The sequence below is a fragment of the Parasteatoda tepidariorum genome, chromosome 7, assembly GCF_982258835.1.
Source record: "Parasteatoda tepidariorum strain Cologne lab strain chromosome 7, Ptep-v5.0, whole genome shotgun sequence".
Taxonomy (NCBI): Eukaryota; Metazoa; Arthropoda; class Arachnida; order Araneae; family Theridiidae; genus Parasteatoda; species Parasteatoda tepidariorum.
In genome coordinates this window covers 89,627,139-89,866,776 of record NC_141761.1, presented here as the reverse complement: position 1 = coordinate 89,866,776, position 239,638 = coordinate 89,627,139, and the positions used below count along the sequence as shown (strand labels likewise).

The following is a 239,638-nucleotide window of genomic DNA, read 5'->3' as shown; positions in this document are numbered from 1 at the left end:
AGTCGATAGTTCAACAGCGATTGTTGTATAAAACCAAAAAAAAAAAAGGAAAAAAAATTAGTTTGTAATCATTATATATCATTGATAACATTTACCGGTATAATAAACTGACAGGAGTGTGTGGACTGCCTGGTATCCTTTACACAGGCACTTTTTTTTTTCAAATAAAGGAACTTAAGTCGGTATACCCAACACTGATTTATTATTATTATTTTAACTTTAAGAGCCGGTATTCTCTATTCCGGTTATTTATAACTAGTAAAACGGGTTAAGGATATATTTTTTTAAAAAAATTAAGTATAAATGTCAACTCAGGGATATTTTATAAAATAAAAGAAAGATATCGAAAAAAAAGTAATGCATTGTTTCTTTCACCGCTATCATCCTGTTTCATGCCTTGCCTCAATAATATTGTGATATACAGCATCTAGGTAAGGTATATTATAATTCTCATATTTCATATTTAGTTTAAAAACTACAGGCATTGTATACAATACCGGCGTTTCCTATATTACCGGTAACGCTTATATGCTAACAGTGAACAATAATAACATCTTTATTTTACTTTTTCTTTTTTAGGCTGCCACAGCCAGTCAATGCGTGTTTAGTAAAGTGAAAAAGGTAAACCAGTGTTTTCAAATTTTGTTTTAAATAACTCATTTTTAAAATGTATTATTTACTTTAATGTTTAGATTTGCAAGTATGCATTCTAATTTTAAGTTTTTATAAATTGTAATAGTAAGATTAATAATTTAAATTATAATAACAAGGTTTATAAACTACTGGGGTACACTGGGGTGCAAATTTTTTATTGCATTTATACAAATACTTGATCTTGCCTAATTCGGAATAAGGATTGCAAATCCGAAATTAATTTTGCTCCTAAAACTACGGATTTTTTAAATCACATTTTTAGTCCATTTTTTGTGGAAATGCACAAGTTTAAAACGTTATATATAACAATATATAACAAGGTGTTCCGCAAATGTTGCGACAAACTTCAAGGGTAGTTAGGTCACATCATCAGAATAAAAATTGAAAAGGAACCCATGCCCGGAAATGCCGTAATACGCGGCTTGGAGTACTTTCCTATTTTGGCCTGTTCAGAAGCACACAAATAAAAAGTTTATAATGGAGAACGCACTTGGCGGCTTATGACGACATTTCCGGGGATTGGTTCTAATGCACTTTTATTCCTGATGATGTGCCCTAACTCTCCTAGAAGTTTGTCGTAACGTTTACGGGAATCCCTGTTATATACAACTTTATCTAATCTTTAATCTTGCACATATATAACATCTTTAAATTTGGACAAAATATCGAGTAAAAATTTAATTTTAAAGATAAAGCTAGCTTGCAGAGAAATACAGATTGCAAATTTGAAATCAGCAATGCAAAAGTATCTAAGATCTGTTAGAAAAAAAAGTTTCCCCCTTGCAATTCCTTATTAATTTTTTAATAGTTTTATTTATTTAAAGATTATTTTTTATTGATTTTTACTTTAGAATCAATTTACAGTAAAATTAAATTCTTTGAAATTTTTTGTTCATGTCAATTTAAATGCTTGTGAATAAAAATTGAAAATACATTAACAAACTGCTGTGAATAAACATAGCCATTGACTTATAGAGCAGTAAAATTTAAAAAATACATAATGTGGCAATATTACTATTAATTCAATTTTTTCCACCCTCAATAAAAAATTTATACTTTGATAAGTATCAAAGAACATTAATTAAAAATATTATTAATTTTAAAAACATAAATATTTGCAAAAGTGCTAAAATATGATTGTAACAAAAGGGGCTGATCCTTAAAAATACGAAATTATAATTTTATCTCTAACCAGCGATACAGCATCGCCGTACCTGGCACAGTTTGTCTAGCGAAATATTTTGTTATCAAAAATAAATAAAACTATTAAAATAAATAAATAAAGCTGATAAAACTATCTCGACTTTAATATTTGTTTTAAATTAAAGTTATGAGCAAACAAATAAGAAAACACAATTTTAAAATTCTTAACATCATTTTTCTTTTCTCTGTACCCTATCCAACCTTTCCTCTATATACCGACAGGGGAACATATACACAGAAGAGGCATTACATTATGACCACCCTCCATCTATGACAATTGACTCGGCCAGTCTTTCATGGTTTCTCGCCCAGGAACAATGTTTTCATGGGGCACATTAGGACCCATAATCCTCATAGAACAATCCCTGACGTCTGTAAGCCACTTGAACATAGTTGCAAACCAGGTTCACCCATTTATGGCAACAGTTTTTCCTGCGGGGGATGGTGTTTACCAACAGGATAATGCACCATGTCATAAGAGTCGAATCGTCGAGGAACATTCCAGTGACTTTCAAGTCATGTCCTGCCCCCAAATTCACCTGACCTTAACCCAATAGAGCACTTGTGGTCCGACTTGTAAAACCAAATTCGTGCTGCCACGCTACCCCCTCGCAATGTGAGGGAATTGCAGGACCAGTTGGTGAGCGCTTGGTACCAGATACCTCAGACTACCTATCAGCACCTTGTGGAATCAGTGCCACGGAGGGTGCTAGCAGTTTTTAGGGCTAAAGTGATCCTACATGTTATTAGCAGGGTGGTCATAATGTAAATATATATATATATATATATATATATATATATATATATATATACATAATTTTTCTATTTATTTATTATTATCATTATTATTGTTTTTTCTAAAATTTCCTACCAATTTTGAATCAGAAATACTAATAAAGCAAGAATTTTTAAAGCAAACATTAAATTTCTAGCTAAAATGTTTTACTTCCATTTGTATTCGGTTTTGATAATTAGTCATATACCGAGATACAAAAAGATTAATTAATTTAGATCTGTTAGGATACTTTCAATGTTTAACTATAAATGAATTCTGATATTAATTGCTGTTTGTATTTTTTCTTTTCAGATTTGTGACAGTGAGGTAAAAAAACTGTAACTTGTCACATATATTTGTCTGTATTTTAATTTACTTTTCAATAAAGTAAATAAACTTTGAAGGATGTATTATTCATTCTACCTAATAGAGTAACATTTAAAATGTTGTAACACAAGGGAAAATCGAAAATTAAACTAAACAAACGTCATCACAAGGACAATTCCGGTTAACAAACAAAACTCAAAAGTATATCTTGTTTAATACCTTCACCACTTGGACTGAACCCCTGACCTTAGGATCTGAAGTATGTCTGCCTAACAAACTTTACAATCGATTTGACTGAGCCGAAATGAGGATTCTTTGTCATTATTACAGATTTGTAGTATTTCGCAATCCCTTTAACATCTGTTCGACATCCAACAGACGCTTTAAATTTTTTTTATAATTATTTGCATCGTAAGAATCATTTAAAACTATTTTCAGGTGAAAAGAGAGGAAGTCATAATTTCGAAAAGTGCCTGGTTATACTTACAGAACTTTATTTAAAAATTTGCAGTAAATGTGATGTGTTGGCATTAAGAATCTTTTAATATCTTTAGTTTAATTTATAAATATGAATAGTTAGTCATTGTTTTGGTGAGTGAAATTTCTTCTTCTTCCTTATCCCCCAAATCTTTTTCGATGCCAGTTCCATAAAGGTGAGTGAATTTGAACTTATCAAAGTTTCTTCTATCCCCTCCTTAGCCAGAGTGTCGGTGTTATCAGTGCCCAAAACCCCAACGTGAGAAGGCATCCACTGGAGGTGAACTTCCCGTAATCGTTAGAGGATTTTAAATTTGTGCAGGATTGAAGCTCCTGTTTTGTCTCTCACCTTCCTCCAAAGCGAACAGTACTGTATAGAACGGAGACTGTCAGATAGTATCCAGATATTATTGTGATCCTGTAGTGTTAGAAGAGAAGTGGAATTTCTAACTTATATTATTTATATGATAGTTTGAAACAGTTGCGAAAATATACCAAATTTCAAAAAAAAAAATTTAATTCATGCATGTGTAGTATGGTGATATTGAGATACTCTCATACGTTCCGGAGTTAGGTGAAAAACCTATTACTACAGTACCTAGATGAGGACCTATATAGGTATAATTGGTTCTTACTACCACAGCAACTTATAATGGCAATACCATTACTATTTCATACCATATTTGTTCAAGCATTACAGGCGTCAATAATGGATAGACGATTCTTACGGCTTTCGAAATAAGTACTGATAATAGTAAGATTAACTAAATATACTAATATTGGTACTAGGTTACCTGTTATAGGTACTGAGGAAAAATGCTTCAGAGGAAATTGTTAATCATGGTAGTTTTGGACCATCTATTATGGTTGAAATAGAATTATAGGATAAACTTCTAAAAGCATTTTTTGCTTAATATCATAACATAAATACACCAGGAAAGGCAATAAAAAATAAACAAAATAAATAAGTAAATAAATAAATTAAATAAATAAATTTAAAAAAAATATTGATAAATTGTACAGATGTTTTATCTTAACTAATTGTGCTGATACAAGTGTCTGAGTTTTCTGCATGATTTAGTAGCGTAGATCAACTTTTTTTGCAACCTATATGATGAACAGGTCGCATTCATTTCATCGACAATCACTTCATCGACAGACCATTTCATCGACACCACTTCATCGGCAGACTATTTTATCGACTAGGTCATTTCGTCGACAGGGTCATTTCGTCGACAAGTCATTTCGTCTACAGGGTCATTTCATCGACAAGTCATTTCGTCAACAGGGTTATTTCGTCGGCAGGGTATTTTGTCGACAAGACATTTCGTCGACGGGGTCATTTCGTCGACAGGGTCATTTCTTCGACAGGGTCATTTCGCGACAGGTTAATTTCATCGACAAGGTCATTTCGTCGACAAGGTCATTTCGCTGACAGGGTCACTTCGTCGACAGATTCATTTCATCGACAGGGTCATTTCGTAGACAGGGTCATTTCGTCTACAGGGGTCATTTTGTCGACAATATGTAGAAAAGGTTATTTCGTAGGCAAAGTCATGGGTAATTTGGAAACTAATTTTATGATTTTTTCAATAGACGTTATGCCCCTTGCACTTCTTTGTAATCTTGTATATTTGTGATGGAATTTTTTAAACCTAGCCTGATGCAAAATCTTAATAGTATGTTGAAGTTGCCCAAAAAGAAGCATTTTATTTGAAAATTGCCTATTCACATCACGTTGCAAAAACGAAGCATTAATTGTATTTTACACATTTAAGTTGTATATTACACAATTTTTTTCTAGTTATATTTAGCACATTTATTTCTAAGATTAATTTTTAATGTACATTATTACAGTTTGCAAAAGCCATTGCAATAACCATTGAGAATCATTCTTGATGTAGGGAGTGAATGACGGGGGAAATTAGCAAGGAAAAAAAGACAATATATAATGAATCTGGGAGATAATAAAACCACGTGGTCGATAGGTAATTTTAATAACAAGGTCTTTTGTTAACAGGCCATTTCAGCTGCAAAAATCGTCTGTCGATAAAAAGAAAATTATACTTATATAATGTTCCCCCACAATGAGTAATACGCATTAATACAGTTTAAAATCTTGTTAAAAAAAAGAAAAGGAACAAATTTTTACAATGATAGCAATGGTGTGGCGATTACGAAGAATTTTATCCGAAAAACACAAATCCTTTAGATAGTTAGCTTGTAAAATTACTTTTTGTTTTATCAAAAATTTATATCCTGTGTTTAAACATTAATTTTTCTAGCTCAGTTGATTTTTTTTTCATATGCTAGCAATCGTTAATTTTGTTACTATTGACATATTAACAAAATTTTCTCACATTAAATTTCAATATTTATATATTTTCTCCTTAAGGAAATATCAATTTGGAAAAAACAAACTAAGTTGTATGAGTGGCTATTACGAAGGTTGGTGAGCAAGGGGCGGAACTTCCTAGTATTATAAAAATCTTGGGGAAAAAATGCATGTGGGGGAAAAATAAAATAAAAATCCAACTTGAAAAACATATTGGAAAATATTGTTGGTAAGAAATTTTGATCTAATCTTCTTCCTGGTGTCTTTGTCAGCTATGCTGCTGAAGAGGGAAGTTTCTGACAATTCTTGAGAAATTTAAGTGAAATATTATTTGAAACAAAAATCTTGTTCTTGCATTTCTAGTTTATTTTATTTCTTATTTAATTAATTATTTATAACGTTTTAATGTTTAATAGTTTAATATGTATTTTATCCTATGCGTTCCCCAAACATTTATAAGTTCTTTTACTTTATAAAATAAACTTCGAAAAAGGAAAACTCAAAATGACTCCACATCCTCGGTATGCGATGCAATCGAAATGATAGTGTAAAAAATGGTTCCAAATCAGAGGAGGGGAGGAAACCTGTCTAGTTGGTTTTCATGATTTAAAACATTTGGAAGAAAAAAAAACGCAACTTATTACGATATAACAAATAAATTGACTTTTGAGTTTATAATTGAGGAGAGTTATCCATATGCATCTGATTTTATTCTCAGTAATGTTTAATTAAAATAAGTTTAGCAAATTTTTTTTTTACTCAAATATTAAAATGTTTTTCTTTTCGATTTGCCAGAAAATAAAATTTTTTTTAAATTAATGAAATTTGCAATGAAAGTATAGATTTTAAAGGCGAGCTCTAAGGAAAGTCTTTTAAAAAGTGTAATTGGAAATAGAAATGTTTTTAAACATCATGTTTGATAAGTACACTGAAAAAGAAATGTTAATTTTTGTCACCAAAATGAAAAAAGTGGAATTTTGAATGTTGATAGAAGTCTATTGTGAAATTTTGCCCTTGTGGTTTTTGCTATGCTTGAAAATTTGTATAATTTTTTTTTCTCATTTTTAGTCAACTGAACAGACTTGATATTTTAAATATATATACATTTTTTATTTTCATTTTTTTCTACATTTTAGTTTTGAGTCTCCTGGCTTGTTCAGGTAGAAATAATCAAAATTTTGATTGCGATAAGTTCTGCTAATAGTGGTCAGAAAGCGTTTGAAAACTGTGTTCTTATCCTGTACAGAAAATTAGTTAAAAATTTGAGCAATTAAACTAGTCAAAAATTGGTCAAACTTTAATTGCAAGACTTTTCTTTTCTTTTTTGGAGAGAAAGAGTTATTTATTCTTGCACTTGAATTCCAGGTTTGATTTTTTGTTCATTTTCTTTTAAACAGAATGTGTCTAATTTAAATCCTGCAAATAAAAAGGAATTAATTTATCATTTATTTACTACTATTATTATTCTCATTAAATTATACTATTATTATTTAAATATAATAATAATAGCATAATTTAATATTATTAGATTTGAATTAAATAATTAATACTATTATTAAATTCATTATCCATAGAAAAAATATATTTTGTGAAGAGCAAGCACTAACACGCTTGCAACGTTACGCCCGTGTTTCTAAATATTTGTGGTCCGGTGAGTAGCAGTTTAAATATTGTAGGAGTCCACAACCGCTTCGGTAAATACCTAAACATCATGTTTGCGTACCTATTTTTTTTTTTAACGGCAGGCACTGAACATTTGTTCTTCGCCTAGGAAGATGCCGGAGTTGTTTCAACGTTTACCCAGTGGGCACCTGTGAATCTAAGTCACGGAGGCGAGCAACATTAATCACGCCACACTGCCACATACCCGTTTATAGGGTGGGCCACATTCACACATCACACAATAGAGAACACACACAGAGAGAAACATCCATGCCCTGAGCGGGATTCAAACCCGCAACCATTGGTTTCACAGTCAGGCATGCTGACCGCTCGGTCACCTGGCCGGCTTTGCGTTCCTATAGTTCTTCGAAAACTGTAATAGTGGTAACGAAACTAAGACTAAGTTCGATTGTTCGAATAAGCATATTCCTGTCCTTACGTTAAAGATGCTGAATAAAAAGTTTAAAATTGCAATTAAAGCGAACATTAAAAAATTACTTTTCCACCATAAAAAAAAAACAGAAATTTTTTTTTTACTTGTGCAGATATAATTATTAGGTCTATGTTTATTTTTATTTCTGTGAGAATTTGACTGAAGTCTATGTTTTTGTTAAAATGTATGCAAAAATTTTGAAAATTTTTACAGCAATAAATTTAGCTTTTTCCGCCTTGAAATAGTGTCTAAATTTTCATTGTAATATATATTTATTACTATCAATTCAAAGAATATCTTATTTTATTAATTTGATTTGATATTAAAAATAATTTTATTGCTAACGTCACACTATATTAACTGTTGACCACGGTCCGGATATCATGCTTGGTAATGTTCGGAAGACAATCCTTACCTATCCTGAAAATAAGTGTCGAGCTATTACGATTTAGATATAGAAAAGTAGATTTTGATACATCAACCGTTCTCGATTAAACGCTTTTCAACTACCTATCATTTAATTTAAAAAACGAACTTCTTTCATTGCAATTGGCACAATACAGCAAATAAAGAATTTTACTTTAGCATAGACATTAGCAACAATACAATAGCATTTTTCTAATTAATAATAAAAATATTTAGATTGAATTTCTAAAATAGTTTCAGAATTACGCAAGACACTGTCAACAAAATGACCCTGTCGGCGAAATGACTCTGTCGACGAAATGACCCAGTCGACGAAATGACCCAGTCAACGAAATGACCCAGTCGACGAAATGACCCTGTCGATTAAGTGACCCTGTTGACTAAATGACCCTGTCGACTAAGTGATTCTGTCGACGAAATGACCCTGTCGACCAAATATCTTGTCGACCAAATGGCCTATCGACGAAACGACCCTGTCGAAGAAACGGTCTGTCGATAAAGTGACCTAGTCGATGAAATCGTCTGTCGATGAAGTGGTGTTGATAAAATGGCCTGTAGATGAAGTGATTGTCAATGAAACGAACCAGACCCATGAAGGGGTGGTATTCAGCTAGTTGATTAATAAAGCAAAACAAAAACAAAGAGAACGAAAAATACGACAATATAGCACAAATGAAATTTCAAAAATGGAAATCCTACTGTTTCGGTTCTATAAAAAGGAACCTTCCTCGGTGTCTAAACCCCAAATGACTGTAGAGATGTAAAGAAACAAACTAGTGCAAAGTGGTTTAACCAATATGGAGCATAGGTGGTGGCAAAACTGAAGCACTATTCACTAGTTTGTCTATTTACTTTTGAACTATAATTTGGTATTTAGACAGTGCGGAAGATTTTTGTTTATAAAACCTAAACTATATTATGGACATTTCTGTACTTTCACTTATTGTGCTCCATTTATTATTCAATACATAGTCTACATAGTTCAAAGTTTACCCTATCCTGTTTAACTACAGGGTGTCTCAGTTAAGCGTTTCAGAACTTCTAAGAGGGGTAGGGGGCATCCTGACGACTCGAAATCATATAGCAATGTGGGGTCGGAAATGCTTTCCTGAAGCGGTGACGTACTCAGAAGCACCATAAAGAAAGGAGACCGTAAGTGAAAAATCGCTATAATAATACATTGAAAAAATTATATGGCCTCCTCGGTCACCCGACCTATCATGTTTTGACTTCTGGAGTCATATGAAAACACTGGTTTATGACACCCCTGTTGATAATGCTGGTTGCAAGAATCGCAGTAGCTGCCTGCGAGATATACCTGGAGTATTGCGGAATGTTCGAATGTCCATGCGCCGGAGATGTGAGGTGTGCATTGTAGCCGGGGGCAGAAACTTCGAACACTTACTTTGGCTCATGTACCATATAATTTTTTCAATGTATTATTATAGCGATTTTTCACTTACGGTCTCTTTTCTTTATGGTGCGTCTGTGTACGTCACCGCTTCAGGAAAGCATTTCCGACCCCACATTGCTATATGATTTCGAGTTGTCAGGATGCCCCCTACCCCTCTTAGAAGTTCTGAAACGCTTAACTGAGACACCCTGTATAGCTAATATTTGCTGACAACAGGTTATATTTAAATAGGTAATATTTGCTGTTGTTCTTATAGTATGTATCTTGAAGACTTTATTAATATATTATTTGATATCTATTAAATTAGACTGCACCAACAACTATTAGAATTAATACCAGTATTACAATTAATCAAAATTAATTTAGCATCATAGGCATCAAATATAACTTGGCGATTTTTTACGGTTTCCCTAAACGAACAAGTTTCATTTTCTATTTAATTTCTCATGGTCCGAAACGTAATGGCCCAATCAACTTTCCACGCCATCTAGCTAAACTGAATTTAGGACATTAAGACATTTTCGCAGGTATGCGGTATTTATTATTCCGTCTTTGAACAGCCGACCCAATTTTGGGTTTACGACCACAAATGTTCAAATCCTTAACCTTGTAATTTTGAAACAATCCAGAAGACAAGGTAACTCCTGGATCAGTACCCCCAGAGGTATTGATTTGTTATGGGATCATGGAGGACTTTGCGACTCGACCGATTTAACGTGCTTCAGTCACCATTTACTACACGAGGAATCTTCGGCCAGAGGCGATCGAACCCACGAACTCTTGGACATGGGCCCAGTGCCCTACCAACCAGACTATCCCGGCCAATATACAAACTGACACCTTCATAATTCCTTTGCTAAAAATTATTGTACGCTCTCCGTTAAGAGTTGATTATTGACACAAGCATTAATCATTTTATTTTAACGTTGCCAATGATATTATCACTTGGATCAAAATTGAATAATTGTTATGAAATATATTCTCGCCTCATATTTCAGAAAACAATATTGCATAGAGGGGCCATTAGAAGAAATAGAGGACATAAATTTAATATAAAAATAAATAAGAACACTAAGACTATGGAAATGGAAAAGGAAGAATAGACCCCAAAATGACAGAAAACTAAATTTAAGAGAATGGAGATAAAGCGAAGAGAGATTTGTGGAGTTCTGTTTAGGCAATAATTTATTCAGAATTAGAAACAAAATTCCTAAATATAACTTCAAAATTCGTATACAAATGATAATACAACTGAGAAACATTATGTTTTCGAAATTGGGCAGTTACACTTCAAGAAGAAGATCAATGATATCTATACATGTGTCCTCTCGGATGCTTTGCGCATGCTCACGGAAAATTCAGTTTACACTTGAGCTCCGTGATCATGCGCAATAACATCGATGCCCACCCTACGTCACTTGCAGGAATCCCATTACTATCAATAGATAGAAACAACTTAGTAATTCTGAATACAAAACTGATTGATGCCGGTGGTAATACTTTCATTAAAGTCCTCTGGCACAAAACGGAATAATTTATTGGAAGGCTTTTCAGCCAGCTACCCCATCTGTTGATGAAATTTGTAACTAATTGGAGGAAATAAAAATTTCTTTCCAAAGCATAAGCAAACCGTAAATTTTCGCTTTCCGTTTTCAGCTCCGTCCTTTCCGCTTTTCATTCACTTTCTGTTTTTTATTGTTTGATTTTTCCCATCATCGCGGTCATTTTTGTGACACACGAAGTGAGAAAAGAAAAAGAGGGGGAAAAAAAAACGAAAAGCTTTAAAGGTTTTGAATTTTTTAAAGTTAATTATACGAATCACTCCTCTCTTCAACGAACTTTAATTGGAAATCGCAAAGCTAAAATGCTAAACTTAAAAGAATATAGATATATTCTATCGTATGTCACGATTTTAATTTCATTTTTTTACTTTTCTAACCCTGTGCTGTCGTATGTAGGACTGGGCTATAAATCGATATATCGCGACATATCGATTTAACGCCTATATCGGCAAACCGATACAGCAACTTTCATTCCAAGCGATACATCAGAAATGTGATTTAAGCCGTCGAGTGAAGAAGACGATATAGCGATATAGCGATACACGCAAGGACTTTCTCTTACGTTCCGATGCCAACTCGCGCTGTGGAAGACGATATTGTTTCGTTATGTTGAGACGGCCTTGACTGATGAGCGGTAGAATCAGAATCACTTTTGAGACCTTATATCGTTATATCACATGTTCGTTTTCGCACCTTCGCGATTTGAAATCGTTTCTTGTAGATTATTTTCAATGGGATTAACTTCGTGATCGCCGTCGTAACCTTGTTCTGAACGCAATCTATTATTGAAAAGAATTTATAAAGAAAAGTTTCTTCATTAATTAGGTAAGTTTTTTATTTATTTTCTGACAAAACTTTTTTTATATTTTTAAATGTGAAAATTATCGGAAATCTAATTTAAGGCACCCATAAGGAATTAAATTACAAAGTAAATAAATTTGTTAGGTTATTTTTTTACTTTTTTTAAATTTATTAAAAACTTTTCGGATAAAACTTCTAATTATTTAATGGGCTTCTATTACTGATTTTAAATTTATAAATCTTGCGTTGTTTTTATTTTTAGAAATAAAGTTAAAACAAAACTTATTTTTTGGACATAAGTCAATAAACTTTATTTGTTCAAAAGAATTTGAAAAGTTTGCGAATTTTATTAATTTCTTTTTTTTTTTTTATCAATTACTACTTCGTTTTATTAGAGAGTAAAATCATTATTTTTTTTTAATTTTCGTTTTATATTATTAGTTAATTAGCTAAATATATTACCGAATATCACAATTCTTTTGTTTTTATTTTTAAGAATTTAATTAAGAAACTTTACCTTACTTTGTTTTTCGTTTATAATTCGGTCATTATTTAATTTAATTTAATTATTTATATGAAATAATAATAAAAATAGTGCTTAAGAAGCATTTTTTTTCTAAAATTTATTTAGCTCTTTGTTTTAAGCATACAAATAATTTTTTAACGAACTTATTTTTTAAATTTTGTTCCTATGCTGTTAGGTAAATATATTGATAAATTTCACTTTTATTTATTTTTTTATTTTTAAACTAAGAAATCTTTTGTTATTTGCGTGATCATCTTTAGAAAATATAACAAAACTTGTGTTTACTTCTTCATTAAGAATTTGAACATTACGATCGAACTAAATAATTCTGTAATTATTTACGCATAATAGTACAAGCAAATATTGATTTGTTAAAAGAAGTTTCTTTTTTTAAAAAAAAAAAAAAAAATATTTTTAACACTTTGTTTTAAGTGTATAATGAATTTCTTAATAAACTTTTTTTTTAATTTTTTAAATTTTCTTTCAATAATTTCAGCTAGATATCTTTATAAAATTCCCTTTTTACTTTTAAACTGAGAAATCTTTCAGAGAACGAAAATTTTAAGAAATTATTACAAATCTTATGTTTACTTTTTAGTTTAAAATTCGAACATTTTTAATTTTAAACTTCGGCTTTTAGTCAATCTAACTTTTATTTTAATTAAAATATATTTTGAAATTTTGAAATCAGCTTTTGTTTAATAAAAATTTTTTTTTTCATTAAGGGTGTTTTAGGGGTGAACTTAAATTAAGACTGCTTATACCTTATAAACGATAAAGAAGTGCAAATATTTCATTCTGTATCTACACACATTTTTTCAATAAATATTTTAAGTAAGATTTGTACATCTTAGTCAATTTATTTAATATCTTTCTTTAGCAAAACATATATATTTTCAAATTTATAAATTGATTTAAATCAATATGCGTATGAAGTCTTGATAGAAATCTGACTTTCTGTGCCTTAAAGTAAATGAAATTCAAAAATACTATATCGCGATACATCGCTATATCGCGATGCAAAACTGACGATATATCACGATATATAATTTCTAATATCGCCCAGTCCTAGTCGTATGTCTACTGTAAGCCACCAACGCTTTTTTACCGCTACAGTCGTATATCTGCTCTCAGCCACTGCAGCAAAGATGTTAGCCACAGCTAAATGGCAAATTACATATATTGCGGCACTGGGAAAATGTAAAGAGTAAAGATTGTTCTCTATGTTCAAACAGAAAAATTAAAGGCGGAAGACGCCAAATTAATTAATTTTGCTACAAATGTTCTCGAAAACCAGGGTTACATATTGGAGATTGCTTCGAAAGATACCATACGATGAAGAACAAGAGAATATAATTTTTTACATAAAATTAAAACATATTATTGGGTTACATATATCTAAAGTTCAAAAAAGAATTAATAAATTTTATTTTTCTATCATAATGTTGCATATCATGTATTACTGTTCGTTCAACGAAAATTAATTTCGACCAGCATGACACCCATGTATGAACTTAATACGACCGCAAAGGGTTAAATTTAATCAGGTGATGCAAACCATTTATTGTAAGTATCACGAACTTTTTTAAAAAACTTAACATAAGCTGTAATATTTTCAACCCTGCATAATTATTTCTACTGTGTTCGAAATAAGGACTTACTTTTAGTTCTTTACTCCAATTCTTGATAAGAGAATTTTACCACATTTCCATTATCAGAAATGTACCAAAAAGCAGGATTTGTACTCTGTCGCAAACCATCCTATGTTGGTTTAAAAACGATAAAAATAACTGTCACAATATTTTCAATACTCAAGATATAGTGAACCTTTAGTAATTCTAGCTTAAGTGTAAAATTACACAACATCGAACTGACTAACGTTCGTATTAACAACATTTGTACAGATTAAAAAATATCAATAAATATATGAATAACAGTGTATGAATATATATGTATATGAATATATATGTATTTACCAAAAAAAAAATTAAGAAATAAAGTTTTTTTTAATTAATTAAAAAAATAGAGAATTAAACTTTGTTCACTTTAGGAATCAATAACTTGAATAATATTATATTAAAAAGATATTCACAAACACATTCTGAGTATAAAACTCTTGGGGCATTGTAATGATAAGCCACATTTTCAAACGTTTAGGAAATCCATATAAGTATTAAGATAGTTTTATGCAATGTACTTATATAAAATTGAAATCTCAGAAGCTTTTTTTTTTTAATTTTATATTATAACCGCTGTTAAACAGGCCACCCAATTTTGAGTTTACGACTACTAATGTTCAACTCCACAGCCTTGTAATTTTGAACCCAATCCAGGAGACAAAGAAACTCCATGAGTACCCCCAGAAGAATGATTTGTTATGGGAACATGGAGGATTTTGAGACTCGACAGATTTAACGTGCATCAGTCACCATTTACTACACAGAGAGTCTTCGGTCGGTGGAGATCGAACCCACGACCTCTTTGACATGGGCCCAGTGCCCTAGCAACCAATCTATCTCGGCCCTAATCTCAGAGACTTATAAACTGCCTACCTGGAAACAATGCTAAAGATAAGATTTGATATAAAAATGTCACCGTAGAAAAAAGTTAAGACATATTTTTAGTAGTATATTGCCTCCACCATGCGTATACTTACTTTGCACACAACGCTGTTTAGAACCACTTAAAAAATTCTGTGATACCGTTTGCTTATATCGCCTTAATTTAGCATCATATATTAAACAACTTTAAAATTAAAATAGCAATTGAAAAAATAAGAATAAGCTGTATATATATATATATATATATATATATATATATATATATATATATATATATATATATATATATATATATATATATATATATATATATATATATATATATATATATATATATATATATATATATATATATATATATATATATATATATACTTATTTACCTAAAAGGGTTTTTTTTCTACTCCGTTATGGTCTCGTTGGTTAATTACAAAACAAAATTTGAGGTTTTATCTTTTCATCTTAAGTATTCTCAGGAAATTTTGTTTCAGAAAATTAAATAGTTTAAAAACAATTTGATTGAAATAAAAGTTTCATTTCACTAGCTAAAGAGCTAATTTTTACAATGAGCATTATTTAGGTTTAGTTCCTTGATCAGTTTCTCAATCTATACTTTTAATTTTGTAGGCGATGTCTAAAATGTTCAGTTACATGAAAACTTAGGGTTTGTATCTCACTCATAAATAATGGTTTTAAGCATAAATATTAAAATTTATGATACAAGAATAATGAATGAATGATTCGAAAATGATAATTTTTAAATTATTTGTAGCGAAATATATAAATTTTAGTTCAACTTTCATTGAAAAGATGGCACCACCAAAGAAAAAATTAAAAGATATTAAAAGTTTATTTAAATTAAATCTGAAATCAAAGTACGCACAGAACAATAAGTATAAAATATAATATTATTCTTTTTTAATAAATTCAATATAAAATTCGAATCCCACAAATAAACTGTTCTGTGACATTACAATTTATGTGTCTGAAATTAGTTTAATTTGTTGTGGGGTGCTGCCATCTGTTATTATTTTATCTAAATATATTGATATTTAAAACAAAATACAAAAAAGTTACCACAACTTTAAAAATTAAAGGGTATAATTTTTTTAAATTTCAGACCTTATGTGAAAAAAAAATCAAAGTTTGAAAATTTTTATTTATTAATATAAAAGTAAAAATAAAGGAAGTAAAATTTTTCAGTAGTCAAAATTATTTTTAAAAAAATAGAATTTGTTGATAATAATTAGTATAATTCAAAAGGAGATTGGCAATCTGGACCAATCGTAAGCAGAGAGAGACGGAAAATTATTTACAAATGAAAAGTATATAATTAAATTACATTTAATAAAGAAAGGAAAGAAATTATGCGTAAAAGAATTTAACCTGAAGTAATTTAACGCGTAGTAAAATGACCAATTAAACAATGAAAAAATATAGGCTATAACAAAAAAAAATTACAAAAATTACTCTTACTGTTTTACCAAACTTTTGACTGCGTTTCAGTTTTTTATGTAATTGGCTTAGTCCGCTCGTTTTTCAAACATATCTTCTCCAAATTCAATGCAAAATTCTCATTAAACAATAAGATAAGCTAATAAATGGATTAAAATTACATTCTATGCAAATAACTAAAACAAAATCGTTTTTAAATTAATTAGCATCTTAATTACGATGAATTTAATTTGATGAATGATTCAATGAATTAAAACAGTTTTAAAAGAAGCTGGTCGTTCAAACTTTTCCTAGAAAGTTATAACTTCCTATAACAAGAACCTAGAAACCTTATACCCAAGAAACGTTTAACGTATTTTATGTTCAAAACATGTTGTACCGCATACAATCCTAAACAAAAATAAATACCATAGCCATAAAAAATTTTTAAAAGAACAAAAATTATCTGTTAAATTTATTGCACTATGTTAAAATTTTAATTACATGAAAACCTCCCCCGTTTAGCCGGAGGGCATAATCTGTCTACAGCAGAGGAAATTTTATGTCAGCACTGTAGTCGGTGCCAGTCAGGAGCAGAATTCGTATTGACCAAACCAGCCATTACTGGGCTTTGAAACTGGGGCACTTCATTGAGAGCAAACGCTCTATCCCCTGAGCCAACGCGACTCTATATTATTCATTGGGTCAATTTCGCCTTCATGGGGACTTCCAGCCCATTGACGCAGAAAGAACAACGGTGTTCCTTTTACATATATATACATATATTTTTTGATGATCTTGTTACAAGTAAAAATAAATTTTGGTATTTTTATAAAAAAAGAAAAAACAGTCTAATAGTTATTAAAAAATATCCGTTACATTATAAAAATTGTATTTGAACTTAAATATAAAATCCATAAAACGTAGTTTGAAAGAAAAATTCATTCATATTCAAAAATTCATCAATGCATTTCGTAGATTAAGGAAATTTCAGTGATAAATAACTGTTTCTCATAGATCTAAACTGCAAATTAGAAGAAAAGATTTTTTGGAAGGGAGCCGTGTTTGGAAGATTTTGCTTTTAATGCAGAAAGAAACACCGGTGTTTCAGTTGTATTTCATAACCATAAATTATTAAAATGCTAAATATAATATTTTTTTTACTTATTTCGACCTAAACTAAATTCAAAATAATTATAAGAGAATAAAAAATATGTTTAATAAAAATTCTGCGTATAAGGACTATACTAGACCAAGTAAAAAATTTCCCACGTTTTACTTTTATTACTATAAATTTTTTCGTAATATTCATTAAATTATCTAAACCCAGTTGCCGCAACGCCTAATGAAAAATAAATTACTGGTGGAAGAATTACGATAATTTTTTTTTTTTTACCGACTTTTGGATGAAAGGAGAAATTTTATCTACAGCGACGTGTTAACAATTTAAATCCAGTTAGTGCTTTTTATATTTGAAATAATAATAATAATATTAAAAAAAAGAAATCTGAAAAGGGGCAGCTCAAGTACTACATAGACATGTTTTCGGCTATTTTGAACATAATAAGAAAAATTACAAACCCCTTGTTATGCCTAAGTAAAAAATTTCTAATACCCTCTCCTTGTATTTTGCTTTCACTTTGACTTTTACTAAGAAAATATAATTTGAGAATTAAATTTAAATAAATGATGTAACTTTGCATGAAACTAAAATTTAATTTCAATATATTTTATAAAATCTGAATTTTTTTTGCGTTTTCTTTCGGAAGTCAAAAGTTCTGACCTCAAGAGCTTAAAAAAATATCCAACCTTTTTTAAAATTAAATTATCACAATTTAAATTACAAATGTTAATCTTTCCAAGTTAATATCAGGACCTGCCCTAAGCATTCACTACCTCGCTATGTCAAAATGAATTTTTCTAAACAAATCAATATTTTTTATTTGATTTCAGTAATTTTCGGTAGATACGCCGCGTAACCAATTCGAATTGGGTCCAAATAATATAAGCCTGGAACAAAATACCGTAGAATAGTTTTCTATGGGAAAAAATTGATCATAAAAAATTTTTAAGACTTATAAGGGGATTTTATTGTCTTATGCAAGCATTTTATTTTATAACCGTATAACAACTGACTCAATTCTTAGTCTACAACTATCAATGCTCAAATCTGCAGCCTTGTAATTTTTGAGCCAGACCTAGAAGATAAGGGAACTCTTCTATAAAACATTGGTACAAGCTAGTCTTCGTGAAGGACTTTACGATGGAACAAATCAGCATTTGCGTTACATGAAAAAGAACAGTACAAAACTTCCCACAGTTAGCCCGACGACAAGGGGATTCTAAACCATGATCCATCTGCCATTGAGGATATTTATCTCTTGAATGCGGTCGATGCGAGCCGGAGGCAGAGTTCGAGTCAACCAGCCACCGCTCTGGGATTCGAACCTCTGGGTCACCTCAATTTAAAGCGAACGCTCTATCCTCTGAGCCACCGCGGCCCCATATGCAAGGGTTGCGCATACCTCTCTGAGCTCTGGTAAGTAACAATAAGCAAAGCATGAAACCATTACCAATTAGGTGTTTTCGTAATATTTGAGCAGATTTAGCTAGTTTTTGTAGAAAATGCAAGAGTTTTGTCTTTATAAAGAGATAGTCTTGTAAAATAAGACCTTTTCGTCAGAAAACTTAAAATTTAATTCTCCCCTTCAAATCACTTCCATTTCTCTCTCAAAAAAAGTGGGGGAAGCGTACAGCGGAGAGTTGGGCGTTTTCAGGTATCATTTATAATGACATAAGAAAGCTTTCATCCAAAAATAATAATCAAAGCCTATCCCGGTCCCACCCCCGTCAGGGGGCATCCAGACAAGTAATAATAATATTTTTGGTATCAACTTTCTACAAGCGCCCTTTTTATTGCTATAATTACTCGACTAAGATGTAATCGCAAAAAATTACACTCGCGATGAATTGTCGCTACGACAAATTGTGATTGGGACGAATTGTGCTCGAGACGAATTTTGTCCCCGATAAATTGTCGGTGTGACGAATTGTACCCGTAACGAACTGTCCTTCGACGGGTAGTGAGCAGATAAAATTTCCCCACAACAAATTGTGATCACGACGAATTATGTTTTCAAACAATTTTGCCCATCACGAATTGTGCCGGCGACAAGTTCTCTTCGTTGTCGAATGAATTGTCGGTGCGATAAATTGTGCTCACGTGACGAATTGACACAGAACCCTTATTTTTAAAGTATACCAAAAAACCAGTGTCCCGCAGTGGACTGATCGTTAAGACACGGTTCCCAGCAGATCACCGAAGTCAAGTATCACTGGCTGCGGTCAGTGTGCGGGTGGGTGACCACTTGGATCAGTCTGCGTAGGGACCGAGGGTGTGCGGTATTGGTCCTCGTTAAACTGTTCTACCGTAAAGTGCTCGACTTCACGGGCAGGTCGTCGGGCTACCGAAGCGGGGGTGCCATACCCTCTGCGGAGGATCAAAATTGTGATGGCATGTCTTCGGATCATCCTCAGGGATGTTTCCCAGACCGTCGCCAATAGCCCATTGTGCAGCTCTAGTGCGACGTAAATGAACTACAACAACAACAACAGAAAACCAGTGGATTAATTTTGAAGAAAGAAAAAAAACAAGGAAGAAAATCTTTTAGAAGATGAATATTTGGTGTAGTATGTTTCAAAATATTTACTAATTTTCTTGGTGAGCGTCAGTCAGTTGACGGGGAAATTGACTTATGGTTATATTTTTACTTAATGAAATTATTTTACCTAATCAACATAAAAGATAATGACAATAATGATGTTTAGGGAAGCCACGGTGGCTAGGGGGATAGATTGTTCGCTTTCCAATGAAGTGAACCGAGTTCGAATCCAAACGATGGCTGAAAGATAGAAATTTTGCACTCGACTCGCACCCTCCGCAGTGCTGACGTAAAATATTCTCAGTTTTAGACGGATCATAGGTTAGAGTCCCCTTGCCGTCAAGCTCACCGTGTGAGGTTTTCGCGGTTTTCCACTCCATGTAACGCAAATGCGGGTTAGTTCCATCAAGAATTCCTCCACGAAGGCAAATTTCTCACAACGCTTGATGGAGGAGTTTCTCTATCTTCTAGATTTAGTTTAAAATTATAATACTATGGAATCGGATAGTCTTAAACTCATAATTGGGTCGGCTGTTCAACGACGGTTATAAAATAAAATGATGTTCAGAGATAGAGCCCATGTTAATTTGGTGTCGTGATAAAATACTTAAAAGAAGAGTGTTTTAGCTAAAACAGTAAAACTTAACGAATGATAGGTCATACGGCTGAATGCCGAATTAAATACTAACATAAGTCTTAAAATGGTAATAAGAAATTAAATCATCATGTTATACTATACTAAAAATCAAAACTTCATCTTTGTAAGATGATAATTAGAAGATAAGTTACATCACAAAACGGTGACCAGGCACATAATAAATGCTTTCAAATATTGAAAATTTTATATATAACGAGTAAAATGATCGCAAATTGATGATCGCAAAAGATGTTTAGTAGATATTAATATCAAGTTCGATGGGAAATTGAGAGTAATTTTTATCGATCTTTTGGTCTCATTTTACAAATCATTTCGTTGTTACCCACATATCGTGATAAATTCTGCTCAGTGAGTTTTTATTTTAAAGGCCTCATGTATATCTGAATTATGCCAACATATTAATAAAATTGAAAAAAAGAAAAAAAAAGATACGAGAGCGCATTTAAAAATTAAAAATCACTTCGATCGGTTTTGGCTAGCAGTTGTATTCGGATAAATGAGGTTCAGATAAGCGAGGTTCCACCGTAACTTATAATTTTTTTTCCTTCTTAACTGTCTTCGGATCTTACGTAAGCCAACGCTACTTAACCAGCGGTTTCCAAATGGTGTTCCGCGGAGCCCTTAGGTTCGGTGAAGAGGTCAAAAGGGCTCCTCAATTTTCCATTAGTTATTTAATATCTGTCTGATAACTATACTCTACTTTTATTTTCGTCTTTTTTCAATTTTATTTAAACTAAAATCGCATTTCTGGTAACACATTTTCAGTTTCACTTACTATAAATGCAAATTATGATCTAGACCAGATGCCACTTTCGGCCTATACATTTAACTGTCCCAATTTTAAGACTAGTATTGCTGAAACTATACAACGAAAAAATTTCTTTTTCATTCATTTATTAAATATTTTCAAAATAATTAATGAAATTTTAATTTATTAAATATTTTCGAAATAAATAATTGTCTAAGTTGAATAATATTTTTGACAATTTCTAAATTTTGATAATTAACAAATGTTCGGGGTTCCGCTAAAAGAAGGTCTATCATTTAGGGTTCCATAACCATAAAAAATTAGGAACCGCTGTTCCATACATTCCTTTGCTTACGCAATACTTAAACAGCTGCTAGCATAAAATTGCTAACATCATAAATGGGAAAAACCCTTATTTCTATGACCTGTATTAGACCTGAAATCAATTTCGTAAACATAAGTTTATGTTCTGTATTTCTTTTCTCTTTCACTGTTTTGATCATTTTTGTTGTCTAACGTTTTATTTTTAACTTTAACCTAAATATTATTATTACAATAATTTTCAAAAGTTGAACATTGATTAGAGGAAAAACAAGTGTGGAATTTAAGTCATTCTCCCTCGTATGTCTGATATGAGGGTGCATAAACTTCTTAAGTTCACACGCATTTATTATTATATACATTTGAAGGTGACACTAATTCTCAATCAACACTTGCTGATTGGAATCAACAAGTGCAAACATCAGAATCCGGTTTGTCCAACAATGTTTAATCAGATCAAAACAACGTTAAGATCTTTCCACTAACAGATAAACGCACTGATTATGATTTGTTCAGAAAAAAGTTATGGTAGAATGTTATTACGTCATAGTCAGATGATAATTTAATCGATATAAATAGACAGTTATGTTTGGTATTTTCCTATTAGGTCAAAACAAGCAAATACTCTTTAAGCGAAATAATTTTCAGATATTATTTTAACCAAACTGCATTTTAAACTTATTATATATGACATATAACCTTATAAACGTATTAATACAATCATATATAACAACCTTTTAAACTTATTATCTATGACTTATGGACTTATATACGACTTATAAACTTATTATTAGTATTTCACATTACTGTAGCGTCAAGTTTAATTAATTAGAAAAAAATAATTATCCAACTGAATATGGTATAGTCACTGTAAAAAGCCTAAAAGCACTCCGTCTTGTTATCACTGCAAAAAAAAAAATTTTTTTATAAAAACATAGTTCAATATTGAACCACAATATTGGTATCTCGAACCATGGTGGGGGGCAAATTTACTACAAACTAAAATAGTTTTAAACTTAATAATGTTCATGTTAAACCCTAATATCGTGCATTGAAATAGCTGCGAATTAGAACTAATTGCTTAAATTGCATTAAAATTGTTACACCAGGAAGGAATGCAAATAACAGAATGATATTTATTGGGCACATACAATATAGCTGGAAGAACAAGTGATTAAATTTTTAGAATATTTGTATATATAGATCCTGAGGAATCAGTACTCAGAGCAGCCTCCCCTGTCAACAATAATAGCAGTTATTCACCTGGGCATCTAGTCGAACAGAGATTGAATATCATGGACGGATACAGCTTTCCATGCAGATTCATAATAATCTCTCTAATATTGACCTATAACATTATGCCACAATTCATCGACTCTACCGTAGTGACTGACGAGTGGTGGCGTGCCAGTCGTTCGGCAACCATTGACCAGACGTTTTTAATTGGTGAGAGATTAGGAGAACGTGCTGGTCAGGGCAACAAGCGGACATGTTCTGTGTCAAAGAAGGTTAGAAGAGTGAGGGCAACATGCGATCGTGCATTGTCCTGCTGAAACGTAGCGATATGGAGGCTTCGAAGATAAGGCAGAGCGACTTTCCTTAACACATCAGAAATGTAACAGCTGCTGTTCAAAGTGCCGGCAATGCGAGCATGAGGGGATCGAGACGTGTATCCAATGGCAACCCATACCATTACTCCGGGTGATGGGCTAGTATGACGATGTCAAGTGCAAGTTGCCAATAGGCGTTCTCCACGATGTCGCCAAACACGGATGCTGCCATCATGATGCCGTATACAAGACCTGAATTCGTTTGAAAAAACGACGTCATGCCATTCCTGCGTCCAGGTTCGCCGTTGATCACACCATTGGAGGCGCTCCCGTCTGTGATGCAGCGTCAAGGGTAGCCGAAGCCATGGTCGTCGTGCTGACAGTCCATGCTGCTGCAAACGTCGCCGAACTGTTCGTGCAGACACTTGTTGTCTGGCAAATGATCCAATTTGTTGACTCAGGGTTCGTGACGTAGCTGTACGATCCCTTAAGGCAATGCGGAAAACATGTCTGTCTTCTCGACTGTTAGGGATGGGGGGCCGTTGAAACCCTGCACGGCATTCCATATGACCGTCATAAACCCCTCGATTCCATATTCTGCTAACAGTCATAGGTTCTTGGCCAACACGAGTAGCAATACTTTGGTATGATAAACCGCAATCCCGGTAGGCCACAATTCGACCTCGATCAAACCCAGACATGTGCTGGTAGGCGTTTCTCCTTCTTACAAGAGGCATAACAGAAACGTTTTTACCCAAGAACACAGCTCAAATTCAATTTCTGTATGAGAAACGTACTGCCAAATCTCTTCTTTTACTCACATTGCAGGTGTCGCTACCTCCTCCTGCTTTGCATGAAAGCGCTGATAAGCTAATCATTTGCATACCACAACATGTTTTATCCGTTCTTCAAACTTCACGTTCGTGTTGTGTCGCCTTCCTGGTGTAGCAATTTTAATGGCCAATGATGTAGTCTGACATTCAACAGACTTTCTAATAATGATGGGAACAAATTTTCCAGTTAAAGCTTTCTCCAAGGATAATTTATGCGTTAAAGTTAACAGTACCAGGGGCGCAGACAAATCTTCTAGGTATAGTTCAAAATTACGAGACTTTGAAAATGAGCATTAGTAGCCGTCAGGGGTTTTAAAAACTAACAGCCCGGTAACCGAGACGCATACGAGACCGTAGCTTTTACCCAATGTTTAGTAAAATTTTTCAATAGAGTAAAAACTTTTTACGTTTTATTTTCTATTCCATGAGAGCTTAGTTCCTAAAAATTGGTTCTGGGTCAAAGAATTTTTTTGTAGTTTTGTAGAGCTTTGGAAATCTTAAATCCAATATGGATCCGATATTTGTATGACAGTCACAAAAAGTTTCTTATTATTTCCTTTATTTGTTACTTGGGGTTTACCTTTATTACTCAACACCAACCCCCCAGAACAGATTTTGGAGTACCTGTCAGATCGTTTCGAGATTCATGATCGTTTCTTCCGCTAACTAGATATTAAGACTCAGCAGTCTAATATTGTTGTTTAAGCGATAATCTAGTACATAGTCCAAAACTGTTGTATCTGATACAATACTCGGTTTGCAAACTCATACGTCCTAAGTTAATCAACAAACGAATGCGTACGAAACATGAAACAATACAATACATACAATATTTCTTTCCTCGATTCAGTTAAGACCCACCGAATACATGCGATTTACGTGCTCAAAAAATCTGGAGAATCGAAAATCCCGTGATCGATCGCTAAGTAGTACCAAGGGTACAGGAATCTGGAAAAAATTTCCCTCCCCTTTAGATATTTGTCAAAACTGTAGAAGTAGCCTCACGAATGTTGCAATCTAACCGAGAGGTTCTGAGAGGTTGGAAATTCACCCTTGCGGTGTTTTTGTATCAAACGAAAGGCGCGCCTACCTGACTTAAGTCACCAGAGCCAATGGCTGGTGTTCTTGGTTAGCCCAAGTGTCATAAAAAAAAACAGCATCAATATTTAGCTCATACAACATAAGTATCAGTAGAATTCAAAATAAGCTGTAGTTATAGCATTATTGTTTCCTCCTCTTAAAGTGTCCCCAATAAAGAAAAAAATTATTTCTCTTTCCGCCACAAAGAATCGCGTAGTCAAATCATGCATTAGTCATACTCCTTTCATACGTTTCTTTTCATTCATAATAAAAGGAAACCATTAATCCTCTTATAAATATGGCTTTCCAAACATTTGAATACAAAAGCTCTTCCTTATTAATTGTTTTTGATCACTTTTTTTTCTTTTACAACTGGGCTTTACCCAGCTTATTCCAGTTCAATATCAGTAAATAAATGTTACCTCACCTCTGTCTAGTGAAATGATGTATATTTATTCAAAATTAAAGAAGGAGGAAAATAATATACAAAAAATTATTTTAAAGAGAGAGAGAGAGATTTCATAGATAATAGGGATGAAAGCTTTATAGAGAGTAAAGAGCGGATTTCAAAAAAAAAAAAAAAAAAAAAAAAAAAGAAAGAAGGAAAGAAACGGATAAATTATTTTGTTATCATAAGTAGAAAAAAACTAAACATATAGTTGATAGACTGACCTTTTTTTAAAGATATGCCTGAGATTAGGATATAAAGCGTTCGGTCAGTTGAAAAAAGTTTTTAGTTCTTTAGTAACTTTGTCTCAGTAGGATAATAAATTTTTTAGATTTTTGAAAACTTTTTGTGAGGATGTTTACTAAGCTGCTTGTTTTTGTTGCGTGTATTGGAGGTGAGAATATATTTGAAATTTTATCTCATTACAATGTCATGTTATTGTGTTATTATTATTTTATAGAACCATTCAAGAATTATTATATTAATTTTCTTTGTTTAAAAAAGCTATTGACTTTATTGCATTATCATTTCTTTTAAATTACTGCCATTAGATTTTTATATGAAAAAAAATACACGTAAATTTATAATATATTAATGTAGTTTGAAAAAATAATAAATAGAATAACAATAAATCAATAGTTATAATGTTGGTTTATAATGTAGGCTTAAAAAAAATAACACTAAAAATGCTTGGCAGACTGATTTATTAAAACTTACGTTTTAAATACTGTGTAAATAAGTTTAGTTTTACAAAATAAAAATAACACAAAATATTCAAATATTTAAAAAAATTTAATCAATTAATGCTTGAATTTCAAATATTTCAAATGCATTTCATCGTATTAATATTTCTTTTAAAATATAATGAATTTAGGAATTTATTGTATTATAAATTGCATGAAATTACTATAAATTAATTATTACATCAAAAACAACAACTAAATTTTTGAACTATTTGCACTGTTTTTAAAGATAAATTTCCTTATTTATGACAACATTTCATATTATATTAAAATATTTTTAAAAAAAAAACTGTTGTTAATTTTTCTTTAAGACAAAAAAGAGGAAAGAAAATTGAATTGGAAAACAAAAAGTATAAAATTTGTTTTTAGAATTTTTAACTTTATTTTAGTTTTCTTCTTAAAAAGACATTTTAAAGATTAATTATTTCCAAGTGATAAATGTTGCCCGTCTCTAAAATAATTTAATGCTTCGAATTTACTTGTGTCGTTATAGGTTTTGCTTCTGAAAACTAGGTCGCACTATTTAAAAGCTTCAAAACTCTCGCTTTAACCTCTTAAATGGTCGCATACTTTCTGAAAAAACAGTCATAAAAGTCCCAATTTTTTATTCGAGAAAATTATATAAAACTAGGTTAATGTATACATGTCTTCATCCCTAATTGTTGGGTTAATCGCAAACCTACTTGTTTGATGACTCTCATGACATCTAGCTAAAAATAAACAACTAAACACATTACAAATAGTTGAGTACTGCCATCTGGTGTATAGAATGAAAAATGAACATGGTGCAAGCATAAGTTTTTTTTTTTAAAATTTAATAGATTGCTTACTTTTGTGTTAATAGATTAGACGATGTGAATAGATGTTTACTTTTGAACAATCCAACAAGAAAATATCACGGGCATGAGAAATAGAGGGCTTAAATTCTCCTAGTCATTTTGACGAGAACGAGAAAGAAGCGGTTAAAGCTATGCTGAATTAAATAAAACGCCATTTTTTAAAAGTTTATTCAAAAAGAATTAATTTAATTTAATTTGTTCAATTTTGAATTATCATAAGCCAAAAATTATTCTTGAAATTACATTCTTTTAACTTTTTTAGAAAACATGTCAAGCCATGGTGGTTGTTTTACGTATTTTTAAAAGTTAAAATCAAATTTTAAGGCTAATGCCTAATTTTTTGTATAATTTAACTTACTTTTAACTATACTAAATTTTAAATTTTCTTTGTCTTTTATGGATTGCGCAAAACTAAATTGGTATATCTCATTTACTTTTATCAGTTGTATTATCGAATTTCAAAACTATTATTTTACACAATTCTTACTAACAAATTTATCAAAGTCTGAACTACCATAAATCAAAAAGATTTCTAGAAAGATTACTTTACAATAGAAGATTAACTTACCGTTTTACGCAACAGTTTTTTCCAAGTTTAAAATTGCCCTAAATATAATAATTAGTGCATTTTTGGTACTTGTCCTAAACTACTTAGAATGATTTTTTTATTCTACTTTAAAAGTAATGATGTAGTTAAATATTTTAAATATTGGGGCTGCAAGCTGAAATTGATTTTTGAATATGACGGGTTGGAAGCAAAAATCAATTTTCATAATAAAAATTATTATTATTTTTTTTACATTAAGATTATGTCATAGCATTTCGGTAAAGGCTAAAAACATATTTACTTATAACGAAGCCATTATCTTTCATCATTTTAGTGTAGCATTTTAATTTTTTTATCAACTTCATTTTTATTTGAGCTTAAAGAAAAGTAAATTTAACTTTCAACTTTGAGTTGTTTTTATTTTTGTTCGAAATTGATTTTACAATCTCTATTAAAAATGAATTCATAAAAATATGCACATTTAAGTTTAAAAACAAACATAAAAGCAAGAAAAAAAAAACGACTGAAATCAAATGAATCACTCCTGCAAAAGGACTGAAGTAGTCTGTTTAATAGTCAGAGGAGACTGGAAGAAGTTGAAACTGATTTTTGATATTCTGAATCCAGCCTGCATCATTCGTAAGATTTTAACAGCGTTTTTGTGTCATTTTGTAATTAGCAATGAGTGAACTATTTTTATTTCATTTTTTACAAGGGTTCTAAGAATTTGCATAAAGGGTGATAACTTTCAGAATGACATTTATGTCATTCTTCATTTTTCTACAAAGATTATAAAGATGCATGCTTTTAGTTTGTTTGGTTGTATAGTGTGATATATTTGAATATTCTTGGGTGAAACTGCAATTAAAATTCACCTTAAGATAAAAGCTGTATGGATCAGTTTGTGGCTTAGATTGAAATGCTTAAAATGGAAGTTGCGAACTTCAAATTTGGGAACTTATGAAAAATGCCATCAAATTTTTTCGAAAAAACTAAATCATTATATTATTTAGCAAATCATTGATTGATTGATTTAACGGTGAATCATTTTTCAATCATTATAACCATTAATCCGTTAGCTCTAACAATATTCTGGGTAAATACTTCGCTAGAAAATGAGCAACTAATTTATCGATTTTATAATTATCACTTCGTTTCTAAACCCTAGTCATTATTTTGTCATTTAGTTTAGTTTATATAGAGTGTAAATCTCATTATTAAATTTTTTTTTCCTACTGCATGAGATTTTTAACAGATCTTACATAATTCGTATAGCTGATTTCAAATCTGCTATCTGCTTCTCTATCCAAGTTGCAATTTTTTTAATGACATTTGTAGTCCATTTTTTGTCGAAATCTACAAGTTTAAAAACATTATAGCTGGGGGTCACATAAATATTACAGCAAACTTCTAGGGGAGTTAGAGCACATCATCTGGATTAAAATGGTATAGAAATCCACGACCGGAATCATATATCCGGCCACCGCTACGGGCGCTTTTCTATTATGAAATGTTTCTTCTGAAGAGATCATAATAGGGAAGTTCCCCATCCGAGTATGAAGATGTTTCAAGGCATGGTTTTATATATGTTCACTTACGTGACTCCCTGTTGTATTGAACTAGTACATTTGGACAAAAAGTTTATTAAAACTGTCATTTTGAAAAAATAAAATTTGTAGCTTTAGGAGCAAAACTAATTACAGCTTTGCAATCCCTATCTCTGAATTAGGCAAGATCAAGCATTTGTATAAATTTGTTCCCCAGTGTAATCATTTAGTTTATAAACCTTATAAACATAATTTAAGTTATTAATCTTACTATTAAAATTTATGTTTATTAATCCTTTTATTATTACTCAGTTAGTTCTCTGAAAATTACCATTTAATTTATCCATCTTATTATTATTATTTCCATTATTAACATTTAGTTTATCAATATATCTTTTCATAAATTTATCACTCTTATTATTATAAATTACTTCTGTAACAATTCATGAGAGTTATAATCATCATTCCAAACTATTTGTTCATCTACTGACTTGTCTCATTTTGAAAATGCAATAGTTTGTAGCGCAGTCCCTAATAATTAATATTTAATATATGCGGATGAGATCAATTCACGAAGCTAAATTAATAATTGAAAAAAATTATTGAATTTATATTTGAATGATTAATAATTGAATGATTAATAATTTAATAAAAAATTAAATTAATAATTGAATTAAAAAATGAATAATTGCTTAGTTATGACGAAACAAATTAGGCCATAACTAAGGGGAGCGGGTGAAGAATTGAATGATAGTAATTCATTTTTCTGAGGAAAGATTGAGAAAAATTATTTCTTCAAAAATTTTATGTCTCCACAAAAACGCTCTGAATGTGAAATGTTTGGAAAAAATAAAATCCCTGACCATATCTATCATTTGCTTGACCTTATTCTATCATTTTAAAAATTTAGAAGTCTACTCTTGGAATATTTTATTTTCTGACAATTTAAAGGAAAAGTTACATTTTGTTCTTAAATTTTTGAATTTTGTTGTATAAATGAAACTGAATTACAATTTTGACCTTCAAAATGACTTTAAACTGTGAACGCATAGATCACGTAGCAGGAAAATGTGTTTTTCGTCACGATTAAAGTAGAGATCATATCTATATAAAACAAAATCAAATACTTTAGTCAGACAAAGAATTGAATGCGTTTTTTATTCGAGTCATAAAAAGTACTGTAAAAACATCAAATAGGAAATCATCCACGTTTTCATTGTGAATAAAACATCTGTCGTTTCTTTGTTTTTTGTGGTTTTTTTTTAATTTGTCAGAAATATATTCCTGAATTTTCTGGTATGTTGAAATCCTTGCTCAACAATTCAAAATCCATCTGTTTAATTGACAGATTTCTGTGAAATAAGATTATGCACAGGTGTATATTTGAGATTTTTTAAATGAACAGCTCGTATACGTAATAAAAAAGTCTTCTGACATGTCATAAACAGGGGTAAAAAAAACAATTAAAGCTCTGTTCGTTAATTTCCAAATAATAATTTAGAATTTTCTTTAATTGCGCCACCTGATATTATAATATTTATAGGACATATTCCCCAAATTTTAATTGAAATTCTATAAGCATCTAGCAAGTACGTTCTGTATCATAATATAACGTTATTTTTGCATTGTATTCTCAGTCTCAAATTCTTGCATATTCTGCACAAAATTTGCTTTTTAGTCAGCAAATAGCATTCTTTAAGACTACCTGCTTTTGATAGGTTTGTGATTTCGAATAAATATCGGAACACTTAAACATCTTTAAAGGTTTAAAACGTCAACTTTGATAACTTAAATTAAATCTAATATTAAATCTATAATATTTCCATAAAAGGACGCTATACTGCGAGAAAAACTTTTCATATAGCAAATTTTGCTTCCCCTCCATAAGTAACTTAAAGTTTAAAGTCTAGAAAAAGGGAGTTTAGGATAACTTATTTTAGGTTTGCCTGAAGTTGAAAGATAAAGTTTCAAATACTGAAAAAAAAATTTAAATATCAGAATGCAAACCAATTATTGGAAGAGAGCTTCTCCATTTCGTAAATCTAAGTTATTCTCTCATAATTTGTTTTATTTTTCATATTTTAAAATTTTCTTTTCACTATTTAAAGCTTCGTAGCTTACTCTAAGTGTGCCTGTACTCACTTTTTCTATTATTTAAATTTTAAATTACTTATGACTTTGAAAGAGAATTTGTAAGGAAAAGTTTATCGCGTGGTAAAACGTCCTTTTTAGCTACGCTAGTTTGTTTTATATAAATAAATGAAATATAAGAGAGTTTTTAATCATAGCTTATAAGACATAGGAGCAATCACAAACTATTACTGAAACTATTACTAAGCTCTTTATGTACCATGAATTAAATAGTGCATTTAAGATACAATATTTGAAAAGAAAAATACAGTTAAGTACTTGAAAGCTTGCTCAATAGTTTTCTCAAAAAAACTTTTTTTGGCCGACTGTACATTTTGATAAAAAAAAATATATGAATTACAAATAAAACATCAAAATCAGCGAAACATTTGAACTCAAACTGTAGGATTCTAATTTTTAGAATGTCTCAAAGAAGGTTTTCGTCAGGAAGTAATCAGTTAACTCTAATCACTGTGAAACATTATTATTATGATGAAAAATCTCGTTTATGATAGATATTTTTTTTTAAATTTAATTTTGACGTAATTGCACCAAAACAAAAATAGTCAATGATTTGTCAAGTTCTACACTTTAAGTCAAAAGTTCTGCCATTTTATATTTGTTTAATTCCTATTTTTCTTTACTTCGTTTGGAGGTTTTTAAAAACTAAAGAAATTGTTTTGTAGAAGGCTATTAGCTTTTAGCACAAAGAAAAATCTGTAATTGAAAAAAGAATCTAGAGTAGATTAATATTTTTATTACTTAATTTGCTTAGGATCAAAAAATGTTCCATGTAATATACAGAGTATTTCTTAACCACTGTCCTTACAATTTTATAACTCACAATCATATATCTTATAATTTATGACAGCATTATAAAAATCAAAAGGTATTCTGGGGAAGAGGGAGAAAAAAAACACCCGAAACAGGTTTGAATGCCAAAGACGAGTTGAAGGATTATTATTAAAAACTCTTTCAAGTTTTATCAGGCAATCAAACTAGTTTTTATGTATTTCATCGCACCTCTACAATACGAGTGATTCGGCTGATTTCTAGATTTGTGATTCATCCTCTCTTTGAATTCATTATTTGCTTCATTTTTGACAAGGATTCCGAAAATATATATGCATTATTTAAAACCCATTAAATATATTAAAAAAATTGTGATTATAATTTTTATATCTTCCTAGATCTAAGATTTAATTTTAATTCGATTAAATCACTAAACTTTAAACATTAAGATGAGCATTAAATTTCAATCAATAACTGGTTTATTTTGTTTATTGTCCAACGATTCATTTATTCATTCAATTTAATATACTTTGCAGTTATACTGGCAGCTGATAACAACGCTGTTCTGAATTGTATGAAAGGAAAGTATGACGCTGATGTAAGTATTTTTCAAAATGACAGCAATATTACTGCGAATACCCACTATGTTGATAATAGTCCATATCAATTTCTTCAAAACTGTTGCCTAATTTAAACTAAATTCACTAAGAAAATATCTTCAAATTATTTTTCTTTGTTTGAAATGTTTATTATACCATACTGAATTTCGAATACATTTTCGAATTTTTTTTTTAATTCACGAGTTGTTTAATTTCCATAAACCCTCGATGCCAGGTCTTCACGACGTCTTACAAATCGTAACTAGTTCTCAATATTTCATTAAAATTTAATCGTTTTTTTTCAGTTTCGGATTAATTTTGAAGAAAAATTAACCAGGCACCAAGAAATTTTGAATTTCTTATAGACCCCTAGTAATAAGTGTACAAAAACTCTTTCCAATCTTCATTGAAGCATTTAAAAATAGTTTTTATTTTGAAAACTAAATTATAAAATAAATTCATATAATTTTCTTTTAAAAGGTGAAATATGTTTTTTGTAACTCATTGTCAGGTTAGACTTAATTTCTTTTTTCTCCTTTCGAAATTGAATTTCAAGTGATAATACTTGAATTTGGATATTTTACTTCAATTTTTCTCAGAAAACTTGCAAAATACATTCGTATTTTGTATTTTAGTTTTCTCAAAAATTAATAAGTAAAAAACATGCAATTTTAATTTTACAAATTTTTAAAAGATATTTAAGTAATAAGTAATTACAATAAATAATAACATAATAAGTAGCACTAATAATAACAAAATTAATATTAATAAATAATAATATAACTGAAAAAAATAATAAAATGCATAGTTTCTTAAAACAAGTTAAGAAAAAAATAAATTTTGAAACCGGATGTTCTCAGATATATAAAAATTGGAAATATTAATTTCTAATTATTTCAATTTTTTTTTTTTTGTTGTTATTATTTGCTAACGTTCAGTTTGAGTTAAAACCCGTAATATCTCATCTTTTGGAAGAAAATTATTTGTATTATTTTTTAAGTTATTAAAAAATCTGAACATTAACCATTTACTATACTGAACAGCCTTAAAATTCTAACTTTCATTTATTTTTATCATTATAAATTCAGAATTTTGCGAAATTGCTAAGAATTTTACGAACAGTTTCACGAAGTTATTTTTCTAATTTTTTTTTAATTTTATCATACTATTAGAGAAAGCGAAATACAGAAAGCCACTTTAAATTTCAATTAGTGTCAATATTTTGATCCTTTGTGTTAAAAATTTACTTAATTTTCTTTAGCTGGGCAATTCTTTTACCAGTTGCTACGAATCATCTAGAGCCATGAGGCCAGAAAGAGTGAAGACAGTAAGTTAAACAAATTAAAAATGTATGTGTTGTACTCAGAATTATTTCAGTATAATTTATTATGATTAATTCTTTTTCTTTGTCTTTTTTAATAGTGCTTCACTAAAGTAATGAAAGATAATGGAGTCGTTGTGAGTAAAATATGCTTTTTTCTTTTATATTTTTTGTATCAAAATAGTCTAAGTATGTTATAAATCCTTATTTTATTATGATAATTTATATTTATTAACATACAACTGTTTTTAGCCAGATTGTTCACAAAAGAATCTCATACATAATTACTTTTTAAGCAAACTAAAAAAAAATTTCGTGCAACTTAGTTTATAGAATGTACCAGAAAAATCAACCAGACAATCATCAAAAAGTATAAAAAGGCGAAAAGGCAATTGCTTAAAGCAGGGTATTTAATCATCCTTTGTAGAATCTTGGGCATGCATTTGAAATAACTTTTTTTGATCATATATTCACATACTAAGATGTTTCCTAATACGAAAAGTCCCGCAGTGGACTGATCGTTAAGACACGGTTCCCAGCAGATCACCAAAGTCAAGCATCACTGGCTGCGGTCAGTGTGCGGGTGGGTGACCACTTGGATCAGTCTGCGTAGGGAAAGAGGGTGTGCGGTATTCGTCCTTGTTAAACTGTGCTACCGTAAAGTGCTCGACTTCGCGCGCAGGTCGTCGGGCTACCAAAGCGGGGGTGCCATCCCCTCCGCAGAGGATCAAATTTGTGATGGCATATCTTCGGATCATCCTCCGGGATGTTTCCCAGACCGTCGCCAATAGCCCATTGTCAAGCTCTAGTGCGACGTAAATTAACAACAACATCCTAATACGAAAAGCATGATTTAGCATGATTAGTTTAAGAACAACCATTGCCGATGTTTTGCGAAATGTAGTGCAAACGGCAAGAAGAAATAAAATATCAAATAGCTTTTGATTTAATAATCAGATTTTAACGTTGTACGAGGCAATAGAAATCTTAATCCTGTATAAATAATAAATCTCCGGAAAAGCCTAGTTGAATTTCTTTGAGTAAACTTACCCTTTCAGTAATTGATTCTTGACCTTAAAAGTACAAAAAGTCTCACGAAACTTTTATACTTTGAGGATACAGGTTGTAAGTAAAATACAGGTTCTCAGTACAGAGAACTAATTCAATCCCTTTATACTATATTTCTTTGCTCTTTTTACTCGATGTAAGTTTTGGTTTAGTTAGCACTATATTTCTGGTAAGTTAGCACTATATTTCAGGTAAGTTAGCACTATATTTCTGGTAAGTTAGCACTACATTTTTGATGTCAATTCACGCATTTCCGGTAATGCTGATTAATGAAAACTATCGTTAGTCTCGTATGAGTAATTCAAAATTGAAGAGAATCATTTTTATACAGGAGATTTAAATATATAAAGTTTTCGTGACACAATTATTTGATTTCATTATTAAAATATTTATTTTACCGTCAAAGTAATTATTTTGATGCTCAGTAAATTTACTTATAGTGACATAATTTACTTTTTGTGTTAAGTACGAGATGGCAAGAAATAACTCAAATTTAAAAATCAAATATCTTTATTGCAAACAAATTTTGCAAGATGTTATGCTTTCGTTGGACTCAAAAAATTTTTTTTTTTAGTATTTAAAAATGAATATTCCTACAAAATTGTTTTCAGCTCATGGATCTAATGATACACAAAGGAGATAAATAGACTATATTCTTATGCAAAAGTCACGATGCTCACCAGATATGAATTGAATGGACTTTTTTTTCCATTTTGGAAATACGGGTTTATGCCAAGTCCTATAAAACTTTGTCATTTCAAAATAACCTAAGTAAATAATGGGGAAAATATCAGCAGATGAATTGCAGCTCAATGCTGAAAAATTTTTGGTACATTAACAACTCTGCAACAACGGCAAATATTTGCTATAATGAAAGTTTGCAAATACGTTTCAGGTATTTTCATGCTTGTTTGCGTAATTCTGGTTCAGGTATTTTCGAAAGCAATTAAATTAGATCACTATATTTTTCCCTATTATTTCTTATCCCCCTATATTATTTTGATTGACAAAATGATTTCAATTCAAGATCAAGTGCAAATAATTGCAATTTCTATGCGATTAAGTATAAGCTGAACATGAATAAGTTCAATTCCAGATTACTGCCAGCAACGGTCAAATGACAGTAGACCGCACGAAGTTTGGAGAATATGGAAACGCTAACAGTCAGAAACCGATTGGAAAAGCTATGAAGGAGTGCTTCAGTAGTGCCCGAGCTGGTGACGACATGTACAAAGAAGTAGGATTATTTTAAATTATTTATCTCACTAAATATATATATATATATATATATATATATATATATATATATATATATATATATATATATGTTCAAAATGAAGAATAAAACAAAGAAAAATAATAGACAAATGAAAAAAAAGAGGGGGAAATAATAAGTAAAAAAATAACAAGCAACAGTTAAAAAAAAAATTTAAAAAAAAGGTGAAATTTTATTTAAAAAAACCGGAAGAAAAAAAAGATAACCTGGAATTGAATCATTTTAGAGTAAGAAAATTACAGAAAGAAAATTACTACATGCTTTTATACAAAACAATTTTGCCGTATGGGCTAAACGATACCTTCCAACATACACAGATTAACTACAAGAACTCATCAACTTTTTCACTTTTTCATATTAAAGATAAGCGTACAAATCGAGGTAAACGGGGTTCAAGAAGTAATCGAAACTCTCTTAATAGTGACAAATTAAATATAAAATTTCTTTCTAATATGGAAGAAGACTTTAATAAACAATATAGCATTAAACCAATTAAAGATTTTGTCTTCTCCCTTAAGAATTATGAAGTATATAAGTTCTACGATCTAATTCTTAACTTTTCTTTCATTAATTTACATTTCAAAATTCTTTGTTTTGATCTTATAAAAGCCAAAATGAGCAAAATTTTGCCTAATAAAAAGAAAAGTTTAGATAATTTATATTTCGTTATCAACTTTGAAAATCTAATTTTCGATAAGATCAAATTTCACAACATTTTTGAAAATTTTAAAGCTTTATTTCCATTAAAAGATTTTAACATAATTAAAAGTTTTAAATATAACAAATCTCTTGGTAGAACCATATTTAACTATAATGATATAAGCATAAATTTAGGGAGTATTAATATATCCGATTATGAATGTCACTGTGAGGAGGATAAATATTTTGATTTTGTTGATAAACATCATAAACATATTATTACTGGTAATTTAAATATTATAGAAAACTTGGAACTTAGGAATTTAATGATAAAAGGCACAAAATTTAGACCCATTTACCATATATCAATCAATAGGATTCTAAAATACTTTCTTAATGATCTTAATAGTTTTTGTTTAAAGTTATCAAATAGATTCTTTTTACCTTTAGGTATGCTAACAGAATGGAAATGGCGAGTTTATTATTACTTTAAAAACTTTATTTTCAATAATAAGGATTATTTAAATAAGAATAACAATTCAACAAATTTTTCTAATATTGTTCAATCAATTAAGCAACTTCAAAAAAAATTTGTAATTACTCCCATAGACAAAGCTAACAATAATTATGCTATATTCTGTAAAAAATTCTATGCTGAACTTTTAAATACGGAATTAAAAAATAGTAAAAATTTCGAACTCAGTAATTTCAATAATAATATTGTCATTAAAAAAATTTTAGCTTTATACAAGAGATTAAAAATTAAAATTAGCAATATACAATTTCCTTACCTAATTATCAGTCCTAAATTTCATAAAATTCCAGTAAAATTTAGAACTATCACATGTGGGTCTAATACTTATTTAACTAAACCTGGCACCATTTTCTCTAACTACTTAAATAAGATTATTAACTATATTACTAAAGAAGGTTTCTCTTGGATTATCACTAATAATTAACCGATTTTAGATTTCATTAAACATAAAAAAAAATTAATTCTATTGCGACTTTTGATTTCCAGGATCTTTTCAATAGCATTCCCCTTTCTAAACTAAAAGATGTCCTTTTGAATTATTACTATGATTTTAAAAATATCCTTTGTTGCGATTTTGATTATTGGGAAATTCTGATTAATTTTTGTCTTTTTAGTAATTATCTTTACAATGGAAAGGATATTTTTCTTCAAATTAATGGAATACCACAAGGATCTAATTATTCATCTCTCTAAGCTAACTTATTTTTGCATTATTATGAAAAAAATTATACTCTTAGTATTAAATTTGTTTTTAGATATATTGATGACTTAATTATCTTTAATTTCCAAGATTTTACTATTTTATTGAGTAATATATACCCTGAGGAATTGATCTTACTTCGTAATCATGATGATAATATTAATTTCAATTTTTTGGATTTAGGTATTATGAAGGTTGAAAATATCTGCTTTGTTGATTTATACGATAAAAGAAATTATTTTTATTTTAATATTAATAAACTAGTTACTTGGAATTCTAATGTTTCTAGGAGCATCTATTTAAATACCACTTTTAATGAAATGAACAGAATTAAAAGAATATGTAGTAATATTTATTTATCCAAAAAACAAATCGATAAACTCCTTCAAAATTTGATAAAAAAAACAATGGATACCCAGCTAAAGTAATAAAATTTTATATAAAATCATTGAATTAATCGTATATTTTTGTGGATATTTTTACTAAACATTTTTTTTGTTAATTTTTATAATTTTCCCATGTGCAAATCCATAGCCAAAATTATTTACTAAATAATTTCTTTGTTAATTTGTATAATTTTTCCATGTGCAAATCCATTTCGGGCAAATCCGTGTTAAAATTATCTATTAAAATTTTTTTCTTTGATAATTTAAAAAATTTTTCTATGTGCTAATCCATATCGTGCAAATCCGTGGCTAAAATTATTTGCAAAAACAGGCAATTTATGTTTCTCTTTTCTATTTTATATGTTTTCTTAAATAAATATCTATCTTCTGAAACTATTTATGATCAATTTCTAAAATTATCCAGTATAATATTACCTTGCGCACATCCATTTCGGGCCCATGCTTGGTAACTAACAAATCAAAGCTCAGAATAACAAATCACTTCAGCAGTGCAGTAAGAACGACACTTTAAAACCCTCTTGTTACACTCAATTTGCGCTTTTGTTTTCATATTTTGTAATCTGGCAATCTTTCTACGAAAACATTTTTAAATCATTCTTGAAAAATTTTCTGCCCATGTAAGTTGATCTGATTTTGCTACTCACTTTATGTCCCCTTTTTAATGTTTTTTTCTTTTTCTTTTATTTTATTTTCTGCTTTTACATGTTACTTATTTTTACTTTTTGTGATCTATTTTATTTGTTGTTATTTTTTTAAAAAAAATTTTGAGTGCTCCTCACACTATTGTATTAATATTTTTTCCTTCGGCTTTATTGATACAATATCAGAAAGCACTCTGTTTTGCGGATATAATCGTGTGGGCTAAAGAAAAGATTATATCTTTTTTTTCCGGTTGTTTTTAGATAAAATTTCACCTTTTTCTTTTCTTTTTTTTTTTTTTTTTTTTTTTTTTAAAAACTGTTGCTTGTTATTTTTTTACTTATTATTTCCCCCTCTTTCTCTTCATTTGTCTATTACTTTTCTTTGTTTTATTCTTCATTTTGAACATATCTAATGAGTTCTGTTTACTTGCAGCTAAAGCGCATTAAATGAAACTTATTGTTTTTCTTAACTTTCTTCGTGTTTTCTTGTATTTATTTATTTATTATATATATATATATATATATATATATATATATATATATATATATATATATATATATATATATATATATATATATATATATATATATATATATATATATATATATATATATATATATATATATATATATATATATATATATATATATATATATATATATATATATATATATATATATATATATATATATATATATATATATATATATATATATTACATAGTCGCTTTGGTAAATATCCGAAATAATTACAAGGTCTAGTTAAGTGCCTCTGCCTGGTATACATTTGCCTACATCGTATGGCCTACATCGATGTTTTTTAAATAAAGGGCCACTGCCCAGTAACCATTTAACCGGTACTCCGATTGCTGATGTTTCTCCTAATCTTCTCTTAGCAGATATTAAAATACCGAATAAATGTAATTATGTCAACGAATAAATTAATATTAATATAAAATTATTAAACAATTAAATTGGGATTATTAAACAAATATTTCGGACATTCACGATAATAATTCGCTCATTTTCGGGAATTAAGGAGTTCCTTTGTCTCCTGGGTTGGGTTTAGAATTACAAGACTGTGGAGTTGAACACTAGTAGTCGTGAACTCAAAATCAAGTCGACAGTTCAATACCGGTTACAATATAAAACCAAAAAAAAAATTTTTTTTAATCATTATATATCAATGAAAACATTTACCGGTATAAGAAACCGACAGGAGTATATGGACTGACTGGTATTCTTTATGCAAGCATTTTTTATTAAATAAAGGAACTTAGTTCGGTATACCCAACACTAATTTGCTATTATTATTATTATTTTAAATTTAAGAACCGGTGCCCGGTGTTCTCGGTTATTTATAACTAATTAAACAGGCTAAGGTTTATTTCTTTTTTAAAAAAATTAAGTATAAATGTTATTTATCATCGGTTGTTAACTCAGGGATATTTTTTAAAGAAACGAAAGAAATTGAAAAAAAAGTAATGCATTGTATATTTTACCGTGATTATCCTGTTTCATGCTTTGCCTAAATAATATTTGTCATTGTTTACAGCCTCTAGGTAAGGTTTATAATACATAATACTTATATTTCACATTTAGTTTAAAAACTCCAGGCATTGTATACAATGCTGCGTTTCCTATATTGCCGGTAACGTTTATATGCTAAAAGGGAATAATAATAATAACATCTTTATTTTACTTTTTCTTTTTTAGGCACCCAGAGCCAGTCAATGCGTGTTTAGAAAAGTGAAAAAGGTAAGCCAGTGTTTTCAAATTTTGTTTTAAATAACTCATTTTTAAAAGTTTAGTATTTTTTTTAATTTTTAGATATGCGAGTATGCATTCTTTATTTAAGTTTTTATAAATTGTAATAGTAAGATTAATAATTTAAATTACAATAACAAGATTTATAAACTAAATGATTACACTGAGGTCGAAATATTTTGTTGCACTTATACAAATACTTGATCTTGCCTTATTCGGAATAAGGATTGCTAATCCGTAACTAATTTTGTTCTTAAAACTACGTATTTTTTTAATCACATTTTTAGTCTATTTTTTGTGGAAATGTACAAGTTTAAAACGTTATATATAACAGGATGTTCCGTAAATGCTAAAGTATGACTGTTAACAAAGGAGGCTGATCCTTAAAAACACGAAATTATAATTTTATCTCTAACCAGCGATACGGTATCGCGCTACCTGCCAAGGTAGGCATATATATATATATATATATATATATATATATATATATATATATATATATATATATATATATATATATATATATATATATATATATATATATATATATATATATATATATGGGCAAATCTCTAGAACCTTTAAATATAATAGGCACACTATTTTTACACCTCCAGAATTGTTTGAAAATCTATGAAATATCAGAAAATAATCATCGAAAATTTTGATGCCCTTATTATAAACAAAAAATTAAAATGCGTGAATTTTCCATATTTACCCTTTATTTTTCATCACAAATTATTAGTATCATAAATAAATTTAAAAATTTTAATATTAGGTTAAATTGTTATAAAATGTATAAAAAGGCTTACTTTAATTATTTTCAGTCAAAAAATATCCTCAATTAGTAAAACATAGGGAAAAAACTAATTTCTGATATGTTAAATTCAATTAATTAATCCTGAGGTTACGGTCTGACAGGGTTGCGGTCTGGACAACCTAGAGAATAGATCGAAAACTTTACTCAGATGCAACACAACACAGAAAATAAATTAGGCAATGACAAACGTGTGCTCAAAATTTTGATTGATTTTAACATTTTCTTTTTAGATCTGCGTCTGGTTACGGTCTTGACATCGTTACTGTTATCTCACAGAAAGACAGTTTGTGATAAATCCGATTAATTTATAATTACTACAAATAAAAAATTTTTATCTATAATAATGATACATGTTTGTTCTACTTTAAATAAGCTTTTGGAATATCACTAACATAAAACTCGCAGAATTGTATTGTATACCTTTTTTTTCAATTTTCGATGTTTACGGTTTAACGTGCCGAAATTTGGCGACAAACTTTAAGTGTTTGCAAACGTCAATATTCACGAAAAATATCATTCAGGAAAATATGATAGTACAGCTGAGCTACTAAAGGATGTTTTTAGTGATTTTCAATTTTTTTTTAAACAGAATACATATTGAAAAAAAAAAAAAGTATGTTAAACACTCTAAGTGACACTGATGAAAAGTTGTAGGATTGAAGTAAGAAATGAAAGCCAAAAGCAAGTTACTCCTAATCAAAACTATACGTATCTTAAAGTTAGTAATGCATAGTTATTCCTGTAATTTTATTCGAATTAATTTTCCCTTATTATGTTATATATTTATAAGAAAAGTTTGAAAACACAAAAGTTAAAGGTTCTAGAGATTTGCCCATATATATATATATATATATATATATATATATATATATATATATATATATATATATATATATATATATATATATATATATATATATATATATATATATATATATATATATATATATATATATATATATATATATATATATATATATATATATATATATATATATATATATATATATATATATATATATATATATATGTTTAAACACAAGTTTTATATTTATTTATTATTATCATTATTGTTTTCAAAATTTCCTATAAATTCAGTATACTAACTTATCGTATCGTTATAAAGCAAGAAATTTTAAGGCAAACATAGAATTTCTAACTAAAATGCTTTGCTTCAATTTTTATTCGGTTTTGATAATTAGTCATAAACCGAGGTATAAAAAAATTAACTAATTTAAATCTATTGGGATACTTTCTATGTTTAACTATAAATGAATTCTGATATTAATTGATGTTTATATTTTTCTTTTCAGAGTTGTAACGGCAACAATTAAACAACTGTAACTTGTCACATATTTTTATTTGTATTTTAATTTACTTTTTCAATAAAATAAATAAACTTTGTAGGATTTATTATTTATTCTACCTTATAGAGTAACATTTAAAGTGTTGTAACACAGGGGGAGGGGGGGAATTGAAAATTAAACCAAACGGACATCACAAGAACGGTCAATAAACAAAACTGAAAAGTATTTCTTGTTTAATACCTTCACCACTTGGACTGAACCCCTGACCTTAGGATCTGAAGCATGTATGTCTGATCAACGTTCTATTCAACTATTTGACTGAACAAAAATCAGGATTCTTTGTCATTATTACAGATTTGTGGTATTTGGAATTCCCTCAAGCATCTGCTGGACATCCAGCAGACACTTTAAATTTTCTTTATAATTATTTTCACCGTATAAGAATCATTTAAAGCTATTTTTAGGAGAAAAGAGAGGGAGTCATAATTTCGAAAAGTGCCTGGAAATACTTACAGAACATTATTTAGAAATCCAAACTTCGTCAAAAACACCAGAAATCTGCAGTAAATGTCATGTGTAGACATTAAGAATCTTTTAATATCTTTAATGTAATTTATAAATATGTATAGTTAATCATTTTTGGTGAGTGGAATTTCTAACTTATATTATCTTATCTAATAGTATGAAACCGTTTGAAAAATATAACAAATTACAAAAAAATAATGGTCATTTATGTATGTGTTATATGGTAATATTGAGGTACTCATAAGTTCCGGAGTTAGGTAAAAAACCTACTACTACAGTACCTAGATTAAGACCTATATTGGTACAATAGGTTCTTATTACCACAGCAATCTATAACGGCAATACCAGTATTTTTTAATACCGCATTTATTTAAGCATTACAGGCGCCAATAATAGTTAGGCGATTTTTACGGACTTAAAAATAAGTACTGATAATAGTAAGATGAACTAAATGTACTAATATATTAGGTCGCCTATTATAAGTATAGGTGGAGAAATGTATCAGAGGAAAATGTTAATCATGGTAGTTTTTTTACTATCTACTATGGTTGATATCGAATAATAGGACGAACTTCTGAAAGCATATTTTGCTTAATATAATAACATGAATACACAAATAAAGGCAATAAAAAAAAATAATATAAATAAATAAAGTATAAAATATAGATAAATTGGACCGATGTCTCATCTTGACTAATTTTGTTAGTTTCTGAGTTTTCTGCATGATTTAGTAGTGTTGATCAACTTTTGATTACATATTTATTTTTCAACCTGTATAAAGAACGGGTATTCAGCTAGTTGATTAATGAAGCAAAACGAAAACAAAGGGAAAGGAGAAAATACGACAATGTAGCACAAACGAAAGTGCAAAAAAGGACATACTACAGATTTGATGCTACGAAACGGAACGTTCCTCGGTGTCTTAACCCCAAATGACTGTAGAGATGTAAAGAAACAGACTAGTGCTAAGTGATTTAACCAATATGGAACATAGGCGGAGGCAAAACTGAAACAATTTGCACTAGTCTGTCGATTTACTTCTATACTATAATTTGGTATTTAAACAATGAGGAAGGTTTTTGTTTATAAAACCGAAACTATATTATGGACATTTCCACATAGACTATAGACACTTTCACTTATTGTGCTCTATACTTAATTTAATACATAGTCTACATAGTTCAAAGTTTACCCTATCCTTTTTAACTATAGGTAATATTTGTTGACAAAAGGTAATATTTAAAAAGGTAATATTTGTTGTTGTTCTTATAGTAAGTACCTTCAAGCCTTTATTAATATATTATTTGATATCCATTAAATTAGGCAGCACCAACAACCATGAGGATTAATACCTTCTTCTTCGTCTTCTTCTTCAGCACGACAGCCCCTTACAGGTCTTGGCTGCCTCAACCAGGCGTAGCCTCCAACGCCTCCTATCCATGGCGACTTTTTTCCAGTTGTTAATCTTTATTACTTTGAGATCTTTAGTAGTGTCATCCAGCCATCTAGTTGGAGGTCTTCCTCTGGCCTGAGATCCAGAAGGATTTTTAAAGGTGGCGATTCGTACTGCATTGTTTTCTGAACCTCTCCAGATATGGCCAAGTCATCTTAATCTATTGCTTCGGATGACCTGCACTATTTGTGGCTGTCCATAGAGTCTATATAATTCAGAGTTGTATCTTATTCGCCAATAGTCTCTTTCCTGAACTGGGCCGAAAATATTTCTAAGTATTTTTCTTTCAGAAACACCAAGAGTACGCTGAGTGTCTGCGTTTAGTGTCCATATATCACTTGCATAGAGCAATACAGGTAGAATAAGAGTCTTATAAATTTTAATTTTGGTTTTTCGACTGATTAGGCTTGATCTTAATTGCTTTCTTAGTCCAAAATAAACACTTGTTTGCAGTTTTAATTCGGTTGTCTACTTCTGTTTTTATGCTGTTTTGGTCATTGATCATTTTTCTAAGGTATTTGAATTCATTAACCTTTTCAAAGGTGTAACCATTGAGGTTTAATACCACTAATACTATTAACCAAAATTAAATTAGTCATGAAATATAACTTGGCGATTTTTTACGGTTTTCCTAAACAAACAAGTTTTATTTTCCATTTAATTCCTTACTGTCCGAAACATAATGGCACAATCAACTTTCCACGTCATCTAGCTAAACTGAATTCAGAACTCATTTCATTGACATTGACTCATTTTCGCAGATATGTGGAACTTTATATTCAAACAGTGTACATCTAGAAAACGATTTTTTTTAAAGAAAACTATATTTTTGAGCACAATTTTATTTTATTTTATAACACTGCCACAGATAACCGTTCATAAAGTGGGCCACATTCCCACATCACAGGACAACACACAGAGGAAAACGTCCATGTCCTTACCGGGATTTGAACCCGCAACAATTGGCTTCACAATCAGGCATGCTAACCACCCGGCCACCTGGTCTGCATTATTGAATTGTAATAAAATATTTTCATAAATAATTATTTGTGAAACTGAGTTTGCTATCATGAATTCGTTATGGCAGGATGAAACTGAAACGAACCAAAATTAGTTTCATTGTTGAACAAATTTTATGCTGCCTTTATGCAAATGCTTGGTAGTGTCGAATTCGGGTGTGGGGATATCAAACCTATAATTAGTTCTATTCCTAAATCTACAGATTATTTTTGACTGACATTTTAGTCTACTTTTTGTCGAAATGTACAAGTTTAAACACGTTATGTATGGCAGGGGTTCACGTAAATGTTTAGGCAAACTTCTCGAGGAAGTAGAGCACATCATCAAGATTAAAATTGCATAGAAAAATATGTCCTGAAATGTCATCAGACGCGGCTAGGGGCGTTTCCTTTTTATGAGCTGCTTTTTTGCGGTATTTTATCATAATGGGGAAGCGCCCCTAGTTGCGTATGACGACATTTCCTGGCATGGGTATCTATGCAGTTTTAATCCTGATGCTGTGCCCCAACTCCACAAGTAGACTAAAAATGTTATTTAATAAAACTGGAACTCGGAGAGAGAAACCAATTTAAAATCAGCGGCACTAAAGCATCCAAGTGTTAAAAAAAATCTCATGCAGCAGAAGAAAAAAAATTGTTCCCCAGTGTTTCTCTTTTTTGATTGACATACGCTATTTTATTTTCTTATTTATTTTTTGAATACAACAGACATCAATGTTTATTTATAATGAACTCAATAAGACCTAAATAAAATAATTTCTAAAAGACTTTTTTTAAATATTTTCTAATAAATATAAGTTTGATAATAAAATAAGTTAATTAAATAATTGTTTGAATTCATTCCACAAATACTCAATATGCATTTCTCAAACCTTTTTCTACATTTTTATTTTTATAAACAAGTTTGCATAAGTTTTAGATAAGATGTGTATTTTTCTTTCAAAAAAAAGTATGCGAATGAAAAACTACTAATTATTTAAATATCTTGAACAAAAATTATCATATAAAATTTTTTTAAATATTTTGAATAATTCAAATTGCACGACATTAATTGTGTAACACAGTTAAAAATATAAATTTTCCACAACTAAACACAACTTTTTGCTAAAAGTTTTTAATCAGTTGAAACTATCAAGAAATTGCTCGATAAAACTATTATTTCAATACAAATCATTAAATGTAGTGGGAAAAACTCCCTCTATTTAATGCGGTTATGAAAATTCCCTCTCTAAATCACAGAAACGAGGAAGAACATTTATGACAATAACAGAGTAAAAATAAGAGGGCTTTTAAAATTGTTGCTAAAAGCATACTTAAATTACTATTACTTTCGACAGTGAAATCTCTTCCAGGATGTGATTGTTAATGTTTCCGCCTATGAATAATGATGAAAAAGCCATAAAACTGTTGCTTTATGTCCCGTGGTCCGTGTTGCAATCATCTGCTTTGATGCCTTTATTTGTTCATAAATATTTTCCCTGCGTGAAAGTGTGTTAAGATTGCTTGCAACCAAGGACGATGTATATTGTTATTATTAATAATAAAAAACACACATTGTAAAACATATGATGCACGCTGTGTTGAAGATAGTGATGCTTCGGAGCAACTAATTAATAAGTGAGGAAACCTTGGGGAAATGACTCGTAATTTTGTCAATAAGCTAACGAAATTCTCATTTTCGTAATTTTTGATGAAGGAGATATTGCAGTCATTCTTTTTAATGCAGTCAATTTTTTAAAATATAAACTTTTGTCTGTGTTGAAGAAAGTGATTTTTCGGTACAAATAATTAATAAGTGAGGAAACATTGGGAAAATAACTAACTCGTAAGTTTGACAATAAAATTACGAAATTCACGTTTTAGTAATATTTGATGAAGAAGATATTTTTTAATACAGTCAACTTTCTAAAATATAAATTTTGGACTATTATCAGAATTTCTTTTTTAAATTGTTACTTTATATTCTGTGTTGCAATCATCTGCTTTGATGCGTTCATAAATATATACCCAGCGTGAAAGATAGCTTGCAACCAATTAAGGTGCTTACTGTTATTATTCATGATAAAAACACACATTGCAAAGCATACGATGTATTGAGGAAAGAGATCTTTCGGAACAAATAATTAATAAGTGAAGAAACCTTGGGAAAATAACTCGTAATTTTGTCAAAAAAATTACGAAATTATCATTTTAGTAATTTTTGATGAAGGAGATATTGTTGTCTTTTTTTAATGCAGTAAATCTAATAATAAAATATAAATTTTTCTTTATTTATTATCATAATTTCTTTTTTTACTTTTGATACTAAAAATGACGAGAAAAGTTTGTTAGAACAATCTTCTATTCAAAGAATATTAACATTTTTTAAAATATCCCTAACTGAGTTCGCTTTGATCCTACGTATTTGCCTTTCAGTCATTATTTTTTTCTTCATAAAATTGTATATTTTCCACAGAAACAAAGAAAGTTTTGTTAACAAATGACATAGTTGTTATAATTTTTTCTTGGAACATATTCTTACCATGTTAATCGATACAAAGTGTATTATTACCTAAATTTGATTTATGGAATAATAGACTGTATTTGAAAAGTAAGTTAAACTTAAAAATACAGAATATGTGAGTAAAAATTAGAATAGGACACTTTTCAGCTTAAATTGTTTTATTTTTTATTTTTTAAAGACTTTAAAAACAAGTATTAAGATTATTATCTGGCATTATATCTCCCTCTGTCTCAAAAAGAGAGAGAGAGAGAAATGAATTTTTTTTCAACATCTAAGCAATCTTCATGTGTAATTGTATAAAGTGACAAAAAATTCGAAAAAATATTTAAAATAACAAAAACTTTCGAACAAACTGAAATTTCGAGAATAATTATTCGCTTTTTTGCAACAATGGATAAATAGTCAGTATTTAAAATGCAATATGTGAATAAAGTATTTAAAATATCAATAACTTTCGAACAAATTAGAATTTTGAAGAACACTCACGTTACTCATTTAAGTACTTGATTAAAAATGGCTCTTTCAGTTAGATAAATTTTAACCCTGACGTTACATTTTTACAGACATCTGTGTGGCATTTTTTTTCTTTTTTATCAAAGTCTAATCATCTAATGTTGATTCTTTTACTTCATTTTACGTTTTTCTACACCCTATCTAACTGATTTGTTTTACTTCATTTGGATACATAATAAGTTAAATAATATACTTAATAAGTGGGATACGTTACTTAAAATTAAATTATAAATCTAAAAATAAACCAACTTTTTGAAGCAAAAGAAGCTTATTATTATATTAATTCAAAATTTCAGCCTATATAGGTAGTTTCGTAACTACGTCTCTTAATAACAATTTATACAAAAAAACATCTCAAAACTGTAAACACATTAGGAATCGCTCTATCAAAATCAGTTGAACCACTAGTGAAAAAATCAGGACGAAAACATCAAAGCAAGTTTAATTGACAGATAAAATTTTTAAGTGTTTCTAACTAAAAGAGCAGAATGGAGGAAGTTTTTAGGGAAGGCTCTGGCCCACAAAGGGCTGTCATGCCGATAGAAGAAGAACTATCAACTTTAAATTTCTCGTTTTCTTTCTGACAACCAAACATATTTTATCGTTTTCAATCATGTTTTGAATATAAGTTCGTGTAATTTTTAGTATTGGAACTGATTTGTTAGATTTTGATAACATTTTCTTTTTTCACCCTTGAATAATTAATTTGCGACCTCCCTTGTTTTACAATAAGCTCTTCAAGTGGAAAAAATTAAAATAAGATCTGAAAGTTTTCAATTACGCATCAAATAATTCCGCAAAATGAAGTGCGTTATTTTACAATTATCACAGGCTCCAGCTGGAATTATTACTCTAATACTAAATTTAGATAAAACAGTAGCTTATTACATTTTATACAAACAATCTAATAAGTTCTCATAAGCTGAATTTTAATATTTTCTTCTTCGCATTTAGTTTTTCATTGATCATATTGTGGGCGATGAACTTAATTGAGAACTGATCATGCCATTCATAAAATCGATTTTCAATTCAATTTTCATCTCTTTCTATACACTTAAGAACAAAAATTAAATCCTTTTGTCAGCTTGTCATTGTTTTATTATAATTACAAGCTTTCTAGTTGGAAAAACTTAAAATAATGTTCTCATCACAAATAGCCAGATGTGGAGTTCTAGTGCGACGAAAATAAATACTACTACTAAAATATATCTACAAATGTTCATTTGCGCATCCAATAATTTCCGCAAAAGTGCGTGATTTTCAAATTAAATCGCAGGTTCTAAAAATAATTATTATTTTAATGCTAAATTTAAATAAGAATAATGATTGTTAGGCATTATCCAAACATACTAATAATTTATTATTCTGCAAATTGTAATATTTTTCTTCTTGTCTTGTTCAATCCTATTTCGGATGATGAACTTAATTTAAAAATTACTATATTATTCATAAAAGGGGATTGAAATCCGAGTTACATATCCTTCAGTACATCTAACACGAAACATTTTATTCAAAAATAATCTTTGTTATTTTATCCTTTAGAAACATTACTCCATTATATGTCAACAGTTGAATACATTTCGAACAATTTTATAGAATTTAAAGCCCGTTGATTTCGGCACGGAAATATTGTTACTGAATGCAGAGTGGCCATTATTCTCACAGACAAAAATGGAACAAAGGATATAGATTTGAATTTTTTGTTGATTCAATTTAAGAAAAAAAATCGTTCCATGAACATTATAAAAGACTCGACATCTTCTTCTTGTTTAATTGAAGCGTTAAACGAATTCAACCTAAATAACTCAGTTTTGAAAGTGTCTGTTTCTAAAGCACAAGATGCAATACTTCACTTTTATGATTGTTTTAATTTGTTCTGCAACTTTAGCAACAGCAGGTATGTTCGATGGCTTAAAGGATATGGCTGGAGGTATGATGTCAACTTTTATGGGTCCAAATAATCCTTTTAAAGATCAAATGGAAGCGATGATGAAAATGGCGGAAGGTGCGGGAGGCAACTTTATGGAGGATATGCAAAAGAAGATGGTAGAAATGACCCAAATGGCGTCTCAAATGACTGGATCTGGGGCACAGCAAGCGCAAGAAATGGCTAAGAATGTAATGGAAGAATTTGAAAAAATGAAGAGTGAAGGTGCACCACCAGCAGATATACAGAAATTCATGCAAAAAATGATGCAGCAGATGGGTGGCATGAGTGGCTGAGCAACCGGTAATCAAACATTAAAAATCGACAATCTGAATATTATCGTTGAAATTGTATTATAAGTATGAACAATTTTATATTAATTTTAAAAATGTCGTTCGTGAAGGAAAATTTATTCAGCTACGAATCTCTGTACGCATTTATGAAATGTTGAAAAAATTAAACAGTCTCATGGCTTACATTAGAATTTTATGTTATTCATTAAAATTATTTTAAAAAAAATTTTAACCGTTCGTTTCAATAAGGGTTTTTTATTTAAACATTTTGATTTTCTGCAAATCTATTTTCCTATTTATGTATTTAAATTAGATAAGAAACCTAAACGTTGCTTACTTATTTTACAACATACGTCATTTTTTTTCACTTGCTTACAAACCACATTCGGGTATTAATGATTTAATTAAATGATTTTCACAGTTGCTAATATTTTTTTGAATGTTTCTCATTCTGTCAAGAGCAGCAAATTTTAAAAATTCATTTTCGTATTTAAATATTTAAGCTAATATAAAAAATTCCAATATTTATTTTAATGTTAAACTAACACTAAATTTTATTGCATGCTTATAAATTTGTTTCAGTATTTGTTAATAATTCAGTAATATCTGATTTGTAAATATCTGAAATCCTGACATCTAATATATATATATATATATATATATATATATATATATATATATATATATATATATATATATATATGTATATATATATATATATATATATATATATATATATATATATTTATATATATATATATATATATATATATATATATATATATATATATATATATATATATATATATATTTATATATATATATATATATATATATATATATATTTATATATATATTTATATATATATATATATATATATATATATATATATATATATATATATATATATATATATATATATATATATATATATATATATATATATATATATATATATATATATATATATATATATATATATATATATATATATATATATATATATATATATATATTTATATATATATATATATATATATATATATATATATATATATATATATATATATATATATATATATATATATATATATATATATATATATATATATATATATATATATATATATATATATATATATATATATATATATATATATATATATATATTAGATGTCAGGATTTCAGATATTTAACTGTTGTGTGCAAATTTTATTAGGTGTTTCTGAAGTTATTTTGAAAAAAAGAAAAGATTTCAGCTATACACTTTGAACAGAAGTTTATTCTACATATTAAAAGGGAGCAAAATCTTTGTAACCTGACCATCTGTCCATCTTGTTTGCTTATCGCTGATATAAGTTAAATTATCCTAGGAGTATAGTTGAAAATTTTCTTCTAAACATTTTATAAGTTAACCCCCCAAACAAACAAAAAAATTTTCAGGTAATTTTCTATGCTATGAATTGTAATTCTACTAAATTGGAGAAATTGTATTGAAGGCTAACCTAATTTGCGAATTGACCATCCAGGAAAATTATCACGATCTTTATAAGAAAAAATGGTTTATGAACTTTAATAAAACTAATTTTCATATTGGAACTAAATAAATGTTTAATGTTCTAATTATATATAATAAAAGAATGAGAAGAAAAAAAACAGAAACTCATCACCTTCTATGAGATTATTCTTACTACTATTCAAGCAATTTTTCATTCGTAGTCAACTTTGACAGATTACTTGATTCGTCGAAGTGAAAAATTCATCGTATATTTTCTTAAATGCGTTAATGAACGGTGTTTTTAAATAATTAAAAAATGCTAAAATTGCTTCATGAAATGTTAAAAAAAACAAGCTTTTAAAATCTTTTCATTAAAATTTAATTGTCACTCATATTGGAGTAAGGTATAAGATATTCTATAAGACAATGGAAAATTAATACTGACGCACTTTTACACTAATTTCTTAGTAAGCGTTCTTTTTTTTATCAGCAAATGCTTTGGAATATATTACATGGCAAAACTGTTGACGCAATTTAAAACACCATGCTCGAAGCTTTTAGAAATGTCCTTTTACAAGCAAAATTCGTATCAACCAAAATGAAGAGAGGAAGCCAATAACTAATTTCTTACTTTTTTACCAGCAATTTTGAAATCATGCTAAGCGATTGCAATATTTACGCAGGAATGAATTTCAAAATTATAGTGATATTATAAAAACGAGCTATGCTACAATTTCCATTTTTGGCCGATGTAAATTTTAGAGGGTAAAAGTAATATCTTTTCTGAAAGCTTCAAGCATGATATTTAAAATTGTGCTAACAGTGTTTTTCCATGTAAAATCTTTCAAAATATTTACTGATAGGGAAAAGATCGTTTACTTAGAGTTAGTATAGAAGTGTTTCCATATTTTTGTACAACCCCTTTACTGCCTTGCAATAAAAAAATTAATGCAAGCGACAGAAAATTCAAAATTGAGATTTGAATATATTGGCAATTTTGAATGATAAGCTACTTATAGCTAAAGGTTTTTTTTTTTTTTTTTTTTTTTCAGAATTCGATTTTATTTTATCAGTTGTTTTAAATTCTATTTTAGAGTTCTATTAAAATTATTGAAAGTTTAAGAAAAAATATTCTATTAAAAAATTGTTCTATAGAAAAATTATTTGAAATTATTAAAGTTACTTAAATTCTACTTTAGTGTTAGAGATAGGAAGAAAATAGTTCCCAAGCGACTTTTCTCGAAATCTACCATAAGGCATTTTTTTTTAATTGCATTGCAATGTCTGTTAATGACAATGATCTGACAATCTGACAACATGATCTGACAATGTCAGTATTATGTTTCATGATACTGACATTGTCAGATAGTGAAACAACAAGACTCAAACGAAGAGTTTTAGTAACTTTGTCAAGATAAAACCGAAAATGTACGCAATAAGGATCTCAGTTATGCATTTAAACGGGGGGAAACAAAAGCGGTGTCGGCATCTGTTGAAATACTTCGAAAGAAGGCGAAATGAAAAACACAAAAACAAGTTAGGTTAGTTAAGGGGTAAAATTTGAGGTGTTTTCATTTGCTGCTTTTTTACTACAGTTCATTTCCTCCGACAATTCAACAGGTTTTGGTATTTTCAGTCCAACTTTCCTCTGTAGTACTTTGACAGATTTTGATAGTATTCTTGCTTTTCGCTTATTCGAATAATAGTTTGCAATTCTTAATGTTTATACTTTTTTGACTTCATTTATACCGAGGATTCTAAGAACATATATTAAGAGGTTTAATACAGCAGAATAGATATTAAGGATGGTTATTTCAGCAAAGCATGTACTAAGAGTACTTATAACTGCAGAAGATATATTATAAGATATAGGGGAGAGTCGGGTAGCCCCGCCCAGCGGGTACCCCGGCCCACTGTCAATTTCATATGTATAGAATATTTTTTCAAGTCAATGGGCCATCAGACATTAATTGTTATATTAAAAAAAGATTATTTTCAAAGTTTCAAGTATTTATGCAGCTGGTAACATGGTAAACAATAGTTTTGAAAATATGTTGAATACAGTAGTCATGAAATTAAGAAAAATTGGTTGAATGTTTCGGTTAAACTTCATTTTAATACTAAAAAAATAATTTTTCTATACATACAGCCTTAAAGTATGTAGTCTTAAGTTTAATTTGCACAAAGAAAGAAGTTTGTATGTAAAAAATTGTTCGAGTAATTACAAATTTACAAAAAAATTGGATTTCGGGTAGCCCCGCTCACATGAATGTCGGGTATCTCCGCCCAATTTTATTTCGTCGATAAATGTACGGTTGCAAAGATTATTATTTTATTGCTTCAAATTTGAATGTTATATGCATTTTTAACAACAAATATATGTTTTAATATTATATGAAACATAAATTTATATATTTAAAAATGAAAAATTAAATATTTTTAAAATGTAATTGATATATCCAAATTAAATATTTTTAAAATGTAATTGATATATCCAAATTAAATTTAATATCAAGAAATCATAAATATTATGATAAGCTATTTGCTTACTTATTTATTTTCACTTATTTGTGAACGAATCAGTCTACAGAAGCATTTGAATGCAATCAAAATACAAAGTGAATTTGTAATTTTATAAGAAGTATTTTATATTAAGTTTATAAGAAGAGATGAACCAAATAAGTTACATTGAAAAACAACTATTGTTATTAATTATTGTTACTTAAATTAAATTATTTTCGTTAAATATTTAATATAAATATATATTAATATTATAATATATTAATATACATTAATAATGATAAAAAGTATGACATTTGTTGTTATTAAATGATAGAATTCACTAAAAGTATATAAATATGTAATAAATAAAATAATTTTGTGATAAAAATGATAAATGAAGTTTATCTATTGTCAATTCATTGGTCATTCTCATTTGCACCTGAAAAAATAGCCAAAAAACACAATTTTTGTAACTGGACACATTTTAAAAAGAGCTGAAAAACATGTTTTTTTAAATTTCTATTTTTTAAAGTTTAACTATTCTTTTTTTGGTTTATTCTTTTTGCATTATTTAATTAGATGATAAAACAATAGAAACATACAAAAATGTTGATTATTATTTAGTATTATACAGAAATATAAGCAATACTCCTTAAGTGAGCGGGGCTACCCGACTCGCCCCTATAGGTTATTAGAGTAGAATATGTTTTATGGATGGTTATTTCAGCGAAATATGTGTTAAGGGTGTTTATTACAGAAGAACATATATTTAGAGAGATTATTACAGTAGATTATATATTAAGAGTGGTTAAAACAGTAGAATATATATTTAAGGTGGTTAATAACACCTTGTATAGGAAGATATAAATTTTTCCAAATTCTTTTTGAATAATTAGTTTTTTAACATGGTACACAGATTTTTGTATTTTGATTTTCATGTAAGATTACTTGTTGCATTATTTAAAATGTTCTAAAAAAGTTACGGATGTTTCCAAGAATAATAAAAAAAAATTAGCTTCAATAAAATTTTGAATAACTATACTAAATTACATAAACTAATTAAATAAAATAATTGAAATAAATAACATAAAGAAAAACTGATTTTACTGTTTAAAAAAATACAATTAATTTTCTTTTGATTACTTCTAAAATTACATTTCTATCGTATTTTTAGCACTAGTTTTTCGCCAAAATTAAACTTCTTGAAATGCTGTAAGTTTGAACGCATTTTCTTTTCAATTTGAAAATTACAGAATTCAAAAGCTATCCGGTTTTTCTGCAATGTGTATTAGTTTATGCTTACTAGTAATTTTAAATAATACAATGATAAATATGCCCGTCGGGGGAGTCAAATTATTACGTAAACAGGAAAAAAACAACTGAAAATAAATACTGAAGAATCCTTATTTATGATCGAAACATCGAAATCTGGTTGACTGAAGGAGGAGAATAAGAGGTTTTAATCCCACCTTTCAAGAAAAACAATCAATGGAAATTTATAAAAAAAAATTTTCTTCTTAAAGTTAACTCGTGATCCTTAATGTTTCTATTTTATAACTTCATTTTTGGCAAAATCTCTAAAAGTATACATTTTGGGAGTCAATTACAGAGCTTTGCATTAGAAGAATAGTATTAAATTTAGTATGCATAATTTCCAAAGAACTTGCTTTAATTTTTTCGTGAAAGTTAATATCAACTTCCACGAAAAGGGAAGGGTTAAAAATAGATAAATAACTTTCACTTCTAAAACCTCTTATAATGCTAGTATCAGAATATGCTTATAAATTAAAGTGCATTTATATTTTCTTCAAATTGAAAATAGCTATAATTAAAGAATTAGGATTCTGTGAAATGAATATTTTCCATTAGGTATAAAAACATCAGTTTCTTACAGTTTTTACATGTAAACATTTCTTCTAAATATCTCATTCGAAATTTTTGGGAAGCTTTAGTAAAATTGTTATACATACACTCGTATTTTATATTTTTCAGAGTACTGACAGATATAAAAGAATAAAGGCATTAAATAATTAAAATATCTCCAAGAAGCTTATAAGCTAAATATTTTTTGACTGATCGATTCTATACTTATAACATATACTCTGTCCTTAAATTAGCAGGATCCCTTAATTTTGTTTTGATGAAATGAAAACAAAATTGAAGGAAAGAATAGAAAGCTTAAATATTTTTTTTAAATTAAAGAAAAAAGAAAGAGAAAAAGCATGTTTTTTTTACAATAATAATTATGGTATCCAGCAAGCCTATCCTAAACTTAAAACCCCTACCATTTGCATACCATCAGATCCTAAATATTCGATGCTTGTAAAAATTTCCAACAATGTTTGTCATGAGCCTGGAGGGGGGGGGGGGAGGTCATAGAAATTAAAACTCAACAATTTTGCTACGAAAGGCATGTTTGTGGAAATGTGATCAGTATTGCGCATAATGCCACCTGTACGACCCTGACAAGCATATACCCATTGATCTGAATGCCGATTGGGCTTCAAGCCGTCATTCAGAAACAAACCGAAGTACTTCTCAAGGACACTTGCTTGAAAATTTGTTTAAAGTTTTCCGTGTGAAAAGATACACGGTAGAAAAGGACATTTTAAAATTGAGCAAAAATGTGTCAAAATGCAAACGAAAAAAATATAGTCGAATATGAGAACCCCATGTACTCATTGTTGAGTACAGTGACATGTTCAAAGCAGAATATGCACATTTTTGAGCAGAACACATAGTCTCAAAGTGGCATGGAGTGGAAATGGTCTCAAAAATGAGTACATTCGGTTTTCAGCGTGTGTCACTATACTCAATAATTAGTGCATGGGGTTATTAATTTCGACTATATTTGTTTCGCAGCTATTTTGACAAATTTTTGCTCAATTTTCGAAACTCTTTTTTACAGAGTAGAGATGTCTCTAAAATTAACCCAGCACAAAAATTAATATACTAAGAAAATATGGTATATTTTTTTACCATAAGAAGAGCACAATCAGGTCGTTTTTCTAGTATGATCAGCTTAGATGGGATGGATGAATTATACAAAGTAAATAAAAGATAATAAACTATAAGTAAAAAAAAAATGGTGTTTAATTCATGTGTGATTAAAATCAAAAAAATCTTCGGTAAAAAAAGAAGGTATAAATTTTTTAAAAAAAAATGGTTAAGATAAATAAATACTAACAGTGTAAATGAAATAAGGAATAAAGCGGCTAAATAAAATGAAAAAATGATATGTGTAACAAATACAAAGTAAAAATAAAAATTCCTTTTCTTCCTATGTTGTTTTTTTACACATTAAATCAAACTCGCCATAAAAATGATTTGATATGATTTTTTTTTAAAACAAAAGCTTAAATTTAGGTAAGTTAAATAATATACATAATAAGTTAGATACATTGCTTAAAATTAAATTAAATATAAAAATAAGCCAACTACTTGAAGCAAAAAAAGTTAATTATGATATAATCCAACATTTTAACCTTAGGTAGTTTCATAACTACATCTGTTAATAACTATTTATAAAAAATTATCATATCAAAAACGTTTACACATGAGGAATCACTCTATCAAAATCAGTTGAATCACTAGTGAGAAAATCAGGAGAAAAACATCAAAGCAACTTCAATTGACAAATAAAATTTTTAAGTCTTTCTAACTAAAAGAGCTGAATGAGAGATGGTTTAGGGAAGGCTCTGGCCCACAAAGGGCTATCATTCCCATTGAAGAAGAACTATCAACTTAAAATTTCTCATTTTTCTTCTGACAACCAAACAGATTTTATCGTTTTCAGTCATGTTTCTTTCAGTAATGATTTGCTAGATTTTGATGACATTTTCTTTTTCCACCCTTGAATAATTAATTTGTGACCTCCTTTTTCACATGCACACTTTTCTCACTTTATTTTTGACTGGGATCAAAAACACGAGTAAAGGGTGATAATTACGGCACACCCTGTATTTACAAAAAAATCCCTGGTAAACTAGGTTTTTATATTATTGCAGCGCAGCTGTCAATACGAATTTCTAAAGTGTAATACTTTTTTGACTAAAGGATTGAATTACTTCTCAAAATGAAGTTCATGATACTAAAATAAACATTGGTTCCGACTGAAACAGCAATAAATACTAAATTTAAATTAAAATGTTGTTCGTTATGTATTATCACAAATTAATGAACTTTATTCCTATCAGATATATGTCCTTTGATATGTTCCTCTTCGTTTTGTCTTATAAACTAAAGTTCGGGCGATGAACTTTTAAAAATAATCATATCATTGGTAAAATAAAAATGAAATCCGATTTTCCTCTTTTTCCCTACACCAAATTCAAAACATTGTATTCAATAATTGGCTAGCTATTGTTTTATAAAAAACTCTTCGATTGCAGAAAGGTAAAATAATGATCAATTAATTTTCAAATGCGGGATAAATAATTCGTAAAAATGAAATGCGTGATTTTGAAATTATCTTTGCTTCAACTATAATTAACTTTGCTTCAACTATATTTTAACATGAAATTTGAACAAAATAATTGTTTTTAATATATTGAAACAATAATCTAATAATTTTTATCATGCATGTTGTAATACTTTATTCTTTATTTAGTTTCTTAGATTACGTTTCGGGTGCGGAATTTATTTAAAAAAAGATCACTTCATTCATATAATCGAATTGGATTCTATTTTCCTCACTTTCTGAATTGCACCTAACATGATACGTTATATTTAATTATAGGTTTACTATTGTTTTACTAAAATTTTTAATATTTATGATATATATTTCTTGCAATATAAATATATAATTTAAATATATATTTTTTACTAAATTTTAATATTTTTTCTTCCCTATTTAATTTTTCTTTCATCATATTTTGGATAACGAATTTAATTGGGAATTGATCAAATCATTCACAAAACTGATTTTGAATCAAATTTTTATTTCAATCTGTGCACTTAAAGAGAAACATCATACACAATTGCAAGCTTACCATTGTTATGCAGTAAGTGGAGAAAATTAAAATAAAGATCTAAGAGTTTTCAAATACGCATCAAAAAATTCCGCAAAATAAAGTGCGTGATTTTACAATTGTCACAGCTTCCAACTAGAATTATTGTTCGAATGCTAAGTTTAAATAAAAAGGTAGCTTATTACATTTTATCCAAGCAACCCAATAAGCTCTCATAAGCTACATTTTAGCACTTTCTTCATCGTATTTAGTTTTTCGTTGATCATATATTGTGCACGATGAACTTAATTGAGAACTAATCATGTCCATCATAAAATCGATTTTTAATTCAATTTTCATCTCTTTCTGCACACTTAAGAACAAACATCAAATTGTAAGCTTGTCATTGTTTTACAATAAGCATTCCTATTGGTGAAACTTAAAATAATGATTCTGTCGCTAATAGCCAGATGTGAAGCTTGCGACGCAAATAAAATACTACGACTGAAAAAACATCTATAAATTACGCATCAAATAATTTCTTCAAAACTAATTGATTTTCAAATTAAATCATATTTTCTAAAAAGAATTGTTATTCTAATATTAAATTTAAATGAGAATAATAATTTTTAAGCATTATCCAAACAATCTGATAATTTATTATTATGCAAATTGTAATATTTTTCTTCCTGTTTCGTTTAATCATATTTCGGACGATGAACTTAATTTAAAACTTATTATATTGTTCATAAAATCGGATAGAAATCCGAGTTTCATATTTTCATGTACATCTAACACGAAACATTTTATTCAAAAATATTCTTTGTCATTTCATCCTTTAGGAACATTACTCCATTTCGTGTCAACAGTTGAATACATTTCGAACAATTTTATAGAATTTAAAGCCCGTTGATTTTGGCACGGAAATATTACTGAATGCAGCGTAGCTATTATTCTCACGGGCAAAAATCGAAAAAAGGATATAAATTTGATTAATTTTTTGTTGATTCAGTTTTTAAAAAGAATCATTCCATGAACATTATAAAAGACTCGACAGCTTCTTCTTGTTCAATTAAAGCGTTAAACGAATTCAGCCAAAGTAACTCAGTTTTGAAAGTGTCTGTTTCTAAAGCGAGATGCAATACTTCACTTATATGGTTGTTTTAATTTGTTTTGCAAATTTAGCAGCAGCTGGTATGTTTGATGGATTAAAAGATATGGCTCAAGGTATGATGTCAACTGTTATGGGTCCAAGTAATCCTATAAAAGATCATATGGAAACGATGATGAAAATGGCGCAAGGTGCTGGTGGCAACTTTATGGGTGAAATGCAAAAGCAGATGGTAGAAATGACCCAAAAGGCGTCTCAAATGACTGGAGCTGGGGGGAAGCAAGCGCAAGAAATGGCTAAGAATGTAATGGAAGAATTTGAAAAAATGAAGAGTGAAGGTGCACCAGTAGCAGATATACAGAAATACATGCAAACAATTATGCAGCAGATGCAGAATAATCCTTTAAAAGATCATATGGAAACGATGATGAAAATGGCGCAAGGTGCAGGTGGCAACTTTATGGGGGAAATGCAAAAGCAGGTAGTGGAAATGACCCAAAAGGCGTCTCAAATGACTGGAGCTGGGGGAAAGCAAGCGCAAGAAATGGCTAAGAATGTAAAGGAAGAATTTGAAAAAATGAAGAGTGAAGGTGCACCAGCAGCAGATATACAGAAATTCATGCAAAAAATGATGCAGCAGATGAGTAGCATGAGTGGCTGAGCAACCGGTAATTAAACATTAAAAATCGAGAAACTGATTATTATCGTTGAAATTGTATTATAAGTATGAACACTTTTATATTAATTTTAAAAATGTAGTTCGTAAACGAAAATTTATTCAGCTACGAATCTTTGTTCTCATTTATGAAATGTTGAAAAAACTGTCTCATGGCTTACATTAGAATTTTTTGATATTCATTAAAATTATCTTTAAGAAAAATGTTAACCATTCGTTTCAATAAGGGGTTTTTATATTTAAACATTTCGATTTTTTACAAATTCATTTTCTTATTTATGTATTTAAATGAATTAAAAAACTTAAAAGTTGCTTACTCATTTTACAATATACGCCAATTTTTTCATTTGTTTATTAATCACATTAGGGTATTATTGATTTAATTAAACGATTTTCACAGTTATACTGATATTTTTTTGAACAAATGTTTCTCACTTTATTAAAAACAGTTCGTTATTCGTTTTCGTATTTAAATATTTAAGCTAATGTAAAAAAATCCGATATTTATTTTAATGTTAAACAAACACTAAATTTTATTACATGCTTATAAATTTGTTTCAAAATATATTTCAGTTGCATAAAATGAATCATAACCACTATGCTTCTTATTTGAATATTTATTTTAGGACAATTCAGTAATTTGTTAATAATTTAGTATATGAAATGTTCAGAAAATTCTCTTCTGAACATTTATAAGTTAACCCCCCCCCCAAGCAAAACAAAATTTTTGCATGTAATTTTCTATGCTATGTATTATATTTCTACTAAATTCATCCAGGAAAATTATCAAGATCTTTATTTTTAAAAAATGGTTGATAAAGTTTAATAAAATAAATTTTTATATCGAAACTAATTAAATATTAAGTGCTCTAATTATATATAATAAAAAATTAAAAAAAAAGAAACAGAAACTCATACCTTTTTATGAAATGATTCCTACGACTATTCAAGCAATTTTTCATTCGTAGTCAACTTTAACAGATTACTTGATTTGTCTAAGGGAATAAAATTCATTGCATATTATCTTAAATGCTTTAATAAACGATTTAAATAATTGAAAAATACTAAAATTGGTTCATAAAATATTCAAAAAACAAGCTCTTAAAATCTTTTCATTAAAACTTAATTTTGGAAAATTTGCACTCATAGGAATATTTTATAAGGTAATGCAAAATTAATATTGAAGCACCCTATACTAATTTCTAAGTAAGCACTCTTTTTTTTATATTACATTATATTACATGGCAAAACTGCTGACACAATTTAAAACACCATGTTTGAAGCATTTAGAAATGTCCTTTTACAAGCAAAATTCGTATCGAACAAAATGAAGAGGGGAAGTCAATAACTAATTTCTTACTTTTTTTTCAGCAATTTTGAAATCATGCTAAGCGATTGCAATATTTAAGCAGAAATGAATTTTAAAATTATAGTGATATTATAAAAACGAACTATGCTACAATTTCCTATTTGGCCGATGTAAAATTTAGAGGGTAAAAATAACATCTTTTCTGAAAGCTTCAAGCATGATGTTTAAAATTGTGCTAACAGTGTTTTGCCATATAAAATCTTTCAAATTATTTACTGATAGGGAAAAGTGTGTTTACTTAGAGTTAGTATAGAAAGTGCTTCCGTATTTTTGTACAACCCCTTTACTGCCTTGCAATAGAAAAATTAACGTTAGCGACCGAAAATTCGAAATTGAGATTTGGATATATTTGGCAATTTTGTATGATAAGCTACTTGTAGCTAAAGATTTTTTTTCTTCAAAATTATATTTTATTTTATCAGTTGTTTCAAATTCTATTTTAGAGTTCTATTGAAATTATTGAAAATTTTAAAAAAAAAATATTCTATTAAATAAATTGTTCTATTAAGAAATTATTTGAAATTGTTAAAGTTGTTGAAATTGTATTTTAGCACTAGTCATTGAAACAAAATGGCTGCCAAGTGACTTTTCTCGAAATATACCATGAAGCACATACGTTTTTTTTTTTTTTTTTTCAATTGCACGGCAGTGTCTAAATGTTTCATGATACTGACGTGGTCAGATAGTGAAACAACAAGACTCAAACAAAGATTTTTAGTAACTTTGTCAAGAGAAAACCGAAAAAGTACACATTAAGGATCTCAATTATACATTTAAGTGGGGAGGAGGGGAAACATAAGCGGTGTCGACATCTGTTGAAATACTTCGAAAGAAGGCGAAATGAAAAACACAAAAACAAGTTAGGTTAGTTAAGGGGTAAAATTTGAGAGGTTTTCATTTGCTGCTTTTTTACAACAGTCTATTTCCTCCGACAATTCAACAGGTTTTGGATATTTTTAATTCAACTTTCCTCTGTAGTACTTTGTCAGATTTCGATAGTATTCTTGTTTTTCTCTTATTTGAATAATAGTTAGCAATTCTTAATGTATATACTTTTTTGACTGCATTTATAACAAGGATTCTAAGAATATGTATTAAGGATGGTTATTTCAGCAAAATATGTATTGAGGATGGTTATTTCAGCGAAATATGTATTGAGGATGGTGTACCGTTACCCTTCAAACTTTGGCAAGGCTGTGAATTTTTAATTGAATTTTGGTAACGGTTACCCAGGTTCAAAAATAGACACTTGACTAATGAAGTACATGAAACTTTTAACAATAAAAAGTAAATTTTATTATAACTATAAATTATCAACAAACACAATCCCGATCATTTCCAGATGCCTTCATGTGCACTACAAATTTCAATTTATACACTTTTAAATTTCCAAATGGTTATACTCAAGATAAAACTTCTCGATAAAAAGCACTTTTAAATTTCATATGCCTAACATTCAATAATTCACACTAAAAGAGACATTTACGAAATAAAAATACTAGCTCATTCTAAATTTACAAAAAACATTTAAACTTTAAGTCCTTGTATTCCTACAACAGATAATTAAAATTAAATATCCAAGGCTCATCTTAAAATAGGTATCTTAACACCGGATAGAAATAATTTAAAATACGGATTAAAATGCTCTTCTAAAAAGTTACTAAAAAGGTAAGAAATTAGAGTTTATAAATACAAAGGAACTTGCAGATCACCTTCTGGAACGCCCACCAGGCCTGCAGCTAGACTTGTGAACTAGGAGAACTTCGACCTTCCGACCACCATTCAGTTCTTTAGAAACACTCGATTTTCTGCCGAGGAACGCTCACTTCTTGTCAACCGTCTTGAATCTAGCGACACTCCGTCTATCATTTCCCGTCAACTACTCTGAGGCTTCAGATCAACTTTCTTCCAGGCAACAGCTCATCCGATCAATGTGGCGTACTTAGTCGCGATATGCAGGGACTCTTTCCAAATATCAACCTTTCAGCATTTCCGCCTAGATCAACTCATTCCGAGACTCCAGCTAAATCTAAACACATTCTCGATGATACCGGCTCAGAACATACTTCTAACAGCCATGATAGATCCTGTCAGCGGTGATGTTTCAACGCAACATTCCATCGGGCACGATCCGCACTCCCGTCGTACTACTTTTTCAGGCACTCCCGTCTTACTATTATTTCAGCCACTCTTCACGCCTCTTATACTTTTCTCAGCAAGGCGGAATAATTCATACTGACCTGTTTACTCGCTCAAAAGTCATCCCGCATCCAGTGGACGTCAGAACAAAAAAAAGATCCACAAGAAAAACCAGCTACAAACCCACTAATACGCCATAAAAGTGATAATCTAAAGCTCCTTAAATATTAATACAATTTATATCCACAATCTACCCCAAAAATACAATTTTAAAAGAATAAATAAAAATTTCTCATGAAATATCATAATTTTGATTGCATTTAAATTTTATCATAGTGGTGCCATCTATTGAAAAATAACCCTTCTTTAAAAAGTATTGATACAAAAAAAAAAACTCCAATAAATTCCTATTTATTACAATGGTTATTTCAGTAAAATATGTATTAAGGATGGTTATTTCAGCAAAATATGCATTGAGGATGGTTATTTCAGCAAAATATGTATTGAGGATGGTTATTTCGGAGAAATATGAATTGAGGGTGTTTATTACAGCAGAACACATATTAAGAGAGATTATTACAGCAGAACATATATTAAGCGAGATTATTACAGCCAAATATATATTAAGAGTGGTTAAAACAGTAGAATATATATTTAAGGCCGTTATTAACACCTTGTATAAGTAGAAATAATTTTTTCCAAAATTTTTTCTGAATAATATTTTTTTTAATATGCTATACTGATTTTCTATTTTGATTCCTATATAAAATTGCATGCTGCATTATTCAAAATATTCTTTAAAATTCGAATGTTACCCAGAATAGTAAACGAAGAACTTCAATGAAATCTTGAACAATAATAATTAAATTTAAAAGATGCTTGAATTTCTGGTTTGTACTGAGTAAAACCCGAATAATCTAAAATAAATTACATAAATAAAAACAGATTTTATTGTTTACAAAAATTGAATTGCATTTTGATTACTTTTAAAATTATATTCCTATCGTATTTTTAGCAAGTTTTTCTCCAAAATTTAGCTTCTAAAAATGCCGAAGGTTTAATTGCCTTTTTTCTAAATTTGAAAATTATGTAATTCTAAAACTATACGACTTATTCTGCAATATGTGTATTAGATTAATGCTTATCAGTAATTTTAAATAATACAATTAAAAACTATGCACATCGGATGCGTCAACTTATTACGTAGACAAGGAAAAAACAAGGAATTAAATACAGAAGAATCCATCGAAACATTGAAATCTGATTGACTGAAGGAGGAAAATAAAAGGCTTTAATTCCACTTTTTTTTAAAAAAAACAATCCATCAAAATTTAATATAATTTGTTTTGCTTAAAGTTAACGGTGATCCTTAATGCATCTATTTTTTAACTTCATTTTTCGCAAAATCTCTAAAAAATATGCATTTTGGGTGGCAATTACAGAGCACTTTGCAATTGGAGAATCACATTAAATTTAGAATACATAATTTTCATAGACAGGGCTTGACTTTTTTCGTGAAAGTTGATATCAACTTTCACATCTATAAAAGGGAAGGGAAAAATAGATAAATAACTTTTACTGTTTAAACCTTTCTCAATGCCATTAACAGAATATGCAGATAAATTAAAGTGCAGTTACTTTTTATACAAACTGAAAATTATCCTATACTGTTATTAAGCAATTTTGATTTACTTGATATGAGTATTTTCAATTAGGTATGAAAACACAAGTTTCTTACAGTTTTTACATGTAAACATTTCTTCTAAATATCTCATTCAAAATTTATGGAAAGCTTTGGTAAAATTGTTATACAAACACTCTTATTTTATATTTTTCAGAGTAGGTACTAACAAATGTAAAATAATAAAGGCATTAAAAAGTCAAAATATCTCCAAAAGGCTTATAAGCGAAACCTTTAGTGACTGATAGATCTTATACTTATAACAAACTCTCAATACTTATAATATACTCTGTAATAAAATTAACAGAATCCTTTAATTTTGTTTACAAGAAATACGAAAAATTGGTAGAAACAAATGAAAACTGAAATATTCTTATAAAAAAATTAGCGAAAAATGAAAGAGAAAATCTACGTTTTTTTACAATAATAATAATGGTATCCAGTGTCCCTATCCTAAACTTAAAACCTCTTCCATTTGCATGCTATTATATCCTAAATATTTGATGTTTGTGAAATTCTTAGAGGGGGGGGGGGTCACAGAGATTAAAGTTCAACAATTTCGCGACCAACGGCATGACAGTGGAAATGTGATCAGTATTGAGTATAATGCCACCTATACTTCAGAGACAAGCATGCTGAGTGGGCTTCAAGTTATCACTCAAAATCGAACCCAAGTCCTTCTCTAGGACATATCAGTGGAATGTTTGTAAATTTGCTTGAAGTTTTCGGAATGAAAAGATACACTGTAGGAAAGTAGGGTTTCTCAAAATTGAGCAAAAATGTGTCAAGATCAAAAATTTCTCAGTCGATAGTCGAAATATAAGAACCTTATGTACTTCACTATTGAGATAGTGACATGCACAAAACAGAATCTGCACATTTTGATCAAAATACATAGTCTCAAATACGACACATCATGGCAAATCATTTTGAGTAATTTGTTCAAACGAGAGTGGGCATGGTTTCAAAAATAAGTACATTTAGATTTGAGCATATGTTACTATGCTCAACAATTAGAGCTTGGGGTTTTCAATTTCGACTTTATTTGTTTCGGAACTATTTTGTTCAATTTTTTTTCAATATTGATAAACTCTTTTTTGCAGTATAAAGATACCTCCAAAAGAAACCGAGTACGAAAATTAATATCCTAAAAAGCATGGGCTATTTTTTTACCATAAGAAGAGCACGATCAGGTCGTTTTAATGGTATGGGCAGCTTAGATGGGATAGATGACTTATGGAAAATGAATGGAACGATAATAAACTTAAAGAAATTTTTTGCTTAATTCATGTGTAATGAAAATTTTAAAAAAAGCTACGTTTGAAAATGGTATAAATTTAAAAAAATGGTTTAGATAAAATTAATACTAACTGTGTAAATGAAATAAAGAATAAAACGGCTAAATAAAGTGAAAAAAAGATATGTGTAACAAATATATAACAAAAAAATTACTTTTTTTTCCTTTTTTTTCTATGCTTTTTTTCAATACATTAAATGAAATTCGCCAGAAAATCTAAGGAAGATGAAATGGGCGTGTGATTGTGTAAAAATTAAAATTTTCATTTACAACAATACTTTTACACAATAAATAACTGCATTGAAACACTGAGGTTAACGTTTGATAATTCATATCTGCGTTGCTCGACTTTTAATGGGGAACATATGTCGATAGTCAATTTTGGCAATTTTTAACTGGCTGTGACTGTCAAATGTTGTAATTCAAACAAAATATCTTCCCACTTTGAGAAGTTGAATTTAGTTTTATTATGACTTCTGTAAACTAGAGTACAAGTTTTTCATTAAAAGGAGAATTTAAATCCTATTATTTCAAGCACAATGAGAGAAATGTAAAAACATTTGTTTTTAATAGTGGTAATAATTAAATACTTTAGAAGAGCTACTTAAAGTAACAAAAGCGTAAAAGTGTACTGTAACTATTGAATATTTCATTTAGATTGATTCGTATATTTTATTTAAGTAAGAGAGATTATAATATGGGAAGTGTTAACCATAGTCAAACTATTATAACTACTGAGAAAAAAAGCAAAAAAAACTTGAAAAAACTACAACAGAATCAAAATAGTTTTTAAAAAATGTTTAAGATTTTATTTTAATCATAAAAATCAAAATTAGTATAGCTTTGGCACAAGTACTTTTATAATTTGCTTTATCAAATAGGAAGGACATTTCATCAGTAAAAACTATTTTGTTTCCAAGTAATAAGCCACCAGACAAAAAAAAAATGTTTTCATTGTCTGGTGCCACAATAAACTCCATTTTTTATTACAATCTCCCGAAAAATCAGTCAATATTTCTTTCAGATCAATCGCTAAACGTTATTCTTTATTTTAGTAAAACGTGGGAAACGGTAATAAATTGTTTACAATCGACTGTTTTTCTTCAAAACAAAAACTGAACTGATATTCAGAGTAAAAAATAATGTGGCTCGCTATTCTGATATAAAAATGCCTGCTTCATGACTTTGAAGTGAGTATCCACCTAGACTTTGAAGTGAGTATCCACCTATTTCATAAACAGTTTGAGTTAATTTAGAGCCATCATGGTAGAATTGTTGTTACTGATACACTTCTATCTACAAATAAGCGCAACGTTAGTTTTTGCTGATTTTAATGATACTGATAAGCAAGAACTAGAGATAGAGGCCCGAACTTATGACAACGACTTTAATATTGGTGCTGAGTCAGATGGTTTGTCTAATGATTATGAGTTTGATTTAAGACCTAAGCATTTCGCGTACAATCGACACAAAGGTTCAAAAAAGAACAGCTATTTGCCTTTTGCGCTTACTTATAATCCCGGTATTAAGAGTGGATTCCAAATGTTAGACAGTCAACCGGATTTTTCTGGTATAAATTCGCAGAAGATTGTGTATTTTGTACCTCAGCAGAGTAAACGTGTCGGAATCAAAACTGAAAAAGTTAATTTTCTGTCCAAATTGGTATCTGATCCGTTGGCAACAGCTACACTGATACCTCTGTCCATCCTATTAGCCTCAACAGTGCCCGTTTTCGTGAACTACAAAATGACAGGGCTGTCTCCTTTTCCTGCTGCAACACCTTCTTCGACAAAAAGAAAAAAACCAAGGAGTCAAGTAAGCGTGTCCAGCAATATTCTAGACTTTCTGGAAGATGTGGCTGCTTTCTCAAAGACTATGGACAGCAATGACTGTTTTCAAAAAGCTGTATGCCGAGTCTTGTCTGGAGAAATTGATATGCCGGTGCCTGAGTACGTGAAGAGAACTGCAAATGCGGCGGCTAGACTCATTAAAAGTGACTGGTTATCTAACGAAAGTTTTAAAGCTTTTCTAGATGGTGTTAAGAAAAGTAATTGCAAAAATGTTTGTCGCTTTTCAAAAGTGGCACCAAGAGATCGTAAATAAATCTCTGACTGATATCGTCAAAATTAGAATGAATAAATGTAAATATGCATTGTGTGTTTTTTAATGTCATTTTATAAATAAAAAATATTGTTAAATGGTTTTTAAAAACAATCAAATTACTGGTCAAAATACATTTATAAGGGTTTTTTTCATGCAGTGCTGTGTAAATCTGTTTCAGGAACATTTTCTAAAAATAAATTCAAAATGCAGAAAAGCTTGTGATTTTTTTTCCAGCAATACGTATATTGATTTAATGAGAGCTTTTACAGAAATTCTGATTAGAACGCTTTAAAAAATATTTATTTAGAATGCTGAAGAGATTACCTGAGAAATGTTAAGAAAATAAACATCTTAATTATTTTAACAAAAGTGTTTGAGAATAAATATTTAGACAAAATCTTTCTTTAAATAACATACGGATATAGTTTAGTTTACATAACATATGGATATAAATAACATATGGATCCAAACAGTATTATGGTAAAAGTCAAATATCATAAAAAATACTCACTGCTGCAAAATCCAAAAAAAAAAAATAATAATAATAATTTCCAAAAGAGTCATTAAATGAATTAAAAATTGACCCTCAACCACATCTCCCGGAAGTGGGGGCACTGTTTCAGCCTTGGATAGAAATTTGTATTTTCTGTTACAGATTTTATTGTGTCAGATCCGCAATTAGACATGCGGATTATTACATTTTTATCCAAATCTGTGGCGCTGCACTTACAAAATGAAGATGGTGTAAAAGATGTGTAAAATAAATATAGGCTGAGAAATAAAAATATACTTGCTTTATAATTTTAAAGATCTAATGACACCAAACTTAAATCCCCTTTACATCAACCTAGGGCTATTGGGGTTATCCCTAAGGCTCAGTTTGGTTGGGATGGTAGAGTAGGGTGTCATTAAAAAATATTTTGAAAATATGAAGCTATTCAATTTTTTGATTTATTTTTTGATCTGATACGTATTTCTCTTTATTTAGCAGAGATTTCCCACTTTCTATATTTTATAATAGCAGCGCCACCTGCGGATCTAAATACGGCATCCTGTACTTCAAATTGGCTTAATTTTTTTATGGAGAAGCCATGTCTGCAATAAAATATAGAGGTTTCTATTCAAAATTTTAAATTTTCTCTCACCCCACGCCTAAGGGAGAAAGATGGGAAGAGAAGTTTGATTTCATTGAATACGTGTCATATTTCTTAAAATATTTCCCCGTTTCTATTCAAGCTTATTAAAGAAATAATTGCCAGTCCATTAATTAAGTCATAATTTATTTATTAATTTTTTACATAGCAGACACTTCATGATTTTTGCACTACAGGATAAATTCAATCTGGTGTCGTGTAAAAAATAAATAATGTCGGAAGAAATATGTTTAAAAAATTTCTTCATTGAAAAAATTTAAACATTTCGGTTGTATTAAATTAAAAAATATTTGTCCCAGTTGTTGAAATTCATTTTTGTTGGACGAACATAATCTGCAGGGTAATAATGAAAAATATTATTTTATTTTAATTAGAAAAAGCACAATTAGACTCAGTTTGTAAGCATTATTTTGTCTTAGACGCTTATACAATAAAGCACCGCTTTTATGTCTTTCGGGGAGCCAGTGTAAATCTACGTATAAATGGAAAGATTCACACCTAAAAATTAATCAAATAAAAGGAAATTAATCATAAAAAAATAACTTTTTATAACGTAATGGCCTTGTTAACTTGGCTCTAAGTACTATTAATATAGAAAAACAATTGAGACAATATTTTTTAACAATAAGTTTAGAGATTCTGAAATGACCTCCTCAATTCTTTACTCCTATCTCTTTCATAACTCTCAGGCTAGTTGTAAGACTTCAGTTAGAGTTTCTTAAATCGAAGCCAAATATTTATGAGCTCGAAAAAAATTTCAGATTCAACTACTACGAGACAATTCAGCTTTAAAAAGAGTCCGACTCTTATGGAATGGCACTATTCAACCTCATGAGTTCCGAATTCTAATGAGTAAAATAAAAAAAAAATTTTTATTTAAGGTAAGTTTGATGATAATATGAAGGAAAAAAAACTTGAAAGTTTAAAAACATCTCTAGAGTTATGTAATAGCATCGCTGTTTCTTTCCACCTCTGTTATTTCCTCCCATAGAAGAAGTGTGACGCCATAATGCATATGGGTTCTAATAAATGTTATTATTAGTGATTTTAAGTATTGTTTTTAAAGGTTAAAATATCTAAATAAAGCAAATATTTTTTTTTGAAGAGACAATTTTTTCTTTCTTTGCAGTGTAAAACTGTTAGCTGCGAATTGAAGCTATCCCAAAAAAATTTTAATTTTTTCGAAACTTTAAGTATTAAAAAGGAATTTTAAATTTCAATTATAAAATTTATCATAGCTAATATGTCAAATTTTTTACACGTAACTTAAGTCGGCTTTTTCAGATGATTATATAAAGTAACTCCGACAAACGCTTAAGGGTCGTGGGATCCATGTTTAATTGAATAAAGAAAATTCCCGAGGTGGCACGAATCTAAAAATTTAAAAAAGCGATATAGTTATTTTTTGTAAAAAATAAGAGTTTATTAAAGTGGATTCCAGTGATTACGGGATAGTGTATAGCTATTTTTCGGTACATTGTTGTTTGCTTACTGATTAAAGCAAACAACAAATTGAATTGATTGCAATTCAATTGAATTGAATTCAATTGAACTGAGCAAACAACAAATTGAATGATTGAATTGATCAATCTCCAATCTGAGACCACGGAGTTCGTAACACATTCCAAAGTGCTTTGTCAACTATTTGGTCAAAGCTCTCAATTTGTCAGATCTCATGATTTTGTCTTCTCTTTTTCAAGCTTCTTTCATGCGTCCAAGATGAAGGAAATGCAAAAACTATGGATAACTCTGGCCTCAACCCAAGAATGGTGGAACCAACTCTGAGTTTTGGTTTAATGAACTTAATCTCGTTATCTTGTTGAATGAATGGGATTCGGAGCTATTATGAAGTATGAATAAATCTGGTTTCAGAGTTACCTCTTTTACGGTTGAGTAATTCTCTGGAGAATTCAACCAAATTATTTTTAATAATCATAGCGGTCATTTTCTATAATTTACATTAGGTTCTTGGGTAGCTCTGTAATAAGAAGTCCACACTTTAGAATGCTATGAATTGGCCTATCAAGCTTACTACCCATCACGAGGATATATACGTAGTCCATATATATAAATATATATAAGTGTAAAATGTAGAGAGGTGGGAAGGAAAAATAATAATAAAAATAATAAGAAACCGGAATATATATATATATATACATATATATATATATATGTATATATATATATATATATATATATATATATATATATATATATATATATATATATATATATATATATATATATATATACATATATATATATATATATATATATATATATATATATATATATATATATATATATATATATATATATATATATATATATATATATATATATATATATATATATATATATATATATATATATATATATATATATATATATATATATGTATATATATATATATATATATATGTATATATATTTATATATATATATATATATATATATATATATATATATATATATATATATATATATATATATATATAATATATATATATATATATATATATATATATATATATATATATATATATATATATATATATATATATATATATATATATATATATATATATATATATATATATATATATATATATATATATATATATATATATATATATATAGTTTTTATAATTTTTCCAGGCTTTAATCTCGAGAACATCTTTGTCGGCGATTGTCTTGTCTCTGACAATCTTAAAATAAGTTAAAATAGAAAGGAAGAGTTTGAATTGTCTTTGTTAATTTTAAAAAATTTTGAAATAAGTAGGAAATTTAATTACTATTAAAATTATTAATTTGCAAAAGAAAGGAAGCTAAATATTAACTTTCAAATGGAAATAAAAGCTATTCATTAAAGTAAGCTATGCAATTGATAGTTATAAAAGCAAATTCACAAAGGATAACTAACAACTAACAAAAAAATAAGCTAACAATTAATAATTAGCAAAAAAACTAGCTAAAAAAGAAATTTAAAAAAATAACAATGTAAAAAGACTAACAGAGTTAAAAACTATAGAAAACAAGCTAACAATTAATAACTAGCAAAAAAAATAACTGTTACTAACTAATAAAAAATTGGTCAAAAGAGATAATTTATCGTTATTAATTAACGTGCTTTTGTAGTACATATTATTTTATTTCTCATTCAAAATTATTGTCACAAACTATTTAACACAGTTTATTCATAGGTAAGTAAACAACTTTTAAACAAATTTTTTTCATTGTGTGCCGTCAAATTTCGAAATCGTTAAAAGTGTGCAGCAACAAAAAAAGGTTGATAATCACTGGTCTAAACGCTATAAAAAAAATTTGACATTCAAACTTATAGGAAGGCTCTTGTTTAAAAAACTGAAATTACAGAATGTCAATTTTTATTCTTTCATTTGTGCTTTATTCGCAATATTTTTTGCTTAATTCTATAAACACAAAGTATACCTTATCTTTATAAGTTATTTCTAGTCAATTAATGAAACATATCGCTCTCCCGGGTAAATTATGAAGCATCATTAAAATTAAAACTAATAGGCATAATAAAAAGAAACTAATAAACTAAAAAGCACAAACTAATAATTTAGTAAGAATAATAAAAACAAAAACGTTGATCCATTTGTTTGTTCCGTTAAAATCTTAATATTTTTGGTTTAATTTCTACCTCTAGCATAATTTGTTTTAGAATTTCGTTGCCCACAACAAAAAAAATGCCATCGATTTTGTCACAATATTTACAGAAAACTGTTTTAAATTATATAGATTGCATGTCAGAGTTCATTAAATATATTTTTCCAGCTGAAAGAAGTAGGAAATCGAAAGATCCAAAAAGTCTATTTTAACTAAATATTGTTGGAAATGTTTCGAATAATTGACTTTTGAAACCACAATACAAACTGTAACAAAAGAAAGATCAAATCTTTTGAAATCTAATAATCGCACATGAAAAGAAAGGGAAAATGTACCTTAATTGCCAATGTTGAGTTTCCGTGAAAGTGGTAAAATAATTCTTATTTTTATTACGTGTCATTCACGAAACGTTGTGAATGCTTTAATCTTCTTGACATTTTAAAATATCACTGTTTGCTCTCTAGTAGTGATGTTCAAAACATACTTGAAAAAAAGATCATTCTTTGTCTTTGGTGTTTTCTCAGAGAAATTATTTGAAGTAGTTTTGTTTCGATCGCATTCTTTTTGGACCAAGCTATGAAACTATTTGGAGTTTTTATTATTATCACTTTTTCACTGGGTACGATGGGGTTTGATTTTTCGTCTATTCTATCTGATGTGGCGCAAAATATCCAAAAAGCCATAAGCACTAGTTCAAATAACAAAACTGGCATAATGGGTACAATTGGTGGTTTGTTCCAGAATGTCGGAGAAAGTATGATGAGTGAAAAAGTTGCCGAACAATTTGTTGATCATAAGAACCTTGGACCTAGACTTGACACCATTCTGAAGTTTGCTCTACAGAATATGCTTGGAGGAATTCAAGAAGTAGGAAATTTACCGGAAGAAAGGGAGGAATATTTGAAATTGATGGAAGAATTTAAGAAAAGAGTAGAATTAATCGGTGAAAATGCAAAATAGAATTTTTTTTTCCTTGAAGATGGAACATTAATCTAAATTTGTTGACTATCTTCTACTAAAGAATTGAAGCAATTAAATATAATTACAAAACCCAACTGGGTATGTCCCAAATATATTTTTGTTTAGCACAGAGATTTTAGAACTTTTGAAATTCAATAGTAAAAAATATATATATTTTTGAAATTTATATTGATTTACTTTTTATTTAGTAAATTATTCAACTCCTGACTAAAAAATCCAAAATTCTGATTGCAATTTATTTATAATGTTTTCTTACGATAAATTTTTAAATCTAAGATTTAAAAATGATGTTTTTTATAACGAAATGTTTGCCTATACTATTGGCAAAAATATTAATGATAGCATATTAAACTCTTTTTCTTTGATTCATAAAGGCATTTACTTATAATTGTTATTGAAATGAAATTTAAAAAATTTAGAAAAAAGCTTTTAAGAAATTTCGAATAATATTTTAAACTTTAAACTAATTTTTTAAAACAAAGATTTCAAAATTTTCAAAATTTAATAATAAATTTATTTTTCAAATTTACATTGATTTACTTTTGATTTGGAAAGACAATCAACCCCCGACTGAAAATTCTAAAATTGCAATTTCTTTATTATATGCTTATTGTTTTCTTAAGTTAAATTGTTTAATCTAATATTTAAAAATGAAGTTTTTTGTAGCAAAATGTTTGTTCATACCATTGGTGAAAATATTAATAATAACACATTAAACTCTTTTGATTGATTCATAAATGCATTTATTTATTGTTGCTATTGAAACGAAATTTTAAAAAAAATGTAGGGGCTTTTAAAAAAATTTCCAACAATATTTTAAAATAGTTTTAAAATTTTATTTTGAAAAAGATCGAAAGATAAAAAAACTTGGAGAACTTTTTTTCACGAAATATGGCATTAATTTTTTATGAATTCAACAATTCTGAAAGCAATTGTGGGTATTTGCAATTATGGTCATTGATTGTTTTGATAGATTTATTGTGATAAAAAATTAGTGTGATTGAAGGTGATTTTCATTTTTAGTGATTGTCAGTGATTATGAGTAGGAGTGAGTGTGACTACTAGTGACTATTAGTTGTAATTGCCAATAATTTTGACTGCGTGTCATAGTGAATTGAAATTGTTTTCGAGTTGTAAAAATTTCCTAAAGGAAACTTCAGTAATCAAGAAATAAAAAATAACAACATGCACATATAGAAACAGAAGTGTTAATGTTACGGTGATAAAAATGTCACTACTATCTTGTTGTGAATCGAATAAATGTTTCAAAGGCTACGCAAACTTTTCCCCTCGTCGCTAACAATATCAGTAAATCTTGCTTTTTTTCAATGGTAGTTCATTTCAATTTAGTGTTATACTGCAGTAGGAAAAAAGCTAGATTTGACGGAACCATGGTCATGGTAGAGAAGAGGAGAGTGGAAAAATAATGTAAGTTTGAAACGCTTATTTTATTTACAAAAAATATAATAGTGACCGGTGATTATAAATTATAATTTAATATCCATTTCGCATAAAATCTACTCACACTTCACATCCACACAAACTTAACTAACTCTAACTGCCTAATGTGCCCTAAGCAGACCCTTAAGTGCATTACAACGAATAACTCTAATGCTACTTTTTAAGTAAGGTTGAAAATTTAAATACTGAGTCTAATAAAAGAAGTATAAAAAACTTATGCTAATAGTAATTTAAGACATAATAATGTTAAATGAGAAGTTGTCAGTTTTTGAAGCTAATTTTAAAACAAAATATCTTCGAGTTTAAGCTAATCAAAAATTTATTTATTCAATAAATGATAAATTAATATAAAAATAGTAATTACAAGTGTGTAAATTTCTTGCATTTTTAACTGAATAAATGCAAATGAGAAATAACAAGAGTTTCGAAAAATTACGATATTTATCGAAGAGCAAGCTTAATTTTTTCAAAATTAAAAATACGATTTAAGAAAGTTTTTTGCCGTTTTCATAATTCTCTAATTCTTTAATATTGTGTAATTAAAAACTGTGTTAACCCCCCCCCCCTTTTTAAATATAGATGAGCTCGTATACAACACAGAAATCTCCGGGAACGACGTAGAACATGTATGCTGACTGTTGTCCAACTCTTCATTAACCTATTATAAATATTTACCAATAATGTATAGTTAATATTAGACGATAATGTACAATGCGCCAAAAAACGGACCTCTCTGAATAACTTTCGATCTAAGGATCAGATCCTCACATTCTAGGACTGAATCTTAAAGATTCGAGGGAGTGAGCTCAAATATGCTAATTAATTCGTGCAGACGGTATTTTAAGTTACAAAATCAGACACAAAAACATTCTTTTTCCTCAGAAAAAACATAACATTTTTTAACATATTCGGATTTCTAACTCTCAAAATTTAGGGAGTAGCCGCAATCATGGGAAATATGGTCCCCAAAGTTTGATCAGGACAGCGATCCAAAGTTAGCACCCCTTAATGCTGATTTCACTTTTTGCGTATTTTGCCATATCTCAAGAACTTTTTAAGAGAATTTTTTAAAAATGGTGCACAATTAAAAAATTTGCTTATGCAACGTTAATTCCATGCAAAATATAACTTTTAATAAATATTTATAATTTTTTTGTTTTTTTACTTAATAATAGTCGTAAATAATTGTACTGTAAGGTATAAAATTTTAGCGTAATTTTAAAATATGCAGTTTTACACGACAAAATACAAAATTTGAGCGGTTAATTAGTGAATGAGTTAATAAAATTGGTTAATTAGTGAATGAGAAATCGAATTTCAAACAAACAACTTCCTTCAAATTCGATTTCTCCGTAGCTATTCTGCCAATTTTCTCGCATTTTGTATATTGCCACGTAAGTTTACTACTTTAAAGGCTTACATTACAATTCAAAATTCTTTCGGCTATAATTAAATAAAATAATAAAAATATTTAATAAAATTTATTCTTCGCATGGAATATTTGGATAAACGAATTTTACAATTGTGTGCAAAAAATTTTCCATTCGCCTCAAAGGCTCTTGATATATGGGGAAAATCAAATTAATATTAAAGGGTCAAAACTTTGGATCGCTAACCAGACAAAACTATTTGGATCATCTTTCCCATATTGAGGCTACCTTCTATATTTTGGAATTTAGAAATCCGAATTCATCATTAAAAGTTAAGATTATTCAGAAAAAATGCGTTTTTTGTCTGATTTTGTAACTTAAAATATCATCTGTACTAATTAATTAATACAGTTGAGTCACCCCCTCGAACCATTAAGATTGAGTCCTCAAACGTGAAGATCCATTCATTAGATTTAAATTTATTCAGAGAGATCTGTTTCTTCTGGACGAGCAAAACTAACATTTTTTATTGTATAATTATTGAAATCAAATTGTGATTAGCTTAAGGTCAATAACTACAGTTAATTTAAGCATTTTTACAGCGGAAAAAGTTATCAATATTAACTTAAATCTCAACGACAATATGCAATGTCATAATAAACTGTTCATCGATTATTAAATTATTAATAATAACAACTCATTGTTATTAATAATTTTACCAATTTCTGGGGGTAGAAGATTTTGATATGTAACTATGGTAAGGTGCAGTGCGCAAAAGAAAAAATATCACCCTGAATCACTTTCGTTCTAATAATCGGATTTTCGCGTACTAAGTATCAATCTTAATGGTTTCTGAGTGTGACTTCAAATATACTAATTAATTAGCACTAACTGTCAATTAAGTTAGGAAATGAGACTCAAAGATGCCTTTCGTGACCTTAATCATTATGACTGACGAAGGAAAGTTCGAGAAAGTAGTGCTATAACAGAGATGAGTTATGGAAGTATGCAAAGCATAATTTATGACGATTTTGAATATCTAAAATTCTTAGCAAGGTGGGCACCTAGAATTTAAAAACAAATCGAAAGAATGCAAGAAAAGACATTTGCCAAAAGTTGTAATACAACAGTAGCGCAGTAATACAACAATACTTGCAGGCATTACACTGGTAAATTGTTGAGCATCCTCCATACAGCCTGTAATTGGTTTTCTTGGAATGCCATTTGCCTGGACCCCTTGAAGAAGTATTTAAAGGAGAGAGGTTTTCATCCGATAAAAAAGTAGAAATTTTTCTGCACAATTGGTTCACTACACAGGTTACTTCTTTCTATGACACCGATGGATTATAAGACTTCCAAAACGTTGGAAAAAGTGTGTAGAAGTTCACGGAAATTAAGTCAAAAAATAACATTTTAATATTTTTTGAAAGATAAATTTTAATATTTAGTTACTCTCATTATCGTTACTTTCATTCTCAATTAAGTTATTCCCTTTCAATTCAATTAATCTCATTCCAGTAATTCTCATTCTCAATATTTAGTTATACTCATCGCAAGTGTCTCATTGATATTTGATTCACCCAAGTAATTGTAACAACTTTTCGTCATTGAAATAATAATAAATTTAAATACAAGATATTAACAAAAACAATTTAAAAAACTATAAAAAATTAAACTGCGAGCCAAAAGCTTTTAACTGGGAGTAAGAAAGTGAAGATTGAGAGAAACCACCAAGTGTGGTAACCGTCTCCGTTATCTTTTTCATTCGCACCCTCTATTTTGGACAATTTTGAAGCTCTTATCTTAAATCTCTAACTCTACAAGAGCAGATTATTCTACCATTTATGGGTGGACATGACAGATATTCAATTCTTATTATCTTTCTGCTTCAATGATGATAATCAATGTTGGCCATGTAGAAGTTTAATTATTTATGCAAGAATAAAAAGAAGCTTCAATGCATGCTTATAATATGTGTATAGTTACCAAACATTTATCTGCCTGGTTTTGTCTTGTTTTTCAAGGTAAAAAAGCTTAAATTGAAAGAGTCTATATAAACATGCCATATTATTTTGAAAAGGATTTTTATCATAATTGAATTTCATAACTAAGAGGAAAAGCTCAAATGAATATAACTATTTAAAAAGAGTCTTTTAGAGAGGCTGAACTAACATGTATTTTATATTGTACACACGAATATTTTTTTCTATCACGCTAAAATCACTAATTCTTTTCCTCTTGGTAAAAATAATCAGGTATGTGTTTCCTTTCAAATGTGAAACATTTTATTTATTACCCAATTCTACAATCAATTAAAACTCACGCACATTTTATAATTTGAGAACGATAAGGAAATATTCGAAAACCGTATTATTTTTATTCCAAAATCACTTTTCCTCTTTTTACCTGTAAAGCTAACCAGATCTCAAGCTGTTCCAACTTAACTTGCTACAATGAAACTTTGGCTTACTTTGGGGGTTTTGTTATGTGTAGGAAGCTTAACAAGCAGCCAAAATATCCTCAGCACACTTTTTAATATGGCTTTACAAACTGCTAAAACAATCATCTGTCCCTTTTGCGGTCCCTTCTTCGATATCATTACTAATATATTGAAAATGAATAACTGGAAGGGGTCTTTGGATAGAATGATTTCACAAAAGGCAGCTGAACTGTCACAAAATGGCAATAGAGAATACGAAGGATGCATGGGAAGACTGGAGGCTTTGAAAGATAAACCCGATGCCACCAAATCAGACTACATGGAAATCTTTGAAGAAATGAAGAAAACAGCTGAAGGAGCCTAAGGAATCGCAATCTTCAGCTCCAAAACAGTTCAAAAGTATCCTGAATTTTGTCTTTATGATTTTAAAATGTAATTATGAGAAGATAAAAGTGCATGCCAAGTTTATTTGTTTAATTTAATTCATTGTCTTCATATAAATTCATTGTCTTTATCATCGGATCAACTTGATTTCAGAGTTAGTCATTTGTTTATCCCTGACTTTTTAGGATTGATCTAACGTGTTGATTAACCTGGAAACCTCTGGTGAGTTTCATAACTCAATATTAATTATTGACGTAATGCTGTTCTTCGTAGTAGGTTCTTTTAAAATAACGTTTTCAACATCTCGTGAAATAGAAATGTCTAAACTGACGTCACTACACTTGTCTGTCTGTTGAAAATTTATCAATGATCACTAGTAGCAACCTACTAGCAAAACCAATTAGAATACGTTTCATTTCAAAGTAAAATGTTATAAGTTGCCGGGTTGCCACTGCCAACTAAAATATTACTTCGATTGATGGAATGATAGCAGTTAAGTGATATAGTTCAGCCTCTAACTTGGACAATTAGATAGTTGCGAGTGACGTCAACGTTTGTATCGATGTTTTTACGCATGATCATGGAGACAAAATTGAACCGGTTTTACCACAGTAGTAGAACCAATTAGAATGCGTTTCAAAGTATAATGGTAAAAGCAACTGGTTTTCATTGACAATCAAAATATTATGGCAATAGATTAAATGATAGTTGTGGAGTGATATATTTCAGCCTCTGGCTTGGACAATAGGACATCTCTATAATGATTTTCAGTGAATAAATAAGGAGCAAAGCCACCTGTTCCCAAATCACCCCTGATTTCTTGACAATAATTTTTGGTTCTTAAAATAATTTTTGCTTCTTAAATATCCACTTAAAATTATTGCTTTAAAATGAATTCTGTTTGCTTGCGCTTCCTACGTCCCATATTCGAACACATCTCTTAAGATTTATAGGTGTACATAAGTCATTTTTAATAGTAATCAGTTTATTAAAATATCATTCGAAATTAAATTCTTACTGTCTTGATAAAATTGATTGGTTATCATTACAACATTTGCGATTTTGCTTTTTTAAATTTCAGTTAATTTTTCGTTATTATTAAAGGTTTTTATATGCTTTTAGTAAAATAGATTATTTAGCAATAACTAATTAAACGAAAAGTTATTTTCTTAGGATGTTTTAAAATTTTTATTCATTATGTTAAGTGTCAATGTTGACTGAACACAGTTTCACAAAAACTTATAATAAACTTAATATATAAGAGCTTATAACCTAGTGTTTAGTAATTCTGAAGCAGTTAACAAGTTCATACTTAAGTTTTAATCATTTAATTTGAAATAGTTAACACAGAATTATAAGCAAATGAAAGAAATAACTTAAAATTTTAATTCGGAACAAAAAAATATATTTTCAGGGAAACTATAACAATATAACTCCTATTGAGTTTATGCTAATGATAATCAAAGAAAAATTCGATTATTGTCTGTGTTACACTTTCACTGATGGTAAATTTTGTCATTATATGCCTTTTGCTATATGTCATTATGATGTGCTATTGTAGTTCGATATAACGACTCCTAAGGTCCAAGCGAAAATAACGAGAGCGTTATGACGAGAAGTCATTATATCATGACAACATAAAATTTGTGCAAATACTTACATAGATTTACGCTGCACTTTAAATAAAATTATAAAACTCATTTTTGTAGTATTTGTAAAGTAAAAGTATTATTTGATATAATACATAAAAGGTTAGAAAGACATTTAAATTTTTTCAAATGGCATCTTTTAATATTGGACAAGCATTTAGTCAGCCATTCAGTGTTTTTTCTAGATTATGAAATATTACTGAATTAGAACATATTGTTCTTCTGCCTTTAGAAATACATCATGATTTTTAAATTTTGTTAACAATGTGCTTTTGGAAATATTCTTCTATCCACTTCCTTTAAAGAATTTATTTCTGCTCTAAACATATAGCATTACTCTGGTTGGTTAGGAGTGGGCATTTTCGCTAAATAACATGCGTCTAGAGAGCGAGCGAAATTGAAATAAACAAAATAAACCATCTCTTATGACACTTCACAAAAAAGGGAATACAATTTTCAAACAAGATAAATGTGATTATTAATATTGAACCCTTTGAAAAGAAATTTCGAGAGGTTATGAAGGTTACTCCCATTTCGAAATGACGGTGCACTATACTATTCAAATTCTCAATAATTATTACAAGCAATCCATATTTCACAATAATTCTTTTGACCATAGATTATGCCGATGATCTCATAGGTTTAAGATAGGTAACCCTGTCACTCTTTCTTCATTTATAGAGAAATAATTGAGAAGAGAAATAATAGAGAAATAATTCATTAAGAGAAATAGTTTGAATAGTTTTCTTGAATTTTTTGTGATCCATTTACCCCTTGTCAAGGGTAAAATGTTTGTTTTGAAAGTGCAAAAATACACCTCTTTCAGGAGTGATTTTCTGGGAATTAAAAAAAAAATTAAATAATATTTCGGTTGTTGTATTGAAATGAACGGGATTGTTCGGGCGTTCTAATAGGCATTAAAATAGCATTGCGCCTATGGAACAACTAACGAAAATTCATGTAGGGGCCCTTATAATGAAAGGGTCACACTAATAGGGGGAAGTCATGCTAGAAGACGTAGACTGTATAATGCTTATGTTGAAACTAGAAGTTTTTATCATTATCATTAAAACTAGCTTTATTGATTAATTACATTAAAAATAAAATATTGATAGTTACAAAGGAGATTACGAAAGTTGTTTTTTTAATTCATGCGCAGTTACTTTTCTTTTAAAAAATGCTTAACATCTATTTAGTTATCTCTATTATATTAGTTACCTCTATTACATCTATTTATGTCGTTATGCAAATATTTCCTTACATTTAAAAAAAAAACTTTGTTATGTTTTAGAGATGGCGCTCGAGTATAGAAATGTTAGAGTTGCAAAACGGGTCAAAAAGCCAGGCATCCAAACATGATGATTATTCTTCTGTAAACGTTACTGAACTCAAGTAATTCGGAATAGACGTAACAATAATTTATGATAATAAATGTAATCATAATTACATTTAATTCTCATTGCCATCAACCGTAATTTATGAGTAAAATTAAAGGTCTTACGGAAAATAGTACTAAAAGACTATTTTTTTCTAAATTGAAAGTTTTTCCCGAAATTGTTTCTTATTATTATTTAGAGATTATTATTTTAGACCTTTAAGTTTTCTCAAAATAACAGCTCATTACTCTGAAATATCTAATTGTCTTGGAGAAAATCATAGAGGTTTTTCGGAAAAATCTCTCCTGGACAATTTGAAAGTGTAGCTTATCTCTATATTTGCCTCAAATATCTCCATTAGCAATACCAGTGAATATAAATAATCAGTATTAAAAATGAAACATCCTCAATGGTCATAAGTATGTAATCACGATATCTTAATTTCGCTCATGACAAATGCAATCAAACAATATCGATATTCGCCACGTGGTCTATTGTATTTAAATTCTTTAAGTTGTAATTTCTTCATTTTAATTAAGAGCAATGAATTAGGATTGGATTGTGCTATTATATGTGTTCCATTTATTTTTTCATTGGGAATTTATATTTTCCATGAGGCATAAAACTTTCTATAGTGGTGTTTTTCACCAAAATTCTCTACCTGGACAATTTGAAAGCGTGGCTATCTCTATATTTTCCCAAACAAATACATTAGCAATCGTAGTAAAAATTAATCTTGACTAAAAATACTCCAAATCTACAATTACAAAGCGAACATTAATAATCTTAATAAACAATTATAAGTAATCATGTTTATAAAAAATTAAAACCTAGAATTACAATTTTAATCGTGATTACAAGTAATCAGTAATAAAGTAAACAACATCAACAATTGATATTTAAATCTTAATTTCGCTCATCGCGACATCATAATTTCGCTGATTACCAAAGAAATCGAACAATATCAATATTTGTCACGTCGTCTACTATGTTTAAAGCCTTAAAGTTGTCGGGGTTTTTTTCTTTTTTTAATAAAGAACATTGAATCAAGATTGAATTACGTTTATGTATATGTTTTTATTTATTTTTACATTGTGTGTTTGTGTAGAAATATGAAATTCTCCAAGCATTTCCAAATCTTTTAGCTCGATTTTCAGTTCAATAATTCGAAATAGTGTTCCTGTCAAATATTTATTTATTATTGTTTATTTATTATTGTTTATTCAATACAGTTGTGTGATAAATAATACTGTAAGCAAAGAAAAGAAAAAAGCTGCATTTATAATTTATCAAAAAGAACTTAAGTAGTGATTATATAAGTAATAACAATTACCTGTATTTATTCTTCGATGAGTTAAAAAAATCAATGTTTCATATCAAGCATTTCAGCAAGCGTTATAAATAAATAAAAAATAGAAGCTGAAATATTTATATATAATTGTGATTCACTTCAAATGCTAAGTTAAAATGTACTTTGCAGTCATTAGTAACCGGCATTGGACATTCTTAAAGAAGAAACATTGCCATGCATTTTGCAAAATTAAAATAAAACAAGTAAGCAAACGATTAAGAAGAATTTCAAAAATTAAATTAAGAATAATAAAGAAAACGATAAACTCGTCGTCTAACTGGTAATTGAGTTAATTACCGATGTAGGGCGCTGAACTCATTTGGTTGAAAAGTTGGATCATTTTCCCGAGCATTGATGAAAAACTTGCAGCTTTCTTAAATTTTTTAATATCAGAATAAAAAATCTTTGAAACTCCTGTGTGACTTTAACTAAGAAGTTTTTTTAAAAATTGTATCACTTCATAAAATTGACAGTTCCAGTGCGACGTAAATTACCTACCTACCAGAAAACTGACTCGAAATTTTTTAATACATTCCTTATAAGAGTCTAACATAACTAAAGAATATTTATCAACATTTTAAAGTAAAAAGTCTTTTAGTTTTTGTCCGAAAATCTCTTCAATTTAAAGTACTTTTGCTTGATTAAAATACAGTGCTAAGAATTTAGAAGGAAATGTGATTGTTTAAATCTTTTGTTTTAAATGTAAGAAGAATTCATGTCAAAATTTCTTAGCAATGAATGTCAAAAGCCCAAAGGTCTGTTGATTGTTTTAAATAATACTGTTGTTTTTTTTTATTTTAATAATCTGTTAATAAACTAAGTTAATAATTGAAATGCAATTTTTATTTATTTTTGCAAATTTTATTTGATACAAAATGATAATTATTGTCTTTCTTTTAAGAAATGTACTAGTGCTGAGATCTAACAACAGTAAAAAAAACTAAAGTTTGAAATTCTTGTCAAAATTTAATTTTTGACAGGGACTCTAAAAATATACTTAACGAATTCGTAACTGGAGAAATTTAATACCAACTACATAATAGCATAAAAATGACTAAAAAATGAAGGGGGGAAAACGCAAATATCCATAAAAGAATAAAAGTTAAGTACCATCCTCATAGTAAGTGGTAAAAAGTTGCATCGCTTCTATCTTTGGATTTTGGAGGGAAGGGAGAAAGAAGGGGGAAATGGGATAGTAACTTACATGCTGCTATCTAGACTTATAAGGTATCGTTTTCTATGTAAGTTTTTACGTTATAAGTTTGGTTACACTGATTTGAAAAATCTAGAACACGAGATAATCGGACTATTAGTGTACAAAGAGTTTCATTCGATTTTTAAAAAAAGAGAGAAAAAAAAATTTTATTACTGAATGTAAGTTTGTATGTAAGTTTCTCCACAATTATGTGTATCTTTTCCCTCCTACCGTCTTACTACTTTTTACCACTTATGTGGTGACAGTTTAACACAGGTTTGGATTTTCGGTTTAGATTCCCGGGATTAGTCAATTTTTTATCTATCTTTACTGTACTAAAAGTATTAAATCAATCTAATGAATTAAGATAAACATATTAAAATAACGATACAGAAAAAGAGACATCGAGAAATATTAGCGTATGATCAGATGACAACCATCGAAAAGCGATTTTATAAATATCGCTTCTTTTAAGCAGGGTTAGCTGGAATCAATGCACTTAGTTTATATTGTTAGAACACTTGTCAAAAATGAAACAAAAAAAGTTTTCTCATCTGGGATTGCAAAATAAAATTTAAGAAAAAAATTGTCCCATCATCGGAATAATTATTTATGAAGAAGATGAGATTGAATTCATCAAAACTTGTTTGATTTCTGGAAGCAAGTAAGAGGATGTAAAAGAATTTTAAAAAAAAAAACACCTCCATGTTTCATCCAGCAATCAAAAAAGTTTTGATGCTTTTAATCATGTCTTCCAAAATAGTGGTCAGTAATATTTTGATATCACTTTTGTTTATTTTCTTGCTTAAACATAATTTTTCAATTGCAATGTAAATACTTTAACTTCATTTTTTACAAGGATTGCAAAAGTATACAAGGAGTTTATATCGGGGAGTTTATTCAGATTATTTCAGATTTTGTTGTAAAAATGGCCTAGGTATAATAAAATGGATACCCGATAAGATTTTGCTGCCAATTGAGGAAACTCATAAAAATGTTGAGAGACATGAAAAATACGCAAATCAAAAATCTGTAAAGCATCATCGACTTAGTGTGAATTAATATAGCTCTTGGATACAAATATGAAACGAACACTTTAAACGCGCATTTGTTTGTTCACGATTACACAAAGTGGGACATGACGAAAAGGTCTCAAAAAAAATTACTCTATTTTCCTTGCTTGAACTTTCTGTTAATCTTTGTTCGGCACGCAGTAAAAAAGCGAATACCCTAAATAACTTTTGATCTAGCGATTGATATTTTGATATCTTGAAGGTTAAGAATTGTTGTGTCATTTCCTGGACACATGATTTCTCATTTCAGTAATCAGAATTTCTTTTTTTTCCCTCTTTTTTTTGGAGACTACACAAAAATGAAGACTAAGGTTTATACCAACAAGTTCAAGATCACTCTCTCTTTAAAGGATTAAATTATGTGCTCTGCGCTGTATCAATGAATCTTTATTCACATTTTCGCCAAACAGTTACTAATAATTTTAGGTACTTAAACGAAACTCGACTCATATTTCTGCCAAATAGTTGTTCATAATTTTAGGAAATCCAACGAAACTCCACTCACATTTTTGCCAAGCAGTTATTATTAATTTTAGGTACTCCAATGAGAGACAGATCATATTTCTGTCTAACAGTTATTAATAATTTTAGATACTCCAACGAAACTCCACTCACATTTTTGCCAAGCAGTTATTATTAATTTTAGGTACCCCAATGAAAGGCAACTCATATTTCTGTCTAACAGTTATTAACAATTTTAGATACTCCAACGAAACTCCACTCACATTTTTGTAAAAAAGTTATCAATAATTTTAGGTACTTCGACGAAATTCTGCTCACATTTTTATCACAGAGTTATTAATAATTTTTACTCCAGTGAAACGCAAGTCATATTTCCGTCTAACAGTTATTAATACTTTTAAATACTCCAAGGAAACTTCACTCACATTTTTGTGAAGAAGTTATTAATAACTTTAGGTACTTCGACGAAATTCTGCTCACATTTTTACCAAACAGTTATTAATAATTTTAGGTACTTCTACGAAACTCTGCTCACACTTTTGCCAAACAGTTATTAATAATATTAGGTTTGTTTGTGACACACTAAAGCTTCTCAATTATTTCTTGATATGTTGCTTCATACATAAACCTGTGCAGTACATTTCATAAATCGATAACGAGATTACAAATATTAATTTAAAATCTGAGTTTAAATAATTATTCTATAATAACTTTTGTGATATTCGTATTTCAGGGACTGGGATTTAATTAACTAGACAAAAATCATTCAAGATTTTTTTCCCCTTTTTCTTACTACAATAATGAAATATTTCGTACTGCAATCTTTTTATTATAATCAAAATTCTTAGAAAAAAAACTTCATTACAATAACGAATAAAACTTTTCAGATCCTGTAAATAAGCTGAACTAACATAAATTTTCAATTAAAATCAGCACGGATTTTTCCCAAGCACGCTAGAGGAGCAAAACTTTTCCTTATATGTCAAAACTATAACAATATTTTTCTAATTTTAGACATTTTATGTTATAAAAAACAATCCTGCTGTCATATAAAAACCACGTGAAACTTTTTTTTCACTCTTCAACTATAAGGAAATATTTGAAATCCATATTTCATAGCTTTCAAAAAGCACATTTTTTAAACAACCAAGCTTGTTATAGATCACGTTTCACAAACGCTTAACTATAGCCTGCTTGCAATGAGACTTTGGTTGAGTTTAGGAATTATATTGTGTATTGGAAATGTAACTACTGGGCAAAATATCATCAGCACAATTATTGATATGGCTGTGATGACTATCAAGTCATATTTGGGAACTTTTGGTCGTCTATTTTTTGACCAGATTGCAAAAGCTTTCAAGTTGGATAATTGGAGAGAAACGCTGGATAGGGTGCTAACAGAAAGGGCAACAGAACTTTCAAAAAGGGGTATTAAAGAATTTGAGGGTGCCATGAGAAAGTTTGCATTATTGAAGGAAAATCCGGATGCCACTAAAACTGACTACATGGAAATCATTGAAGAAATGAAGAAACAAACTGAAGAAATGACCAAACAAACTGAAGATAAAGAATCTCAATCTTCGTCGTAATACAAGGTTAAATTTATTTATGTATGTTGTAAATAATTAAAATAATTGAAACTTTATATTTAAAAATAAATAGCTATTAATATATTTATAATTATTGTGACTACAAATGAGCAAATTTAAAACTCAAAATTAAATGTTAAAGTATTTTTTTGTATTGAATATTTACTATTAAATTATGTTTTTCAAAAATAAATGTAATACATTTATTAAGTGAGTATTTAGAAATTATGTGTTTGAAAAGCAATCTGGAATTAATTTTCAAAATCAACAAATAAAAATAATATGTTTCATTTTATTAAATTGTAATTCTGACTGAATGAAGAAGAAGTGAACATTACACCGATGTCAAATTTGATATTTTTACTTCGATAGTAGTATTCTTTTTTTTTCTTTTTTTTTATTCGAGAATTGGATAATCTCTTAAAATAATATTTAAATTAAAATTTTAATTTAACAAGATTATTTTTAAATTATAGTTATTATAATATAGATAAATAATAATACATAAATAATTAATGTATATATGTAGCCAATCTAATGTTAATTAAGAAGCATTTTCTCTCTGGAAGTCAACAGTTTAATTATGTTTTTAAAATAATGGATAAATATAAAATTGAAAATATATGAAAATTATTCAGGAATAAATTTTTAAAGTAATAAATGGAAAATAAGCAATAAGTTTTCATTTTTAAAACTATATTTACGATTAGATAAAAAAAAACTATATAAAATTTCAATCGCTGTTTTTTTTTTCATTGAAAATTTATTATTTAGCATTTTTTAAATAATTTAAAAAGTAAACTAATAATAGCAGAAACTATGTAATTAGTAAAAGGTTTCTGAAATTAATATTAAAATGCTTTTGAACTTAAACAAATAAAAAAAAAATTTGAAAATTCATTTATTGAGTTTTTTTCATTGAAAATTTATTATTTAATAATATTTTTCGAAACAATGTATAATTTTTATTTTGCGTGAGCTTTGAAAATATGATTCTTTAAGAAAAGTAACCCGGAATAAATTTTACAATAAGTAAATATCATTACTTAAAGAGTAAAAAATCATATAGTTCTCATATAATAAAACATTAACCAGTTCAAAATTGAATGTATACTATCGAGTGTTTTTTTTTTCATGCATTAATTTTTTTTAATGAAAATAATTACACTGTTTCCCTTTTTGTAAATTTTTACAACAATGAGTAATTCAAAGATGTTTCGTTGTCAAGTGTTTTTTTTTCATATATTAGCTTTTTTTAATTAATATTCCGTTCTTTTAAGTTCTTACAACAATAAGCAAATCCGAAATTTAATTTTATTTTTGGGTGTTATTTTTATCTTTGAAGTAATTACACTGCTTTCACTCTTTTGATCAATCAGCAAATTTAGTGTTAAATTGTTTTCAGTTCTTACAACAATAAAAGATCTAATATTTTATGTTTATTGTCGAATGTTTTCAGAAAATATTTTTTTAATTAAAATAATTAATTTTTTTTAAATTTTTACAACAATAAGCAGATCTAATATTTAATGTTTATTGAATGTATTTTCAATGAAATAATTACACTGCTTTCAGTTTCTATATCACTAAGTATAAAAACATAATAATTTAAATTCTTTGATTGCTAAACTATCTATTTCGGTAATAAAAAGAAATAACATTTCATTTTATCTAAACGTATTTCCTTTCATTGCAATCATTTTCAAGAAAGGCTTTCTTATAAATAAATAAAAATACGACTATTTGCAACTAATTTTTAATTTAACCTTGGAGTTAGGAGAATTACGCCATGAACTTATCATGCTTATGGCTAAAATGAGATATCCCGCTATAAATGCAGAAAATTAACCCTAGTAATTTATGATAATAACAGATGCACCTCAATTTTGAAACGATAAACTAAAAACTTCGATGTTTTCTTTTCTTATCAAAGAAAGTAAACAGAAAATTTGAAAATTAATTTGAATTGAAAATTAAACTGTATTTTTTTCTATTCAACTTGATTGATTTTTTAGAAAAACAATTGTTTTTTAATCATTTTTTTTAAATTTTAAAAATAATAAAGAACTAATTAATTTTGTATAAATAAAGTACTGCAATTTTTATTAAAAGTACTAGATGAACAGGGTATTCTCCAATAAACACTCCTAATGTATGTTTTTAAAACCTTCTCAAAAAGTATACCTAATATTTAAGAAAAGAAAAGAAGAAAATAATATATCTAATGAATAAATCATATATCCAATGAATCAAGATCGGAAAAGGAGATACTGAAAAATTTGTTTAATTGTTGAGGAAATGGAGAGGCGATTATTTAAAAAAATTCATTAGGCATGTTTCAAATTTGTTGTCATTAAAATGTCATCAAATTTGTTTTAATGATTTGTATCCTAATTCACTTCAATTCTTCAATCAACTCTTACTTTGTAAGTCCTTATATGCATAGATTTTTAACTTCACATTTTGACAAGGATTTTGAAACCTCATATATTAAGAGAAATGGAAAGTAATGAAAGCATACAAATATGTTGCTTTTTATCAGAATATTTATGATTCTGTATTAAATTTAAATTGATAAAATCAGATTTAAATGATTAAATTCTGATTTAAATGATTACATTCAGATTTAAATGATTATATTTAGATTTAAATGATTAAATTCAGATTTAAATGATTAAATTGAATGATTCTATGAAATTAATGTTAAAAAATCTTTGGAATTTTCTCTTTACAACTGTCCATTCCCTTTATAAATTTAAATTTATGTGAATCTCATATTTAAAAAAATCAGGTTTTTGTAAGTGATAACTAAAAAATTGGTACTTAGTCGTCTCTAATAGTTATAGTTATGGAAAGAGGGTCGATGTGTAAAGCGGTCAACAAAATTATGTGGTTTGCAGTGTCACATAGAAGTTAAACTTTTTTTTCCAATACCCACCTGTGTTAACATTTTTCCTCAATTCAGGCATTGACAAGGCAGATTTGTTGGCCTCTCTTTTAGGGGCACCATATTAGGTGGGCCAACGTTGCTCCCACAGTAAGAGCAGATAGTACAGAGAAGGAAAGAACATCCATGCCTTGGCCGGGATTCGAAACCAGAACTTCTCCAATGCAAGGGCAGTTCCCTAACCCCTACACAGGCCGGTCGGCATAGAAGTTAAACTCTGATAAAGTAATTACACACGCCTTTCAACGACGTTTCAGCAAATAAAATCATAACTACTGATCAAAGTTACCCTAAATAGAAACAATTACAACCAATAACAATGCAGATTACGATTTGTTACTTAAGTTTAAGCACTGCAAAAACTTAGAAGTTGTGCGGGGAAGTACCTGGCCTATAATACCATCCCCGCAAATTATAGATTGAATGCTGAAGACCAGTGCTATTTAAAATTAGTTGAATTAGTTAAATTAATTATTAGAGCCGCGATGACTCAGGGGATAGAGCGTTTACTTTCCAATCAGGAGAACCGGGTTCGAATCCCAGCCATGAATGGTCTATACGAATTCGTCATCCCGCTTGCGCCGACCACAGTGCGAACATAAAATATCATCAGCAGTAGACAGATCATGCCCTCCGGCTAAAAGGGGGAGGTTCTTGTAGTCTTCCTCTCCATGTAACCAAATGCGGGTTAGTACCATCAAAAAATTCTCCACAAAGGCGAATTTCTCCCAATACTTGATCCAGGAGTCCCCTTGTCTCCTGGATTGGGTTCAAAATTACAAGGCTACGTAGTTGAACATTATTAGTCGTAAACCCAAAAATTGGCTCGGCTGTTCAACGACGGTTATAAAAAAAAATTTAAAAAATGAAATAAAATAAATTAATCGGAATGATGAAGAAAGAAAAGAGAGAAAGGACAGCACAAATAGGGGTCCATCAAAAAATTCTCCACGAAGGCAAATTTCTCCCAATACTTGATCCAGGAGTCCCCTTGTCTTCTGGATTGGGTTCAAAATTACAAGGCTACGTAGTTGAACATTATTAGTCGTAAACCCAAAAATTGGCTCGGCTGTTCAACGACGGTTATAAAAAAAAATTTAAAAAATGAAATAAAATAAATTAATCGGAATGATGAAGAAAGAAAAGAGAGAAAGGACAGCACAAATAGGGGTCCATCAAAAAATTCTCCACGAAGGCAAATTTCTCCCAATACTTGATCCAGGAGTCCCCTTGTCTTCTGGATTGGGTTCAAAATTACAAGGCTACGTAGTTGAACATTATTAGTCGTAAACCCAAAAATTGGCTCGGCTGTTCAACGACGGTTATAAAAAAAAATTTAAAAAATGAAATGAAATAAATTAATCGGAATGATGAAGAAAGAAAAGAGAGAAAGGACAGCACAAATAGGGGTCCATCAAAAAATTCTCCACGAAGGCAAATTTCTCCCAATACTTGATCCAGGAGTCCCCTTGTCTTCTGGATTGGGTTCAAAATTACAAGGCTACGTAGTTGAACATTATTAGTCGTAAACCCAAAAATTGGCTCGGCTGTTCAACGACGGTTATAAAAAAAAATTTTTTAAATAAAATAAAATAAATTAATTGGAATGATGAAAAAGGAAAAGAGAGAAAGGACAGCACAAATAGGGGTCAGCACAAGCATATAATAACAAAAACAAACAATTGGTACATTAGTGGCGTTTGGGAACTAAGAATATATATATATATATATATATATATATATATATATATATATATATATATATATATATATATATATATATATATATATATATATATATATATATATATATATATATATATATATATAGATAGATATAGATATAGATATAGATAGATAGATAGATAGATAGATAGATAGATAAATTTAATAAGTTTAATTAAATAATTGGTTAGTAAGTTGTTAGTAGGTAGTTAGATGATGAAGGAGTGGGCTGCAGTAAATCCACGAGATGGAGGCCAACCGAAGCAGGTTTAAAAGTAGTAATGACCTTATAAGATAAAGATGGGGAGCCGGTCCGGGGGGTGCGCAACCCAGAGAATGTCCTGTAGGTCGTTATAATAATGGAGGATGGCTTTGGGCCGCCTCCTACAATCAGGATCATCAGGATTATAATTAGATATGGAGCAGATTAGGAGATTGGAAGGACTATTGCTATTAATAAAATAATTTAGGGATCAAATTATGTCGATGTTAAGAAGGCTAGGCGTACAGATGTCATTACGGACATTTTTATTTCCGAAATACCAGGGAGAGTTAGTTATATTACGTAGAGTATTGTTAGTGAAAGTTTAAGCTCACAAGGAAATTTTTTATAATAAGGCATCTTTTTTTTACTGAAATAAAGGATAAAAATATATTTACAGTAAGTGAAAGCAGAATGCTAAAACATTAATGAACAAAAAATAAAATTCGAGTTTTACTTCACTCATAGGTTTTGGATGAAGGGATGCAATACTTATAAACTAAGTTTCCTCCTTGTGTACAAAATATACAATTGTACAAAAATATCACTATAATTGCTGCAGCTAAGTTCCTTCAGTATTTTGGTTATTTTTTATTTTGTCATCGTAATCCTGCAGTCATTGCTGTCGAATCTATTGTTGTCTATGCATCTGCAGCTTCAGTTGCTTCAGTCGTTTCAGCTTCAGTTGCTTCAGTTTCAGTTTCTGCAGATTCAGTTGCCGATGCTGTTGAGTCAGTCTCAGTTGCTGATGATTCAGCTGCAGTTGCTGATGATTCAGCTGCAGTTGCTGATGATTCCTCGAAAGTTGCTGATGATTCCTCTATAGTTGCTAATGATTCCTCTGTAGCTGGTGATGATTCATTTACAGTTGATGATGATTCAGTTGAAGTAGTGGTAGGTTCAGCTGTTGGTTCTGATCCCCCAGCTGCTGTGGATGTGGCAGATACAGCTGTTGTTGATTCATCAGCTGCTGTTGTTACAGTATTATCTGTTAATATATAAGGCACCAAAGTGTGCTTCGTATCTGGAAAAAAAAATTTATTTACTTTTATCAAGATTAATTAAAAGTCTTGTATAAAATAAATTTAATGAGAACAAAGTTCGCATACTTTAAGCCAAAGCAGAATCTCTAAAACTCCCCATGTTTCCTTTCACTAATGTATATTAGTCAATGTGTGATCACGCTTGATATTCGATGAAGTTTTATTATTGAAATTGCATTTAAATTTACACCTAATTTTAAATATCCTTAGAATTCTTTTGTGTTTTATAAATTCTGAAAAGTCGAAAGTCATAAATTGATTTGGCACTATGAATCGATCATGGCATAAATAAAGTGCAAAGTTTACCACGCTTCGAGTGTTATATTCAGATTTTAATGTTTTCGTCTTAAGGCAAATGGAATTAGATATTAACTGGTAAATAGTATACATCTTTTTGTAAACGGTACAAGTACAGTAACAATGCAGGATGGCGTACATTTTTAAGCTTAGACATAAAAACAAATCAGAAGCAATTAAGATAGTACTATCCAGAGTGTTAACCGATATGTTCCAAATTGTGGTTACGTAACGCATGACTAATTATTATGAACTAATTAACATTTAACCAGTTATTTAACTCTACTTAAATTATTACTTAAGACAAATTGACAAAATGAATATATAGGGAATAAATTAATATAAATAGATGACTATGCAGTCAACTTGCATCGAGAAATACTCGCATTTTAGGTAACACGTAAGAGAAATAAACATATGGATTACTAGCTGAATACCCGTTCTTTGAGCTGTATAAATAAAAAACAATCCCTAAATCCCTTCTGAATAACACCACGAAATCATGCACGTAACTGAAAAGCATTTACCGACACAATTAATAAATCTAAAAAAAACTCAATTTTTTTAATTTGCTGCCCTTCCCAGTTACTTTACGAATTAAGCAAAACGTGTTTTCTGTAGTTCATCCCATCAGAATAGAAATTAACTGTATTCAGCCTCACTTGGCATGATGCGGCCAACTCATAATAGTCAGAATTTACCTCTATCAAGTAATTTTCTCCGGTACATAGCATTTTCGAATGTTATATTTGATGATGTGATGTTTGGAATGTTATCGCTGATGTTATCTCCAAAATATTTGATAAAATAGTTTAATATGTAGTTTAATTTAAATTTATAGTCTATAGCTATATGAATAAAGTCTATAGTTATTTGAATATATACTCTATAGTTTAATTTAAAACAGTGGCTAACGCTTAACTAACCAAGAAATTAATTTTGGTTTTTCGCTCTTCCTCTTTGAATAGTACGTTGTAGAATGCTCTAATGTCGACATTGAACTTTCTCGTTCGAACTATCACTATGCCGAATTTCATCGGTCGGATGGCCATTCTCGGACGTTTATTAACCTTTTTGAGTTGAAATAAAACAAAATAAGTCATTACCTCACAAGAGAGATTAAAGCACAACAGGAGAAAACTGAAAAATAATAACAGGAAATAACATCGTAAAGATCAAAAAAGAAAAATCGCTAAAAAGAAATTATAGTGAAGGCACTGGCAGCTTCGTCAGAGGAGGCATTATCATGCAGTCAGTGCCGGAGCAGTTTCTGCGGTTTGCGGTTAATTACTACAAGCAACCATACCCCCAATTTCCCCCAGAAAAAACATAAGAAAGCAACAGCAGGTCATACGAAGACTATATACCGTAATTTTGAAAATCGAAGCGGAAGTGCATAAACTACCGCATGGGAAACAGAATTTTTCGGATGAATTTAAGAAAGTTGCAGGTTCGAATACCAAATCAGTATGTGAGTTCGAGTGTTAAATTAGAATGTGTATAAAGAGGGAGAACAAAAATATATTTAATGAATGAATAAATTTTCATTTATAGATAGATTTTTGTAATATCTATCAATCTATATCTATCTATATTTGTTACTTTTCCACTTTACTTTCTTTCTTGTAGTTTTTTTTTTCGACATTTAGAATGTTATTTCCTGCTATTATTTTTTGGTTGTCTCCTGTTGTGGTAATCTTTTTCAGTTATCTTATGAGGTAATAACTTTAATAAAAAATATTTCTTAAGCTTTTCTTCCGGTTGTAGCATTAGCAGTTGGGCGCTGTAGCAACTTAGAATTATGTATTTTATACTTTTTTCGCTTAAATTTTCATTATTGTTGTATTTGAATCTTTAATTGTGTTCTGTTTATAGAGTTCTCCCTATGAATAAAAAAGGGCACTTTGAGTTTTTAAAGGGCATTCACTTAATACCGTAAAAATTTATCAAAAAGTGCAATATCATGCAATAACTAAATTTGATCCTCAACAATTTTTAAGTTCCCGTCTCATACTATTTAATGTGTATATTTCAAAAAGTAATTTTCACTCATTATTTAAATATAGGAGAAAAATTTGTAGTTCATAAATAATAATTAAAGGCATACTAAGAAATTATCTCTGAACATAAACATCTAAACATTCGAGAACTTTCGGTGTTTTTTTTTCATATCGACATTTTGAACCATATATAAAGTATATAAACGCTAACGAACTTTTGGGATCGAACCATACTGAGGAAACAAGTAAAAGTTTAAATTTTTAAAAAAAATTTGTTACATGTTAGAAATTTTTTGATTGAACTGAAATTAAAAAAATTTCTTTTGCAGTGTAATTTCGTTAAAATAAAGCACACTTACCACGATTTCCCACCGCAATAAAATGGTGTACCTGTATATTCTTCTTCGGCTGTTCGTATATTGAGAAATGCTGCATAATCATTGGCGTTGGTTTGTACGTGCCCATAAGATACTTGTACTGGTTCATCATCATTATCACAGGTAAAATGGGAAAAGTCATTTTTCTTTATTTTATTATTCTACTTTTTATTATTCTCTTTACTTAACTAGATTAAACAAATGGGACCTCAAAAGATTAAAATCAATGCGGTTAATAGAGTTTAGCTGCAATTGAAATCACTTTATAAAACTTAAATCATCTTGCATATTTGCACAAATATATATTACATGACTTAATAAGGATTTCTTAAATAAGGATTTCTTATCAAGTTGCGCAAAAGTAGATGATTTATTGTGAAAAAACATATATGAATAAATAAATTATATTAACTCATTAATCTCATCTTGACAGAAATGTATGTGAAAATATTTAGAAAGTCCAAATTTCTTACGATTATATTCAAAAATTCTTAGAAAACTCTCTTTCGCAAGTGAGGTGCATAATTAATTGAGTATTGTTTGTGTAGTAAGTATGATTAATTGATATTATTTCGAATGCGAATTCCTTACTTATTGAGCAACTAATACAGTTGATTTTTTTTTTGTTTTATTTCCTTCATCTTTAAGGCTAAATAAATAAATAAAAATTTAATTTTTTAATTTTTAAAATTTTAATTCTTTTAATATTATAATCTTTTAAATTTTAAGAGCAAGAATTTTTCGGTAACAGTTTTGGAGAGTTTTAAGGAATACTTACTGAAAACTTTTTTTTTAATGGCGAGCACTTTGGGATTGTCCCATTGGCCACAGGAATGCCAGAACTGCTACTCTTTACTCGTTACCCAGTGGGCACCTGTGGAGCAGCATCGCCCACGTCACACAACCACAAACCTGTTTATAGGGCTGGTCACATTCACACAAAGGAGAAAGGACATAGAACACAGAGAGAGAGAGAAAGAAACATCTTTGCCCTGAGCAGGATTCGAACCAGCGGCCAATGGCTCCGCAGTCAGACACGCTAACCACTCGGCCACCTGGTCGGCCTGAAAACTTACTTAACTTACTTAAAACTTACATTTAGTAACTAGAAATATAAATAGCCTATTTAATAGCATATGCATTAACTCTGTTAAATAGTATATTTAACAGAGTAGAGTAATGTTTAAGAAAAATCGTTTAAACAATTAACTTAAGTAAAACACTTCCACAACAGTCAGTGGTCGACAAAGAGAAATGGAAATTCAGGGTTCAAATATTTTGCCGGTAAACTGCATGAGGGTAGTTAGCAAGGGGGTCCGTATTGTCCTAAAGAATACACATTGGATTAGAAGACTACCTTCGATAGATGTTATGTAAATTGGTCCCCTATGACTTGGTGCGATCGCTGGAAAAAAATGGCGGGTGGCAACGTACCCAACCATTCATGGTGAATTATCTAACAATCGGTTCACAGATGACGTACCTCCTGACTGCCATTTATGTGCATGAGCTGGATATTAGTACATATGGTTCCTGAGTATGTTTCTCTTCCTGTAAGTGGCTCAGATGCGTTAATTAATTATTGCAGTCTATATTTTAGGTTTACGAAACTGAACACAAAATATGCTTCTCCTGAACAAATTTGCGTGTTTTCTTCACGTATTACAATTTTTAACTCTAAAAATAGGAAGGGGTAGCCGCAACCTGGGAAAAGGGTAGCAAGAGTTCAAACATGAGGATGGTTGAATGTCCGGAACTATTGATAATAATAATTCCATGCATTGTATTTCTTCTTATTTCTTGAACTCTTTAGGCACATCAAAAAAACTTCCCCATAGTTGTGAAACTCGTTTATTCAAGATATTTCAGTGGAAAAAAATATTTTTCATAATAATTTTTTATATTTTATTATTTAATTTAGCCATGGTCGAAAGCACATTGAATTCTATGGTACAGAAATTTTAACTCCAAAGAATTTTATAAATTTTTAAATGACAAAATGTAAAATTTGAAATAAGTTGGACAATTAGATCTTGAGAAATAAAAAATTAAGAATAAAAGACTTCCATGAGACAGTCATGCATTGTAACATATTTAGAGGCCAAAATTACAAATTAAGGAAGTTATCATTAAAAAAATAAAAAACCCAAAAAGTGTCCCGAAATAATTTAACTTTATGGTAACTTCTGATTATTAAGAAATTGTGGAAAAGAATTTTATTGAAATTAAGAATTTCAGCAAAATTAACTTTTTCATGACTATGGCTTTATTTAATTTATTTAAGCTCTGTCACTGAAAGTAGCTAAACATTACTCAGATCTTGAAAAATATATTCTTAGACCGTGAAAGAAAATTCCATGAATAATTTTATTCATTCTATTCATTTCTTTCAGTAGATGATCGTATCCTATGGGTGATCTATTTTTTGGTGATCGTTGAAACGCTCCGTCACGAAAGGTATCATTCATTTATTTACAGTAATAATAGAAATTTGATGGTGTTTCTCTATTCACGGTTTGGTGATTTCGCCGCGTAGCCACCTGTGGACAAAAATAGGAATTGAAGAACAATTTCAGAGAAGAATTTCTTTTATTCCTCGAGAAAAAAACATTTTTAATAATATTTTCTTATATATATTTCGATATTGTTGCCAATAGAAATCAATTACCTACCTACATGATTTTTTAATAAAAAGTTTATGAAGGAAAAATATGAACTTAAAAAATAACTTTCTAAGCATATCCTGAAAATAGCATACACAAAAAAAATCAAATTTGTTTTAATACCATTTAAAAATAATTTGTTATATCTGTGCAAAGGAGATCTACTCATTAATGTAAAGAAATAGGCTGGCAGCTTCTAAGTTACTGAGAAAACTTTCCATCAACGAAAATGTAGAGTGAAGCTGGCGATGATGCCAATAGCCTTAACTATTATCGGACCATATTTTCCAGATTACGACAGTTCCCGTTATTTTTTAATATTGGGAATTGGGTTAAGAATCCAAATCTGTTAAAAAAAAAAAAAATTTAAAAATACATATTAATTCAGAAAAAAGCGTTTTTATGTCTGATTTCGAAACTTAAAATTTCATCTGCACTAGTTAAATAGCATATTTAACCCTTTCAAGATCAATTTTTTTTTTTCTTTTCCAACATAAAAAAAAATTACGGGTTTACTCGATCAAAAAAGGTAAAAAATAGCAATATTCTGCTAAAATAAAATTAAAAATTAACCAATTTGAGGGACTGGGACACATGTGTCCCTCCGTATTCTTTAGACGGGGCATATGTTCAAGTGATGTTTTCATATGCGGGACATAAATGTCCCAGTGGAGAAGAAAGGGTTACGGTCAGACCCTCGAAACATTAAATCTTATTTCGTGAAATTTAAATGCGTATTATTCTAACGAAAGGAAAATCATATTTGTATAAAAGAAATTATTGCATTTTTATTCTTCATTTATCAAAAATGTCCCTTTTTACAAGCCTTACATGTAAAGGAACCTCTTTTGATTTTTTTTTTTATTTTGGAGCTGAAAATTAACTGTCTTTTGTCTGTTAAAGCAAAAAACTGATTGAAATAGCTTATGTCTGTTTCAAATTAATTTAAATTTGTTTGCAGTTTAATTTACAGTACACTTAAATTTGTTTACAGTTTACGCAAATTTGTTTACAGTTAAATTTTTTTACGTTTACTGTTATTAGATAGTTACGATGATGAACACCTCCTTGATTGTAGCAGTTTCTTCGTTGGGATAAGTAGTTGCATCTTGGGAAAAAGTAGTTGCTTCGATGGAAGCAGTAGTTGCTTCATTTGAAGGTGACAGCTTTTGTTTTCCTGCACCAAAGATTCCTTAAAATTTCAATTAGTTAACAAAAATTCACAATGCAAGTTGACACACTTTGGAGACAGTTTAAATATTAAATATTACCATCTATAAGCCCATCAACAAAGAATTTACTTATTAAAATTTTGAAGTTTCGTTCAGCATACTATGAAATACTAGACTGTAAAAAAAAATTTGCGTATCTCAATACCAAAAATTAAGCATGTACGTTGCACTAAAATGGTATAGTAAAACGTCGTCCATAACTCTTGGATCAAGGTTTTCCACCACAACGGAGTTCCCAAAATAGTGGTAGTGTGATTAGTGTGTGTTGTTGATCTCGAGAGTTAAGCCGGAAGAAGCTTCGGCTCCTGGTAGGGCTATCCAAGCCGGGCAGGTCAAAAGGGAGACATCAGATCAAGAGGAATAACCTGGTTCTCCACGTTGGGGTTGAGTATATCTTTGACTGCCCTACTTGTAAAAATGTTCTTGTTCAGATATCTCAAACAGTTTCATCCGATCGGTAGTAACGAATAGGTTAGTGAACGAATTAGGGAACAAGTTATTGACTCATTGCCAATAAATGAAAGAAACTGCAAATTGTTACTTCAGAATATTAGCATTATATGTGTGTTTGCGCCAACAAAACTGAAAATAAAAAAGATGAAAATGAGAATGAAAATATTATTTCTGTAATACCCTAGAAAATAAATACCTAAAATATCCATCGAATTATATCAAGATTTGGTGAAGTAAATGCAAAACGTGGTTTATGAACATGAACAGGCTCTTATATGAACAGGCATAGCCTACTTGATGAGTTTAATGATAATGGAACCAGGCTGGCAGACTTCGCTTCTGCAGCGAATTTGCTAAGTGGGAGTAATATTCAGTCAGAGTCAGGGAGTATTATTGCGCCTAGTTTCAACATAAAAATATACACAAGATAACATGGAGGTCACCGGATAGCTTAACTCAGAATCAGACAGACCACATTTTAATCGAGGCGAGACGTTGGGAAACGTACTACGTACTTGAGGCAGTTGCTAAAGCATTGGGTTTAAATATTAATCAGGATAAGACCAAATTTATGACAGTCAGTAATCTATATGTGACAAATTATACATTTGAAGGTTTGATTTGTCTGCCAGTCCAAATATCTAGGAACAATTGTTACAGTTAATAACGATATCAAAACAAAAATTAATAACAGCTTCGATAGTTAATAGGTGTTATTTCGGATTTAGAAAAATACTGAAATTAAAGCTAATTTCCATTAAACTAAAACTAATTTATTTCTAGTTAAACCTGTATTACTTTATGGCAAAGAATGCTGGTCTTTAAAAAAACTGAGGAAAATAAACAACTAATATGGTGCTGTCTCTCCTATTGTGCTATCTGCCTCTTCTACTTGACGAAGGTTTATAAGCCTATTTTGAGCACACAAGCCTGAAAATGTATGTAATTGTAATAATCAATAACCAATAAGTAATTAATATTTGACAGAAAAATTCTCAGCTGGTTAAAGAAAACAGTGTTTGGTGAATTCATTTCAATTATGAATTACACAGAAAAATTTAAGCAACCAAACATAATTTCAGTTATATAAATCCTATAACAATAAGATGGCGGGGCCACATCTATAGAGGGGATGAAGGTGACCCAGTTATGAAGCTTACTTTAGGAAAGTTTACAAGCAACCGAAAAGGAGGAAGATCAAACAACAGATGGATTGATTCTATGGAAAGAGATCTCAAAACCATGGGTATCAATAAATGGAGAAACCTAATGTCTGATCAAGACAGAGAAAATTAGTTGGGACGGCTCTGGCCTTTACTAGGCTGTCACACTGATGGAAGAAGTGAATTATTCTAAAAAAAAGGACAGCCATATTTGTATAAAAAATTATTTCATTTTATTATTCATTTTATCAAAAATGTCCCTTTTTACAACTCTTAGATGTAAAAGATTTTCTGTTGATTTTTTTTAACTTTGTAGCTGATAATTAACTGGCGCTTGGAATCCATTAAAGTGTAAAACTGATTAAAATAGCTTAATTCTGCTTACAATTTACAGCTAATTTAGTTTTGTTTACAGTTTAGTTGACGGTACTCTTAAATTCGCTTACAGTGTACACAAATTTGTTTACAGTTTAATTTCTTTGCAATTGCAGTTATTAGATAGTTACGATGATGAACATATCGCCGACTGTTGCAGTTTCTTCGTTGGGAGAAGTACTTTCTACGTTTGAAGAAGTAGTTGCATCGTTGGAAGTAGTTTCTTCGTTGGAAGTAGTCTCTTCGTTCGAAGTAGTTTCTTTGTTCGAAGTAGTTTCTTCGTTCGAAGTAGTTGCTTCGTTCGAAGTAGTTTCTTCGTTCGAAGTAGTTTCTTCGTTCGAAGTAGTTGCTTCGTTGAAAGAAGTAGTTGCTTTGTTGGAAGAAGTAGTTGCTCTCTGAGAAGGGGTAGTTGCTGCGATGAAAGTAGTAGTTGCCTTAGTGAAGGGAGTAGTAGCTCTGTTAGAAGTAGTAGTTGTCTCGTTGAAAGAGGTAGTTGCTTCGATGTAAGCAGTAGTAGCTTTATTAGAAGAAGTAGTTGCTTCGCTGGAAGAAGTAGTTGCTTCATTTGAAGTTGGCAGCTTTTGTTTTTCTGCACCAAAGATACATCAAATAGTGAAAAAAAATTAACAACACAAGTTAACTAACTTTAGAAACAATTTAAAATGAAACATCAAATATTATCATCCATAAGCCTATCAACAAATAACTTAGCCATTGAAATTTTGAATATGCTATAAAATGCTACACTGTTAAAAATTTTAATGTATCTCAATACCAAAAATGTTGCTCGTATTTTTCATTTAAGTGGTGTAATTAAATACCGTACATAACCATTAGATCTAGTTCTTTCACCACACCCTAAAATAAAACCCCTTTTCTAAAATGTGGATCTCGACCTCACTTGGGGTCCCGAGACCTGCAGCAGTTAGCAAAAATCTTATATTTTTAATATTTCTTTAATTTATTATAATACTTTTACAATAACCAAATATTTTTTCTCAGAGTATTTAAAGAAATATATAATTAAACTGTAGATAATAATTAATAATAAAAAAATAATATTAATAAAAATACACGATAAAAAAGATAATTGCCAAGAGTTAATGTAATTAAAAATAAACACGCACACCCTTTCCATTGCTACTTAATCTTTGCAGATGCGCTGATAGAAGTAAATGAATTTTCTTAGTAGTGACCTTCTAAGTGGACCGTCTAAGTCCACTAAGTGCCTTCTAAGTGGATTTGACTAAGTAATCAAATTTACCCAATTTAAATATTACCCAATTTAAATTAGTTACTTATTTAAAGTTTTCACATTAATCTTTGTCCTAAAATTAAAGTTAATGACCTAAATCTGCAATAGTACCATAGTAATAGTTCCATTATAAGTGTGGAAACTGACAGTTTCACCCACGCATGTGTCTGATTTGTGCAACACCTCTCGCAACACAAACAGCCTCACAAATTTATCGCAAATATTATGGAATCCCAAGACCAAAATGTTTAAGAAACTCTGCTCTACACCAAGAATCAAGGAAGCTATTTTACACTACTTGGTGTAGAGTGGCATCCACCTTATTTATTTTTCAGTAACACTAAAATTTTGAATTGTAATAATATATGCTACTCATAAGAGTCAGTAAAGTTATTTTTACGGTACAATATTAAGAAGAAATGATTAATTTAGGATGCATGTAAGCAATATTTCTTAATATAAAAATTGCTAATCAAACATTCACAACACAGAGAGAACATTATTATGAATTCCAAGTTAGGCTTAAAAAAGGCAACGAGGATCGAAGTTAAATATTATAAAATTACAACAAATTTGTGTAACTCTTCTTGTGGGAAAATTATCTTTCTTAAACAACTTAAAAACACATGCCTACCTTCCATGACAGTTTACGTCAGCTTCTACAGAATGTTCTGCATCTCACAAGTCGAAAACAAACTTTTACCTTCTTAAACTGTACGTTCGTAAACTGAGGTTGTTGTCTGACGATTTCCAAAAGTACTTCAAAATTGGAAGAAAAAAAAGGCACTGGGGGACTCATGATAATAATATTAATTTTAATTCTTTAGATTTGGGTATTAAAAAAGATGAAAATATCTGCTTTGTTTATTTATACGATAAAGAAAGGATTTCAATTTTAATAAAAATAAACATATTACTTGGAATTCTAATGCTTGTAAAAACAATTATTTAAATACAACTTTTAATCAAATGAATAGAATTAAAAGAATATGAAGTAATATTTATTTATCCAAAAAACAAATACACAAACTTTTCTCAAAATTTGATTTAAGAAAAACAATGGATACCCAACTAATGTAATCCGTCGTTCTATATAAAATAATTGAGTTAATTGCATGTTATTATTATAAAATCAAAATTTTCGCTGTTAATCTATATTTTTACCATGGGAAAATCCAATTCGGCGAATCCGTGGTTTAAAATCTGTGCAAAACATGCAAATCATGTTTCTCTCGATTTTTAAAAAAATAGATGTTAATTTTCTTAAAACATTAAAATTGTATAACTAAATACCAACCTTTTTAATTATGAACTTTAAATTATCCAGTATAATATTATTAGCTTCCTCACATTCATTTTCGAGCAAATCCAAGTTAACTAAAAAATCGAGCACGCTTCAGTACTATATTAAGAACACGACATGAAAGATCCCTCTATTTACGATTTTAATTCTACTTGCGCTTCTCTTTTCATATTTTGTAATTTGGCAATCTTATTACGAAAATATTTCAAATCATTCTTTATAGACTGCCGTATGTGTAAGTTCATTTGAATTCGCTACTCGCTTTATAAATTTCATTTCGTATTTTGTTCTTTATTTTCTGTTTTTTGCTTGATTTCGTAAATACTTTTTACTTAATGTGTTCTATTATCATTTCAATTTTTTTTAGTGCTCCACACACTATTGATGCAATATTAGAAAGCCCGCCTTTTTGTGAATATAATCGTGTGAGCTCATGACGGATTATATCTTTTCATTATTATGTTTCCTGACATTTTAATTTTTTTTAAAATTTTAAATGCATTTTAAAAATATTTTATTATTATTCATCTCTTTTCATTAATCTGCATTATTTTTCATGTTTTCTCTATATTTTTAATTCCCTATATTTTCAATGTTTTCTCTATCTTTATTATATTCCATAAATAAATTTACATTTAATAATTATTTATCAATTGACAATCAGTAAGTTTGCATTTTTTCCTTTGAATTAGGCAATATCTTTTTCATCATGCACTTTTTTCCTGTTATGTTCCCCACTGAAATTAGATTTGATATATGGCATGTTTTTACCATTTTTAAGACATAGTTTTACAATTTTTAAGACATGTTTTTTATAAATAATAATAATTAATGTGCTTTTCAATAATTACAATTTGTCTACCTACGAATTATGAAAAAAATCTTTTTCATGAAAATAATGATAAAAACGTTTTTATACATTTATACAGTTTCTTTTTCATCCCTATTGGTGAAAGATTTATCAAATTGGTGATTTTGTGTCAATAGCCGTTTATCTTAGCTTTGTAACTTCACATCCAACTTGGAAGACAAGAGTACTTTCGAATCAAATTTCTAGTTGGTTCTCCGTTGTGAAAGAATTTTTTGGAAATTACCCACTATTGGGTCACGTAGAAAAGAAAACCTTACACGATTACAATGAAAACCTTACACTGTTACAATAAAAACCTTACACGGTTAATCTGAAGATAATAGAAATATAACTTGTAATCCATCTAAAAATAATGATTATGTCTACTCAGTCAAAAGGATTACAGAAATAAACTATCTATATAATACTGCATTATCAAACCTGCGCCGTTCCCTCATAGTCCTCTTATGAATTAAAATAATGAATAATAAAATAATAAACATCAAAATAATTAAAAATAAAATGATAAACAATAAAATAATAAATAATTGTTATTTTTGGGCATAAATACAGAGCCTAATGCTTTACTCTGTATGCAAAACTAATCTTTAAGCATTAGCAGGGCTACGACGAACTGTTTCCCACATTTTCCAATGATTTTACCAAACAAGACTTTTTATCGCTAAATTTGGCGAATTTATCATAATCAATATTTCAAATATCACACCAACATATGCAATGCAAATATCATTATTCGTTCATCGTCTGCTACGAGGCATTTATAGAAGAAAAAACTAAATATTTGAATTCGTTAAGCATAATTATCGACTGTTTATGAATGTGGTATCGAATTACAAAATTTTGATATTTCAAACAAGCTAACTGTGAGGAAATTTTCCGTAATTTTCAAATAACGAAATATTTTTACTTCATCTTTAATGGATAAAAAAGTTGCTATGTGATCAGCGGAAATAAAATAATCTGGAATATAAAGAAGGGTTACAATAAAATCGTCCGGAATACAACAATAAGTAAGCAAATCTGGCTTTTTTTCTACTTTTCTTGAGCGATTTTGAAAAATTTTTGATAACACATAAGGCTCTTAATGATTAAAATTTTCATAATTATTACCATTCTTATGAATAGAATTTGTATTTATTTGTTATCTTCTGTTTAAACAAAAAAAGTCTCCTGTTTAATAAAGCGAACTAATCTATAAGTGACGGATTTTTACCCATCAAAATATAAACAATGCTTGAAGATTAGGTTTGCGCGAGTATAGTAATACATAAAGCTGGTTTTTGTTTTCTCTAGTGCGCTTTTGTAAAGTTTTTTATAAAACAGATTTGCGGTTCTTACTAATTTAATTCAACAAAATTGCTACCATTCCTATCAACAGAATCAGTATTTGTTTGCTGTCTCTTTTTTTACGAGACTATAAGCAATATTAAAGCAAGTTAATCTACAGCGGTGGAATAATATCTATCATAGTATAAATAATGTTCAAAGATTAGTTCTGCACGAGTAAAGTAATATTTTAAAACACACTTACCTGCAATGAAATAATGCGCTTTTGGAGAAATTTTCTGTCTAAAAACCGGTCGTTTTAATTTATTTTCGTTATGATAGCAAGAATTAATAATTAAATACATTAAAGGAAGAGCAACTTTCATGTTGCGAACATTACTAGCTGAAACAATACTGCGTTAAAGAATTGCATAGATTTTTTTTCAAAGTTTTGTGTGATATATAATTTGTTAATATATAAATGCTTTTTAAACAAAAGCATTTTAAAGAAAGAGAGATTATAATTCAAGTGTTAAGTTAAAGACATGGAGGTCGTATTTTACGACAAAACAATACGTAAATAAGAAGTAAACACAGTATTTTCACAATCAAGTCATCTTTCAACAAATGAATTTAAAAAGAAATGTACAATATTCTTATTTGATGTTGTTCTAGAAGAAAAACAATCAAAGATTTCTGTAGCTTTGTATTATTTAAAAAATACCGACTCATTTCGTGAAAAGCTACTCAAATTTTTAAAGAATTGTTTTATGACACCTTTGAAAAATCCACAGGAAATTCGCTGACAATGCGAAATTAACATTAATATCTAGAATTTAAACAATTGTTTATTCATAGAACGCAAATTTGAAATTATAAATTTGAGTATGGTGTAAAATTTCTCACAAAATAGAAAATGACTGTAGGGTCAATTTATAATAATTTAATTTATAATAATTCAATTTATACATTTTTGGTAATGAATACGATAAAAAAATGACTGTATTATTGAAAACATGTGAGCCGTTACGGATCATCGTGTAGTCATTTTAAAGGGTTGGGGTTCGAGCCGCAGTGGTGGCTTGAAGCCCTCATAGATTCAGATAGATTGGTAACAGCTCGTCTAAAATATAAATGGCATTTTGCGATGCTGACAATGTTGCCATGATCATGTTGTTGGTCATAAAATTGTGGCGCTTTAACCTCAGTGACCCACTGGCCAACAATTGGCTGTAGCTGGAATTCTTTACTTTATTAAAAACACGTCCTAAATTAGTCTTTCATCATTTCCCTTACTTTTTAAAACTTAAAATACTTAGTTTTTGGCCCTTTAATCTTTTATTAGCAACATTTCTACACTATTTCTTACCAAAAATGCTTACGACTATTATATTTTGTATTTTTGTAAAATAGTTACATTTGTATTTCAAACTATATTATGCTAATGTAAGCAAATAATTAATTAAAAATTAATTAAGTAATAAAATAATTAAAAATTAGTTAAAAAATTTATTAAAAATGTATTTAAATGAACATTAATTAATTAAAATAATTGATAGAATGGGGTTACAGATAGAACGGTTTGGTTGAAACTACCACAATTTTTCTAAATGTGGTAGTTTTACATCGAACTGTTCCTTAATATTTCTTTTCCAGATAGGTACTTCACGATTCACTTCCATTTCTACTAAATAATAATGCAATACGCCGAAACCTCTTCTTTCTTAGTAACTAAAAATACTCTCCTGATCAATTTTAAACTGTGCCTTATCGTTATAGGATTCCAAGACCGTAATTTAATTGTTAAATAATACTACAATTTATTTCAATTAAATTTATAAAATTAAATATTTCAATTTTCTTTCCTTTTTCTAAGTTTTAGGTTATCGTAAAAAATCACTCAAAAAATCGAATTTGACCCGCTTGATTTATATTCTTGTAATAATGTAAAACCGCCATCCCATGCGTCACGCTCTATACACATCAAAGCACTTTTAAGAAAGATTTCAAAGATAGAGATCAAAAAGTTGGAATATGTTTGATGGAGAAAAAAAATATTTAAAATGGTTATACTTCTATTTCAAATAAGACTGTTTTGTTTTATAAACAACTATACCTTTCAATACAATATTGAAATTCGAACAAATATTGACTATCCATACAAACTGACTTGAAATGAAGGTCACTGTTATTTTGTTTTAAGATAAAGATTGTATAACAATAAAAAACGTGTTTCTCTTTCCTTTTTCTTTTTTACTTTCAATTTTTTTCTCGGACTATTGTCCAGAAAACTTCCTCAAATGTCATTCCTATTTTAAACTGAAATTCTAATTTCATATTCATCAAAATTGCATTGAATTGGAATTTATTTTTTTTGGTAATGTACAAGTAAATCAATCCTTGCTTCTCCTATTGTACCATCTTGAGTAAACCAACTTTGAATCAAACCTGAATTTGACATTTATTTTTTTAATGCGCTGTTTTGTCACAATTTTGTTTCCTTCAAGAATTGTTTTAGATGTAGATTTTATCTTATTTTTATGTATTTAACCTCATATATATAAAGACATTGTTTGAGAATAAAATCTGTTTTTATAGAAATTCAACAATTTTTTCGATATTATATATTCATATTAATTGAAATTAAAATCCGCATATCACGATATGTGTTAGCAGGTGTATTATTGTTAGATTGGTTTATTATTTTATTCGATTGATTTATTGTTTATCATTATGAATTATTTTTATTTTACTAGTTATAATTATTTTTTCTTAATTTATCGATTTAAATTTTTTGTGTAATCAGCTTATAGTAAAACTAAAATTTTAGAATGCGTTCTATTTTTAGGAAGCTTCAGCAATTTTTTTTTATATTAAAAATTTATATTAGACAAAGTTAAAAGCCCTAAAATTTAGACTGGTGTTATTAAGTACATTGCTGATATACAGATTATCTGGTGGTTTTTGTTATCATATGAATTATTATTTTTATTTATTTGTTAGATTAGTCTATTTTATTAATTTATATTTTTTTATGTAATCAGCTTTATGGGAAACTAAAATTTCAGAATGAGCTCTGTTTTCAGGAAATTTCATCAATTTATTTTTATTTTACTAGTTATAATTATTTTTACCTATTTTATCGATTTAAATTTTTTGTTTAATCAGCTTATAGTAAAACTAAAATTTTAGAGTACGTTCCATTTTTAGGAAGTTTCAGCAATTTTTTTGATATTAAAAATTTATATTAGACAAAGTTAAAAGCCTTAAAATTTAGACTGATGTTATTAAGTACATTACTGATATACAGATTGTCTGGTGGTTTTTATTTATCATATGGTTTTTATTTATCATTATTTTTATTTATTTTATAGATTAGTCTATTTTATCAATTTCTATTTTTTTATGTAATCAGCTTTATGAGAAACTAAAATTTCAGAATGAGCTCTGTTTTCAGGAAATTTCATCAATTTTTAGGAAATTAAAAGTTTATATTAGGTGAATTTAAAGCACGGAAATACAGGTGTGTGTTTTTTAGTTATATCATTGATAAACTGATTTACGGGTGGTTTTTATTCTTTATGTGATTTTATTTTTTATTTATTTTATCGATTATTTTGTCTTACCAATTTATATTTTTTTTTAAATATAATCAGCCCTATATGAAACTAAAACTTTAGAATGAATTCCGTTTTCATGAAATTTCAGAAGTCACGTAAAAATTAATATTATGTGAAGTTAAAACCCGTTCAGCAATATTAAAGTCATTCAAATTATTATTGTGTGATACTTAAGGCAATTTTTATTTATTATTTTCAGCTTAATTTCCTTCTTCATGAATTTCAGATTTAAAAGTTTTTTAATTTAGTTAAAATTTTAAATAAGTGAAATTCTATAAATTTGTATGTAAAATAAAAAGATAATGGTCTAAATCTGTTTCTCATTGTTATCGGAGCCTTCTTATCGGCCAGCCAATCACATGCCTCAGTTAAAAAGAAGATCTAGATTTATTTTGTGACCATAAGGTGGAAGTTAAAAAAAACTGTCATTTAAATGTTCGTTATTATAGTATTATCTTCTTCTAAAATTACATTTTTGCTTTTGCTTATTACTTAAAATTAAAGACTAATCTATATTCTTTGTATTACAAAACAATCCTATAAGATTACCATATTATGCATCATTTTATTACATAATTTAATAACAGTCAATAACTTCATAGCCATTTTACAATTACTAAACAGTAGACAAAGTGTAATTGTTTTTATAATAAATATGTAAAGTAGTGCATTCAATTAAAATAATGAATAGGGAGCGAGGTAGCCCAGTGGCTAGATGGTAAGTGGTTTGCTCCGGTTAGGAGGGCTCGAGGTTCGATCCTCGAACAGACTCTTGGAAAGACGTACTTTCACCCTTAAGGTGCTCTCTTGCTATACGAAAGGCGCACCTTCCTGACTTAATTCGCGAAAAGGTCACTGGCTGGCTAGCTTGGCTTGTCTAAGACAACAAGAACAACAATTAAGTGAGTTATTAATTGTAACTCTAACCATATCCATACGAAAATAAAAATGCAATGCGAAATTATTTTTAAATATCTCACACCCGTGGAATATATTATCCCATCATCTTGTTTGTATGTAAAGTATGTTATCCTCAATATTTTACTTTTTATCTTTCTTTAAGATAGTTATTTTAATGTCATTATAATCTTCATTTAAATCTCCTAAATAACGCTGTAATTCTGATTTTGTGTGCGGAAAACTAAGCAATATATTCTTGAGAATTTTTGTGGAAGTGGACTCAGGAATGAATGAAGCTGTCATCTATCCGCTGAATTCTGAGCTAAGACATACTTTCACCCTTGCGATGCTCTCATGTCTAAAAAAAGAAGCACTTTCCTAACTTAATTCGCAAAGGCTGGTGTGCTTAGCTTGCCCAAGTGTCATTAGAAACAACAACAACCAACATAATGAATACACAATTGTAAAACATCATTTGAATTTACCACTTCAAAATCATGATCCCATACATGTGATTACGCGTTTCTTCCTTCATGGCTCACACTATCATATAAAAAACGAGTCTTTCTGACTCAAGAAAGTCGCACTTTATTAAATCACGAATCAAGCTACGATAAAAAAAATATTGACTCTATTAAAATTATGGTATAAAGTTTTACAGTAAAAATGGATTTTGAGATAAAAAGGATGTTACTGATGATTCACTCAAGTTGCTCTTACTTTTCGCAGCTGATTGATATGTATTTTACAGAGCAAAATCACTCGGACATGATCTCAATACGGCTTGGCTTGACTTGATATATGCTGTTGCGAAGTCCCTGCCCACGTAAGAAGACATCTGACTTCTCCATCTCTCTAATTTGCCCTTTCTCAATACGGTACTTTCGTATTAGTACGTATACTCTCTGAGAAAAGGGAAGCACTTCTTTTTCATCCTGAAGAGGTTAACTTTAATAAGCATGCAAACTTTTTATTTTATTTTATATAACTGACCCAATTTTTTGGGTTTGCGACTGCTAATTTTCAACTCAGCAGCCTTGTCATTTTGAACCCAATCCAGAAGACAAGAGGCAAACATTTTAAAACTTTTCGAGCCCTTGTATCACACAATATATTACTAATTTATTCATCGTTGCACATCTAAACTTTATATGGTCTATTTAGCGCCCAATGTGAGTTAATAGTTTCATACAATATAGAAAATATAAATAAATTAGGAAATAAAAGTCTACCTAGTCAAATAAACAGCTATTGCATTACATTTTGAAGAATTCCCTTCGGTCCGAAAGCTGTGACTTTGTAAAGGAATTTTAACCAATGATTTCCTGCCACCTTTGATTGTTTAAATCAGCAGCAATGCAGTTTAATTTTAATATACTAAATTAATAATTGTTACAAACGCTACGGATTTTAAATTATTATCCAGTAAATTAGCCAAATATCAAAATTATTCGCCAATTTTAGAAATCCACGCCAAATGTAAATCTTAAAAAAAAAAAATTATGATTATCCCCCAAGTTTTCCCACAGAACTAGGTTTAATCTGTATTTTACGGCAATTTGTTACAGGCTTATATTATTTGGACCCAATTCTAATTGACTATACGGCGCATCTACCAAAACTTACTGTAATCGAATAAAAAATACTGGCTTGTTTAGAAAAATTCATTTTGACGTAATTTTTAGGATCGAGTTAAATATATATTTCTGTTTCCAATGGAAAAAATCATTCGCCAATACTTCAGCCAAAGTACAATTTTATTCGCCAAATTTTATCGCATCTGGAGAGACGGTGAACACTTAGCGCGGACCCCGTATCATATAATATATGAATTACATAATTTTATATATATTGCAGCATAAACTTTTTTATATAATTATAAAAAAAGTTTTATATGCATGTTAAGTTAAAAAGTCTAAATCAAACTGGCACATGTTATAGAACTTCTATAGTTGACTCATAATATTGAATAAAAAAATAATAATTTAATAATGAAAAATCATTAGTTTTCATGCACCATATTCAAATTCAGATTTGGGAAATAAATTATCAATGGTATTCGGGTAATAAATTGGTCATTCTTCATATTAAAAAATTAATATTACTCCGCAGTGAGACTAAAACTGCAGAAAAAATACAATTCAGTAAATTGAAAAAGGAAAAAAAAACTAATATGGTTTTAGATGTTAAAAAATGCTTCTTGAGATATATTACAGATGCTTAACGAAAATATTATGTTCAATGTGCTAATTAAGCAATATTTATATTATTTTAGCAAATTAAACTTAAAGATACAAAATTAAATTCGAAGAAAATAAAATTGGCTTAATCAAATAGACGTAGTTAAATTTCACACATATTTCAGAACTGACTCATGCTCCAAAATCAGGTTTGGGCAGAAAACTGTTCCTTATTAAAATTAATATTAATCCGCAGTCAGATTTGTACTGCAGAGAAAATACATCAGTAAAAATAATTTTAAATCGAAAAAGAAAATAACTAATATGGTTTTAGAAGAGGTAACGTTCCTCAATATATATTACATATGCTTAACATATATATTAGGTTTAATGTGTTGAAATAACATGTTTAAATTACGTAAATATATATTATTTTAGTGAATTAAAGCTGATATATAGAAATACAAATGCACTAAGATAAATCAAACTAACGCAATCAGATTTGACACATATTTTACAACTGACTTAAATTTCAAAATCAAATTTGGGTAGTAAATTATTCTTCATTAAAATTATTGCGCACTCGAACTTAGACAGCGGAGAAAATGCAAAATTGATGAAAAGAGAGAATTTGGTTTTAGATGTTGAAATGTTTCACAAGAAATTAAAGACTTTTGGAAAAGAATAAATATCCGTCGTATAGTTTTTGGAATAGTATTTAAAGATCAATTAAATAAATCATTTATGATTTGACAGAGACGTTCATTTTGTTTAGATGAATAGAATATTCTCGTAAATTATGACAATCAACTTGTCTTACAAAAGCAGAATTCTAGCAAAAAAAAACCACCTGTATAACAACACAATAGAAAATGTGTCTCATCTATTGAGTGTTAAAAGTGAGTTGATTTGTTCGTCATTTTAACTCACGTGTAATGATTCAAAATATAGCTTTTTTTCTCTTTCTGAAAACTCGCTAATAGAGATATTGCGACAAAGGAAAGAAAGCGAGCGGATGACTGAGCAAAATAATAAACAAGGCAGCAAAATTTCAGGGCCAAGGTATTACGTCATAATTACGTATATATTACATATTCTACCGACCGGCTTAATTCAAAAGAAACCTCACCTGAAACTTAGAAAACCGAAGAGCGCGATTTTCGATTGTCGAATTTCAACTCTAAGCGAACTTAATTAGAAAATTTTGTTAAAAAAAGTACATCATCTGTGCATTGAGGACTTTGACTTTACGAAAGTGAACCGATTCAGCTAGAACTGTTTACTCTGTGATTTAAAATGCATCAACGAGTTAGTTTCGTTTTGATTATAGCTGTTGCTTCTATTTTTTCAGCGACAGCCCAAGATGATCCATTCTTTACATCCGACAACAAAGTCGACTGCGTAAACAAAATGGTCGATTGGTGTGACAATATGCAATATCCAAAAGAAGGCACTGGAATGTCGATGATATCTATCTCTCTCACTGACAGTTCCGGAAACTTCTACCGAGTCTTCTGCAGCTCTGATTCGGACGGTACAAACTGTACCAGAAACGGATCTCCGTGGTTTTCTTGTAATCCAGACCGTCAACTGACTTACCAAGGTGTGCAGCTTCAGAAAGACTCTACCGACGGCGTTGACGATGGCATCTGCAATACGACCAAGATGGCGTTCAATGATATGTTCATACAGAACCTTTCTTTCAATCCCGTAAATGCAACAAACGAGATCACGAAGGGTATGGAAAACTTCTTTGATGTGTTGGCTGATCTGCAGGAGCAATTTGATCTGTTGCGGAGTCATATATTCAGTGACTGTTTCCCTTTCTGTCCAAGGAATCCTTTTGCTCGAGTTCCATATGATGGCAAAGATTCTGCGACTGAAACGCCTGGTGCAAGTGTTACTCAAACGAACCAACTCGAGAGAGAGTAATTGGATTGTTTTTAAAAACTTCATCCGTAAATATTGCTTCGATTGATCTTTTTTTCTTCTTTTAGTTGCATCTCACGTAGCTTCCATGCATTAGAAACTGTAAAAACGCATCTAGTCAAAAGGTCAGTTGCATTCTGTGTAAAATTACATATTTCATTAGATATCCGGATGTGTGTAAAAAGTTGTGTACGACATAAAGAAATAAAAAAGATAGATATATATTTCTTTTCATTAAATACAATAACTTGAGAAATGTCGTTTAATAGAAGAAATTTTGAAAATATGCTAAATAATAAAAAGAGCTGTTTTGAATTAAAAAATTTGAAAATTTAAACTCGAAAATGAAATAAAGTTCATTAACGTATATATACAGACATAAAATTATCTAATTTTTTGGTTATTTAAATTATAAAGTGATAGAGTAATTGAAGTTATAAAGTATCCAGTATTATTTTTCATTTATTAAATGTATATTTATTATTCTTATACTTTATAATTACCTAAACTTTATCTCTACTAATTTATAGACATAAGAAAATAAATTCGTTAAGTTGAGCTGATTAGTGAAATTAGAAAATAATTTTCTAATAGTATTTATGTACTATTTTGAATTTTAACCCTTCCACGGAGACTTTTTATCAAAACAAACAACAAATAAGCACTTACAACATATGCTTAAAATCATATTCAATAATTTTTTGTTTAATAGAATGCAAAAAATTTGCTCTGTTACATTTTCATTTCTCAGGAATGTGCATCAATCAATCATTTTTTTTATAAAATAAATCCTAATCCATTTTTTTCTTTTTAAGTCAACTTTATTGAATTAAACTTACTCTCTCGAGTTCGAATTTTAAATATTAAAACAAATAATACCAACATAAGGAAACAAATATTTTTACGTTGAAATTTAGACTATATTTATAAGTTTAAATACAGACATTAAAAAATTTTTAAATTTTCGCCGGAATCGTTGATTTTCACTTTAAAGCAATCAATAAAAAATATAAGTAAATAACTATTTTATAAATTCTAATCACAGGAAAGTATATTTTGCATTTAATAATTGACAATTACATTTTTTATTTAATAACTGATATTTATAATTTGTAATTATATTTATAATTTTGCATTTGAAATAATAATTTGAAATAACAATTATTAGACATACAAAAGAAATTTCTGGTTTGTTTTATAAATTTTCCTGTTTCAGAAATCAGTATGTTCAGTTCCATTTATAGAACAGTAGTACAGTTTTTTTTTCTTTTGTGGTCAGACCGTATCTAAACATTTTTATAAAAAGTATATAAATTAGTTTTTGTTTTAAAATATAAATTATAAAGACATAAATTTGTCAAAACTGGAAGGAAAAGTAAATTAAATTACAAGATTAAAATCGTTATTAAAATCTTATAAAAATGCACGAGTTTTTAAAAATTTTAATAACCGATACTTTTAGTTTTGAAGCCATGAAAAATTCCTGAAACTATTTTTGACTCGAGTAAAACTTAATTGTTGTAATAAATACCCAATTTATTATTACGGGTACCTAATATAGATAGTATAATAATAGATTTTTATGGTTCTCAAAAATTTATTTGAATTCCCTTTTCTTTTGGTCAACAACTGCAGCTAGTTTGAGAGTTTTTTTCCTTTTTAATATATAAAGGGAATAGCACTGCATTTTAAATATAACAGGTAAAAATAACGCTTAAAATTTTTTATTGAAATTTTGCTCAAAATCTACAATAAAAATTTCAAAACATCAACTTGATTCGGCAATCAGATCCATCATCATTCAGTTTTTTAAAAAAAATACTTCAAAACATATTTAAAGATCTTAAAAACAAATGATGCATCATTTCAAATTCCGCACAAAACTTTTTTTTAAATAAGTTGCAAATTTCTGTACTTCAGTTACAAATTCTGTACTTATGTTTATAAGTTTTTCAGCAGTTTTGTAGAAAATATATCAAAAGAAATGAAAAGTTGGTAGAGGGTTCTGTAAATATTTTTACAGAGCATACACTTATTACAGAACTGAAATAGATTTGCAAATATACAGGTAATATTTGAAAATACAGGTATACATTTTTACAATTTCAAAATTCCCAAAATTACGCGCAAGAATGATTTGCCTCTACCATGACTTATATATCAAGTAAAATAAATATCAAGTTTGTTTTAAGTAAGTACGAGGTGTCTAAAGTGTATGGAAAAAGTATATATAAATACATGATGTCTCAAGAAATAAACGTACCTAAAAATACATGAGCATAATATTTACTAAAAAAAAACATTCAAGAATACGAAATTTGATCCCTACCTCTCAATCTCAAAAATTGGAAGTAGAGCGAAGAACCCATAGAAACTCCTATTCCCGGGAGTGAAATTTGGGCTCGGGTTTTGTATGGCTATGTTTGATTCTACTCTATTGAAGAGCAACATGCACTATAAAAAAAAATGTAAAATTTACGGTTTTAAAGCTGCAGTTGATAGGCTGTACAAAACCGTAATAATTGCGAAGTAATTCCGTACCCTCAACGATTTTTTACAATACAAGAAACAAGTTTTTTCTGTAAAATTTGGAAAGAAAATCTGCATTCTCAAAGGATTTTTACCACATGGGAACAAGTTTTCACGGTGAAAGCTATGAAACAACTCTGTACTCACACCACATAAATATTTTAGGTTAGCATTGTGTTCGGTGCAAGCCGGGAACAGAATTCGTGCGACCAGTCATCGCTTGGATTCGAACTTCGATCACCTGATTGGGAGGCTATCGCTCTATCCCTTAAGACACCGTAGCTTTAGTGGTTTATTATTTTATTTCATGTAATAACCGGCGCTTAACAGCCGACAGATTCCGAATTAACAACTATCGATATTCAACTCCTTAACCTTGTAATTTTTAACCCAACGCAGAAGAGAAGGGAACTGTTGCATCAAGCATTGGGACAAAGTGACGTCTTCATCTACTTTGAATTAATCCACTTTTGCAGAAGATGGAGAGGAAAACCGAAAAACCTCCCCCTCTGACAAGAGAATTCTCACCCATGATCAGTCCATCACATGGGATATTTTACACCAGCACTGTAGTCAGTGCGAGCCGGGAGCTGAATTCGTATAGACCAGCCACTGTTAGATTCGAACCCGAGTCATTGGGAGGTTATTACAGATTCAAATGTTATTCCGAAGTCTTAAAAAGCGTGAAATTTTGTTTGAAATACTCTTGAATAAATTACCTTTTCTTATGGTTAATTTATTTTCCCGAAAGAAATTTAAAGCATTGCTTCTAAAAAACACTATACATGTTCAAAAAACTGATGAGGAAAAATGTAAAATTGTATATAACTCATTCAATGTAGTTTTTGAAGAGGTAAAGTGACAGAGTTATTCATAGTTGGAGTTACTCAATGCTTGCAATGCATCCATAATTCACAATCAACGAATGCTCGGCTTAATTACTGGTGTATAAATCAACCTCCTGATTTTCATCAAATTTTAAGGTTTTGAAAAAGTTTGGTATCCGAACGCAGTTATTGTACATAAACCGTCCAAGTCACTATTTCACACCAGATCACAACAGATAACAGTATTAACTTATTAGTATGCCAGAATCAGAAATCAAAATTGCTCTAATTCAAGTGTCAATAAACGCGTAAAGATGTTTTCACGTGTGTAAAAATGTAAAAGTATCTGTAAATGAGGGGAAATATTAGGTAACTTAAGAGTCAAAATGTGCCAGCGGGCAGGAGCTTTATTTAAATGTATAAAAAATTCTAAATGTACGTTAATAAGCATAACAAAATTTAATTGCATTGGTAAATATTCAAAACTATTATTAAAACTGTTTCTACTCGCATAGTTAGCATCTGGGCTATAACAAAATAACCTAAATATCTACTAGTTATGTCCGAGAGAACAGTTTTGTGAAATGCACTGAATTTTAATACATAATAAGCCATGCAGGTTGTATTGAGAGTAATATTATTAACCACATTAAAGAAAACCGCATTAAATTTGCTAGACTCATCCTCTTTAACACCCAGAATCCTTAAATTGACTTGAACCCCAACCAATGGCAGGCCCGAGCAAAGACGTATTGATTACATTAATGAAGAGAAAAGTCGGAACACACTTACTAGAAAGAGAGAAGACTTTAAAAGGTTTTGAAGACCATGGCCCCAAAGAGCTGCCAAGTCGATAAAAAAGAAACGAAGTAATAAATATTAGTATGAGTATTTGACAGTTTTAAAATTTAACTAAAGTTTCTTAATAAAGCTAAACTTAAATAAGCTCAACTAAATTTTAGAACTTTAAATTAAGCATTTAAATTTATAATCTAACACTTCCCCTGTAAAAGTTTATTGTAAAAAAAACTATTTTAATAACTGCATTAATAGAAGCAATTTTAAATTTTTTGAAATCCATATGATAAAGAATAAAAGGAAAGTAATACAAAATTTGACACATTATATTTGAGCGTATTTTCTGTTTCTTTTCAATACCTGTCCGATTTCCGTTTGCGAAATAACAAAAAAATAAAGGAGGAATAACTTATGTTATGTAAATACAGGAAACTATGGAGGTGACCTTCGCTATTGAAAAAAATAGCGTTCGGAAACAAAAATCAGCAAAATCATTCTCTGATGCAATAATCTATGAGCTTATAGAATTTTCTAGACATTACTACTCTTTTGTAAAATATGATGAATCCCCTTAAGTCACGAGTAGTAGCACGAGGAAGAACACTTTTTGTTCTAAGATGTTCCACAAAACTATAAATTTAATAAAAATAGTTTTAAATATTAATACTAGTTCCTTTAAATTGCAACTCTTAAATAAAATATTATTGGATGATCCAAGTGACTTGACCTTGCCTTTTTACTTATATTACTAATATTTATTGTTTGCAATATCTTTATTAATAAAAGTAAATTAAAGTTAATAAACTTAAGATTTTTCAAATAAAAGGAAAAACATTTATTGCGGTCTAAAAAACTTGTTTTTGATTTCATAATATAAGCGTATTTACGTCCATGCGTATTTACGAAAATAGACACAGATCGAAATGCGCATTTGAGAAAACGGGCAGAATGAAATGCATATTTAAGAAAATGGACAGATCTAAATGAGTATTCAAGACAATGGATCAAAACGCGTGTTTAATAAAATGGACACAGTTAAAAATGGGAGTCTAATGAAATTTATACAGATCTAAATGCGCATTTAAAAAAATTGCACACAGATCCACAAGAATGAACCAAAATGTGTCAAGATGGACACAGATTGAAATGCGTATTTACTACATTGCTTATAATAAAACTCGTTTTCATTTTTCTTCATTTTATGTCAAAATATGAAAGTATCCTAACTGAAATGTAATTAAATTTATTAAAATAATGCTCAGTAATTGTTTGCACTCTAAAAATGTCAAAGTGTCACGGTAACATCTATCCTTTACAACAGTGACAAAAATTTGAGTTAGACTTGATACACTAACAGTTAGACGTGATACTTGATACTCTTTAAGAACATAAATTATATTGAATTACATTTGTAAATTCACAAAACAGTTTTAGTTTGAACTAAATATACAAGTACACTCAATGCTATAACATCGAAATACAATCTACAACAACTTTTCAGTCTTTCTTCAATAAAGAATTACAGAGCTTTCATTCTATTTGCAATTTTCTAGATAAAAAACTTGCTAACTGCTATTTTCGAAAAGAAACTAGTGAATTACATAATATGAAGCTTTTTCATGGATTCATTGTTAATTTATTTCCCTATTTTTTATTAAAAAATTTGGCCTAAGCTTTGTGTAATCTGGTTTGTTTAAATCCTTATTTTAACTTAATAGAAGTTAACAGATTTTGAATCAAAGCCACTCAAACACTTCAATATGGAACATTAACAGTTTTGTTCAAGTGCAACATTAATTTTGCACAAAATTATATAAAAATAATTACAAACAACAACTTTCGTTTATATAGTTTAGTTTCATCTTGAAATATAGTACTGATTTAAACATTCAAAGAAATTTTAAAAATAAGTTAAAAACTAAATTTCAATTTTAAAAAAAATTATTTTTTCAACATCCATAACAATGCAATTTTATACAAATTAATAGATCAGATATAAATAAACTTAAATTTTATACAAATTTTAAGAAACTTTCAGTGAATGTGCGAGTAAGTTTTGGAACACAACGCATTTTTTTTTACACACTTTACATTACATTATTCGAAAGCAAATTTGGAAGTTCTGCAGAATCTGCTCATGGCATGTAGTTACATGTTTATGTCATGCCATGATTTTATTTCGTCTGTTTTACAAAATCATCGCGCAGTGTATTAATAAAGAAGCTATTAAATTTATATTCTACAATCTAAGAATGCTGCAATGACTGAGATTTAACTTTAAACTTTCGACACAGTACGAGGACATTGTTCCACAGCAGAAACTTGCAGGCATGAACCGAGGAGTTCCGAAACTGCTGAATGAGTGTGAAACATGAAGAGAAAGCAGAACGGTCGTCTACCATCTCCACTTCATGCTTCACATTCCTCCAGTCAATTCGTCAAACTTCCGATCGACACCTGCACACTTTCCTGTTGCAGATCGATGTCCACGTACTGCATAAAAGCATCCGTTGAATGCCAGTTCATAGCAGCATTTTTGTGAAATTTTGAAAATGTTCAAATTTAATTTTTTTTAAGTTAACAAACTACAGGAAATTTTTGAATCTAATAAACTTTAAATTTTTTTTTATTGGGCTTAATATATATTTAAAAACTTATTTTAATGCTGTCTGTTCATGAATTTTGGCACTTTAATATCTATAGGTATGTTAATAACACATAACATTTTTGTTACGGTTACAACTCATTGTATAAAATATAGACTAATGCTAATATAAATTTGAGAACAAATTAAAGTATGAAGAAAACTTCTCAGTTCACCTTAAGTTCGATAAAAATCCGCAAAATTATGATTCATTCCATTTGAATCATTAGTCTTCCTATTTAATGCAACATTAATTGTGTAAGAAGCATTTTAAATTTACTTTAAAAATGATTTAAGTTTATTTAAACTAGAATTGCGATTTTTTTTTTAATTTAAAAAATTTAGAATGTTTAAATTTTACATGATGTTCACAGTGTAATGGATTTTTGCCAAGAGTAGCTTTTTAATACATAAATTATTTAAAATGCATAAAAAATGAATGGTTTACCTCTATAATGGTGAGACTGTATATTTTTTATCTGAAAACATTATGCACGTTTGCCCATGCGTCCGGTCCGCTTCGATTTCATCAAAACATGGGTGAGGAAAAATAGTTCGGTTGCTTTGCAGTGTGCTGCGCGTTCTTCAGGAAGTACACAACCCAACGAATTACCCATTCTCCAAGAAAACAGTCTTTCAGAGTAGTATCTTTTCCTTTCAGAAACAAACTGGATCTCTCAATTAAGAACTTTCTTTTAACTTCAGTCTAGAAACTAAAGATGCAAATGAATTGATAGGGAGAGAACAAAATAGAAATATTTGGCTTTAGTTACTCTGTAAATTAAAATACTATACTTTTATCACCAGATTTATTATCCACAGCTTATTGATAGCAGTCCTTACCCATTCTCAATCTAGAGCATTATTTAAACGCCTAATTGTTTCCAGTAAATAGATCATATTAAGAACCTAATAATATAGTACAATTTAAGATTTAAGATAGTTTTGGTGATTTCGAAATATTTTTCACTTCATGTTTAAAAAATTTATCACAACGTTATTTAATTTCTCCTTAGAGTGTCCACTTGTACTTCAGATCATATAGGGTCAATATTACTTGGCATTTTTATTGGGGAGAAAACCGAGCATGCTCATATGTGTAAAATTAGATAACTTATAACCTTCATTTTATTTTTTAAAAAATATATTTGACTTTACCCTGATTGTTTCAGTATTTTAAGAATTTCCCGAGCAATTAAAAGGGTTGTAACCGAATTGTCACCTTTCGCGATGGAGGGTAAAATGGAATTCTTAAATTTAAGTTGGATTTTCTAGTAGAAGTATGGATATAGGCTTAAAATTTGAATAGTTTTAAAAATATTTGGAAAAAAATATAATGTAGAAATTAAATGGGTTTCTGTATTTCGTGAAAATTAGAGCCCTTACTTCTGAGGTTGTCCTCGTTAAGTAAACTTACGATTTTAATGAAGCTCTTCATTACAAAAAATTTAAGATTAAAAATATGAATTTAACAGATATTGATATTTAATGAAAAGGTATAATCATACAAATTAAATGGGACGAAAGTTAATTGATACACTATCAACTCATAATAGTTAATAATTCGATGATTTTATTTACTTTTATACGAAGAGATGGTAGTTTATGCTTCATTGTGCAGGTTATTTTAGCACTATTTAATTAATCCCTTTATAGATTTTAAAAAAAAAAACAGATTTGTGATAACTGAACTATTCGATAAAAGTTCATTTTAAATTATTATTACGAATTTAGAAAAATTTCAGAAATAGCTATGTAAACGAATATTTTTCTGGATAAGTTAAGTATACTTTGAAAACTAAATATAATGAAATATATTAACAGGAATTTCTTAAAAGTAACATTGTCAATATTTTTTCGATACAAAATGGAATAATTCTAATTTAATTGCAAACATCACTTTGAAAAATGTAAAATAAGGGTTTAATTTCTGATAATTTTGATTAAATTTTGTGAATGAAAAAATGACTTATTTTTAGGATGAGTACATGGAAAAAAGTGTTTATATTTTTAAGCGAGATTGTTAGTATTATCTCTCCTAAATATGCTGAGTTTAATTTTAAAGGTTTTCAATTTTCTGAGTTCTCATTCAAAAGTAGTGAAATGGTTCTTATTTAGTCAAATATTGTAAATTACAGTTTTATGAGATTACTTTTTAAAAAGAGAAAATAATAGTGCTATTTTAAAGTAAAATGTAGTTGAATTTTGGGGAAGGAAACTTGTTAATTATTCTTAAGGGAAGAAAGGAAATTTATGACAATGTATTTCAAAAATGGTAGATTGTAAAAGAGAGCGACGAGCTCTTTGCGTTAGCTTATAGCTCTGCATTTCCATTAATGTAGTTTAGGAATGAGGCTTGATAGATAGCTGGAGGTTGTAGTAATAAGTCAGAAGCGGTTTGTGGCTTGGAAGTACAAATGGTATTTTTCATAAAATCAATGAAAAATCCCGGGGATCGTACCCAGAACCTACGGCACGGGAGCGCGAAGCGCTACCACTCAGTCACCGGGCGGTTTATTTTATGGACTGAGTCTAACAGATTTAAATTATCTCCGGTTGATATTTCTACTGTAGATATTTCTACTGTAAAATTTTTTATTCAGCTATGCATTGCTTACACATGAATTTGTTTAAGCCTTTTATTTTCAAATAGGTATTTTTTTTTAATTTTTAATTTATTTTAGGAAGAAACCTTCAAATTTTAAGATAAAATTTTCTTTGTTGAAAAAAGCCAACACTTTGCTAAGTAGCATAACTTATTCAATCTCAAAAGCATGGCATAAATAAGTTTAGAGGAATTTGAGTAACATCTTGAATTAAGTCTTAAATTTAAAAAGCAACGAAACTTCAATGAACAGTAAACTAGATGTTAATCTGTTAAACAATTCTAAAATATTTTGATTTAGATCTGAAAAACAATATTTAAAGTTTAGTTTCTTTAAATTTTGAAGTAAAATTTTATGGTTGCAGAAATACTAAAGAAAATGTACTCTTTTAGAAGGAAATGCATTAATTCATAGACAAATCCTAAATGATGAAACATAAAATTGAATTTCAGATCATAAAGAATTTTATTGGGAAACGTGCGGGTGACATCTTGGAACTTGAAAATTTCAGAAAGTAAAATACATCGGAAACCATGGTTTGTCAAACAGCTTTAATTACAGGTTTATTAGTCCGGTGATAGTCTCGTGATTGGTTGAGTATATAAGATTCATCGGAAAATATATATATATCACATGTTAGGATAGTTCCTTGATAGAAATGTCAAAGGTATGCATAAGTACGCGTCGCAAATAATACTTTCATACCTAAACCTTTTGAACTATTTGGTCCATTGACGTGTGTAGTCTCATTCAATCCAGCATTAGAAATTGTGCAGAAACAATGCATCACTTGTTTAGGTAGCTTTATCAGATAAGTAAATAGTTATAAGCGTTTTATGTACAAATTTGTGCTATAACTTCGGAATTATTAGTATGGTAGTTTTGATATGGATTTAATTCTTTTCAGCCAGAAAAAATGCAAAGGAAAATATGTCTCACATGCCTGTCCCGAAATAATTTTATTCTCAAACCTAAATTTTTGATATAATTACTGGACTAATTTAAAAGATGTTAAATATGACGCAATCTACTTTTATACCATCCCTCCCCTCTTCACTGGCACAGAAGGCCAGAGTCTCTTCAGGCACCCTGTTCTGAGCCATCCTCTACCTCCTACCATCTATTTAGTTTTGCTTTGCATAGATCTTGGTGCATGTTGCTTTGACTCGGACTTCCTCTTTAACGTTTTCCATCAGCGTCCTAGTAGGTGCGATGTTAGCACAGCTATTCCGTTTTAAACGAAGAGTATGTGGAACCCATCTCCATCTTCTCTTTAAAATTGAATGGGTGATAATTTTGCCTTTGTTAGTATATCTTTATTCAAAATAATTTTAGGTCAGAGAATTTTTAAATAATTACATGTATGCGCAGGGTATTAAAGTTTAAATTAATCAAATGAAAAAATCACAACGTTATCGCGCGCATGGAACCCGGAAAATGCTGTTTCATATTTGGGAAAGATATTAAATCCACACGTCAACGCATTCTGCGCTATATGTTAAGCTTAATTTCTACAAAAGCTTTTGAATAGAATAGAAATAAAAATAAACCTACTCTTTGAAAGTTTGAGCATAGATTTAAATGAAATGCAGTTTAAAATTTCCTGAAGTTTATTCTGTTAGTATGCACGGCTCGTGGTTTCTCGCGCTTATATAAAGTGCAACTTAAACATTTGAATAAGTAAAATTGTATAATCCCTACCCCAAGTACATAGTAGTTTTTATAGTAATATTAATGAAATATTAATGAATTTTGCAAAACAACGTGAAAAATTTGTAACCTTAATATTAATGAATTGTGCGAAATAACGTGAAAAATTTGTATCGTAAGCTATACTTTCCTTGACACTTAATGTTATCTTTCTACACCTGTAAAGTCATTAAAAGTAAACATAAAACTGAATCACGTTCGTAATAAAACTAAGCGTGCTTAGTTTTATTTACGAACGTGACATTTGAATGGAATTCATTTCAAGGCAAATGTCAAGAGCAATTGCACCATTAGCTCACGCATGTAAAATATTTCCCAGAAGCACAATGTGATGTATAAAATGAATAAATTATTCTATGATCGTTAAATTGAAATTAGTCATAATCATGTTGAAAGTTACTGTCCATTTTGTCGTTACAAAATTGAAGTGAATTTTAAAAATACAGCCTTTTAAAGCCTGATCCCTGGTATTTTTTATTGCTTAAATCTTGAATAAAAAGATATTGGACATTTGGTTATAAATCTGAAGCTTGTTATCCATTTTACCGTTTTTGGAAAGCTTAATTAAAAGGAGTTAAGCTTTGAGTTGGTGTCACCTCCGTTTTGTCTTGCTGAGAAATTCAGCTAAAGTGGACTAAAAGCTATCAATGTGAATAATCTACATCGGCTGCTGAAATTACTGCAAGTCTAACAATTGTTTTTTTGTTTTACCTTTGCTAAATCTTAAACAAGAAGGAATTGGGCACTGAGTTGACTTAATCATTTTTGTCTTGGTCAAACATTTAGTAATAGGGAGGTGAACAAAAGATTATAAATCTTAAAACTTACTGTTCATTCTAATATAGGTGAAAAATCAAGAAAAAGTGAACTGAAAGTTGCCCATCTGAATCTGTATTCTTTATTGAAATTTTTATACTAAAAACGAATCTATAATATTGAAAATACGATGGTCTGTATTTTGTTTATTGCAATAACGATTTTGTTATCAGTTGAGGCTCAAGCTGATTCTAATAAATCAATAACCTGCATAAATGATTTAATAAAATGGTGTGAAAATAAAGATTATAGAAACATTGGACAAGAAAGTATTCTTTCAAGCACTTCTATCAATGGTTCATATCAGGCTATTAGTTGCATATCGAACTCGCGTGGTACACAATGTTCTAAAAACAACTCTCCGTGGATCGAATGTTCTCCTGATCATAAAGTGACTTATAAAGGGATAACTCTGAGTGAAAATTCTAGAAGGGGTGCTGATGACGAAATTTGTGATGCTTCTAGAACTGTGAACAGCAATGGATCTGGAATTTCAACTAATTCGAGAGCAGTAAATGAGGAGATTTTCCAAAAATGTTTTCCTTTCTGTGATTAAAAACCCGTTTGCATAAAATGTAGAAGAATTTGATTAGCGGTAGAAAAAATTTTAAAATTGTAATATGTAGTATAATCGATAACAATAGTGATGAAAAAAATTATAAGATAGAATGTGAGCTTGACTTATCACTTAAGATATAATTCTTCCACTTATTTAGATAGAATTTAGTTACTTTAGTAATATCACTTTATTTCTTGCAATAAAAGTGCGATTAAAAAATTGACAAAAAAATACTATTTAATTTTGTGTTTGCTAGATGCATGTATAATGAATATAATGCATAAATACATTGTGCATATTCAATGCTAATTAACATGATTAGTAATTTGTATATGTATATATTGTCTTACACTATATTAATATTCAAAATTTCTCATAATTATCCTATAGAATTTGTATTCATAAAAAAATTAAGTTAAGAAAATATACACGTTAGGGACAGAAAAATCGATTTTTAGATGAGGAAAAAAGCTTCAAACGAAATTTAAGATATCACAATAAGATGGACTAAAAAAGCTAAAACCAGTTTGGTTATTTAATGAAAGCTGAAGGTGTTAGTTATAATCTTTAGTCATTTCCTCTCTGCTTCCACCAGGAATAAAACAGGTTTTAATGCTTTAACAATACATTCATTAGTTATCAATAACGTTTTCTATTTCTTGTGTCCTCTCCTCTACTGCGATTCTACTTGTTATGAAATATATATATGTTGCTTATTTAATCTAAAAACTTAGTGTTGAACCCAAAATTTGTCTTAGATACTGATGTTATATCAGTTTCTTTATTTGTTCATTCGAAATTAGGGATAAAATGTGTATTGAATTATCATTTAAGGCATAATTCTTCCACTTGTCATTTAGGATATAACTTAATTGCATAAAACTTTACTCGCATTTGCGGTAATATTAATTTTTTTTCATTGCAGAACTCAACTGTGTTTATTGCTTCTTTTGTGCTTAACAGAAATAAAACTATTTGCTCAAATTTGAAAAGATATTTATTCAAGTAAAGGCAAGTGAATAAAGAACCAATTTTATGAAATAGTATTACCACTTTTTTAAGTTTTAAAAAACAGTACTAAGTTTTTGGTTCATCAAACCATTTCATTAAAATGCACTGTCTGAACTGATTTAATGATATTTTCTTAACTCAACTAATTCAATGCTTTAAAAAAAATAAGAAATATTTTTTTTTTAAATTTAGTGAGTAGTTATTTTGATTAAGACTTCTAGTAAGTTACTTTAAATCATAATTAAAAATTATAAGGTTTTTCAATTGGTAGTTATAGACTCTTGCATGCTAAATTGTTTTGTTTAATAGTCAAAACATTTAAATCAAAAAATTTATTAAACTGTTTTGCTTTAATGGCTGCAATAAAATATTTTCAGAGTCATATGAAGAAAAAAAATATATGCAAATGCAAGTTTCACCAAAATTATGCATTACATTTTAAGTTCATACCCTTTTTGCTATCCCCCATCGAAATAGCTTAGACAAAATAAACACCAAGAAACAAATCAGTAGTTTTCAAACTAGGGATAACAACCTTACCGAGAAATGACAATGAGACCAACACTTGGAGTTGGATACCTTCAACTATATTATTATTTTTATTATTTTTTTTTAGTTTTAAATTGTTTTTTTTTAATAAAAGTCTGCATAATTTTTGCACATATTATAAGATAAATTTTTGAAGCAGTAGGAGGCTTTTATAGGCGACAATTGAAGATCAAGGGGAAAACTGTTTATATTCATGAAAGCTGATTCTGAGAAAAACGAGTTCAAAGGTTTGAAAATTTTCATGAGCAAGCATACGATTAAAATCGTAAAAATAAAAATAGTCACGAATGTCACAGGTATATTATTTATTTACGTCTCCTAAAAATTTCGAAATGAATTTGCAAATTTTGGTTAGAAAAAATTATGTTGATTTTGAGAACCATTTTTCCTCAAAATTCTTCACCAATACTCACTATACATCACGTCCTCTTCTTCACTAAACTTTTTTTTATTCTTCTTGCCCAGACATCAACAGGAAGTTATTTCCCTGCGAGACCCATCTTCACATTGTAATAACTCTCTGTGAGAATAGATTTTTCATGTTATTGATTTGTGAAAACTTACTAATGCTCAAAATGTACAAGATGGCAGCCCAATCGTCTTTTTTGTGAAAAATGAACATAAACCGCTCTTTTCCCTTAGTCTGTAATTATATCTGCGATGTTATAATGTAGAATTTCAGCTTTTTGTGCGAGACTTGTTAGAATTTTAGCTATTTCTTCACAACTATTTAATTTTAAGATATGTTATGAAGATATTCATCTTGGATTCAGAAATCCATACAAGCAAGATGCGTGTTACTATAATGGTTTTTTAGCACTTGTGAAATAGTATATTTTCATCAAATACTCTACAAAACTGTTACTATAAAAAGCTAAGAGGGAATGAAAAGCATTTTTAGAAACACTTTCAAATTTTGTTCAGCAAATTAAATGCATTTGATGTTTTTAACCACGCTACCGCAATAACGGCTCGTTAAATTTGAATAACATTTTAATTTTTTCCTCCCTTAAATATTAATTTCTTACCCATATTAATTATTGTCTTTCTTTTTTATAATACTAAAAAATCTATATTCAAGTTAATAAAACTTATCTTTCTCTCTCTCGAGAATTGCATTAAAAATATCTAATATCTGAACTAAAAATATCTAATTATTATGGTTTTTAGAATATGAAAGTAAGTTATGCAGTTCTGTCATTCCTAGATTCGAAAATTTAAGAATTTATTCATAAAAAATTATATATGATTTAATAACAATATTCGTCATTATAATGAGTTCTTTACAAATGTAAAATTGGTATTTAATTGTAAAATATCTAATTATTACTCTTTTTAGACTTTGAAATAAATTCAAGAATTAATTCATAAAGGTCAAATAACTAACCACATCATTCTCTTTCACTTCACAGCTTCAAACTAGTTCAGAATTATAATAGAAGTTTTAATTTAGTACAAACTGTTATGTAACTAGAAAAACATTAAAACAAATATTTAACGAAAGTAAAGTGTGATAACTTATAATAGAACAATTTTTACCTGATGCCAACTCTTCAAAGTGAAAATAAACAAAAAATTTGTTTAAAAATGATATTTAATATGCAGTTCAACAAAATGAAATTTTAAAAAATTTCTAACAAAAGTAACGTATGGTTTAAAAGTCTTCCCCCCCCTGTGCTTTAATTAGATTATATTTTAAAATATTAATAATAATAACTTCATCCGCAATTATTTTTAACGAAGATTATCGTTTGCTTGCGATATTTATGGCGTGGTGTGAAAGGCATCAAAACTAACGTTTGACCTTTTCCTCTCATTAGTAATAATGATTAACAATTTTCAAAAAATGAAGATACAAATTAGATTCGTAAATTACGAATTATTATGAATTATAATCATTTAAATCAATTTTCAAATAAATATGTTTTCAAATAAATATGTTCAAATAAATATAAATATGTGTTTTTTTTTCTAAAAATGTATGTTCCTTTAGTTATTCTTTTTCAAAATATCTTTTTAGCTTTAATTTAAACATAAAAGAACACGTCTTGAATGAATTCTATTTATCCTAGAGATCTTTACTTGAGCTCTACGACTGGAAACGTTTAAGTTTCTAAGTAAAATTGGTTTCCGGTTAGAGCTTGGGGTTAGAGAAAATAGTGAATATTAGAGCTTAAATATTTTTTTTACTAGTGTAAAAGGTCATTTCAGAAATCTGTTTTAGTAAAGAACTTAAATTTCTCTTATTCGAATTTATTGTCTCTCAGTATATTACTATGCAAGTGATCCTGTTTCGCAAAGATTACAAATGTCATTGGATTTGTATATGACTCACTTCTTTTGTTAATATCCAAATCTCATTATAGTTGAATTTATGTAATGAATAAATGTTTACTAACTTTACTGTTTTTCATTACAAAATAGACCTTGGGATTATAGACTTATCGATCGGGTCATTTTCCCAAGTTGCAAAAAAGCTTCCTTTTTTTTTTTTTTTTTTTTTTTTTTTTTAAATTAAGGTTAGTTTGGTGCGTTTTCATTAAGATGTAGATAAAAAGTTTAAAAAAACGTCCTTTATGGGTTTTTTACTTATATATTTTAATGCTTACAAGCGATTATGAACACCAATTCTTTTTATAGCTTTTAAAAAATATAACTAAAATAGTATATTATAAAAATTATGTAAAAACTTTCATAAGTAGTATAGAATCGCAGCAAACTGCTGTGTCTCATAAGCTGAACTACTAATATGATGAAGTTGTATAGTAGTTGAAATTCGATTTCTCAGCAAGTATTCGACTGATTTCGTTCAAATTTTGTATTCCGCATTTTAAAATTACATCTTTTAAAATGTTGTAAAAGTCTGTATACCTTGCAATTCAACAATGTTTTTACTATTATTCAATGAAACAGTAAGAAATAATAAGAGTAATTTTAAAAAAATTTCATGGAATTATTTTGTCTAAAAAATTGTTATAATTGGAAAATTTTTTTGATTTTCTTTACAGTTCTTAAGATATGTAGAAATACACAAAGAGTAAATTCAACAGAGGTTCAGATTTTAGACTCTCCTAACCAAACTATCGAGGCCATAATTCCCAGATTGCAGATCTACATCAATCCATCGCGCACAATTCGTCGTAACGACTATTCGACGAGAGCACAACTCGTCGCAAGGACAATTAGTCACGAGCACAATTCATCGCGAGCACTATTCTCCGTGCTCACAATAAGTCGCATGACTATTTTTCGTAGGCATAATCCATCGCAGCGACAATCTGCCGTAGGCATATCTCATCGCAACGACATTTCGGCGTGGGCACAACGCGTTGCAAGATAATTCGTCCATAGGACGATTTGCCGCTGGAACAACTCGTAGCAACTACAATTTATCGAGGGCATAATTCGTCGTGAACACAATTTCTTAACAGTTTCGATGAAATACATCTTGATTATAGCAATAAAAAGCTGGCGGCTGTTTAACGACGGTTATAAAATAAAATAAAATGTTGACTGAAGAAACATATGAACAAAACAAATAGCAATTAGAACAAATATTCTCAATATTTTTTACCTCGTGCATATTTTTCTTATCATTGTTAGAAAATCAATTCCCATCCCTAGTCTAAAATCAGAAAATTTAAGTACTATATTATTAGAACGTGTTAAAATGTTCTTTAAATGTGAACATTAATTAAATGTTATTGAACTGTGAATAAAAGTAATTGTTTACTTTCATAAACTGAAACTAAATACTTAAGATCCTAAATAAGAAGAAATAGCAATTCACTTAACAGAAAAATTCATTTAGCATAGCACTGGATATGCACTGGAACTCATTTAGCACTGTAGAAAAAGCACCAATTAAAATAGTCTAATACAAACAATAACGAAAAGAGGACTTCTTAAATTGAGGATAAGTTTTATTTTGATATTTCAAAATACTTGTTTTTAAATTTTATTAAGTAAAGTTTAGTTTCCCAGAAAATCTTTTAATAATAATTTTAAATGTGTATCAGATTAAAAAATATGCAGAATATTGTAAAAAATTATGTATGTTTCTTTTTGTTAAAATAAAATTTACTAAGATATTGGTAATTATCTAATGTTTACTAACAATTTTGGAAATTAACCTTTAAATTAACCCTAAATAGCCCCATTTTTTAAAAAATCTACCGAAACCTGGATGAAAAACTTAAATTCAGATTACATTTTGAGACAAAATAGGATTACTTTCTACAAAAAAGATTAAGATTTATATCAGCAAATTCCCATTATGTTAATAGTACATTTGAGAAGCTGATTTACGTGTACAGTGTTTAGGAAAAAAAATTGAAAAAAATGGGGAGAAAACTAAACACCTTGAATAATTTTTGATTTTATTATCGGATTTTTATGTACTTGAACTTCCAATGATTCGAGGGGGTGACTATGCTAATTAATGCTAATTATGCTATTTTATTATGCAAATATGCGAATTAATTAGTGCATACAATATTTTAGGTTACGAAATCATACGCAAAAACGTATTTTCTCTGAATAAACATATCGGTTTTACGACGGATTATGATTCCTTACCCAAAATAACAGCAATCTGGTATAGTTCAAACAGAAGATAGTTGAGCTGTCAAAAGTTTCGACCCCTTAATGATCATTTTACTTTTTGCGTATTTCACCATATTTCGAGAATGTTTTAAGCGAGTTGGAAATTTTTTTGCGCGAAATAATATCGAATTTTAAATCGAAAAAACTTAAAAAGGAACCTGAAAAATCGAATTTTAAAGATCTGACTTTTGAGAATACTGGAGATCCCTTTAAGAATATAGACGTGAAACGTAAAGCTATTATATAATCAATACCTTCCCCTCATCAATGTTTGTTGAACGATTTAGTAAGTCATAAATTTCTAGAGAAGATATCTTTCCTGGAAAATACGTACTCCTTTTATTCAATGTCAAACAAGTTGTTTTTCATTTGCACAGTTTTTTTTTCCATTTTGAGCAATGCTTTTACATCGAGAATTTTAACCATAAAGGAAGTTAACCTACGAATATATAATTAAAAAAGCAAAAACATATAAATATATTTTTCAAACAAACAATATTTCAATTTATTTTATAACCGACGTTGAACAACCGACCAAACTCTGAGTCTGGGAGTAGCTCCCGAATCTTTCATGATAAAACTTAAGCCTAATCGTTTGCTAACTTCTCTAAGATTCTTGTTTTTTAAATTCCAATTTAAATTCTAATTGCCACATAAAAACTCAATTCGTTGAAAACTTGACAAACACACCTTGTTTAATGATACATGGTAAACATGTATTTTATATGAAAATTTTCCTTCTGTGATTCTCCTTTCCTTATACGAAAATGTTGTTTTCTTAACAGTTAAAAAATATTATTACGGTTCATATTTTTTTAACATGACTCTTATTAAAAATGTTTAAATAGGCATCATAGAACAAATAATAGACATCAATAAGAACAAGAATAAAGAGAATATTTTAAGTAACTTTATAGTTATCACTTTTCGAGCTATAAAAGTTAGTATAAAATGATTATCTATAAATTTACCAATAAAACTGGCACTTAAAATCACATTAAGGAAGAAAGAGTAGCAGTTTTTGAAATTGAATTATATAAATACCTACTATAAGACACCTTTTAACTATTTTTTTAATGCTTGGATTGTTTATCTCATATCACTGTGTTCAAATCTCTAGATTATAAAATAACTATCCTTGAATATGTTCCCAACTAATACAAAATTGATTACCTATTTCGCATTTGCAATTATTACTTTATTTCTGACAGAGGCAAGAAGAACAAACAATATCCTTGAATGCGTTAATCAAGTTATTGGATGGTGTCAAAACATCGATTATCGTAACCAAAAAGGTTCTAGCGTTGTGACAACCTCTTACAACCCTGAAAATGGTCCAACCCTGCAGATAAGATGTGTGTCAAATAGGCATGGCTCTACATGTACCAAAAATGGTTCTCCGTGGATATCATGCACGTCTAATCATGTCGTTAAGTATAAGAACACAAATCTAAGTTTGAATAGTCTTATTGGATCAGACAATGAAATCTGCTCAACCTCTGAAAAAATTCGAAATAATAACTACTTAGGAAATGTAGCAACCAACGTTGTTGATGAGTCATCTATTGTTCATGACGAATCCACAAAATTTAAAAATATTATGGATATTATTAGAAAAGGCATGGATAATATTCAAAAGAATATTTTTTAATCATGCTTCTCGCTGTGTTTGGATTAGTTTTATAAAATCTTGCATACACTAAAATATGTACCGTCCTTTAAAAATTAAAGAAAATCAGAAACTTATGAATATTGTTCGAAAGGAATGTGAAATATTTAGAAGGGAGAAAAAAAATATTAAGAACAAAAGAGCAAAAAAGATTTTAAAAATAAAATTTTCATTCTGCTCTAAATAGTTTATCAACCCGATAGTCTTCTTCATTACGTGAAGATATAAAATAAAAAATAAATAAATAAATGTCAGAAACTTGTGGATATGATTAAAACAAATGTGTAATATTAATCAAAAATAGGATTTTCAAGACAAGTCAGAAACTGTCAAAATGTAAGAAACTTATGGATATTATTAGAAAGGAATGTGAATATTAATCAAAAATAGGATTTTCAGAACAAGTCGGAAACTGTCAAAATATCAGAAACTTACGGATATTATTAGAAATGAATGTGTAACATTAATAAAAATAGCATCTTCAGAACAAGTAAAAAACTGTCAAGATCTCAGAAACTTACGGATATTATTAGAAAAGAATGTGCAGCATTAATCAAAATAGGATTTTCAAAACAAGTTTTTCAATAGTACTTACTGAATAGTACTTACAACTTGATTGTCTATTACGTTGGACCGAGGAAGAAACTCTTTATTACCAATTCTCTTTCATCGACCAAACTTATTTAAAATTTAAAGTTTCGAAAAAAGTGTGTCCTGTGTCAATCTGTTTGAATTTTTGTACTTTTAAAACATTTTTTCAGCATTTTGAAGCTTCGAAATTTAATTTGGGTTTACTTGAACACGCTTTTCTTTAATCTTTAAACCATCAATGGAGGTAAAAGATAATTTGCCGTGAAGAATTTCTTTCGCGATATAGCATCCTCTTAAAATCTACGACCCATAAAGAATTGCTAGAAAAAATATATGTCAGAAGTTAATGGATATTGTTAGAAAGGAATTTGTACAAATTTCTTGCTTTAGATGTTCAAATAAAGGATCTTCAGAACAAGTTTACCACTCTGTTCTGAATAATTCCTACAAAATGACTGTCTATTTTAATAAGTTCTGCGGTCCTTAAAGAATTCAAAAAAGTAATGTCAGAAACTCATGGGTATTGTTAGAAAGAAATGAGTAATACTCAAGTAAGGATTTTCAGAATAAATTTTCCATTCTGCTCTGAATAGTTCATACTAGATAATTGTCTATTTTAATAAGTTATACGGTCCATAAAGAATTCAAAAAAAGAAAATGTCAGAGAAGCCATCAGGCCACTCCCCGCAATTCTAAATATAATAAAACCATCAGCTGTTTAGAATTCTGGTTCAGAATGAGTATTATATCTTATATATTTTTATATCTTATCCGGTACAACAAAGAAATTAAATATAGCGCCGCACGTTTCAATTTAATGGAATCTAATAAAAAATAAGGTGACATCTTTAATAATGGGTGATAAAACGCTGTTTGTTTAGGTTTATGGTTATTACTTTTCGAACACTATCTATTAAGTGATTATATGTTTATCTATGAGCTTGTTCTTGGAATGAGAACCTTAGAAAAGATTTTTATGACGATAAACAGCTGTTTATAAATCAATACAAATTAGATTAGAATACCATTTTAAATAATTACTAAGGTGACATTTGATACACGGTTGTCTTAACGGCACCTTCATAACACACCATTCACCTGTCTGAATGCTCTGGGATTCGGCAAGTCTAGACATCCAGCAATAATTCATTAGATTGAACCTAAAACTTCAACTTTTTGGATTTGTTTTGGATTGTTTGGGCATTCAATATCCTAAAAATGCTTCAGTCCTGCAAGAAAGTTATTGCTGTCTTCATACTACTCTTAGAAATAACCATCTTAGTCGTTAAAGCCAATGGATTTAGCAGTAAAGGTGAATGTGTGAGTCAGATCATAAGATGGTGTCAAGATAAAGATTACAGCAACCAAAGACTTACAAATTCCATGACAACAGCTTACAACCCCATAATCGGTAAAGAGCAAGAGATAAGATGCGCAACCAACCAGTATGGTTCTAATTGCTACAAGAATGGAACACCATGGCTTTATTGCGCATCGAACAAAGTCGTTAAATACAAAGATGTTGAGCTCCATCCTAATTCTCTGAGTGGTGCAGACAATGAAATTTGCTTCACGGCTAAAGAAACACAGAAAAATGATTTCCTTGGTTTTGTGACTGACATAAATATGCCATCTATATCGAAAGAAATGAAAGGCATAATGAAACTGGCGAGGCGAAGCATGGATGAAGCAGAAAAGAAAATTTTCAAACCATGCTTCCCATTCTGCTAAATTACGAACAGCATTACGTAGAATTGCACTAGGTATTTATGTAACATTTCAGTGAAAACCAAAACTAAAAAAAACTGAAAAACTTTAAATAGTAAATAAGAAAAATGTATTTTTAAATAATTTATCTACAATACCAGAACCTTTTCAAAAAGATTTTAGAAATATTTTTCTAAAAACCAATGAACTTTTGATTTTATTAGATATGATGTTGATTATGATGTGAATGAATAAGTTAATCTTATTTTATTTTTAAGAACAAATCATGTATCTGATTCTGTTTTTAAACGAAGAATAATGTTCCTAGAATATCAGTGTCTGTGTTTTTTACTGAAAACCTTTAGTATAAGACATTTTACTGAAAACCAAGGGGAGAAAATGAAAAACTATGAATGAACAGTTAATTTAAAATACTAGATCATTCTTAAAAAAAGTGTTGAAAATATTTTTCAAAATATTCTTTTTTCATAAAATACTAATAAAACCAAAAGAAGAAATATCTTTCTATCGGTATTTTTAGTTACAATGTTGGTTTTAAATTAAGTGTTTCCCATTTTATTTTGAAATTGATAATAATATTTCCTAGAAATATAGTGTTTATTTTTAGGACATTTTAATGAAAATCAAGACTAACAAATTTTAAATTGTTAATTAAAAACTAACAAATTTTAAATTCCAAACAACAAAAATTTATTCTTAATAGTTAATATACAATATGAGATTATTGTTAAAAAATTTTTAAAAATCAAAAAATTTATGGACTTTTTGATTAATTCATTGAAATGCTGATTATGACATAGACTTAAGAAATTGATTATGTGAGTTTATATTTTATAGTTTTTTAAAAAATATTTATATGATGAATGTATAAAAATAGTGCAAGAAAGAAGTTTTTTAAATCATGCTTTCTTTGTATAAGAATATTGTTTTGTCAAATTAGTTCGTGTGCATTCAAATAATATTTGAATGAAAATGAACACTAAAAAAAGTTCAATTTTCAAGCAACAAAGTGTATTTTTTAGTTTTTGCTTTAAAATTGTAACTAATTATTAAAGAAATAAAAATTCGTAAAATATTTGAAAAACGGAATTTTGATTTATTCTTCGAGTAATTAAAATCATGTTAACTTATTGAAATGGTGACAAATTACGTTCTTAATATTAGTTAATAGTCTTAAATTGTAAAGATATTTTATACAGTCAATCCGCATGTTTTCAATGCTTCAGAGAAAATAAAATGTGTGAACAAAAAAAAACTTTTAATAATAAATAACGCAACGCCTGTTTTTCTAGTTTTACAATAATAAATAGCTTTTAAATAACTGAAACTTCTTAAAATTTTAAAAAAAAATTAAAAATTGACAGATTTGTGAAAGTATGAATTATTTTTGTATAAAACAAACTGCTTATGATGTTGAATTGAGTGTTAATAAGTAATTAAAATATATACTTTTAAATTTGATTGAAAAAAAGAAGGATAATGTACAGTATAGGAAATAAAATTTTAAAGTCTTGGATTTTTATCTTTTTAAACAAAGAAAAAATATGAATAAGTTTTGTAAAATTAATCAACGTTTAGAGAAAAAAATGAACTCTGGAAAGCTTAAACTGTGCATAATGCAATAAGTTTCTAGATAGATGTAATACTATATCACATATATATTTAAAAAAAGATTAAATATTTGCATAAACAATAATTTTTATTGAATAACAATACATTGAAAAATCACTAATTTCACTAATCTATGCAGCATATATAAACAACATTATATATACAACTCATACAGTAAGAAATATTTACTTTACAGTAAATAGTTTAAAAAATCCTCAAATCAAAAATACTTTAAAAATAATAGCACTACTAAATAAAAAAAACAACTAAGCAGAATTTGGGAAAATCTTTTTGCATTTTATATCAATGTATTTGAAAAAAAATATCATTTCCATAAAAACAGTACATTCCATGAAATATTTTTAAAAACTGTATGAAAAAAACAAAGAGTTTATCAAAAAATGCATATAAATTTCAAAAATTTTGAATACAATAAAAAAGTTCATGCAAAAATAAATTACTACTCAAAAAAAGAAAGAAAATCATCCATTGTAATTATTTTTCCATGAAAAATCTTTTCTTTTTGCACCAGAAAAAAGGATAATTTAATTGTTTCATTTACCCTCTACATAAGTTTCATAAGTTACCCCCTGCATAAGTAACCAGAGGATAATCATTAATATACGAGGGTTGTCCATAAAATAAGGTTCCCAAGGAGCTGCGGATGCTAGGAACGCTGTTAAGCGGGGTTTGTTGAGACTGGCGTGTAACTTAGCTCCCTTTGCCCCAGTTCCCGCCCCGGCGAGGTATCTACAACGTTAATTCTTGTCTTGGTAGCCGTGAAAGATAAAGCTTCCATTTGTTTCTCACGCCAGGTGCGAATTACGCTCTGTGATTTGTTTTTGAGTGCAAAAAACTTTCCTCCGGTGGACATTCATTCCCAACTCTGTGAGGCGTACGGGGAAGAGTGTATGAGTGTGCAAACTGTGCGCAAATGGTGCAGAGAATTCAAAGACGGACTTACAGACGTCCATGACGAACAACATTCTGGTCAGCCATCGTTTTCGGACAAAGCGATTGCGAAAGTGGAAGAAGCAATGCTGAAAGATCGAAGGGTGAAGGTTCGGGACCTCAGCGAGATGATCCCTGTTGTCAGTAAGTCCTGCATTCACAACATTCTGAGAGACCGCTTAGGATATGCCAAGGTTTGGGCAAGGTGGGTCCCGAAAATGCGGACGGATGACTATGACAACAAACGGCAACGTGTGGAAGCCGCCTGCGAATTTCTTCATGCCTACGAAACCGATGGCAAGGAATTTTTGGACTCTGTTGTCACTGGGGACGAGACCTGGGTCCACTACATGACACCGGAAACAAAAGAACAATCCCGTTAGTGGAAGCATCCATGCTCGCCAAAGCCGAAGAAGTTTAAGCAAATTCTGTCTGTTTTAAGCTATCTTCGCGGAGCGGCGGCAGAGTTTTACGGCTCAAGCATAAAGAAGATGGTACACTGCATGTAAAAATGCATTGATCTAAACGGCGATTATGCCGAAAAAAAGAGGGAAGTCTAAGCTTTCCAAACATGTATTATTCAATGCCAATAAACATGTTTTTCATTGTGAAAATTCGTTGGGAACCTTATTTTATGGACAACCATCGTATTTTTAATTAGAATAAAAAAAGTATCATATGAATATACAGGGCAAGACTTTAACAAGAACTCATACGAATCCAGGTAAGTATAAGCACATGCTACGAGTTTGAATGTTTTCTGATTACGGAATTTTAAACTGAACTCATTTCAAAAAATTTTATTTTTTTTAAATGAATTTTTTTTACACCCTAAAAAAATTTGTTTTGGGACAAAATGTAGGGATATCTAGAAATGAAACAAATGTCAATTAATTTGTTTAAGTTGTTAATTTGTTTCTAGAAAAAGGTGCAACTAAATTAAACTTGTTGACACAAAATTGATTTTATTAGTGACAGATTATGCTATTCAAAATCAAATTTGTATTATAATAAAAAGGAAATGAACGAATTTTAGTAGGGTAAATATGATTATTAATATGTTGAGAAAAAGGGGCAACTAAATTAAACTATAATTAAAACAAAATTTATTTCACTGATAATACCGATCATTTAATCCCAAAAATAATCAATGTTAAAATAAAGAAATAGTAAACTTATTAAAATAAAATTTATTTTAAACATAACACAAACCATGTGATTCCAAGAGAAATTTATATAAGAAATATGATGATACTTGCATCTAGGAAATAAATGACTTTTTAGCCGTAGAAAATCTGACAGTTAATTTGTAGAGCAAAAGATGCAACTAATAAAATTTATAAAATTTATTTCATTCACAATATAGATCATGTAACACAAAAAAGTAGTATTAAAATAAAGAGAGAGTAAACTTGTTGAAATAAAATTTATTTTATTACAGATAACACATAAATCATGTGATTCGAAAACAAATTTACATAAAAATATAAAGATACTTGCACCTAGGAAATAGATTACTTTTTAGCAGGGAAAAATTTCATAGTTAATTTGTAGTGTAAAAGATGCAATTAAATTTATAAAATTTATTTCACTGACAATATAGATCACGTAATCCCGAAAAACTTTAGTATTAAAATAAAGAGTAACCTAACAGTAACCTATAGTAACATAGTATCCTATAGGGCCACATGTTGGGCCCCTATTAGACCTATAATTATTTCCTCTGGTAGGGTACACAAGTACCCGGTAATATAATACCTGGTCTAATTTGAATATTATTGATCAATATTAAGCGGAGATATAGGACCATGTTGTAATACAGAATAAAAAAAAAATTTTCAAGCAACATTAATCATGCCATTCAAAAACAAATTTGTATAAAAATATAAAGATACTCACATTTAGGAAATAAATGACTTTTCAGCAATAGAAAATCTGACAGTTAATTTGTAGAACAAAAGATGCAACTAATGAAACTTACAAAATTCATTTCACAGATAATAAAAATCACGTAAAGCGACTAAAAAACAAACTTATATCAAAATAAAGAGATATTTAGGAAGTAAACAAATTTTGCAGAAGAGGAAGGAATTTGACAAACCAATTGTTGAGAAAAAAAATGCAATTAACTTAACCTTATTGAACTAAAATTTATTTCACAGATAATACAACAAAAAAAAATTTGAGTTAAAATAAATAGATATTTAGAAAATACTTTAATTTTAATGGGGAAAATTACAAATCAAGATATGAGAATGAATAAAACCAAGACCATTTAGATGAATAGGGGTGCTGATATTCTGAGTGCTCCATAATCACCCCCTTTCATATATATTTTTTAAATTGTTAAAAAAAAAACATATAAGAGTAATTAAAACGTGAAGAAATACAAAATTATCAAAATCCAACAACTAATTAAGAGAAAAAGAGGAATTCAAATAATTAAATACTAGCTAGTTCATTTGTTGAATAAAAATTTCAGAAATACAATTTGTTACTTACTAATAGGATGATAGATCATGAGAAATAGAAATTTAAAACTGCCAGTTTTTTTTTTCAAAATTATTAAATTAAATTATTCAACAAATTTAGTTGAAAAATTTTATAATTAAAATTTTTAAAATAAAAGTTCACTTTAGGTATCGGCCTGAATATCACTCAGTGGTTGCTAACAGTTTAATCAGATTGTAAAGGTAAGATCAGTTATCTTAATCTAACAAAATACTTACATCAAGCATGACTTAAAATTTAAAATTTTTAATCTATACATATATCTACGCTCCCTATTCACTTAAATTTAAGAACTTGGAGCAATATAGAGCCAATATAAACCACAGTTTTCCAAAAGATATATATTTCCATCAAACTGTTTCTTAGTACTGTTTTCAGATGAATACTTTATAAATTTCCAATATTACCTCTGGATAAAACACAATACACAGAAAAATCTTACTGTTGGCATGGAAATCATAGTATTTTTAGCCAAAACACGCTTAAAGAACTCTCTTCTAAACAATTTGAAAATGTAGCTTATAATTGTAATACCCCAAACTTTTCAATTAAACTTTTTTTCATAAAAGTAATTTTCAAGTTATTACAGTTTACTATTAATAAAGTAAACTCTCTTTTTAGTGTGGAACTAATCATAGGATAGAAAAGTAATTTCAATAGCTTTAGATTTCTTGTAATCTGCTTGAAAGTGATATTATTTGGAATTTTAGAGTAAATTATTTGGAACTTATTTTCAAATTCAAAATAATAATAATTTTCTTAATATCTTTTACAATTATTTTTCTTACAATGCAAAATAAAATTTATGCAAAGTTTTGTAGAAAGAACAATGCAAAAAAGAATTTAAATAAAATTAATATATTTTGTTGCTTTAAAGGTAAAATATTTGAGCAAAAACTTTATTAAGATTTGAAATATGTTCAAAAGGATACACGTGGATTTATTACATGTGTGCTCTATTACATGCGATGAATATAATTTTATGACACCTTGAACTTGTTGGATTTCCAGACAAACATTTTAAAGCTGAACTAATATTTCGTTTTGATACTTGGCGACACTCTGCTGCTGAAGATAAAATTTTTAATGGTTCAATCAAATTATCTTACACGTGTGAAATGAAGAATCCATCAAATGTTTCTAAAAAAGTATATTTATTTAGTTATTTTAAGAGGGGGAGCGAAGCATAATGCACTTAATTTGATTTTTTCAATTTTAATCAAAATATATGATGTACTAAAAATATATTCATATATTTCTCAATTGAGATTATTATTCTTTATGCATAAATAAAATAAACTTTTTTTGACCTATGTTGAAGTAAAACATTATTTGCAGACATTAAAATTAATTTTTCTCAAAAATACAGGCTTTAAAGGAACTGCCAGAGTTTTTCAACGTTTCTCTTTGTTTCAGAATAAACTTTTTACAATCATTACAACTTTAACACGTTGAATGCCATGGGTGTCACCGGTGACTGGCACTGAGTTTGCTTGTAGAGCCACGGGTGTCAGCGGTGAAGCCAAGATTATTAGAAACACATAATTTGAGTAAATTTTTAATGCTTTTTATTTTTTATATTATTATCGTTATTAAAATGATTTGAAGAAATTAATGCAATATAGAACACACAAAAATAGTTTTATTTATATACACAGAGATGCCAACTTGCTCCAGACAGCGAATAAATATTTTCAAGCGATAGTTTATTATGTATTTTTTACCAATTAATTTTTGGATGAAAGGCGGGAAGCCATTAATATTCTTTAACAAGCACCTGTATTTTTAAGTGTATAAAATATAAAATGAATATGAATTCAAAGGATCAAAATAATGAAACAAAATTATATAAAAAATTAATTTATTTTTTCAACAATACATCACCATAACTGGAATTTAATAATGCACAAATTGCTTCATCTGTAGTATAATCCAGAGCTAAAAGGAACAGAAATATATATTTTAAGTATGAATATGAAGGTGCATAAATACGTATATATATATATTTATACATATACATATATATATATATATATACATATATATATATATATATATATATATATATATATATATATATATATATATATATATATATATATATATATATATATATATATATATATATATATATTTACATGACATATTTATGCATATTTATAAACATGTAAATGACAAGTATATGAATAGATACCAATGTATAAATCAACTTCCTATTTTTGATTATGTGCTAGTAAACTTTTGGTATGCCTGGTGTAAATATCAACCAATAAAAAATCAAAACATTAAAATTTTTTAAAACTAAAAAACATTAAAAAAATTAAAACTACAAAATTTCCTCGAATTAAAATTATTTTGTACTATTCTCTCTGAATATGATACATTTGCCCTCAAATAATGTTATTGTAAAATCTTTTAAAAAGTGCAGAATTTTGAATTCTTCAAATGATCTGAAGACGATTTCATTATGCAACTCAACAGCTAAAATTTGTAGCTTTATGGTATCTTTTAAAAATTTTCATTGTGTTATATTTTTTTAAAACACTCTTGGATAAATTATCTTAACTTTTGTTTAAAAAAAATTTTCTGAATGTAATTTTAAATATTATTTCGAAAAAACTCTTTTAAATGTAACAAAAATATGAGAGAAAATGCAAAATGAATTGTTAATAACATAATAAAAATAATTTTTGAAAGGAGAAGAAATTGTTACAGAGTTATTCATATCTATTTAATAATACACTGATCAACAAATGTCTAACTTTATTACTGATGTATAAGTCATCCCCCTGATTTTCTATAAATTTTAAGGGCAAAAAAGAAGACTTATATACTGAAATATATATATATATATATATAATAGAAGTCTTTCTTGATTTATGAAAATAGCTCATTTTAACACCAAATTGATGGGTAATTTAAAACTTGACCTCATGATTTGGTGCGATAATTAAAAACAGTTAAAACTTAATAAAAAGTCATTTAAAGCAACAGTTTTGCTTTGCCTAGAATTGCAATTAAAAAAATTAAGAGATATAGAATTAAGAGATATAGAAAATTAAGAGAAATAGAATAAGAAATTAAGAGATATGGAAAAATTAAGAGTTATAGAAAAATTAAGAGAAAAAGAATAATATATAGTAAACAAAAAGTAGAAATACCTGTCCTTCCTTTGCAATCCTGAATTGTTTTATCAGCTTCAAATTCAAGTAACTTCTGAATGCACAAGATACTTTTTTCCTAAAAAAATAAAATTAAAAGTATATTAAAATAAATATTTTTTTCTATAATTTTAATACATTAAACAGAGCATCCAAAAGAATAATAAAAATTTTAATAAACACCATCTACTGATAAACTTAGGCAATATTTTTTACAGAAATACTGGTTTTATAAGCAAAACATTGAAAACCATAAATTTATTTCTCCTTTTTTTTAATTGCTTCTTAAATTGTCAGTCAATTTTGGAACAACTTGCACATATTTCATATAATTATACACTCATTAAATTTTTAAACTACTATTGTTCACTAAACATTTTTTAAAGATTATTTTAAATGTTTTCTGTAAATGTTTTCTGTTAATATTTTTACATAAATTAGAAAAAGAAAAGAAAAAACTTTTGTTGTCTTGAATAAATTCTAAATTTTAAGGAAGTCAAAAATAATTGATAAATAACTAAAGTAATTTTACGGGCAACTTTTTTTTTGGTTTATTTTTATAAAAAGCCCACATTTATGGGTGTATGCCTGAATTGCATATTAAAATCAAAATTATGAGTGAAAAATTCAAAATTAAATGATTTAAGAGAGAATTTAAAATCTTATGAATATTAATAAACTATTATAATAATAAATTATTTTAAAATCTTGTGAATTCAAGAAGATGTAAAATCAGATAGAATGTAAAACAATTAGAGCAGCAAAGTAAAAACTAAATAAATTCTACAACCAAACTACATAGTACAAATAAATAAGTAACATATACAATGCATTTTCCCTGAAATAAAACACCTGAAAAATATTTGAGCAATGAAAATTATAATGTATATTAATTTGATTAAATTTAATATAGTATATTAACAGACTTTTAATACAAATTTAAGCACCAATCAGGAAAATATTATCAACCTATGAAATTACAACAATTAGAACACATATTCAATTTTTGCCGAAAAATTGTCAGAAAAATAATAAAAAATTGGAAAATAATTAAAATAATAATAAAAATTGAGAAAAAAAGATAAAAATAAAGAAGTAAAAAATTGTGGATCAGAGGACGAGTCACATGCCTGCAAAAATGTTCAGAGACAAAAATGTGCACTACTTACTTTGACAGCAAAATGTAAAGCTGTAAGACCATGGATTGACTTTGAATTTATGTTAAGGTGACAGACATTAATAAGATAAGTACACACTTCAACATTCCCAGCTTCAGCAGCAAGATGAAGTAAGTTCCTTCCAAGACGATCAGTTTTGTTTACCGATGCCTGGAAATTAAAATCAAAAAACAGTATTGTTATAAACTTTTAACTATATATATATATATATATATATATATATATATATATATATATATATATATATATATATATATATATATATATATATATATATATATATATATATATATATATATATATATATATATACATTAATAAATTTTAGATGTTTACTTTCTTTCCAAAACAAGCATATTGTAGTTAGAGTTTTCACTCAATTTCAGAATTTAATTTCAATGATTATTCTAAGAGAATGTCAGTAAAATTCAAGACCATATTTTCACTATACTATGCAATATTTTATTAGAAATATAAAATTTTAGGTTCAGTGTGCAATTAAACTATTTTTTTATATATTTAGTGAAAAAATAAGTCAAATAGTATGTTTTTTTTAAGAAACAGAATTTCATTTAGCAAAAGTACAAGTACAATATATAATATGCAAGTATATAGATTATAAATTGAAACAAATATTCATACAAGAATTTTTAAAAAAAAATTAAAGTACTGACAATTAAATAGAAATAGAGTCAGATTAATCACATAGCGATTATATACCTTACTTATGATTAAGATTATAAAGAGTGAAGAATTATGATTGTTTAGAAAAAATCAAATTTTAAACTAAATTATTACTAATTGAATAGTAATAAACCAACATTTTAATTTCAAATAAACGTAAAAAAATTTAACCACATTGAAATGTAATATTTTAATGGAAATAGTTGTAATAGATGTCATAGTGATTTACTTTGGACCTTAATGGCTAATTATTGTTACCATAAATGGTTAGTTAAAAGGTTTTACAAAATAATACAACATACTCTGGCTCTTTTGCCAAAAACAAATTATACTGATCAATCCTTTTAAAACCTGATCTTCCACTACCTAATGATGATGTAAGAGAATACTTAATGAATATGATTAATTCGATGTTATTATCCAACAATTATTCTTTTTTCACATTGTTATTTTCTTGAAAAAATTTAATTTTAAAATTAATTTTTATTTCTTAATTTTCAGGGTGACTTAGGGGAACAAAATTAAAAAATTGCAAACATTTTAATTTTATGGCTATTAGTTTAGTTATTAATTTAATTAAAATTTGCTTATGAATTTGATAAGTTGAAATTGCTTCAATTAATTTTTCACTTTTTGTGTTTATTAATTAATAAATAAAAAAGTTTAGAAAGTATGTCTGAAAAATAACTAAAAGAAAAAATTTTGTTTGCAAACATCTTTATTGATATGAGGATGATTCCAACTTCAAAATTTTACATAAAGATACTAGATGTTGACCCAAATTTGATCACCTGCAAGCCTAGTATAAATAAAGTGTAGTATAAATAAAGCTTAGTATAATGCACAATTTAAAAAACAATTGCATCAAGAGAATTGAAGTATTTGCCTAGTATTAAAAAATTAAACCATGCATCAACCACAGGATAAAAGACTAATGCATGTGGTTTGTAAAATATCAATTAAAAACTTTATTTTGTTTTTTTGTGCAGAAAATGTGCGAAATTGAAAAATCGATTCAAGATTTAGATACATGGCTTCTACTAAACAATACAATATACCCTGGCTCTTTTGCCAAAATCAAATTCCCTGACAATTTCAAGTTTACCTGATGCACATGAGCCCTGTGTAAGCATAAATGTTACAAAAAAGAAATTACCTAAATGTTAAATAATATTTAACTGAACAATAAACTAGTATGCAACTGAAACCTTAAAGTAGTATAAGAATTAAAATTCAATTTACTCAATGGTATTTGATTTTTGCTGAAATAAAATTTTAAAACTTACACCTTTATCCACAAGAATTTGGAAAACTTCATTATGACAACTAGAAATGGCATCCATAAGTGGGCTGATTCCACAACAGTCAACAGGATCTATTGGTTGGTCTGTGTCAGACAAAAGTAGCCTCACAACTTCAATATTACCATGAAGAGCTTCAAAATATAAATGCATAAAAATAAGATTATTTTCAAAATATATTTTAAATGAAGAATATTATGCGTCTTTTGACTGATTACCTATAACTGAATTAAAATATTAGCTAGTGATTTTGGCTATTTTTTCTATTATTTTGTGAAGTTTTTGGAAAAAAGAAATTGAAAAAAATAAAAAAAATTTATACCTTACACTAAATTGTCTGAAAAAAATTGGGACTACATCAACACTTATATAATTTTTTAACGTGTTTCAAAAGTCGTATGAGAACTTTTTGATCACAGTGTATGCATTTTCTAAATTAAATTTTTTTTTAAAAATAACTATATTTTGAATTTAATTTTCTTTTAAAATTCTGTTAAAACTTGAACAAACATAAACATACTATAAATTTTGGCAGTGGACTGTACAGCTTAAAAACATTCACTACTAACTTACTTAAATATTATTTACTCATTCTGGGTAATAAACTACAATAGGCACTAAAATGGACTTTTATTTGACCTATCGATAAATATGTTAAATCTCCATTTAAACAGGAAAATTAATTTTATAATAAATACAAGTATAAAAAGAAATTGCCTATAGTTATAAGAAGCTTAAAAAACTATTTGTAAGCTTTTCTACAATTAAGTATAATTAGCAATAGGACACTAAGTCCCCTAAATAAAAAATTTTCATAAGTTTTATGCTTATTTAAAAATATTAGTTTAATTTAAAGCATGATTTAAGCTTGATTTAAGTTCTTTTTCCCCCCTTTTTTACAAAAAGCAACAAAAAGAAAAATATTTCTAGTTGCAAATAAAATGTTTTAAAAATTATCATTAAATTATATAACTTAAGAAAATGAAGTCTGTGCTTCTTCTTTTATTTTATGAAGGATTAGTTTTATGAGAAATATAATGAATTATATCAGATTTCATAACAATCATTTAACAAAATCAATAGCAATCTTAAATCAGGATGCAGTAATAGGAGGCTAATAACAGTTATAAAACCTTTAACTACAGTGATTAAATAATAGCTGATACTAAAAATTATTAATTTTATGAAAAATGAAAGCAGTATTAATTCTTATATAAAATAATCTCATAAATTGGAACCTTCACAGCATTAAAACAAAACAGCAAAAGCTAATTTTTTAAACGTAAAAGCATTCTACTTTCTATGGCCACGAAATAAAAAATTATAATAACATCAAATTCATGCAAAAATATATGTATTTCTTCCAACTTCTTTTTCCTTTTGTTCATAGAAGAGTGTTTTAATTTCCAAAGAAGTATGGATTATTTTGTAAAAAATACAATAACAAATTAATTTATAATTTACTAAACTGATAAGAACAGATAACATTTAAAGAGCTTAATGGTTACAATTACTTCTTTGCTTAGGCAAAAAATAATACTATAAACTTAAAATAATTTATTCCAAAGTTTATATTTAATGTTCTTTTCATTAAGAAATATATTTTAAATATAAATTTTTAATATCTCAATACATTTTACAGCTGAATATGATTTTTACACTAAAATAATTTTTTTTTTGCTTGCCAAATATGGCTTTAATTTGTAAATAAATATTAACTATTTGAAGAAAAATGCAATGAGTAATTAATTTAAGATTTTTCAATTGGTAAGAAGAAAGAAAAATGTTTTGAGAGCTTCATAGAGCTAATTATTAAAAAACACTCAAACTTCTATGTTTAATGAAATGTTATGGTTGGCTGTATCTATAAAACAATAATTTAGTTTGTAAAAGTTTTTAAATAATTTGGGGGTTTTCTTTAAGAAACAATTTATTTAAAAACTTAAAAATTAATTAGTAAATTTATTATATTTATAATTATTTTTTATTATATAATTATTTATTATATATAAATTTATCAGTAAATAATAGTTTTTTCAAACAATATTTTTTTTTTAAAGAAAGCAGCTTTTTGATGCCTCCAAACATTTTAAAACTGATAATTATTCAAAGTGTCACTTAAAATATTTAAGTTTTAAAACAGAGTTTTGATCGTCAAAAAAAAATATTTTACAGCCTCTTGAAATTTATGCACACACTGAAGCAGATTATTTCACTTTTACAAAAATGTCACTTAACATATTCTTACAATACACTTTTTATTAAATTAAAAGTAGTCATACTAACCAGCAGTATGAAGAGGTGTTCGAGAATTTTTACTTTGTGTCCTCCATAGCATTTTATCAATTTTTAACAAATATTTAACAACATCTACACAACCTTCTCTATAATACAAAAAAAAATTTCAATTTATTCCTTATTTCATACTAAAAATCAGAATAAGAGAGTAATAATTAAACTTACCTAGCAGCAATATGAAAAGCAGTCCATCCATCTTTGTTTCGATATGTAAGATTTGCTTCATATTTAATCAGTGCTTTAACAATATTTAGGTCACCTTTGGTACATGCTAGCATTAATGGAGTCCTGGAATCGAAATAAAATAAATTAGCAAAAGCACTTATTTAACTATAATTTCAATAACTTAAATATCACTATAACTCAAATTTTTAATGAGGGTATGACTCTTTTATCTTTAATTTCATGTTAGTTTTTCTCAATCACTCAATCTTTTATAATGCAAAAAAGTTATAAGAGAAAAGTTATCAGAATTGAAAAGGCTATACTCAACTAGTCAGAACAAATTAAGTTTCTGTGAGAGAAAAGAAAACCACATGTTCAATAGCACCTATACCTTCCCAATAGCAATTCAAGAAAAAAGATATTCTTGCTTGGAGCAACTAGAAAATATAAGTAATTTGCTGGTGCTAATGTTACATTTAATTTTGCATGTTACTGTTACATGCCAACTTCAAAATTCTCAGTTTTTTCTATATTCCCCCCCCCCATTTTTTTTATTTATTATTAAGTGCTATAATTGTGCACGATTTATACCCATTATATATCATTAAAACAAAATGGGGGAATTTTTCGTTCAGTTTTAAGGCATCTTGACACCTATAACAACTCTTTAAAAAAAACTTAATAATTGAAATATTAAACTTTTTTATGCATTACAGTAAAAAAATTTTATTCTTTAATTGAAAATTTTTCAATTAAAGAATAAAAATTTTTTGTTGTAACGATACTTACCACCATTTAAACTTTAAAAAGTTTTAAAGCTGAACCACTGAGAAATTATTTTCTCTATTGTGAATACACACTAGCCAAGAATACAGGCATGGGGAAGATTTCATATTGTGATCTGCATTGGCATAATCGTTAAGTCTTGGCAACTTTCAGGCAGTGGCTCGTAAGAAACTGAAAAAAATATCACAGAAAGGGACCAACTCAAAGGGTATAACTCGAATCCACCTGCGGGCAAACATTTACAAAAAAAAATTCAAAATAGTTTGTAAATTTAAAATCCATTTGGCATCTTGTAGATTGTAGTTGGTGCAAAAGATCATGATACAGAAATAGCCCCAAGCAAAGCACCTACATATCACAAAGCATAAAAAATGTAGGTCATTATCTAGCAATTATATTTCTAAATGAAATTTTATTCCTTTTAAATTTATTTTTCAATCAAAAATATTAGATATACCAGTCTGATCTTTTTAAAGCATCGACAGGAACATTACGTGATAAAAGATATTCTACACATTGAAGTTGTCCAGAATGAGCAGCAACATGAAGAGGCATTTTCCCATCTTTATTTCTTTGAATTAGTATATCTAATCCATAGTGGAGAAAACATAGCCTGAAAGTTTGACAAATTATACTCATTAACAAAAATTTGCATTACAAATAAGCTTACATTTATTTAATGTATAATGTGTAAAAAGTAATTCAGCATAAAATAAAACGTAATTAAAATTAATTCATAAATATTTCTTAAAATAGTAGAAAAAGTAAGGACAAAATAAATGTATAAAAATCACCATAGGCATCAAGAAACTAGAAACGTACTGATATTAACAATTTAAAGGCATGAAAGTTTCATAAAATTTTATTCATGAATAAGCTATTAATTATTTTTAACCAAATTAATTTTGCATTATTATCATCTTACATCTATTTGGAAACAAACATGAATAAAATTGTTACATAAAAAAGTGAAGTTAATAATTTTGAAAAATAATTAATAACTTAAACTTACTAGTAACACTTACATAACAAATTTTTAATTGATATAGATTAAAATAAAATAATTACTAGCTCAGTTTAAATTTTTTTTTTTTAAAAATCGCAATTGATTGAACCAGCACAAAGGCATAAAACATTTTTTTACAAGATAATATATTATTAAAAGAATAAAAGACTAAAAAGTAATAAATAGCGTCTTCTGCCTTCAAGAAGATTTTAAAAAAAATAATAATAATAAGTCTTATCAAACTATAGATATTAATTACGTTTATTTTTTCTAATATTTAATAAACATAGATGATAAATCAAATATCTAAACCAAAAAGTTATTGATTAAAAAATATATCGTAATGTACACTACTAGCAAAGAGCCCCTGAATAGAAATTTGAGCTACAAGCCAGATTAACTTATGCTGAGCAAACCAAAGGGTATACAGGGGTCTGTCCAGACCGAATTTACTACCGTTTAGCGGTACCTTCACAAATTCAACTTTATGAAAAACGGTAGTTTCACAAATTTAATTTTAGGAAAAACGGTAGTTTCACAAAATACTTTTTCTTAAAATTTTATTTTTGTATTCCTTAAGAAATGATAAATCCATATTCCTGCTATATTTTTGTGTTGGATTTTTAAATATAATTTTTCACAAATTATGTCTAAATTTTCACAAAATAGGTACCTTTCAGAAAAACCTAGACAGACCCCTGGTATAATATAATATATATACATATATGTAACATAAAAAGCTTCAACTTTTTTTTCTTCTTTATGGAAATCAGGGCACCAATATGGGAGAATTTTACTCTACCAAACTTTATCAGAATCTTTAAAAAATTTGAGAAGTAAAATTAGCAAATTTCCAAGAATCAACAAAAAAATAAAATTTTTATAAGTTTTTCATTGAATATTTTACTTTTTTAACTTATTAAAATTACTTTTAGACAAAATTATACTTCAACATAAAAATAAAATTTGTGGGAAAATTTTTCACAAAAACAGATTGTTGCTGATTTTTTTTTTTTTAAATAAACATCAAGCTAGAAATATCGAATTATAATAAGAGAAAAAAAATTTATTCTTATTACGAGAAATTAGCAAATTTAAAAGAAAAACAATTAAAATGACAGTTTTTGGTAGCAGTTACTATAAGACATAGAATATACTATTTTTTTTTTTTAATAAGACTGTAGATTAGAAAGTGCTTCACTTTAATTACTTTTTAAAATTTTGTGATAGTAAATCAAACTGTTATGCTTAAAATGCCTGATAATTTTGAATTTAAAAAAATAGATGAGATTAAGTTTGAGATAAAAAGGGATTTGTAAAAGAATACATTTTAAAAATTAAAAAATAATTTTTTTGGTTAATATCACTAACTTTATAATTAATAGACCTATAAATTGTTTTAAGTAATTTGTTTCAAGTAGAAAAAAACTTGTGCTAAGTGTTTTAAGTTAAAAAAAAATTTAAAAAAACTTGTTTAAAAAAAATTAAATATTACAAATAAGATACAGTACATGAACATAAATGTAAATAGTATCAGAACATTTCTGATATTTTTTTCTTATTTTAATAATATTTGGATAATAATGGAATCATTCAAACCTTACTTTTAAAAAATACTAATATTTTGCAATAAATGTGCTTTAATTTTTCTACTTCCCTTTGCTGTTATGATCATCAAAAAGTCCTTTATACTACATTCCTTAAAATATAATATTTTTTGAGAAAATATTGCCAAGCAAAAATTTGCTAGTAACTTCAAAACTGAAATTTCATACCCTGTGTTAATATATATTTTCATTTTAATAGCAAAAAATGAAGCATATATTAATTCATTTGTACGTACAATGAGACCTGTGTAAGTTGACCACTAGCAGGGCAATAATAATTGCACACGGAAAAAAAAAACTTTATTATAATGGTTCACAAAGACAAGTGCTCAATCTACAAAGGAGAAATATAATTGTTTTTGCTCGTTTAGATACTCGATAATTAAGGTGAGCTTAGACAGGTGATCAATCTACGGAGTGGTTAACTTAACAGGGTCAGTAAGTTGTCCACTCTCTCTTGAGAATATTCAACAGTTTGTACAGTTGATGTTATGTGATATATTTGCGTTTCGCTTTACTTTACAAACATATATAGATCAAAATTCTTGAGGAAAACGCATTTCAAGCATTCATTAATGTCGTCTCATAAAGATGCAATGAATGAATAATACCTAATAATAGCAGTTGAACCAGACTTCGCTGCAAGATGTACAATTGTATCACCATTCTTATTTGAAACTTCAAACATTTCAGAAGATAATGTGTTATATGTTTTCATCAATTCCAAACATTTATCTGCATCAGCTGACTGGGCAGTCTCTAAAAGGAGTTGTTTCAAACTTTCAAAGTTCATGAATACCATTTGTTAAATTTTTACAAAAATTTATAATAATGCCAAGATTCAAGATAAAAAAAAATAATTTTTTTTTATCTTAAAGGTTTCTTAATTATAAATGGAACTGATTATCCTTAATGTTATTATACGCAATATGTTAAAATTCTGATCCCCTCTCGATCGTCTTGTTTTTATTTACTTTTTTCACTTCATCAGCTTAAAACCATGCTTTATCGCAAAAGTCTGTCTTCTGCCACAAATTCTTTAAAACATTGTCTTGAGGCCTATCTTAAAGAATACAACAAATTGAAAGTGTAAACTAACATAATTTCTTTAAAGCTGGTGGCAATTAAACAAATGATTGTTCTGATTGGCCTAGCTCAAAAGTGACGTTTGCAGCCATTTCCTGTTTAGTTGCAATCTGCAATCGAGTGGTGATTTGTTTTCATTGTTCGTATTTTAGATTGCTGAAATAAATTAAAAATATTGTCTTATTACAGGTATTAAAATCAAAAGCATTTTAAAATTTAGTGTAAGCTCATTTTATATTGATTAAGTGCCATTCTATATTTTGATTTTTTTTACTGATAGGTACGTTGAATTCATGATGTCACGCGTCATCATCATTGCAATATGACCTTATTTTTAATAACGTGATCTTCATGAAATTTTTCATCGGGTAAGTAAAAATCGAACTAGTATTGATAACATATTTGAAAAGCTATTCCTAATAGTTCTCTTATTATCATGAAAATAACTAAATTTGTTAATTTAATTAATAAAAGTATTGACCTCCATTTAAGCCTAAATGTTCTGCAAACCAGATTTTCCCTCTTCCTTGAAAACACGAATTTTTCCTTTTCTTTTTTATAGGTGAGAATTTGACCTATTTATCTGTATTAATTTACAGATTAGAATAGTTAATATACGTATTGTTTGTTTTGATTTTCCTCTTATAACGGTTTCGTTGAAATCTTAATGGTAATTACTTATTTTTACTACTTGTTAATTTATTTTTCTATAAAAATTTTTCATACGGAAATTCTAAGTACTTTGATTTTCTTGTTGAGCTTGTTGTTGAAAATTTTGGATATTGTAAATCTAGGTACATGGCGCCAAATTCTCGCATGATTGATTATTTTGTAGAGTTATTAGCATTGCATTGTTTCTTCAGAAATGTTGTAAAGTCAGTAATATAACCTTGATAAAGGTTGTTTACCTTGTAAATTGAGTGAAATATACCGATGTTAAGAATATATTCCTTACTTTAATACCATTTTGTGCTAATAGTCATATTTCTGAGGGGTTTTTAATGATTAAGTGTTACTTTGCTGTTTAAGCTGTAAGTAAATAAGCTTTTGTTTAATTTTTACATCCCCCCAATTATTAAGTTATATATATTGGTTATTGATACATTAAAAAAATATGGTTTAACTTATAAAAATTTATCCAAGGTTTGTACAAGATCAGAGTATCCAAACATTGTTGGAAGTGCTGAGCCAACCCTGGAAAATAATATAATGATTATAAATTCACTCTAACAATAAGTTTCCAATGTGCTTCTGTACATACTAATCAAACATCTGTATTACAAATGGAATTAGTGTATTATTGATGTTGGATTTTGATTAGTTTTATCATAACTACTTTATATGATTAATGAGTTATTTTATGTATGACCGATTGTTAGTGTGTGTAAAGTTATCATAATTCAACGTATTATTTACATTAATGTTTGACATCATCTCGTGGTTTTGATATTGCATGTCATAAACTGTCAAAACCTGGGACATGTTTATTTTTGTTGGATAGTAAAACATAATGCTTGCATTATATTCAATTATAATCATAATTTATTATATATTTAATGTTAAAAAAAAATATTGAAACTTATTGAAAGTTTTAATAGATTTTCATAAAAACATGGCACTCTTAAGACTTTAAAGGTGATAATGTTTGCTCTATTTTAACTATTCAGTTTATGTTACAGGTAATAACTATGAATTGTTACTTATTATCAATCTGAATTTTGATTTTTAATTCTTTTATTGTCACAATATAAGCAAATTTTGTAGATAAAGTTAAGTAGTTGCCAATTGCACAAATGAGGGTTTTTGGTGGATAGACGGTTATTAAAAACTGCTTAATTTTTATTTTGGAAAATAAGGGCCCTTAAAAGTACTCAATTTTGTTACAAGGTTTTCTCAGCATCACTATAGTTGATAGGAACAATTTTTTCAGTTTTACCAAAAATATTTTTAAAAAAGTCATTATCTTATCACCTGAATTAAACCTTGCATTGAGGGAGGGCCATTTTAGAGAGACAAACTTTTTGGCATAACAGAATATTTAGCATGATTGGCCCACAGCTGAATGTGATGTATGTGTAGCAGCGAAATATGAAATTTTGTTTTATTAATTTTTTCAATATTTTCCCCAAATTTCTTTATTTACTCTTTCTTTTTTAATGTGTGAAAAAAATTACAAATTTTAATTTCTTTAGTTTTTCAATTCAATTTCAATGAAATCTGAAATCATTAAAAATGGATTGCAAGTTAGTTTCACAAATCTTGTTAACATTTAATAATCTGGTAATATTAATTTTAAAAAAAACCAACCCCGATTTGCAAAAATTGCTTGGTCCCACTTTGGCAAGCCTTGTTAATTGATATAATACTATCAGTATCTACATTATAATAAAATTGTTTTTTTTTTTTAAGAAGGGTAAATAATTGGCACTGTCACTGGTGGTATATTTGATGATAAACAATCATACTATTTAAGTCCTTAATTTTTGCTTTGTTTAAAGAGTTGGAACCCTGATAGATTTCCATCTCATGATCTGCTGCAGAATAATCGCCAATTCTTGGCAGCGGCATGCGAAGACTTTTTTTTAAAAAATATCACGGAAAGGAACTTACTCGAAAGATACAACTTTTAGCACCCCTTTCCCCAAGCAAACATCTGCATATTATTATATATTATAAAAAAATAGAATTATAAGTTTAAAATCTATTTGGCCCCTTGGTCTCTCTGCAAAATTTTATAATTATAAGAAGATTACATGTCATTTTGTGTATTTATTGGTTATAATTCCTTAAGTTAAGTAAATGTGAGCATTTAATAATTTTTTTTCTTTGTTTTTATAATCAAAGATTTTTAACATCTATAAACTTTACATTCTTAAGATATTTCAAGAAGTGTTTAACCTAAAAAGAATGGGAGGAAATTTTGATTTAAAAAAAAACTTCATTTAGAGGAAATATTTAGAAATTAAGAAATATACTGAGAATTTTCTGTATTTCTAATTAATTAATGTTTCTAATAAATCAAGTATAATATATTCCCTGGTGCGTAAACTATTATAATTTACAGAAAATCTAAATCTTTGTTTAAATCAATCAATTCAGTTTATCTAAGTTACTCTTAATTTTAAATACAGTTATCATGTGACCTCAAAATAGCCACTCGCCAGGTGGGGAGTCAGCGAAAAAAGTGTGCATGTGATAAAAGTGGAAAAAGGTTCTGGAAAACACAGTTATCATTAAAATGTTCAATGTCCTTATTCAAAATTTTCGCCCTTCAGAATTCATCAGTATGTGGTAGAAAGATAGTGGATAGAGTTCTCTAACAATTCACTTATTTTATTTAAAGGTATATCGTATTGCCAGAAGATATAATTCAATCAAAGAAAAAAAGAGACTATTAAAGGAAAAGAACCTTTCCGTATCAGTCGCTTACTCATTAACTTTGAGGAAAAAGTTACTACTAAGTTATTAAGGTCTACTTGCCACTGGCTATTTGGTTGGTCTTCATACGAGACTGAGAAATGAACTTTTAGTACAGAGGGCTTTAAACACTAGTACGGTGTGTTTTCCAGCCTTGTTTCTTGTGGTAGTTCTAAATGCTTCAAAGACCATAGTTATTACTGCCTTGTTATTAATGTTAAAATCTATTCCTTAGCTATATCAAAAGGTTTATGAACTATAAGACAAGATTCTGTGTTATGGTATATACATTTAACATTGAGAGTCAGTGTTACATTTAATACATATAGTTTTGAACATGTTTTAAAATTTAATAAGAAAATATTTTAGTTTTAAAAAAAAGTCATTTTTGTTATACAATAAATGGGTCTTGGTGTCATCTTGAGTGTTTTGTTCACGTGTTTATCTTTTTGCTAACAATATAATATCCCTTAATGTGTAAGCTCATTTTGTAAATATGATAAAATGCTTTTGAAATTATCAATTTGTTTCTGCTGAATTACATGAGGCAGGTGAACTTCAGCGTATGTGAAACCCCGAGGCAGATTCACTGCGACATTGTCGCAGAACATTATAATATTCTTACAGAAATTTACAATTAATTTGTAACAGTACAATTTGAACCATGCATTTAGATAATCACTTTTAATACTCTTAATTTAATCTGATAGTATCTTAAATCAATATAATTTTTTCGATTGTATTTTCGACAGTTATTAATATATTTTTTCGCATGATTCTTAAATATCTCAATATATTTTAAACAATATGGAAAATTCAAATCGTGCGTTTGAGCATTTACTTTTTAAGCCAGTGATTTTATCTTTGCAGCTATTGATTTCTCAGTAGGTTTTGTCGTAGATAGCTCGGAAAAATTCTGCCACGTGAATGTGAAATTGGCCTCACATTTTAAGGTCTAAAAAATATGTCTGAGAGCTAAAGGAGTTAACTTTAACTGGGGGTCTGTCCAGACATTTTGTGAAAGTTCTGTTTTTGTAAAATTGCGAAAGAACTATTCATAATATGTGAATATGAAATAAGCGTTAAGTCACATTCTTTCAACCAGGATCCTGCTTTTGTGAATTTATGCAAATAGTGTCCTGTTATTGCAAAAATTGCTGAAAACCTTTGCAAGAAATTTTTAAATTGTAAATAGATATGACTGCTCAACAATTGCTGCTGCTAAATTAGAGATTCAACCTACAGATATTTGGTATTTAGCCTATACTGACACAGAATATTCATTTTGGATAGTTAATGGAAACAAAGTCACTCATATTTTTAATAATTTCAATTGACATATTTTAAATAACACAACCTAGTAATGTATCACTTTTAATGTGTTATGCATTAAATAAACTTAAACAATTCTTAAATTTATAATATTTTATTAGAATTAATTTTTATTCACATAATATTCTATTAATTAATTTTATGAATAAATATAAATTATTCAATTCTTTATTTCCAAAAAAAATATTTAATATTAATAAGAATGCGCGCACTATGTTTAGTTTCCCTCGATTTATAGATTAACAAAACAATAATGATAAATTTTCAAATCTCTTCTAAACAGACCCCTGCTTTAACTTAAAATGCAATGTTGAAGACAACCTCAGTAAATAGCAGTTTGCTTGCTTGGTAAAGCATAGAGTAGTATTACTGATTACTGTATTTATTAGGTAGTTAAAATTTGGAAAAAGATAAAATTTTTGTATAATATATCTAAATACAGCTTTATGTTCAACTGCAGAATAGCAACGAATGCTCTTAACTCTTGGCTGCTTTTTAAATAGTAAAATAAGGAATCATTTGTCTTGCTAAGGCTTCAAAACTTATAACAATATTCTAAGCTTATAGCAATATTCTGAGCTTGAAATAAATTTCTTTTTATATCATTAAAGCAAATGTGATATTCAAATCTGGCTCTTTTGGAATTAAAAAAATATTAAAAATAATTATAGCTAAACAAGGTGGATTTTTTTATTAGCTCTTAGACACTTGAATCGTTTAAGTTAAACACCTACTTTTTGTTTAATCCTTGAAGAGTAAGTTATGTCATTCAATATTGTTATTATTTGACAATATTTTTATAAATTTATTGTAAGGTTCTATATCTGAATATTATTTTCTAGACCTCAAGGATGAATTGTGCCTTTCCAAGAAGATAGATGGAGGATTTTGCTCTTTGGATTTCGTTTTAATCGTCTATCAATCTATTTTCCAAAGGAGACCAAAGTTGTGGACTTGATTATTCAAAAATATAATTTATAAAGAACTATTTGAATCAAAGACTTGAAATTTACAATGTCTGTCCATTACCGATTCAAGAGCAATATTGGCCAGGATACAGTAATTTTTGATGGCTTATACATATCAGTTGCTGATTTAAAAAAATCAATTATGCAACAGAAGAGGATCGGAAAAAGCTCGGACTTTGATCTTCAAATAACAAATGCTCAAACAAAAGAAGGTGAGGGTTTAAAGACGTAATATTATCATTGGTTTGTATATTAATTGATGCTAGTCAACATGTCTTGCTTGTTGCTAGTCACTATTCTAGTCATCTCTTTCTATTTTAATTTATATTAATAAATGTCTGTTGAATTTGTTTGTCTGTTCAATAGTTTTAAATCATTTGTAACTAATTTAATTATCATTGTTTTCTACACAACATTATTTATTGTCTTTACATTGGCTAATTTGTAAAATATTTTTATTTTTTTAAATTCCTGGGTTTTTTTAAAACAAAACTATTAATTTTTTATTGAAATATTTAAGCCAACAATTATGTATTTGTATCATAATTGTCTGGAGGTTCTATCGTGATCTGCCTGTAAAAAATGTTTTTTTCTAAAATCATTGTTAACAATATTGTGTTGTTACTATGGTAAAGTCAGTATATTTTATCCAAGTTAAAATGTCTATTAAAAATATTTGTTGGTTTTTACCGAAAGTATTCTCAACAAATTAAAAGTCAATGCTGTGGAGCTATGTATCAATCATGTCTTCGTTTATAAGAAATGAAAGCAAGTATTCAGCTATGTACCATCTTCGATAAGTATTTTAAATATTTTTCAAATAAAATTGAATTTTTAAACTACTGCTGATTTTCTTTTGTTCACTGATATAAGGATGTTAAATTTTTCGTAATTTCTAATTTTAATTAGAAATATTTTAAAAAGAATACCTATCACAAGTTATTAAACTGCTTGTGGCTAGTTATATATTTGAAATTTTTTCCATGCCTTTCATTGTTTAGTAATGTACAGTTTTTAAGAAAATGAATATAAAAATATTAGTATTTAATTATTAAAAAGTTTTTATAACACTATTTTATTTTATGTTTTAGTATTCTATACAGACATTAGATTTTTTTTCTGCCATTTTTGCAATTTTTATGTAAAAACATGTTATTTTTCTGTGTATAAAATCAGAAAATAGCCATTCCAAAACTTTTGTCTTTTGTTTTCCAAATTTTAGCTTTTGTGTTGTCTAGGTTTTTATATTAGTTTTGTGTGTTAAAGTTTTCCTCCCTAGTGAAACGTGTTTCCCTTCCATCCAAAAAATTATATTTACATATTTTTCTTGAAATACCAACACCATGGATCCTGGGAGAAAAAAGCCAAAGCAAGGTTCCCATGGTCCTTAAAAACTGCTTAATTTTTATTTTGGAAAGTAAGGGTCCTTGAAAGTACTTAATTTTGATATAAGGCTGTTTTTTTTTTTTTTTTTTTAAGTCCTTAATTTTAGTATCATGGTTGATAAAGCAATTTTTCAGTCTTACAAAAATATTTAAAATAAAAATCGTTCTTGTATTGCTTAATATAAGGCCATGCTCCCCTTGGCAGAATCGAGGAGACATTGTCACAGAACTTTACATAGTTCTTGCAGAAAGATTTTTCTTTTTGGGAAGTAAAAGATTTTGGTTTGCTTTTCTGCAGAAATTTACTTATAAAATTTGAATGGCTCATTTAAATAATCACTTTTTGTAGCACTCAATTATTGACATTGACTTTCATGTGGCTTTTAGATATCCCGATATATTTCAGGCGATATGGGAAATTCAAATTGCGTATTTTGAGGCAATCCTGTAAAAAAAAAAAAAAAAATTTAACAGTTATTGCGTTTGATTTCCACATAGTTTTTACAGCCCCATATATCACAACTTGAAAATAAACATGCATTTGAGTAACTCCTTTCTAAAAGAGTCCCAATTTATCATGATTTTGTCATTGATCTGTTTTTCCGTAATTACTGCTGCTGAAGATTTGATATTTAATTATTTTTTAGTTAGGTGGTAATCTGCAAAATGAGAATGGAAATATTTAGTGTGCCCCCCCCCCCCCCAACAAAGTTCGAGAACATTGCCCATAATATTATAATCAAAAAATATTGCGTATTCAATTTTAAAAAAAATACATTGTTTTTTGGTTTTATAAACACAGCGTTTTTGTTACCTTAAATTAGTGACTTACATCTTTGTTATTATTGAAAGTATCTTGCTGAAAGATATTAGTGCTAGAGAGTTTTGTTGTAGAAAGCCCGAGAAAATTCTGCCACAAGGACCGTGCTTTGAGGTAAAGCATTTTAGAGAGGCTAGAAAGGGGAAGAGGAAAAAAATTCTTTTTTTCATTAACGTATTAGTTCTTTAGGTAAAGCATTTTAGAGAGGCTAGAAAGGGGAAGAGGAAAAAAATTCTTTTTTTCATTAACGTATTAGTTCTTTCATTAATATTTTCTTTTCTTTTTTTTCCTATAATGATATTCCATGAGGCATGTAAAGTATTCTAAATTACAAGAATAGGGTGTGAGCAAGGGAGATACTGCATATGAAAGAGATCGCACTTTTTCTTGGGAGTTTTAAGACCTACATTGACTTCTAAAATTTACAGAGTCTGAGATATTTAGTTCTACTGGTAGCTTTTAACGAATTAGAGCCCTAAGAAAAGAAGTAACAAAAAAACAAAAATTTTAACTGAAGCTAATCCTTAAAAAACATTGAAGAATTAGATAAATTTGTATGATGTTTCAATGTGTATTAAGTTACAGTAAATTTACAAAACGCAGTAACATTTTAAAATTCCCAATTTTGTTGAAATGTAAGTTCCGAATAAACTGGGTTTGAAAAAAACTATGTTTCTTTTTTAAAAAAATTCCAGTCCACAGAAAACCTGGAGTTTTTGATGAAAACGCCAGGTATTTTCAAAATTTCTTTAAATTTTTTATTCCAGGCTACCTAATGAGAATCTATGGTTTACTTCTAACAAGGAAATTAAGTGTTTGGTAACTACTTATAACTTGTTTTGTTGCACTGCAAAAAAAATATTTTTTGAGGATTGAAACGTTATTTTAATTCTGAAGGACAAACAGATTATTACATAAAAACTACTCAATAGATCCCCGATTTTTTTCAATACAGTCTATTAGAATAAGATTCAAACTTAGATTTTAATATTAATCACTTTGTTTGGTTAACATTGCAACTTAATATACTTTTCTGTTTTTTTTACAACATGGTTTAGTAATATGTGAAGTTAATTTCTAATAACAGTTTTGGTTTGAAATAACTATATAAAGCTCATCACATAAAAGTAAATATATCTCATTTGCTGTTTAGTAATAATTTCAAAATGGCTAAGTTACGTACCAATTTCAATGTTTTTTTTATAGAATGTTACAAAATAAGATATTAATTTATACATTTTTGATAGATGATTTATAAGATGAATTTATAATAAAATACAGTGGAACCTGTCTGAATAGACCACCCTCGGGACCAAGTCAAATGGTCACTACTCAGGTGATCACTTTTACAGGTTCCACTGTATATAGTTTTAAACTTTGAATTAGGGATAAAAATAAAATATAAAATCCTAATAATAGAGAATTATATTAGGAAAAAATTATAAAGAAATATTACTAGTAAATGTCTTAATAATAATAAAAATTAATAATTTATTTATTACCAAATTTTTGACCATAGGAATCTGCTGACAATTTTGAAAAATTGTTTTAGACCATTTTATTCATATTTTACACTGAGAACTAATGTATGAAACATCTTGGTCCAAAAATTATCTCAAGCTTAAATATATTTTTATCCTATAAAAATTTTCATTAAAAAATTTATTGCGATGAATTTAAAAAATATTAAATTAAGCCTAATGATGTAATGGAACACTTTTATCACCAAATTTTTGACCATAGGAATCTGCTGACAATTTTGAAAAATTGTTTTAGACCATTTTATTCATATTTTACACTGAGAACTAATGTATGAAACATCTTGGTCCAAAAATTATCTCAAGCTTAAATATATTTTTATCCTATAAAAATTTTCATTAAAAAATTTATTGCAATGAATTTAAAAAATATTAAATTAAGCCTAATGATGTAATGGAACACTTTTAGATGTAGGACCTGTATTTGATTGGAATAGGGCTTAATATAACATGACATATAGTTATGAAAACTCATGCATAACTTTAATTCAACTTTTTAGTATTAATTTTCTTAATATATACCCGTATAAATTTATTAATAGTAGCTTTTTATTAATTGTGAGAAAGAATTAGTTGGCGTAACTTTATATTTAGCAAGATTAGCCCCCAACTGAATATGTGATGTATTTCTAGCAGCGAAATATAAAAACTTGTTCTAATAAATTTTCCAATGTTTTCCCCAGATTTCTTTGTCTACTCTTTTATTTTAAATATATGAAAGAAATTGCAAATTTTCAATTGTGAACTCAACAAACTAGAGGGGGGGGATTCTGATCCTAATTCAATAATAATATATGAACTTCATTTATTAATTATATCTTAGTTCATTAACATATTCAAGCTGTGTAAGTAATTTAATTTCATAAAAACTAATAATTTTTCATAAGTGAAGTTTGATTTAATTATAATTTAAATCAAAATCTGGATATTTAAAAAATGCAAAATTTGTATCATACTAAAAGTTAAGTACTTGTAATGGGAATTTTATTTATGAGAACAATAATTATAATTTTATGTAAATTTAAAAAATATTCATAAGGTTTTAGAAGTCCTAAGGTTTTTTAATTAACATATACTTCACTTTTCTATTATAATTAAAGACATCTTAGTTGACTCTTAAAACAGGTTGAGTTCATTTCAGTTTAAGTTTCAAATTAATTTCTGTTCTATTATTTGAGAGTTCTAAAGACAATTATTTTGCTTTTGAAGCAAAGCCTATTGATTGTCAATAAATCTTGAAAATAATCCACCATGGAAAGCGGTGGGTCTCTTCAAGTGCCCAAAAAAAACCAACATTGGTTCATCTTTTTTTAAGAAAGGTAAATAACTGTCACTAGGACTGTGAATTGTAGATCATAAATATGATAAACAATTATTATACTGTTTTAAGGTCCTTAATTTTTGCTTTGTTAAAAGAGTGGGAACCCTGCAAAGGTTTCATAGGCATAAAAATCTGTGCAGAAATCATGATATAACACAGATGTGGGTTAATTTAATTTTAAGACAAAAACACATCCAATGCATAGATTAGTGAAGTTATTAATACTTAGGGAAGTGTCTGGTACCCCCGCCTCTGTCAATTTCATGTGTATAGAATATTTTTTCAAGTCAATGGGCCATCGAACAATAATTGTTGTATTAAAAAAGATTATTTTCAAAGTTTCAAGTATTTATGCAGCTGGTAACATGGTAAACAATAGTTTTGAAAATATGTTGAATACAGTAGTCAAATTTTTTAAATTTCTATTTCAGTTAGACTATTCTTTTTTTAGTTTATTCTTTTTGCATGATTTAATTAGATGATAAAACAATAGAAACATACAAATATATTGATTATTACTCAATATTATACAGAAATATAAGCAATACTCCTTAATTGAGCAGGGCTACCCGACTCTCTCCTCTATACATGGTACGTAGCGTTTTTTAAAGGTGCTTATTTTCAGTTTTTAAATGCCCTTAAAGGTGTTTTTTCATGGGGTGTTTTTAATATGTGCTTAATTTTCTCTTTTCGAAAATGAGATTATTTTTTTTTCTTTACCATGTCAGTTTCCGCCACCTATTATGCGAAAGAATTCAACAATTTCGCAATTCATTCAACCACAATCCATTTTGTTGTACCATCGGTCCGTAACGTATGAAAGCGCCAATCATTTTACATATTTTGATGAAATACTTGTGTATCTGCATGTGTACTGAGTTTGATTAAGGGGGAAGAATCATTGCATTCTCATATGCAATTTTGCTAGAGATTCTCAATTTCAGACTTCATTTTCCGCCCTCTAAAAAAAATCTAAAATCTCGAATTTTTGCTGATTACTGCTTTTTTCCCCTCATAACAAAATGAAATTTTATTTCTCTTGTTAATTTCATCGTTGATAAATTGCTACTGTGGTTGTCACTCGCAAGCTAATTGCTTTCTCATACTAGATACTATAATCCTTGAACTTGACTTGAGGAATATTCACTAATTACGTATTTTCTTGTGAGTCATTAGAGCAGTCTAGAATCACAAGGCTTCTCAAAATTTCCTTCTCCCATTTAAATCTGTAATTTTCCAAACTAAAGTTGTGTTTAACCAGATGACTTTTTTCTCTGGTACTATTTTTTCATTAAGTTTTCTTTTTATCAACATTTAAGATCTTTTTTAACATATTTTATTGTCACTTTTTTCTGGAAGATATGGCAATTTAAAAAAAGATAAATTGAAATTTTTAGCTCTAAATTTTTCTTTTAAGTATTAAGAATACTTTTTATTATTCATAATATTCTTATTTTATTATTCATAATATACTTTTTATTATTCATATTTTATTTTTATTATTCAAAATTTTATAACCAATAAGTTAGTAACTCTTAAAAGCTACTTCAGTAGCTTTTAAGAGTTACTAACTTATTGGTTATAAAATTTTTGAATCGAAACATTTAAAAAAAAAAAAATTTAAAAGTTTAACTGTGCATAAGTGCCAGGCTGGAAAGGATCAAATGTCATGGTGCATAGTGTTTTTAAAAAGTGCTGAAGGTTCTTCTTTTTTTTTTTTTTAAAAGCCCTTAAGTGTGCTTTTTTTTTTTTTATTGGGTGTTTTTAAAAAATGCTTAATTTTCCCTTTTCGAAAATGAGATTTATGAAAGGAAATGTCGATTTTTGCCACATATTATGTAAGAACGTGCTTTTTATATTTTTCTATTAAACATTTTCAGAATTCATTCCACCACAATCAATTTCAGCGTACTGTCAGTCCATAGCTTAAGAAAGTACTAATTATTTTACAGGTTTGGTGAAATACTTTAGAGTCAGCATGTGTTTCTAGTGAGTTGGATTCTGTAAAATTCTTGCACTCTCATGTGCAACTCAGCTGCATTTTGCAAGATATTCTCAATTTCAAGCTTCATTTTCCACCCTCTGAAATCGAACCGAAAAATCTCTTGATCATTTTTTAATGGTTAATATAATCAAGAAAAGAGTTCTTGGTCAAATTCTAGTTATTTTATCATGATCATGTAAAGTCTTTGAAAATTATTTATTTTGCGTTTTGTTAATGTACATAGTGCTTAAAAATATTTTTTGAGTGCTTAAAAGGTGCTTATTTTTTGTTGAAAGATTTGGCTAAGCACCCTGAATGTGCATAAGCTATAAACTTCAATATTAATTAAAGTAGAAGTGCAAAACCAGTTCTTGATGTGTGGCTTGCAGCAGAACCTGATAAAAATTTGGAAATTAAAAACATTTTAAGTTTCATATTTAAATTTCCGAATAAAGGTAATTTTTCGGCAGTTATTTTTTCAAAGTTTTAAAAGTTCAATATTATTAATATGACATACTTTGGTTGTGTGAATTTTAGTAAAGTCCGTTCAGCAGAATTGTAATTTGGATGTAAATAAAAAAAGTACATCACTTACTGACATTAGTCATGTGTTTGGTGTGGTGATGTTAAAATTCGTGGCATAATTTTTTCGCTATCATTTTACTACTTTTATATCATAGTTTTATTAGAATAAGTGGCAATGTTTAGTTGTTTTTAGTTTATTAAAAAGTGTTGAAAAATTCATCATTTTATTCAGAATCAATTATGTATTTATAATAAAAAGAATACTGCCTATTATTTATTTTTAGTATAATTCTATAAAAATAAAAAACGCAGAGAACCTCCCCCTCCCTTCTCAGAGTGACAAACCTGATCAAGCTCTTGGCAACCTATTTCTTTACTTGTCTATCTTTTCCATGAATAAACTGTCTTTTTTAAAGATTTTTGTGTCCCTTTCTTCGTTAATCCAAATGATTTTTCAGTAGTAGGATTTTTCTATGTTTTTAATTCTGATGTTTTTAAAACAATATCATGACTCGATAGTTTCGAATCATGCATTCCGGTAGCAAGTATTTACCCAGCCCTTTCTGCTATGCAAACTGTTCTCTTTTTTATATGCTTATTTTTAACATTCATGCAATCATTGGATTTATGTTGAAATTTTTCTGAAGAAGTCAGAATTTTTTTTTCTTTTCTGAAATTAGGAACTCAGGTTTTTTTTTTTTTTTTGTGAAAATGAAGAAAAATAGGCAATGGCCTCCATGTTTGTTTCATAAAAGGTTAGGTTTGTAAAAACGAAGTATTGTGAAATCATGACTGTTTTAAACTTTCGTAATTTGAAAATAAATATATATAGGAATGTCTTCTATTTTTTTCTTTTTAGTATTATATTGTGCTCTGTAACCTTAAAAACTTGTCATCCCAGTTGCAAAACTAGCACAGCCACTGCTACAGATTTATTTTGGCCTTGCATGCGAAATAAACAGTACTTTAAAAAAAATTGGAGGGAATTTTTTTGTTTCAGTCAAAATTCTGTATTATTCTTGTTTTTTCATCTTCAAAAATATGTGTTAATGCACAACAGTTTTTTTTCCTTTTAAAGAAAATTTGTAACAGTAAGACAGTATTTTTGTAACAGTCCCCGGTGATCCAAAAAATTTCTTAGGATTTCTCTTCGTGTTGTTTTAAATTTAAGCAGAAATATTTTGCTTCTGGTAGAACTTATAACTTCTCAAGTTGTAGAATATTTTAATCTTTATTATTTCTTAGCAACCTTTATTTAGTTTACGCAGTGTTTAAAATTCTTTATATTTATAATTAATAGAAGTAAAGATTAATTTTATGGTAACAGAATTTTTCTATTAATAAATCAGTTAATTTTAAGTGGTTTCTTTTAGCAGTGCAGTAATTCCATCATGTATATAGTATTAAGTTTTGCATATTTGAAACTTAAAGACCTATGAGCATTTTAGTACAGTAAATATTTTAACTTTTACTATTTTTCCATAGTGTTACAAATCAATGCAAAGCTTACTGATCTTGTCATAATCATAAACTTCACCTTATACGATTTACTCATTACATCCAGTTTTTACTGTATATATATTGTATTTTTGACATATTACGATTTTTTACACTAATGTGTGATTACCGATAGTAATTCAAAAATATAAAAACAGAAGAGTAAAAATTTTTTTATGTAGATTAAAGGGTCAGGGCAGTGGACCTGAAAGTAATTCATTTTGAGTGTTTAGTCATAAAAATGAAATTAATCTTGGAAAGGGTTTTTACAATACAAGATACATTTGTACAATATTAAGAGACATTTGTAAAATGAGACTAATTACTTTCATAAATTACTAAAGATGTCACATTATCTAAGCTAATTTAATCAAAATTGTTCAACTCTTGGTGCAAAAGTTTTTAAATGATTGCATGTTCCATGTAAGCTCTTTATAGATTAGATAATTCTTTAACATTTTTGTGTGAATATATTATTTTGAGGGTGAAAAGCCATTATTGCAATTAAGACTATTGACTATTAAAAATACAGCTTGGTTAGTTACAAATTGTGATCCATAATATTATTAATATTTTTAGATGGGAACTCTAAAAACTAAGAAATTTGTACTACGGTTTGTACAAAACTCTTTATTTTCTTTTAAAAATTTTCTTTATTTGTATGAAAATTTTCTACAATTAAATTATAAGCTATATTATAACTATTAATCAAAATCTCTTAATTTTTAACTTGAGCACAATATTTGCTATTTATTCTCCTTCAAAGTGATCCTTTGATCGAGTTTTTATGATGAATTGAGTACATGCAATATTTTTTAGGAAATCATGGATTAAAGAAATATTACACAATAAATTATTTCTCTGATTTTAATATTACTAATTTTTAAAAAAATACTGGCTGCTTCTGGTACAATGAGAACTCGAAGCATTTTGAAATATGCTAGGCAACCAATAAAGTTGGGGGCACTTTAATCAGTTTTGAAAAAGGAGTTGCACAATGAATGAAATATGACTTTGAATAAGTGTTGCAAAATGCTTTGTATTTTGAAGAAAATAATGAATTAGCTTAGTTTGCTACTTTTATAGGATAACTTACTTGTTTTAATGAGCACTGATGTTAAAATTGAATTTTAACATTTATCAGGTTGCATAGCATTTTTAAAAAGTGCTTAAAGGTACCTATTTTCGATTTTCTTTATTTAAAAGCCCTCAAAAGTGCTTTTTTCGTTGGGTGTTTTTAAAAAGTGCTTAATTTTCCCTTTTCAAAAATGAAATTTTTTTCTTTACCATGTCGATTTTCGCCACGTATTGTGCAAAAGCGTGCTTTTCACATTGTTCTATTAAATGTTTTCGCAATTCATTTCGCAGTGCCGTCGGTCCATAGTGTATGAAAGCGCGAATCATTTAACATGTTTGATGAAATACTTTGGAGTCCGCATATTCGTCTACTGAGCTGGGTTCGATGAGATTATTGCCTTCTCACGTGCAACTCTGCTGCATTTTGCAAGATATTCTCAATTTCAGACTTCATTTTCCACCCTCTGATACCAAACCGAAAAATCCCTCGGTCTTTTATAATATAATCAAGAAAAAAAGTTCTTTGTCAGAAACTAGTTATTTTCTCATGATCATCTAAGGCTTTGAAAATTATTTTGCATTTTATTAGTGTATATAGTGCTTAAAAGGTGCTTATTTTTTGTTGAAAGCACCCTGTTTGTGTTCAAATGTTTTTAAGGTGATAATTATTTTTATCAGGCACAAAACCTTTAAAGTCTTAGGAATGAACTTATATATTTAAAATTCGCTAAGTATCCAACATGGTTAGGTTTCAGTTTAATTTGTATTAATAACTTGCATGAAAACACATTTTGTGCATAAATATAAAATGCTGAACAGTAACATATTTTTTTATAATTTTATTAGAAAGTTTCAAAATTAAAGTATTTTCTACTAAAAGGGGATTTTAAGTTTTTCGAAATTGGAAAGTAAAATACTGTGCACTTTTTCACTGAAAACATTAAAATATCATATAAATTTTTAATGATAATCATTAGTTAATTGTTTTAACTATTTACAAAATCGTTTGGCGCATTTTTGTCATAGTTTTTATATGATTCTATCAGACCAGCTTATCTTTAACCTACCTGTATTTTCCTTCAAATCAAAAAACTGTGTTTGATCTTAAGGAATGTGCGTGATTGAATGGTTGCTGAAGAGCAACGATCTTTTGTTTGAGTCTAGAATGTTTTCACTTTTGGTCATCATACACCAGTTCTTAAATGCCCATCTGCATTATATAATTTTATTTGTGTTTATTGTTTGTCAAACTTTTCATAAACTTGACTAATTATGAATTTAAAGGATTCTTCTCTGAAAATGAAATTAAATGCTTTTTCAAATACATGGCATAAGGCTAGTAAGGTAGATATACAAAAGATATTGAGGCACCTAACAAAAATTCATCCACCAATTTGACGATTACGCAGTATGTAGATTAAGGTTTAACCTGTAAAATGATGTAAAAATTATAGAAAATAAATGTATAAGACCTTATTTTATAGATTTCCCTCTTTGTTATTGCTTACTTTTTCTAGGTGGCTCTCCAGCCTTTTTATTATAGTTTTTCAAAGTGAAATCTTGCTATATTAAATATAAACAGTTCTAAATAAAATGTTATCGTCGTCTCATTTATATAGAGTTGTGTTTTATCAGCAAGTAAACACTATCATTAAAATCTTTTTATCAAGGTGCGCAGATTTCTGTGGAAGTACTGCATTAACCTACATTAGTTTTGGATATTTCTAATTGTAACTTCCCAATATAATTCTTCATTGCAAGCATTTAAATTTTGATTTGTCTGTTATATATATGTGGCGTGAGTAAGTATTTTTTTTTTTTTTTGAGGACCTTTTTATACTTAATGAAAATATCCAGGTATGCAAGTAAGACTCCGAAAATTTAAAGCAAAGTAAATAGGAGTTACTGGGTACATTTTCTCGATTTTCCTGACTGAAAATATTTTTCTCTAATTTTTTTGCTCTTTTTCAGAATATCCAATTCTTTACGAGTATCTATGCAAATTTTTTAAAAATCTTTTTTTTTTTTTTTTTTTTTTTTTTTTTTAAGGAATTGTAGTATTTGGTATTTTGATCAAATCATTTTAATTAATGCTTTTATAAATCACAAAATTCCATACTTCAAACTTGATTTCGAACCACTTATAATATATAGGATTCAGGTTTATAGCACTACCCATAGGATTCCTTCTATCAAACTGTCTCAGAAGTTTGCCATTTTATGTAAAAGAAACTCAACAATTTTACATTATCAAATTTTTAAGGATATAAATGTGTGGGTTATACTTTCATTTATGTTTTGCAGTAACAAATCTTTTGGAGTAGAGCTTTATAGTTTTCATAATTATTGATTTTGGAAATATTTAACATTGATAAAACAAGACAACTACAATGTTTTTTTTTTTTTTTTTTTTTACTATTTCATCTGTTTTTAAAAATGGTTGATTCCAATCAACTATACAGTAATCATATTCTAAAACTTTTTGATATTTAATTATTGTATTATACACTAAATTAATTTAGTTCAAAAATGTTAAACGGTATATTCATAGTATTTTCGTTTTGAAATTATTAAATCTCTACTTTAAGATTATTTACTTAAGGAAGTCTTGAACTTCATTACAAATTTTGATTAAATATTTTAATGCAATTGAGTAAATTGAAAGGGAAAATATTTTGAAGGAACAATAAAGAAATCTGTAAAGAAAATGTTTATAAATTATAATTTTATGTTTGTTTGTTTTAAATTATTTTGAAAGAACAGTAAAGAAATCTCAAGTGAGAGAACTTCAAATTATTATTTTTATTTTTTTAATGCAATTGAGTTAATTAAATGAATATCTAATGACAACTATTTGGTTATGCTTGTAAAACTGACACAAGCCTTAAAATATACGCTAAATATAATGAACCATGGAATGTTAACTTCAATTAAGTAATAGTTATTCACACATTAAAAAAATCTATTTCATGATGAAAAATCTATTTAATTTCTTATTGATATTTAAATTTGATTGATAAGTGAATTAGTTTAAAAATTGGTCTTCTTAAAGGTATCCTTTTCCCAAACTCATTGTTAAGTGCAATAGAAAAAAATTATTAAACATGAAAAAAAGGTAAACTGCTTTCAAATAGCTTAGTTACAGCCATATTTTATAGAATCTTAATTATATTCTTTCCTAGCAATTTTTTTTTTTTTTGTAGATGTGTGAGAAAGATTTCAACGGTTATAATTTAAATTATAACACTTAAGTCAATTTTAAAATATACAGATAATCTTTCTCATCTATGCTGTGATTTAAACTTTTAACGCAATTTTAATGTGTAAAAATTCTCTTTTTAAAGAAAATTATTTTCTATGATTGATGCTTATGTAATGGCTACAAATTGTGACTTGTATTTATTACTTACTTCCAAGGAGTTCTATTTTATGCTTTTATAAAAAATGTTTTACGTTTCAGAAAAACAAGTTAAATATAATTTCAATTAAGTTATTTTTGGGAGGATATATATATCTCAGATGATGGCTGAAAATTACATGATTTGTTTTGTTAATATTTGTATTGAATATCAATCAAATTTTTCATACAAAGCTGATGCAACCATTTGATTTCTTCAAATTTTTTGTATTAAAGTTGATGTTTGATTTAATAAAATAAAGGCGATATCAGTGTGAATTGATTTCTTTCTGCAAAAAAATATAATAAAAGATTTTTTTTTGAAATTCTTATTTATGATTTATACCATACTAAGAAGCTTTTTTTAAAATAAAAACTTTTCTGCAATTTACTAAGTAATTGCACAATTATTGTTTTTTTTTTTTTAAAGTCAATATTTGTTACATGGATTCCCTTTTGTTTACTAAAAATTCCATTGTTAGTTAATAATTGCTGATTAACGCTTCGTTTACTCAAAAAAATGAAAGGTAAGTATTCATTACCTATTCTTCAAAACCATCAAGCAAAAGCTTCATCATACTCTGGGTCCATATATCTAAAGACGTTTGCAAAAAAAATGTGATAGAACTGGAATGGAATCATTGTTTCAGATAGTTTGATTTATTTTAAGGACAACTGCTGTGTTGAAAGCTGTATGGAATGGAATAAGAAGTTATTGAAGTAGGCTATAAACATGTGCAAGATAAGCAAAAAAACTATTTTGACTTAAAAATTGTACAATAATTATGTAAGAAATACCAAGTACTACAAATTTTCTTAATGTCAACAATTTTAATTCCAATCCCAACTGCTGAACTAAAATCATAGAATCATTTCATTTTTTGTTAAATTTCTGTTTATTTCCCGATTTTTCTTTTTTCCAATTTGTAGGCAAATTGAAAATGGCTTGTAATTAAAAATTATTCGGCATATTTTTTTCAATTATATTCTAAGTAATATTTTTCACAATTAATGATGTTGAGGATTATTTTATTGTTTAGAAAATGTCATTTGTGGAATATATAATCAATCTGTTCGTTTTTCTGAATAATTGTTCTGTATTATATTACTTACATTTTCATTTTTAAAAAAATAGTTTTTCAACTATAGAATGATATTACGACTTATTGCACTAACTCAATAACAATGGTCCTTTTCTGAGGAGAACACATTGTCACATTCTAGAAACATTATCTTTCTTCTACATATTTTTGGGTCTCTATCATTCATATTCAGTGCAATAAAAATATAATGGGGAGGAGGGGTTATTCGGCATCAAGATTCTCTAAATAAAACTGGCACATAATACCAACTGCAATTAACTTTTTTGTAATTATCACAGGTATCTTGTAAATTGAGGAAAATTCAAATTTTTGAACGGCAGATTATTTCTTAGAATATTTTGTAATTCTTTATTAACTTTGTACAATTAGTGGATATTCAGAGTGCAAATTTGTTGATAGTTGGTAATTAATGTTGAAGCTCATTGTCTTTGAAAAATAACATTTGTGTAATATCTATTCAATGTATGATACATTGAAGAAAACCTCTTAACTGCAGAAAAACGTTAATTGTTGCCCATAAAGTTATTTTTCCTCCATTATTTGACATTTGTTCACTTAATAGTTTGACATTGATTGTTTACTCATAGCCTAAGATGCCACTCTGTAATACTGTGTATTAAAAATCTGGAGAAATTATAATTGAACTGTATTTTTTTTTTCACCAATTTGTTTAATTCAATTTAATTTTTCGAAAAGAAAAAGAAATTCCACATTTTTTTTTTTAAATTAATGACAAAAATTTTCTTTAAAAATAGTTTTAAAAAATTACTTTTTGATTAAATTGTTTTTATTTTTCATAAATGGGTACTTTCACTTCAAGAATGCTTCCCATGCCTGCACATGTGACCTATGACATCAGCACCAGCTAATCTTAATCATATTTAAATTGAGCTAAGTTTCTTTACATAACTTAGAATGATAATTAACGATTAGTACAGAGTCATATTGCACATCGAATTATTTAAAATATAATTCTTTTTCGTCTACTCCTTTTATTTAACTTAGATTTATTAATTGTTTATGTATTTTATTGTAACCGTGATGTATTTTTGTTTTGTATAACTATCAACTTCGATGCAAAATTTGTTCGTTTGTGTTCCATGTGGCTTCGTGCCTGTTTTTGTGTTAAATCTCTGTAAATTTGTAGTGAAATTAAAAGCTTTGTTAAAGAATTTAGAATGTGTCACTTAAGAGAATTTATAATTGGCTTACTCGAAATAGAATGGAAAGAACAGTTGATAATGTAAACAAATGCCACGTTTCAACAACCAATCAGGATCGAGATGACCACACTATGTCACCTGCAGGTATCCCATAATTGCAAAATGATTAGGTAATGACATTGCAATAAAAGCATGAGATAGAATGCATTTCAACATTTGCCAGGGCAAACGAAATTTGTATTATAAAATCTAAATCTGCTTGCGTTAATTTTTTTTCCGTACATTTTCAAATGCTGAGCCTAGTTTAATTATTTTAAAAAAGTAAAATTTTTCGAAACAAGATAGATAATTTCTGTGGAAAATAAATAGAGACACAAATAGCTCCAAGAATAAAGTTAGTGTATTATTCAGTTATTATTGTAAATAGATATGTGAGGTTATTTTTATTTTTTTTTTGTTTAAAATAAACTAAAATAATAAAAAATGTAAAGAAAAAATATTTGAGTTAATGTATGAATTTCTCGCCACTGAGCTTTTGAAGCTCTCTCTTTAACTTTTGAAGAGTAAAATGTTGTTTGATGGTCGACTTTTCAAACTATCCAGTTCATAGTTTTTATGTAAATTTTTTTGATCATTAATTATTACATCATCATTATTAACATTAGCTTATTAAATAATAATTCTTTTATCAATATTTTAAATAATTCTATCAGAAAAACAAACAGCGATAAAGTTAAAAAACTTAAAGAACAATATTTCTGAATCTAGTTTGATAATTTTTCCAAAAGGCACTGAATTCTCAATTTCTTAACGTATATTTTATGTGAATTTTTATTTTGACAAGAAATACAATCAACTATTTTGTATTAAAATGAATTTGTTTCCAAAACATTTTAATTCAACACATACAAAACATTGTAACAAATAGAGAAGGATGATATACATCCACTCTTCTCTTAAGATTAAAACTGATTAACTTATTTTTTCTGTATTCAAGACATCGAGGAGTAAGCTCCAGAAACTCCAAATCAGGGAATGCACTCATTGTATGATATGTGTGCCATTCTCGTGTAGTCTGTGATCTATAAATTTCAGGGTGGCACCCATACTTGCAGTTAGGTGGTGATTGATTATCCATAGATTGGTGTTGATCGATGGACACTTGCTGTTCTTCTATTGCTTAACAATTATTGTTTAGAATTCAAAATAAATTACAATAAGTAAATCTAAACTCCTAATTATAACATAAAAATCATGCTTTAAAAAATAACTAATAATTAAATTGGTTTTAGCACCTTCTGTAGCCATTTACTTTTGATTGTTTCTGAACCATAATATTTCATGCAAACACACAAAATTTCCATCTAAGTGACAAATACAATGCTTGTAAAAGGTTAGCCCCCTTCTCCCCTACACATTAAGTCCACTCCACCATTTAAAAAAAAAAATAGAGGATCAACTTTTGCCCTGAAAAATACAGTATTTATTTAGACTGAGGTAGATAATTTTAGCTATTTTAAAAAATGTTTTTTGGAGGGTTAGTTTTTAATCAAGTTATCTTATAAAGATAAAATTTTATTGTAAATAACAGCAGTTTAGTTCGTTATAAATGCATCAGAACATTCTGGAAAATGAGTGTTAACACACAGCAGGAGTTTGTGTGAAGACTGCTGAATAAATATGGTGAGTTTTGTAGAGTTTATTAATTATAATAATTTAAAAAAAGTGTATTTATCCAAAAAAAAATTTAATCCCCTCCCACTTTCTGTTACTCTTGCATTGTTTATTTTGCATGCTACCATCAATCAGAATGTTTTTTTCTTATTTATTATTTGCTGTTTTTATTTTTTAAGAAAATTGTACAAAAATAAAAGGTAACACAGTAATTTCATCAGCCTTTTTATTTTTTGAGTTAAAATTAATTGGTTATTTGGTAAGTTATACCAATTTTTTACTGCAGCTTAAGCTGGATGACATCTTTGACGATCTTATAAATATTAAAAAAAAAAAAAAAATTCAACTGCATACTGCATTCAGATCAAATCAATTTCTCTGGTTATTATTTTTATTTATTTATTTTTTTTGGAAAATGGTATATTCAAAAGAACACAGTTGCCTCAATATCGATTTTATTCTACTCGTTTACTTAGATTTCCAAGGGTTAACTTTTCATATTTTGCATTGAATATAGTATTTATATTGAATTTTTTAACTCAATATATATTTTATTCAACCACTCATTTCCAAAGGTTATTTCTAATTGAAGTTAATATATTTTTTATTAATTAATATTTTCGTTTTAGTTAAATTTATTCTGTGTATTTCTTGAAATTTATAACTAAACAATTTTTGCTTGCAGTTTATGACAATGATGAAGTTCTTATTCCAAAAAATACTTCAGTTCTAGTGGCTAGAATTCCTGTTCAAGGTGGAAGCAAAAAAAATTGGTAAACTTTTTCAGCAATTTTTATTAAACATTTTTAATGCCATAATTAAAAATAATGAACATGTACTATAATTTCCTATCTAATTTAGACTTAATTGCTAAATGCTTTGTTATCCTGCTTGAGTTATTAAATGCAATGCAATAGAACACCCTTTAGATCATTCAAAGAACTATTCCAAAAAAATAGAAATGCAAGTTTAGAGACATAGTAAAAATTTTAATTAACTCAAGCTCTGCTCATGTCCAGACAGGATGTATGAAAATCATTGAAACTAACGTATGAGTGAATTGATAAACTAGATATCACAAAATAGAATAAAACATTGACACAAATAATTCCAGTAAAATAATTATAAAATTAATTCGAGCAATGATCTTTAACAAAAACCACCAAAATAAAAGGGTTCTTTTGCGTTTAACTCAATAGCTATCTAATTATTTAAAATGATGTAACAGAGATAATGTATTATTTTTTTCTGGAGAAATGAAAATGGCATTTATGTGTTTGACAAAAATTCATTGTTGTTGACAGATTTCTTTACTCTTGGCTAATTTTTTGTTATCAAATTTAATGAAATCAGATTTTTAATGCCTTTACTTGATTAATAATTTTCTCTTGGAAAGTATTTTTCAGTTTGCATGATATCTTTTAAGGAGTTTTAATGAAATGAAAAATATAATTACTGGATCTAGATATCACTTTCATTTAGTCTTGAAGCTGTTTAGTCAGTATCTTTGGTGCTTCACAAAAAAGTCAAAGCAGTTACTCTTTAATCCATTTTTCAGTTTTCTTCAAGAAATTTCATTGCTCATGCACTTCCCATCATGCCTTGATGTGCCTTAAAAGAAAAAAAAATTTCTTCTTTTAGTCATTTTTAGTTTTATTTTATCCTGCTTATGTTCAGAAATAAAAACTATTCATTTCTTTCATTTTGCATTGTATTCATGTTTGAGTGTTGAAATTTAATCCGTGATAGTAAACATTAGCATTTAGGGGAAGGATTTGAGTCCATATTAATGAACCATCTCTGCTAAGAGGGGGCTATATTTTTTGTGAACCCTCCAATTCAGAAATTATTTCTTACGTGATTGTCTTTAAGCCTGCCTTAATTCTACTTTGTTCCTTCTCTGTGACTCCCATATTAGATTAAATGGAAAGATGGGCTTTTTTTACCATTGCAAATGTTAAGAGTTTGGTAACATGTTTGACAGTCTCCTCTCTGATACTATCTGCATTGATAACATTTGTCTTGTAAAGTTGTCTTGATATTCACATTGACATCCTCAAATGGTTAAAAAATTATTTATGTAGAAATCTGACTATGTTTCTTAGCATTTTATTGGGAAGTTTGTCATTGCAGTTGCCCGAGTCATTACTGGCCCTCAACTCTGCCTTCAACTCAAGCTTAATTTTCACATAACTTTCTGAGGCTTTTTCAAATAGATCATATTTGATCCTAATTGTTATCTAACTTGCATTCTCTTCCCTATATGCTAGTGTATACCTTGAGTGTCAGACCTAGTTTTAGGGTGCCTCTCATCAAACATATTGCACAATTCTCATTGTTCAAGTCTTTCAAAATTCTAAATTTCTTCTTTCTTTTTTTCAAGATACAAATTTAATTCTACTTAAATACAAAATAAGAACTACATTAGTATGATTTTTTCAACCTTAGTTAGTTACCAGATAGCAAAAAAGTCACAAACATAGTATCCATAATATCCAAATTAATTCTTAAACCAGAAAGGGATTTATGGCAGTAGTTTAGTACTAGTTTATTGTTATATGGCATTTATATTGAAAACATAATTGTTCCAACAATTAAAAATATAATTTATGATGAATGTTTAAATTTAAGTTTAAAATTTAACATAAACACTAAACAATTATCGTTTTACGGAATTCCTCAGAAAGCAAGTAGGCAATTAATCAATTTATAAAAATGCTTCTCAAAACAAAAGAAACATTGCATTTCTTAAGAAAAAGAAATCAATGTGAAACATTTAAATGGTGCTTCGCTTTGTAAGTTTTTTATTTAAATATTAAAATTTCATTGAACTTTTTACTTTAAATAGCCTACGAATCTGAGGAAGAAGAAAAATTATTTATGAACTATTCAATGACTGCATTTGTAAAAAACTTTCATTTAAATTCACACACGTACCGATAATTTGCATAAAGCAGTAAAAATAATATAACAACAGAGCTCATTCTAGGCAGGGTAAACAGGGCGCAGCACCCTGCTGCCCTTTTAGTCAAAAGAATCCACCCTGTTGCCCCTGAAGTAAATTAGTGCCCTGATGCATTAGACTCCGTACCCTTTCTTTCCTCGACCCTTCTTTATTTTTCCTCCAAACTCTACAATGGATTTTTAACTCTTTTTATTTAGTTTGTCATTACTGTCAATACATAGATTTATATGGGAAAGGAAAAATAGCCATCACACCCCCTTGTTGCACTTGTCTTTGAAAGTTTGCAGTTACTTCCACTATCATTAAATCATAACTACAGACACTAAAAACATACATTTATTATTTTATTAATATATGCATGCATTTTAAATAAATTACTAAGCTAATTAGCTCATAAACTCGATTTATATGTTAATTTATTACTCAAAATTAGAAATTAATATGATTGGTCTGCTACTTTTAGTAAAATAAAATAAAAATAGAACATTTCTTTTACTAATTGACAATGTTTTTTATAGAATGTGTTAACCCCATAGAAAGAAATGATTGCCCTTTTAGAATAATAATGCCCCTTTTTTAAACTTTTGCACCCTGCCCTTTTTTCTGCCTAGAATGAGCTCTGTAGTTTTATTCAATCATTATTTATTTACTATATCAATTTTTAAGTGTTTTTTGTTAAAATGAAGTTTTAAAATATATATATTTTTTTATTTTACAGGGATAAACCTGATCTTCCACTACCGATAGATGATGTAAGTAAAATACTTTATGAATTGGAGATTATTATTCAACAATTATTTGTTTTTCAACCTGCTATTTATTATTTTAAACAAATGTAATATGGAAATCAATTTTTATTTCTTAATTTTCAGGATGACTTAGGGGGCCATATTCGTTATGATAAAATTGCTAAAGTAAGTTAACTCTTATAGTTATTAATTTAATTTAGATACATAGTATAGTTATTAGTTAGATTAAAATTCCCTTACAAATTTAATTAGTTAAAAATATTTTGATTAATTGTTCAGTTATTTTTAAGGAATTAATAAATTAAAGAATGTACAGTGTATGTTTAAATACTGAAGGGAAAAAAAAGCTTTGTGTATGCCTCCATCTTTGTTGAGATGTGGATAATTCCAATTAAAAAAGTGGACTCTGGTTTGAATACCTGAAAACCTAAGTAATAAAAAAATTTTAAAAAAAAATAATAAAAAAAAAACTTGAACCCACTAAGAAAAGAACAATTGGGAAAGACATGTTCATGTGATTTGTAGAATATCAATTATTAGCTTCGTTTGGAATTTTTGTGTAAAAAATGTGCTCAATTGGAAGAAGGACAATAATATGGCTTGGTGTTTTATCCATTATTTATGGACAAAACACCATGTCTGCTGAACTTTTCAATATTTCTGTATAAAATATGGTTGCCATCCTTGACCTCAACCTTCGTTGTGCTACTTTTTTAATCTGCCATTTTTACTTTTTGCTGTTATGAGAACATTACCTATAATTAGGCAATGTGCTAATGTTTGTTTCCACTTTAATTTTATTTTATTCTAATTATTTTTAGAGTGCGGATTTACTAAACGCAAATACATCTGAAGAAGACAAGGTCAAGGCGATGATCACACAATCATCTGTCGAATATGATCCATCTAAGTAAGTATTTAATGTTAAATTTATTAGAATACTTGTGAAACACAAAAAATAAGCATTTGTTGGTTTAAAACTATTTTGTTATTAAACATTCTGAAATATTTAAAAAGCGTAACTTTGTAACTAGTTTAAATGTTGATAAATACTTAAGCAACTGCCAATATTGTTGTATATTATAGCCCTCTTCTTTTTCTTTAAATGAATATTTTATTGGTTTTTCTTATTAGCCATGTACGAATCTTAGCTTTCCCAATCTGGTTACTTTGAAGTTGAAATATTTTGTGGAAGAGCATGTTAACTTGTATTGAAAAAATATTGATTTATTTCTTAAATTTTTAGATAAAGTTGCTAAATTTTAAAAAGCTTTCTAATGTTTCCGCACATTATATCTGAAAAATTTTGTATGTGTTCTAGTTTGAATTGTAATTCAACATGCTCGCCCACAAAGGTATTCAATTATTTTCTTAACATTTGAAAGGTGTTTTTTTGATCGAATTTTCTAAATGGCTTACCGTATTGTGTCATTTTCCATCAATTACAAGTTTTTGGAAAGTCTTTGAATATATTGTTTAAGTTAGCAACCAGTAATTGTGGTTAAAGTTAAAAAAATATTGAGCGTCTTGATAAAATAAAGAATTTTTAAGTGACAGTTTGATTTTATTTTCATTTTAACTAGATACATGAAGAGCCGTAGTATGACAGGACCACTTCCCCCTGCTTATATGTGTTATCGATGTGGCAAATCCGGTCATTGGATAAAAAATTGTCCCACTAACAATGTAAGAATCATTTTGTATAAGTTTTGTTCTGTTATTTTATTTTTATGTTTCAAATTAATAACAAAAATTTGGTTCAATTTATTTTATTATAGCCGGATGTGAAACGTAGTACAGGAATCCCTCGTAGTTTTATGGTTCCTGTAGATGGTCCTGAACACAAAGGGGCTCTTCTTACGAGTTCGGGTGAATTCGCTGTTCCATTAATTGATCAGTAAGTTTTCCCTACTGCTTTGTTTCATGTTTGAATCGTATTTTAGCCACAGATTTCATTATAAAATAAACTCTTTCCAAAAACTTGATTTGCATAAACAAGGCATGTATTTATATAGAGGTTTTTTCTTGAAAAATAGTTTTTGAAACAACATATTTAACATTTTGAGTTTGTTTATAATATTATTACAATCTGCTGATTTTTAGTGTTGATTTCATCTCAAATCCGAAATTTTTTCAAAATGTGAGTGTTTGATTCTTTGTGGTAATAATCCTTTTATGTGAGACGTGAGAAAAAAATATGCGATTTTTCTCACGAAGTAGTGATATGCCTGATTCTTTTTCCATGATATCCTCTCTTTTTTCTTTTCTGTATTATAGAGGAAATTGAACTAAAATCTGAAGTTTGGTAAAAATCATAAGTTAGCAGAAAAGCAAAATTCCCATCCCTACATACTTTTTTTAACCCACTGACGGTTCTGCACATAAAAAGTTGAATTTTAAACTTCTGTTTTCACCGCATAGCAAAGCCAGTTTTTCTGTGTCATTAGATAGGGAAATGGACATTAAAAAAAAAAAACATTCTTCTAATTTTACCCATTTGCTAAACTGTCAATGTATTAAAGGGAAAAGAGTTTTGTTTATTTTGACAGTTAAAAAGTGTCAGATAAAGATACTCGGTAAATGGACATGGGATATGGGACTTTGTACTGTGTATATATATATTATTTTTATGAGATACTTAGATTTAAAAAATTTTAATTTCTTATGGAAAGAGTTTTATAATATTTCTATGTCAAGAACCACCATGTTTAGTTTATTACTCTTGACGGTCCTGCAAGAGAGATGGCTTTCTAAATGATTCATTAAATAACAAAAATAGATTCGTGCCACCTTTTCTGTAAATGAGGTTGTAAAAAATGCTGAGACAAAAAAAATTAAGAAGTGCATTAGAGATTATTTTGGTTTTGTGTCCTTGCTAGAAGTTTAATATTTTTTTCATTTTCGAACTTCTTTTTATTAATTTATTTTAGCCAAGCATATAAAGAAGTGAAGAAAGAAAAGCCTCCTTTTGTGCCCCAGGATGATCCAGTTCCTGAACCAGAAGCTGAAATTCCAGAGGAACTACTATGTATGGTGTGCAAAGATCTGTTGCAGGATGCTGTTTTGATTCCATGTTGTGGAAATAGTTTTTGTGACGAATGTAAGTTTGTTTGGTTTTTTTTTTTTTTTTTTTTTTTTTTTTTCAAAAGTGTATGTTAATCTTTATACTTTTGATACCTAGGTCCTACCTTGAGATGTCTTTGTATAAAAATGAAACAGTTAGAATTAAAAAAGCTGTCTAAAATGAGATATAATTTTTTTTTTTTTCTGTTTATTCTTTGTTGTAAACTTAGTATCAATAATCTTACCTGTTAGCTCTTCAAAAAACAAGTGAAAAATAAATTAAGGAAGAAATTTCATTATAAACAACCATATTTAAGTTTTTATTTTGTACATAATTATTCTATTTCCTATTTGACAATCTTCTATTTTGAAATTAGAAATTCAATTAAAAATTTAATATTTAATTAACTAATATTTAATATAATTAATTAAATATAAAAATTTTTTAATAAAAATTAATATTTAATATATGTCTATTTAATATTTAAGTCCATTATTTTATCTCCCTTGTTAATAAAAAAAAAACTCCTAAAATAACCTGTTTGTAAAGCAATTTTAATATTGTTTATAGTTAGCATGAAATGTTTTATTTTTCAAAAGCAATTTAAAAAAATTTTCTTTCACTTTTACAACTGTCAATATTTATAGTCAGCAATGTAATAAGTCATAATTTGTTTTGCAGATTTTTAATTGAGTTAATTATGAAATGAGTTGACCCTTATAATTCTCAAATCTCTTTTGCAGGTGTCCGTCAAGTACTTTTAGAATCAGATAATCACGAGTGTCCTGTTTGCCACGATATCGATGTTTCACCAAATACTTTGATTCCGAATCGTTTTCTGAGAACAGCTGTTTTGAATTTCAAGAATGAAACTGGTTACACTAGAGTAAAAAGGGCCGCTTTTATGAAGCCATCACCTATACCTGAGCGAAACTTATCTCCCCAACCTTCTCCAGATTCAACCGTAGAAAGTCAATCCCAGATGGAGACAACTTCTAGAGTGGAAATTAAAACTGAAATATTGGAACCAGAAAAGAAGACTTCTGAAACTGAAAATAAACCATTAGAGCAAGAAACTCCATCTACAGAAGGAGATGCTCTTAAAGTTGATACAGGTAGCATTGCTTCTGGAAATAGTGCTGAAAAACCTCGTACACCAGACTTAAAGCTAGATGATGAGTGAGTATTACAATTACTTGTATAATTAAATTTGTACAAAGGGTTATCTATAATCACTGGCTTTAATATATAATTCAGAGATTGTGCTTCGAAAAAAATCTGAATTTCCAGATTTTTCGCTACCCACGATCCGGAAGTTTCCAGAAATCCAAGGATCAGAAGTTTCAAGAAATCATAAATCACATTTATGTATAAAAATTCTTGTATATTTTATTTAAAAACATTAGAACTAACTGGCATCTCTTTCACTTGTAAATATCTTTTGTGTTGTAAATATTTTTTCTGTCCAAATAATTAATGTGATAAGAGATAAAAGTAAACTTATACATAATTATTCATTTTAATTATGCTCAATGTAATTTATTTAGAATTTCATTTTGTGAAAATATCAATGATTTAAATTTATAAAGACATAAATTTTTTGAAATGCGTCATTAATTATTTTACTCGAAAAATTTTCAGGATATTTGAGTTGGGCTCACAATCACCACTGATAATTTTAAAATCTTTTTTAAGTCAAAAAAAAAATCTTAAAGCATTATAAATTCATATTTTTTATAAAGGATGGAACACAAAACTACTGTGGAAAATGTCAGAAGTAAAAATAACTCAATTAATTGCTTGGGTAAATTGAAAGAAGAAAGGCTAAATTGGTTTTCACAATCACCACTGATAATTTTAAAATCTTTTTTAAGTCAAAAAAAAATCTTAAAGCATTATAAATTCATATTTTTTATAAAGGATGGAACAAAACTACTGTGGAAAATGTCAGAAGTAAAAATAACTCAATTAATTGCTTGGGTAAATTGAAAGAAGAAAGGCTAAATTGGTTTTTGTCAACGATTCAAAAATATCTATTAAGGTGTATACATATTATAATTATGTATACTCCTTTGTAGCATCACTGGTTTTGTTGTAATGTTTCAAACTTCTATTAATGGGACTTTCATAATAGAAAACACTCTTGGTAGTACTTTGTGACTAAACTAATCACTTTCTGTGACTAAACTAATCACTTTCTGTGAGCAACGGATTAGAGTTGCTAAGTTCCACCTAGGAACTTAGCAATTCCTCCTTCACTCTGGAAACAAGGAAAACTCTCAGTGAAATTAGCCCTTAATTTTGAATTTTTTTATTAGTACACGGTAATAATTTTTTAGCAATATTGTTTACCATATTAATTTCAATGAACATAACAATACACACAATAAAGTGCTTTGATTCATTATTTTGCACTTTATGTATCAAATTGTATTTTTTTAAACATATTTAGTTATTATTGATTTTTCTTAACATCCATGTTATTATTTTCAGTTCATTTTTTATTTTAATAAATAATTTCAGTTTGAGTAAAAAAACAATTTTAATGTAAAAGAGTAACAATTTCAATTTTTTCTTCAGTATAAATTCTTACTGCATGTGTGTAAATGTTTTAATCACTTATAATTATGTTAGTTTTAGTCATAACAATTTGTGAAATATTTTGATTATACTCTGGAAATCTGAGGGAGAAATTTAATTTTTTCTGGGGAATGATAACCCCATAGTTAGCTAAGTTCTACTTATCCTCAAACTATTGTTTACATTGAGTTATGTAATGCCATATAAGTTTTAGGGAAAACTCTGTTCAAAAAATTAGAAGTAAAATAGTTAAGAATTTTTTTTTTAACAAAATTATCTAACAACTTCATGTAAGTTTTGCTAGATGGTAAAATTCCATTCATAGAAAACTTTTATTAAAAAAAATCTTCATAGATGTTTTTGGCAAAAAAAACTTATTAAATTGTTAAAATATTAAAATTTATCACATAGTTAGTATCATTATCATTTTAAAGGAACTACAAATTTTTTTTAAAGCAATGTAAAAAGAATATACTAATGACGGATATATCTTATTCTGTGTTTCTATTTGCCATCAGATTTCTATTGCATAGAAGAATGATTTTATTTCCTTGCCTGTATAAATGCATAACATTCTCAAAAACAACAAAAACGATCAAATTTTTAATTCAAATTTTCTTCTGTGTAAAATTTGTACCATTTTTATTTTTCAATAAGTTTAATAGTATGAATAAAAACTGTTCTTTCTAAAAGCTTACAATATCAGAAGACTACTGCATACCTAGGCTATAAAAATTTTTTGCTTAAATTGCCAGTAGGGGCCTGTAAATATTGAAATGAGCGCTGTTAAATACTGATTTAGTGCACTCTCAAGTTTTGATGGTAAGCTGCAAAACCCCAACTTCGGCAAATAAACAGTGTCAAAAGAGATAAGAAGGGGGGAAAAGCACATTGCTTGCATTTCAGAAGAACTGTGAAAAAAAGAGAACCAGTGATTAATCAAATTAAAAACTACAATTGAATATATGAAGAAAAAAAGTAGGCATGTTTAACGACTAATCACTTAATACTTCTGAAAAGAATATTTTGTTTCTGAGAATAATACTCTGCATTTTACTTATTGAATTCTTGCTTATTCGTGGAAAACAACCCCATCAATGCTTATTTGTGTTTAATTATACTTCTTTGATAATAATATTTAATCTTTTTGATTCATACTTAACATAAAAGTGTTGATGTATATAATGTCAATGTCTTTTTTTTTTCCCCTTTTTAATAAAGGTATAGATTTTATATATTTGCTTTAATATGTATTCACAAGAAGATCTGTTGTGTGTTGCGAGTTTCATTCTAACATGTACCTTGGAAACTGTTTCCAGCTGGGCACATAAATTATGAGATTTTTCGAGCCCTTCTGCGTTTATGTATGTTATTCCAAGAAAGTTTATTATATTAACAAAGATTTTGAAATAAATCAAACTATTAGTTTATTGCGATAAACCATGAGAAATAAGCATTAACTATTTGAATATATTTTACAGCTCCTTCATTGTTTTTAAATGTTACTCAAATTTAATTTTACTATTTTTCCAGTTCTCAAAATATTTCTCAACCTGGAACACCATTGGCAGATGAACCTGCTGATAATGATGTAAGTGATAATAGGCCAATACAAGCCATTAATCAAGATCAATATACTAACAAAAGGAACTACGATTATCCCGGGCACTCGAGGTATGGCCGTGGCCATCGTGACAATTATCGGCGACATAAAGAAGATTCTCCTGAAGTTCGAGCTATCAGCACAATTGAGACTATTGGTACTACGCGAGGCAGATATGGAACAGTAAGTAAAAAGAACAATGACTACATTCATTTATAACAAAAATAAATTTTTTTTAAAATTATTGAAAGTGATCAATATAAAATAAATAGTTTTTTATTTTAGGAGTTGAGTTAATCATTTCTCTAGCGAATTTATTATTTTTTATCAATAAATATTCCAGGGATAAAAATTAAGAAAATTTTTTATATACATTATTCCTCAAAAAGGTTAATTTAAAAAAAATGAAAAAAAGTATAATGTAAAAATCTGTAATGTTCAAAATTATGATGGAAAATAATAATTTCGTTAAAAGCAGATCAAGACCAAAAAAACATGTTAACCCTTTTCATTGGTTGCTGGTCCAGAAAAGTCGTAATAATTTTATGGATGTCAGAGTTTAATTTAAAGCCCTGTATTCTTTTTTGCAGTGTTAAATTAACTTAAATAAATTTGTAGTTTAATATCTCTACTGATTAATTAATACAATTACTTGATATGTTTATGTGAAACAGTTTTTAATTATTAGTTTATTTTTTCAAGCAAATATTCAGGGCACTACTAAGTTGTGTTCATTACTTGATCAATTTCCTTGTTATCCAATTTTTAGTTAATTTGATCTGTTAAAATTTAATTAGATGATTTACATATTAAAGAAAAAAGAATTATCATGTTGCAATATGATAATAAAATATTTATTAAAAAAACATACTTTATTAAAAAATTTTAATAAACCACTGCAGAGGAATAACATTATTTACCTAATTAGTTAACCAATCAGTTAATTAACAAATTAGTTTATTAACTAATTAGTTTTCTGATTAATCCAAATCTTCTGAAGTTTATTTTCATTTTTAGTTAATATCTTAATAATAGATTATATTTTTTAAAATTGCTATTACATGAGATTATTAGACTAAAGTAGAATTGAAATAAAATTTTAATTGGGTTTTTTTATAGTTTAAATGCACAAAACATTGAATTATTTGTTATTTATTTTATGGAGAAAAAAAAATTTGAGCCGCCTTTAAAATGCTAATTTTATCTTTGCTTTTTCAGAGACCATTTCGGCAACATTTCACAAGTCAACGTGGTAAGTTTGGTTAATCATACATTTTATGTGTTATTTTAGTTAACATAATACAATTTTTTTTATTGTTACATTTTAATTATGTTTTAAATGATAGAGGTGATTAAGTAGCCATAAGCAAATGTTTATGGCTACTTGTATTAAAATATTAAAAACTGTATTTTGTAGATGTATAGTTTTTATTTCATGTCTTAAATAACTTTAAAAAATTAATGGTAGAAATAAGTAGTCAGCAAGGTTCCAAGTAAATTGGTCTAAAATCTTTTATTATTATTTTTTATAAAAATTCTACTGCTGCATTTTTAACTTTTCTGTATAAACTATTTTGGTTCTAAATTACAAGCAAGAAATATATAATAGATATAGCAATGTATATAACAATAAATTATTTTACATTGAGCTTTTACTTAAATTCTTTGCAAAATTTGCAGTTATCTTGGTTGATTTTATGCTTGTGTGTTGTAAAAATTCACATTAAAATTCGAGTTTAATGAAATTTTTTCTCACAAAACACTATATTTGACAAATTTTCTCTCAAAAAGTACATTTCCATGCTGATTGAATAAAAAAATTAATTTCTCCTAGTAGTGCTGTGGCATTTTAAAATTAAAATCAAACAATTAAAATAAATAATAAAAGAATATTTGTGAAATTGTTTGTAACTGGAAGTAGTGTGAGTATATAATGCAATGGAATTGCTGTAAAAATATCAAAAGAAAAGCAGAGGCAAAAACTCTCTAACAACCTAGAAAATAATTGATTGTTCACCTCTCCAATTTCAACTGAGGAATGTCTAGAATAGTGTGTGAATTGGATAAGTTTTCAGATTACTGATAAAAATTTTAAAAAATTCAATTTTATATTTTGGATGCAATAAGTTCAACTCTATGAACTTTTAAAAGCCAAATGAAATTTATAAAGTTGTGTTTGGGTTCTGATCCATAATGTCCAATCCTATAAATTAAAAGGGGAAATTTTGACTTGTCTTGTTATTGCACTGAGCTCCTATTTGTACGTGCTTAAGGGGTAATTTTTGAAAAAAAATGTTTGATATACCTATAATAAGATCATAACTATTTTTGCATTTAGTTATTGTAATTCTTTAGCTCAATAAACTTTTTATTTTATTTAGGTATTTTAAAAAAATATTTTTTTCTTTCTTAAATATTGATTATATTGCAGATGATAGAGGCGATTCTTATGGTCAAGATGAGGACTATCATGGCCGTTATGATAAAAGACATCATTCAGACAGAGGTGGTTCGCAGAAAACACATAACACCCATTATGACAGGCCACCAAGAATGTCAAGATACCATCCATCTGGGTAATTGCATCTTTTTTTTTGGTAGTGTCTTAATTGCTGTTTTGCATTGAAACTAGGCTAACTAGTTTTTTGTCTTATACATGTTTTTTTTTTTTATCATTATTATTATTTTAGTCAAATTTTTTAATGCTATAAAATATGTAGTATTTTTTTTTTCCTTCAAAAGTATTAATGATTGCAAAACAATGGCCTGACTCAGTATAATCAGATTTTAGAGTGATTAGAATAAAAGACTGGCAGACCAGTTCAAAAAATAGTTTGTCTTTGAAAAATCTTCAGTAGAAAGCCTTGGCTCATCCTGAGTTGTCGTGTCAAATGTGATGATTAATAAACCTATTGAATATTAATAAATCTTTGCCGTTGTTCAAAAGTTTCTGTAATTTAAAATAAGATTCTTCAAAATTATTAGAAATAAAAGCAAAAGCATTTTTATCTTTTGTTGTGAGGGGTCCATGATTTTATTAATTAAACTGGTTTTATCAGTTTTCCATTTGATTAAGTAAGACTCTTGTATTGTAACCTGTTATAAAAACAGCAAACTCCTTATTATGTTGTGTTTATATATATATATAATCTAGTTTTTGAAGCGGATAACAGTTCATATTTCTATATTTTAAAAATATTTCTAAGTTTTTTTTTTTTTTTTTTTTTTTTTTTTTTTTTTTGTAAATTTTCTCTCAGTTTGAGAATACTTCTAGAACCTGGAGTTTTATTTTTTGTTTAAAATATGCACAAAAAAAAGATGTTTTCAAAATGTCATGATTTTTAGGAACTTTGCTTTATGCAGTGTACTTTTTGCTGATCTAATTATATTTTTAGAAATGTTCATCATTATTCTGAGAGTGATCATTCCCGCCATGATTCTCCGTACAACCTTCCTCGCCATAACGAAGAACCAATGCACAAGCATCAAGACAGATATAGGTCACCACCCCATTCTGTGCCTATTCCTGCTGCTTTGCCACCTCCAGTTTTCCCTCCTCCTCCTAGTGTTCCTTTACCTCCTCCAGCAGTTATTGCAGCTCCACCTGTATATCCCCCACAACCACCTCCACCAGGTATGCAATTTCCTTTTTTTCTTTCCATATATTTTTACTTTTTATTAATGATTCAAAATTCGTTAAGAAAAATAACTTTTAAGAAAAAAATAAAAAATATTCATAATTGAAAAGGGGATCTTTTTTATAATGTGAATAATCAGTTTTTAAAAATAATACTCCTGTTAACAACATTTATGCCCAAAATACATTGTATTTAAGAGCAATTTTTAAAGATTTTCTTCAGTGTAATTCAGTTTACTATGATTTTCTTAGTTTTATTTCTTACATAGTATTTAAAGGGGTATCTGTGCATCTGGAAAGCTGTCGATTTCCACCTTGATCGAAATTTTGTCATGGAAACTCACAGCTCAAAATAGATTTCAGCCTTTAATAATGTCACACGATTTGCATTAACATGATTGAAAAATCACTTGTAGTTATTCATATTCGTGCATTTTAAAAAATATTCATAAATATTTATATTTAATGTTATTTTCATATTTTTTCTCTATTTCATCTAAGCATCTCTTTTTCACTATGCATATATTCATAGATGATTGCTCTCCGGAAAAAATCTGTATATCCAGATTTTTCACTAACCGTGATCCGGAAGCTTCCTTAAATCCAGGGTCCAGAAGTTTCAAAAAATCATCCATCCCATTTACGCATAAAAATTCTTGAATATTTTATTTAAAAATATTAGAACTAGGATTTATACTTGGCATCTCTTTCATTTGTAAATGTTTTTTCTTGTAGAATTATAAATGTGATTATAGATAAAAGTAAACTTTTACATAATTATTCATTTAAATTATGCTGCGTGCAATTTATTTAGAATTTCATGCATTGAAAATGTCAATGATTTGAATTTATAAAAACCAAAGTTTTTGAGATACATCATTAATGATTTTACTCAGGGAATTTTCAGGATTTTTGAATTGGCTCACAATCAGCCCTGATATATTTTAAGAAAGACCCCAAAATAAAGAGTAGATGGTTTGAAATACTTGTGTTTAGTTGTAAGAGTGTTCTTGTACACAGTATAACATAATAATCAAATAATAAATATATTTTTATGTGTAGTTAAATTAAAATAATATTGAAGCAAAAGGTTTAGTCAACTAAAATTGTTTGAGCCTAATGAAAATTAAAAATTTCAGTAAACCCAATTTTTTTAAATCATCTCAGTTTGAAAAATTTTTTATTTAATGTTTGATTTTTTTTTTTTTTTTCAATTATTTATTTCAATTTATGTATATATTTAAAGTTATTTGATTGTACATGAAGTGATGTTGATACTTTTGTTTCTTTGAAATTAAATTAACATAGTCTCTAGAATTGATCTTTTTTAAATAACAAATTTGAATTTCATCAGATATTAAAAAATTTAATCTTTCTGAATGTTTTTAAAAGGCATTATTAAATATTTTAAAATCCATGTTCTAATTTGTATGTTTGCTTTAATTGCTGGGGGGGGGGGTTCAGTTTGTTTAGTAGTCTTTTTTACTACTTTTGTTTTAATTGGCTAATTAAAGAAAAACCTGCATAAGTCATGTAAAGTGTTTGGTAGAAGTCATGGAAAATCATAGAAAGTCATTCATTTGAAAACTATATTTAAGATATGTGTTCATTCTAAGTAACTTTTTGAAGAATTATCAGAATTTTTGATGTGGGTTATCCTTTTTTGCTTCCAATAATTTTCAATTGACAGTAACAATTTAAAAAGTTTACCAAATGCCTGTCTACCTAATAATGGTCTAAAATGTGTATTTAAATCATTAGGTGCATCTCCTATTGACACCTCACATTTGGGAGCTCAACCACCTCCTCCAGGCGTTGGACCTTTGATGCCACTACCTCTTACAAGTGAAAACCAACCTTATATGAGCCGTCGTTATGAAAGTGAAGATCCTTTAAAAGACTCTAAAAAGGATGAAAGGTAATTTATAATCTACTTCTGATTTTCATTCTTAATTTGGTATTTATAAAATACAGGGGACAACATGAGGGAAAAACCTTTGGTCTACTAGCAGATCCAAACCCTCACTGCTACAGTTAGTTAGTATTATTATAATTATACTAAATGCAGTAGGGACCATCGCTATTCCGGATAACTGATTTTTCCGGTTTTCTGAATCGCTGCAAAAAGCCATTTTTTTATTGTTAAACCCAACTAAAAAAAATTATTTTTTGGAAATAATCTTAAAAAGAAGAAAAAACGATGAAGTAATACACTAATAATTATTTCCAAAATGATGGTAAGGTGAACATCTTTCAAAAAAGAAAGAAAAATCTTATGAGGGAAAAAAAAAAAATTTTTTTTTAATGGCGGGAAAATTTATCAAATTTCGTTCCGGTTTTTTGGTTTCCGGATAACGGGCAGTGTACTGTAGTATAATTTCTGTTCTAAAATGCACATGAATCATATCTTAACAAAAAAATTGGGTATAGCATACTCTTAATTTGTTTATTATGTATTTATCAATATAATATTATTATCAATATATTTTAAGGAAATGTAAATAAGGAAACGGTTATATAGTTAATAACTATAATTACACATTTTATTTTAATTTTGTTGTAACAATTACATTCAATGTAAAAAGTGCACTTACATGATTCCCAGCTTTCGTGTATTATGCCGTAGGTTACAAAATATTTTTATCGTTCAATGAAGAAGATCTGTTTGGCTGAATTTCTGTATGACATAGCTCAAGTAGCAAGACATAGTAGCAAGAAAAAATTTAATTATACAAAAAATTGAGATGAAATTTTAATCACAATGACAATGAAGTAAATTTATAAAAAATTGAATTTTGTGCGAATGAATATATGCTGAATAGAGCTTTTTCTAGCATTAGTATTACTGTGTAATAAATTATGTTTTATAACATTTTACATTCATGAAACTCATACTAAATAGTATTAATTATAAAATAAATTAATATATTTATAATTCACTCTATGCAGTTATTTGTGTAATTTTGACTACAGTTGTTTACTGTATGCTTATTATATATTTACTTTATATCTTTAATAGGAGTATTGATGATCGTTTGGAGGCTTTCCAGCGTGAGCTTGAAAAGCGTGATCGAAAAGATAACAGAGATCGTTTGTCACGTAGCAGGAGTAGAAGTTCTGGCCGTCATAGATCCCGATCATATTCGTCTTCAAAATCCTGGTCTCATTCGGCAAGCCGAAGTTTGTCAAGAACTCCAAGATCGAGGTCTCGTACACCTTTCTCTAGTAGATCGAGATCACGCTCTTATTCCTACTCTAGATCAAGATCTTGGTCAAAGGTCAGATCTTATACCAGATCCCGTTCTCGCTCCAGGACGAAGTCCAGATCTAGATCGAGATCAAGGGTTAGACGAAGGAGATATTCTCGTGAGAGGCCGCGCTCTCCAAGACCTCGTTCAAGAAGTAAATCCTATTCTCCCAAAGAATATCGTGCCCCTTCCCACAGAAGCCTTCCTTATTCTGGAAAGCACTCATATTCTTCACCCCAGTATGTTAGTTCATATCAATCACAATATGGACAACCCCCAAATATTCTCCCATTGCCTGTTATGAGGCCTCCACCTTATCATATTCATCCAATTCTTCCTGTTCAGCCAATGCATACTCGACCTATGGATCATTATCCTGTTGATAGAGCTCCTAAGTATGCTTCGTTAAATGATCAATATCCTGCCTATGATTCATATCCTACTCACAAGTATCAAAGATATGACAGAGAGCAAAGAGGATATGAGAAAACTGGGAGTTATGATAAAAATATTAGATATGATAAAAGGCAGGACTATTCTAGACACGAGGATGAGGAGGCTCCTCATAGAATCCCTGGTTGGGTTGGTGAGAGGCCAAGGGAATATAAACCAAAATATGGAAGACCTAGAGATCAAAGAAAAGAAATAAAAGAATTACCCAAAATCCCTGAGCATGAAATGAGAGTTCTGCATTCAAAAGAACTTGATAATGAGCCTTCTTCTAAAGAGAGATTAAAAGAAGAAAGAAAAGCTTCAAAACCTGCTAAAGAGAAAGAAGAAAAAGTCATTAAGCATAAGAAGCATCATCACCATCATAAGAGCAAGGATCTTAAAAAACAAGAAACTAAGGTTACTTCTTCTGCCAATGTTGAGAAGGAGGCAGATCTATACAGAAGTAAAACAGAAGAATTTGAAAATGAAGAGAACAATGAAGTGCCTGCTGTTGAGGCTAAGGTAACTAAAGCTGCAGAAAAGGTGAAAGATAAGAAACACAAACATAAGAAGCACAAAGTTGGAGAACAAACTGTTAAGAAAAAGAAAACTGCAAAGAAGGAGAAGAGTGAAGCAGTAACAAGTACTAACACAGATGTACCTACAAAGGTAAAGAAAAAGAAGACTAAAATTAAACAGCCACCACCTGAAAGTAATATTGAAGAACACGAAGTGAAGCTTGAAAAGGCTCCATCACCATTACCTGAGTCAGTAGAACCTGCAGTTGATCCTGCAGAAGCTGTTGTTCCTACTTCTGAAACTGAAGCAGTTGACAAATCTCTGGAAGAACCTGAATTGAAGATTCAGGTTGATAGTGAGACAGCTGAATTCATCACAGAAGAACTAAATGAAGAAGACATTAATGAAACTGAAATGAAAGATGAAAATGATGCCGCAGAAACTGGACATATTGAAGAAACTGTTAATAGCGAAGAAGAAATTGAAGAGGAAGAAGAGGAGGAGGATGTTCTTAGAGTAGATGTACCCGGTTTATCTAAGTGGGAACGTGATAGTGGAGCTGAGGATGTTGAGGAAGATGCTGTGAGACCTCAAAGAAGAAGCTCTGTAGTTGTTTCAAAGGAAGAAACACTTCCCTCTGAAATAATTCAAAAAGCTGAGAAAGTGTTCCTTTCCCACCAAATGAAGCCTAGAATTGACACAAAAGATGAAAGTGATGATTCAAAAGATTCTAGTGATGAGTCTAGTAGTGAAGCATCTCCTGTCAAGCAAAAAGACGGTGTCGAATTGAAAAGTGTTGTCAAGACAGAACGCCTACCCAAAAGTGAACTTCGTGTAATTGTTTCTAAAGAAAAGCGATCTGTTCATTCCAGAAAGGAAGATAGTGGTGCAAGAGACGAGTCCCAATCTAGAAGATACCAGCGTGACAATAGGGGTCACAGTACCCGGCATAGAGATGACGATATTGCTCCTCGGAGAACCATAACTTTGCATTCTTCAAATGCAGACGAGAAATACAGAGAGCCAAGAGAACGGGTTTCTCAGCGTAGAGACAGAAGATACAGTCCTAAGCGGGAAATTGTCACGGGCAGGAGCAGTTCTAGGGACCATAGCTATAGGCATGAGTCGGGATACAGGGATAATGATACGATTCGAAGGGAAGAAAGAAGGCGGAGGTTTGCGGAACCTGAACCTAGGCATGACAGGCAAATTGAACATAGTCGATTAATTGAAAGGTCTGATAGAAGAAGGGCCCATGATGATGGTGTATCTTACTCAAAAAATAAAAGAGAGGTTCGGTCGTCTGAACAACCACGCAAATCGGTTAAACATCGAAGGTCTCGTTCAAAAAGCTTTGAATCTTTAGATAGCTCTAATTCATACAGCAAGAGAAACGAAAGATCTAATTTAACAATTAAAAGTAAGGAGCAGCATCGTGAAAGAAAGGATGATGATCGAGCCCGAGCTGAACGAAGTGAATCCTTGCGAAGAAAACATTCCCCGATTAAACCCCCAGAAAAACACTCCAAGCCTAGTCGTAAAGATGACTTTGATGCTCTGAAATTTGAACCTGATTATGATGAATTTAGTGATGTAGAGGAAAAAGAACCAGAGAAAGAACGCTCTAAAAGAAAAAGCGCAACACCAGATACTAGTAGAAAGCGGATAAAACTGGAAAAGGGTGATGAATCTATCAGCAGAAGGATTACAAGGCATAGCATTACCAGTAGTGCTAGTTCTTCAGCGGTCAGTGCAAGTGATTCGTCTGATTCTGATGATCAGAAAGTTAGCAAGAGTAAAAATTCAGATTCTGAACACAAGCAAAAGCATAAAAAATCACGTCATAAGAAGCACAAGAAGCATAAGCACAAGCATAAAAAGAAGAAAAGCCACAAATCAAAAAAGAGTGAATAAAGTTATTTGAGAATTGGGACTTGCTTATCTCAGTAACCTAAATATTTGATAAAACAATTTGTATATAGTGTGAAATTTATTTTTCTCACCTCAATAAACAATTTCCTAAATGATATGTTAAAAAAATGAGTCTGACTCATTATATTATACTATATTATATTGCATAAGAACTGCAAATTACATCATTTTGCTCATATTTATAACCAAAGTATCCAGTGTAGTATTCTTATTAGTACCTTCAAATGGATGCATTATTGATAAAAGAAACTGACTCTCACAGAGTTACAATATTTATAAGAACAAGTACTTGTTAATTTGTGTTTTTCTAATTTCTTTCTCGTTTTAGAGAAAATTGTGTGCCGAAATCACTCATAATCTTTCAAACTTAAGGAACAAGACGAAGATTTTTCGACAGTCAAGTTGTGCTTTATGGACAAAAAGCTGTGATAATTCTTGGTTAAAATGCTAGGTGTTTTTAAACACTTTTTGTAAACTAGTCTGCTTGAAAAATGATCGACAGTTATGCTAAGTGAAGAATCACTTAAGAGAATGAATGAAGTCCAAATGTCTACTCATTTGTCTAACTGCATGTTTTGTTAAATTTTTGTTATTATTTTTATTCCATTTTACTTACAAGTGTTTTACTCTTTGTTTGAGAATTGATTGTGATTTGTGTACAAAATAATAATAATTAAAATAGTTGTTGATATATTAGTTGCCAAGAATTGATCGTGATAACCTACATATATATGTCAGTGGCATTACCATTTTAATGATAAAAAGACTGAAGTATATAATAGGACTCTCAAATCATGGAATAATATTTTATCTTAATCAATAACAGGGCACCCAAATAGATTCCCTTTTATTCTATAAGTCTGTTTCTTCCCCTTTGGTGCTTTTTTATCAGTTCCCCCCCCCCCCCCCAATGAAAATAAATCAGCCAAATGATCTCTTTCTCCTGTTTGATTATTATTTTAAATATAAAGCAAAAATTCGAGTATTATATTCCTTGCAAAAAAGGGGGAAGAGTAATAAGCTAATTAAATTTATCAATTAACGTTTAGAAACAGTTCACTCATGATATATATTTTTGTCGCTTTGAAATATTCATATGTCATTTCTTTATTTAAATTAATACTACTAATAAAACTTTAAAATTTACATTAAATTACAATTGTTTCAAATATCTGATTTTATTTACAGTATTTGAGATTACAGAATTTTCAAGGTTTGATTAATTTTAAGGAGAATATAACTTAGTATAAAATTTTTATATTCATGGATTTAGGGGGCATTCTCTTATTTTTCAAATTTCGGTAATAAATTTTGTGGGATGGAATTTTCAAATTCAAAATTTAAGATTAGTTTTTTAAAACAATGACTGAATTTTGTACTTAGAAAAGATACCATCCACGAAATTTTCTTTTGATTTGAAATTATGAAAGCACTTGTTAATTAATTAAAAAAAGTCTTGAACCTAATTACTAATTCTAACAAAAGTATTGAATCAAGAGAATTATCTAATATTCCCCATTCATTTATTTTCATTCTGTGCATGAGTCATGCTTATAGGTACTATATTATGTATATAATATTGTGTCTAAAAATATGATTACATGTTAAAGAATGTAATTTTTGTATTGAAAAATAATTAGTAATTGAAAAAAATTTGGTTCTATTTTTACCCCTCTTTGATTGGAATATCTGTTGGGACCCTATAGATAATTTGATTACTCATTGCTATAATAAGAACAATATAAATTTTAACTATTTAAAATAAATTGAGGTGCCCAGGCTAAGAATAATTGATCTCAACTGACATTTGAATTGCTAGATCTCTGTATGACTAGAAAAGTTAGTTTTTTTCTATGGGCCAATTTTTATGGTGGAAAAAGAAAGCTTTCCCGCATTCGATTTCATATAATACTTCATCATATGAAATATGGATGGTGTGAGTACACTGTCATACATTTTTCTCAAAATTTGAAGTTGATAGAGATATCCTATTTTTTTCAGGGTGCCTCAATTTCCCGTTACGCTTAGTAAAATTATAAAACAAAATATTGCAGAAAATTTTTTTAGGAACTTACATCACCTTCTTAATTATAAGAGAGATCCAATGTTTCATGAATTCAAAAAACATTTGAAGTGGTATTTACAAAAAAATTAAAACGCTGCATAAACAACTAAGCTGTAAGTTACAAATTTATAACTCACGATTTCATAGTGTTTGCATGCTCTGACAATTTTTGAGTTGAAATAGCAATTTTATTTTAGATGTCTAAATTTAAACTTTTTTTTTTCAAACAAGCTTTCAGAAGCAATAGTGATTTAGTTTAACCCATAGCTATCAATACTCTTTTCACATTGTTTAACTTCAAAAAGTTAAAATTCTATAGTGGGAACACATCCACAAAGTTCAGAACAGCTCTTAAATTGTTCAATGTAATGAACTAAAGTTAAACAACTCTTGAGATATCTAACTTTAATAAAGATGCAAATAATTGGATAACACAAAGCAATTTGAAAGAAATTTCAATGACTTGCTGAAATAAATAATGTTATTTTTTTCCCAACTAAACTAGGTTTTAAAGTTAATGCTATATTCTGTATTATGTTACGTCCTTAGACAATGTTTTGTTGGATCTGACTGAATAAGTAAACACTAAATATCTAACTATGCAATTAGAAAGCTAGCATGTATGTTTCTAATATTTTTTTTAAAAAAGAAATATATGTATTTGTTTTTTTAACTATTATGTATTACAGTTTTAGTTTATCGGAGAAATACCATGAGCAAAAATGTACCCATGTTATCTGTCATTTGTATTGTATGTTCATAAAGTGTTATATTTCATATTGTATTAAATCATTTGTATAATAAAATCACTTTCCAAAAAAATACTTTTTTTTTCTTTTGAATGGGCACTGGAACATATTAATTGAAGAACTTATTGGAAAGTATTGTGTACCATTACTTTTTTTCATTTGTATGGTTTCATCATAAGCACATATTTTTCTCATTAATCTTTTTTCAGTTACTACCGTAGATTGCAGAATGTTACTTTTATGCATAAAAATGAGAGTTTTATTTATCTTCTCTGTACAAAATGATTTTTTAAAAACAATTAAGTATGTACTAAAAAAATCACATTGAGAAAAAAAAAATGTCAGATAATTTTGTTTTCCAGCAATCTTGTGTCTTTTTTTCATCTGTCACTCGATCAGGTTGTGATTTTTCAGTCCTGCCCTATTTAATACTAATGTGTTGTATTTCGATGGCATGTTTGTATTAAATTCACTTAAATATAGTTAGTTACCCCTAAAATTTATACTTTTTTAGCTTCATGTCCGATTATAATTCTAAAATTATATCTAGAATTGTATTGTATACTTTGGCCAGTGCCCCCTGTTCACTGCCGTTCACAGACCCCCTTGATTGATTTGCAATAATTTTAGTTTCTTGACACAAAATTTTTTTTCTTTTGGAAGTTGAAACTATTAACTTTTAACTATTAAATTGTATCCCTAGCAGTAAGTTTTTTAAGGGGAATTCCATAATTTATGTTCGAACAGTTAAATCTCATTTTAAGCAAATAAAAATATATATGTAAACAGAAAATGACTAAGTAATAATATTACAGATTTCATAATATTAATTTAAAGAGAATAATACAAAAAGCTTTTTCATCACTGTTACTAAGAGTTATTTTTACTAGATTCCGAAAAATATTGAATTGTACTCTAAAATCATGCCTTTTGGGCAACGGTACCTCGCATAAAAATCAAACCTACAGATATTGAAGTCTTTATCATCTGTCTTACTGGAATCAGCAAAAAGTATTAACGTATATACAAAATTAGTTAAAACAAAATAAAATTTGTAAACCCATTCAGTTTTCATTATAGACATTTATAAAAAAAATTTCGCTTTGTTTTATGGATCATTTTAAAAATTAGATACCATTTGAGAAATTGAAGTAGTATAAATAAACAAAATTGTTGAACAAGTATAAATTAAACATATATAAATCTTTCCGTATTAATGTTTTTCGTACAGTTTATTTTTTAAAAAATATTTTAATGTTGTATTTTTGTCCGATTTGTTGAAAATTGTCATGGCTGTTACCGGACATGTTTAGTAAAATTAAACCACTTAAATTTCAGCACACAATAATTTAAATTGGAATTTATTGTAACTATAGAGTTGTGCCATACATTAAATAAAGATTTTTAATTTTAAAAAGCATTGTTATATTTTTTTTAAATTTGCTTTTGTCATGTCTGTAACCATTCTAAAAGATTTTTCAAGTATTGTTTTATCATAAAGTACCATAAAACATAATAAAAATTTAACTCAATTATCTGCACTTGTACTAGATAAAAAAAATTATTTGAACATTTTACACTATTATTAATGGATCAATTTGCATTTTATAAGAAACGTTATCAACGGTAACAGACATGACGTTTTTTTTTATATTTTATTAATTAGTTTAATATTAGCATAAGTTTTAGCATAATTATAGCATAAGTTTAATATTTAATTCATCTTTCAAAATAGTGAACAGGTTCTTTCCATAAAGCGAATCTCATAAAATGACCATGATTCATACTTAAAATTGTTCTCATCTATGAGTTTGTTTAAAAGGAATACAAAAATTAAGCCGATATTGCAATGTGGCACCATCTAAAAGAAGTGTCGACTTTTGGTGGAATTTATTTCTGTGGCAAGTTTGCAAACATAATATTCTGAGAAGTCGATGAGTACAAACAATAGCATTATAATGTAGATAAAAAAAATCAAGTTAAGGAAAATTACTTTTGCAATTAAGAATAAGAATTCCATATTTTAATTAAAATTTGTTCTAAAAAGAGAAAATATCTTAGCAATTTCAACCTTGTAATAAATAACTAAATATGGTAGCAGACATACTAACTACGAAAAATGTGGTGTTCCTTAAAAAATAAAAAGAACAATCAAAATGGCTTTTGCTACCTCTTACTGACACATTCTTCACTGGTATGCAAGTGTTACCATTAAGGAATTCCAACTGTGTAGTTGTAAATATGTATATGGGGTAACAGACTTGACATTAATTTCTGGATGGTTGAATTTTATTAATTAAAAAATTTAATTTTACTCGCTATTTATTACAATATTATCAGAATGTAATTTTGACAATTTCACACAGTTGTAAAATACGCCAAGAGTCGAAAGCTTAGTTATAGGTATGAAATTCGTGTAACTAGATTTTAGTGTTTTTGTTTTGGTCAGCTACATTTTCAATTTCTCTTTATTTTATTTCCTTAAATACTATTTATTCTTAATTAGGAACTTCAAACATTATACTTGTTTTACTAGAAGCTGTCTGTTAATAAATGTGACACAGAAAAAGTAATTTAAAGTTTCTCAGAATTACTAAAAGAAAAATACTTTTCAGACGGACAGCAAATAGCACCCAAATATGAAAATGACCCTTATATGAAAAAAAATTAAATAGGAGCCCTAGCATCAAAATTTAGTTGAATATTCATAAAATCTAAAAAATTTTATATATGTGACCTATAGAAATTTATTTCAGTTTTCCAAACTATAAATTTTGGCCAGCTTAAGTGCTATCGGTCAGTTTTCTACGGACAATGCCAAGGTAGTTGTGAAAACAAGTTTTACAAGAATGTGGTAAAAATTAAGTTTTAAAACAGGCATAATCTGACATTTTCTTGCATGTTTATGATGAGAATATATTGCTGACTAAGTTTAAATATTTTATATATTTCCTCATCTAAATAAATCTACCACTAAAATTTTTAAGTTATTTTAAAGATTGTTAATGTTTTCCTGCTTAAAAAGATTCATTATCATTTTTTGAGACAACCTTTGTTTTATTTAATATAGACATAATTGTATGTATAGATACATTTACATCTTTATAGGTATATGTATTATCTATAGATGTAATAAAATATCTAAAAATATAAATGCATCTATAGATATTATAGCTAGGTTATGTTGTTATTATATACCCAGTAAAAATTATTTATTAACTTCCGATACAAATAGACATAGCGCAAAAAATGAAAACAATCATAAAAATATATTATAAAGAAATTCAAGGATTTTCTTGCTAAAAATATTAATCATAAACTATTAGATTTAAATTCCCTAATAATATAAGACATGGAAAATTGTTAGAGTTCTTCCTTTTAATAATAATACATAACGATCTAATAATAATTAAAAAAAAAAAAAAAGTTTATGGGTAGACTAGATAATAATAGCTACACATATTATCTAAAGATAAACTAGGTATATCTAGGTATAAATTTTGCTTTAAAAAGAGTAGGCCACAATGTTAAAAAAACAGCATTGAAATAGATTTCTACTAATTGTGTCAAAATGTCTGAATACCCGTAGTTCAAAAATTAAATATTCATAAGGCTCATTAGAAAATATAATACGTTCTGTTCTTTTGATTTGACATAATTTGCCCTTTAAAAAGCATATCCTTTTATCGAAATATCAATAAGTATAAATAAAACAATATAAAAAATATTATTTACACATTTATTGAACATAGAAATAAATATCACAAGTTTTTAAAAAAATATTGTAAATAAAAAACAAAGATTCGGCCCCAAAGATAAAGCACAGGATAAAAAATGGTAACAATATACAATTAGCAACACTTATAAATATATATTTTGAAAAATATAATACAATTTTTCTCTTCCTAAAAAAATATGTTACGGGATAAAGTACAGAAAAATTTATTGTGTAAAAAATAAAAATATATAGCAACAGCTAATCAAAAAATTAAAACACTGAGTTAAACCTAACAGAAACATACATCAATAATTACAGATGAAAACAAATTTCTAAACAGACTGTAGAGTCACACAAAAAAATACAATGAAAAAATGAATATGTTCCGAATTTTCCAATTAAAAGTACCTTATATTGACTTTAGGGTGAACATTATTTGGAGTGTACAGAAAATAATAACAACTTTAAAATACAGTTACACAAAAAATTACATATGAAAATATACAAAAAGGAAATCAAATATAACATAATTTTAATAGCCAAACAAAAATTTGTTCTTTGTTCAATATAAGTAAATTTATTCAGAATAATATATTCAGAATTTTGCAATCAAAAGTACCTCATACTAACTTTAGGGTGTACATTATTTAGAATGTACATAAAATAATAAGGACTTAATAATACAGAAATTCTAAGTCAAAATAGCAAATATTAATTTTATCAGACATGGCACAATCTGAACAAAAATTATATATTTTTCGTTATTTGCTGCATACTAGCACAGTAATTGTCAAACAATCATTTTATAAAATATAACATATGAAAATATACAAATTAAGAAAGAAATTAAATCTAACATAATTTCAATAGTCAAACAAAAATTTGTTCTTTGTCATTTTTTGCAATGTGAGGAAACTTATTTAGAAAACTTTTAAGCACGGACTACTACGCAAAACAATAAAATATCGTATTTTTAAAAAAAAAATTAAAACAAAGTCAAATAAAAAAAACTTTGCCAATGGTAAATTCCTGCATACTCAAAACAGTGATGGTCAATCTAGCATCTTATAAATTATTACATTTAAAAATGTATTAGCTAAACTAAGAAAAAAAGTGAATTTTAATAAAAGCTCATTCTGTGTCATGTACTGAATCATTACTTAGTACACTAATTTACATAAATGTTAAAAGCAGACTAGTACAAAAAATATATAAATATCACATTTTGACGAAAATAGAGTCATCACTATTTTTTTCATAAAAATTAACAGATTAAAATAAATAATTTTTTTTTTCATTCTCTTTTTGACTTGCGACTTTTTTTCTTCAAATGAACAGACTTATGTTTCTTATTACATGATTTTTTAATTTTATAAGCATTTTCTTTATCAGAACTTGAACATTCTTCATCTGGAGAAGATTTGATACAAGAAACTCTTTTGCTGACATAGCATCCATTTTCTTCTAATTTTATTCTTTTGCCACTATTTTCCGGGAAAACACTTCTTTTTTCAGACGCCTTCATCACAACATCTTCCGGCTCATAATCTGGTTCAAAATTGTCGAGAGACATTTTTGTATCAGGCTTAGAGAATATGCTGGAGCATCGTGCTTCAAAATGAGGCTTTTCCTGATACAAAGACTTATTTTGTTCAATATGCACGTCTTTCTCACCTGTGTGCTTCTTACGGAACATCTCTTCTTTCTGAACAATGTTTCCTTTATTAGAACCAACAACTTGGGGAGGATAAGAGTGCTTTCCAGAATCAGAAGAAAGACAAGGGAGATTTCTGGAATACGAAACCCTCCTGTGAGAAGATCTACAGTGTTCTTTGGGAGAGGACGATCTCCTTCCAAGATGAGATCTGGTTCGTTTGGTTGACTTCCTTCTAGATTGTATAAACTCTTTGTCGGTAGAAGATCGAGAATCAGAATTAGAAGATTTCCAGCATCTTCTGGAAGAAGAGGATCTCTTTCGTGGACGAAACTTGGAAGATCTTGATCGTTTGGCTGATCTCCGACTAGATTGGTGTTCTGTGCTGGTGGAAGAGTGATAATCAGAACGTGACTGTATTTTTGATCTCCTAGAGAGAAGTATAGGAGAATCTGATGATTTTTCACTAGGCAAAGATTTGGAAGGAGATAAAAACATGTGTTCATAACTAGAATGACCAGAGCTTCTACTTTTATTGCGAGGTAATTCCTCTCCATAATGGTTTCTGTCACATTTTTCACGATTCAAAGTTTCCAAATCATAATTGATACTTCTAAAACACATAAAGAGAGAAAAAATTGTAAGTTTAAAATAACAAACTACTTTGCTTGTAAAAAAAGAAACAGACACACAGTCTTAACACAAAAACTACAATAGTTAAAAATAAAAGCCTCGGTGGTCCCCACTTTAAACTTTTATAGACATAAGATGTTATGAATTTTTAAGAACAACTTAGAAGTGATATACATGATTGTTCAGTTTATGAAAGCTCTATTTATTGGCTTTGATTTTAAATAATAAATATGGTAAGCTTTATTAATGCATCAATATTAACAAAAATGTAATAAAAGAATTATGACTCCAAAAGGAAAAAAAAACATACATTATGCATTTATTAATAATAAATAAAATAATACAATTCTTTGTTTTTGAACTCATGATTTTACTCAGCCTAACTAATGTAAGTGCTTAGTTTTCATGCAAAAGTGCATCTAAAAACAAGATTGATGTAGTAGATAACTTTTGACATCTAATGATGGATTACTGAGTAGTAAAAAGTAAAAAATGTAAACTGAAATAAAATCTATGTTTGCTGTACAGACTTATTTCCCGAAATTTGAAGTTAGGTACTCATTTTATTTCACAAGAAAAAAATATGTAAATCCCCAATTCAATCATTAAATTAATAAATAATTTAGCAATTTTGTTTTAAACATGTCTAATCGATAGGGAATATATTTCATGTTTTAATTTCAATTACTAAATTTAAACTAGTTACTAACTAATTGGTAGCAAATAAACTTAAACTAGTATTGATAAGAACGTGTATAAAATCCACAATCACACTAGATTTCATAACTAATCTATACACCTCAAATGGTTTTAACAAAAAACATATAAAATATTGTACTTGAAATTATAACCTTACTCATACAATAAAATTGAGGAAAAATTAAAATTCCTTAACAAACCCTCGAATTGTGGATGAGCCAAAAGAGTTACAGTATATTAACCAACAGGTTAATACTTTTAATTCTTGTTTATTAACAAGGCGTGTTAACAGGTGCAATTACAAAACAAAAAAGCATGAATGATATTTTTGGAGAAAAAAAACGAAAAGAAATAAAGAACTCAGTAAATAAGGTTACCTTTCATCCCTGTTAAAAGCGACTGCAGAATCATGCACTTCATAACGACAACCCAAGTAAGTCGGAATTTGGCAAGGTAAAGGTTCCACTCCTGGTGGCAATGGTTCTGCTTCCAGATATGAAACGTCATCAGATGTATCTGGAAAAAAAAAGAATAAAAATATAATAGAAATCAAAATTTAAAAAATGCAAGCAACAGGTAAACAATCAGTAACATCGTGAAAAATTAATTTCTGGAGAAAATAAATATAAAAATTTGAATTGGATCATACGTGAAACATCGTAAAAGAATCAACACGCTTTACAATGTTTGTAACAAAACCTGAAAAAGTATTAATAACAACGCTAAATAGAAAGTCAAGTAAAATCTACTTTTTTTAATTAATAAAACTAATACTTTTTAATAGTTAAATAGCTTTAGAGTTGACATAAAAACTAATCAAGACACTGAAATTAACACTGAGGTATATAATAAATACTGTTACGTATTACATTTAATCTAGATATTTGAAAGTTTTTTTTAGAAATCAGGAACTTACCGCAATAAGGATAATCATCAAAATAGGAATCTCGAATTGGCCTCTGAAAAAAAAGAAAGAAAAGAAGTTATCAGAATACTTTATACACCTCAAGATGCAGAAAAATATTTAAATCCTTCAAACAAATTACATAAATTAATTATACCAAACATCATAAGCAAGGATATATCAAATGCATCAAAAACTTTACTTAGAAATAGCAATCATAATAAGACTTATTTTAATTATTTACAGTTATTGTTAAAAAATTTAATAAAATCAAAAATCAGAATCTTACAACAAAAAAGCTTAAGTAAAACAAAAAAAAGTAACTTCTTAAAAAAATAGCTCAGCATTCAAAATTAAAAATACTTAAGCAGCAATTAATTCAACCACCTAAAAAAATATGACATTCATACAAAAAAATTTTGAAATCATGTTAATAATTGAACATTTAAGAAAATAAATATTGAAACGATTTCTCGAAGTATTTGAAATGGTAGAAAAGAAAATCAAATTATAGATTAAAATACTTATAGAAAGATCTTTATTTCCATACTAGAATTTTTTTGTGAAATTACCTTTAGTAAATATTAATGGCAAATATTATTGGTCACAAAAGCACTGCTCATGAGAGCTTAAAACTCAAGAATAAAGTAAATATGCATTAGTTGAAAATATTGAAACCTTTAAAATTGAATTTTTAAGTTTATTAAGGAAAATAATATTCTCTTACTTGTCCATATGTACATCTTGAAGTAATAATAGTCTCAATCTTCCTGCCAGATTGTGTGCCATCATAAGAAGATTCATCTGCTAATGAATTTCCAAACTCTTGACAGCTAAAAAAAAAGAACAAAAAAAATTAAAACATCAATAAAATAAATATAAATGAAAAACTAATATAAAAATGAAATTTTAGAAATTGTCTAAAGTACTAGAATAAGCAACTTTTTATCTCCAATGGTTGCACAAAAACAGTTTGTCTAACTACCATAAACTAAGTACATCAAGGTGGAAAGCAAAATTTACCATTTAAAAATATTTCAAACATTTTAAAGTTATATTCTGTTAACCCTTCGCAGATAGGACACATGTATCCATTTTATATTTATATCCATTTCTGATGCTCTTGGCATTTTTTAATTATAAAAAAACAGTGTAATCATTACTAATAAAACCCGTCACATTATCGGAATTATATTTGCACTAAAATATAAAACATAAAGGAAGCAATTAACAAAAATTTGATTCATATTTTTTAAAAACGTATCCTTAATTGATTTTGTAAATTGAAAAAGTTTTGTTTGAAAGTGAGCTGTCTTTGGAAGATTTACCGTTAACACAGAAAAAGGCACTAAATTTTAATTCAGTAATTCATAAACATAAATTATTAAAATGATAAATAGAATATTTTTCACTCATTTTGATCTAAAATAATGCAAAATTTCAACAAAAGTTGCAAAAATCTTTAATCAAAATTGTGCGACAAAGCATTAAATCTTTAAAAAAGAAAATAAATCCAATTGTTAGTACATTCATAATTAGCAAAAGAAATCATTATGCTTACCTATTATCTAACTTTAAAGTTGCAGTAGGATCCTTTTTTATGGAATCTTTAACATCCAGTGGCTTATTCTCAGTTTCAAGAGTCTTTTCTATGGCTTTAAAAAATTCAACAGTAGTTCTAAATTCAGGCAATTTAGATTTCGAACTTAGTTCAGAAAACACTTGATTTGAAGACTTAAAATTTTGCACAGCCTTTCGTAAATACAGACATGGAATTAGATTATCCGAATTAGTAACCGCAAAATCATGACAAACTGGGCACTCTGAATTGGAAAATGCTAGATAACCACCTGTAATAAACATTCATTTAAAATCAGTTTATTACACAAATATAAAACAAGTATTCTGAAATCTAATGAACTAACATTAATGTTTCAGTCATGCTATAACAGTTCAAATCATCTAACCTGTGTAAATGGTTTTCATATGAGTTGACCATAAAATGTAAGTAAATAAGTAAAACGAAATCCCATATGACTTTTAAATACATCAAATATGGCATTTCAGATAATTTTAATATAATTAAAGAAAGATTACATCATTAATATAAATGGGCAACAAGCTCTAAAAGTTTTGTAATTTTAAACTTTTGCAAGAAATACAATTTCCTATCGAACAGAAATTCTATTATATATCATACAAAACACTTGCTACAGTTTTATCTCGTTATTAATTTTTATAACACAATTAAATTAAATCAAAATAAATAATTTTATTACGTAGTAAAATTCTTAATCTGAAGAATGTGAGTTTTTGAAACTTTACAAAACAGAACATTTTAAGTATAATTATTAACCAGTTAAATGCAATAGTATTTAATTATAATTATGATTTCAACACATCTCTTTATAATATTATGATTATGTTAAATTTCTGAAAAGAAAATAACAAATATTTATAAAAAGTTTTGCTTAGTAAAAAATATTATAAGTAAAAATTTTATGTGTACAAAACTTTGAAGAGAATATGCAATTTTAAAAAAAAAGTGGGGTTTACACCAGAATATTAAAACTTAAAAAACTGGATATGCCTGAAGCAAAGAAATGCTTACTCAGAAAAAGTATATATAGGAGCTTGGCTTAAGAACAAGATCAATGGTTACCAGCAATTAAATTAAGTAAAAGTAATTAAGTCAAGTACATATTTATAATTGAGTATATATTTTAGTTTCAAAAACATGGGGGGGGGGAATTAAACAAAGCAAAAACTTCATTATAAGCTCCTAAAAGCTAAACTAACACTTTTCATTATTTTTACCATTAATTTACCATATTCTAAGCTTAAAAGGAATAGGGATAAAATGCTCAAAAAAGTAAATATAACATCAAGGGAATTGTAATTAAATTCCAAAGAATAAAAAGATGAGAAGCCTAACCAACCAATATAAAAGAAATCCTTAAATAGAGAAATCTTTTTTCGATACTTAATTCCATTAAATAATTAACAATTACAACAAATTAGGATTCAGCACAAAATTTCAATACATACAGCGAAAGCATTTCGAAAATAAATGCTTGCTTTTAAAAAAAAACTTTTTTTGTAAAAACTTACACTCATAACAAAAACTATTTGCACAGCAAGGAGCTAAAACTGCATCTTGCAGAAGAGAGTTGCAAGCGATACACAATAATTCCTCGGGAACATCATCAGTAATTTTGGGAACCACATTATCTTCCAGCAGCTTCTTCTTGTCAATACAATATTCGCTAAAAAAATTAATCAAATATTTAAATAAAAAAATTGGTGAAACAAAAACTTTAACAAATATATTTTTAAAAACATAAATGAAAGAATTATTGTTTAATATCATTTAAAGCCGTAAGTTTCTAAGTGTGAAACAAAAAAAAGTTAACCTATATTAATAAATAAAAGAGAATAGCATATTATTAATTCTAAACTTAATTTCCTTAGCATTACTCCCCATGCTACATTTTTTTAATTTTTACTGAACGTACTCTACAACAAACATAATACACAACAATATTTATACCTGCTTTTATATCCTAAACAGTTCAAAGTGTTTCATATTCTTCAAATAAAATAAATTATGTCCACACTTTTTAAATGCTTATAAGTAACTAGATTATTATCTAATTTAAAATATTTTGTAACTTTTAATTTGAAAAAATAATAAGAATATTGAGCTTAGCATGTAAATATCCTAGAAGTGATCAAAGTCCAAATTTTGTGTGAAAAAATTTTTTTTCTCATCACATTTTTAAAAAAAATATATGAGCTTGTCTCTTAACACAAAAAGAACATACTTTCAAATATAATTTAAAAATTACCCTAAATTATAAGCTAATTAAAAAAACTAATAATATTTTGAGCAATTTAGTATATAATTACATAAAGTTAAGGAAAAAAAAATTAATAAAAACCAGCATTACTTACCTATTTCTCTTATACGCACTCGCGACAGGAACACGCGTAATACGAATTGCGGTATTTTTTGGAATAACTGCATTATCATCTTCGTAAACTGGCATCAGCAAATGAAAATTAATAAAATTTAATTAATATATTACAAAGTTTAGTAACATAAAAATGAGTAAAAACTAAAAAAAATTGAAGAAATGAAACATAGATTGTTTTGAGAACAGAAATTTAAAAGTAAACATAACGAAAAATTGGCAAAAAATTACTCAACAGTGTGCAAGTTTTTAAAAGAAATCAAATCAAGCTACAACATAGAGCCTAATGACATTTTATTAGATCATATATTTTAGCATAAAATATCATTACAACTACATAATGTAGAATATACAATTTAGCTATGTACAGTTACATTCTTTGTAATTTTTTCGTAATAAAAATATATTATACATAACATATTTTTGAATGTTAAATAAAACATAAATTTCAAAAATATCGAATATGTATATTTAATATAAAATATATACATACAGATACTATTCTTAGTAACACAAATTAATCCTGAAAGATTTGATTTTCCATTTTGCATAAAATAACATTTTTAACAATAAGCGAATTGCATTGTGCAAAAAGGGAATCAGTCTCTTTAACCGCTTTAACTATTGGATTGGAAAACTAATAAAAACATTAAAGCATTAGACTAGATAATAAACCAGAAGCATTATTATTTTTAGACTTTTTGCACTGATATTAAATACAGAAATAAATGTTTTCCCTTATTTCGCTTTTGTGAAAATTAGTTAGCAAGACTAATGCCCTTTCAGCATATGATTCAAACACAAAAAACACTACTTTTCTGGAATATAAATAAATAATTCTTATCACAGTTTACTTGATGTGATAAACAAAAAGTTTGGATATGATTCAACTTTAATCAATTGATTTTTGGTGTATTCAGAGAGTTTTAGACTTAAATTAAGCTTTGAAATACTATAAAGATAAAAATCACAGACAACAACTACTTTCAAAATTGTAAATGAGTATATTTAGTGTGATAATAAAAGTAACTATAAATGATGTATTAATACTAATTCATCCATCTTTAATTAGCAAATACTAAACAAAATGTAAAAAAATGAAATAAAAAATTTTTTCTTTTAAACTTAAAGCTTGTTATTAAAGAAAAGCTATTTCTAAACAGAATAAATTAAAGATTTTTGTTAACTTTACTACTAAGAAAACAGGTGTCATTATTGTACATTTCTACTATTAAATCAAAAACCATTATATTAATGTGTAAAACCTTTGCCTTTGGTGAGTTTTTTAACACTTCATTTCTGAAATTTGAATAAATCTCTGAAATTCTGCAATTGGATTAATTAAATATTCAAAGAAATGTGGATCTGGATATATGTGCAAAATACTGTGAGACAATTTAAATTTTTTTTTCCAATTCCTTTGCAATCACTTTTACAATTTATTACTTATTTCTTAAAATAGTGAACTTACAATCCTCTTTAAAAACAAATTATTGAAATAGATTACAAAAAAGTGATGTAAGAAAATAATATTAAACACAATCACTTTTAGCGACATGATATGCAGAATAATATTTGATAAATTTGTGACAGTATCCAGGGACCAATACAGGTGGATTTTATAAGAGTTTTTTTTTTTTTAATTATTTTATAAAAAATTTTATTTGAAAAATTGGAGCCAATAAAAATTAGTAAAAATAAATGTTTTACAAAAATTTCAACCCTAATCTTTAATAGTTTCAATGCAATCATGTGGTAATTTACTTTAAAATATTATATAAAACAAAAAGCAACATCCCTTGATATTGTATAAAACAAAATGCAACATCCCTTGTTATCTTATTAGAATATTTTTGCTACCCAACATAAACAGAACAATTACATAAACTAAAAAGTTCTTCGCAATAAAATAATATGCATTTTTCAAAAATTTTAGTTTAAGTTAAATATATTTAAAAAATGAGCATCTCGTAAAAATTCTGGATAAGTCCCTACAATTTTTTAACATTCCATCAAACTTCATGCCATGGTTATCTTTATAAAAGTAAAGTTAATTTAAAGAAAAGTACTTTGGGTGCAGTTAATGCAAAACAGCAATAATATACATATTTCCTGTACTATTCATACTAGAACCATATAAATACAAAATAAAACTTACAAATATATTATTTAGTACATTATTTAAAAACTATAATATTATGTGATATAAATAATTAGAAATAATACGAATCAAATATTTCAATAATTTATATTTAAAATAGCATAAAAATTACATTTTTTGAAAGAACAATAGCAAAGAAAACAATACAAGTGATGTTTTTCATTGCTATATTTTAACGTATGAATATGCTAAAACATGTATATTATAAAATTATGTTAATTTAATATATTTGTGAATTCTAGCAATGGTTTCTTGCCCTATATTATCATAATTGCAAAGTTTTTATTCCTCTCTAGAAAAAATAAACTCGCAATTTCTTATAAACATAACCAAGAACAAGTTTAATATTAACGAATAACACAAAAATGAAAGATACTTAAATAAGTCCATGATCCTTACCTTCCTTTGTTTGAACATTTGTTATTCGAAGTGAACAGCTCAAACTCATGTCCAGATTTCTGTACTGCAAAACTGCTCTCTTTATGAGTCTAACAGATGTGAGAAGACCTTTAAACTCCACAATGTTGCGATTTCCTAGGCTTTCAATTTGGCAAGCAGACATTATGGATCATCAAGTTCTTGACAGTCTTTATTCAAGCAACAGCTCAAACAGCAACAGAACAGGTTGTAGATCAATAAGACTCAAATTTATTTCTTCTTTCAGAGTAATGTCTAGAAAGTATAATGCAATAATAAATTTTCATTTTATTTTACAATTATAAGCATGAATGCTAGATACAGTTAAAGGCAATTTTAAGAGTGCCCTAAGAGGCCTTCATGTCCCAATATCCCTGTCATCAAAAAATATATTAAAAGTAATGCAAATTCAATTCGCATTCAATGGAAAAATCAGACAAAAGAAACTATTTAATTAAAACTTTTCAACATTGGCTTTTAGAGTTCTTCTTATCAATCTCAAATAATGCTTTCTTTCTAAACCTCAAGCCCCCTGTGGCAGAATTTTTTCTGGCTTTCTGCGACAAACCTAACTAGAACCAATATCTTTCTGCAAGATATTTTTATCGTTATAAATGTATGTGTAATGAATTTATAATAATAGATGAAATTCGTGTTTATAAAATAAGTCTACGTGCATAGAATGAAACTGTGTAGATTTTTTTTTCTTAATTTCATAATATAAGTTTACATTTCTTAATAAGTTTAAATTGTTTAAGAATAAATTTGTATAATCTTCGATAATAACGAAAAGTCATAAATGTTTAGATCTGCAGACAAAAATGCTTACTAGAGCATAAATAAAGATTACCCAGAACCTATAATAAGATAGAACTTATAGAAATAGTTAAGAATGGACAAAAAGATTAAATTTATAAAACAAGCTAACTGAATTTGAAGTATCAGTTTAAAACAGTATCAAAATTAAATTATTAAAGCAGTTTAAAACAGTATGATTTAATGTTTCATTATAGTAGTTATATCAGGTACAGAAACAAATCAGGTGAAAAAATTAATATTGAAGTTGAGTAATCAAAATAATAAAATAGAATTGACTATAACCGAATTCTAAAAGCAAAAAAATTAAAGCGATGTTTGTTTCAATTTTTTCTACATCTCATTAATTTTATCTAATTAATTATAGATTAATTAGATTCGATTAATATTGTACTGACTTATTGAAAGATTTTTTTTTTAAAAAAGGAGGTAAATAAAACTTTTTTCGTGATCAGATTAAGTTCAGAACGAAAAAAATACACAGAGCTTGTGATTTCGCACCGTATTGTGTAAATATATAGCATTGATTCCACACGAAGTATGCAGAAGCTGTTTCCGACTCAATGTGCTCAAGTCTAATAAACATCTCGAAACGAAATAGTCTTTATCAGTACTGAAACATCGGTATTAGAGCCAGAGCCTGACTAAGGCAGGGGCATACGGGGCAGTCGCCCCGGGCCCCCACATCAGAGGGCCCCCAAATCGAATAGAGAGTTCATTTTAAATTTCCTTCTTCATTGAACTTTTTTTAAACAAAACATCAGTACAGTGTAAAATTCGACAGTTTTATGTTAGCTTCTTCATTAATCTATTGTATGAACACAAAATATCTATATTTCTTAAATCCATGGTTTTCTAGGAGGGAATTCAGCTAAATTTTCGCAATTACGATGGACAAATTGGGCCAATGAAAAGCCTATATTTTTGTATATCGTAAAATGCAATCTGCTTACAAAAATACGGGCTTCTGATTGGCTTAATTGAGCTATCGTTATTGTGAAAATTTAGTTGAATTCCGCCCTTATGTCAACAAGGATACGAATTTTATGCAGCTAGATGACAAAGTTAACAATCAGAAAACTGTCTTCGCATGCTGGACGTTGAATTGTCAGAAAATCAATAAAATGGAAAGAACAATATTTCGTCTGACCATTGGAGGCGGAGGGGGGAGGGGAGCACTTTATAGCTATTTAAGGTTCTAGGCAATTTTTTTTTATACATCTATAACGAGGTGAACAATTTAAATAGCTCCATAAAGTTCAGCTCTCCATTACTGAAGCAGAGGGGGGCCCCAAAAGAAATTTTTGCCCCGGGCCCCAATTAGGCAAAGTCGGGCTCTGATTAGAGCCATACTCATTGGATGCGATTTTTTTCGCATGCGTATGGAAACCTGTTTGAAAGTGTTTTAGCAGTAAATATTTTCCACCAATCTGGTTTTCATTCGCATGCCAAAAAATCGTAGATAGTGTGATATCTTTCATGCTTTATTTCATTTATCGTTAGATTGCGAGTGTTTTTTGTTTTTTTTTTTAATCGACGACTTAATTCAAAGGATATAGGCATTTTACCATTGAAAAAAAAAATATATATATCTATAGTTATTTTTTACTTTTTACCTTTGACTGCTTCTAAAATTTCTTGATTTGTTGGAAATGTTGTCTCATCCTTACTATCGATATCGCTACAAGTAAGAATATTTAATTCGAATCTAGAAAGTTTTTTTTTTTTTTTTTTTCAATATTAGTAGCGTGGGAAGCTTCTTTTCCTGTCGCATTCCAGAAAAAAAATCTCTGACATCGCTAGATGTTGTCAACTTCCCTCTTATTTCTTCTTCGGAATGCCGCCTTGAAAAATCAGTTTTCAAATTTGTTTTAATAAGAAAACACAAAGCAAATTACTGCGCCAGCAATAGAGGCCGAAGTTGGCAAATTTCCAAAAATAGCTTAATAAAGGGGAAAAAAATTATTCCCTTTTTATCCAGTAACTGTTTGTGTTGGAGATTAACGGAGAATTACGAGCGCTTTCTCCTTCAGCGGTACGCAAGAAAAAAATATTTAAAACAATTCTGTAGGAAAAAAATTTTGCAGAACCATTATTGCTTCTGCAGAAATTTTTTGTTTCTGTATAAAATGTTTTTTTCTTCTTTTTTTTTCTTTTTCTTTTGGTAAAACAGCTTCTGTTTCTGCAGAATCTGTTTTGAGAACTTTAGTTTGTGGCAAACCAAAAATTTTTATTTCCCAAATAAAAAAAATCTTTCTGCAAGAACTCAGTCGCTTTCTGCGACAATGTCGCTGTGTCGCCGTGTTTCTGCCACGGGGCTCAAGCCCAAAATAATATTCAGTTTGTTTTAATTCAAAGTAAGGATATAAAAAAAATATTTATGCAAAAATCTCAGAATATTATAAAAAATTCAAAATATATGTAATGAAAGTGCTTCGATTACTTTTTCTTCGTTCAAAACTAGAAGTCACAATTTGATAATATCGGGTTTGACTAAAATGGTCAATGGGGGAAAAAAATATTCCTACTATTAAGTACCAAAAAAAAAAATTCCTACTGATTAAATTCCAATTTATGATTGGAACTCTTGTCTTTGAAATATGATTTCTTCAAGCATACCATCTCTGTATTAGTTATTAAATACCAATAGAACCTTAAGTGCTTCAAACTAACAAATTGGAAAATGGAGGCATGAGACAGACCAATAGTGAGTTAAATTGTTAGAGGTGATATTTAATAAATAACAATGCAAATTAATAAATAATGCTGAAAAAAAATTTAAAGTAATATTTATGGATACAATAATCCTCTGGCTGATGTACCTTGTTGCTCGGAGCTACCCAGTCTCTTAAGTCTTATATTTAAAATTTAATAATAAAAAATATATATATCTAAACATAATTTTTTTAAGGAAATAGGTACATAGTTATTACAACTGGAGAAAAGATTTTCATTTTCAAATCAATAGATATTAAACAATTCCAATTATGTTGTGACATTGTAAGACTGAGCTCCACAAGTCCAGATCAAAATCATTTAAGGACATCAAAAATTATAAAAAATGAAAAATTATAAAACAACACAAGTAACAATATAGACACTGAAAACTTCAAACATAATCATTGATCAACAATCAATCTCATAATCGAATCAAACATAATGTTTATACTCAATGGCAACATAAATTAAATGATATTTCAATAGGCAAGAAAGTGCGAGGGTGTTTTAATATAAATAGCTTCTTATACCTCGTTTGCTAGGGTTGATGTCTTATTCAAGGAACTTTAAAATAGCTTAGAAAAGAAATGTAGAGCGAAAAAGACGCAATTTATTTCGATTTCAGAAAAAACTATCAAATATATTCAAGTACACAAATGTAAAATAAATAATTTGTAGACAAATCTCGAGGAACTTACAAGGCAAGCAATAACCGCATTCAATTAAAATAATGCTGTTTCTTTTTCAATAATTTAAAACAACTTGTATTTAGCCCTTCACTGACAAAAGAAAGAAAATAACACTTTCTTGAAAAGTAGTCGGAGATTGCTTTAAAAAAAAAATTGAGGAATGGAAATATAATTAAACAGTATATTCTACCCCACCCCCTTTCTCATAATCACAAACTGCATTGCGAGGAACAAAACTAATTACAAATATAAAACAGAAGTACTACAGAAGAAAGCATGCTTTCCTATTTACAAAAGCTTTCACTTTCCTATTTCTGTCGTGTTAAAGTAAATTCAACATAACTCACCTTTTTGTGCTTTAACCTAATCTTCCTTTAAGAGAGGCTTTTAGACGATCTACTTCTCCCGTCTTTTAAGTAAACGCGTTTGATACTCGATTAACACATTTTATTTCAAAAAAGATAAAGCTGGTAAAAGTTTATCAAAGTAAAGCATTTTTGAAAAATTAACTTCATTTTTCTGAACTATATGATAACAAAAATTTTAATAAATCAACCTCCATAAAATTACATAGAAAACGAGAAAAATGAAAGGAGCTTCTGACAAAGTTAAGCGCAGTTTAAGAGGATATTATTATTTTCTCTGTCCAGGAAATAAATGGTTAATAAGTAGTTCTTATCCAGTAAAAATAAAACTAGTTATCTTAAATATGAATCAGTAATTTAATTAAATTAGAAGCTTTAATAATTGAAAAACGCATATATCCAACGAGAAAAATAGGTCAGCAAATTGTTTTTTTCCCATAAAATGAACATTTTACACTTTAAAAGAATGGTTCAAATTGCTTAACCTCAAATATATTAACCATTTTACACTTTAACTAAAAGAAATTAACAAATGTTTCCAAATTCCTACAAGCTTTAAAAGAATAAATAAACAAAAAAATAAGTATATAATATAAAAAAATTAATGAATAAAATTCTTTAGAAGACTTTTAACATACAAAAAGTAAACACGGTAAATCAAACGCTTAAAAAAAATATTTAAGAATATTTCATTTCTTAATCTTCAAAAATGAAAAAAAAATTCGTCCATTAAAATTATCTAAACCTTAATTTTCTAAAATTCGTACTTATGTAATATTTTATATAATTTTAATTAACTAAAAATACATTTCTGAATCAATTTTTTTCTCTTTATAAATTATTGATGTAAGGAATAGGGAGATTCTTAAATCCAAAATTATCTAGAGAAAACCTTCGTAATTCTTTAAACAAATTTTTTTTTTGAATACTATAATAAAAGTACAGATTTCCACGCATTTAAAAAAAATTTAAAGTGTTATGCATTTAACGTTTCATTTGTCAACAAATATATCACAAATTAATGTGTTGAAAACACATTAATTTGTCACATAAAAACAGTAAAGAGTTAAATACAAAAAAAAACATGTTTTTAAAATGCATTGTTATCCTACTTAAAAACTATAACAATCATAACAATAGCGTAAAACAATTAAATAAAATGTAAATTAAATTTACTTACTCCACAAATCTAAAAATCTTCTAAAAACTTCACATTAAAAAGTCGAAAATCAAGACAGGAAACTCAGGAATATTTAAATCAAGAAACACAGGCGCTCACATAAAGTATCAGTAAACTGCACTCTCTGAAGCCAAAAACGAAAATGGTTCAGATTATTGAACACCAATGATTGGTCCAAGGGTTGCCGACGCGCATGCGCGAAGAGATATCAGTTCCAGAATTGTCCTTTATTGCCCTTGCCCTCTAGCGAAAAGAGAACTTAACTTACCTCCTCACATAAAAGTTTCTTCACAAAAAAACATAACCATAAAAAAATAAATAATAATTTTTCTTCCAGATCTATTTAGTAAAACTATTATGTTTTTTTGTTATATTTCAATTGAAATGAAAAATTATAATATACTGTGCGATTTTTAGTATTCATTTTTCTAGGGGAAAAAAATGCCATTGATCCAAACAGACCATAATTTTTATCAAAATTTGTGAGAAGCTTTTTAGAACTTTATTAACAATAAATATTTTTAAAAGGAAAAAATTAGTTTTCCTTTGTTGCACATTTTGATCAAAAATTTAGTTTTTTTTTTTTAAGCTTCAACCTTATCTCATAATAAATAGCTACATTTCTCCTTCTACTCGAACGATATTATACTGATATTTCCAATATTTTGCACGAAAATAAACAATAAAATAATTATTAACTCGCTAAAGCATTATACTTAGCATTTCAATAATTTATGGTTATGAAATGCAGCATGGGGCTCAGGTGACTTTTCTGCGTTAAAGGTAAAATTTTCAAAACCAGGCTAACTTCCAAATACAATAATTTTTAAAATTTTCGCTTACTTGCAGTTATTTAGATCTAAGAGAAGCAATTTTTCCTCATTCCTTAATTTACAAAATCATTTGATCAATCAATTGACACATTTTTGAATATGAATAAAAAAAAAGAATTTCTTTTCAATGTACTTTTTTTGTATGTTATGTTTCAATAGAAATGCAATTCCAATAATCTAATAGACTTTTTAGTAGCTATTAGACTGTTTTTAATAATTAAAATATATCAAAATATATTTTCGTTTGTAATTAAAGAGTAAGAAATATATATATATATATAAAAGAGACACCGGTGTTCCATCTGCTTCAAAGGAATAAAAACTTTTAAAATGCTTTTTTTTTCTGTAGAAAAAGTAGGTTGCCTTTAGTTTGAATGGTCAGTACAGATAAAAGGAAGAGAATATTTGTTTTGCTACGTAGGAAATTTTTAAAAATATTCATAAAATATATTTTAGATAATTCTTAGTTGGTTGCAAACCGATCACTATGATTGATTGACGGAGTTTTCTTCAACTAAATGGAATTGTTTTATTTGCTTTCTGTTTTAAAATCTCAAGATTCAAAAATGCGATTAAAAAAAATATGGGAATGATCTAAAAAAACTCAATAAGTATTTATGAGTTGAACAAAGAGTTACTAGAGTTATCAAAAAATTACTATTATTTTTTTACTTTTTGTTTAAACCGTTTTGTTCAATCATAAGTTTTCATTGTCAAGTACATTATGCTATACTTGAAGTAATATTATTTTTAATATGCGTTAAAATAAAATAGAATTAGAAGCCACTTATTTTTCATGTCTTGTAAATACGAATAATATATAATGATCCTTTTAGATCATTTTAAATAAAATTTACGTATGCATAATGATAATTTTAAATTACTTAGAAAATTTGCTTGCAATAAAGTTAAACGTGTCTGTTTTATGAATTTTATTGTTGCTAAGTGCCAAATTAGGATGTTTGTATAACACTAAAACAGCATTTTTAAACAAACTGAAATGTAATCCGAAATTTGAACATGCCGGAACAGTTTCATAAAAATACATGCGCACGCTTATGTCTTTATATGAAAATCAGGCCTACTTGTCAAGATACTTAAAAATGTAAAATTGTTAATTAGATCAGCAAATTAAATTTGCGTACGAAAATTAATATTATGTGCATATATTCTAATCCAAATAATTAAAAAAATTCTATCTTTTTTTATTTTTTAATATAAGCAACCTTAATTTTATTTGGAGTATAAACTTGAATTAGTCAATAATAATAAAAGTCATGCAAATCTTAAACAATCAATCATCTCTGATGTTAAATAATCTAAAAGGTTGCTACTATCGATGGAATCAGTGTCATTCATTCAATGGTTTACAAAAGCATTAAAATGTAGAATATGTTATTGTTATACTATATAGTGTACCTATTGTTATTGCTTAGTATTTGTTCTAAGAGTATAAGGGCGCCAGATGATTTTCCACCCACTGTGTACGCAAACATAGGTTCACGATTACTGACACGTTTTAGTTTTTGAATTTCCCACATTCAACACACGTGACTGGGGGAAGAGTTTCTTGAGAACTGACAGGGTGGTAGGGATTGGCATATTTATTTCTATTTAGAAAGTAAGAAATCTTATCAATCATTTTGCTTTCAAAGTATTGTAATGTCACACAACTTTGTAGGCGTGAATAAAAATCTTCTGTTATTTGTGTTCTGCCTTACAATCGATTGAATGGGAACACCTGTTAATAATAGAACAACCATTTCACATTGTGTGGAATAACAACCTGCAGAGGGTAATGGTGTAATTTGTATATGTTCCTACTTAAAAGAAGTAAAGGTTTTGTTACAGCCGTTTTGGAAATTTTTTGCTATATTAACCCTTTGCCAACGGCGGGCACAGCATATGTGCCGCTCAAAAAACTTGCCCTAACAACGGCGAAGGCACAGCAGTTGTGCCGGCTGTTTCCTTCCCCTGAACTTGCTTGACCACCCATTAACCTGTCATTTCATCGCACTCCTCTTTTAAAAGGCCCTTTTGTTGGAAAAGGAGCTATGAGTACATCACAGTCTTCTTTGACTTGGCTGAAAGATATTTATGTTTATTTCTATTATTTGGCGAATTTTGAGTGCTTATAAACATTTCATTGTCTTATGAGGCTGCGCTATCTTTATGATAGCTTTGATAGCTGTGCTACCATTACTTATTTTCATATGAGATCTATTTCATAAAATTATTTATTATTTTGCTTTTTATTATTTTGTTTTATTATCGATTCGGAATCTTTTCTTTATATTAGTATTTCCCATTTGTGTTTAGAACTTTATGAAATTTTCAATTATTTTTTAGTGAAAAAATTTTATTTTCCATACTAAATATTTTATTTAAAATTTCATACAAAAATATTTAATTTTTCAGCTAAAAATTTTTTAAAAAAAATTAAAAAGGTAAACTAATTAAGTTTTTATAGTTAAAATGAGCTTCTTTTAATATCCAAATAATTTAAAAATAAAAATGTATTTAGCTTTTCATTTCAAAAAAAAGAAGGCAGAAAAAAAACACACACAAATTTCTTATAGTAAACTAAATTGCGTTTTTTTTTATCTAAAAGGAAGAGAACTATTTTTGAAAAAATTATTATTTAAGAAAATTAAGAATGTGGCGTCCAAAACTGAATCTAACTCTCTTTTTCAGATATAGATTGTTTTTGAACTTGTTTAAAAAATAATTAATAGAAGAATTTAAAATCCTATTATTATTATTATCCCTTTTTAGTATATACTGCCAGGAGGAAACTTAATTTATTTCTTTTTCTACCACTTATCCATTTTTAGGCAGAGAAATGACTCAAGATAAAGCTATTCGAATTCATTTTAAAAAGCTATATATAAACTCAAACATAAATATGATTATGAGTTTGAACTTCAGAAAATTAAAGGAATTCCTAATATAAAAGCGTGAAAGAACAAGTATAAGTTCTTAATGGTGTATTGAAGGGGAACAGATATAGTTATAAATAACTAAAGATCAATGAATACTTGAAATGCTTGAATTCTCTTTTTAAAAATCAACAATTCCCAAATTTTGTCAGGTATGATGCATTTTAAAATTATGCAGAATCCTTCGTGTTTTCGTGTTTCAAAATAAAAACGATAACGCACCAGACGATACTTTGGAGGTCTGCGAAATTGACATATGAATGGAAGGTTGAGTTTTATATAGATTTTTACTACACAAGACCACCTTTTAAATGATAATGGTTGAAAAGTGAATAGAGTTGCTATTGTAGATAAAAAAAAAAGCGGCTCAATAAAAAGGATTGCATTCTAAAGATAAAATCATTCAAACTGTGCCTATTCTTGATAGTTGTCATGTGTTAGAAAGGCAGAAAAGTTATATTGTGAACATCTATATATTGTCTTTAATATTTGACCTTGAACAACAAGTTTACTCTCAATGAAATAATCTTTATTTCTCAAAATGCCACCCATATGATAAACTATTGAACTACATACTGCTCACCCCCCCCCCGCTCTATTCTCTGAGAAACATGCTTTTCTTTCTAAGTTTCCACGAAACATTTCTATCCGTACCTTCACAGCTTGCCACAATGTCATTTACTTCTCACAAAATAAATTGTTTCCCTTATTTAGAAAAAAGACAGGATATCGAAACCATTTCAACCTTTCAGTGTTGACTCTTCCACAGGCAAAATAGCAATACCTGCCTCGTTGTTTATCTTTAGAAATCTTGATAATATATTTCGGGGTCTGTCATTCTTAAAATTTTTAACAATAGCTAATTCCCAACACCTGAGGAAAGGACCACACAATTACCAAAGTAAATGCATGTTTTGCATTCAGTATGTCAATCGAGCTTGTACGGATGTGTCTGATAGATGGCTTGAAACTTTTTATTTTTAATGTATTAGTTGTAAAAGATTTCAGATCAACAGATACTTTCTTTTGAACTGAACTTTTCAGCTTTTAACAGAAATAAAAATAAGTAAGACTTCTGATTATATTTTAAACAAATTATCAAATCTATGAATAAACATTATCAAATCTTAGCCATGTAATATTGGATTCAATGAAACATTTAGCATACAATACGTACCGTTATTGAAATTTTAAAGATATAAAATGATCGAGAATTTTGCTTCGAATTTCCTTAATTTTTTTAATTTATTTTATTATTTTTTAATGAGACATAAAATTTTTAGACAAATAGGCGTGAATTTTTGTTACGAAAAATGACAAGTTCATTTTCTATTAGAAAAATAATAGAGACAAAATTGATTAGAATTATATACACAGAAACTGTCATATGCACGTAATCTCATAGGTATTAGCTACATAGCTTTGTTCTTGTCACCAGTATTTTTTATTGAAAAAAGGAAAAAACTGAATATTTTAATAATTAAGAGCAAGAATGAAAAATAATGAAGTTATATGAATAAATGTTAAGTTCTACATACGAAATATTATTGCAGAAACATACTGTTTATTAAAAGGGCTTAAATAATTCGCATTAAACTTATTCAATTTTGTCCAAGAAACAATACTTTAAAATTAATTATATGTAACAAAAATAATAATGATTTAAATATAATTTTTTATCTCTTATGATATTTGTTTTCAATTTTATAAGAGTGTACTTTATGTGATCGTAAAGGACATAAACAAGTAAAATAGTTAAACAAAATTTGAATAAAAAAAATTTGCATTTGGTATCACTTTTTAAACCGATAAATGAAATAAACTTTCAAAATATATAAAAAAAAAAAAATAATTGACGTTAACTGTTTTATTCACATCTCATTTTAAACAGTTTTAAAAGCTTCTTTTTTTAACAATATCTAATAGGATAAATTTGTTTATAACTTTAACACAAGAATAAAACCTCAAACAAGGCTCAATTTATCAAAGTATTTTTTTTTTTTTTTTTTTTTTGTAGCGGTCTATTTATAATCCTTCAAAAATCAAAAACTTCAAAATACAAGTTTCAAAAAAATAAAAAGTTTGAATAATTTGTATAACGTTTGCTTCTTTTTTAGCGAAATTGTTAATATACTTAGAAAAAAATTATCTATAAATGTTTCTTTTGTAGAAGTTTATTCATAATCATTCAAGAATCAAGATCACTAATAAAAACCCTGTTTTTAAATAATAAAAATTTTGAATAATTTATAAAAAAAATTTGCTTGTTTTTTCGAGAAATTGTTAATATATTTAAAAAAAACTTTTAAATAATTATGTTAAATTATGTCAGCATTAGAAAAAGAAGTAAGCCAAAATATGTATAACTATGCCAAAAATAACTACTGGTCTACAACCCTGCTTCTTCTCCCTCCAGGAAACGTGAGGTACAAATTGCAACAAAATATTTCTTATTCATAACCACTGAAGTAGTTACCTCCCACTGACTAAGTGGGGGATGAATTGCGGTAAGAAAGCGCAGTAGTAAGAGGAGAATTTTTTCATCTTTGTTGCCGTAGCCAAAAGGTTAAGCGAATGTTTATGATAATACCTTAAATACGAAGCGTCACGAAAAGACATTTACAAACAAACTATGGCAAGTGTCCTTTGGTGACGGTCTGGGGTTTCCTAGACAGGGAAAGTAGTTGAAAGATATGGGGTCAGTTAAGGGAAGGATGAACAAAGGGAAGGATTGACAGTTTGCATCAATTACTCAAACTATTATTCCTATAAGATTCTACAGAATGGGTTGCTTTTTGCTTTGTAATTTGGTTTTCAAGAAAAACGACAATAAAATCATTTCATGTTTCAACATACATTGAAATCTATTTTGAAACATACAATTTTTTTTAACTAGCGTATTTTTTTTTCCTTAAATACCATTAATAAAAATATGTATTCTAAGGTTATGATGTTTTAATAACGATATATTTCGCAGAATGTTTTATTTTTTATCCACTTTTTTTTAATATTAAAAATAAATAAATTAGACAAAAGTGAAAAATGATAATAAATTAAAAAATAAAAATTTTACCGTTTATATTGTTTTACTTATCTGAATTTATGCAGATTTAAATTGTTGAAAAAAAATGTTAATGTTTTTTTGCAAAAAATATGATAAAGATTCTATGAAGACTAAATTTTTTTTTCTTATTATCGTTCCATTTATGCATTTTATCAGAGAAGTCATGTTTTTAAATTTTTCTTAATCGAGGATTTAAACATAAAAATACCAAAACAAAAAAATCTTCTTATAAGAACTTTACTAAAAATTTATAAGTTTCAAAATTTTTCTGTTTAGTAAAAATACAAAAATAATGAAAATAGCGCCGGACCTTGAAGAAACTTTTATATCATTTTACATTTAAATTATAGCATTAAATTGTAGCATTATATTTATTTTCTTAATGTATATGCAATAAATTTATTAATGTAATAATTATGTAATTACTCAAAACAAAAAATTTAAAGGGAACACTGGATGTCATTTTTCTAATAATTTTTTTTCTTCTTCTTCTTCTTTTTAATGAATGTAAAAGAAACTACGTTTTCTACTACAAGTGAGATGTTTTTGGAATAAAATTTTATTATGAAATGTTGACCAATTCGGTTTTATCGGTAAGCGTATACGGATATCAGATAAAGTATAAGTAACTTCACATAAACACACAATTAATCACTTAATTGAGAAATTTATAATGATTCTTTATTTATTGTAAAGTATAGCTATATTATTACACAATTGAAAGTTACCCTTTAAAATTGGTGTCTTTTAGGGACAATTTCATGGTTTAAAGCAGGGGTGTCAAACTCAAAAGCTAACTTGGGCCAAAAAAACAATGCTTAACTTTAGGAGGGCCGCAAAAAAAAAGAAAAATCAATGCTCATAAAAACAGATATTTTTATTTCGAATTGTACGTTGTAATAAACATACATAAAGTTAAATTATTGTTTGATACTTGACATCACTTCTCTGCTATTATCTTTCCTATTTCGGGAGAAATTTTATTGGCCGAGACTACTTTCAAAATTGACCCAACGTGAGCGTTATTAATACGGTTTCGGACAGGAGATTTATTTCCATTCATGACAGAAAATAATTGCTCGCACTGATAAGTACTTGCAAACATGGAAATAATTTCTTATGCCAATTTTCGAGTATTTTCAAACCTTGCCGGAAAATATTTGTTAAATTCAGGCACACCCACTTTAATGAATTTTGCGTTCTAATTTGAGTCGCATTGAATCTCAATCACTTGCATTTTCATATTACTGGGTACTGAGTCTATATTTATTGAGAAAATCGAGGAAAACAAACAAAATTTGTCTTCCAAAGAATTAAAATCTTTAAATCTTGTTTCAAATTCTGTTCTAAGATTTGAAATTTTTTCTGCGTATTTTTGATACGATGCAGTATCCCTGCAGGGATACTGATTCCATGGAATGGCAGGTGCCGCAAGCCAATTAGAATCTTACATTTTCGCGTGTACAATTTAAAGTGATCCGTATAGTTTATAAATAAAGTATATTATAATTTTATGTGCTAGTTTGCTTTCGAATTCACATTTCTATTTTATTTTTTCTTTGCGTCGGATATATTGACTGGGCCGCAAAAATGTCCATCTCGGGCCGCGAGTTTGACACCCCTGGTTTAAAGTTATTTAAAAATTAATCTGGTTCAGTACAATAGAGTTATAATTTTGCGAGAGTATTTCTTAATTATAAAAATACTTATCAAATATTGATTGAAATATTGACTCAAAACTCAAAAAATTAATTAAAAAACATTAAGAACAAAACATCTCCCATTCTTGCGTCTAAACTGCATGGCGTCACAATTTCCAGATTGCGTCTAAGCAAATTTCAAAGTTTAAAATCCGTCAAAATAATAATAATTAGGTACATTCAAAAAATTTTTAACTATAGGTACGATTTCGTAAATTAATTAATAGTAAAATTTAATTTACTAGCGCCGTTAAGATACGCCTTTTGAAGAATTAATTGTTCATTTTTTATCAAACATCACATTATTCTCTCCATACCAAATTTATTAGCAAATAACCACGAAATAATTGGACATTACCTGCTATAGTTAATAAAATTAATTACAATACATATTTTAATTTGAATACAAACTCATATATGGTTTCGAATGTAGAGTTTACTGACATAAAAGGCTAAACCACTTATACTGCACACTAACTCAATTGATAGGAGATCAAAATATATGAACGATAACTGTTTTCTAACGTCTTTTAAAGAACATTTCTTTAAATATTGATTTTTTTTAAATGCATTCACGTTACTAACACTTCAAAAAAATAAAATTTGCAATTACTGTATAATGAAAGTATTTTATTCTTCCATTTTTTTTTAAATTACCGGGAACAATTCTAATTCTCAAATCAAGTTTTGGGATTATGGAGCTTAACTTATCTTTTCATTAATTTTATTACACTTATTCTTTTTATTAATTTTTCATACTGACGAAGTATAATTTAGAAAAAAACTGAGCAATTACTTTTAAGGACCTGCTTTATTATTTTGTAATTTAAGATATATAGTTGAAGCACATTCATCTCATACTAAAAAATGATTTTTTAAACAAGTAATTTTGGAAAAAAAGAAAATTCTTAACGTCTGTTCTCGTCTTAACGTCTATTTACTTACGTATTTCGTTTCTATTTTGGTAGATAATATTTTTTAATATTGTTAGTTAAGTAGATAATGCTTACATATTATTTAGTATATAATATTCAGTATGTAATATCTATATAATGATACATCTATTATTATATTTTTATGATAATTTTTTTTAACCATAATACAATAAGGATGATTTTCATTAAATTGAAATGATCAGAAATAAAATATCTCGATACACTAAATGGATGTTTCCTAGACACACTCCTTGATTTCCTCCTTACTAACGTTCACTATGACCATAATATTACAAGGCAATCTCATTTGGTTCGCTTAGCAGAAGCCCGCTTTTTTAGCTCTAAAAACTGATAACAACGAAAAAATTGGTGGAAAAAAATCTTTTTGTTCCTTTTTTCAGCTGAAGAACAAAAAATAACAAGAGAAGTTGGATATGATATCGATAATTTCCTAATTCCAGCTAGAATTTCAGATTTCTCACCTTTTGAAGGAACAATGAAAATCATTTACTACTTGAAAAATCTGTATCAATGGTAACGAAACCGAATGCACGGGAATCATAATGAGAATTCAAATTCCCCATCAACTACTATCGTAATTATATATAGTTTAACTCCTAAATGTATTCTGAGAACTAAAAACATGATCGTGATCTTGAAATATTTTATCAGCAGGAGAGCAATAACAATACTATTATTAATGCTACAACAGTACTATGCACCAAGAGTGAACAGTGCGCTAAGTGTTAAAACGCAGTAACTTCCATGTTATTCTACAGAATTATTATTACTATTATTAATATTATTACGTTAATTACTACTATTATTAATTGTATTAATATTATTATTATTATTAATACGATGTTTGGTTTTCAAAAAAACTGAATGCTTATTTATTTGCATCAGTACAATAACAAGAAAAAAGTGCAAATTTTATTATAAGTATAATATAAATTGAGCAGACTTTTTATAATCTCTAAATTTAGCATTTAAAAGAAATCAGAACATGGATCACATATTTTTAAAAGTAAATTTCGTTATTAATTTATTTATTTAATATTATGATTATAATTTATTTATTATTTTTTTCTGGGGGGGGGGGAATGTCAATTGTGAATGTCTAATTGTCTTACAGTTAAAGACCGCAATACATAAATTAAAAAGTTTTGTTTTCTTAAAAATAAAAAATTTAATTACAAATTACATTAATCACCGAAACTGACTTTAAAGTAAGCAATTACGCTGTTGGTGATGTTACAAATCGTTAGATAGGACCTTTTTTGTCGTCGTCCTTACAGAACTTTTAAACTTCTCAATTTATTCATTTTTCAATCTTTCTTTTGTGTTAACTCAGTATTCTTGCTTATTCGCTGTGTCGGAACCATATATGGCAACGTTACTTTTAAAAAGTAACGAGTAAAAGTACATGTATTTTTAAAAAAAGTAACGAGTAAAAAGTAAAAAGTTCGTATTTTAAAAAGTAACGAGTAAAACGTACAAGTAAAAGTACAAGTACTAAACAAAAAAAGTAACGATTGAAAAGTACATTTTTAGGAAATCGAAAATTCAAAGTAACATAAAATTTTATTGAATAATATTCTTATGTTCTTTAATGTTTTTGCAAAATTGTTGTTATTTATTTAATTATTTTTAATTTTGAAAGCTTTGGACATTAATTTATTTTTAAATTCGGAAGAATATTATAATATAATTTTATAATATAATCGTATAATATAATTTAAAAATCAAATGTAATTTTAATATCAAACTTTTTATGGATTTGCACGAAAAAGAAATTTTACCTATTGATTTTAATTTTTAGTTTATTATTTTTATTTATTTAAATTACCATTGATTTAAAATTGTTTTACTCTACAGAAATGCGTTTTAAAAGCACAAACAAACATAAACAAAGCAAACACGGGGTTTCAAATAGCTTTGTGATCTTTGAGCTAGTAAAAAATAATTGAATGTGCAGTATAAGTTGAAACATAACAGTCTACAGTTTTATTTGTAACAATAGCTAATGCTGAAGTCATGCGAGAACATCATTTTCCGAACATTTCTGCCTAACGGAATAATTAAAATTTGTAAACGAATTTTAGTCAGGGGCTAAATTAATACCTTCGAGTTTTCAAGAGTTAAAATAGTAATTATAATAGTTTTCAATAGCACAAATAGTTCTGAAGTTCTTAGAGATTTGACTGGGCGTTATTTGACAAGGTAAACATAAACATAATTTTAGCAAAAAATGTGCTAGGTAAAAATCTATTTAGCTAAAAATGTATTAAGACAAAAATGTATTATTAGTGAGTTCAAAAAGAAAATTGAAAAACGTAATAACAAAATCCATGATTTTTGATTTAAAATGTATTAAATAAATGCATAAAACTCGAAAATGAATGAAAATAACTTGCTAATTAATATTTTTATTCATTTTGAAAAATAATTGCATTTCGAAAGTGGTGTCACTGAGTCTGCTGCGAGAATTTCTTAGAACGTGCTTAGCTACGCTGAATAAGCACTCTACGGGAGCACTAGAAAGTACTGCAGTATTATATTTCACATATAATTTTTTTACTATTGGATATCGATTCAAAATTGATATGCTTTCCGTTTCGACATTTGAGCTCATGTATGCCATATATTCTTCTGTCGTTGGTCATTGGCATGATGTTTTAAGCTTCAGAAAATTTAAAATCCCTGGGTTTTTTTCTGTTACATTATTAGTTATAGCAGGGTGTTCAGCTTGGACAAATCTTTCCAATTTTTTTGTAGCCTCCTCCCTAGCTTTCTCTTCCAACCAATTAAATTTGATGCAAGGTACAATTAAAACGCAAGGTGCAAGATGCAATTAAAAAAACATAAGAATTTTTTTTAAATTTAATTTTTTTTTCTTTTTCGTTTTTAGAAAGCTTACCGAGTTTTAGAAAAAAGTAACGATTTCATTTGACATTTCCGTTACAAATACTTGTACTTTTCCCCTAAAAAAGTAACGAAAGTACAAGTAAAAGTACTAAATTTAAAAAGTAACGAAGTACAAGTAAAAGTATGTATTTTTTACTTGTACCGGCGGTACAAGTAACGAAAGTAAAAGTACTGCCATATATGGTCGGAACAGTATGTCGAATATCTTTTAATTACAGAACTTCTATTTTTTCTCATTGTATTTGTGAGCATAGTAATAAAATAATAATGATTTGATTAGTGCTTATTTTGTGATTTATTTATATATATATACTATAGATACTATATATGTATGTTACTGTATATATATGTTAGAAAACATTGATCGTTCAAAGATTTTTATTTCATATCGCTTGAGTTAGTGCAGTATAAGTGGTTTAGCCTTTTATATCAGTAAACTCTACATTCAAAACCATATATAAGTTTGTATTCAAA

The 239,638-nt window shown here is 28.1% G+C and overlaps 8 protein-coding genes across 14 annotated transcripts in view; 4 read left to right on the top strand and 4 right to left on the bottom strand.

The window, feature by feature from the left end:
• Positions 1-3,035, top strand: part of LOC107444959 (uncharacterized) — a 9,962-nt gene extending 6,927 nt beyond the window's left edge. Inside the window, exons 6-7 of the mRNA XM_016059248.4 lie at positions 580-621; positions 2,945-3,035. Coding sequence (XP_015914734.2) covers positions 580-621; positions 2,945-2,974 — 72 coding nt within the window. The 3' untranslated portion in view covers positions 2,975-3,035. The remainder of the gene's footprint in view (positions 1-579; positions 622-2,944) is intronic.
• A 23,157-nt stretch (positions 3,036-26,192) lies between these two features.
• Positions 26,193-43,667, top strand: LOC110283573 (uncharacterized). Its single transcript, XM_087168259.1, has 7 exons — positions 26,193-26,284; positions 33,025-33,086; positions 34,349-34,414; positions 34,510-34,545; positions 36,573-36,713; positions 41,391-41,432; positions 43,575-43,667. The coding sequence occupies exons 1-7, from the start codon at positions 26,245-26,247 to the stop codon at positions 43,593-43,595; spliced, it is 408 nt and encodes a 135-aa protein (XP_087024385.1). The 5' UTR covers positions 26,193-26,244; the 3' UTR covers positions 43,596-43,667.
• Positions 43,668-96,603: 52,936 nt separating this feature from the next.
• Positions 96,604-100,220, bottom strand: LOC122269340 (uncharacterized). Its single transcript, XM_043041911.3, has 2 exons — positions 99,879-100,220; positions 96,604-97,203 (listed from the first exon to the last, which is right to left on the bottom strand). The coding sequence occupies exons 1-2, from the start codon at positions 100,036-100,038 to the stop codon at positions 96,821-96,823; spliced, it is 543 nt and encodes a 180-aa protein (XP_042897845.2). The 5' UTR covers positions 100,039-100,220; the 3' UTR covers positions 96,604-96,820.
• Positions 100,221-105,621: 5,401 nt separating this feature from the next.
• Positions 105,622-127,094, bottom strand: LOC110283572 (uncharacterized). 3 transcript variants are annotated; one of them, XM_071183172.2, is made up of 4 exons: positions 126,353-127,071; positions 123,255-123,304; positions 121,436-121,560; positions 105,623-106,371 (listed from the first exon to the last, which is right to left on the bottom strand). In XM_071183172.2, exons 3-4 carry the CDS (start codon positions 121,473-121,475, stop codon positions 105,902-105,904), a joined length of 510 nt encoding a protein of 169 aa, XP_071039273.2. In that variant the 5' UTR covers positions 121,476-121,560; positions 123,255-123,304; positions 126,353-127,071; the 3' UTR covers positions 105,623-105,901. The 3 variants fall into 3 exon arrangements, 2 of the variants coding, with proteins under 2 accessions (XP_042897836.2, XP_071039273.2); XR_011637226.2 differs by lacking the exon at positions 121,436-121,560 and having other exon boundaries at positions 106,232-106,371; positions 126,353-127,094; XM_043041902.3 differs by lacking the exons at positions 121,436-121,560; positions 123,255-123,304; positions 126,353-127,071 and adding an exon at positions 110,743-110,924 and having other exon boundaries at positions 105,622-106,371.
• LOC147807307 (uncharacterized) lies at positions 117,085-119,330 on the top strand. Its single transcript, XM_087168258.1, has one exon. The coding sequence runs from the start codon at positions 118,474-118,476 to the stop codon at positions 119,107-119,109; it is 636 nt and encodes a 211-aa protein (XP_087024384.1). The 5' UTR covers positions 117,085-118,473; the 3' UTR covers positions 119,110-119,330.
• A 21,571-nt stretch (positions 127,095-148,665) lies between the features above and the next one.
• LOC107453732 (ankyrin repeat domain-containing protein 16) lies at positions 148,666-160,082 on the bottom strand. The gene is made up of 8 exons (XM_043041901.3): positions 159,619-160,082; positions 156,852-157,007; positions 155,609-155,731; positions 155,432-155,529; positions 153,131-153,279; positions 151,152-151,310; positions 149,983-150,061; positions 148,666-148,759 (listed from the first exon to the last, which is right to left on the bottom strand). Exons 1-8 carry the CDS (start codon positions 159,807-159,809, stop codon positions 148,683-148,685), a joined length of 1,032 nt encoding a protein of 343 aa, XP_042897835.1. The 5' UTR covers positions 159,810-160,082; the 3' UTR covers positions 148,666-148,682.
• A 63-nt stretch (positions 160,083-160,145) lies between these two features.
• On the top strand, positions 160,146-206,865 carry LOC107453729 (uncharacterized). Of its 2 annotated transcripts, none has more exons than XM_043041899.3 (17): positions 160,146-160,282; positions 160,374-160,461; positions 165,685-166,022; positions 183,980-184,067; positions 186,978-187,011; positions 187,132-187,173; positions 187,830-187,918; positions 188,592-188,694; positions 188,787-188,905; positions 189,939-190,108; positions 190,816-191,251; positions 194,186-194,438; positions 195,474-195,507; positions 196,687-196,831; positions 197,651-197,889; positions 199,654-199,810; positions 200,912-206,865. In XM_043041899.3, the coding sequence occupies exons 3-17, from the start codon at positions 165,857-165,859 to the stop codon at positions 204,003-204,005; spliced, it is 5,169 nt and encodes a 1,722-aa protein (XP_042897833.2). In that variant the 5' UTR covers positions 160,146-160,282; positions 160,374-160,461; positions 165,685-165,856; the 3' UTR covers positions 204,006-206,865. The 2 variants fall into 2 exon arrangements, with proteins under 2 accessions (XP_042897833.2, XP_042897834.2); XM_043041900.3 differs by having other exon boundaries at positions 160,162-160,232.
• Positions 206,866-210,562: 3,697 nt separating this feature from the next.
• On the bottom strand, positions 210,563-226,895 carry LOC107453734 (uncharacterized). 4 transcript variants are annotated; one of them, XM_087168255.1, is made up of 9 exons: positions 226,766-226,895; positions 220,980-221,252; positions 218,400-218,487; positions 217,557-217,711; positions 216,007-216,295; positions 215,173-215,278; positions 214,458-214,500; positions 213,919-214,057; positions 210,563-212,822 (listed from the first exon to the last, which is right to left on the bottom strand). In XM_087168255.1, exons 2-9 carry the CDS (start codon positions 221,140-221,142, stop codon positions 211,850-211,852), a joined length of 1,956 nt encoding a protein of 651 aa, XP_087024381.1. In that variant the 5' UTR covers positions 221,143-221,252; positions 226,766-226,895; the 3' UTR covers positions 210,563-211,849. The 4 variants fall into 4 exon arrangements, with proteins under 4 accessions (XP_087024381.1, XP_087024383.1, XP_087024380.1 ...); XM_087168257.1 differs by lacking the exon at positions 226,766-226,895 and adding an exon at positions 225,568-225,705; XM_087168254.1 differs by lacking the exon at positions 226,766-226,895 and adding an exon at positions 225,230-225,573.
• Between the last annotated feature and the right edge of the window lie 12,743 nt (positions 226,896-239,638).

What these genes read in the sequence shown, in the direction of transcription:
- LOC110283573 (XM_087168259.1), top strand. Translation starts at nt 26,245, where the DNA reads ATGTTTACTAAGCTGCTTGTTTTTGTTGCGTGTATTGGAG. An exon ending in AAGGAAAGTATGACGCTGAT is followed by an intron (nt 33,087 to 34,348) that starts GTAAGTATTTTT and finishes AATTTTCTTTAG; the next exon opens with CTGGGCAATTCTTTTACCAG. An exon ending in TGAAAGATAATGGAGTCGTT is followed by an intron (nt 34,546 to 36,572) that starts GTGAGTAAAATA and finishes GTTCAATTCCAG; the next exon opens with ATTACTGCCAGCAACGGTCA.
- LOC122269340 (XM_043041911.3), bottom strand. Translation starts at nt 100,038, where the DNA reads ATGACTTTTCCCATTTTACCTGTGATAATGATGATGAACCAGTACAAG. An exon ending in TATTGCGGTGGGAAATCGTG is followed by an intron (nt 97,204 to 99,878) that starts GTAAGTGTGCTT and finishes TTTTTTTTCCAG; the next exon opens with ATACGAAGCACACTTTGGTG.
- LOC110283572 (XM_043041902.3), bottom strand. Translation starts at nt 110,863, where the DNA reads ATGAAAGTTGCTCTTCCTTTAATGTATTTAATTATTAATTCTTGCTAT. An exon ending in AGCGCATTATTTCATTGCAG is followed by an intron (nt 106,372 to 110,742) that starts GTAAGTGTGTTT and finishes TCTTTGGTGCAG; the next exon opens with AAAAACAAAAGCTGCCAACT.
- LOC147807307 (XM_087168258.1), top strand. Translation starts at nt 118,474, where the DNA reads ATGCATCAACGAGTTAGTTTCGTTTTGATTATAGCTGTTGCTTCTATT.
- LOC107453732 (XM_043041901.3), bottom strand. Translation starts at nt 159,809, where the DNA reads ATGGTATTCATGAACTTTGAAAGTTTGAAACAACTCCTTTTAGAGACT. An exon ending in AACACCTCTTCATACTGCTG is followed by an intron (nt 153,280 to 155,431) that starts GTTAGTATGACT and finishes TATATTTTGAAG; the next exon opens with CTCTTCATGGTAATATTGAA. An exon ending in GGATTGCAAAGGAAGGACAG is followed by an intron (nt 148,760 to 149,982) that starts GTATTTCTACTT and finishes TGTTCCTTTTAG; the next exon opens with CTCTGGATTATACTACAGAT.
- LOC107453729 (XM_043041899.3), top strand. Translation starts at nt 165,857, where the DNA reads ATGTCTGTCCATTACCGATTCAAGAGCAATATTGGCCAGGATACAGTA. An exon ending in ACATTTCACAAGTCAACGTG is followed by an intron (nt 195,508 to 196,686) that starts GTAAGTTTGGTT and finishes ATTATATTGCAG; the next exon opens with ATGATAGAGGCGATTCTTAT. An exon ending in CCCACAACCACCTCCACCAG is followed by an intron (nt 197,890 to 199,653) that starts GTATGCAATTTC and finishes TTAAATCATTAG; the next exon opens with GTGCATCTCCTATTGACACC.
- LOC107453734 (XM_087168255.1), bottom strand. Translation starts at nt 221,142, where the DNA reads ATGTCTGCTTGCCAAATTGAAAGCCTAGGAAATCGCAACATTGTGGAG. An exon ending in AGTGCGTATAAGAGAAATAG is followed by an intron (nt 217,712 to 218,399) that starts GTAAGTAATGCT and finishes TAATTTTTTTAG; the next exon opens with CGAATATTGTATTGACAAGA. An exon ending in GCTTTTAACAGGGATGAAAG is followed by an intron (nt 212,823 to 213,918) that starts GTAACCTTATTT and finishes TATGTGTTTTAG; the next exon opens with AAGTATCAATTATGATTTGG.